The sequence below is a fragment of the Somniosus microcephalus genome, chromosome 11 (assembly GCF_052327205.1).
Source record: "Somniosus microcephalus isolate GS21.2 chromosome 11, FLI_Smic_1.0, whole genome shotgun sequence".
Lineage (NCBI taxonomy): Eukaryota > Metazoa > Chordata > Chondrichthyes > Squaliformes > Somniosidae > Somniosus > Somniosus microcephalus.
This window is the reverse complement of record NC_140997.1, coordinates 51,757,850-52,046,207: the sequence shown is the minus strand read 5'-3', so window position 1 is coordinate 52,046,207 and position 288,358 is coordinate 51,757,850. Positions and strand designations below refer to the sequence as shown.

General features: G+C 45.3%; 3 protein-coding genes across 11 annotated transcripts in view; 1 reads left to right on the top strand and 2 right to left on the bottom strand.

Annotated features, from left to right (window-relative positions):
- Window positions 1–73,287, bottom strand: part of ciita (class II, major histocompatibility complex, transactivator) — an 89,867-nt gene extending 16,580 nt beyond the window's left edge. Inside the window, exons 1-16 of one of the 7 annotated variants that reach the window (XM_086000635.1) lie at window positions 72,981–73,287; window positions 40,527–40,670; window positions 33,855–33,947; window positions 33,645–33,710; window positions 32,629–32,694; window positions 29,358–29,444; window positions 25,131–25,223; window positions 24,208–24,303; window positions 22,444–22,590; window positions 18,023–18,166; window positions 9,832–9,900; window positions 8,960–9,175; window positions 8,033–8,107; window positions 5,964–7,704; window positions 4,239–4,418; window positions 285–356 (exon numbers count right to left, since the gene is read on the bottom strand). In XM_086000635.1, the coding sequence (XP_085856761.1) occupies window positions 285–356; window positions 4,239–4,418; window positions 5,964–7,704; window positions 8,033–8,107; window positions 8,960–9,175; window positions 9,832–9,900; window positions 18,023–18,166; window positions 22,444–22,590; window positions 24,208–24,303; window positions 25,131–25,223; window positions 29,358–29,444; window positions 32,629–32,694; window positions 33,645–33,710; window positions 33,855–33,947; window positions 40,527–40,670; window positions 72,981–73,287 (3,596 nt within the window). Of the gene's footprint in view, window positions 1–284; window positions 357–4,238; window positions 4,419–5,963; window positions 7,705–8,032; window positions 8,108–8,959; window positions 9,176–9,831; window positions 9,901–18,022; window positions 18,167–22,443; window positions 22,591–24,207; window positions 24,304–25,130; window positions 25,224–29,357; window positions 29,445–32,628; window positions 32,695–33,644; window positions 33,711–33,854; window positions 33,948–40,526; window positions 40,671–55,663; window positions 55,892–55,929; window positions 56,026–56,077; window positions 56,261–72,980 lie in introns of those variants that run through there. The other 6 variants (XM_086000640.1, XM_086000641.1, XM_086000639.1 and 3 more) reach the window with 6 other exon arrangements.
- A 57,514-nt stretch (window positions 73,288–130,801) lies between these two features.
- LOC147110558 (Golgi apparatus membrane protein TVP23 homolog A-like) lies at window positions 130,802–206,664 on the top strand. Of its 3 annotated transcripts, XM_086000633.1 has the most exons (8): window positions 130,802–130,963; window positions 131,148–131,230; window positions 147,168–147,312; window positions 161,717–161,806; window positions 163,962–164,093; window positions 169,622–169,750; window positions 176,928–176,961; window positions 189,462–189,798. In XM_086000633.1, exons 1-7 carry the CDS (start codon window positions 130,922–130,924, stop codon window positions 176,952–176,954), a joined length of 648 nt encoding a protein of 215 aa, XP_085856759.1. In that variant the 5' UTR covers window positions 130,802–130,921; the 3' UTR covers window positions 176,955–176,961; window positions 189,462–189,798. The 3 variants fall into 3 exon arrangements, with proteins under 3 accessions (XP_085856759.1, XP_085856760.1, XP_085856758.1); XM_086000634.1 differs by lacking the exons at window positions 176,928–176,961; window positions 189,462–189,798 and adding an exon at window positions 203,501–206,664 and having other exon boundaries at window positions 130,807–130,963; XM_086000632.1 differs by lacking the exon at window positions 176,928–176,961 and having other exon boundaries at window positions 130,809–130,963.
- On the bottom strand, window positions 189,708–270,231 carry nubp1 (nucleotide binding protein 1 (MinD homolog, E. coli)). Its single transcript, XM_086000630.1, has 11 exons — window positions 270,132–270,231; window positions 257,075–257,179; window positions 256,842–256,975; window positions 215,195–215,263; window positions 208,786–208,818; window positions 207,316–207,406; window positions 198,960–199,114; window positions 196,608–196,718; window positions 195,651–195,753; window positions 192,513–192,596; window positions 189,708–191,624 (listed from the first exon to the last, which is right to left on the bottom strand). The coding sequence occupies exons 1-11, from the start codon at window positions 270,160–270,162 to the stop codon at window positions 191,572–191,574; spliced, it is 969 nt and encodes a 322-aa protein (XP_085856756.1). The 5' UTR covers window positions 270,163–270,231; the 3' UTR covers window positions 189,708–191,571.
- Window positions 270,232–288,358: the final 18,127 nt, after the last annotated feature.

Here is a 288,358-nt window from a genome sequence, read left to right as displayed (position 1 = left end):
TCGCAGGGTGACTGGTCTTTCTGATTTCTCCTCCCTCTCTGACTAGTGCCTAGTCTCTCTTTAACCTGATAACATGGCTGATTAACCATGAGGAGAACTGTGGGTACCAGCCATCATCACAGACCTGTGTGGGCACTAGGGTTCCAGGAAATACATCAAACACTGTGAAACTGCTACTAAACTTCCCACGTTTACAGACATCTCGACTCCGATAGCATATTCAAGTTGAGAAAGCTAATCATTCATGAAATGATCGAAGCACGAGATTACAAATCATTACTTACGCAAATTCCAGCATTTGTAGTGTCCTGACAGCAGGCAGCTCATGGAGTTCGCCCCCAGGTGTGTTGTGTGTGCTGTTCCAGGTAAAAATAAGAAAGAAGCACAAGATGAAATAAGATGCCTTCTTTGTGCTTATTCTATTACACAGTGATGCCTTTTTGGACAAGCATTAACTCTCTTCCTTTGATACTGCTGACGCTTGTTAAATGCATAACTAGCTTACCAAGAAATGTCCTCCTTGAATGAAGTTTTCTACAAACTTCAAATACAAAAGAGTCAATTTGCAAATTAGATATCATTGCCTAAGTAATTACTCCTTCAGCAATTTAAGCAAAAATAGATATTGCACACAAAAAAATATAGAAATATATAAACCAAGATAGCTGGGTGGGACTGCCCTCATAGTACTATAGTAACATGCAGATGATGCTTGCGTCTGCGCTCACTCGGAGGTCGAACTCCAAACCATCGTAAACACCTTCACCGAAGCATACGAGAGCATGGGCCTTACACTAAACATCCGTAAGACAAAGGTCCTCTACCAATCTGCCCCCGCCACACAGTGCTGCCCTCCGATTATCAAAATCCACAACAAGGCCTTGGACAACGTGGACCACTTTCCATACCTCGGGAGCCTACTGTCAACAAGGGCAGACGTCGACGACGAAGTCCAACACCGCCTTCAGTGTGCCAGTGCAGCCTTCGGTCGCCTGAGGAAGAGAGTGTTTGAAGACCAGGACCTCAAACCCGGCACTAAGCTCATGGTCTACAGGGCAGCAGTGATACCTGCCCTGCTGTATGCCTCAGAGACATGGACCATGTACAGCAGGCACCTCAAAGCACTGGAGAAGTACCACCAACGCTGCCTCCGCAAGATTCTGCAAATCCATTGGCAGGATAGGCGCACCAACGTCAGTGTTCTTGTTCAGGCCAACATCCCCAGCATCGAAGCTCTGACCACGCTCGATCAGCTCCGATGGATGGGTCACATTGTCCGCATGCCCGATACAAGACTCCCAAAACAAGTGCTCTACTCGGAGCTCCAGCATGGCGAGAGAGCCCCAGGTGGGCAGAGGAAACGCTTCAAGGACACCCTCAAAGCCTCCTTGAAAAAGTGTAACATCCCCACCGACACCTGGGAATCCCTGGCCCAAGACCGCACAAAGTGGAGGAAAAGCATCTGGGAAGGCGCCGAACACCTCGAGTCTCTTCGCCGGGAGCAAGCGGAAGCCAAGCGCAGGCAACGCAAGGAGCACACGTCAACCCAAGCACCCCACCCACCCGCCCCTTCAACCACCGTCTGCCCCACCTGTGACAGAGACTGTAGGTCCCGCATTGGACTCATCAGTCACCTGCGAGCTCATTTTTAAATGTGGAAGCAAGTCATCCTCGGTTCCGAGGGACTGCCTAAGAAGAAGATAGTAACATAGGAGTAGGCCATTCAACCCCTCGAGCCTATTCTGCCATTCAATTAGACCATGGCTGATCTATAACTCAACCCTATGTACCTGCCTTTGATCCAGAACCTTTGATACCCTTACCTAACAAACATCTATCGATCGCAGTCTTGGAAATTTCAATTGACCCAGCATCCACAGCCTTTTGGGGAAGCGAGTTCCAGATTTCCACTACCCTGTGTGTTAAATAACGCTTCCTCATATCATTCCTAAATAGCCTATCTCTAATTTTAAAGTTATGCCCTCCTGTTCTGCATTTCCCACCAGAGGAAATAGTTTCTCTGTATCTATCCTATCAAATCCCTTTATCATTTTAAATACCTCAATTCGATCACCCCTCAACCATCTAAACTCAAGGGAATACAAGCCACGTTTATGCAACCTGCCCGTATAATTTAACCCTTTAAGGCCTGGTATCATTCCGCTGAATCTGCCCTGTAGCCCCTCCAAGGCCAATACATCTTTCCTGAGGTTTGGTGCCCGAAGCTGAATGCAACACTCCAGATGGGGTCTGTACAACTGCAGCATCGCTTCCTCACTGTTAAATTGCAATCCCCTTGATATAAAGGCCAATGTTCCATCAGCTTTTTGTGATTACTTTCTGTACCTGTGCACTAGCATTTAGTTATGTGTGTGTCCACGGACACCTAAATACCCTTTGCTTCTCCATAGCTCCTAATCTCGCACCATTAAGAACATTTTAGGACTTGTCTTCTCAGATCTAAAGTAGATTGCTTGGTTCCACTCTTACCTGTCCAATTATAGCCAGACCATCTCTCCCAAGGGCTACTCTTCCTATTCCCATAATTTCACCTCAGGAGTTCCCCAGGGATCCATTCTTGGCCCCCTCCCCTCAAACTTGTAGATGTGGAAGAGGTGATCTAATTGAGGTGTTTAAGATGATGAAAGGGTTTGATAGGGTAGATAAAAGATAAATTATTTCCCCTGGTGAGAGAGTCCAGAACAAGGGGGTATAATGTTAAAATAAGAGCGATTTCAGCAGCGATTTCAGGAAGCACTTCTTCACACAAAGGGTAGTGAAAATCTGGAACTCTCTCCCCCAAAAAGCTGTTGAGGCTAGGGGTCAATTGAAAATTTCAAAACTGAGATCGAGAGATTTTTGTTAGGCATGGGTATTGAGGGAATATGGAACTAAGGCGGGTAGATGGAGTTAAGATATAGATCTGCCATGATCCAATTGAATGGCGGAACAGGCTCAAAGGGTTGAATGGCCTACTCCCGTTCCTATGTTCCTAAGTTGCCACTTGGTGACATGACCTGCAGGTTGACAACACCCAGCTCTACCTCTCCACCACCTCTCTGGACTCCTCCATTGCCTCTGCTGTCAGACTGCTTGTCTAGCATCTAGTCTTGCTAAACCACAATTTCCTCCAGCTAACTCTGGAACACCAAAGCCATTATCTTTGGCCCCCACCACAAACTCTGTACACTTGCCACTAACTCCATCTTCCCTGAATACTGTCTCAGGCTGAACCAGACGGTTCACAACCTCAGAGTCCTAGTTGACCCCAAGCTGAGCTTCCGACCCCACGTCCTCTCCATCACAAAGACTGCCTATTGCCACCTCTAATACTGTCTGGCTCCATCCCTACCTCAGCCCATCTGCTGCTGAAACCCTCATCCATGCCTTTGTCACCTCCAGGCTCAATTATTTCAATGATGATCTCCATGCCATCCCCTACCCTCTATAAACTTGAGCTCATACAAAACTCTGCTGCTTGTATTCTATCCCACACAGAATCCCGTTGGACCATCTCCCCTTTCCTTATTCACCTACATTGGTTCCCAGTTCCCCAAAACCTCAAATTTGAAATTCTCATTTTATTGTTTAAATTCCTTCATGGCCTCATCCCTCCATATCTGTGCTACAAACCCCCTACCCCCGAACTCTCCGTTCCTCTGGTCTCTTAGACATCCCCCACCCCCCCAATCTTTGCTTCACCATTGGCAGCAGTGTCTTCAGCCACCTAGGCCCCATGCTCTGGAGTTCCCTCTCTCAATCTCCATCTCCTCCTTTAAGACCCTCCTTAAAACCCACAACTTTGATGAAGCTTTTGGTCATCCCCTCCTAATAGCTCCTTCTTTGGCTCAGCATCTGTTTTTTTCCTTACTCCTTGGGAAGTTTTTCTATGTTAAATGCATACTGTTGTTGAAATTAATGTTAGTGATATTAGTGGACAATTGCTTAATGCATTAATATGCTCTTCCTCTGCCCAATATTTTAGCACAGACACCTAGGCTAAGAATGCCGACAGGGAAGTCATATAAACATATTAAGTATTCATCTGTTAACATCACTAATTGTAATTTTTAGTATAATGCACCGTTAGCGCCAGGTAAATTCTGGCAATAGGTTAATACGTTCATTGGAAACTGCACCAAGGCAACCAGGTATATTACATTGCAAAGCAATGGGATAGAGAGAGGCAGAAACTCACATCTACAGATAGGAACTAAATGAGAGAGGCGCCAACTCACCACGAAAGGAATCTTCTATCTTTGTGAATCTGCACCAGTAAATCAAGGTCATCGATATCTTTCAAACTCTTGACCTCAAAAGGATTGACAGAAAACTTAACAAGAGACAGGTGAAGCAGCTCATGTAATCCAGTTTGCTCCAAATGCTCCCAAAGTTTTATTGCATCACATATCGACACTCTGAAGGAATAATGACAAATGAACATGAAGCAGAATGAATCGTTCAGAAATTTGATAACGCCGCCCTGTGGACAAGGAATTTATTGAGTAGACAGCCTCACACTTGACCCTGGTGCTGTGTGAACCATCCCGTTTAGATTGCAGGACAGTTTCCACACTAGTCGAAACAGCAGAAATACTACACCCATGCAATGATTTTTAAGCTGCTGTTTGTCATTTTTCTCCAGCTGCTGTGCCTTTCCCAATAACAAACATACAACTTAGCAAGCGTAAAAATACTTCGACAGGCCTAGGTAGGCAGGCTGAATGATAGGCCACAGGTTCTCCCACCCTTTAAGGTGGCCTCATTTATTTTGTTGTGCCAGAAGAGTAATTGTCACATCAACAGCAAAAACAACTTGTATTTATATAGCCCCTTTAACGTAGTAAAATGTCCCACGGCACTTCACAGGAGCGTTATCAAACAAAAATTTAATACCGAGCCACATAAGGAGATATATTAGGACAGGTGACCAATAGCTTGGTCAGAGAGGTAGGTTTTAAGTTGCGCCGATAAGGAGCGGTAGAGGTAGACACATCATAAGATATTGCTTGTAGGTATTAAACCAGTTTATACAGCAGCAATCAAGTCCATGGGCTTCATTATTTAATTACATAGGCTTCTCTGATTCTGCACCCACCCACAGAGCATACACAGAGAGGAATTAGCACAAGTCTTAACTTCTATTGGGTTTTTGTTTTAAATAACCAAGAGCCATCGGTAAGGTTCAACCACATGGTTTTCTTAAAAGCAAGAACATTTAGTTGAAATCATCACTGTGGGGCTTTCAAAAAATAATGTTCATTCAGTAAAATCACTACGGTTTTCTTTTTTAAAAAAGGCAAGAGGAAAGCATTCAGTGAATTCCCACAGTGTGGAGAGGCTACAAAGGCAACAGACAGCAACTCCACAGAATCCAATGCAAAAAATCAATCAATTTAATATTTAACAAACGACTGTAGGTTTGAATTACAACTCAAGGTTGCGGTAATGATTGCAGGGATTCTCAGTGAGGTTGATGACGATGCAGGATACTGGGGTGAGGGAGCCTCAGTGCAAGGGTGCAATTTGCATCTGCAATTCTGCACACAAGGCGAGCTCCCTATCCTGGCCATACTGTGGGCGGGGGCAACGACAAACACAGAGCCAGATGCTGCTTCACAAGAAAGGAGGGAAAACTGGAGGCCGGATCATGGTCAGCTGCTTCCATTCACCTCCTAGAGACTAAATCAAGAGTAGCACTGCCACATGGCTGGTAGCAGGCTGTCTGTCTACAATGTGTCCCAAGGAATGGTGCTTGGTGTTGAGCGGGGTTTAGAAATAGTTTGAAATTTAAATACAGTATGGTCTCAAAAAGAGAAAAGAGAATGGTGAATACTATCAGGAGGATGAACTCAGAGGAAAAAAGTTCAGCAGAATTATCTCACTACATTACGCTAAAATTAAGTGAAAAGTCCAAGCAGGACATTGCATTCAATTTACAGATGGGAGATCTGTGCACATACCTAAACGAGGTCACATTCTTCAACTCAATGAACTGCTTGATCCCTTGCAGGCCAATGCTTGTGTCCCTCAGGTCAACGGCAAAGTTATTCGGGGAGCTCCGCATCACATGCAGCAGTACGAAGATGTCAGGAGGAGTCAGCCGTGTGCCTCTGAAGGATAACTTCTCACTTAGTTTAGCAGCTACTCGTGCAGTCAGCTCAGTACTCTGTGTTTCATAAACACAATGGCAGAGCTCCAGCAATTTACTGGTGCCGAGTGTACTGACTCCGAGCTCGGTCAAGTATTTCTGCAGGCTCTTTTGCTTCTTGCTTTTAATGTTTGCCTTTGAATGATTGGAGAAACAATTAAGAAACGCATTTCCTTCCTGAAAGGCCAGTCCTGCCAGAAACCTGCGTACGATGTCCAACCAGTCCTCCTGAGATTTCCGCTTTTTGTGCTCTAGTGAAATAATTTTTGTGAGGCCTTTGCATTTGATATCTTCAGAAAACAATAAATACAACCCTCCCAGAAAGTTCTGCAGGGAAGAATGAGAAAAGGTTTTCCCACATTCCTGCTTTTTTCCTTCGCCAGTCATTAAGAAAGGGCTTAGCAGACCATGCTTCAAAGCAAAGTTGGACATTTCTGCTGACCTGGAGTCTATGCACACACATTCGTGGCGCTGGGCTCCAGAGAAGGCACGTTTGCTCAACTCCAGGATGTTCCGCTTGTGCAAAGCGATGACATTTTGTGTCTGTGGAATGGTCGGTGCTTCACAGTGTAGTAGGATTTGAAAAATGTTCAGAAATAAATTAGTGAGGGTGGATGGCAATGCCAAATGCCTGTCTCCAGACCGGCGCATAGCTTTGAGCACAAAACAGATAAACCTGCATAATAAAGGGACGTAGCAAAAGCTGAGCATGTACTGCTGCTCCTGAAGACATGCCATTGCTTCAGCAGCCAAGGACGAGTCTTCAAAGTACCTGTGCAGGAATTCCTGTATGTGTCCTGGGCTGAACCCCAATACTTCAACAATCTTGTCCACTCTGCCAAGGTACTGGTTGAAGGTTCCTTTAGGTCTTGCAGTAATAAGCACTGTGCATCCCTTAAGCAACTTCTTCTGAAGAAGGCCGGCAAGCAGCTGTTTGACAGTGCGAGGTCTTTCCGTTGAACTGCAAGTTGGAGGCTGCATGAGACCATCGTGATCTTGGAAGTCTTCGAAGTCATCAAAAATGAGCAGAACCTTGCGTGAATTGTGGCACAGGTATTGAAAGACTTCATCTGTGTTCTTTAGTGAAGGAAGAAATGGCTGGAAAAGTAAATCCTTCAAACTGTACTGCTTCGCAAAGTTGAGTGTCCTGCACTTAAACCAGAAAACAAACTCAAACTGCCCGAAGCATCCGTTCACCCAGTCATGGCAGATTCTTTGGACGAGTGCACTTTTACCAATCCCCGCTCTCCCCAGTAAAGCAACTACTTTTGTTTCTTTCTGTCGTTTTCCCGAGATGTCAAAGAGATTGCTCATGTTTACAGCACCTCTTTCTCGTTCTGCTATGTCATAGATCCTGCACTCTTTATCCAAGCACTTCGTGGAGTTTTTTGCAGATTTACTTTCAGCTTGACCCTCTACCATTGTGACATCCACATAAACGTCTTCAAGAAGCATCTCGTCATGCTCGTGGCAAATGTAAGAGTGTTGGCTCATGTCCTTCAAATATTCTTTCACGGTTTCTATACAAGCTTCTACACAAGCTTCTACACCTTCTGTTGATACAAAAGAAGATTAAATAATCTTCCACCATCATCTTAAGTATGATGACACTTCAGACAGTGATGTATGAACAAGCATTGGCTAGAACATTTTGCGAGAGCAGCTTTATCTTGATGCTGCACTTCCAACCAAACTGAGTGAGAACAAAGTAAAATATATTATGCGCAATAGGTTTGGTGCTGACCAACCAACTCTGCAGGATTTTGTTTTTCATTCTACATTACAATTTATTTGTTAACCTGATCCATTGAGTGCTAAATACAACACTGAACTGCATGCACAGTTTCGCCAGATGTTAATGATGAGAAATTAAATATTTACTTGTTTTTGTGTATAGCTTGATTGTTGGAGTCAGCAGCTCAGATGATTCTTCCCAAAATGGAATCGTCTGGTGATCTTGCATATAAAGAAGGGATAATTAGACAATTTGTACAGCAGCCATTCTGGCATATGCTTTCCCTCACTCCTGCACTGCTCCCAGCTCTACCTCCACCCATGTGGCTACCTGCTTCTGTGAAGCCCTCTCAGTCTCGAGACTTCCCCACCATCACTGCTAATGCCATCTGATGTTTAGCCAAGAGAGCCAGTGTGCTTCCTTTAGTTTAATGTGTCAGCTTTCCAGTTGCTGTGATGTGGACCATTCCACTATAGGCAGAAGTGTAAGCCTCCGATGGGCCTGGGGGAAGAACTGAGAAAGCACATTGTAACTGGGGCCAGATTAAAATGTTAGAAGGCGGAAGGGATTGTGTGTGTGTGTTTTTTTTTAAAGGAATCTCTGTCGGATTGGCATTGAGATATAGAACATGCATGTATGCAACTTCAGCAAGGTGGAAATAAATCCAGCCCCAGACATCTTGATATGTGATAGTCAGCCATGCAAAAATAGGAGAGACTGGAAAATGTGTGAACAAATCTGTAATACTTGATGGAGGCTATACTGCTCCCAGGCCTTTATCAATGCTACTCAAAATGGTTTATTAAGAAGCGTGAATAACTGAGTTTACCTTACCCATGCTGCAACCCACCCCCACGGCTTCCTACTGTTACCCAAGTGTGACTAAAACTGGCAGTTCAGCTGAGCGGAGGGATCAAACTGGCATCCCTCCACTCCATGTCACTTTGGGCTGGTCTTCTATTGTGCTGTGTAACTTATCTATAGGAAAATCTTCTAACCTATTGAAGCACAACTCAAGCTATGCACTTATTACAAACTTGATTAGTAACAGATTAAACATTTCTGCGACATACATGGGCCCCCACTGCCGACGGAGACTGGAGTCGTTGGAATATCCACAGGTTGAGCATTGGTCATGGACTCTGGCGAACTCTGAATATCAATAGATTGAGGACTGGAGAAGCCTGGAGTAGCTGGACTGTCCACAGGACTGACAGGAGAGCCTGCATTGGAAATAACAGGCGAAGTATTCCGTGGTATCGCTGAAACGTGCGGAGAAGAAATACCAGCTGAAAGACAAAGCACATGGAGATAAGAAAGCGGTGCATGTCTTTTGATTTACTCGAGTCTTCAGTTTTGTGCTGAATATTTAATTTGACAAACTAAGGGAGTCATTAATTTTTAGGAGAAGCAGATTTGAGAAAAGCAACAAGAGAAACTTGAAGGAAATACCATGTAGAATAGCCACACGGTGATTCATTTTCCTGACCTCTGGACCTCAAACTATACATGGATTAAGGTGGTTTAATGCAATGGCAGCACCGTGCAAGAGAGAATTAGCCCCCTTACCTCACACATGCTGAATTCCCAATCTCAGAAACTACTGTGAAGATAATGAGTCCTTAGGTACGTCCATCACTCTTACAGGTCCATTGTTATATATACAGGTCTTGTTGAACAAGCCTACTATTTCTTCTATGGTACATCCAGCAAAATCTGGGCCAAATCGCAACCATTTTATCTTCTTAATGCATACAGTCCAAAGTTTGTCAGAGTTTAAAGCCTAGCAAAACTTACTATAGCCACTACATGAATCAACTGAGCTAGTAAGGTTCAGTTGAGCTGTAATGGTGGGGCACAGGCTGATTCACACTCATCATTAACTCGTCTGCTTTTTCCCATTTAACCGTGCAGAGTGTTCAATAAAAGACAGAAAGCTACTCACGTGGGGAATGCACAGGTGATGTTGGCAGCAGTGTTGTAATCTCGAGATTTCCCAAGCTCTTATTTAGAACTGAAAAACAAAGCAACAGATATTATTAATTATTTTTCAAATATGTGAGCCATTGTGCAAACAGTCCATTTTGTACATTATTCAGAAAATAGAAAAATGCTACTGCAGGCTGCGCTCACTCAAGATACCATTGCAGCAGTTGCCGGCATTTTGATGTACAAGTGAGATTAGTTACGGCAGTTCTCTGCTGGGCCACTAGATGGAAATGACGCGGTGTTTGCAGAATGATAATGGGGTAGATTTCACTGCCTGGCCAGTAATCTGGCGGAACGGATTGCCCGGCCGGTGTAGAAATTGATAGCACGAAAGTCCGGCAGGTTCTAAAACGAGTGGGTAATCTGCTCCGCCAGATTACCGGCCAGGCAGTGAAAACATAAATCTACCCCACTGACATGGAGTAGGAACAAACCTACCTCTAGTTTGAACTGAAGCAAACAAAGGATGTGGTACTTCTCTCTTAGGCAGTCCCTCGGAACCGAGGATGACTTGTTTCCACATTAAAAATGAGTTCTCAGGTGACTGATGAGACCAATGCGGGACCTACAGTCTCTGTCACAGGTGGGGCAGACGATGGTTGAAGGGGCAGGTGGGTGGAGTGCTTGGATTGATGTGCGCTCCTTGCAGGGGTTTGCGCTTGGCTTCCGCTTGCTCCCGGCGAAGAGACTCGAGGTGTTTGGCCAGGGATTCCCAGGTGTCAGTGGGGATGTTGCACTTTTTCGAGGAGGCTTTGAGGGTGTCCTTGAAGCGTTTCCTCTGCCCACCTGGGGCTCTCTTGTCGTGTCAGAGCTCCGAGTAGAGCGCTTGTTTTGGGAGTCTCGTATCGGGCACGTGGACGACGTGACCCATCCATCGGAGCTTATTGAGCGTGGTCAAAGCTTCGATGCTGGGGTACTGCACACTCAGTAACACACAGAATGCTAGAATATTACAGTACAGAAGCAGGCCATCTAGCCGGGCAACTCTGCACCTGTGTTTATCTCCACAAGAGCCAGCTAGTCTAATCCCAATCTCCTGATCGCTCCCAATAACCTTTAATATTCCCCATTTTCAAGCAACTATGTACTTCTCTTAAATATATTTATGGATTCTGTTTCAACGACGGTATCTGGCAGAGAGTTCGACAACGTAACCATCCTGTTTGTAAAGATTTTTTGTTTAAACCTCCCCTTTAATTCTTTTTGTGATTATCTTAAATTTGCACGCTCTTCTTAGCATCTCATTGATCAGCGGAGGCAATCCATTGCTATTTCCTCAACATAACCCTTCAGACACGGGGAGCCGATTGTAACCGTTCCCGCCAGTCGAGAAATGGCGGCCGCCCATTTTAAACCTCACTTGATTCTCCTTTTCCATTGAAGCCAATCTGGCAGGTATAAAACAGACAGACTACTCACCACCACCCATTTCCTGGCTGGCAGGAACAGTTAAAATTGACCCCATAATCTTGAAGGCCTCGATCAGGGCATCCCTTAACCTTCTCAGCTTTAGTGAAAAATGCTGACTTCTCAAGTCTCTTGACATAACGTTTATCCCTTGCCATCCCTCCCATCCTATTGAATCTACAATGAACCTATTCCATTGCTTTTATGTCCTTCCTATAATATGGTGCCCAAAACTAACCCAACCTCCGAATGTGATCTAACCAAGTTCAACATTACCGCTTTGCTTTTATAGGTACGAAACCAAGGTGTGGTAAACCACTTTTACCGTTCACTATCGTTACACTATAGTTATCACTGTTAGATCGTTTCCCTATAGTTATCACTGTTCACATTGTTGTATCACTGTACGAGGTCGCCTCTTGTCACGCTGCTATACCTGGGCTGACCACTGCCGACTCCGCCCATGGCTCCGCCTACCTGCCCGGGTATAAAGGTGGTCGACTGGCTGGTATTCCTCCTTCTTGGATCCGATCACCCACGAGGGTGGGCTCTGTTATTTAGTCAATAAAAACCTATAGTTACTTTCTTAACTCGTCGCTTTTCATTGGACGAATTGATAGGTATATCAATTTTATTGACTAAATTTTAAAATGTCGTCACTTGAGCAGCCAAACAACCAGTCAACAGAGCAGCCAAACGACCAGCCAGACGCCCAGCTACAACAGCCACAGCAGCCAGCTTGGCTGCGAGCCCTCAAACCACCGTACCTGGATCTAAACCCACAAGCAACAAACGCAGCCCTCGACTTCAAACACTGGCTGTGCTGCTTCGAATCCTACCTGGAAGAATCCGGCGTCCCTCAGAGATCCAAACTGAGAGTTCTGACCGCCCAAGCGAGCCCTAAAGTATACGCACTCATCCAGGACATTACTACTTACGAGGCCGCTATCAACCTACTGAAACAGCAGTACCGGAGCCCGGTAAATTCCATGTATGCCAGACACCTCCTAAGATCCCGCCCGCAACAGCCAGGAGAGTCTGTAGCTGAATTTTTACGGGCGCTACGAACACTCGGCAGGGACTGTGACTTTAAAGCAGTATCGGCTGCAGAAAACACTGAAGATAACATCCGTGATGCCTTCGTGAAAGGCCTTCGGTCCGACTACTCACGGCAGAGACTGCTGGAATCAAAGGACCTCGACCTGAACACAGCTGCAGCCTTGGCCTACTCCCTAGAAGTGACCCAGCGGGACCTCGAGGTGTATTCCAGGTACAGTTCGCGACTCTGGGACTCGGGCCCGACCCCGACCGCAATACCCCTCGTAGCGCCGCCCCCGGGACCTACCTCAGCGTCGGCGTCCCGGACCTGATCGGGACCGCCACCCCCGGTACCGACTGCGACTTCGGACCCCCGCAACCGGGCCGCCGGCTGCTTCTTCTGTGGGCAGGCGAAACACCCGAGGTCGCGCTGCCCAGCCAAAAACGCGACGTGCTCCAGCTGCCTGAAGAAAGGCCACTTCGCGAAGGCCTGCAGAGGGAGAGCAGCAGAGGCCAGCAGTGCCTCATGCGAACTGTGGGGGCGGCCATCTTCTATCAAGGCCACAGATGAGCAATGGGGCGGCCATCTTTGATCCAGGCAACCGACGCCAGCAGTGCCTCATGTGGGTTGTGGGGGCAGCCATCTTCTCCACCATTTTGCCCCACCTCGTGGGCGCCTTCATTTTACCCACCACGCTCGACCGCCACCTTACCTCCAGACCTGACGACCGCTTCACCTACAGACTACAGCGACCCGCTCAGCCACACACTAGCCTCCGTCACACTAGACCAAGCTCGCCCGCATCAGCTGTCCAAGTCAATGATGGACATCAAAGTAGACGGCCACGCTACGACCTGCCTGTTCGACAGCGGAAGCACGGAGAGCTTCATACATCCAGACACGGTGAGCCACTACTCCCTCACTGTCCAGCCAACGCGCAACCGGATCTCGATGGCATCGAGGTCCCACGCCACAGACATCAGTGGCTACTGTGTTGTGACCCTGTCGGTTAAGGGCACGGAGTATAAAAACTTTAAACTCCTCGTCCTGCCCCAGCTATGCGCTGCCGTCCTACTAGGGCTGGATTTTCAATCCCACCTCCAAAGCGTCACTCTAGCATACGGTGGACCCCTCCCCCCGCTCACAGTCGACAACCAGCAGCCTTTAAATCGCCCACCGCGTAACACCTGCGGCCTATCCACCCTCAAGGTCCCGCCACCTTCCCTGTTCGCTAACCTCACCCCCGACTGCAAACCCGTCGCTACCAAGAGCAGGCGGTACAGCTCCGGGGACAGAGCTTTCATTAGCTCTGAGGTGCAGCGTCTCCTGAAGGAGGGCATCATCGAGGGGAGCAGCAGCCCCTGGCGTGCCCAGGTTGTAGTCGTTAAGACCGGCAATAAAAACCGCCTGGTCATCGACTACAGCCAAACCATAAACCGGTACACCCAGCTGGACGCATACCCCCTTCCCCGTATATCTGATATGGTCAATCAGATTGCTCAATACCGGGTATTCTCTACCATCGACCTTAAGTCGGCCTACCACCAACTCCCTATCCGCCCCGAGGACCGCCAGTATACCGCCTTCGAGGCGAATGGCCGCCTCTACCACTTCCTTAGGGTCCCCTTCGGCGTCACCAACGGGGTTTCGGTCTTCCAAAGGGAGATGGACCGGATGGTTGACCAGAACGGGCTGCAAGCCACGTTCCCCTATCTAGATAACGTCACCATCTGCGGCCGCGACCGGCAAGACCATGACGCTAATCTGGAAAGATTCCTCCGTACGGCCCAACAGCTGAACCTCACCTACAATAAGGAGAAATGTGTGTTTAACACCTCGCGCCTTGCCATCCTCGGCTACGTAGTAGAGAACGGAATCATCGGCCCCGATCCCGAAAGAATGCGTCCCCTCATGGAGCTACCCCTTCCCCACTGTCCAAAGGCGCTGAAGAGAACCCTGGGGCTCTTCGCCTACTATGCCCAATGGGTGCCGAATTATGCGGACAAAGCCAGACCCCTCATGAAGTCCACCTCCTTCCCCCTTACGGAAGAAGCGCGCGCGGCCTTCTCCCTCATCAGTGGAGACATTGCTAAGGCCACTATGCACGCAGTGGATGAGTCCATCCCCTTCCAAGTTGAGAGCGATGCATCCGACTTCGCCCTAGCCGCTACCCTCAACCAGGAGGGGAGACCGGTGGCCTTCTTCTCAAGGACCCTACAGGGCCCTGAGATCCGACACTCTTCGGTCGAGAAGGAGGCCCAGGCGATTGTGGAGGCGGTACGCCGCTGGAGGCATCACCTCGCAGGCAAGCGATTTACCCTCCTCACCGACCAGCGTTCGGTCGCTTTTATGTTTAATAACAAGCTGAGGGGTAAAATCAAGAACGACAAGATCTTGAGGTGGAGAATCGAGCTATCCACCTACGATTATGATATCTTGTACCGGCCTGGTAAGCTGAACGAACCCCCTGATGCTCTATCGCGAATTACATGCGCCAGCGCGCAAATTGATAGACTTCAGACCCTCCACAACGACCTCTGCCACCCCGGGGTCACCAGGCTTTACCACTTCATTAAGGCCCGCAACCTGACCTACTCCATCGAGGAGGTCAGGACCATGACCAGGAACTGCCAGACCTGTGCCGAGTGCAAACCGCGCTTCTTTAGGCCGGACAGAGCAAGCCTGATCAAGGCCACCCGCCCCTTCGAGCGCTTGAGCATCGATTTTAAGGGGCCCCTCCCGTCCTCTGACCGTAATGTGTACTTCCTCAACATTGTTGAGGGGTACTCCCGTTTCCCCTTTGCCTTCCCCTGCCCAGACATGACCAGCACCACGGTCGTTAAATGCCTGAACGACCTCTTTGCCTTGTTCGGGTTCCCAAACTATATACATAGTGACCGGGGCGCCTCCTTCATGAGCGAGGAACTCCGTCAGTTCCTACTAGCGAGAGGCATCGCCACTAGCAGGACCACCAGCTGCAACCCCCGAGGGAACGGCCAGGTGGAAAGAGAGAACGCGACGGTATGGAAGGCCGTCCTCTTAGCCTTAAAGTCTAAGGGCCTCCCAACCTCTCGCTGGCAGGAGGTCCTCCCGGCGGCGTTGCATTCCACCCGGTCACTGCTTTGCACTGCCATTAACGCCACCCCCCATGAACGAATGTTTGTTTTCCCCAGGAAGTCGACTACGGGAACCACGCGACCAACCTGGCTGACCTCTCCGGGGCCTGTCTTGCTGCGAAAGCACGTGAGGGCCCATAAAACGGACCCCCTGGTCGAGAGGGTGAACCTCCTGCACGCCAACCCCCAGTACGCCTACGTGGCATACCCAGACGGGCGGGAGGACACAGTCTCCTTACGAGACCTCGCACCCTCGGGCACTCCGGAGACACCACCGCTACCCCCCCCCACCACCCCCCCAATTCCAGCCCAGGTAGACGGTACGCCGGAACCCCAAGAGCCTTCGCCTACCTCGTAGACGCCAGCATTAACACCGGAGAACGCAACACCGCCGCTGCGACGATCAGACAGGCTTACGAGGCCTCCGGACAGACTGACATACCAGAACTGGGAGTACACTTCACCCCGCCGGACTCAAATCTAAACAAGGGGTGAATGTGGTAAACCACTTTTACCGTTCACTATCGTTACACTATAGTTATCACTGTTAGATCGTTTCCCTATAGTTATCACTGTTCACATTGTTGTATCACTGTACGAGGTCGCCTCTTGTCACGCTGCTATACCTGGGCTGACCACTGCCGACTCCGCCCATGGCTCCGCCTACCTGCCCGGGTATAAAGGTGGTCGACTGGCTGGTATTCCTCCTTCTTGGATCCGATCACCCACGAGGGTGGGCTCTGTTATTTAGTCAATAAAAACCTATAGTTACTTTCTTAACTCGTCGCTTTTCATTGGACGAATTGATAGGTATATCACAAGGATACTGTTTGCCAAGATCTTAGCTACTTGCGCTATCACCTTTAATGACCCATGTAGCAGCACATCAAGAGCCCCTCTGTTCTTCTACTCCATTGAAAATCTAACCATTTAAGGTGTATTTCCTTTTGCTACTCTTACATTCCTTCACCTTTGTCAACATTGAACTACATCTGCCACTTATCTGGCCATTCTGCCAGCCTATCTGTATTCTTCTGCAGACTTGCACAATCCTCACTTCAAGTTGCCACATTTCCCTCTTCCCCACCCCCCATTTTCATCACCAGCAAATTTCAATACTGTTCCCACAATTTCAAATTCCAGATTATTCATGGGTACGGTTAGTAAGAATGGCCCCAACACAAGCCCCTTTGGAACACCACTCGCACCTTTCGAGTTGCAGCAACTTCTTTTCCACCCTAACCCTTTGCTTTCTGCCCTGCAATCATCTCTCTATTCATGTGGCCACATTTCCCTTAATTCCATTTGCCAATATCTTTACATAAGTCTGTTATGTGGTAGCCTGGTAAATGCTTTCTGAAACTCCACCTAAACCACATCCACTGCATTTCCTTCATCTCTTCCTGCTCAGCACTTCCCTCTGTTACTTCTTCAACGAGCACGATGAGTGTGCTCGGGTCGGTCTGCCTTTTAGAAATCCGTGCTGACTGGGTTTTGTGTGTATGTTACAGTGCAGGGAATCCTAGCAGGTATTGCACTTATCATATCAAGTGTCTGCTCTCCCATTTCTAGAGGCATGGAAATGTCCATTAACGACCCCCTTGCTGTGATGTTTCACTGATCCAGTATGGGTTGCAGTTCCTCCATCCAACACCATGGACTCCTGCAGGTCCCAATAATACCTCAATACACGGTGCTTGATGCTCTGAGTTTACAGTTGTGTTACTGCTTGTAATATCTTGTCCAACTTGCCCCAAGACCGAAGATTGAAAGTGGTGTGCTTTCCGTCAATTTGAAAATGGTCTGTGACCAGCAGATTACTCAAGTACAATAAGGCTGATTTACCAACTCTTCCAGCTTAGAGGGATGAATGGAGGCAAGTAGCTGTGATAGAGTGGGTGGGAGAGAAGAAAACTCAAGGGGCGGGGAGGAGGGGAACTAGATCAAAACCGGAGCTACTCAGATTAAATTTAAATTGACGTCCTGTGATTTTTCACTCTCCGGAACAGAAGGCATTTCATCCGTCCACCAGGAATGGCACTGTGAGAGTTTGTACACTATTCTCCACCTGTTGGGTTCCTCATCCCAGCCAAGTGGGGACCAAGTACACCAGAAGGAAAGGAAAGGAATCTCAGAGGCTGAGACACATATCTTCTAGCAACCAGTTATATAGTGGCATTGACAAGAGGCCCAGTGCAGGCTGCCCACCTGCCTTCTATCGATGCTACATGCAGACTACAGAGGAAAAGAATTAAAAGTACTTTAAGAAATCTATTCTTCCAGCCAGTTTGATCCAATTGAACTTCTAATTGTCAACTTCTAACGTCTTCTGATTCTTATGTTATACAAGTAGTGTTGTGAAGATCACAATTCATGTGATTTGAGAAACTTTCCGTTAATGCTCATGTTAAAATACGTCCACAAATCATGTGAATTGGGAGTGTTGGCATCAATGTATAAGTTAATCATATGTATCATGGGGCACATCCTGGTGACCTGAAAATAACCTAGACCTTCTGTACACTACAGTGTTTGCCAGCTACAGATTGATTCCATTTATGATAAAGAATTTTTTCTATACAGACCTAAAAAACAGGTAGATGCTCCTGGGTGAATGGTTCCATTGACAGGAATGTTGATGACTTGCAGTGGAAGAGCATATGACGAAAAAAACTGGAAGTCAGCAGAACTGACAACTGGGACATTAATGAGCGAGTTCTCTCTGTTCACTGAAATGAACAAATATGAAATGCAGAAATTATAATCTGCTATTTTGCAATACATTCCATTTTTACATAAGAGTTAAATCCCTTTAAATCCCCATATGCTACACATTTCCCCAGCAGAGGAAATCCGCTATATTGTCTCAGCTAGTGCCGCTCTGACACAGGCCATTAGATGGTAGACACGAGCAAACTGGATTGGCTCAAATGCCAATCCTCCCTCCATGTCCATGGGGAAGTGATCGACACCTCAATATGGTCCAGTTAAAGTCAGGAATTTATTGTGCGGTGATCACAAGTCTGAACTTGTAGCACAATATCACACAATACAACACGTTGTTGTTATACCAAATGCAATGCTCCACTATACTACCCATGCAATCAACAACAACTTGTATTTATATAGCAACAGATAAATGCAGGAAACACTCAGCAGGCCTTCCGTGGAGAAACAGAGTTAACGTTTCAGGTCTGTGGCCCTTCGTCAGAACTGGTAAAAGTTGGAGATGTCTCAGGTTTTAAGCAGGTGCAGAGGCAGGGAAAGTGGGTGGGGGGGGGGTGGAGAGGGGAGGAGGAACTAAAGGCACAGCCTGTGCTAGAATGCAAGGCAGGAGAGATTAAATGTTGCAAATGGGGATGGCAGAATCATCAACAGCTGCCGCCTGAAAAAATGTGGGGGGGGTGGAATTATAGTCTGAAATTGTTGAACTCAATGTGGAGTCCAGAAGGCTGTAAAGTGCCTAAATCGAAAGATGAGGTGCTGTTCCTCGAGCTTACGTTGAGCTTCATTGGAACAGTGCAAGAGGCCGAGGACAGAGAGGTCCGAGTGGGAATGGGTCGGTGAATTAAAGTGACAGGCCACCAGAAGCTCGAGGTCACCCTTACGGACTGAACGGAAGTGTTCCGCAAAGCGGTCACCCAATCTGCATTTGGTCTCCCCAATGTAGAGGAGACCGAATCATGAGCAGCGAATACAGTATACTAAATTGCAAGAAGTACAAGTAAATCGCTGTTTCACCTGGAAGGAGTGTTTGGGGGTCCTGGACAGTGGGAAGGGAGGAGGTAAAAGGGCAGGTGTTGCATCTCCTGCACTTGCACGGGAAGGTACCATGGGGAGGGGCGGGGCTGTTGGGGGTGATTGAGGAGGGAGCGGTCCCTTCCGAGTGCTGAAAGGGGAGGGGAGGGGAAGATGCGTTTGGTGGTGGGATCACGCTGAGGTGGTGGAAATGGCGGAGGATGATCCGTTGAATGTGGAGGCTGGTGGGGTGAAAAGTGAGGACAAGGGGAACCCTATCGTGGTTCTGGGAGGGAGGAGAAGGGGTGAGAGCAGAAGTGCGGGAAATGGAACGGACATGGTCGAGAGCCATGCCAACCACGGTAGAGGGGAATCCTCGGTTGAGGAAAAAGGAAGACATATCGGAATCACTGGTATGGAAGGTGGCATCGTCAGAACAGATGCGGCAGAGACGGAGAAACTGGGAGAATGGAATAGAGTCCTTACAGGAAGTGGAGTGGGAGGAAGTGTAGTTCAGGTAGCTGTGGGAGTCAGTGGGCTTGTAGTGCATGTTTGTCGATAGCCTATCACCAGAAATGGAGACAGAGAAGTCAAGGAAGGGAAGAAGAGTCAGAAATGTACCATGTGAAGGTGAGGGAAGGGTGTAAATTGGAAGCAAGGTGAATTAAATTTTCCAGTTCAGGGCGAGAGCAGGAAACGGCACCAATACAGTCATCAATGTACCGGAAAAAGAGGTGAGAGAGGGTACCTAGTAGGACTGGAACAAAGAATGTTCCACATATGCCACGAAAAGGCAGGCATAGCTGGGGCCCATGTGGGTTCCCATAGTAACACAGTTACTTTGGAGGAAGTGAGTGGAGTCAAAGGAGAAGTTGTTCAATGTGAGAACAAGTTCAGCCAGGCGGAGGAGGGTGGTGGTGGATGGGGACTAGTTGGGCCTCTGTTCAAGGAAGAAACGGAGTGCCCTCAGGCCATCCTGCTGGGGGATGGAGGTGTAGAGGGATTGGATGTCCATAGTGAAAAGGAAACTGAAAACTGTTAAAGTGGCGGAGGGCATCGGAAGAGTCACGAATGTAGGTGGGAAGAGACTGGACAAGGAGAAAAAAGAGTCGAGATAGGAAGAAATCAGTTCCGTGGGGCAAGAACGGGCTGAAACGATGGGTCTACCAGGGCAGTCCTGTTTGTGGATCTTGGGAAGGAGGTAGAAGCGGGCTGTGCGGGGTTTGGGAACTATGAGGTTGACAGCCATGGAGGGAAGATCTCCAGAGGAGATGAGGTCAGTGACAGTCTTGGAAACGGTGGCTTGATGTTTGGTAGTGGGGTCATGGTCCAGGTGGAGGTGTCGGAGAGTTGGCATTCAGCCTCCGCACGGTAGAGGCCGGTTCGCCAAACAACAACAGCACCACCCTCGTCAGCAGGTTTAATGATAATGTTAGTGTTGGATCTGAGGGAAAGGAGTGCTGCAAGTTCAGAGGGAGGTAGGTTGGAGTGAGTGAAGGGAGCAGAGAAATTGAGACGGCCAATGTCACACCGGCAGTTAGCAATGAAAAGATCTAGAGAGGGCAAGAGGCCGGGGGGGGGGGGGGCGTCCAGGTAGAACAGGAATTCTGAAAGCGGGAGAAAGGGTCAGCCATGCAGGGGGAAGACTCCTGGCCAAAGAAGTGAGCACAGACATCAAGGCAGCATTTGATCGAGTGTGGCATCAAGGAGCCCTAGCAAAACTGAAGTCAATGGGAATCAAGGGGGAAACTCTCCATTGGTTGGAATCATACCTAGCACAAAGGAAGTTGGCTGTGGTTGTTGGAGATCATTCATCTCAATCACATGACATCACTGCAGGAGTTCCTCAGGGCAGTGTCCTAGGCCCAACCATCTTCAGCGGTTTCATCAATGACCTTCCCTCCATCATAAGGTCAGAAGTGGGGATGTTCGCTGATGAATGCACACTGTTCAGCACCATTCGAGACTCGTCAGATACTGACGCAGTCTGTGTCCATATGCAGCAAGACCTGGACAACATTCAGACTTGGGCTGACAAGTGGCAAGTAACATTCGCACCACACAAGTGCCAGGCAATGACCATCTCCAACAAGCGAGACTCTAACCATCTCCCCTTGACATTCAATGGCATTACCATCGCTGAATCCCCCACTATCAACATCCTGGGGGTTACCATTGATCAGAAACTGAACTGGACCAGCCATATAAATACTGTGGCTACAAGAGCAGGCCAGAGGCTGGGAATTCTGCGGCAAGTGTCTCACCTCCTGACTCCCCAAAGCCTTTCCACCATCTACAAGGCACAAGTCAGGAGTGTGATGGAATACTCTCCACTTGCCTGGATGAGTGCAGCTCCAACAACACTCAAGAAGCTCGACACCATTCAGGATAAAGCAGCCCACTTGATTGGCACCCCATCCACCACCTTAAACATTCACTCCCTCTACCACCGGCGCACTGTGGCTGCAGTGTGTACCATCTACAAGATGCACTGCAGCAACTCGCCAAAGCTCCTTCAACAGCACCTTCCAAACCCGCGACCTCTACCACTTAGAAGGACAAGGGCAGCAGACGCATGGGAACATCACCACCTACAAGTTCCCCTCCAAGCCACACACCATCCTGACTTGGACCTGCATCGCCGTTCCTTCACTGTTGCTGGGCCAAAATCCTGGAACTCCCTTTCTAACAGCATTGTGGGTGTACCTGCACCATATGGACTGCAGCAGTTCAAGGCGGCGGCTCACCACCATCTTCTCAAGGGCAATTAGGGATGGGCACTAAATGCAAGCCGAGTCAGCCAGCGACGCCCACATCCCATCAATGAATAAAAAAAGAGACGAAGGTGTCGGAAAAAGAGCTCAGCATCGTGCCAAGCTCGAAATTCATTGAGATGGGTCGTAAGGGGATGAAGCTCAGGCCTTTGCTGAAGACTGATCGTTCGGGGTCAGCGCCTTTAATGTGGTAAGAAGTCCCAAGGCGCTTCACAAAAACAAAATTTGACACCAAGCCACATAAGGGGATATATGGGCAGGTGCTAGGTTTTAAGTTTTAAATCAACTTTGAGTTTTACCAACTAGATTTTAAGTACTTGCAGTGCTTATATTTAACACAAGACTCAAAATCTTGCATCTGCATCAAGTGGTGGGTAATTGGCAACAATGTCCGACTTTTGGGTTTAATTTGACACAATCCAAGAAAGAAGACACAAATCTAATTGGAACCAAGTACAAATCATATTCCAAAATGGATTTTCGGTTTTACAGACCTGAGGTAATGCAAGTGTCTGATCCAATCTGTGAGACTTGGTTTTTGAGTTGTTTCAGATGGTTGATACCTGAAGGATAGGTTATTGGGAAAAAGATGTCCGGTGTCTTTGGGGAATGTTCTGGAGAAGCAGGTAGCTTCTCTTCATCTAAATCAATGATCAAATGCATTACTACACATTTCTGAATCCGCCATTACACCCTGTAGATTTCCAAAAGTGACTCAAAAGATTCCCTGACAAAGGGCCATCGACCTGAAACATTAACTCTGTTTCTCTCTCCACAGATGCTGGCCAACCGGCTGAGTGTTTCCAGCAGTTTCTGTTTTTATATCAAAGGTTCCCTCTGCAGCAGCAGTAGAACTAAACCATCAATGAACTTCCCCAGAAATGTGCTGGTCTGGTAGTATTTGTTTCCAGTAACCCAGGTCCTGTCCGATTACCTACTTTGCCCCGAATGAAAATTCTGAAATAATGCACACACCAAAAAACAGACTCAACAGTTACTTTGCAAAACTGCAAGTTAGTGAGTCCACTCAAAGATGTGTATATCTGGTGGTAGGTTGCCTTGCTGTTTCAGCACATTTGGTACCAGCTCATGTGCTTCAATTTCAGTATTAGTGCTTATGTTGCTTTGATGGATCCCAAGCTACAAGATAAAACTATTGGAGATCTGGAAGTTTGTAAGTAGAAATCCATCAAAAGATGACAATGTTTGTGAGGACCGATGACATTTTAGATAAAAAAGGTCCAAACTCTTTGTCAAATGATAAAATAACAAATTTATCACTTCTAAAAACTTTCCAACTAACTCTGGTGTCACAACATTACAGCATATTAAAAAAAACTTTTAAAAAAAAATCACTAATTAGAAGCATTACACCCTACAGCTACACAGAGAAATTTAATCTGTATCAATGATTACTAATATTTCACCAGTATTACCATTGAAATTCACTTGTGTCCCGATAGCACAGTGAGTTCAAAACACTCCCCATCACCTCTGTGACCCGGGTTTGTTCAATCATAGAACAGTTTTTTTCCCCCCACTAACTAAGTGAAATGAGTACAGACCATCTCAGCCTGTTTCCCTTTCGGCTTGAAACCAGAGTACAATGGCGCCCATATTCAAAATAACAGCTTGTCTGGTAGCTGGCAATAGTGAGAGATGCAAGAGATGGAGGAGAGGTCTACTGAGGTTGCAGTTAAGATTATTGTTGAGGGACAGTAGAGGGAGTTTTACTCCACAACTACCCATGCTCTACCTAACCTGGGACTACTTGACGATGATATTAGGGTAGATTTTCCCCATTGTTGCACCTGGGGAATGCTCAGTTTCTCAGGCAAATTGACAAAGAAATGGAGGCATAGATGCATCGCGTCAGGTCTCCACCACCACAATGTTGCCCTGGGGTTTTCAGGGCTTCCCCCTGATTAATTTAACTGGGCCGGCACTTGCAATAAGTGCAGGCTCATGATAGGATGATAATGAGGTGGGAAGGGTTATTTCCAGCCCGGCTGCCTTACGTTCCTCTGAAAGTTCTGCTAGGGCACCCAAATAGAGGGTCTGCTGGGGTCTCGGGACCAGCCCAAAGATCACTGGTGCCAAAAGATAGGGCAACATTAGAAAATTATTCCCCCAAGCCGGATTGTTCAGCCTCAGTGCTTTCCAGCTGCTGCCCTCCAGGTCAAGGCCCTATGAGGGGCCAACCGGCCCTGGAATGACCCAGGCCAGGGAAAATTGGTCAAGTCCTTTATGCTGCTTACCTTGTTTATTCTGTGCAAGTTGTTGTTCTTTTGCACCAGCTGGAGGAGGTCTGGGTTTCAGTTTCTTGTTTACTCCATTTCCTTTGGTTTTAGTTCCTGTTAAGATATTTTTTTAAATGTTCACATCCGGTATTCAAATGTCATTTAAAATGTATTTTTCAATTTAATGCATTCGCAATACACCCCCCATTATATCAACATGATTTTTATCTGCCCTTTCCACGTCAACCATCTTTGTGGCCTGTTTGAGTGCGTGTCAAACTGTGTGAACCATGATCAGTTTTGAATTTTGGGCCCATTGCCTTACCAATAAATATAGTGAGAATTCCCAAATACATCTCACTTAAGATCGTTACAGCAGGAGAGAGACAGAGAGACGGAGAAAGAGGAAATGGTAATCCATCAATCTGAGCTGGGTATACCACTTCTAATTAAAATAGCCTTCAAGCATGGGTCTCTGATGTTGGGCGAGCTGCTTTGAGTGGATTGCCATGTGGAAGGAAATAAACATTCAGAGGGTATGTCAGTGCAGATTGCTTTAGTGTGCACCTCCCAGAACCTGAGACTGGCAAAGGTGTGTGGTATAGGGACATAAGAGAAGGAAGCTAGGAAAAGTTACAACAGCTCCAACAGTATCCCATGTGTACCACACTACATACATCACTGCAAGCCAAGAAGTCCTCCAACCCTATCTTGTAAATGACTGGGTTAAGGATTTCCTTCATAGATTGTTTTCTGCACAGCATTGATGTCCAGACATTAAAAGGAGTATGTTGTCAACATTATTTTTTAAATATATTACAACATTATGGAAGTCACTACAGCTTCTATTGTTTATAAAGGATGAGTTTTACGGAGTACTGAATTTAAAAAATGAGCCAGTTTAAGATTGAGATTTTAAGATGTTGATGTGCGTTCCTCACCTCTTCTTGGACACTTTGGCTTTGTAGCAACTGTGGAAGGAGCAGAATCCTGAAAAGTAATTCCCTGTCCTTTAGAATTACCCCCATCAGCAGCTGAAATAAGAGAGGATGCTCAACATTAGTGAAAATCTGCTCAAGTCAATACTTTCTTTTAAGGCCAAAAATAAAATCAGCTAAACTGCAGCTCCTTAAGGCAATAACCAAGACCATTAGTTATCAACAAATATTTGGAACATCATCTTGTGATAACTCCTACACAACTCCAATTTTTACAAGCTTCTCCAATGGCTCGGCTGGTTAAAAGCGAGTAGCTCGGCCATACAGATGAGGAAGGTCCCTATTTACATAGAATTACATAGTATAGCACAGGAATGAGCCATTCGGCCCAACAGGTCTATGCCGGTGTTTATGCTTCACACGAGCCTCCTCCCACCCGATCAGCATATCCTTCTATTCCTCTCCCCTTCATGTACTTACCTAGCTTGATTCAATTACTAGTCTGTGCTAAATTTGCTAATCTCAGTTGGGCAGCATTAGGGATGCTGCAGTTGGCCACAAGGATCCTGGATTAGGGAGAGGACTGCTCCCGACGACTATCCAGCAACTCCTGTGGCGGTTTAGAGCGTGGGTGAGGACAGGTTCAGACTCATGGTCCTTGAAGTTGAATAGCGTGCTGGCAGGCACACAAGGTTCGCACACGAAGAAAGGCTGCTTGGAAGGCCACCTTAGACTGTTGGAAATTAGTTTTGGTAAAGTTTATTTTGCAACCCGATTTTCTTCCAGGCTACTCACTATGTTTCCTTCCATGGAATACCAACTACTTCAGTAGCTGTGGAATATTTTCAAACTAGGCCAGGACATAAGTCTGTGTCGGAGTTCTGCATCCCAGCAATGCTATTAGGAGGGGGTGCTTAGCTGGGACAAAGGAAAAAGGGAAGGTCAGAGGGAAAGACAGCTCAGACTTGTCTCATGTACATCACTTGGCTGATAACAGAGGCCTGGGAGCAGATCTGTGACGCCCTCTTGACTCGGGATTCACGTGTTACACAGAGTACATAAAACAAGGGAGATGGGGGACGATTTTGAAGTGACCGCTTCCATCGGCTGGAAGGAGCCCACTGACTGCCTGATGGAAGCAGTCGGTGGCCCAGGCCATTTTAATGTTCGAGTCTTACTCGAATTCCGTCGGCAAGTTGATCATTCTTCCAGAGCAGCTCGCCAATCAGAAGGGACGGGAAATCTGACAACTCCATCATGGAGCCCAGCTGGCTGAGATAAGTAAATGGGAAGTTGGGGCGGGCGGGTGGTGGGGGAGACAGGTGCAGCCATGAGGGTTGGACATTGGAGGGGTCACTTTTTGTGGGGGTCAGGAGACGTGTTAATGCTCCCCCTGGCTCCACAAATATTGCTTAAAACGCTTTCTTGAAGCAGCCTGCAGAGGCGTCTTTAAAGATCGCTGGTTAGGCTGCTCTATGCCAAGTGCATATTGCTTAAGATAAAAAATCACAGGATTGGGGGTAATATTCTGGCATGGATAGAGGATTGGCTATCTAACAGAAAGCAGAGAGTTGGGATAAATGGTTCATTCTCGGATTGGCAATCAGTAACTAGTGGTGTTCCACAGGGGTCAGTGCTGGGTCCCCAACTCTTTACAATCTATATTAACGATTTGGAGGAGGGGACCAAGTGTAACATATCAAAGTTTGCAGATGATACTAAGATGGGAGGGAAAGTAGTGAGTGAGGAGGACATAAAAAACCTGCAAGGGGACATAGACAGGCTAAGTAAGTGGGCAGAGATTTGGCAGATGGAATACAATACTGGAAAGTGTGAGGTTATGCACTTTGGCAGGAAAAATCGTAGAGCAAGTTATTATCTTAATGGCAAGAAACTGGAAAGTACTGAAGTACAAAGGGATCTGGGGGTCCTGGTGCACGAAACTCAAAAGGTTAGTATGCAGGTGCAGCAAGTGATTAAGAAGGCCAATGAAATGTTGGCTTTCATTGCTAGGGGGATAGAATATAAAAATAGGGAGGTATTGCTTCAGTTGTACAAGGTATTGGTGAGACTGCACCTGGAATACTGCATACAGTTTTGGTGTCCATACTTAAGAAAGGACATACTTGCTCTCGAGTCAGTACAAAGAAGGTTCACTCGGTTAATCCCGGGGATGAGGGGATGGACATATGAGGAGAGGTTGAGTAGATTGGGACTCTACTCATTGGAGTTCAGAAGAATGAGAGGCGATCTTATTGAAACATATAAGATTGTGAAGGGGTTGGATTGGGTGGATGCGGGGAGGATGTTCCCGATGATGGGTGAAACTAGAACTAGGGGGCATAGTCTTAGAATAAGGGGCTGCTCTTTCAAAACTGAGATGAGGAGGAACTACTTCACTCAGAGGGTGGTAGGTCCATGGAATATGCTGCCCCAAAAAGCTGTAGAAGCTACATCATTACATAAATTTAAAACAGAAATAGACAGTTTCCTAGAAGTAAAGGGAATAAAGGGTTATGGGGAGCGGGCAGGAATTTGGACGAGTCTAGGCTCGGATCGGTCATGGCCCTGTGGGTAGCGGAGCGGGCCCAGGGGCCGTGTAGCCTGATCCTGCTCCTATTTCGTGTGTCTAATTCTGTTAGATTCAGGAGATGGTTCTGTGATAGTGGATTGGCGGTTAGGATCAGATCAGCCATGATCTTATTGAATGGCGGAGCAGGCTCGAGAGGCCGATTGGCCTACTCCTGCTCCTATTTCTTATGTTCTTATGTAAGTGCCAATGGGAAGAGCTTGAGCTGGGCACATCCGCCCATTAGTTCGTCAAACTTGCATCAATGCCTATTGATGTCATAGCACCCGACTTACACGAGCTAACAGCGGTCCCGACTGCTTCCAGCGAGCGCCTTGGCCGCACGTTTCAATTTCTTCATCAGGCATCGGCGGGAACAGGGCGGTAAATTCTGCACCACCATTTTCATCGTGCTACCACCTTGTTCCCACCAGACGATAGGGATTAAAATAGGGATAAAAAGAAAATACTGCAAGATTTGGAAATCTGAAACAAGGAAAATGCTGGCAGCATCTGAAAAGCTGTGGTTACTTAAGAAAGACACCAGAGTGCAACAGGTGTCTATGGAACCACAACTCAGGAAAAAGTCAACACTTTCAGGATGTGAGGAGATGGTGGAAAACAACAAGAAAAACACACTCCACTTTTTTCCCCAGTTACAAGCATGTTAAGTTCCCTATCTCGGTCACACTCCCCTGAGCACTGAGCAGAGACCGGGGAGGAATTTTAACTCTCGTTGCTGGGCGGGAACAGATCAGGTGAGCAGTTGAAATGGAGTGACTCTATTTCCCGTCCCGGTCCCGTCATCTCCGATTTTAATGCCATTGGTTTTGGCAGCAGATGACGCACTTGCCGGACTCAGGAGGTGGCCTCATACATAAATGCTAATCAGGATCCTTGGACGTCAATAGAACCCCAATGGCATTTTAACTGGGGCTTGAGTGGGGAGGCTGCCACATCGTCAGCTGGTGGGAAGGACAAAGAGGACCTCCAGGTAAGTGAAAAGGATTTTCCTTGTGGGCCTCTGGGCCCCACAAGGAAAATCCTGCCCTCCCCCCACCCCCCGGCTCGGCCTCCGCCACCACCCCCCTCCACCCGCCATCCCTCCCACGAGACCCTCCCAAAACTTCCTCCCCGCCACGGCAAAACACCCCAGGCTTGAAACATAGGCCAGTGAATGCATCCCACCCCCTCCCAAGTCCCCAAGTTCGTCCTCATATGGAAGTAGAAGCAGAAGGGTCTGGAGGAAAGAAAATCATCCTGGGTCACTGTTAGACGCCTCCTAGTGGCACAATTCAGAATTGGACTGACAGAGCCCCAGGAGCGGGTTTCCTGTAATCCTTAGCGATTGTCCTTTTGGTGCATGAAGCTAAAAAACCCACAAAAATAAATGAGGTGAGAAAAATAACTTGAACATAATTTTTTTTAAAAAGAGCAGAAACCACAAGTTGTGGTTTTGGTTCCCAGTGTCTTCAGTCGCTTTCCTTTTTATGACTCTTGAAATGTGTGTTGGTAAAGATTATTTTGGGTCCCAATGTTCTCCCGCTTTTCAACACGCCCTTCCCCATTATTCAAAATGCTTCATCCTGCTGTATGATCTCCGCAGTGTCTAGCATGATCTCGTATCACTGAAGCCGGGCAGTGCTGAATGGTTGACTCACCTCTCTTTCTGCTTTTTGCTTTTCTGCAGGATGGGGCAATGGCATTCTGGCAGAGTGTTTCATTATCTGTGGAATATGAACTGTAGCCTGGTGTAATAGATTAAAAAGCACAGTTTAAAAAAATATCTAATAAAAGTTATCTATTTCTGTCCACAGTCTAACAAAATCGCACGAGAGTACAAGTTATGCCAAGCATTTTATTTCCCTGTACCGCTTGTAAGGGACTCCAAAACTAGGGGCCATAAATATGAGATAGTCACTAATAAAGCCAATAGGCAAGTCAGGAGAAACTTCTTTACCCAGAGAGTGGTTATAATGTGGAACTCACTACCACAGGGTGTACTTGCGCTGAATAGCATAGATGCATTTAAGGGGAAATGAGATACATACATGAGGGAGAAAGGAATAGAAGGATATGCGGATAGGGTGAGATGAAGTAAGGTGGGAGGAGCCTTGTGTGGAGCATAAACACTGGCACAGACCAGTGAATGAAGTAAAACCTAATTATACACAGGCCTGCATGACAGCATGTCGAGTCCTAGACCAGTGGTTCTCAAACTGGGGTATGCGGAGACGTTCCAGGGGGTCTGCGAAACATTGATGAATTATTCGTTGGAGAAGATCTCTAAAAGATTAGAGACTGTAAAAGTGAACCAGCCAGGATCAGGGAGGAGGCGGGACCAGGGCGTTCATATCTGGGTTCCTTCCAATGACATCACTGGTGTCTGTGGGAGGAGAGCGGAGGGAGGTTGGCTGGTAATGCGACGAAGGGTGACTGAGAGAAAAGTTTCGTCGCGAATTGCTAAGTTTTAAATTTCAACCTAGAGTGAGTCGCCATCGTTCACCTGCTGGCTTCATGCGGTTTTTATTCGTTACTCAAACTTTTCCCGAGCCAGTTTGTGCGGGATAATCTTGGATCATTAAAGTTGGCAATTTAAAACCGCTGCTGGGCCGCATCGAGCCGAAATCCCGTTACCGCGGCAGCACCAATTGATGTGCCGGGAAGGTCTGGAAAAGTTGCGCGGTGGAGGAAGGGTGCGGGGCTGTTGGAGACCCAGGGTCCGTCAGGTTGCCCGGCTGTTGTGTTTTTATTTTTTTTGGGGTGGGGGCGGGGGAGGTTAGTTAGGGTTCGCGTGTCACTGGCCGGAGACGGCAGGGTACGGACTGGCTGAGAGCTGGAAATGCAAGGACCTGCTCCTGACCCACTGGGATTGCCCTGACCGTGAAAAGGAAAAGTTTGTTTTTGTTTGATGTGGATGTTGGCAGACGGGTGTGACGCAGACGATCCCAATCACTAAAGCAGCGGCGTGTTTTGGGAGGGTTCTTTTTTCGTATTGAATTCTTTTTAATTTCACTTCTTTAGCTCTTTGGCATTGTTCGTAATTAAAATTCGTAGATGAGCAGTAGTTTTTAGGACGAGGTACTTAAAACAAATGTAACAAGTAGAAAAGTGAACAGCAGGCACAGCTTGAAATAAATTGTCAAACAATAGACAGACTCTGCAGTGAGCAGCAGGCACACCCATCTCACTGATATCTAAGTAAACACCCATTTTCTTAAAAGCATTTTTAAAACACTCTTTACATACAGCATTTTCATATTATGAGTATTATATAGTATTATAATTTAGATGGGGAGGTCCATGATTACTAATAGACTTGAAAAAGGGTCCTTCAACCAAAAAAGTTTGAGAACCCCTATCCTAGAGAACTGACTGAACTTACATAGAATGTTCAGCACAGAAACAGGCCATTTGGCCCAACTGGTCCATGCCGGTGTTTATGCTCCACATGAGCCTCCTCCCACCTTACTTCATCTCACCCTATCAGCATATCCTTCTATTCCTTTCTCCCTCATGTGCTTATCTAGCTTCCCCTTAAATGCATCTATGCTATTCACAAGTACTCATTGTGGTAGTGAGTTCCACTTTCTAACCACTCTCTGGGGAAAGAGGTTTCTCCTGACTTGCCTATTGGATTTATTAGTGACCATCTCATATGTATGGCCCCTAGCTTTGGACCCTCCCACAAGTGCAAACATAGTTTCAAAAGATATGTATGCTCTATGAATACTTTACATTAAACTCTTTCATAGTTCTTTTGCTTGTACACATGATTATCTCTTATCTAATGGAAGCTAAGACTAACTGGGTGCGATTTTCATGTAACACGTATATCAAGCAGGTGGTGGGCAGTGCCCACTACACCCACCTGATAATATCGACAGGAAGCCCAAATGATTTTCCTGGTCGGGCTTTATTGTAGTATTAACAGCGAGCTGCCAGGGCTATTCGTGCTATCGATAGGCAGTACAGCAGGTTGGGAATTCAAGCAGAGCAGCCGCTATTTAAAGGCAGCCTGCACCTCTTAAAAGGGGAGGTGCACTTTTTGACGGGTAAACTTTGGAGCTGTTTTTTTCATGCTGAGAATTGAAGATGATTGCAGGGCTCCTAGGTTTTTAAGATGGAGCTATGGAGGAGGTTAGCAGTGGGAAGGAGGCCCTCTTTCCCACTGATGAGTGCGGGCAAAATAGCACAGTAGCAGTGGAGAGCGGTAACTAATGACAATGCAAGCAGCATAGCTCCCAGGACATGGTAGCAGTCTCAGAAGAAGTTCAATGAACTAATCAGAGCTGCTAAAGTAAGACTCCCATGTACACCTCTCTTACTCTCTGCTAAGCCCTGCGCCTCAGGCTAAAACAGGTGTAGGACCCTGACTTGAATATTTAAGGAGCCGACCGCCTGTTTCAGGTGGGTGGGCTACTCGCCCACGAAAATTGCATCAGGCGGACCTTGGGCGTTAAGAGTGGCAGAGGTGTCCCCGATTTTCACTTGCTGGCTGCCTGTTTTTCAAGCAAGAAATAGGCAGTCAACGGCACGGACACGTTGGGCCGAATGGCCTCCTTCTGTGTCGTAATTTTTCTATGAACAGTTGACAATCACCCCCATGATGTCATCCCTAAAACCAGTGGAGTTTGCACCTGGAATTCTGAATCATTATGCAAATAAGATTAGACATATAAATTACATCTCATCAGCAGTTGGGATTTTGGCAGGTTTTGCACCTAAAGATTAAAACTGCCCCTATTTCCTTTTCTCACAGTCTATCATCAGGTAGCAATAACCTTACTGCAGGCATAGAGGTGAGCGAGAATGAGGATAGTCTGATTGATCAAACGACTCGACTTAGAGAATGGTCCTACAATAAGTAGATTGTCTTTTGCCTCCATACTAATGTACACCCATACACTCATTATTCATGAAGAAACTTACAAGCAGCGTTGCTTAATGGAGTGCTTCTGACCGTCAGTTCCTGTGTGTCAAGTAGCATTTCTTCATCTATAAAAGGTACAAAAAAGGGCATCAAAAAGTCATCGGCGTTTAGCTATTTATTGTCCAGACAGGAATTTTGCTGGCAGTCATTCTTGGGGTGAATTTCCTCGGGGCTTGTCCCGTTGCACTGCCATAACTTTGGTGGGAGTTGGGCGGAAAGCTCGCTTATGAGGAAATTGACTCTTTGATTCCATCCATTACTTGCATTTGAAAACAAACATAAAACACACATTGCCAAAGTGCACATCTACAGCAGATGCTCTGGGCATCCCTTCTGAGCTTACTTAATTGTAATGATAACTAAAACTTCAAGATCAAACTGAATTTGGCAAAAAGACATAGAAATGAATGGAATGAAAATCAGGCGGGTCCTGTAAAGCGATAAATGATTATTGATATAACAACAGAAAATGCTGGAAACGCTCAGCAGGTCAGGCAGCATTGTGGAGAGAGAAACAGAGTTAACGTTTCAGGTCTGTGACCCTTCGTCAGAACTCATCGGCCTGAAACGTTAACTCGGTTTCTCTCTCCATGATGCTGCCTGACCTGCTGAGTGTTTCCAGCATTTTCTGTTGTTATTTCAGATTTCCAGCATCTGCGGCATTTTGCTAAATGATAATTGATATGTTATTTCAGCACACAGCTCACTTATTATTTTCATAAAAGTCATATTTGTTACTTGAAGAATTTTTAATCCCCTCCTAATCCCCTGCACCCTTCCATACTCGACTATACTAGGCCTCTACCATTACTGTTCTGTAGCTTGATACTGGGAAGTCTGTGAGAGTGGCCTGGGGTTACGCTTCCTCCAATTGTCCCTCGCTTCCTGTGGGAAACACCTCACTGGATACTACAGTAGACAGATCATCGTATTCAATGTTTAAAGATCTTTGGAGACATAGGTTAGAATTTTGTAGAGAACTGTTCAAAAAACTTTAGCAGGTAGATAAACTTACCAAAATATTGCTCCAGTGCTATCGTGTTCAGTGGCCTTGGATCCTGTAAATACTTTAAAATTCCTTCTGTACAATAAAGAGATGACACATTTGTTAATTAGGTTGGAGACCGTGAACCATATTTAACTAATCCATTCCTAAGCTCTCTGCTTCTTTTGTCTGTTTAGAAAGATTGCTAGGGAGAGAATCAGTCAAAGTGATAAAATTTACCTATTCCGCCTTCATATTGTTCGCAACTTGCCCCCAGCTCGCAGAAATCATCTAAAATCTCTGTCGATAGTTCATAATGATTCCCATCAAGACCTGCAATGGGTAGGAAAAAGAACACTCAGCCATGTTTGTGCCGGAGATCAAATCCTTACTGTCTTGTTTTGCACACTTTGTACAAAAATAATAAATTGCAGGACAACGGAGTATTACAGTTTAGACTCTTTTATGAAGCATCAGGTCTGTGATCTCAATCATACAGCACAGTGGGGAACAAGATGGAGTTAGCACCCCTAGCCTGGGTCTTCCAAAACAATAGTAGTCCTTACAGATGCCTGCAGGCCAATGACAACTCAGCATGTGATCACGTGAATAAAAGGTATTCCTTACAGATGCCTGCAGGCCAATGATAATTCAATACGCAAATGTTACACTTACAATTTAGAAAAGCAGTGAAAAAGTTCCTTAAACTGCCACACCTCCGATTGAAGGGAAAACTTCTCGTCTATTGAATGCCGGTTATGTATGGAGAAGAAAAAAAATTGAACCAAACAACAAATCAAAGGAATAAAGAGGAAGGAGAATGAGCCCACACAGCACAGAACGAGAAAGACACAGAGCATGAAAGAAAGACAGCAAGATGGATGTAACCCAACCTGCCTGGCATGAAAATCGACTTACCAGCAGTACATTCCCAACGGAAACCCGTCCACTGCTATTTTTACTGTGGAGCGGACTCAGGTCGCAAACTCACCCACCAGAAAGACCACAGATTTTTGTCTCATGATTAAATTCAAATACGGATCCAACTGTGTCATTTGCCCCCTTGTTGCAATTTTAACTGGGCGAGTGAGAAGCCCGCCCAACACAAAACCGCTGAGTAAAACTGCGCAGGAGTGGCCTCACAAACTGACCAATGTAACTGGGAGCTGAATGTAAAGGGGCTCTCCTTCATCTTTATTCCTTTGTTTTGTTGTTTCTTTCTCTCCATACATAGCCAGCATTCACCTACAGGCACTTGGGTCATCAGGACCCGTACGCCAGCTTTCACTGCTCTGCTCCCTGAATCTCTTGCTACTACTGCTCCCTTTCACATAACCTAGGCTGACACTTCAGTAGAAGGCTGAGCAAGTGTTGCATTACCCCAGGGCTAGCTCTTTGAGTAAGCGGCACAAGGGCATGTTGTTGAAGGAAGCTGGGTGAGTAGATGCAGTGCATCATGTAGATCGTGCACACTGCAGCCACAGTGGAGGATGGTGGATATTGAGCTTGGTGGCCAGACCCTCATCAATCAGACTACTTTGTCATGGATGGTGTCAAGCTTCTTATTTAGAAATTGTTGTGGCTGCTCCCATCAAAGCGAGTGCTGAATATTACATCACACTCCTGACCGGAGCCTTATGGAGAGGCTTTGAGGAGTCAGCTCAGTGATGATGGCGCTACTGAAGGTCAGGGGGGAGGTGGTTGGTCCATTTCTTGTTGGAGATGGCCATTTCCCAGCACTTATGTGGCATGAATTTTACCTGTCATTTGTCAACCCTGGCCTGGATATTGTTTAGCTCCTGCTGTAAGCTGGGAAGGGCTTTTTTTTTTTTTTTAAACAGAGGCCATTTTCGGGAGCGGTGACAGCGGAGGTTCAGTGAGTATTTCAACTCACTTTCACGGGCTTTTTTTTTTTTTTTTTTTAAACAGAGGCCAGTGTCGGGAGTGATGAGAGCGGAGACTCGGAGTAATTAAACTCACTTTCGCGGGCTTTTTTTTTAAATAAACAGAGGCTTACCAATCTCGCAGACCGGCGGCGGCATTCCAGAGCCACGTCATGATTCAAAACGTGATGCGGGCAGGAGGAAGCAGCTGATTGGGTGGGTGAGTACTTATACTACTCTAGTTTGACAGTTAAGGTTCATAGTTTATAAAGTTTAGAAGGTCTTAATTCTGTGGTTAAAGTTTCTAAGGTCTCTGTTGTGTAGCGGGGAGTGGTAGGAAACAAGGGCCCTTGAGTATATCATTTAATTGTACTATAAATCGGTGGTATTGATTTACTTTAAGTTAATTAAAGGGTAAGTCATGGCAGCAAAGCTTGGCCCCGTGGCATACTCCTCCTGCACAATGCGGGAAATCAGGGACACGTCCTGTGTCCCTGACGACCATATGTGCAGGAAGTGTATCCAGCTGCAGCTACTGGCAGACCGCATTGCGGTGCTGGAGCTGCGAATGGATACATACTGGAGCAGTTGCGATGCGGAGGACGTCGTGGATATCACGTTTAATCAGTTGGTCACGCTGTAGGTAAAGGCTGCACAGGTAAAAAGGGAATGGGTGACCGCCAGGCAGAGTAGTAGGCGCAGGCAGGTAGTGCAGGGGTCCCCTGTGGCCATCCCCCTCTCAAACAGATATACCAATTCGGATATTGTTGGGGAGGATGGCTTATCGGGGGAAAGCAGCAACCAACTTCCTGGCACCATGGGTGGTTCTGCTGCACGGGACGAGAGGAAAAAGAGCGGGAGAGCTACAGTGATAGGGGATTCCATTGTAAGGGGAATAGATAGGCATTTCTGCAGCCGCAAACGAGATTCCAGGATGGTATGTTGCCTCCCTGGTGCAAGGGTCAAGGATGTCTCGGAGCGGCTGCAGGGCATTCTGGAGGGGGAGGGTGAACAGCCAGTTGTCGTGGTGCATATAGGTACCAACGATACAGGTAAAAAACAGAATGAGGTCCTAAAAGCTGCATATAGGGAGTTAGGAGGTAAATTAAAAAATAGGACTTCAAAAAGGTAGTCTCAGGATTGCTACCAGTGCCACGTGCTAGTCAGAGTAGAAATTGAAGGATATTTCAGATGAATACGTGGCTAGAGGAATGGTGCAAGGGGGAGGGATTCAAATTCCTGGGACATTGGTACCAGTTCTGGGGGAGGTGGGACCAGTATAAACTGGGCGGTTTGCACCTGGGCAGGACCGGGACCGATGTCCTAGGGGGAGTGTTTGCTAGTGCTGTTGGGGAGGATTTAAACTAAAATGGCAGGGGGTTGGGAACCTGTGCAGGGAGACAGAGGAAAAGGAAGCAAGGATAGAAGCAAAAGACAGGGAGAAAAGCAAAAGTGGAAGTCAGAGCAATCAAGGGTGTAAATCAAACATGGTCGCAGTAAACAATAATTCTAAAAAGGTCCAACAGCGTTAAAAAAACAACCCTGAAGGCTTTGTGTCTTAATGCGAGGAGCATTCGTAATAAGGTGGATGAATTAGCTGCACAAATAGATGTAAACGGATATGATATAATTGGGATTACAGAGACATGGCTCCAGGGTGACCAAGGCTGGGAATTCAACATCCAAGGGTATTCAATAGTCAGGAAGGACAGGCAAAAAGGCAAAGGTGGTGGGGTAGCATTGCTGGTTAAAGAGGAGATTAACACAATAGTAAGGAAGCTTTGTTGTGTAATTTAATGAAATGTAATTCTACATTAGCTCTGATGTGGAAGCTGTATGGGTAGAGCTGAGAAATACCATGGGGCAGAAAGCGTTAGTGGGAGTTGTATACAGACCCCCAAACAGTAATGCTAAGGTTGGGGATGACATTAAATGGGAAATTAGAGATGTGTGCAATAAGGGCACAGCAGTTATCATGGGTGACTTTAATCTACATATAGATTGGGCTAACCAAATAAGTAACAATACTGTGGAGGAGGAATTCCTGGAGTGTATACGGAATGGTTTCCTGGACCAATATGTCGAGGAACCGACTAGAGATCAGGCCATTTTAGACTGGGTATTATGTCATGAGAAAGGATTAATTAGCAATCTTGTTGTGCGAGGCCCCTTGGGGAGGAGCGATCATAATATGATCGAATTCTTCATTAAGATGGAGAGTGAAGTAATTGATTCAGAGACTTGGGTACTGAATTTAAATAAAGGAAAACTACGATGTATGAGGCGCCAGTTGGCTAGGATGGATTGGGGAATGTTACTTAAAAGGTTGACGGTGAATAGGCAATGGCAAACATTTTAAAGACCACATGGATGAACTACAGAATTTGTTCATCCCTGTTTGGCATAAAAATAAAACAAAAAAGGTGACTCAACCGTGGCCAACAAGGGAAATTAGGGATAGCATAAGATCCAAGGAGAGGACATATAAATTGGCCAGAAAAAGCAGCAAACCGGAGGATTGGGAGCACTTTAGGATTCAGCAAAGGAGGACAAAGGGATTAATTAAGAGGGGGAAATAGAATATGAGAGCAAGCTTTCAGGGAACATAAAAACTGACTGTAAAAGCTTCTATAGATATGTGAAGAGAAAAAGATTGGTAAAGTCAAGCGTAGGTCCATTGCAGTCAGAATCAGGGGAATTTATAATGGGGAACAAAGATATGGCAGACTAATTAAATACATATTTTGGTTCTGTCTTCACAAAGGAGGACACAAATAAACTCCCAGTGATGTCAGGAAACATAGGGTCTAATGAGAGGGAGGAACTGAATGAAATCAGTATTTGTAGGGAAATGGTGTTAGGGAAATTGATGGGATTGAAGGCCGATAAATCCCCAGGGCTTGATAATCTACATCCTAGGGTACTTAAGGAAGTGGTCCTAGAAATAGTAGATGAATTGTTGGTCATCTTCCAAAATTCTATAGACTCTGGAACAGTTCCCATGGATTGGAGGGTAGCTAATGTAACCCCACTATTTAAAAAAGGTGGTAGAGAAAAAACGGGGAATTATAGACTGGTAAGCCCGACATCGGTAGTGGGGAAAATGCTAGAGTCCATTATAAAAGATGTAATAGCAGAGCACTTGGAACAGTGACAGAATCGGACAAAGTCAACATGGATTTACAGAAGGTAAATCATGCTTGACTAATCTACTGGAATTTTTTGAGGATGTAATTGGTAGAATAGATAAGGGAGAACCAGTGGATGTGGTGTATTTGGACTTTCAGAAGGCTTTCGATAAGGTCCCGCATAAGAGACCAGCGTGCAAAGTTAAAGCACATGGGATTGGGGGTAAGGTACTGACTTGGATAGAAAACTGGTTGGCAGACAGGAAGCAAAGAGTTGAAATAAACGGGTCTTTTTCCGAGTGGAAGGTAGTGACTAGTGAGGTACCGCAGGGATCGGTGCTAGGACCCCAGTTATTCACAATATATATTAATGATCTGGATGAGGGAACTAGATGTAATATCTCCAAGTTTGCAGACGACACAAAGCTGGGTGAGCGTGTGTGCTGTGAGGAGGATACAGAGAAACTCCAGTACGATTTGGACAGGTTGGGCAATTGGGCAGATGCATTGCAGATACAGTATAATGTGGATAAATGCGAGGTTATCCACTTTGGTGGCAAAAACAGGAAGGCAGATTATTATCTGAACGGCAATAGATTGGGAAAAGGGGAAGTGCAACGAGACCTGGGTGTCCTTGTGCACCAGTCGCTGAAGGTAAGCATGCAGGAGCAGCAGGCAGTTAAGAAGGCAAATGGTATGCTGGCCTTCATAGCGAGAGGATTCGAGTACAGGAGCAAGGATGTCTTGCTTCATTTGTACAGGGCCTTGGTGAGACCACACCTTGAATATTGTGTGCAGTTTTGGTCGCCTTATCTGAGGAAGGATGTTCTTGCCATGGACGGAGTGCAGCGAAGATTCACCAGACTGATACCTGGGATGGCAGGAATGATGTATGAAGAGAGATTGGGTCAATTCGGCTTATATTCGCTAGAGTTTAGAAGAATGAGAGGGGATCTCATTGAAACTTATAAAATTCTAACAGGACCAGACAGACTAGATGCAGGAAGGCTGTACCCGATGGCGGGGAAGTCCAGAACCAGGGGTCACAGTCTAAGGATAAGGGGTGAGCCATTTAGGACTGAGATGAGGAGGAATTTCTTCACCCAGAGAGTGGTGAACCTGTGGAATTCTCTACCATAGAAGACAGTTGAGGCCAATTCATTAAATATATTCAAGAAGGAGTTAGATATATTTCTTCAGGCTAAGGGGATCGAGGGATATGGGGAGAAGGCAGGGACAGGGTACTGAACTTGGATGATCAGCCATGATCGCATTGAATGGCGGAGCAGGCTCGAGGGGCCGAATGGCCTACTCCTGTTCCTATCTTCTATGTTTCTATGTTTCATTACCAGAGGAGATGTGAATGGAGCTCAACACTATAGGATCATCAGCTCCTGACCTTACAATAGAAGAAAGATCATTGATAAAGCAGCTGGACATAGTTGTGCCAAGGGCACTGCCCTAAGGAACTCCTTCAGCAATGTCCTGTAGCTACAATGTCCTGGACAACCATGACCGTCTCCTTGTGTGTCAGGTATGACTCAAGCCACTCAAGGTATGGGCTTCTCGTGGGACTCCTAACCAGCAGCCCAATGTTGGTAAACGACCACTATGAAGTTAAAAAATGAGCAAAGAAAACAAATAATTGTACGCTGGAAACAGTTTATAGTATGCAAGTGGTCTATTGCATATTGTATCAGTTAACAGACTGTGTGTGCAAAAAAACACAGAAATCAAAGAATCCTCCACAAATTAATTTTCATGTTCAATCGGAGGCAGCTGTCTCAAAACATGTCCGATTCTGCTTGCATAAAAATGCTTTTAAAGAATCTGTCTACAGATGCATCGCACTGATAACGTGCAAGATTCGCTTATTTCCTAAAAGCTGCTAGAGCAGAGACCTGTTCCATGAGCTGCTTCGCCATTCTGGACGCAGGTGCCAGGCACAGCCATCGGTGCAGAGCAATGTTCCTCCTGAAGCGAAGCCAAGTAGCTGTGGTCTTTCAGTAATGGTAACTCGATGGTGCAGCTTTGACTTCTCATGTCTGGGAACAAAAAACAAAATGCACAGAAATTGAAGATCATGGCACAAAATATCAGCACCACAAGACCAGATGATAAATCTGAGCACAGCATTTTGGATTTGCTTAACTGAAACTCTTCTCATTTCAACACATTGAGCAACGGGGGATACTTGGTTTAAATATATATGTAACACAATGTTACAAAACACTCTGCTGAAGTGAAACAGAAAGTAACCGAGACAAAACACTCACAACATCACAACCAAGTCAAGTCCAAACATGCTTTTCTGAAGGCAAATCAACAGCCAGCAATTACTTTTGCAATGTTTGTTTAAGTGCAGCAACTGACTAGAGAGTATGTAACCTTAAACAAGAAAATGTGTATTTTTGTCATGACATTTGCTGGCAATTCTGCTTAAAATTCTACGGGCTTGTTCTAGCCCTGGACAGGGTCAAAGTGATGTTCTGGTCACTGATGGGGAACTTGTGCCTGCAAGAGGTTTTCCTTTAACTCCCAACACAATTGTAGTGAGTCTTCCTCCAGGGTCTGAGCCATAAGTCGGTGGACTGGAGGGGAGGAGGATTCACTCCAGAGGTATCAGTAATATATTAATTAAAGAGTAATGCTCTCCTCTGCAACATGCTGTTGAATAAAATGTGACACTGCATAGTACAATACTTCAATCCAGGTAATTCTGTCCAGTATCACCGCAGCTCTACTTCCCTAAGCTCATTGTGAAAGCCTGCCAAAAACCCACTGTTGCAAAGAAAACCTGGCCAACAATGAAATGAACCTACTCATCGTACAATCTCCACCTGAATTAGTTGTGCAGAATGATACTGGTTGAAGTTCTAACATGGTAACCCATCACAAGGTTGAATTAACATTGACTCAATGGTTTAAAATTAGCTCTGTTGGTTTATGGTGACATTGCAACCCATTAACAGGTCACTTCATTGTAAAAAAGTTGGTCTACATATTACCCGTGAGCTATTATATATAATAATGGCTGGTCATCAAGATAATCTGACACCTCCTGATTCTGATGCTATTCTTCACTTCCCTTAAAAAGTGACCTTCAAAACAGGCCCAGTGTGATACTGTCCTAACAAACTATGCTATGGAATGCTCGTACTATCTCTTCCTGGGTTCTTCATCTCAATGGTGCTGTTGAGAGAAAGTGAATTAAAACAGCCATTTCTCCAGAGAGATACAGGGCAAATCAGACAAGCTTTAACTGCGCTCTCACACTTCCTGCTGACAGGTTACAGAGTGCCATTCAGGGAGAACTGAGAGCAGGTCTGTTTAACAATCTTGGTCAGGGAATGATGTGTAGTACGGCAGTCCTAAATTTAGTGAGATAGAAATGTTTGTAATAGTGATTGAGAAAAACTGTAAATGCAGGAAATCTGACATAAAACCAAACGCTGAAAATATTAGAGTCTGATGACACCTGAAAACAAGATAGTGTATTTTTTTAAAAATCTACTTTACATGTAGATGTCATTTTTCCTGCATATTTGTGGGGAGGATTCCATGAGAAAAATGGCCTTTGCCTCACTTGTGTGGAAAAATACAATTCCAACTTTGTGTGCATGGCATACAAGATGATTTAAATACATACACTGCAATCACTAATAATGGGAACCGTGAACAAGATGGAGCAATATGCACTAGACTTGGCTATTCCTCTAAAAAAAATTGTTAAATGTTTGTTCAATTACATCTATGGTGACATTACTGACTTGGCAACGGTTTTGAAGTACCTGAAAAAAAAAAGTTCTAAAAACTCAACTTCCTAGCTCCACAGGGGCACTGAATACAGACAACAGGAAGTCATGCTAAACTTTTACAAAACACTTGTTAGGCCTCAGCTGGAGTATTGTGTACAATTCTGGGCACCACACATTAGGAAGGATGTACAGAGGAGGTTTACCAGGGATGAGAGACTTCAGTAACGTGCAGAGTTTGGAGAAGCTGGGATTGTTCTCCTTAGGGGAGACCTAATGGAGGTATTCAAAATTGAGGGTTTTTTTGATTGAGCAAGTAGGGAGAAACTGTTTCCTCTAGCAAAGGGCCGGTAACCAGAGGTCATAGATATAAAATAATTGGCAAAAGATCTAGAGGGGAAATGAGGAGAAATTACTTCAGAGAGTTGTTATGATCTGGAACGCACCACCTGAAAGAATGGTGGAATCAGATTCCATAGGAACTTTCAAAAGGCATTTGAACATCTACAGGAAACTTTCGATTTACCGGCACCTAAATAACCGGAAATCTCGGTTAACCAGCAAAATTCAGGAGTAGGTTCAGGTAACTTTTATTACTTGCCTTCCTCCATGTGTTGCTGTGCAAGGGTGTGGCTGCAGCTGTTGCTAAGCTACAGAGACGCTTGCAACTTGTGGCCATTGTTTTGAAGCACAGGGTTTGTTGCTTTATACGGAGCTCTTAGCTCCATATCTTTTACTATAGCGTTCGGTTATCCGGAATTTTTGATGAACCGGCACCACGTCGGTCCCGTCCGTGCCGGATAAAAAAAAAAGTTTCCTGTACTTGGAGAACCAATTTTCAGGGTTATGGAGAAAAAGCTCTTTCAAAGAGCTGGCACAGGCCCCCTTCTGTGCTGTAAGATTCTATGATCTCCAGTGCTGCTTAGGTGAAATCTCTATTTAGGCTGAACCATGCTCACTGGGGAAGAATTAACCACATGTATTCTCACTCTATTTGTTACTAATTTATGTTACTAATTTGCATGACATATACCCACAGGCTGCGAATGACGCACCGATCATGTACATGCAGATAAACAAAAGTCATGGGTGAAAAGGCACCAGTGCGTGAACAAAATGTGGCTGCAACCATGCACATCCTCACGTAGAATGGCAAATGTTGTGCTCCATTTGAACATAAATGCTTGCTTGTCATGAGGAGATGTTGCAATATTTATTAGAGGTTAAGAACATAAGAAATAGGAGCAGGAGTAGGCCATTCGGCCCTTTGAGCCTGCTCTGCCATTCAATGAGATCATGGCTGATCTTCTGCCTCAACTCCATTCACCGGCCCTATCGCCATATCCCTTGATGCCCTTACTAGTCAGAAATCTATCAACTTCTGTTTTGAATATACCCAATGACTGAGCCTCCACAGCCCTCTGGGGTAGAGAATTCCAAAGATTCACCACCCTCTATGTGAAGAAATTTCTTCTCATCTCAGTCCTGAATGGCCTACCCTTTATCCTGAGGCTGTGGCCCCTGGTTCTAGACTCCCCAGCCAAGGGAAACATTCTCCCAGCATCCACCCTATCAAGCCCTGTAATAATTTTGTATGCTTCAATGAGATCCCCTCTCATTCTTCTGAATTCAAGAGAATACAGGCCTAGTTTACTCAATCCCTTCTCACAAGACAGTCCCGCCATCCCAGGAATCAATCTCGTGAACCTTCGTTACACTCCCTCAGGTCAGACAGCATCGTGGATTAGGCACTTTACAGCCTTCTGGATTCAACATCGAGTTCAACAATTTCAGACTATAACCTCGGCCCCTATTTTTTTCTTTCCTTTTCCCCTTTTTTCTATGGCAACTATTGATGATTCTGCCATTGCCATTTACACCTCATCTAGAGTCACCTTTTGTTTCTTAACTTGTCCCATTACCATCTCCTTTTGCCTTATACCATCATCCCTTTTGTCTTTTAATCTCTCCTGCCTTAGGTGTCAGCTGTGGCTCAGTTGGTAGCACACTCACCTCTGAGTCAGAAGGCTGTGAGCACATAAAGTTAGGCTGAGGGAGAGCTGCACTGTCAGAGGTGCCGTCTTTTGGATGTGACGTTAAACCGAGGCCCTGTCTGCTCTCTCAGGTGGACGTAAAAGATCTCATGGCACTATTTCGAAGAGCAGGGGAGTTATCCCCGGTGTCCGGGCCAATATTTATCCCTCAACTAACATAACAAAAACAGATTATCTGGTCATTATCACATTGCTGTTTGTGGGACCTTGCTGTGTGCAAATTGGCTGCCGCATTTCCCACATTACAACAGTGACTCCACTTCAAAAGTACTTCATTGGCTGTAAAGCGCTTTGAGACATCCGGTGGTCGTGAAAGGCGCTATATAAAAGCAAGTCTTTCTTTTTAGTCTTTCTTTTCCAGCCTAGCACAGACCTTCCCTTCGTTCTTTCCTCCCCTTCCCTGCCCCTACACTTGCTTAAAAATCTGTTATTCTCCAACTTTTTCCAGTTCTGACGAAGGGTCATCGACCCAAAACGTTAACTCTTTCTCTCTCCACAGATGCTGCCTGACCTGCTGAGTGTTTCCAGCATTTTCTGTTGTTATTCCTTTATGGTTGTGTTTATTTACTAAAAAAAAAGGTAAGCAACTAAGGTCTTTAATAAATTCACTCGTCTTTGTAAACTTAACTGCACCAGTGTTATTAAGATAAAACCAGGCACATTATGTGTATTTGTAATCTGCAACTTTAAAATGGTCTATAACTATCATATGACTTATCAAATCTTCTTTCGCAAATAGATAAATATTTAAATCTCCACGCTTTGCGGTAGTCTCAATGATAAACTGGGATTCTGCTTCTCAAGTCCGAAAACTTGCTGAAACATAAGAAATAAGAGCAGGAGTAGGCCATACGCCCCCTCAAGCCTGCTCTGCCATTCAATAAGATCGTGGCTAGTCTTCTACCTCAACTCCACTTTCCTGCCTGATCTCCAAATCCCTCCCTTGATTCCCCTGGAGTTCAAAAATCTATCTATCTCAGCCTTGAATATACAGGAAACTCTCATTTAAACGGCACCTAAATTATTTGGAATTCTCTATTAACCGGCAAAATTCATACTCCAAAAACACCACCTCAATAACCGGAAATGTTGCCGAGTCCGAGTCTCCCGCGGTGGCCGAGTTAGTCAGTGGGGGTAGTTCTCCAAACTGCCACTACTCGGCTTCTTGGCGCTGTCGGAGGTCCGAACACCTCAATAACAGGAGTCTGACTCTCCTACGGTGTAGGTGAGTACCCAATTACTGTATACTGCACATTTCTTGATTTTTTAATTTTTGTTTGTTAAAAATAGCCTCGATAGAGAACCCTCTCCGTCATTCGGAATTTTTAATCAACCGGCACCATCCTGGTCCTGTCGGTGCCGGATACCAAAGAGTTTCCTGTACTCAAAGACTCAGCATTCAGCGCTTTCTGGGGCAGAGAATTCCAAAGATTCACAACCCTCTTGAGTGAAGAAATTCCTCCTCATCTCAGTCTTAAATGGCCAACCTCTTATCCTGAGACTATGCCCCCTAGCTCTAGACACTCCAGCCAGGGGCAGCACGGTGGCATAGTGGTTAGCACTGTTGCCTCACAGCGCCAGGGACCCGGGTTCAAATCCGGCCTCGGGCGACTGTCTGTGTGCAGTTTGCACATTCTCCCCGTGTTTGCGTGGGTTTCCTCTGGGTGCTCCGGTTTCCTCCCACAGTCCAAAGATGTGCGGGTTAGGTTGATTGGCTATGATAAATTGACCCTTAGTGTTAGGGGGATTAAATACGTGGGGATAGGGTGGGATATGTGTTGGTGTAGGGGTTACGGGGATCGGGTGGGATATGTGTCGGTGCAGGCTCGATGGGCCGAAATGGCCTCTATCTGCACTGTGGGGTTTCTGTGATTCTGTGAAACAACCTCTCAGCATCTACCCTGTCAATCCCCTTCAGAATCTTGTGTGTTTCAATGAGATCACCTCTCATTTTTCTAAACTCCAAAGAATATAGGCCCATTCTACACAACCTGTCAAACGGAACATCTCAACGTTCAGTGTTAATCATTTTATTCAATAAGCCGGTTACAAGAGCGACATTCACTGCTCCCCGAAGTCTATCTCACAGCGTCACAGGATGCTGAAATGCAAAGGTGTGGCTGGACCAGCAACATCGTGTTCTTCACCCACCCGGGCAGCAGGCTGCCTCTGCCCAAACAGACTGCCTAGCCTCTTCTATACACACACACTAAAATTTGTCGGAGACCTTTATCCTTGAAAGGGGTTTGTCAATCCTTTAAACCCCGCATCTGTCCACAGAAAGACAATCGGTTCCAGGGAACCGCGTCATCAACAGTAATACCCCCGTTGATCATCGAATATAAAAGCAACAGGAAGTTAACGTGAAATCATTTTAGAAACAATCTGAAGATTTGGCGGACCCCTTGAAATCTTCTCGCGGACCCCCAGCTGAGAACCCCTGCTGAAGAGGTGCAGAGTAATCAGTCAGTAGGGCGCTTTCCCAGGGCCGAGCAGACTGGATCAACTATCAGGTTAGTTTGAAATTTGGTCTCCCATCGCTTTCAATGGAACTGCGTCAAATTTTCAGTCAGCAACATCACAAAGTGGAAAGCAGTGAAGAGGAGACTCAATCTAAAATGCTATTTTTTTTTAATGCTTTACGAACATATAGGAGGGAATTTTAATCTAAAAAAGTGAGTGCGTTTGGGAGCGGGTGGTTAAAAGGGCCGAAACTGACAGCGGGTCGGGAACATAACGTAAGAAATAGGAGCAGGAGTAGGCCATTTGGCCCTTCAAGCCTGCTCCGCCATTCAATAAGACCATGGCTGATCTTCGACCTCATCTCCTGCACTATCCCCATATCCCTCGATTCCAACCCACCGACTTCCACTTTTAACTGCAGCGCTTTCGACTGCATGCGAGAAATCCCCATGGAAGAGGCGGGTTGGCAATTAAAAGATGTCGAGAGGGAATTAGGAGCTGTTTTAACTGCAGATTTGAGCTTTGAACTCTGACTGCACAGGTTTCCCGGGCTTTCTGGAACTCGCCAGTGAAAGCAAGGCGAGATGTTAGCGCGAATTGAGGGGTCTGACCAAATGACAGGCAAACAATCCTATAAGTACTCAGACCTCACGCCTGCTTCCTTGCCTAAGCGAAAGGCTTTTGCTCACAGGACTTGTTCAGAGTGTGCTTTTACTATTTTGCAGGTGATTTCCACTACTTGAGGTCATTTCTCTACCTTGGATTTTTGTGAGCCTGATCTGCACTTTCCATCTGTCAAGCATCAGTTCAGCTTGGATGCCGCTTATGCAGCTTTACCTTGGAGCTCAGATGAGGACCCAAGATGAGCAGCAGCAGCCTCCTCCTCACCGACCTGCCGCTTCACAGGAAAAGGAGCACAGGGGTGCAGCTCGCAGGAGGCAATACCCCCAACACAGGGTATATAGGCAGGGGATCAGCTTCCTGGACATGGCGAAACACCAGTGCCTCAGGGTATCGCGTCAGGTGGTCACAGACATTTGCAGCCTCCTGGAAGAAGACCTCCTGTGAAGCGAACCTGGTGGGCACACATTGCCAGTGGCCGTCAAAGTCACCACTGCTCTCAATTTCTTCGCCTCTGGCTACTTCCAGGGATCTGCAGGCAATATCTGCAGAATCCCGCAATCTGCTGCCCACAAATGCACTCAGGGCCGGCAATTATGTACACTTTGCAACCAATGAGGCCAGCCAGAATAAGTGGGCGCTCGGCTTTGCAGCTCTGGCTGGCTTCCCATAAGTCCAGGGAGTCATTGATTGCACACGTGTACCAATCAAGGCGCCCCCAGATCACCCTGGAGTCTTAGTCAAATGCAAGGGATGCCACTCCATCAATGTTCAGCTCATACGCAACCACAGAAAAACCATCATGCAGGTGCGTGCAAGATTCCCAGGCAGCTGCCATGATGATTTCCTCTTGCATCAGTCCACCCTCCCAGAGCTCGACCGACCTCAAAGCAGAGTTAGCGGCTGGCTCGTTGGAGACAAGGGCTACCGCCTGAAGATGTGGCTGATGACACCCATTCAGAGCCCAAACAACGAGGCCCAGGAGAGATACAATTAAAGCCACCTGACCATGAGGATGGTCATCGAGCAAGCAATCGGAATGCTGAGGGTGCGCTTTAGGTACCTGGACAGATGGGAATGGGTGCACCTGCAAGGCAAGTACGTATGAGGAGTGATGTGCTGAAGTTGGCTTGGGAAGCAAATCTCCCTGCGGGCCCTTACAGAACGCAGCATCAGCTCTATGGAGGCATGATTTAAGCGAGGAGCAGCCTTGCCACATTGGGACGCCATTAATGCAGTCGCTTCCTCTGTTCCCCCACCTGGACAATCCTTCAACTTTCATCTTCGCAGGGTCCCTTTAAATAGTTCAGCTGAAATAGACTCATGCGTGTCATCATCACACCCGCTCGTGCTAATTGGTCGGGAAACCCGGAAGTCAGATGCTGATGCAGTGGCTTCGTTAAAAAGCCACTGACGAACAGGCTGCTGAAACCTCCGGGGGCCCCCATGCGCTACAGGGCTCCCCTGCTGCCAGCGAGTCAGATTGTTAAAATCTAGCCCATACTTTTTCATCCATAGATTGAGCAAACCTTTGGGTAGTAACTCCCTCAGGAGCAATATCTTCAAGTAAATGATCTTTAATTCATATTTTCATAGCTTGTTATACTAGGATTGTCACATATATTGAGCATCACCAGCACAAGGACTGCAGTGGTTCAAGAAGCCAACTCACCATCACCTTCTCAGGATGGACAATAAATGTAGCATTGCAGCAACGCCCACGTTATATGGTCAAACATTTTTTTAAACTCCCTATTGAAGAGGTTTCTACTGAACAAAGTTCAACCGGCGCAACATCAAACACCTCTGCACTGCTGAATCAAATTGTACTCGCGTTTACAATAGCCACTCGCATTGAATTATTTGATGGCAGTTTAGGGGATTTTCAATATAGTGGCTAGTCATTCTGGAAAGGCATGTGAGGGCTTATACGCTCTATAGGCATGTTAAAGTACACGTCACACGCACAATAGTCAACACTTAAAAAAAATACATATTCTGTCCCCATCATGGTCAAAGAGCATGTTAAATTATTACCATTACCGTGGAGGTACAAAATTAACAAAAGAAAGCAATGTACTTCACCTCATATCACATGTGTAACATTGTTAGGATACAATGATTTTTTTAAATTTCCATTAAAAAAAGTTTTGCTTTTATAAAGTGTCAAAAGTAACACACTTTGTAAGATGAGGCAAAATTTGGATACCTTCAATAGGAAAACCCCAAAATATTGAAACGCCCAAGTGTCACATGGCAGCATGGGATGATCGCAGCGTGACAAGTTTATATAAGCAGTTGCCATTTAAAATGTGAACATAGGAATTTAAAATAGAACTATGAAAATACAGACAGAACGGATGACTGTAAGACGGGACTAAATTACATCTGTGTCCTAATTTCATTACCCCATCCCACCCCTCTTGCCCTCTAACCCCGATTCACCTGAAGGCTGTACTTGGTCTTGACTCCCTATGTACATAGTCACGTCAACAAGATCAACTAGTACTTTCTATTTACAATCTACCCTTTTTAAAATCAACATTAATTTGAATTACGTAATCATTTGACTTTTTTTTTTAAGCACTAGATTTCCAAATTTCTACGTTATTTATGTTGCTTAATTTGAATTATTGGACAATGAGTTTTAATGCAAAAAATGACTTTCAATGATAAAGATGCAGCACTATATACCATATGTTAACACTGTAGGGTAGAAATTCCTGTTGGTGCTCACCCACAAATCCTTCCAACACTCCTTAATTGCAAATCTCATGTCTAGTTATGGACACACAGCTTTAGGTTGGACAGACGTCTCTCACTCTATGTGCTCCTTAAACTTCTAACACATCAAGACTACTTTCTCAATTGTCAGGACGTCCTGGCATATAATAAATGGAAACACACTTCAAACTGGAAGATAACAGACAGTGCTCACACTTTGTAGAATGCAGAGTGAGCTTGAGGAGGTAGCACACAAAAAGAGGTTAGAGGTGGCAGAGAAGAAACCTACTATCCAGAGGGCTAGCTATTCCTCAGCTGCCGTACCTAGCCATTTCTGACCTCACAAGAGTCTGCACATGAAAGAACATTGCTGTCTGACCAGGATCACCCATAGCCATCACTTGAATTTGTCCTAATTTCCTTGCAAGGCCTGGGCAGAAGCGTGGAAGAGTGCACTGGCCGTATCTATGCAGTCTTAAAGGAAGGGGTCTCTGCACTGCAGTCTACTGGATTAGGTGGCAACTCCAGGAGCATCTGCAGCAGAGGCATAGATCCTAAGCCCAGCGGCAGTATCTCTTGTGAATGCTCAGACTGCTACTGTACAAGCCTTGTGTTACAATCTACAAGAGGTTCTTTTGTCTGTCTTCAACATGGGAAGGGATCAAAAGGAGAGAACTTTCAGGCAGGGCTTCACAAACGTCATTGGTGTCCTCAGCCCTGCTCCCATGCCGATTTGTGGACATGCTGAGGGAGTGCCCAGCATCATGAGTCCCGTCAATTTTGGGGGGGAAAATCCAACTGTGCAGACAAATTGGGTAGCCCTCATCATTCTGTTGTTGGTGTCCAATGAGAATGCTGTGCTGAATAAAGCATCAGTCATTTTTTGATACATCTGTGGCTAGCAAATTAGCTTCTACTGCAAACCCTTATGCTGGAGGTTGGCTGCTGGTCTCCTTGGGCCATTTTCCGATGTTGAAGGTTCTATATAAATGCAAGCTGTTGTTGAAACAGATGACACAGCTCCTTGTTGATCCTGAGCTGATAAGGGCACTGCTCAGCCATCATTGCCAGGTAGCTGTGCCTGCGTCTTCACATATAATGTGTGGCATTTTGGAAGGTGCAGCCAGGCCTGCTCTGGTGCTATCTAATAACACAGGCATCCTTTCTTTGTTTATCTTTGTCCTTTTTTATTCAATCAAGTGTGAAGAGAGCACCGGAAACAATCGCCAAAGCTTGAAAGTGCATGACAACAAAACCAGTACACATGCAACTTTCCAACATGCAAGAACTTGGCTATCCTTAATACACCTAATTAAAATGGGACCTGATGGCATACCACACATGCAGTGAGTGGGAACCGAAGAAGTGAAGACTCCTCCCTTAGGTTGCATGCAAGGAAGCACACAGCCAGCATGAAGGTTTTACACAAATTTTCAGTTGTGCACAGCAGGCAGAAAGCAAAACCACAAAATTTCTCCCCCAACCTGCACCCTTCTCACTGAGGGCCATACCAAAAAATGTTGGGGCCCTGGGAACAGGCCCTTGCGTTAATGCAGCCCTGTTCCCACTGGTATAAGAGCTACATCAAGAGGAATTTCCTAGGCCAAAGGTGGTTGAAAGTCAAACCATTCACTTGGTCCTTACAATGCAGCTGGTGCAAGGCCATCCTCTTGAAGTGCCCTCACACCACAAAGCCGAACCTAAACCAAGGCCAATCTGGTTTCACATGTACTGCATATTTTGCATTGCTGCCAAATTTTTACACAGGTTCAAAATATGCAGTATAACTGGCATGCGAGTCATTGAAGTTCTTCAATTGTTCTCATCCTTTGAAATGAATATTAGCATAATCAGTTACGAGAAATTATTGATAGATTTCCATGTTAACATAAACAAAATCACTTCATGTGAATGGATATGTTCACAGCCAAATAAAGTTAATTATTTCCATAAAGGTGTTGGGGGGGTTCACAACGCTGAAATAAAATATGGGTGTCGTATTGTAACTAAAGAAATAAGTTGCATTTATATAGCACCTTTCTTGTCCTCAAGATGTCCCAAAGCATTTCACAGCCAATTAATTATTTTTAGGAATGTAGTTATTCTTGTTACGTTCGCAAACATTGCAGCCAATTTGTAAACGGGAACATTCCATAAACAGCAAATAAGATGAATGACCAGTTTTGTTGATGTTAGTTGAGTGAGGAGTGTTGGCCAGGATAGCAGGAGCACTCAAGTTCTTCTATGAATAGTCTCAGGGGATTTTTTTTTTTTTTTTTTTTTATAAATAAAACAGCCAGCTGAACAGGCAGACCGAATCAGTTTAAAGATACCATCTTCAATAGCACTCCTTCATTAGTGCACTGAGTGTCTTGGAGTAGGGGATGAACCCACCACCTTGTGACTGAGAGGAGAGAATGCTACTAACTGAGCCAAATTGACACCTTACAACTGAACCAAACAAATTAATTTAATGTGTGAATTATTGTAACTAATGTATTTAATGGGTATATTATTGTAACTAGTGCATTTCATAGTGTATTATATGGATGTATTATTGTAAATAGTATGTTCTTGGGCATATTATGTAATTAGTGCATTTAGAGGGTCAACTTGGTTCCTGTTTCCCATCAGTGTGTCATCTTGGAGCGAACATGACCCCAAAGGGTAGTACGATAGCAAAATACTGCAGATGTTGGAAATCCGAAATAACAACAGAAAATGCTGGAAAAACTCAGCAAGTCAGGCAACATCCGTGGAGAGAAATTTGAGTTGACGTTTCGGGTTTGAAACGTCAACTCAAATTTCTCTCCACGGATGTTGCCTGACTTGCTGAGTTTTTCCAGCATTTTCTGTTGTTATTTCATGACCCCAAAGGGATTGCTTTCCTTCACTTCCTCGCAAGGCAGTCACTAGATTTTGACAACTTAGTGTCTGCGTTTTTTTTTTAAACCAAACATAATCCTGATACTCCGTAATGAAATGCTATAACAACAACGTGTGAACTACTGCCCTTACGACATTATTATTACTGACAAAAGTAATCATTTTAAATAATGCTCTTGGAAGGTGCACGCACACACAGAAATGGGCACCGAACGCCACCTACAAACTCGAAGTAATGCAATTAACAGCAAGTTTCAGAACTTAGGCTGTGGTTACAGTGTGATATCATTCTGAGACTGGTCGGCACAGAGTCTGATTTGCACCTGGGAAGAGCATTACTTGACTTGGTGTGATGCTGCATTCTCTGCTCTAGCAGAAAGCTGTGCACATGCATACTTGTGCAGAGACATGCTCCTGATTGGTAAACTATTCAAACTATCAGTGCATGTTGGAGTGTCAACTATCAAAATGTTAAAAAAAGACATTTCAATAAGTTTAGAAAAAGTATACACGAACACTTTTTATAAACCCAGCTTGACATAGTATTGCACGTAACATTCGCGCCACACAAGTACTAGGCATGACCATCTCCAACAGGAGAGAGTCTAACCACCTCCCCTTGACATTCAATGGCATTACATAAAAAGATAAGAAATAGGAGCAGGAATTTGGCCCCTCGAGCCTGCTCCGCCATTCAATAAGATCACGGCTGATCTTCTACCTCAACTCCACTTTCCTGCACTATCCCCATATCCCTTGATTCCCTTAATATCCAAAATTCTATTGATCTCTGTCTTGAATATACTCAACGACTGAGCCTCCACAGCTCTCTGGGGTAGAGAATTCCCATCATCAAATTCCCCACCATCAACATCCTGAGAGTCATCATTGACCAGAAACTGAACTGGACCAGCCTCATAAATATGGTGGCTACAAGAGCAGATCAGAAGTTAGGTATTCTGCAGCGAGCGTCTCACCTCCTGACTCCCCAAAGCCTTTCCACCACCTACAGGGCACAAGTAAGGAGTGTGATAGAATATTCTCCACTTGCCTGGATGAGTGCAGCTCAAACAACACAAGAAGCTCGACACCATCCAGGACAAAGCAGCCCGCTTGATTGGCACCCTATCCAACACCATAAACATTTGCTCCCTCCACTACCGGCGAATCATGGCTGCAGTGTGTACCATCTACACGATGCACTGTAGTAACTCATCAAGGCTTCTTCAACAGCACCTCCCAATCAGGGACCTCTGCCACCTAGAAGGACAAGGGCAGCAGGCACATGGGAACACCACCACCTCCAAGTTTCCCTCCAAGTCACACACCACCCTGACATGGAAATATATCGCCGTTCCTTCATCGTCACTGGGTCAAAATCCTGGAACTCCCTCCCTAACAGCACTGTGGGAGCACCTTCACCACACGGTCTGCAGCGGTTCAAGGCGGCGGCTCACCACCTTCTCAAGGGCAATTAGGATGGGCAATAAATGCTGGTATTGCCAGCAATGCCCACATCCTGAGAATGAATTTAAAAAACATGAGGACAACTCCAAGGTAGGAGGAGTTTCTCATACTCTCCAATCCAGTCAGATTGGTTCAGGTCACCAGTTATACAGTGACTTGTGTTGCTGTGAAGCGGAAATAACTTTGCAGCAACACAAAAGTAGCAGTGCAACTGCTTCCTTAAACCTAGGTTTATGGTCAGGGGTTTGTGCCTGATCTATCAAAGGACAAGTCTCACAGCCAGTACACGTATTGTTTTGACAAACTTTATTATATTAAAAAATTCTCTGTTGCATGGGATTAGTTTTAAGAGTCAGTGGCTCAAGGACCAAATTTAGAAAACATACATTTCAGCCCTTAGCAATTGAGTGGCGATAATCTGCTTTCACAAGTGCATTATTACTGGGAAGATGCTTTGGGGTTGTTCTGACCCATCTAATGTGAGCAGAGGCAACACGCGCGAAACCTTCACAGAAATGAACGCTAATCCTGCATTTAACAAAAGCCATAATCAAAGATACGACACGCCCTTAAAAATTCCCCGTCCTGATAAGTTGTCGGCTATTTTTACCAACCAGGAAACGGCGCTGCCAACAATATTTCAGCTCTCCGAAACTTACTTTCAGTTTCCTGGAAACCACCGTGCAGTTTACAAGAAAAGGTGATTAAGGATTGAGTGACACGCCGAAGCGAACCACTGCAGACTCAGGAGCTTTATCGATTAACCTGTCCATATTTTCAGACGACGTTTGACTATTTTGTTACAATTCTTTATTTTCTGCACCGACCGAAATGATAATATTAAAGACAGTTACAATTCTTAGCATCCATCCAAGAGATCTCCAGTGTCTATCCCCTTATATATTAAATATATATATATATATAAATAAATGATACATATATAGCTATAATATATACATATATAAAAATATATATACACACACACATTTATATCTCCGAATGCAACCATCAAATGGGATTTTAAAATGCTACTAAAGCTTACTGTAAATTGTTAATCAAACAACGCACCCATCCTATCGAAGCCGCCCCTTTGACTTTCTATTTTTGCTATGACCACACGTGTTGTTTAAGGGGAGCGTCGTCGGCTTCCTAAAGTTGATGCTTGCTGCCCCCCGGTCTGTTGGACCCAGTGAAGCCCCGCAAGCCGACAAAGATGCGCAGAAAATGCTGGCTGTCCTCCAGCACACGCCAAAAGCCAGTGCTTCAGCTGCCTTCAACAACAAAAATACAGCAAACAACGTGCGTAACCATAACCACCGCGACCTTACACTTACCTCAGATTTATTTCCCCAAGACTCAGATTTAACGACCTAAAACTCCCAATGACCAAGACGTAGGGCGCCTGAACGATGTCCCCACACACACACAACCCGAGCGCACTCTCACTGAAAGGTGAATGCAACAGTGGGGGATCGAACATACCGGTGGAGCTGGGCACTCAGCGCCGAACCCTGTCTTCAGCACCTTCAGGTCAACACCAAGAGCAGTTAGTGCGGGGATCCCCCCGCAGTGCAAGTGCACCGCCTTCGAATTTGGTGCCACATTGCATCCGAACTAAAGTTGATTTGAAAGGGCGTATTCTTGTTAAACAGTTTCACTTTGTGCTCTGATCAGTTATCTTGCAAGAGGCGCCATTTTGAAGGAGATGGAAGAGGCTCCCCACTTTCAACATGATGACCTCATGTGCCCATTTATTTCACTGTTTGCAAAACAAAAGAAAATGGGTTTTGTAATGTAGATATCTTTAAGGGGGAACTATCTTTTACAGCTCATGTATACAGCAGTACTGGCAGTGACCACACCTGTATATAGCACTGAGTAGTAATCTGTACAGATCAGTTCCAGTGTGAGCCACGTTGAGTAAACACCTGTTGTACCGTTCTCCTGCAGTCTGTGTCTTATTATACAGTTCTCCTGCAGTCTGTGTCTTATTATACACAGAGACAACATTGGCGACAAGGCAAGTTCGAACCTACCTGCAACTCTGCATCACCTCCCGGGGATTCGTTCCTGGAGATCAGTGGATTGGAGGTCAAGGCCAGAGACTCGGGTGTCGACCACGGGCAACCGCCCAGTCATCCAGCAGAGACTCGAGAATTGTGGGGGAGGCTGTCAAGAGCCAGGCTTGGCTTTCCGGTCGAGGTGGTCCAGCGAAACGGGCTGGCAACAGGTAGTGCGCAGACCCTTCCCGGACAGCGGTGGGCTAGAGCCCGACCGAGCGGCACAGCAAAGGGCCGAGCAGCGTCGACGGGGGAGAGAGAGAGGGCAGAGCGCACAGGGTGCAGCCGGTGTTCAGGGGCTGAGCAGCGTCGAAGAGAGGGAGAGAGACACGTAGAAACCCGCGAGGCGCCGCCATTGCCACGAGGACCGCCAAGAGCGGTGTTGGCAGCAGCGCAGGAGAAGCGCGCGAAGCCTACAGGGTGCCGCCATTGCCACGAGAACCGCCGGGAGCGGCGTTGGCAGCAGCGGGGGAGGAAGGAAAGCGCGGGAGATGCCATTTTAAGCCATTGGGAGACGCCATTTTAAACCACACCCAAAATGCCGAAGAGTGGCAGTATCACCGCGTTTGACAATGAAGTCGAAGATTGGACTACATATGTCGAACGAATAGAGGTATACTGCAAGGCAAATGAGGTGTCAGATGACAAGAAAGCGTCGGTATTGTTAAATTTAATGGGTGCAAAGACGTATGGTTTATTACGAAATCTATTAACCCCAACGAAGCCAATGGAAAAGAGTTTTGAAGACATAGTAACGATACTACAGGAACATTTAAACCCCAAACCGCTGCTGATAGCAGAAAGATTCAAGTTTCACAAACGGAACCAGCATAAGGATGAAAGCAATGCTGATTATTTAACAGAACTGCGCAAACTGTCGAAACACTGCCAGTTTGGAGCGGGACTGGCAGATACCTTAAGGGACAAGTTTCTGTGTGGGCTTCAAAGTGAAGGAACCCAGAAACGGCTTTTATCTGAAAAGGACCTTACGCTGGAAAAGGCTTTCAGCATTGCGGTATCATATGAAGCAGCAGCACGGGGTGCTGCAGAGATACAACAGAGACCGCAAGAATATGGCACAAACGAAATGTCATATAGAACAGAGAAGTGCTATCGCTGCGGCAGAACAACACACGACCAGAATGATTGCTGGTTCAAAGACAAATTGTGCAGACAGCGTGGAAAAGTAGGACACATAGCACGAGTCTGCAGGTCGGGAAAGAAAACCAGCAATAAGAAACCTACCAAAGAAAAGTACAAGAAGGTACATAAGATGACGGAGAATAGTTCAGACGAACAAAAGAGTGATAACGACTCCGAAAGCAGGGAACTGAGTTGTCTGAAACTACATAATGTGATCACAACGGAGGATCACCGAACCATTTGGGTCACTCTCAAGATAGCAGGAGTCCAGGTAAAGATGGAATTGGACACAGGATCAGCCCTAACAGTCATAAACCAATGGGACTACGAGCGGCTATTCTCACACATACCCTTGAGAGACGCAAAAATTATTTTGAAGACGTACACGGGGCAAAAAGTCTACCCCAAAGGAAAAATAAGGGTGACCGTTATATATAACGGTAAGGAAACACCAAAACTAGACCTGTATGTATTGCAAGATGGAGGACCACCATTACTGGGACGTGAATGGATCCGGAAAATACAACTAGATTGGCATTCCATACAGGCATTGACTGTGGCTGACAAAAAGGATGACGACGTCACACTTGGGCGACTGTCAAAGATCCTAACTGACGCGAAAGAAGTGTTCCAGCAAGGACTCGGAACACTAAAAGGCATGACAGCGATGATTAAAATTGAAGAAAACGCAAGCCCAAAATTTTTTAAGGCCAGACCTTATGCGATCCGCCCAGCCGTCGAAGCAGAGCTGGAGAGTCTGGAACGTTCAGGTGTACTGTCCAAGGTAGACTGCAGCGAGTGGGCTACACCCATCATCCCTGTGATGAAAAAGTCGTTGAGCAGCACGCCTGGGGAACCAAGGAAGGTTCGCATCTGTGGGGACTTTAAGGTAACAGTGAACCCGGTCCTTCACACCGTACAATATCCACTTCCGCGGATTGAAGATATTTTCGCCTCGCTATCTGGAGGGAAACGCTTCACTAAGATTGATCTGGCCCAGGCGTATCTGCAAATGGAGGTAGAAGAAGCATCAAAAAAATACCTCACAATCAACGCCCATAAAGGTCTCTACCAATACAACCGGCTGGTATTCGGGGTAGCATCAGCTCCGGCTATTTGGCAGAGGGCAATGGAACAAGTCCTGCAAGGGATCCCAGGGACCCAGTGTTATTTGGACGACATCCTGGTCACGGGCGAAAATGACAGTGATCACCTTGCCAACCTGGAGCAGGTGCTCACTAGATTGCAGGAATATGGGCTCCGAGCTAACTGCCCCAAATGCGAGTTTTTTAGAAAACAGATCTCGTATTATGGCCACGTTATCGATAAAGAGGGGTTACATAAGTCCCCAGAGAAGATTGAGGCAGTAGTCAAGGCTCCAGCACCGGAAAATGTGTCACAACTGAGGTCGTTCCTCGGGCTGGCAAACTACTACCATAAGTTCTTGCCAAATTTGTCTACAATACTACACCCACTGAACACCCTACTGCAAACTGGGGTGCCATGGAAGTGGAGTGACGAATGTAGACGAGCTTTCCAGAAGAGCAAAACACTAATCACATCGAAAGAAGTATTGGCCCATTACAACCCGGCATTACCAATTCGGTTGGCATGTGATGCGTCACCCTATGGCATTGGAGCGGTGCTGTCACACAAATTCTCGGATGGCTCAGAGAGGCCAATAGCCTTTGCGTCACGATTACTAACCTCAGCCGAGCGTAACTATGCCCAGATTGACATGGAGGCCCTCAGCCTAGTGTGGGGAGTGAAAAAGTTCAATCACTATCTGCACGGGCAGAAATTCACCTTGCTGACTGATCACCAGCCTCTTGTCTCCATTTTTAATCCAAAGAAGGGCGTTCCGGTGATGACTGCGCAACGACTACAAAGATGGTCACTTTTTCTAGGGGCGCACCACTATGAGATTGAATATAAGGGCACGAAACAGCATGGAAATGCTGATGGGCTATCACACCTGCCACTGCCTACTGCGGAGGAAGCACCGGCAGTGGATCCTGTCGAAATATTCCATTCGACTATAGTTGAATACCTACTGGTAACTAACGCTTGTATCGAAAAGGAAACCCGAAATGACCTGACACAGTCTCGGGTATATGATTTGACGGTGAAGGGATGGCCAGCACATGGCGACTCACTGTTGCCAGCATTCTCGACAAGGAGAGAACAGCTGTCAGTGTGCCGGGGGACCTTGATGTGTGGATCCCGAGTGGTAATTCCACCCAAGTTAAGGGATAGAGTGCTCAATGAGCTTCATGAGGGTCATCTGGGAGGGGTAAAAATGAAAAGCCTAGCCAGGGCTTATGTGTGCTGGCCGGGAATCGATAAACAAATCGAGGACATGACCAAGAGCTGCTCAGGATGCCAGAAAGTCCAAAATGCACCACCACATGCCCCTCTACACCCATGGGAGTGGCCCTCATCTCCATGGCAACGGGTGCATATTGATTTTGCTGGTCCATTCATGGACTCAATGTTTTTAATAGCCATGGATGTGCACTCGAAATGACCTGCAGTCATCAAAATGTCCACCACCACCGCGGAGAAAACTATTGCAGTCCTATGGACCATTTTTGCCAGGAATGGCTTGCCAGAACAGATTTGCTCCGACAGCGGACCACAGTTTGTGTCCGAAGAGTTCCGGAGGTTCTTGAAAAAGAATGGGGTAAGGCATTACACATCCGCCCCGTATCGTCCAGCCACAAATGGATTGGCTGAGAGGTTCGTACAAACCTTTAAGAAGGCAATAAAGGCTATGTACAATGACAACATTCCGCTGCAGCACAAGGTGGACAATTTCCTGTTCGCCTACTGGAATGCGACACATGCAGTCACCAACCAGGCCCCAGCCATGATGTTCTTTAACCGAAGGTTAAGATCTCGCCTGGATTTGCTCAGACCAAACGTACGAAGAGATGTTGAGAGTAAGCAATTCCAGCACATCCATGAGAAGCCAACAAGGAGCTTCAATGTAGGGCAACCAGTCTTGGCCCGCGACTACCGAACAGAAAAATGGCAGCCAGGAACGATATGCACACGGCAGGGCCCACTAATGTACACAATGGACGTTGGGGAGAGCATCGTGAGACGCCATGCTGACCAGATCCTAGAGTCACAGGAACAAGTCAACCCCATGCCTCGCCCATACGTACCTGGTGATGAACCCGACGTACAGGTAGCATCTACCCCAGAAACAGTAGCATCGGAAGCTGATGAACCAACCGACGACAGGGGGCCAGAATCGCCTCTGCACCAAGAGCAAGACACTCGGGAAAGGCGCTATCCAGAAAGGATCAGGAAGCCTCCCCAAAGACTGAATATATAAATAGACAATTTTCACCTAATGTTACATGTTAAAAGTGTTAATTGTAATTAGTTTGATATTTAATTGTTAAATGAGTGTTATGGTACTGTTAATCTAAAAGGGGAGGAATTGTAATGTATATACCTTTAAGGGGGGAACTATCTTTTACAGCTCATGTATACTGCAGTACCGGCAGTGACCACACCTGTATATAGCACTGAGTAGTAATCTGTACAGATCAGTTCCAGTGTGAGCCACGTTGAGTAAACACCTGTTGTACCGTTCTCCTGCAGTCTGTGTCTTATTGTACACAGACACAACAGGTTTGTCGCATTTTCTTATTACAGGCACCAATTCCCTTTTATATAGCGGCCTTTAACATTTAAATAAAAAACATGGCCAAGATAGGCATATGTAAAATGGAAGCCCAATCAGGAAAGGAGAGATTTGGTCAAAAGGAGGGGATTTGAGCCTGTTCTGAGTGGAGCGAGAGGCGAAGTAGTGGAGAAATTTAGTAAAGGAATTCCAATCAAGAAGAACCCATGTGGCTGCAGACTGGGGAGGGGGGAGTCAGAGAAATGGGAGTTGGAGGGTGGGAGAGACTTAGGGCTGGAGGAGGTTAAGATGGGGCAAGGCCGCAAAATGAGGTTGAGGATTTTAAACTTGAGACATTGGAGGATAGGGATCCAATGTAGGTCAGTATGGAATTGTTGTGGGACAGGATACGGGCAGTAGACAACTTGGTGTTCATAGAGGATGGGAGCCAGGCACGGAGAGCATCAGAGTCATCAAGTCTGGAGGTGATGAAAGCATGGACGCAGTTTTCAGTGATGGAGGGACTGAGGTAGTCATGGAGGTGGGCAATATTGTGGAATTGGAAGCAAGTGATCTTTGTCAAGGAGGGGATATGGGGTCTGAAGCTTGGCTCAGGGTCAAACAGGACACAGAGTTTGCGAACAGTCTGGTTCAGCCTGAGAGAGTGGCCAAGGATGGGGATGGAATGGGAACTGATGTTACTTCACAGAATAGTAGAATCTGAAAAAAAAACTGGCCCTGACTTAGTTCTGCCAAGTCTCTGCTCTTTTTGTTAAGTTGTGAAATTCTGATAGGGAGGGGTGGATGCTTTTTGTGCTCGCCCCTTCTATCCTGGCATCATTAAAAGACAGTGGCCCCGATATTAATGTGAAGCCGGCTTTCAAGCGGTGGCGGGGGGTGGAATTGTGTGGGCGAAACCCAGAAGTCAAGTTAACGACTCGGAATCTGCGATCTCAACTGAATCGAAGCAATAAATTTTGACCTCTGGGTTTCACATCTCCTAGCTGCGCAGCAGGCGTGATGCGCATCCACAGGACATGATTTCAACTCTATTTAAAGGCGCAATGTAGAAATGTAAATTGGAGGAGCCAGGAGATGTTGAAGATGGATGCACAGGGAGCAAGTGCAGCACCCAGATTTAATGATGCCTGGAATTACTGCTGGGTGCAGGGAGGAGCAGGAGGGACATACTCTTCCCCAGCAATGGGAGGAAGAAACCTGCGGCTCTCACCAAGAAGGAGTGGTTGGAGGCAGTTGAGGAGATGAGTCGCAGAGATTTGTGTTGGATGCAGTACAAAATTTAATGACCTAACCAGGTCAGAAAAAGTGAGTGCATTTGCTGATTCACCTACATCCAGTGGATTATGTCCCCCTCCCCCTGCCCATCACTCTGCTTTGCCAAGCATACTCCATCACATCACTCCTCATACCCACTCAGATTTCAGCAGCACCCAGTCTTCACTTTCTCTATCCTTCATCACTTCCCCATTTATCCATCCACCGTTGACACTCACCCCAATCCTTATGCAGTGTGATGCATCTGCCTCATAGTCACCCTCACCAAATGCACTGGATGAATACCTCACCTTCACTTACAGGTCTGTTTTTTCTCTCCTTGTAGGAGAGGAGATTGCAAAACACAAGGGAGAGGGACAGGACTGGAGGTGGGCCACCACAAATAGCCCAGCTCACAGATGCAGGGGAGGTGCCCTGGAGATAAGTGCCACATCTACGGCCCTCTCAGTCAGAGATGAAGAGACAGGGAGCTCACAGAATTAAAAATATCTCTGACACACATATGTTGACTTCATTTCATCAAAGACTGAACTATGAGAAGACTGAGTATGGTGATTGTCAAGGTTGTGACTTTGCCACGACTAATTCATACCCCTTTCTGTTGTCTTCCCGTGCCTTCTCGTGTACAGCAAGTGTTACTGGGCATACATGAGGATGATTTCTCAGTGGACCTCATTCCTTCTGAGGGTGCACCGTCACAGGATGTGCAGCCATGAACCAGCGCAAATACTCACACTTCAGTGGGTCCACTTAGACAGCTGGGTTTTCACCTGGTGATTCACAACTCACAAGTGAGCACGAGCAGCCACTAGTGGCAGGGACAGCTGTGGCAAATCCACATCACGGGGCTCAATCCTCTCCAAGCTCTACCCAGCTGGACACAGGTGCTGAACCCCGGGGGCTATCGTTGAGAAGGAGAATGCTAGAGGTGCATCAGCAACTTAGCCAGGTACTGACAGACACTCTCCACAATAGTGGAGAGGATGTAGGCGTCCAACTCGATCACTAGGGAATTGGTCCTCTTTTTGTTAGAACCGGTTAACTGTAAATTAACTGTAACTTAATAAAACTTTAAATGAAACTAACAAATTAAATTAAAATTTGGTTTGCCGGGGTGATGATGCACTCCAGTCCCCGCGGCGCCCACTGGTCTCGGAAGGCCTCAAGTGTGCCGGCAGACACCGCGTGTTCCATCTCCAGGGCCACCCGGGCGCGGAAGAGAGGCATAGGAAATTGGTGGAGCAGGGAATTGCGAGAATCTCTGCCATGGAGAGAGTGGCTGCCGCCATGGAGTTTCAAGCACGGCTCTCAATGAGTCCATGCAGGCCATTTGTGCGGTCATGCAGACTTTGGATGCCAACATGTCTGTTGTCTTAAACAGGATGGCAGAAACGTTATTCTCAGCCTTACGACGCGCACTGATCTTCACCAATCCGGTCTGCAGCAGAGTGGTAGGAATGATGTGCCGCTGGCCCAGGAGAGGGATGATGGCAAAAAGGGACATGAAGTGGGAATTCCACTCAAAGCGCTCCCACTTGTCACCCATTGCCCCCCACCCCACAGCCTGTACCCGACATGCCTCGTCTCCCAATGGCCGAGCCTGCCCCTGCACAGGTGCAGGTGGAGCAGTCGTTGGTGGGGCTCGAGTGCTCCGAAACCCAGTGGGCATAGACCAAAAGCATCTCAGCAGTCAGGGCAGGGACCTGAGCAGCCTGCTGAAACCACAGAGGATGCACCGCATAGAAGTGAGGGACTGGAGGAGGGTTCGAATGTTCCATTAGGTGTCAGCTGTGGCTCAGTGGGTGGCACTCTCGCCTCTGAGTCAAGATTGTGGGTTCAAGTCCCACTCCAGAGACTTCAGCACAAAATCTAGGCTGACACTCCAATGCAGTACTGAGGGAGAGGTGCCATCTTTCAGATGAGCAGAGGAATCCTCCCCGGTGTTCTGGCCAATATTTATCTCTCAACCAATATTATTAAAACAGACTATCTGGTCATTTATCTGTTGCAGTTATTGAACCTTACTGTGCACAAACTGGTTGCTGCTTTTGCTAAATTACAACAGTGACTACACTTCAAAAAGTACTACATTAGCTGAAAAGCATGTTGGGATGTCCTGAGGTTGTGAAAGGCGCTATATAAATGCAAGTCTTTTATTTTCTTTTAGCTGACTGGTTAGTTAGGATACAATCCTTTTTCCCTGTTCAGAATTTTGCAAACCATAATAGAAACCTAAAAAATAACAGCACAAAAGGAGGCCATTGCATCGGTGTTGGCTCTCTGAAGAACGATCCACTTAGTCCCAATCCCCTGCCCTTTCCCCATACTCTTTTAAATCTCTATTTTTCCAAATATTTATCCACTTCCCTTTTAAAAATTGAGAGATTCTGCTTCTACCACAGTTTCTGGTAGAGCAAAGAATCATTAGAAATTAAATTAAATCATCATAGATTGCACTATTTTTTTTACAATTTGCTTAAATGTATTCACATTCAGCTGGACAGCCAGAGTTTGAAACAGTGACAGCCACAACAAATATAGATATAAATAACCAGAAAATAGGAACTAGAGAAAACATTTTGAACTGAGAGCAAGCAGTCATTTAAATTCAGCAGAACTGTCAGCATCCTGTCCTATTTCTTACTTCACTGGCTACTTTATAGTGTAATTTCTTGTTCTTATTGCATGATTCACAACTGGTCCGACTGTTAAGTTCCACTCACTTGTGCTCTTACTGCCAACTACTTCTTGTATCTTTCATTGCTACTCCTGCTGATTGTTGACGACATATTGTAATGGATCAGTTGTCATGTTTCTTAAAGTGTTTTAATTATTTATTTCATGCTGTGCCCTCCCTCCTTGAGAAATTCCACTGCAACCACTGTCAGTGATCCTTTACATGTATGATTTTCTTTAAACTAATAGATTGCATAAAGTTAAAAAAAATTATTTATTGTTTCCCGATTGATATAAATTAATTTTAGGGATGACAACAAAGTTATTTCAATGATATATCAAGAAAAGAAAAGAAACTTGAACAGTTGAAAGCAGCCTTTATAGATTTTTTTCAGGCGCATTTTGTGATTATATTGATAGGAATAAGAATGAGAATATTTATTTATTTCCACCCAATGTTAGCCTAACCTGTCCCTAGGTCAAGTATCGTACAGTTTGAGGAGGAGAAAAGCTTCAGCAATGGCCATACAAAAGTACTTTAATCCCAAATTTAACAATGAATATAGGATTGCAGGAACATTTTTGCAGCTCATCAACTGTTCAATATGAACTGGACTGAAACTGCTGAAACTACTTTTGGTTATTACCATTAGATGGTGTTTGAGAGCAGATGTTCACCTCATAGAATCATACTGCACAGAAGGAGGGTTTCGTAATCTGGGATGTTAAGATTAAGGTTATCCACCAGGTGGTGCTGTAGCCAATACTGCTGCTAAGGTCAGAGGTTTGCTTCCTGTTAAGGTCAGAGGTTTGCTTCCTGTCAAGGTCAGCAAAGGTGAAATGCCAGGATGCAGGCATGATGTTTGTTACTCTGTTTGTTAATAAAGTACTCGTGCTAATCCTACGATATCGCCTCTTCGAGTCCTTGTCTCACTACATGGATTTATCACAGAGGGTATTCGGCTCATCGTGCCTGTGCTGGCTCTTTGAAAGAACTATCCAATTAATTACACTCCCCTGCTCTTTCCCCATAGCCCTGCAAATCTTTCCTTTTCAAGTATTTATCCAATTCCCTTTTGAAAGTTGCTATTGAATCTGCTTCCCCCAACCTTTCAAGTAGTGCGTTCCAAATCATAACAACTCACTGTTTTCTATACTGTGTTCACGTCTTTTCAAAAATATCTTAGAAATTCTGCGCAGAGATAGATGAAGCAAGAAGTTGAACTAAAATACAGAAATAAGTAAAAAAATAAAAAATGGGCTTATATTATTAAAGCCAGGCATTATTGAAATTTATGGATTGGCCCTTTTTTTTTTTAAATGGTCTGTCCGGATCAAAGCCAGACAGATGACAACTTTACAGGTGTTCCCGAATGGGACAAATTTGCACCACTGCAAATGCTCCAAATGTACAAAGATACAGGCCCTGAGCATCAGAGGAGATACCTGCATTTTATTATTGGCGAGCACTCACACCACCGGTGCCTGCCAGAACTTTAAACTCGGCTTTAAACTGGCATCCCTGTCCCACTTTAAAGTCTCTAAGTGCCCGCCAGCCCCCTCTACAGCCTGACATGTGCTGTCTGTGTTCTTCGGGGTTCTAGGCATGAACCCCGACTTGGGCCAGCCAGAAGGTCAGTACACCTCCTTTCACCCAGTGCAGCAGCCGGGCAGAGAATCCCAGGCCTGGGAGTGCCCTGCCTCTGGCCACACCACCTCTGACATGGGGGGACCATGTGGAGGGAGGTTCTAATGCAAACGTGGGTCCTCTGGATACGCATGTTGGAGGCTGGGACTCAGCATATCCAGGACCAGGCCTAATTCATGAGTTTCTACCTCACTCCTGTGATGAAATATTCCATTCATCACTGCCTGTGACTGTGGTCGGTTTCAGTGTCATTTCCCTTCCCCCAGTCCTCATTGTATTGTTTATTGGAATGTGCTGGAATGTGCTGTGTGCAGGGCTCCGCCCATACCTGGCCCCTTTTGTAAGCTAGCTCAGTCTGGCCTCAGTCTCCAGAAGGAAGATACCTCTCTCTCTTACGTGTTACTTTCTAAGTTAATAAAAGCCTTGTTTTGTTTCGCTAACATCGAGTCTCGGAATTATTGAGGCACATCAATTTTATTAACTTATTTTTTCAACACTATGGATCAACTCCTGAAACCCGAACGTTTGGATTTGGATCAACATGCTCCGGACGCATCAGCACGCTTCGGACACTGGTTTGAGTGTATGGAATTCTTCCTGGACAATTCCGCAGCCGTCAAAGACGCTACGGACGCTGCGAGGATGAGACTCGGAATTCTGCGGAATTGGGTAAGCCACCGGGTTTACCCCCTCATCCAAGACGCCGATACGTACCTGGCCGCCTGCGACATCTTAAAGGCGCATTACCAGCAGCCTATGAATGAGGTGTATGCTAGGCATCTGCTCGCTACTCGCGCACAGCGACCTGGGGAATCGGTGGAGGAGTTCCTAAGCACCCTGAAAATGCTTGGCAAAGACTGCAAGTGCCGAGATGTAAAAGCCGCAGTGTACACTGACGAGCTTGTTCGCGATGCCTTTATCACAGGCCTCAGCTCCACTTACATCCGGCAAAGACTGCTGGAAAAAACGGGGTTGGACCTGAAACAGGCTGCGGACACCGCGCGATCCCTGGATGTGGCCCAGAGAAACTCGGACGCCTACTCTTCAGCCCGCGCCGTCCACGCCGCCACGTGTGCACCGAGGGCGCCGCCATCTTGGAAGGCATCTTCCCCGCCCGGCAGCCCGACACCGGCGGGGCCCCGCTCTCCCCCCAGAAGCCCTACGACAGCCGCGACGCGTCAGGGACCCAACTGCTACTTCTGCGGGCAGCCAAAACACACCAGAAACCTGTGCCCGGCGAAAGGCACCACCTGCTTTAAGTGCGGTAAGAAGGGGCACTTCGGGAAGGTGTGCAGAGGGAACCCCGCCGGAAAACCAACCGCCGGAAAACCCGCCACCGCCGCGTGTGCGCCGTGGGAGCGGCCATCTTGGACGCCATCTTGCCCGACCTCGTGGGGTCTGCCATCTTATGAGCAGACAGCGTGGACGCCATCTTGTATCGATCAGGGCCCTACAGTGGCATCGGTCACAGTGGACCAGACCAGGCTGCACCCGCTATCCAAATCAATGGTGGACATCGAGGTAAACGGGTGCCGGGTTAAATGCTTAATTGACAGTGGAAGCACGGAGAGTTTTATCCACCCTGAATTGGCACAACAACTCTCCCTAAAGGTGCTCCCTGCTCAGGGTACCATCTCTATGGCTGATAAAACCCAGACATCGACCATTCTGGGTTACTGCACGGTACAATTGGGCGTTAACAGAACTGTATACGATAATTTTAAAGTATTAATCATGAAGAACCTATGTGCGAGCGTGATCTTGGGCCTGGATTTCCAGTGCAACCACCAAAGCATCACGCTCAAGTACGGTGGGTCCCAGCCGCCCCTCACAGTGTGCGGTCTGGCTACCCTGAAGGTAAAGCCGCCTTCACTATTCGCGAACCTTACCCCTAACTGCCGGCCAATAGCGACCAAAAGCAGGAGGTACAGCTGGGAGGACAGGCGGTTTATCGCGACCGAGGTAGACAGGCTCCTGAAAGAGCGCATTATTGAACGCAGCAACAGCCCGTGGTAGTGGTAAGGGGTAGCGAGAAGAAATGGATGGTGATCGACTATAGTCAAACGATCAACAGGTACACCCAACTAGACGCCTACCCGCTACCCCGCATATCAGAAATGGTGAACCAAATCGCCCAATACCGGGTGTTCTCCACCATCGACCTCAAGTCAGCGTACCACCAGCTCCCTATCAGACCAGAGGACCGCCCGTACACCGCCTTCGAGGCGAACGGACGCCTCTACCAATTCCTCAGAGTCCCCTTTGGGGTGACGAATGGGGTCTCGGTCTTTCAGAGGGAGATGGACCGCATGGTCGATGACCACCACTTGCAGGCAACCTTCCCCTACCTCGACAACGTCACCATCTGCGGCCACAATCAGCAGGATCACGACTCGAACCTCGAGAGGTTCCTGGAAACCGCACAAAAACTCAACCTCACCTACAACGAGGACAAGTGCGTTTTCAACACCACGCGCCTCTGCATACTAGGCTGCGTGGTGGAGAATGGGGAAATCGGACCAGACCCCGACCGATTGCGCCCCCTACGGGAGCTGCCCCTGCCCAACACTCCCAAAGCCCTGAAAAGGTGCCTGGGGTTATTTTCTTATTATTCCCAATGGGTCCCCAACTACTCCGACAAAGCCCGCCCCCTCTTGAAAGCATCCTCTTTTCCGCTCTCTGCTGAGGCCCACGCCGCCTTCAAAAGCATTAAGCAGGATATTGAGCGGGCCACGCTACAGGCAGTGGACGAGAACACTCCATTTCAAGTGGAAAGTGATGCGTCTGACTTCGCCTTGGCGGCCACCCTCAACCAGGCGGGGCGGCCCGTAGCTTTCTTCTCGAGGACCCTCCAAGGGCCCGAGATCAGACACTCCTCCGTGGAAAAGGAGGCCCAAGCCATCGTGGAGGCAGTGCGCCACTGGCGCCACTACCTAGCCGGCAAACGCTTCACCCTACTCACCGACCAGCGGTCGGTAGCGTTTATGTTCAATAATAAACAGAGGGGGAAGATTAAAAATGATAAGATTCTTAGGTGGCGGATCGAGCTCTCCACCTTCGAGTATGACATCATTTACCGGCCAGGGGCCCTTAACGAATCCCCTGACGCCCTCTCACGAGGGACGTGTGCCAGCGCCACCGGGGATCGGCTACAGACCCTCCACAACGACCTCTGCCACCCAGGGGTCACGCGGCTGTTCCACTTCATAAAGTCCCGTAACTTACCCTACTCGATTGAGGAAGTTCGGTCCCTGACCAGGAACTGCCGCACTTGCGCTGAGTGCAAGCCTCGGTTCTACCGCCCAGATAGAGCCCACTTAATCAAAGCTACACGGCCCTTTGAGCAGCTCAGCTTAGATTTCAAGGGCCCCCTCCCGTCCGTCGACCGCAATGTTTACTTCCTGAACATTGTGGACGAATACTCCCGGTTCCCATTCGCCTTCCCCTGCCCAGACATGACCAGCGCCATGGTCATTAAATGCCTCAACAACCTGTTCTGCCTGTTCGGTATGCCGAGCTACATCCATACGGATAGGGGGGCGTCCTTCATGAGTGAAGAGTTACGCCAGTACATGCTGTCCAAGGGGATCGCCACGAGCCGTACCACCAGCTACAACCCCCGGGGTAACGGCCAAGTGGAGCGAGAGAACGGGACAGTATGGAAAGCAGTCACTCTAGCTCTAAGGACCAAGCTGGCAGGAAGTCCTCTCGGACGTGCTCCATTCGATACGGTCGCTATTGTGTACGGCCACTAATGCCACGCCTCATGAACGAATGTTTGTCTTTCCCCGGAAATCCACCTCAGGCGTATCCATGCCGTCATGGCTCTCCACCCCAGGTCCGGTACTCGTGCGAAGGCATGTGAGGGGCCACAAGACGGACCCCCTCGTGGAGCCAGTACACCTACTCCACGCCAACCCCCAATACGCATATGTCCGGCACGCCGATGGAAGGGAGGACACCGTGTCCATAAAAGACGTCGCCCCAGCCGGCATCGACAACAACCACGGCAATAGCAGCAACAACGATCACAGCAACTCTTACCCACCCACTACTCTTTCATCACCCCCGGAAGAACATCGACCAACGGCACCCCCACCAACTACCCCTTCAACAACCCTGGCGGCACCCCCGGCAGAGACCCAGGAGGCTACCGGGGACACCCAGCCGACACCCGCGGCACCACAACAGCCACGTCGGTCGCAGAGGACTATCAAACCCCCGAACAGACTAAACCTATAGAAGGGGTGAATGTGATGAAATATTCCATTCATCACTGCCTGTGACTGTGGTCGGTTTCAGTGTCATTTCCCTTCCCCCAGTCCTCATTGTATTGTTTATTGGAATGTGCTGGAATGTGCTGTGTGTAGGGCTCCACCCATACCTGGCCCCTTTTGTAAGCTAGCTCAGTCTGGCCTCAGTCTCCAGAAGGAAGATACCTCTCTCTCTTACGTGTTACTTTCTAAGTTAATAAAAGCCTTGTTTTGTTTCGCTAACATCGAGTCTCGGAATTATTGAGGCACATCAACTCCCACCAGACATACAGAGGGAGTGTGCCGGAATGTCCGTGAATTTTTGAGGCCACCGTTTATATAAACGACAGGAGACAACTCAAATTAACTGCTCCCTGTCTGATGTTAATTGAATGGGATATTGATCTTGAGGAATGTAATGTGTCTGGGAGGTTACTGATAGCAGAGCTGCAATATCTCGTGCAGCAGTAGCAGCTATTAAAGGCCTGTTGTTGCTAGTTAAGGGGGAGCAGCATGCAATTATTTCACTGATGGAAAAAAGAAAGAATAGAAAATGATCCATCACCTTTTGAAGATAGTGCCTTCAAGTGCTGCTGGATCAGGTACAAGAAAGGTAGGGTTATTGCCTTTGGGGCTGAGAGGCACCTCCTTTTCAGAACAGTTGCAAAGCAGGAGATGACAGAAAGAGTGAACGCAGTCTCATGAATTCAGAAATCATGAGAGCACATGTTTGGCAGCCATGGGAAGATTTCCAAGCTAAGAGTACACATCATTTGCACAATGTATATAAAAAGAAAGACTTGCATTTATATAGCGCATTTCATGGCCCCAGGGCATCCCAAAGCGCTTTACACCCAATGAAGTACTTTTGAAGTGTGGTCACCGTTGTAATGTGGACAACGCGGCAGCCAATATGCGCACAGCAAGGTCCCACAGAGAGCAATGAGATAATGACCAGACAATCTGTTTTGGTGATGTTGGTTGAGGGATGAATATTAGCCAGGACACAACTTCAATCGATTACCACTAAAGAGGGGCCTTGCTGTTCCCTTGGGCAATAAAAAAAAGTTTCCTCTTTCTTCAGCCTGATAGCTCCCCTATCAGAACAGTGTGTGCTGCTCTGGGCACCCACAGGCAATGTATGATGGGTGCCTCTGTGGCGTGAATCTCCCCCCGCCTTAATTATTTAAATAACCCCGCCCTTGGGAATTGGGCTGTCATTGGTACAGCACAGAAGGAGGCCATTCAGCCCATCGAGTCTGTGCCGGCTCTTTCGAAGAGCAATCCACTTAGTCCCACTCCCCTGCTCTTTCCCCATATCCCTGCAATTCAGGTGAAAGCAGTAAGTGAAAGTTCCGCCCCACTGCACTTACACCATGGATATTTAGGCTAAATGTTTACTTGGTGAATGCTGGGGGAAGCATGAGAAATCAACCAAGAAATAAATCATCACATTTTACTGGTTTGAATTACATCATCAAAATAGAACCAATTTCTTACCTTTTAATGAGTACTCCTGAAATGAAACATAATGTAGGTCTTTTTTTTTGCTTTCAAAGGGCCTTGTAAAATGTTTAAACAAACTGCAGGTGAGTAATGCATTAATGTCAGTACACACTCATTCACAAAGCCCATTCATAAAGGAGGATAAAAAAAAGATGAAATTACTTACTGCCTGCTTGCCCATTTGCCCACGTTTGATCCTTGTCGTTGACTTGTTGAAACACTCCACAAATCCATGGAAAATGGGCAGAGAGAATGGAGAGAAATGTTTGCCAGTAGCTTTCCTCTTTGCCAAGAACAGATACCAGGATGATCCGTGGCAAGTCCTCGGGTTCACATTGGTTGTAGTGCCAGTAGCCATCCTTTGTTAAAAGTCCCTTTTCCAGTAAGTCACTCAATAAGACTTGGAATTTCGAAGGAGGCGCTTTTGAAAGTACATTAATCAGGCCAAGTAGGGATTTTCTGGAGTGAGTCATACCTAGAGAAATTTAATTAGGTAATAATTAATAATCATAAATCACATAAAAATATTCCAAATAGGCACTGTATTGAATGCTTAGTTCTCTAATTGCAAGTGTCAGCTCTCTTGTGAAATAATACATGTGATTTCAGCAAGTATGCATACCAAATGTATGAATCAAATAGATAAGTGTCTGACCTCACAATGTTGTTTTACAGGAATAAAAAAGCAGTAATCTCCCTATTTGCAATTATAATATTGCAATAAACAGGGCAATGTACAAAATTAAATAAGAATGACTAGCTGTTAGTTTGGGTCAGTGGTAGCACTCTTGCCTCTGAGGCAGAAGGTTGTTATTTCAAGCACCACTCCAGTAGTTGACTATCAAGGCTGACACTTAGGGGTAGGAATTTGTTTGGGCCCATTTAGAAAGCCCATATTCCGTGTTGCGCAGGCAGCGAGTGCCTGAACCTGGGACACAGGGTATAGCCTTTCAAAATTGGTTGTTTTTGCCCCTGTTTTCCTTCCAGAAAATGATGACCAATTTCTACCCCTTAGTTTGCAGTACAGAGGGAGTGCCGGAAGTACTGTATTTTGGATGAGATGTCTACCTGTTTAGATGAATGCAAAAGATTTCATAGTATTATTTGAAGAGGAGTCCTGGCCAATATTCATCCTTTAATGAACACTACTAAAACATAGTAACAGGTCATTTATCTCTTTTGCTATTTGTAGGACTTTGCTACGTACAGGTTGTTTTACGTAACAGCAGTGGCTGTACTTCAAAAGTAATTTATTGGCTATGAAGCACTTTGGGACATCCTGAGAATGTGAAAAGCACATAATAGATAAATAAATAGCTGTTGCTGATACGATGAGCCAAAAAGGCCTCCTTCACTGCTGTAAATATCATCGGTTCTATGACTACACTTACTGCCCATCCCCTTTTGGTATGCTCCCATCTGCAGGGACATACTAGGCAGAGAGCTTCTAACTAATAGGCAAATAGTCCAACCTCAGAATGTAGTGCAAGATTAGGATTTTGTTGAACCAGTGAGTGGTACACGGGTAGGGATGCAGTCCCACTGCCTCAGTGTTGGGATAATGATAAGGACTTACGAAATGCGATTATTTGTTTTTTAATATTTTGACATTGGCCGTAGGAGATGCAACTGACAGTACAAATACTCTATGGTGTCATGATCTGTTCATTACACGCAGCTGTGTTTACAAGGCAACATTCCTTGCACTAAAGTGCATCAACGTCCTTTTATTCATGCTGTTACTGAAACCTGTGCATCCTACACTACATAATTGTCATCAAACCAGTACAGAAGCTCCCAACACTGGCAAGCACCCTAACAGGACAGATCATTCTGGTACCTGAATAATGACCAGTGCAGTGAAATCTAAAATGAAAATTTTAAAAAATGTTCTCGCTGTATCCTAGCAATGTTAGTGCACTTTTGACGTGCTCCCACTTGCAGGTGGAGAGAGAGAGAGAGAGATAGGGCATGGGTTGCACTGCTGAGTCACGTAGGTGCTTGTACTACTTTGAAAGTAAAATCAGGAGAAACCTCAAGCACTCTGCGTCTCTGCTGGGAAATCGGGTATGGAACTGGGAAGTCTAAAGTATGAGGAAAGAACCGCCAGCCAAAATGTTACTATGTATGGAATGAAAGTGGAATGACTTGTTATACATTCAGAATGCACACACCCAATGAAACTCTGCAAAATGTAAATTTGTCGTAATTTTAGTTAATGATGGATGATTAATACTATCTATGGATTTTCTAATCGCTTTGCTGACTAAACTTGCATACAGTTTAATCAAAATATATCCTGTGAGTGAGAATCTGAAAAACAATATTCATACTCCCTGCACTAACCCATATTGATGTCAGTGCAGTTTATTTCACAAGATAGATGCAGATGAGGAAGACTATGCAACCTATCTATCATCCATCCAGAAAGTCCCTACAATTACCGCATTGTGGCATCAAATTGTTTCTTAAATGACTCCAAGGTGTTGCCTCCACTAGGCTATACAGAAGTCCATTCTTTGTACTGATCACTCTGTGTTGAAAAGGCTTTATCACATCCATCCTAAATTTGTCTTTTACTAGTTTGAACCTATCCCCCCTTTCCCACTATCTTAGCTTGAAGTATTGTTCTGTTTCCGCCATTTCTTTACCATTTGTTACATTGTTATAGTATCACATCGTTAAATGGAACTACTTTGGTATGGTGTAGTTATATCGCTATGTGACACACTGTGCACGGGCAGTGCACAGTGCAGCGTTGGACATCTTGTATCACTCCGCACCATGCAGCAGCACTGTAACAAAGCAAGAAATACAGCTAAGTAAAAGCACTAACTAAAATGAACTAAAAGTGTCTGTAATATATATAGTATAAGAACACAAGGAGACACAACATGGTGGCAGCGGTATAAGTGAGTACAAAATTATGCTATACGAACTACGAATAAGACGAAAAGTGATTTTATGAGCTGATTGTGAGTGCCGGTGTCTGCGGTGATTGAAAAGTGAATCGTACGGGAAACTAAAATGACGGCTGCCACTGCACTGACTGTGCAAATGCAACCCCTCATGAACTGGGAAGCCGACGATATAGTAGAAGCATTCCGCAAGTTCAAACAGAAATGTGAGCTTACATTCAAAAGCTTCATGAAGGGTACTACCAACAAGGAAAAGGTTAGTTACATTCTGTTGTGGACAGGAGAAAAAGGTCTAGATTTGTATAATAGCTGGAGTTTGACTGAAGAGGAAAAGGAAAACCCTGCGACAATTTTTGAAAAATTCAGCAACCATCTAGAGCCTAAATCCAATCACCGTATACACAGATACAAATTCTAGAGTCTAAGACAGGAACCCGGTGAAACTGCTGACAATTTCCTGACAAGGCTGAGAAATGAAGCCAGCAAGTGTAAATTTAAGGAAATGGAGGAAAGGCTTGTGGACCAGCTAATATGGGGGTCAGCGCATGTAGAGGTACAAAAAGCCCTGATAGGGAAAGAGAAGCTCGGAATAACAGAGGCTATAGATACTGCGAGAGCTCATGAAGCCATGAAGCAGCAAATGAAAACGCTGATTTCTCAAACGGCTGACATGCGGACGGCTTCTGAGACGGACAACAGAGTGGATGCAGTGAGAGAAAAGTACAACACACAAAGACATGCACATGACAACGGGGGAAACATGTGCAGAAATTGTGGAAGACCGCACGATTACACAGACAAGAGGAAATGTCCAGCATATGGAACAAGCTGCAATGCATGTGGCAAACTAAACCACTGGGAAAAGAGGTGTAGAATGAAGAAAGAAGGAACATACATCAAAAACAAAGGCGGACAGCAGAACCAGAGAAAGAAACACAATATCCATGCCATGGATGAGCAGGATGATGATGATGATCACGACAATGCATGAAACATCGAAACCATAAAGATACAGCTTCACGAGATGTCCAGAGCGGAAAATACTCCGAGGAGAGAATTGCACACCATCATCCAAATCAAAAAAAAAGGTCAAAGGTCGGCCCACAACCATCAACTTAAAGTTGAAGCTGGACACAGGGGCTCAGAGCAACATTCTCCCATTGAGACTGTACCAGCAGATCTTTCCCGAAAACCTGAGAGAAGATGGCTACCCGAAAAATGGTTGTTTAAAGGCAAGTAATGTCACGCTGACAGCATACGGGGGGAGTGAGATTAAACAACTCGGAATAACCTTTATCAAAGGGACACATAAAAGAAAGAACATCAACTGCATGTTCTATGTCACTGACACTGAGGGGCCAGCGATCCTGGGATTAAACAGCTGCGAGAAGTTGAGATTGATCTCAGTGCATCACAAGCTGACGGAAACGCCACTGAAGATAGACAGCAACACCCCACTGGAGAACCGCCCACAAATCAAGAGTAAAAAAGACTTGATAGACAGGTATCCGGAATGTTTTGATGATACAGTGGGATGTTTCGGAGATTTCCAATACCACATCACCATCGATCCAGAGGTAAAGCCCGTTATCCATGCTCCACGAAAAGTACCCATCGAGCTGAAGACAAAGCTTGAAAGAGAGCTAAAGGAGATGGAAGAAAAGGGAGTGACCGTAAAGGTCACTGAACCCACAGACTGGGTAAACTCAATTGTGGTACGAGAAAAGCCAAACGGGCGTCTCAGAATATGTTTGGACCCCAAAGATCTAAACCAGGCGATAAAGAGGGACCACTATCCCACCCCAACGCTAGAGGAGATTACGCCATCACTGGCAGGAGCCAAGGTTTTCTCAAAACTAGATGCCAGAAATGGATATTGGAACGTGAAGTTGGATGAGGAATCAACAACACTGACAACATTCAACACACCATTTGGGCGATACAAATTCCTGCGGCTACCATTCGGGCTAAAGGTCAGTCAAGATATCTTTCAACAGAAAATAAACGAGACATACAGAGGCTGTGAAGGAGCTATAGGAATAGCTGATGATATTCAGATCTACGGAGCAGATGAAAGATACCATGACATGCACCTACATGAGGCCATGGAGAGTACCAGGAATGCTGGTGATATACCTATCAATTCATTCAATGAAAAGCGACGAGTTAAGAAAGTAACTATAGGTTTTTATTGGCTAAATAACAGAGCCCACCCTCGTGGGTGATCGGGTCCAACAAGGAGGAATACCAGCCAGTCGACCACCTTTATACCTGGGCAAGCAGGCGGAGCCATGGGCGGAGTCAGCTGTGGTCAGCCCAGGTATAACAGCGTGACAAGAGGTGACCTTGTGTAGTGATACAACAGTGTAAACAGTGATAACCCTAGTGTAATGATATAAACAGTGATAACCATAGTGTAATGATAGTGAACGATAAAAGTGGTTTACCACATTCACCCCTTGTTTAGATTTGAGTCCGGCGGGGTGAAGTGTACTACCAGTTCGGGTATGTCAGTCTGTCCGGAGGCCTCGTAAGTCTTTCTGATCGGCGCAGCAGCGGCGGCGGTGGTGCAGTATCCGATGTTAATGCTGGTGTCTGCGTGGTCGGCGAAGGCTCATGGGGTTCCGGCATGCCGTCTACCTGGGCTGGATTTGGGGGGGTGGTGGGGGGTAATGGTGGTGTCTCAGGGGTGCCCGAGGGTGCAAGGTCTCGTAAGGAGACTGTGTCCTCCCGCCCGTCTGGGTATGCCACATAGGCGTACTGGGGGTTGGCGTGCAGGAGGTCCACCCTCTCGACCAGGGGGTCCGTTTTATGGGCCCTCACGTGCTTTCGCAGCAAGACGGGCCCCGGAGAAGTCAGCCATGTTGGTAGCGAGGTTCCCGTAGTCGACTTCCTGGGGAAAACAAACATTTGTTCATGGGGGGTTGCGTTAATGGCCGTGCACAGCAGTGACCGGATGGAATGCAGCGCTGCCGGGAGGACTTCCTGCCAGCGCGAGGCTGGGAGGCCCTTAGACTTTAAGGCTAAGAGAACGGCCTTCCAGACAGTCGCGTTCTCTCTTTCCACCTGGCCGTTCCCTCGGGGGTTGTAGCTGGTGGTCCTGCTTGCAGCAATACCTCTCGCTAGTAGGAACTGGCGAAGTTCTTCGCTCATGAAGGATGAGCCCCGGTCGCTATGTATATAGTTCGGGAACCCGAACAAGGCGAAGAGGTCGTTCAGGCATTTGATGACCGTGGTACTGGCCATGTCTGGGCAGGGGAAGGCAAAGGGGAAACAGGAGTACTCATCAATGATGTTGAGGAAGTACACATTACGGTCAGATGACGGGAGGGGCCCCTTAAAATCGATGCTCAAGCGCTCGAAGGGGCGGGTGGCCTTGATCAGGCTTGCTCTGTCCGGCCTAAAGAAATGTGGTTTGCATTTGGCACAGGTTTGGCAGTTCCTGGTCATGGTCCTGACCTCCTCGATGGAGTAGGGCAGGTTGCGGGCCTTAATGAAGTGGTAAAGTCTGGTGACCCCGGGGTGGCAGAGGTCGTTGTGGAGGGTCTGCAGTCTATCAATTTGCGCGTTGGCGCATGTACTTCGTGATAGAGCATCTGGGGGTTTGTTCAGTTTACCAGGCCGGTACAAGATATCATAATCATAGGTGGAGAGCTCGATTCTCCACCTCAAGATCTTGTCGTTCTTGATTTTGCCCCTCAGCTTGTTATTAAACATAAAAGCGACCGAACGCTGGTCGGTGAGGAGGGTAAATCGTTTGCCTGCCAGGTAATGCCTCCAGCGTCGTACTGCCTCCACGATCGCCTGGGCCTCCTTCTCGACCGAAGAGTGTCGGATCTCAGGGCCCTGGAGGGTCCTTGAGAAGAAGGCCACAGGTCTCCCCGCCTGGTTAAGGGTTGCAGCTAGGGCGAAGTCGGATGCATCGCTCTCCACTTGGAAAGGGATAGACTCGTCCACCGCGTGCATTGTGGCCTTAGCAATGTCTCCCTTTATGAGGGAGAAGGCTGCGCACGCTTCTGCCGTCAGGGGGAAGGAGGTGGACTTCATGAGGGGTCTGGCTTTGTCCGCATAATTCGGCACCCATTGGGCATAGTAGGCGAAGAGCCCCAGGGTTCTCTTCAGCGCCTTTGGACAGTGGGGGAGGGGAAGCTCCATGAGGGGGCGCATTCTTTCGGGGTCGGGGCCGATGACTCCGTTCTCTACTACGCAGCCGAGGATGGCAAGACGCGGGGTGTTAAACACACATTTCTCCTTATTGTAAGTGAGGTTCAGCTGTTGGGCCGTACGGAGGAATTTCTCCAGATTAACATTGTGGTCCTGCTGGTCGCGGCCGCAGATGGTGACGTTATCTAGATAAGGGAACGTGGCCTGCAGCCCGTTCTGGTCAACCATCCGGTCCATCTCCCTTTGGAAGACCGAAACCCCGTTGATGACGCCGAAGGGAACCCTAAGGAAGTGGTAGAGGCGGCCATTCGCCTCTAAGGCGGCATACTGGCGGTCCTCAGGGCGGATAGGGAGTTGGTGATAGGCCGACTTAAGGTCGATGGTAGAGAATACCCGGTACTGTGCAATCTGATTGACCATATCAGATATGCGGGGAAGGGGGTATGCGTCCAGCTGGGTGTACCGGTTTATGGTTTGGCTGTAGTCGATGACCAGGCGGTTTTTATTGCCGGTCTTAACGACTACGACCTGGGCACGCCAGGGGCTGTTGCTCCTCTCGATGATGCCCTCCTTCAGGAGACGCTGCACCTCAGAGCTAATAAAAGCTCTGTCCCTGGCGCTGTACCGCCTGCTCTTGGTGGCGACGGGTTTACAGTCGCGGGTGAGGTTAGCGAACAGGGAGGGGGGCGGGACCTTGAGGGTGGATAGGCCGCAGGTGGTACGCGGTGGGCGGTTTAAAGGCTGCTGGTTGTCGACTGTGAGTGGGGGGAGGGGTCCACTGTATGCCAAAGTGAAACTTTGAAGGTGGGATTGGAAGTCCAGCCCTAGTAGGACGGCAGCGCAGAGCTGGGGCAGGACAAGGAGTTTAAATTTTTTATACTCCGTGCCCCTAACCGACAGGGTCACAACACAGTAGCCGCTGATGTCTGTAGAATGGGACCTCGACGCCATCGAGATCCGGTTGCGCGTTGGCCGGACAGTGAGGGAGTAGTGGCTCACCATGTCTGGATGGATGAAACTCTCCGTGCTTCCGCTGTCGAACAGACAGGTCGTGGGGTGGCCGTTTACTTTGATGTCCATCATGGACTTGGACAGGTGATGCGGGTGAGCTTGGTCCAGTGTGACGGAGGCTAGTGTATGGCTGAGCGAGCTGCTGTGGTCTGCGGGTGAGGCGGTGGTCGGGTCTGGAGACAAGGTGGCGGTCGAGTGTGGTGGACAAAATGGCGGCGCCCACGACGTTGAATAAAATGGCGGAGAAGATGGCCGCCCCCGCAACTCACATGAGGCACTGCTGGTGTCGGTGGCCTTGATCAAAGATGGCCGCCCCCACGACTCACACGAGGGGATACTGGCATCTGTGGCCTTGATGAAAGATGGCCACCCCCACAGCTCGCATGAGGCACTGCTGGCGTCTGTGGCTCTCCCCCTGCAGGCCTTCGCGAAGTGGCCTTTCTTGTGGCAGTCGGAGCAAGTCGCGTTTCTTGCAGGGCAGCGCGTCCTCGGGTGTTTCGCCTGGCCACAGAAGAAGCAGCCGGCGGCCCGATCGCGGGGCTCCGATGTCGCAGCCGGTACCGGGGGTGGCGGTCCCGATCGATTCTGGGACGCCGACGCTGAGGTAGGTCCCAGAGGCGGCGATGCGAGGGGTATTGCGGCCGGGGTCGGGCCTGAGTCCCAGGGTCGCGCAGCACAGTACCTGGAGTACGCCTCGAGGTCCCGATGGGCCACTTCCAGAGAGCGAGCGAGGGCTGCAGTTGTATTCAGGTCGAGGTCCTTTGATTCGAGCAGTCTTTGCCGTGAGTAGTCGGACCGAAGGCCTTTCACGAAGGCATCGCGGATATTCCCTTCGGTATTTTCTGCAGCCGTTACAGCTTTAAAGTCACAGTCCCTGCCGAGTGTTTGTAGCGCCCGTAAAAATTCATCTGCAGACTCTCCTGGCTGTTGCGAGCAGGATCTTAGGAGATGTCTGGCATACATAGAATTTACCGGGCTCCGGTACTGCTCTTTCAGCAGGTTGAGGGCGTCCTCGTATGTTGCAAGGTCCCGGATGAATGCAAATACTTTAGGGCTCACCTGGGTGGTCAGAACTCTTAGTTTGGATCCCGGAGGCACGCCGGATTCTCCCAGGTAGGATTCGAAACAGCTCAGCCAGTGTTCGAAGTCGAGGGCTGAGTTCGCTGCCTGTGGGTTTAGATCCAGGTACGGCGGTCGGAGGGCTCGCAGCCAGGCGGGCTGCTGTGGCTGTTGTAGCTGGCCGTTTGGCTGGTCGTTTGGCTGCTCCGATCCACTCATTTCAAAATTTAGCCAATAAAATTGATATACCTATCAATTCATTCAATGAAAAGCGACGAGTTAAGAAAGTAACTATAGGTTTTTATTGGCTAAATAACAGAGCCCACCCTCGTGGGTGATCGGGTCCAACAAGGAGGAATACCAGCCAGTCGACCACCTTTATACCTGGGCAAGCAGGCGGAGCCATGGGCGGAGTCAGCTGTGGTCAGCCCAGGTATAACAGCGTGACAAGAGGTGACCTTGTGTAGTGATACAACAGTGTAAACAGTGATAACCCTAGTGTAACGATATAAACAGTGATAACCATAGTGTAACGATAGTGAACGATAAAAGTGGTTTACCACAGCTGGCATCAAGTTAAATGCAGGTAAGTGCATAGTTAAAGTCAAGGAATGCCAATTCTTCGGTATGATTTATACACCAGAGGGAGTCAAGCCAAATCCAGAGAAGATTGCGGCGATTGCTGAAATGAAACCACCCAAAGACAAGAAAGAGCTGAGGAGTTACCTCGGCTTGGTCCAATACATGAGTTCTTTCATCCCACACATGTCGGAACATACAACAAATCTCAGAGAGCTATTGAAAGAAGACGTCGAATACCAGTGGTCAGAATCACACGAAAGGAATTTCAAACAACTTAAAGAACTGTTGTGCAAAGAAACAAGTGTGTCATATTATGACAGAAGAAAACCAGTCACTCTGCAAGTAGACACTTCTACCAGAGGACATGGGGCAGCTCTGGTGCAGGAAGGAAAGCCGATAGCTTTCGCATCAAAGGCCTTGACGTCAGCCGAGACGAGATACGCCAACATAGAAAGAGAACTATTAGCAGTAGTGTACGGATGCGAGAAATTCCATACATACCTATATGGCAGGCGATTTACAATAGAGAGTGACCATCGTCCACTAGAACAGATCTATAAGAAGAATCTGTGCAAAGCGCCTGCAAGACTGCAAAGACTACTTCTAAGGATCCAAAGCTATGACTTCACGCTTACATATAAGCCAGGAAAGGAAATGGTGCTAGCAGATGCGTTGTCTCGATTGTCACCATATGAGAAACACGAGGTGGAAGGCCTAACAGTAAAAATCCACCACCTAGTGAATGTTACCCCTACAAAGCTCAGTCAAATCAGAGATGAGACTAGCAAAGATGAGGAGTTGCAACTACTCACACAACAAGTAATACAGGGGTGGCCGGAGAGAATCCAGCAGGTACAGGCGACAATTCGTCAATACTGAACGATTAAAGACGATATTGCAGTAGAAGACGGTATTCTCCTTGATGGATCGAGGATCATCGTGCCAAAGACGATGCAGACACAACTTCTCCATCTCGTACATGAAGGCCACATGGGAATGGAGAAATGCAAGCTGAGAGCCAGATCAGCTGTATACTGGATAGGCATGTACAAAAATATCGAACAGATGGTCTCTGCATGTGGTATATGCCAGAAATACAGAAATGCACAACAGAAAGAGGAGATGACACCTAGTGAAATACCGTCAAGACCATGGCACACTGTTGCGGCAGATCTCTTCATGTGCAATCAAGAATGGTATCTCATAGTGGCAGATTACTATTCCAAGTTTCCTTTTGTGAGAAGGATGAAAGACTTGAGAGCCACAACTACCACCAGGATTGCAAAGAGCTTGTTTGCTGAACAAGGAATCCCGGAAAAGGTAATCTGTGACAATGGAACCCAGTTCATATCGAGTGAATTCAGAGCTCTGGCAGAAAAGTATGGGTTCAAAATAGGAACCTCATCCCCACATTTCCCAAGGGGGCACGGGTTCATCGAAAGACAGATCCAGACTGTCAAGAGAACTCTCATCAAAAGTAGTGAGATGGGTGGAAGACCAAGACCTTGCCCTCCTATCACTCAGATCAACACCACTGAAAGCAGACATGAAATCACCTGCGGAATTGCTGAATGGGAGGAAGTTTAAGACTACACTACCAGCAAAAATACATCCTCCCCAGGACCAGGAGGACTTCAGACAAAATCTGGCAGAAGCACAAATCATAGGAAGCAAACATTACGATAAACATGCAAAGACGCTACCAGAATTGCTGAATGGACAATCAGTGCATGTGCAAGAAGCGGTGTTGAAAACCTGGAATCATAGAAACATAGAAACATAGAAGATAGGAGCAGGAGTAGGCCATTCGGCCCTTCGAGCCTGCTCCGCCATTCAATGAGATCATGGCTGATCATCCAAATTCAGTACCCTGTCCCTGCCTTCTCCCCATATCCCTTGATCCCTTTAGCCTTAAGAAATACATCCAACTCTTTCTTGAATATATTTAATGAACTGGCCTCCACCGCCCTCTGTGGCAGAGAATTCCACAGGTTCACCACTCTCTGGGTGAAGAAATTCCTCCTCATTTCAGTCCTAAATGGCTTACCCCTTATCCTTAAACTATGACCCCTGGTTCTGGACTCCCCAGCCATCAGAAACATCCTTCCTGCATCTAGTCTGTCCAGGCCTGACAGAATTTTATAGGTTTCGATGAGATCCCCTCTCAATCTTCTAAACTCCAGTGAGTATAAGCCCAATCGACACAATATCTCCTCATACGTCATTCCTGCCATCCCAGGTATCAGCCTGGTGAATCTTCGCTGCACTCCTTCCATGGCAAGAACGTCCTTCCTCAGGTAAGGCGACCAAAACTGCACACAATACTCAAGGTGCGGTCTCACCAAGGCCCTGTACAACTGTAGCAAGACATCCTTGTTCCTGTACTCGAACCCTCTTGCTACGAAGGCCAACATACCATTTGCCTTCTTAACCGCCTGCTGCACCTGCATGCTTACCTTCAGCGACTGGTGCACAAGAACACCCAGGTCTCTTTGCACTTCCCTTCTCCCAATCTATTGTCATTCAAATAATAATCTGCCTTCCTATTTTTGCCACCAAAGTGCATAACCTCACATTTATCCACATTATAGTGCATTTGCCATGTTTCTGCCCAATCACCCAACCTGTCCAAATCGTACTGGAGTTTCACGACATCCTCCTCACAGCCTACCCTCCCAACCAGCTTTGTGTCATCTGCAAATTTGGAGATATTACATCCAATTCCCTCGTCCAGATCATTAATATATATTGTGAAAAGCTGGGGTCCCAGGACCGATCCTTGCCTGCCACTCGGAAAAAGACCCGTTTATTCCAACTCTTTGCTTTCTGTCCGCCAACCAGTTCTCTATCCAAGTCAATACCTTGCCCCCAATCCCATGTGCCCTAATTTTGCACGCTAATCTCTTGTGTGGGACCTTATCAAAAGCCTTCTGAAAGCCCAAATATACCACATCCACTGGTTCTCCCCTATCTATTTTACCAGTTACATCCTCAAAAAATTCCAGTAGATTAGTCAAGCATGATTTACCTTTTGTAAATCCATGTTGACTTTGTCCGATCCTGTCACTGCTTTCCAAGTGCTCTGCTATTACATCTTTTATAATGGACTCTAGCATTTTCCCCACTACTGATGTCAGGCTTACCGGTCTATAATTCCCCACTTTTTCTCTACCACCTTATTTGAATAGTGGGGTAACATTAGCTACCCTCCAATCCATGGGTACTGTTCCAGAGTCTATCGAGTTCTGGAAGATGACCAGCAATGCATCTACTATTTCTAGGGCCACTTCCTTAAGTACCCTGGGATGTAGATTATCAGGCCCTAGGGATTTATCGACCTTCAGTCCCATCAATTTTCCTAACGCCATTTCCCTACAAATACTGATTTCTTTCAGTTCCACCCTTTCATCAGACCCTACGTTCCCCGGCATCTCTGGGAGGTTATTTGTGTCATCCTTTGTGAAGACAGAACCAAAATATGTATTTAGTTGGTCTGACATTTCTTTGTTCTCCATTATAAATTCCCCTGATTCTGACTGCAAGGGACCTATGCTTGACTTCACCAATCTTTTTCTCTTCACATATCTATAAAAGCTTTTACTGTCAGTTTTTATGTTCCCTGCAAGCTTACTCTCATATTCTATTTTCCCTTTCTTAATTAATCCCTTTGTCCTCCTTTGTTGAATCCTAAACTGCTCCCAATCCTCAGGATTATTGCTTTTTCTGGCCAATTTATATGTCCTCTCCTTGGATCTTATGCTATCCCTAATTTCCCTTGTTAGCCACGGTTGAGTCACTTTTTTTGTTTTATTTTTATGCCAAACTGGGATGAACAAATTCTGTAGCTTATCCATTTGGTCTTTGAATGTTTGCCATTGCCTATCCACCATCAACCCTTTGAGTGCCATTCCCCAATCAATCCTACCCAACTCGCTCCTCAGACCATCGTAGTTTCCTTTATTTAAATTCAGGACCCTAGTCTCTGAGTCAACTACTTCATTCACCATCTTAATGAAGAATTCGATCATATTATGATCGCTCCGACCCAAGGGGCCTCGTACAACAAGATTGCTAATTAATCCTTTCTCGTTACATAATACCCAGTCTAAGATGGCCTGATCTCTAGTTGGTTTCTCGACATATTGGTCCAGGAAACCATCTCGTAAACACTCCAGGAATTCCTCCTCCACAGTATTGTTACTAATTTGGTTGGCCCAATCTATATGTAGATTAAAGTCACCCATGATGACTGCTGTGCCCTTATTGCATGCTTCTTTAATTTCCCTTTTAATGCCATCCCCAACCTCCGCCTTACTGTTTGGAGGTCTATATACCACTCCCACTAACGTTTTTTTCCCCTTAGTATTCCTCAATTCTACCCATACAGATTCCACATCATCAGAGCTAATATCCTTCATTACAATTGTGTTAATCCCTTCTTTAACCAGTAATGCTACCCCACCTCCCTTTCCTTTTTGCCTATCTTTCCTGAATATCGAATACCCCTGAATGTTGAGTTCCCAGTCTTGGCCATCCTTGAGCCACGTTTCCGTAATCCCAACCAAATCACCTTCGCTTACCGCTATTTGCGCAGCCAATTCATCCACCTTATTAAAAATGCTCCTCGCATTAAGACACAAAGCCTTCAGGCTTGTTTTTTTAATGCTCTTAGACCTATTAGAATTATTATTTACTGTGGCCACGTTTGATTTAAACCGTTGATTTCTCTGACTGCCACTTTTGTCTTTCTCCTTCCTATCTTTTGCTTTTATCCTTGTTTCCCTTTCCTCTGTCTCCGTGCTCAGGTTCCCAACCCCCTGCCATTTTAGTTTAAACCCTCCCCCACAGCACTAGCAAACACTCCCCCTAGGACATCGGTTCCAGCCCTGCCCAGGTGCAAACCGTCCGGTTTGAACTGGTCCCACCTCCCCCAGAACCGGTTCCAATGTCCCAGGAACTTGAATCCCTCCCCCTGGCACCATTCCTCTAGCCATGTATTCATCTGAAGTATCCTTCTATTTCTACTCTGACTAGCATGTGGCACTGGTAGCAATCCTGAGATTACTACCTTTGAGGTCCTGTTTTTTAATTTATCTCCTAACTCCCTATATTCCGCTTTTAGGACCTCATCCCGCTTTTTACCTATATCGAGCCAAGGTCATTGGAAAAGCTGATACTCCAAGATCCTACTTCATAGAGACTGAACCTGGTAACCAATACAGATGGAACAGACTCCACATCAGACCTTCACCTGAACTGGATAAGCAGCAGACAACATCAGCAACATTGACAACACCAGCTACCACAAGCAGTACAACACCAGAAACAAGCGCTACAAATCAAACAACCACGAGCATGCAACACTCCAACTCCAAAGGCGACAGCAACAACAACAACGAGAGCGGAACACACCAAAACACCGCAGAGAGGAATGGTCACCACCAAATCCACAAGATGGAGGGACAACGTCCAACCACCTGAGCGATATCGCGAATAAAAAAAAAACTCACGATTCTTTGTAGTTGATAATAATAGTTTAGATATAATATTTGATCATTTAAATTGTTAAATTTCATGTTTTTGTTTTTTGAGAAAGAGGGATGTTATATTGTTATCACATCGTTAAATGGAACTGCTTTGGTATGGTGTAGTTATATCGCTATGTGGCACACTGTGCACGGGCAGTGCACAGTGCAGCGTCGGACATCTTGTATCACTCCGCACCATGCGGCAGCACTGTAACAAAGCAAGAAATACAGCTAAGTAAAAGCACTAACTAAAATGAACTAAAAGTATCTGTAATATATATAGTATATAAGAACACAAGGAGACACAACACCATTTATTACATTATATACGACTAAAGGTCACCTTTCAATCATCTCCTTTGAAATTGGGCTGGATTTTGTCATGGGGGCGGGCTGGAGGCGTGTCAGGTGGTCGGCATGTCAGGACCCCACCTCCGATGTGAGGCGGGACAAAAGTGCGATTTTGCCCTAATTGGGCACTTGATTTCCAGCATGTGGGAACCACTGGCCCAATGAGTCTTTTGATACTGAAACTTGCCTCCGATTACATCATCTATGCAGCTGGATTTAAGACCTGCAAGCAGCCTTGGTTCTTTTTTAGCCTTACAACTTTATCAACGTACTTCTGAGGGATTCCTACTGCAACTATGTCCAGCACCAGACCAAAGTGTGCACCCAGATTCGATGAGGCCTCCCTCCAAGCTCTGGTGGAGGGAGCAAGAGCAAATAAGGAGGTGCTCTTTCCTTCCTTGGGGAGGAAAAAGCCTCCACAACAGACCAAAGCTGTGTGGATGCAAGTAGCACAGGAGGTGAAAGCAATCTCAATGTGCAGCAGAACCTGGCTGCAGTGCAGAAAGAGGTTTCATGACCTTCTCCGCACAGGAAAAGTGAGTATTCCATCCCCATGACCCTCAAGCTGATCCCCATCGCCTCTCATCACCAGCACTCTGCTTTGTCAACCTCCTCCTCCACATCCCACTTTACCCATACATCCCTGCACCCTTACCCATTCCCCCTCTCTCTATGTTCACATTCACTTAACTATTGACTATCCAGCCCTCACACTCCCTATCACTGTTATGCTATGACAACAACTTACAACACACAGGGAGGGCCCTTGGTCGTGGCACCCCACTCCATCTTTGAGTCCTTCTAAGCATCTATGCTATGGATTCTCTGCACTCACTCCTTCATTCTCACTCAAACTCCACTTGTGTCCCTCATTACAGGAAAAGAGAGCCCACAATAAGAGGGAGAGGGCGAGGACAGGAGGAGGGCCACCCTCAATAGCCCACCTCACCACTGCAGAGGAGGCGGCCCTGGAGATCGTGGGAGTGGAGGATGATGCGCAAGTGGGGGACGGGCAAATGGGGGCATCAGAGCAAGCTGATGACAGAATAGTTTTTCATCTCTCTCATTGACATTGCATGAGTGACTGATATGGATTAGGATACTTCAATGTGCATGCAACGTTTATCTCACATGTCTAACTCTTTCCTTTACTCCCCCACAGGACCATCGACAGCCCCCCTCCCCACTGTCCAGGAGGAACAGCCTGAGCCAGAAGACTCCTCAGAGGAAGCTGCAACCTCTGAGGGCACAGCATCAGCAGAATTAAGCGCACCCAGCACCAATGCAGAAACTCACACCTCGTTGGGACCTTCGCGAGATAGAGTAGTGTTGTCACCTGGTGTATCACAGCTCACAAGTGAGCATCAGCAGATGGTGGAGACAGGGAGAACAGTGGCGAGTCCTCGTCGGAGGGCGCAGGACTCTCCCAGCTCGGCTCTGCTGCATGTCGACCCTGTGCCTCGGGGTCCATCCAGAAGGAGAGCGGTGCTGGAACTCCAGGAACAGGTGCAGGAGTCTCTGACAGGTTTTGTCTCCAGGGTCGCTGCGAGTGTGGAGCGAATGGAGGAGTCCATCGCTAACATGAGCAGAGCCTTTGTGGAGGCATTGGCACATGAACGCATCACCACGGAAAGGATGGCAACCTCCGTGGAAAAGATGGCTACCTCCGTGGTAAGGTTGGCTACCGCAGAGGAGAGGATGGCTATGGTAGAGGAGAGGATGACTACGGCCATGGAGCGTAGTCGCCAGTGTCTTGAAAACATGGTCATTGTTCAGAATAGACTGACATCTCTTGAGGAGCGATGGTCAGCTATTGAGCAGAGAAACCAGACCTTCATGGAAGTCCTCTGGAGTAGGACTGCCAGTGCAGAAACGGGTCCTCAAGGCCCCCTGAAGTGCAGCAAGGTGCTGTCAAGCCACTTGCTAGCTCTGAAGGGGGCTGACCCATGAGAGGGATGTTGGTGGCAGACAATAAGGAAGTGGGGGCTCCTCTCCAAGCACTCACACGACCATGCCACTGCAGAGCCCTCGGTCAGAGCCCCACCAGAGTCCTCACCCAACTGAGATCGGCGTCTCAGCCCCTGCACAGCTGCAGGAGCAGCAGACTGTTGCCGAGCCCTCACAGGCTCGCAACCTCAGAGGACGCCCACCAAAAGTGTCAAGGCAGGAGCAGCAAGAAAGTGAGCAAGGGGCCTCCACATCTGCTGAAGCTACAGGGGAAGCTCCACATAGGAGCACGCGTAAGAGGAAGATAATCTACAAGTAGTCACAAGGGTAGTCACTTGGGTGTTCTGTTGTGTTTAATTTTGAAACGCCATCCGTGAATTGTGATGATAAAAAAATTTGATGGCAAACTATTGATGTTGTGGCCTGTGTCATTTCGTAAATGGGACTTCCACATTGAGGGCTTAGGGTGACTTGCAATTATCAGTATGGTGGTCAGAGTGATAGGAATCCGTAGGTTCGTGTCCATTGTCGATGCTCTGGTAAGAAGGTGCAAGGCAAAAGTATTTGATTGCGCAGGCTAAGCAAATCTGGCCAAGATGAGTGCGTCCCTTGCATCCCGGGCAGCAATGTTTTCGTGTGCTGCTGCCGCTGGTTGATGCGCCTCCACAAGCTGTTCATTGTCGCTCTCCTCCTCCTTATCTGAGGAGGCTATGCGATCAGCCACTTGTGCCTCAGCCAGCTGCAAGCCACGATGCTGTGCCCATGTTGTGAAGTGCACAGCAGACCACGATGATTCTGGAGACCCTGGCGGCTGAGTACTGCAGGGCTCCATCTGATCTATCAAGGTATCTGAATCGCATCTTCAGCAAGCTGATGGTTTGCTTGATTATGGATCTGGTGGAAATGTGGCTGGAGTTGTAGCGCTCCTCAGCTTCATTGGATGGGCTCCTCAACGGCATCATTAGCCACGCCTTCAGGGGATAGTCCTTGTCTCCAAGTAGGCATCCAAAAAGTTGGTCTGGCGGACTGAAGAGCAGATGCACACTAGACTGGCATAGGATGAAGGAGTCATGGCAACTGCCAGGGTACTTGGCGCAAACATGCAAAATTTTCTTCTTGTGGTCACACACCAGCTGCATATTGAGGGAGTGGAAGCCCTTGCGGTTGACAAAAATACCTGGATTGTGATGGGGTGCCTTAAGGGCCACATGTGTGCAGTCTACGACGCTCTGCAGCCTTGGAAAGCCTGCCAGATTTGCAAACCCAACCGCACACGCGGTTACACTTGCTTGATCCTTGGAAAAGTTGATGTAATTGTGCACGATGGCAAAGAGGGCACCGGTAACCTGCGTGATGCAAGTGTGTGCGGCCGCCTGGGAGACGCCGCTGATGTCTGCTGCTGATCCCTGGAATGAGCCTGAAGCAAAAATGTTGAGTGCGGTGGTGACTTTGATGGCCACTGGTAAGGGGTGTCCACCCGTTCCTCTGGGCTCTAGGTCTTGCTGCAGCATTGCGCAGATGTCACCCACTACCCCTCACGAAAGTCTGAGCCTCCTTTGGCACTGCTGCTCAGTCATGTTGAGGTAGCTCATCCTCTGTCTGTAAACCCTGTTTTGGGGGTATCTCCTGCGGCGACATGCTTCCATGCGCTGGCGCCTTCTGGCCCGTGCAGCTTCAGGCGGGTGAGCAGCAGCTTAGCACTCCTGTTGTTGCTCCTGCTGTTGGTGCTGCTGTTGTTCAGGGTTCTGTTGCTGCCGCGGCTGGTCTTTGTCCGAGTCTGATGTCCAGGAGGAAAGGAAATAACTGGTTCCCATTCTTCTGGTATATGCCTCAGTTGAGGAAGCGCTCAGTCAAGGTGGAGAGAGGGGTTTCCCAGGAGGTCACACTGGAGGGCTGTAAATTTGTGGAGTTCTCTGCCCCAGAGAGCTGTGGAGGCTGGGTCATTAAATACATTTAAAGTGGAGATAGACAAATTTTTGCAAGGTAAGGGAGTGAAGGGTTATGGGGAGCGGGTGGGGAAGTGGCTTTGAGCCCAAGATCAGCCATGATCTTATTGAATGGCGGAGCAGGCTCGAGAGGCCAAGTGGCCTATTCCTGCTCCTATTTCTTATGTTCTTATGAGGATGGGTCTCGGGCTCCAAGCTTCCACAACAATGAGTAGGCCGCTAAAAGTTCCCCCAGACCTGAGACAACAAAGTTCTGCCACCTGCAAATGATGATTGCTGAAAACTCCTTTTTAATGGTGGAGCTGCAGCTGTTAGTAAGCAATCCACTTGAGAGGCCACCAGGATTCACTGGCGTGTTCCAGAGGAGACATGCAGCACGGGGGAAATGTGTTAATTTCAGAAAGGCTTCTCAAAATGGGATTATAGAGGCAATTAAGTGGTTGTTAAGGGTCATAAGGGCTTATCCCGCCTCTTGGAGGCGGGATGGAAACGGGGTCTGAAACCCCGATTGTGGGACAATTGCTCAGAGGCGGGCTGGAGGCGGGATTGGATCCGCCCACCATTTTTTGTGATTTTAACAACTCGCACACCTCCAAACCCACCTCCTCGGGCCTGGCAAAATCCAGCCCTCTATGTTAGTAACATGTATGAAGAACTGCTTTAAAAATAAATGTAGCAGGTCCTCTGTATTAGATTGCCTTCCGAAGCTATATAAAATGCATGTCACAATGAGACATGTGTTATTGAAAGGATGTTTAGGTTATTCCTCTACTAGAAGAATCATAGAATGATACAGCACAGAAGGAGATCATTCAGCCCATTGCGCCTGTGCTGCTTCTTTCAAAGAGCTATCCAATTAGTCCTACTCCCCTGCTCTTTCCCCAGAGCCCTGCAATTTTTTCCACTTGAAGTATTTATCCAATTCCCTTTTGAAAGTTATTATTGAATCTGCTTCCACTACCCTCAGGAAGTGCATTCCAGATCATAACAACTCGCTGCGTGATTTTTTTTCTCATGTTACCTCTGGTTCTTTTGCCAATTGCAATGGTTCAGATTTTGCGGTAAAAGTAATGGTGAGGCTAACAGCGCTCACTGTTATTAAGGAGTAAATCGGACACCAACATCCAGCGACAACACGTGCATAGTTAAACGTGGAAATCAGGAAGTTGCTGACTGATTGCTCTGCCCCTCCATGAACTTCGCTATACCAGCATCTCGCCGAGAGACTTGGCATTAAAATACATGGAACAGCGTGAACTTGCTGTACTTACCCACTAGATTCATACTAAACGTGCCAGAAAAAGTTAGGGCTTGTCCATTCAAGTGTAAATTAATTTTTAATAGCGTGATAAGTCTTAATTACTGCCAAACAACCTCTCTGACACTGAAAATTAACTTTTACAAGTGTGGAGTCTCATTCCTTCAGATTTAAATTATTGTTGGAAATTTTAAAAAAATTTAAATTTAAATGTAGCACAGGGGAGTTATCCCCAGTGTTCTGGCCAATATTTATCTTCAATCAAAATCACTAAAAACAGATTATCCGGTCATTATCACATTGCTGTTTGTGGGGAGCTTGCCGAGTGCAAATTGGCTGCTGCGTTCCCTACATTACAACAGTGACCACACTTCAAAAGTACTTCATTGGCTGTAAAGTGCTTTGGGATATCCAGTGCTCATGAAAGGTGCTATATAAATGCAAGTCTTTCTTTTCTTTTTATTTACTTATTTACTGTAAATGAGTTAGCACCTCCTTCCCTCTCTGCACCGAATTCCCACTCTTATCAAATTCCCGTTGCCACGCTGTTTAGCAGATTCACCCACCTCTCGCCAAGCTCTGTGCTTAAAGCTTAATGAGAGACATATAAAGAATCCGATTTATTAATCGTATTTCATAAAGAGAAGTGTTACTGCAGAGTTGCTTAACTGGTTTCTATATTAGTCAATAATAAGCAATGTGCTTTATATACCTAATTTTAGTATGAGAGAGTGCTGTAACACTAAGAAAACAAACTCCCATGCTTCTAACACAATGGCAGACAGACATGTCTAACCAAGTGTTCCATTAAAAATACATTTTAGAATCCAACGCAAGGAATTAATGTTTATGACTTCTCTTTCCATGTTTAGCATAGGTAGAAATTGCCTACGCTTAATATCCATTGGTTACAGATGGTGTCACACACAAAAAGCAAATGACACAGTCTTGTGCAAGTACTAGGTTAAAGGCTAGATTCAGGACAAAAGTCGGAGTAGTCACTATCGTGCAATTTTATGCACCAACAACAGCAGTGTCTGATGAAGTGACAGATGACCTCTATAAAGATCTTCAAACAGTAACAGAAGCAGCTCCAGAACAAAACATGTTGCTGCTAATGGGAGATGTCAATGTGAAAGTACGATCTAACTGGAACATACAGGATGGAGCTATAGGAAAGTTTGGATTTGGTAAGGATAACAAGAGGTTACTTTCCTTCTGCCCAAGTAACAATCTGATGGTGGTAAACATACAAAAAATGGATTTGGTTGTCACCTGCTGGGCAGACAAGCAATATGATTGATTTATCATTGTAAATAGAAGATGGAAATCAAGTATTCAGTCGTGCAGACCCTTTGCAGATGATATCGCTCTGACCATAGTTAGTTTTGGCATCGGTAAGGCTGAGAATGTGAGTTTCTGGAAAAGCACTTAAAACAAAAATCTGGGATCTGGACAAAGGGAAAGAACCTGACATCAGAAACAAGTAGAAAGATGTTGTAGAGAGAATCATGGTACCTGCAATACCCGAAGAAATGGATGTAGAAGAGACATGTGTGATGAAATATTCCATTCATCACTGCCTGTGACTGTGGTTGGTTTCAGTTTCATTTGTATTGTACTATGTGTAGGGCTCCGCCCATACCTGGCCCATTGTATTGTACTATGTGTAGGGCTCCACCCACACCTGGCCCCTATGTAAGCTGGCCCAGCCTGCAGCACATCCAGTACGGCAGAGCTCTGGATGGAAGATACCTCTCTCCTGTGTGTTACCTTCTAAGTCAATAAAAGCCTTGTTTTGTTTCGCTAACATCGAGTCTCGGATTTATTGAGGCACATCAATTTTATTGACTTAATTTTCAACACAATGGATCAACTCTTGAAACCCGAACGTTTGGATTTGGACCAGTATGCTTCGGACGCATCGGCACGCTTCGGACACTGGTTTATGTGTATGGAATTCTTCCTGGACAATTCCGCAGCCGTCAAAGGCGCTACGGACGCTGCGAGTATGAAACTCGGAATTCTGCGGAATTGGGTAAGCCACCGGGTTTACCCCCTCATCCAAGACGCCGACACGTACCCGGCCGCCTGCGACATCTTAAAGGCGCATTACCAGCAGCCTACGAATGAGGTGTATGCTAGGCATCTGCTCGCTACTCGCGCACAGCGACCTGGGGAATCGGTGGAGGAGTTCCTAGGCACCCTGAAAACGCTTGGCAAAGACTGCAAGTGCCGAGATGTAAAAGCCGCAGTGTACACTGACGAGCTTGTTCGCGATGCCTTTATCACAGGCCTCAGCTCCACTTACATCTGGCAGAGACTGCTGGAAAAAACGGGATTGGACCTGAAACAGGCTGCGGACACAGCGCGATCCCTGGATGTGGCCCAGAGAAACTTGGACGCCTACTCTTCAGCCCACGCCGTCCACGCCGCCACGTGCGCACCAAGGGCGCCGCCATCTTGGAAGGCATCTTCCCCGCCCAGCAGCCCGACACCGTCGGGGCCCCGCTCTCCCCCCAGAAGCCCTACGACAGCCGCGACGCGTCGGGGACCCAACTGCTACTTCTGCGGGCAGCCGAAGCACACCAGAAACCTGTGCCCGGTGAAAGGCACCACCTGCTTTAAGTGTGGTAAGAAGGGGCACTTCGGGAAGGTGTGCAGAGGGAACCCCACCGGAAAACCCGCCACCGCCGCGTGTGCGCCGTGGGAGCGGCCATCTTGGACGCCATCTTGCCCGACCTCGTGGGGTCCGCCATCTTATAAGCAGACAGCGTGGACGCCATCTTGTCTCGATCAGGGCCCTACAGTGGCATCGGTCACAGTGGACCAGACCAGGCCGCACCCGCTATCCAAATCAATGGTGGACATCGAGGTAAACGGGTGCGGGGTTAAATGTTTAATTGACAGTGGAAGCACGGAGAGTTTTATCCACCCTGAACTGGCACAACAACTCTCCCTAAAGGTGGTCCCTACTCGGGGTACCATCTCTATGGCTGATAAAACCCAGACATCGACCATCATGGGTTACTGCACGGTACAATTGTCCGTTAACGGAACTGTATACGATAATTTTAAAGTATTAATCATGAAGAATCTATGTGTGAGCGTGATCTTGGGCCTAGATTTCCAGTGTAACCACCAAAGCATCACGCTCAAGTACGGTGGGTCCCAGCCACCCCTCACAGTGTGCGGTCTGGCTACCCTGAAGGTAAAGCCGCCTTCGCTATTCGCGAACCTTACCCCTAACTGCCGGCCAATAGCGACCAAAAGCAGGAGGTGCAGCTGGGAGGACAGGCGGTTTATCGCGACCGAGGTAGACAGGCTCCTGAAAGAGCGCATTATTGAACGCAGCAACAGCCCGTGGCACGCCCAAGTGGTAGTGGTAAGGGGCAGCGAGAAGAAACGGATGGTGATCGACTATAGCCAAACGATCAACAGGTACACCCAACTAGATGCCTACCCGCTACCCCGCATATCAGAAATGGTGAACCAAATCGCCCAATACCGGGTGTTCTCCACCATCGACCTCAAGTCAGCGTACCACCAGCTCCCTATCAGACCAGAGGACCGCCCGTACACCGCCTTCGAGGCGAACGGACGCCTCTACCAATTCCTCAGAGTCCCCTTTGGGGTGACGAATGGGGTCTCGGTCTTCCAGAGGGAGATGGACCGCATGGTCGATGACCACCACTCGCAGGCAACCTTCCCCTACCTCGACAACGTCACCATCTGCGGTCACAACCAGCAGGATCACGACTCGAACCTCGAGAGGTTCCTGGAAACCGCACAAAAACTCAACCTCACTTACAACGAGGACAAGTGCGTTTTCAACACCACGCGCCTCTGCATACTAGGCTGCGTGGTGGAGAATGGGGAAATCGGACCAGACCCCGACTGATTGCACCCCCTACGGGAGCTGCCCCTGCCCAACACTCCCAAAGCCCTGAAAAGGTGCCTGGGGTTATTTTCTTATTATTCCCAATGGGTCCCCAACTACTCCGACAAAGCCCGCCCCCTCTTGAAAGCATCCTCTTTTCCGCTCTCTGCTGAGGCCCACGCCGCCTTCAAAAGCATTAAGCAGGATATTGAGCGGGCCACGCTACAGGCAGTGGATGAGAACACTCCATTTCAAGTGGAAAGTGATGCGTCTGACTTTGCCTTGGCGGCCACCCTCAACCAGGCGGGGCGGCCCGTAGCTTTCTTCTCGAGGACCCTCCAAGGGCCCGAGATCAGACACTCCTCCGTGGAAAAGGAGGCCCAAGCCATCGTGGAGGCAGTGCGCCACTGGCGCCACTATCTAGCCGGCAAACGCTTCACCCTACTTACCGACCAGCGGTCGGTAGCGTTTATGTTCAATAATAAACAGAGGGGGAAGATCAAAAATGATAAGATTCTTAGGTGGCGGATCGAGCTCTCCACCTTCGAGTATGACATCATTTACCGGCCAGGGGCCCTTAACGAATCCCCTGACGCCCTCTCACGAGGGATGTGTGCCAGCGCCACCGGGGATCGGCTACAGACCCTCCACAACGACCTCTGCCACCCAGGGGTCACGCGGCTGTTCCACTTCATAAGGTCCCGCAACTTACCCTACTCGATTGAGGAAGTTCGGTCTCTGACCAGGAACTGCCGCACTTGCGCTGAGTGCAAGCCTCGGTTCTACCGCCCAGATAGAGCCCACTTAATCAAAGCTACACGGCCCTTTGAGCGGCTCAGCTTAGATTTCAAGGGCCCCCTCCCGTCCGTCGACCGCAATGTTTACTTCCTGAACATTGTGGACGAATACTCCCGGTTCCCATTCGCCTTCCCCTGCCCAGACATGACCAGCGCCACGGTCATTAAATGCCTCAACAGCCTGTTCTGCCTGTTCGGTATGCCGAGCTACATCCATACGGATAGGGGGGCGTCCTTCATGAGTGAAGAGCTACGCCAGTATATGCTGTCCAGGGGGATCGCCACGAGCCGTACCACCAGCTACAACCCCCGGGGTAACGGTCAAGTGGAGCGAGAGAACGGGACAGTATGGAAAGCAGTCACTCTAGCTCTAAGGACCAAGGGCCTCCCTATCTCCCGCTGGCAGGAAGTCCTCCCAGGTGTGCTCCATTCGATACGGTCGCTATTGTGTACTGCCACTAATGCCACGCCTCATGAACGAATGTTTGTCTTTCCCCGGAAATCCACCTCAGGCGTATCCATGCCGTCATGGCTTTCCACCCCAGGTCCGGTATTCGTGCGAAGGCATGTGAGGGGCCACAAGACGGACCCTCTCGTGGAGCCAGTGCACCTACTCCATGCCAACCCCCAATACGCATATGTCCGGCATGCCGATGGAAGGGAGGACACCGTGTCCATAAAAGACGTCGCCCCAGCCAGTAACGACAACAACCACGACAATAGCAGCAACAACGATCACAGCAACTCTTACCCACCCACTACTCTTTCATCACCCCCGGAAGAACATCGACCAACGGCACCCCCACCAACTACCCCTTCAACAACCCTGGCGGCACCCCCAGCAGAGACCCAGGAGGCCACCGGGGACACCCAGCCGACACCCGCGGCACCACAACAGCCACGTCGGTCGCAGAGGACTATCAAACCCCCGAACAGACTAAATCTATAGAAGGGGTGAATGTGATGAAATATTCCATTCATCACTGCCTGTGACTGTGGTTGGTTTCAGTTTCATTTGTATTGTACTATGTGTAGGGCTCCGCCCATACCTGGCCCATTGTATTGTACTATGTGTAGGGCTCCACCCATACTTGGCCCCTATGTAAGCTGGCCCAGCCTGCAGCACATCCAGTATGGCAGAGCTCTGGATGGAAGATACCTCTCTCCTGTGTGTTACCTTCTAAGTCAATAAAAGCCTTGTTTTGTTTCGCTAACATCGAGTCTCGGATTTATTGAGGCACATCAACATGAATGGTGAAATACTATCAATCATGGAAAATTAAGAACTGCAGAACAAGTATTGGGTATCAAAAACATAAATGGATAATGGAAGAAGTCCTTGAGTTGAGTGAAAAATTAAGAAAGCTTAAGGCAAGCATAAAAGCAGATCCTAATATGAGGACCGGATACAACAGGTTAACCAGAGGAATAAAGCTAAACACCAAGAGAGATAAGGACAACTGGATAAACAACTAGTGCAAAGAAGCAGAAGATTACGGCGAAAGAAACAAAATACAGGAGCTGTATCGGAAGGTGAACGAACTAAGTGAATCTTACAAACTTAAAATGGTTACAGTGAAAGACCAAAATGGTCAGATAATTGAGGACGAACAGGTGAGGAGCAAATGGTGGAAAGAATATTTTGAAGATCTATACAATGTACACAGCATGGTGGACGAATCCGTTCTGGAGAAACCGTCCGGTACTAATGGAGGTGAGTTGATGCTGGATTTGTTGGAAGACAAAGTAAAGATTTCGACTGATAGTTTGAAAAAGAGCAAGGTTCTTGGTCTGGATAATCTAACTACAGAGTTGTTGCAAGCAGGTGAAAGTGTTTCAAAGTTTGTTTAACAACATTCAAGAAGAAGAGCAAGTAACTGAAGACTGAGGAAAGGTGATACCAATCTTCATAAAAGGAGACAACAGCGAATGCAGCAATTACAGAGGAATCAGCTTACTGAGTATACCTGGAGAAGTATTTACGAAGGCACCCCAGAGGAGAATGAAAAGATACATAGAAGTCATACTGCATGAAGAACAAGCTGGTTTTAGACCAAGGTGAATACAATAGATCAACTATTTATGATAAGATAGGTTTCAGCGAAATTTATAGAACACAATTGTAACAATTACAACTTCATAGATTCTAAGCAGGCTTTTAACATTATATTGTAAGAAGTGATATGGCATGTTTTGAGGATGTATGGTATTCCTGAGAAACTTGTCAGGCTGATAGGGACTTGTTATAAATGTTTTCTGAGTGTTGTTAGAGTGGATGGGTACCTGACAGAATGGTTTAGATCAACAGCTGGGGCGAGATAAAGATGCACGTTGTTGCCTGATTTATTTAATCTAGAACTGGAAGCAGCTTGAACCTTGCATTAAAAGATAACATTGGAGGAGTCGCCTTATCTGAAAAGATTTTAGATTTGCTGATGACATTGACCTTACAGAACCATCTAAAATGGATTTTCAGTGACTGGCTGATAAGGTGTACTTTACATAGAAGATATAGCACAGAAACAGGCCATTCGGCCTAACCAGTCCGTGCTGGCATTTATGCTCCACTTGAGCCTCTTCCCATCCTTCCTCATCTAACTCCATCAGCCTGACCCTCTATTCCCTTTTCCCTCATATACTTATCTAGCTTCCCCTTAAATGCATCTATACTGTTCACATCCACTGCACCCTGTGGTAGCAAGTTCCAGATTCTCACCACACCTAGAGTAGAACATTTGGATTACAGATTAACACAAAAAAGACAAAGGCCATGTCATCTGGGAAGCATCAGGAAGATGTACACATTGCAGTTAGAGGGGATGCAGTTGAACATAGTGACATAGGATATACGGCACAGAAACAGGCCATTCGGCCCAACCAGTCCATGCTGGGATTTATGCTCCACTTGAACCTCCTCCCATCCTTCCTCACCTAACTCCATCAGCATAACCCACCATTCCCTTCTCCCTCATATGCTTATCTAGCCTCCCCTTAAATGCATCTATACTATTCGCTTCAACCACTCCCTGTGGTAGTGAGTTCCACATTCTCACCACTCTCTGGGTAAAGGAGTTTCTTCTGAATTCCCTGAACAGGTGGAAAAGTTTGTATACCTTGGTGGGTTAGTGCCAGAGAATGTTGCGTATATCTTGAGTTATGAAGAAGACATTAAAAGAAGAATTGGACTTGCTTCTTCTGTTTTTGGAAGTTTGAGCAGGATATGGAAGTCTGAAGTTATTTTGTTCCATTGCGTTCTGACTTCCTCTCCTGTTTCCATGTTCAGGGTGATTTTATTTATCACTGGCACTAACCATATGCACCAAACCAAAAGTTCTCTATTTTGAAAGAACAGTTGCTAACTTGCCAAAAAAAAGAGGAAAGGGTTTTTCCATGAAATATGATGTATCACAGTAGATCATTTTTTACAAAGCCACATTTTACGTAATTTTCTGCTTACATATCACTTTTAGATTTTTTCACCATGTTTCATCAATCTCTATTTTTTTTAATGTATTCTTATATTTTTCTCCCCATTTTTGTACATTAGTCTCCCTAAGCCACACACCAATAGTGCTCAAGAGCAGTGGCGCAGTGTCAATTTTATTGTATAACTCATGAGATCTGGGAATCTAGGAATATTTGACACTTCATTTGGTGCATTAGAATGTATTACATTCTTCAACAGAAATAGTAGAAGTGGCCATACTTCAAAATACAACAAATGCTGTGCTGTTTAAAAGCCAGAGAGAAAACCGACGTGCAAAGAAATGAACTGAACCTAAAGCCATTTGAACCTGCAGGACCGAGTTTCAAGTACAGCACCACCAACTGAATGGCTTATGTGTATGGGTGCAAGAAGGAACAATCAGTCTTCCCTTGTTCCTGCCAAGGACCTATGAACCATATATGCCAATCTAGGAAACCAGAAGCCACAAAAATTCCTGACATAGTCCCTAAAAAGCAGACCACTCAAGAATGGCCCTGATTACAAATCTCCGACATGTGAAACAGGTTGCATGGGCTTTGTGACAGCTGTAGGTATACCCAACACTTTGTTCATTGGGGGAAAAAAACACAGGTAGATGAAAGCCCCAAGAGGAAAATCCAAATGTTGAAGGCACAAAATTGGTGGTCCATTTCTAAGAGGTCCAGGGGCTTGCTCCTTTTTTTACATTAAAATGGTGCATTCAGGTTAACTTTAATACTTGACAATTGATACATTTTTAATCTGACCAAAAGGGGAAAAAACAAAATCACATGTGGATTTTAAACTGACCAGTCAAAATATCACTTCCCCAACAGACACTCTCCCACACGCAACCTCATTACCTGCCCAAGTTCATAGAGACACCGTACCCTATCTAATTCTCCAGCCTTTCAAAGTGACACTCTCTCATCATTCAAATCCTGCAACTCACACTGCGCTCTTCTTCCTCTTCCTCCTCAATTCAAACAGACACTTTTCTCTCCTCCACCCAGTTCAAGCTGGTATTCCTCTTCCATCCCTCCATTCAAGCTGACACTACCCTTTCCCCCAGCTTAAGTTGGCACACTTATCTCCCTCCAACCCCTCCTCAGTAAATGCTGGCACTTTTCCTTTCCCCACCCCACCATTAATGTTGGCACTCTACTTTTCCACTATATCTCACTTAATGCTACTACTTGCCTCCTCCCCGCTGCACCCACCTTCTCCTTTCTTCCTCCTAAAGCAATACTCTCAGCTTTCTCTCCCTATTTCCCTCTTGTCTTCATTGCCATCCATTAGACCCCTCAGCTCTCCCTTTCATTGCTTTCCATTTCCTGCCCCTTCACCCTCCCCCCACACCCCCCCCCCACCCTCTCCCCATCATTGCCATCTATTTTCTCCCTGCAGCTCTTTCCCTCTATCTTCTCCCTCAGGGGCACTCTATCTCACTGCTGCCATTAATGGATGGGAACAGACCTCTCACTTGTGTGCTGTTCACACAATGCTGCCGCTAGTGGAAGGAAACCCTGTCCCTGTAAGTGGGAATTCCTATTCTCATGAGAGGTTGCATCTACAATATGCAAGGGCAGGAATCCTGCCCATTAGCAGCAGCATTGAGGTGAGAGTGGCCAGTCTATTAGTGCCAGTGACACTCAGGGAAATGACACTGAGGAGGGAAGTGCATACTGCCATTTTCAGGAGCTGAAAAATGAGCTTGCACTTCTCTCCTGAAAGTAAAAGTGGGTAATCGTGTATACACCCACTATACCCCTGGCCAAGCGGAAGGCACAATCATGGCTTCCAGTTTTCTGCTAATGCTAGTCTAAACTAGTTACCAGGAGGTGTGCAATGCGTGGCTCAGGAATGATTCTCCTCAACCCTCATTCTTGCTCTTGAATAAGCACTTTGTATTAACTGGTGGGCACAGGACTGTTTCCTACAAAAGAGGCAAAAATCAGACAATTCAGTCCTCTCTCGTGTAACTCCCACTGAATGGTTATGGAGCTTGTGGAGATGGTGATTTGCTAATCTTTTCAACCAGGAATGGCTCATAGGGTAAGGCAAGTCAAAAAAGGTGCAGAGAGAATAGATTTTTTTACATTGGGTATTTCTTTTGGAATTAACTGGCATAAATTTCATTTTCTGATTGTAACTATAAATTGCACAGTGACAAGAATCATTTTGTTACTTAGGATGCAACATTGACTTGACTTTTGACAGTTGTTAAGTTGAGCCTATCCCCTTAATCTTTTCACTGCATGTAAACAGAGAATTACATAAAATTTTACAGCACAGCAAAGGCCATTTACGCCAACAGGTCTATGGAGGTCTTTATGCTCCACACGAACCAATAGGGACTGTAGCCAAAAAAAGAGCAGATCCTTTATTTTGCTTGATCCACAATTTCTATTCTATCAAAAATGGAATTTGTATGCTGAAGGACTCCAAGAAGCTTATTTCTAAAGCATGTTAAAGCTTGTGGCTGAAGTTTGAATAAATGGCCTTTAAGCTTCAGGTAAGGGAGCCACAGAAGACAGATGGACCAATGTTAAAATTAGAACCAGCCACATAAATACTGTGGCTGCAAGAGCAGGTCAGGGGCTAGGTATTCTGCAATGAGTGTCTCACCTCCTGACTCCCCAAAGCCTTTCCACCATCTGCAAGGCACAAGTCAGGAGTGTGATGGAATTCTCTTCACTTGCCTGGATGAGTGCAGCTCCAACAACACTCAAGAAGCTCAACACCATCCAAGACAAAGCAGCCCACTTGATTGGCTCCCCATTCACCTCCTGAAACATTCACTCCCTCCACCACCAGTGTACCGTGGCTGCAGTGTGTACCATCTACAAGATGCACTGCAGCAACTCGCCATGGCTTCTTGGACAGCACCTCCCAAACCCGTGACATCTACCATCTAGAAGGACAAAGGAACACCATCACCTCCAAATTCCCCTCCAAGTCACACACCATCCTGACTTGGAAGTATATCGCCGTTCCTTCATGGTCGCTGGGTCAAAATCCTGGAACTCCCTCCCTAACAGCACTGTGGGAGTACCTTCACCACAGGGACTGCAGCGGTTCAAGAAGGCGGCTCACCACCACCTTCTCGAGGGCAACTAGGGATGGACAATAAATGCTGGCCTTGCCGGAGACGCCCACATTCCAGGAAAGATATATAAAAAAATTAGGGCCTCCCTGTAAATCAGATCAGGGACAACCTATCCCTTCTATTCTCGTCTTCATTGGCACTCCATCCTCTTCCCCAGTATGAAATGTTCAAATTAATAAAATGCAATGTGTATTTCCTTGACAGTCCCAGTTCACTGTGTGGGTCCGGGTATTTGGACGGGGTTAACCTAGAAACACACTGAATGCGTGAGCTAAAAATAATCGGACAGCGATTAAACAGGCAGACGGACATAACTGAAATATTACAGTTATCTGAAGGAAATTTCAGTTGTAGAAACGAGATACATTGTCTAAAATGAAGGCGTCATGGGGAAGAACCCTGTAAATGTTCATTTTATATTCAGTACTGACAAAAGCAAGGAGACACTGAAAAAATGTTAAATGCACTCGGTCGGACAAAAGTGTTTCCGTAAACATCCGACCAAGATTTCTCTGATAAAATGCGCATTGCTTCTAATCTCTGAACGTCTTAAAATAATATTATTCATCTTTCCCCAGCGATCAAGTAAGAAAATAAGGTAGATAGACTCAGTCCTGGTTTACACTGTTAAAAGACGAGGATTGACGGTCATTATATTGCACCTCATTTGAAAATCAGCTCAGGTGCCGGGACTTTCATCAATCCTCATCAGAGTTCTTTGTGACCAAGTGCTCTTGTTTTCTTTGAAATTATAATCAGTGATTTTAATTTATGATGGGATTTTAATGCTTTAAAAAGGTTTACGATTGGTTCAAAAATAGCTTCAGGTACTTTATGATGAGTTTATGTTTAAGGAGATTTACGATGGGTTTATTTGGATTTTAAGAGGTTTGCGATGTTTTATGGCGTTTGTTCATCGGACTGTAACAAATTGTTCAGTAAATCGCTTTACTTTGTAACAATTATCTAATATGTTAAGGATGCCTAATCATTGTGTACACCCGCGCATTGTTTTGCTCACACTCACTTCATAACGTTGGCCCTTCTAAGGTGAAAGCCAGCCTATTTGGTTTGGCCTCTTTAAACTGCTGTCGCTTGCGACATCCCACCGATTTTGAGCAAGAACCACAAACAACAAACAGGTTCCGAGATCTTGTGACTAAACAAACTCTTAGTTCCATCCTACAATCGTATAAATTCTCTATCAGTGTATAACTGCACAGAGAATATTAACAATCACAATCCTACTTTGGTTTCTGAATCGACTGCGATAAATCAATAGAATTACATCATCTCAATTAATCGTTATTTAAACTACAGAAATCATTCGCCGAATTCTACTTTAAATGTAATCAGATACAAAGAACTCTCATCTTTCCGGTTGCTAAATATCGGTCCCTTAAATATCAAGTGACATTTCTTAAAGGCGGTTAAAGTGAATTATATTTTAAAGTGCCCTACACATATGGAAACAATGCAACATTTGAAATAATCGGGAGGAATACAACAGCACCGCAGGGATCGGTCCAAGGACCCCAGCTATTTACAATATACATATATAAATGATCTGGACGAGGGAACTAGATGTAATATCTCCAAGTTTGCAGACGACACAAAGCTGGGTGGGTGTGTGTGCTGTGAGGAGGATGCCGAGAAACTCCAGTATGATTTGGACAGGTTGGGTGATTGGGCAGAAGCATGGCAGATGTAGTATAACATGGATAAATGCGAGGTTATCCACTTTGATGGCAAAAACAGGAAGGCAGATTATTATCTGAACGGCAATAGATTGGGAGAAAGGGAAGTGCAACGAGACCTGGGTGTCCTTGTGCACCAGTCGCTGAAGGTAAGCATGCAGGTGCAGCAGGCGGTTAAGAAGGCAAATGGTATGTTGGCCTTCGTTGCGGAGGGTTCGAGTACAGGAACAAGGATGTCTTGCTGCAGTTGTACAGGGCCTTGGTGAGACCACACCTTGAGTATTGTGTGCAGTTTTGGTCGCCTTATCTGAGGAAGGATGTTCTTGCCATGGAGGGAGTGCAGCGAAGATTCACCAGACTGATAACTGGGATGGCAGGAATGACGTATGAGGAGAGATTGGGTCGATTGGGCTTATACTCGCTGGAGTTTAGAAGAATGAGAGGGGATCTCATTGAAACGTATAAAATTCTAACAGGACTAGACAGACTAGATGCATGAAGGATGTTCCCAATGGCAGGGGAGTCCAGAACCAGGGGTCACAGTCTAAGGATAAGGGGTAAGCCATTTAGGACAGAGATGAGGAGGAATTTCTTCACCCAGAGTGGTGAACCTGTGGAATTCTCTACCACAGAAGGCAGTAGAGGCCAATTCATTAAATATATTCAAGAAGGAGTTAGATATATTTCTTAAGGCTAAAGGGATCAAGGGATATGGGGAGAAAGCAGGGACAGGGTACTGAATTTGGATGATCAGCCATGATCTCATTGAATGGCAGAGCAGGCTCAAGGGGCAAATGGCCTACTCCTGCTCCTATCTTCTATGTTTCTATGTTTCTATGTTTCTGGTAATAACAACAGAAAATGCTGGAAACACTCAGCAGGCCAGGCAGCATCTGTGGAGAGAGAAACAGAGTTAACGTTTCAGGTTGAAGACCTTTCATCAGAACTGGAAAAAAACAGGAAATAGAGCAGATTTAAAAGCAAGTTTAGGGGCTGGGAAATGGGGGAGGGGATGAAAGAACAAAAGGGAAGGTTGTGATAGGGTGGAAGGCAGGAGAAGTAAAGAGGCATTAAGAGATATTCAAGGCGAGAGGAGGTGTTAATGGGACAGGTTAAGAAACAAAGGATGGCTCTAGATGAAGTGTGAATTGCGCTGGCAGAATGAAAGACAGCTGCCTTGTGGGAGGGAAGAAAAAAAGGCACAAAAAAAAAGTGTGGATAAAAAATATAAATATGATAGGGGCCGAGGTTATGATCTGAAATTGTTGAACTCTATGTTGAGTCCAGAGGGCTGTAAAGTGCCTAATCGAAAGATGAGGTGCTGTTCCTCGAGCTTACACTGAGCTTCCATGGAACAATGCAAGAGGCCGAGGACAGTGAGGTCTGAGTGGGAATGGAGCGGTGAATTAAAGTGACAGCCGACTGGAAGCTCGGGGTCCCCCTTACGGACTGAACGGAGGTGTTGCGCAAAGCGGTCACCCAATCTGCATTTGGTTTCCCCAATGTAGAGGAGACCACATCGTGAGCAGCGAATACAGTATACTAAATTGCAAGAAGTACAAGTAAATCGCTGTTTCACCTGGAAGGGGTGTGTGGGGCCCTCGACAGTGGGAAGAGGGGGAGGTATAATGGCATGTGTTGCATCTCCTGCGCTTGCACGGGAAGGTGCCAGGCGAAGGGGAAGGGGTGCTGGGGGTGATAGAGGAGTGGACTCGTGTGTCGTGGAGGGAGCAGTCCCTATGGAATGCTGAAAGGGGAGGTGAGGGGAAGATGCGTTTGGTGGTGGGATCACGCTGGAGGTGGTGGAAATGGCGGAGGATGATCCGTTGAATGTGGAGGCTGGTGGGGTGAAAGGTGAGGACAAGGAGAACTCTATCGTGGTTCTGGGAGGGAGGGGCAGGGGTGAGGGCAGAAGTGCGGGAGATAGAACGGACACGGTCGAGGGCCATGTCAACTACTGTAGAGGGGAATCCTCGGTTGAGGAAAAAGGAAGACATGTCGGAAGCACTGGTATGGAAGGTGGCATCGTCAGAGCAGATGCGGCGGAGACGGAGAAACTGGGAGAATGGAATAGAGTCCTTACAGGAGGCGGGGTGGGAGGAAGTGTAGTCCAGGTAGCTGTGGGAGTCAGTGGGCTTGTAGTGAATGTTTGTCAATAACCTATCCCCAGAGATGGAGACGGAGAAGTCGAGGAAGGGAAGAGTTGGAGATGGACCATGTGAAGGTGAGGGAAGGATGGAAATTGGAAGCAAAGTGAATGAAATTATCGAGTTCAGGGTGAGAGCAGGAAATGGCACCGATACAGTCATCAATGTCCCGGAAAAAGAGGTGAGGGAGGGGATCCGAGTAGGACTGGAACAAAGAGTGTTCCACATATCTCACGAAAAGGCAGGCATAGCTAGGGCCCGTGCAGGTTCCCATAGCAACACCTTTACTTTGGAGGAAGTGAGTGGAGTCAAAGGAGAAGTTGTTCAATGTGAGAACAAGTTCAGCCAGGTGGAGGAGGGTGGTGGTGGATGGGGACTGGTTGGGCCTCTGTTTGGGCCAGCACATTTCTGGTGTCGGCTAAGGTCCAGTAACATTTTCTGGATACAAAAAGAAAATACTACAGATGCTGGAAATCTGAAATAAAAACAGAAAATGCTGGAAAAACTCAGCAGGTCAGGCAGCATCTGTGAAGAGAGAAACAGAGTTAACGTTTCAGGTCGATGACCTTTCGTTACAACTGGGGACCTTGTTTGAACATTTTCTGGATAGCGTTCTGACGAAGGGTCATCGTCCTGAAACGTTAACTCCGTTTCTCTCTCCACAGACCTGCTGAGTATTTCCAGCTTTTTCTGTTTGTATTTCAGATTTCCAGCATCCGCAGTATTTTGCTTTTGGAAGATACTTCAAGATGTGTGAATTACAGGAGTGTTAAGAAAACCTTGAAGTAAAAGATGCTGGCCGCCCGTGCTACTTATAAGCTGACTATATAAGCTGTGTCTTTATGCATCTCTCCACTTCACCTGACAAAGGAGCAGCGCTCCGAAAGCTTGTGATTTCAAATAAAACTGTTGGACTATAACCTGGTGTTGTGTGACTTCTTACATTTGTCCACCCCAGTCCAACACCGGCATCTCCACACCACTTGCAGGGGAGAAAGAACCAGCGCTACAAACACCTAACTTAGGAATGGGGTCGATCTTAATCTCCATGTCGATTATATCCCCGACACCATTACACATCGCTTAGATCACCGGTATGTATAACTCGGACACATTAGGAAACAGTTTATTTAATGCACGGTCCCAGTCTTTCACACAACAAACTGGATCCTTTCCCTCGCCATTTCCTTCACCTCCGTGAAACTCATCTGTTATAGAAGCGTCTCCTTAGAAAGCACCGCTAACCTCCTCCGCTTTTCCATACTATCGCTGCTAAATGGTCCATTCGCCTATTTTGTACATTTCAAAACATCTTTGTACCAAGCTGATTTCAACCAAAAGGGCACTTTTCAGATTTAGTTGCAAGCACGTTTTATTTTGTAATTAACCATCTTAGTTCTGAAGTCGGATTTTTAAACGGTCTCAAGTGAAATAACGACGCATTTTAAAACATAATTACATATAGTCATTCCAAAATTAGAAACTTACTTCTATGTCTGCCAACGGCTTGGCTTCACTGTCTCAGTGCTCAGGCTCCGTGGTGCAGTGTGTCTGCCGTCTTCAGTCGCTCTGTTGTGGGTTGTCGGTTAGGTGATTCCGGCAGTAGTTAACTTTCCTTAAGTCACGCCTCCTCAAATATTGTTCTATATTTATTGGACCAGAAATACTTCTGTCGCCTTTGTTCGAAAAGAATTCCCCTACTGCCGCACAAACCTCCCATAGCCGTTGAAGGAAATCCCCAAATTGTCCAAGTTGCTGGCCAATTCAGGAAAGGTGCTCGATTGGGTTTTATTCAATAAACACTCATGTTATATTTAGTTTCCCGCACATAAGTGAAAATAAAATTCTATTGCACACATGTGCGAATATTAGTCATCTCAACTCTTTAGTGACATTGCCAGAACATTTTGGTAACCACAATCAAACCTTTAGGCTGCTGTGAATTTATCAATGGCAGCAAGGGACACTGGTGGCTTTTAATAGAGAATGATGTAAATGCTTTAGTTGTATTGTACCTAGCTGTCAGTACAACAGTGTAGTGCTAAGGGAGTGCTGCACTGCCAGAGGGGCCGTCTTTTGGATGAGACGTTAAACCGAGGGCCTCTCTCAGGTGGATGTAAAAGATCCCATAACACTATTTCGAAGAAGAGCAGGGGAGTTATCCCTGGTGTCCTGGCCAATATTTATCCCTCAACCAACATAACAAAAACAGATTATCTGGTCATTATCACATTGCTGTTTGTGGGAGTTTGCTGTGTGCAACTTGGCTGCCGCGTTTCCCACATTACAACAGTGACTCCACTTCAAAAAGTACTTAATTGACTGTAAAGCGCTTTGAGACGTCCGGTGGTCGTGAAAGGTGCTATATAAATGCAAGTCTTTCTTTCTTTACACTTCAAGACAGTTGGCTGTAAAGTGCTTTGGGAGGTCCGGTGGTAGTGAAAGGCGCTAGAGAAATGCAAGACTTTCTTCTTTAAATGTGTTTGTGCGTGCATTCTGAATTTCCCAGCAGGACACTGCGTGACCCAGAATTTGCTGCCAAAAAGAATGCAAATTTAATGCACGCAGTGTTATTAATGTGTAAATGGTCCAAAAGCTTGTGGCCAGGAAGCGATATCCGGTGAGTTGTGAATCGCCACAAATTGCTTGGCGATTTGCGCCACACCACCGTTAGCCTTGCGAAAACGGCAGCTCCCCGTGAATTTCATGATAATTGCTGCCTTTGAACATTTATTGACAATGAAAGTCACCATCGAAAATTAGGGCTGCTACTTAATAGCGTAAATATCTTTTTACTAAGGAGATTTATGCTCCTGCAATGCCACTCAACTTCTCGACCCAGAAAGGGAACAATTAAAATTGTGGCATCTTAACCCTTAATTGTTTTTAGAGATATTTAAAATTTAAATTACAAACATTCTTACTATTTATTCCTTTCTGTTTCTTTTTTTCTCTCTCTTAACCCAATCTTTCTTTTCCTCTCTTTATTTCTCTTTCTGTACCTGGTTTGACTATAATTCACCCTATTTCTTTCTCTGTCCTTCCTCTGTTTCTTTCACAATTCTTAAATCTCATTGGTTAAGGAGATAGATTATTGTTCCCATAGTTCGCCAAGGTCCCAGTTGCCCTGTTGCCAGCTCACACTTCCAGCAACTTGCAGGGCAAATTTTTTTTGAGCTGAAGAATGAAGGGAAGAAGCTTAATTAACGGGGCACGCACCACTCCAGCAATATGTGGGCCATTATATCTACCTACTGGAACACTGTCTACCGACCTGAGGAATTACTCAGCCCAACAAGGTGGTGTGCATGGTGGCTCTAGTGGATGTTGACTTGTGCATTGCTTTGACATTGAAACATTCACTTCCACAGAACGGCAGGTTTATGGTCATGAGAGAGGGTGCTCTTGTCCGCCTTCTAGTACCTGGCGGACTCTGGAAGTAAGGGCCCTGACCACGATCTCAGCTGTGGCCTGCACAAAATAGGGCAAATGAAGAAAATTGACGATGCACAAGAAAGAAATGTGGTATCCAAGGCAGGCATGGTTTTAGTAAATTATGCATCACAGAATTTCACAGCACAGAAACAGGCATTTGGTCCAATGGGTCTATGCCGGTGTTTATGCTCCACACGAGCCTCTTCCTAACCTACTTCATCTCACCCTATCAACATATCCTTCTATTCCTTTCTCTCTCATGTACTTCTCTAGATTCCCCTTAAATGCATCTATGCTGTTCGCCTCAACCACGCCATGTGGGAGCAAGTTCCACATTCTCACGACTCTGAGAAAACAAGTTTCTCCTGAATTCCCTATTAGATTTATTAGTGACTATCTTATATTTATGGCCCCTAGTTTTGAACCCCCTCCCACACTAGTGAAAACATCTCTATGTCTACCCTATCAAACCCCTTCAGAATAACATGAATGATAAGCGATTGTTGTGATAAAAACTGGGCGAGTCCAACATTTAGGTAGCAGGCAGGACTTCGCAATCTACGAAGCACAATAACATTTGAAACAGCACAAAGTAACAGAGCTGCAGAAGAGCATTGCTATTGGGGCGTATATGTTTTTACAGGCAGACCAAAACAACTGGTCAAGTAGAAATGTACCTTTTCCTTTACAAATATTTTCAAAAAATATATAATTTCTATTTGTTGCTATTAGTCAGCGCATTTTCTCCACTTATGTCAGGTGAGAACTGACACATAAAAGTAATGTAAATGTCGATCTGGAGGAAAGCATTCCAGAAGTGACTGATACTGGGAATTAATAGTTGATGATGAACACAAGGAGCATTTTAAGCTGCAAGGATTACAAAGTATCCGAAGAGTATTATGAATGGTGGTTAAGTGTGGTCTTTATTTATTTTACTATAATAGTATCAATAATATCAGCACTATATTATCAGTCATTGGATCAAAATATTTTCTTCAAAAATTAACAGTTAGCAAAGCACCCAAAAATGATGACTGCCAGCATTCAGCAAGGTGCCTTGCCTGTCAGCCCACATTACAACACTTGGAAGGAACAACATATTATTTTGAAATAAGAAGTATATTTAATTAATTGTCATGATGACATTTTTAAAATTACAAAAAGATTTAATTTTTAAAGTTCTTTCCTTCTTTAAATTAATTTTACTCAGCAATTATACTCTGCCAATTTCTTCCATTTCCCTACCATTACTGAAGGCATGAACCCCTTGGTAGGGTATGGTTCCATGGCCCTCGTTGCCCTCCTGTACTTCATCAAAGTGGCCATTATTCACGTGTGACCCATGACAGTGTGTGTTGATACACTGTTCAACTGCAGGGGGTATCACTGCTAAGCCTAGCCCTGTTCTGGGCAGACTTCCATATACATAAACTTCAGGCAGGCAATCAGGTCCATGAATCCAGGCTGATTTCCCCCTCCCTAGCTCAGAGTGTTTTTGTAATACTGATACTGCCAACTTGGCTGAAATCAGCTAACTCAGCACGGGCAACCCTGGCACCTTCCTTGTCTTTATACGGCTTAATTGCGCGTTGGATAAACTCGTGGCGCCTTTGGGTGAGCTAGTTTTTCAATTAGAAAACTGCTTCCCCCCATCCTACCTTCTGTAATTCTGTCACCAGATTAATTGAAGTGACAGGTACCCTAAAATTGTAGCACTGGTGGAGCAGTAGGAAATGTCTTAATTTCTTTTGAAAATTACGGTTAATATTTTTGTATTTAATTGATGGTCGATTGCAGTTTATTGGTGGTAAAATGCTAGAACTCAGGCATATAACTGCTTTAATGGATTATCATCCAGAAGTCCAAGAAAGCTAGATGTGATACTCTGAGATGAATAAGAAGCCTTATATCATTATAAGAGGCTGACATACATTTGATTGTAGTTTTGTATAGTTAACATTTAAAGTGAGCAGCAAATATATTTAATCTTTCTTATCCCTAATTGATAGCAAGTTTTGTGATTCTGTTCTTATATACATGTACTAGTTTCCATTTTTCTAATACTGTGCTCTGAAGGTGTAATTGGTAGACATGCTGAAATTTCATCGAGGCTTATCAGTCAATATTGTTTCATCACTGAGGAGTTTCCTTTAATATCAATGCAGCATATATTAATGGAAGCTTTAAAATGTTAAGACAGAAGGTATGTATGATAGAAAAACAAGGAGAATGGTTGAACCAAGGTAGATGTTCCATAATCTGCCAGTCTCAGGATTAGCAGACATCATGGAGGTGGAGCAGCGAGGCGAGGCCCAGTCGAGGCAGCAGCGGGTGTTGAGTCGAGTCGGAGCAGCGAGGCGAGGCAGCCTAAACAGGCTCCACAGGCAACATTCCAAGGGGAGGTCAGAATTCAAAAGTGACATCACAGCCAAGCTGGTAGGTGATTGGCTGGTTGGTGAGTACATTTCCTTCCCTTTTAAACCTTTATAAGTTGGTAAGTTCAATTAAATAGAGGTGTGATATTCATCATCTAGAATCGGGGCAGAGGGTATTTAAAAATAATAATAATAATAAATTTAATCAATTACATAGAATGGGAGAGCAGGTGATGTGTTACTGCTGCAATATGTGGGAGCTGGTGGACACCATTGATGTTCACAGTGATCACATTTTCAGTAAGTGTTGGCTGCTCGAGGAACTCCGGCTCCGTGTTGATGAGCTGGAATCCAAGCTTCAAACACTGCGACACATCAGGGAGGGGGACAGTTACCTGGACTGTGTTCCAGGAAGTAGTCACACCAATTAGATTAACTAATTCAGATGTATTCCATGGTCAGGGGCAGGAGGGTGTGACTATGAGTGAGGCAGGTATGGGGATCCAGGAGGTAGTGTTGGAGGAGCCACAGCCTTGCTCTTGTCCAACAGGTTCGAGGCTCTTACTCCCTGTGAGGACGGGAACAGGTACTGCAGGGAGGATGAGCAACCTGGCCACAGCGCCGTGGAACGAGGAGCCATTCAAGTGGGGGGAGTAAAAAGAAATGTTGTAGTGGTAGGGGATAGTATCATTAGGGGGATAGATAGGGTTCTTTGCAGCCGAGAGCGAGAGTCCCGAAGGCTGTGTTGTCTGCCCGGTGCCAGGGTTAAGGACATCTCCTCTGGGCTGGAGAGAAACTTGGAGTGGGAGGGGGAGGATCCAGTTGTCGTGGTCCATGTTGGTACCAACGACATAGATAGGACAAGGAAAGAGGTTCTGCTGAGGGAGTATGAGCAGCTAGGGGCCAAATTAAAAAGCAGAACCACAAGGGTAATAATCTCTGGATTACTACCTGAGCCACTAGCAAATTTGGCTAGGGTAAATAAAATCAGAGAGTTAAATGCGTGGCTCAAAGACTGGTGTGGGAGAAATGGGTTTTGCTTCTTGGGACACTGGCACCAGTACTGGGACGGGAGAGAGCTGTTCCATTGGGACGGACTTCACTTGACCAGTGCTGGGACTAGAATCCTGGCGAATCGAATAACTAGGGCTGTAGAGAGGGCTTTAAACTAATTAGTGGGGGGGAGGTTTCAAGAGAGCGAAAAATAAAAATGTCAGCGGAGAAGGCAATAGAGCAAGGTAGCAGTGGGGGAATTAAAAACCAGAGCGTGTCAGGAAGGGACAGAATGTATAAAGATAAAGGTAGAGTAGTAAAGGGGGTAAAAGCAGGAATAAATTGTCACAAAACATATTTAAAAGTTCTTTATCTGAATGCACGCAGCATTCGTAACAAAATAGACAAGTTGACGGTACAAATAACTACACATGAGTATGATCTGGTGGCCATTACAGAAACATGGCTGCAAGGTGACCATGACTGGGAACTAAACATCCAGGGGTATTTGACAATTAGGAAGGACAGACAGGAAGGAAAGGGAGGTGGGGTGGCTATGTTAATAAAGGATGGAATCACTGCAATAGTGAGAAATGATATTGGGTCAAAGGATCAGGATAGTGAAACAGTTTGGGTGGAGATAAGGAATAATAAGGGGAAAAAGTCACTAGTGGGCGTAGTCTATAGGCCTCCTAACAGTTGCAACTCTGTTGGTTGGAGTATAAATCAGGAAATAGTTGGGGCTTGTAATAAGGGAACAGCTATAATCATGGGGGATATTAACTTTCATATTGACTGCACAAATCAAATTGGGCAGGGCAGCCTTGAGGAAGAGTTCATAGAGTGCATTACAGATGGGTTCCTTGAGCAGTATGTAACTGAACCAACCAGGGGGCAGGCAATCTTAGATCTGGTCCTGTATAATGAGACAGGATTAATAAAAAATGCCCTAGTAAAGGATCCCCTTGGAATGAGTGACCATAACATGGTTGAATTCCAAATTCAGTTGGAGGGTGAGAGAGTTGGATCTCAAACCAGCGTACTAAGCTTAAATAAAGGAGACTATGAAGGTATGAGTGCAGAGTTGACTAAAGTGGACTGGGAAAATAGATTAAAGTGTAAGACGGTACATAAGCAGTGGTGTACATTCAAGGAGATATTTCACAACTTTCAAGAAAAATATATTCCAGTGAGGAAAAAGGGGTGTAAAAGAAAAGACAGCCATCCGTGGCTAAGTAAAGTAATAAAGGATAGTATCCGACTGAAAACAAGGGCATATAAAGTAGCCAAATCTAGTGGGAGGATAGAAGATTGGGAAGCATTTAAAAGCCAGCAAAGAATAACTAAAAGATTAATTAAGAAAGGGAAGATAGATTATGAAAGTAAACTAGCAAAAAATATAAAAACAGATAGCAAGAGTTTCTACAGTTATATAAAAAGAAAAAGGGTGGCTAAAGTGAATGTTGGTCCCTTAGAGGACGAGACCAGGAAATTAGTGGTAGGGAACATGGAGATGGCAGAAACGCTGAACAAATATTTTGTATCAGTCTTTACAGTAGAGGACACTAAAAATATCCCAACACTGGACAAACAGGGGTCTATAGGGGGGGAGGAGCTAAACACGATTAAAATCACTAAGGAGATGGTACTCGGTAAGATAATGGGACTTAAGGCGGATAAATCCCCTGGACCTGATGGCTTACATCCTAGGGTCTTGAGAGAAGTAGCGGTAGGGATTGTGGATGCATTGGTGGTAATTTTCCAAAACTCCCTGGATTCAGGAAAGGTCCCAACAGATTGGAAAACTGCTAATGTAACGCCCTTATTTAAAAAGGGAGGCAGACAAAAGGCTGGAAACTATAGACCAGTTAGCCTAACATCTGTGGTTGGTAAAATGTTGGAGTCCATTATTAAGGAAGCAGTAACAGGACATTTGGATAAGCATAATTTAATCGGACAGAGTCAGCATGGTTTTACGAAGGGGAAGTCATGTTTGACAAATTTGCTCGAATTCTTTGAGGACGTAACAAACAGGGTGGATAAAGGGGAACCAGTGGATGTGGTGTATTTGGACTTCCAAAAGGCATTTGACAAGGTGCCACACAAAAGATTACTGCACAAGATAAAAAATTACGGGATTGGGGGCAATATACTGGCATGGGTGGAAGATTGGCTATCTAACAGAAAACAGAGAGTTGGGATAAATGGTTCATTCTCGGGTTGGCAATCAGTAACTAGTGGTGTTCCGCAGGGGTCAGTGCTGGGACCCCAACTCTTTACAATCTATATTAACGATTTGGAGGAAGGGACCGAGTGCAACGTATCCAAGTTTGCCGACGATACAAAGATAGGAGGGAAAGTAGTGAGTGAGGAGGACATAAAAAACCTGCAAAAGGACATAGACAGGCTGGGTGAGTGGGCAAAAATTTGGCAGATGGAATATAATGTTGGAAAGTGTGAGGTTATGCACTTTGGCAGAAAAAATCAAAGAGCAAGTTATTATCTAAATGGAGAGAAACTGCAAAGTGTTACAGTACAAAGGGATCTGGGGGTCCTGGTGCATGAAACACAGAAGGTTAGTATGCAGGTACAGCAGGTGATCAGGAAGGCCAATGGAATCTTGGCTTTTATTGCAAGGGGGATGGAGTATAAAAGCAGGGAAGTCTTGCTGCAGTTATACAGGGTACTGGTGAGGCCACACCTGGAATACTGCGTACAGTTTTGGTTTCCACATTTAAGAAAAAATATACTTGCTCTCGAGGCAGTTCAAAGAAGGTTCACTCGGTTGATTCCGAAGATGAGGGGGTTGACTTATGAGGAAAGGTTGAGTAGGTTGGGCCTCTACTCATTCGAATTCAGAAGAATGAGAGGCGATCTTATCGAAACATAAAAGATTGTGAGGGGGCTTGATCGAGTGGATGTGGTGAGGATGGTTCCACTGATGGGTGAGACTAGAACTAGGGGGCATAATCTTAGAATAAGGGGCTGCCCTTTCAAAACTGAGATGAGGAGAAACTTCTTCACTCAAAGGGTAGTAAATCTATGGAATTTGCTACCTCAGGGAGTTGTGGAAGCTGCGACATTAAATAAATTTAAAACGGAGATAGACAGTTTCCTAGATGATAAGGGAATAAGGGGTTACGGGGAGAGGGCAGGGAAGTGGACATGAGTCTAAGTTCGGATCAGCCATGATCCTATTGAATGGCGGAGCAGGCCCGAGGGGCCGTATGGCCTACTCCTGCTCCTACTTCTTATGTTCTTATTAATCTTTAATGGCATTGCCTCAATTTAATGATCAGGGGGGGATAGGAGTGTGGAATAAGAAAAACATCTAAAATTACATATTTAAAATTTTTGTTTGTGATCAAGATACTAAATCTATACCTGGAACTAAAGAGGTTACATGAATTTTTTATTGTAGATTCCTACTTGTTAGATACAAATAAAAGCATAGACTATTTACTTATATAAAATGTTTTGTCTTTTTATGTTATCCCTGTTTTCCCTCAAAAATGTTCCCATGTCAACAGCTTTCTTAGTCAAGAGAAGGAACTGAAGATCTGTTCACACATCACTTCCAAGCTCATTCTTAGTGAACTTTAGGACATGCACAATGGTTATTCAGGGTTATTCAGCCTCTAATTGCCATTCTTTCATTGTGGGAAGATGCTTTGCTTTCACTCAGAAATTTCACTTACAACTTTTCATAGTGGCAAACATCAGATACTGAGATCACCATGTGGGAAACAGTAGCTATGAACCCATGGCTTGCCATTCATAGTACAATGTATTTTGGCTGCAACCTGCGACACCACACGCTGTCCTTAAAGCACCACAGAGCGTTTTCACAGAATCACAGAAACCCTACAGTGCAGATAGAAGCCATTTCGGCCCATCGAGCCTGCACCGACACATATCCCACCCAATCCCCGTAACCCCTACACCAACACAAATCCCACTCTATCCCCGTAACCCCACGTATTTAATCCCCCTAACACTAAGGGTCAATTTATCATAGCCAATCAACCTAACCCGCACATCTTTGGACTGTGGGAGGAAACCGGAGCACCCGGAGGAAACCCACGCAAACACGGGGAGAATGTGCAAACTCCACACAGACAGTCACCCGAGGCCAGATTCGAACCCGGGTCCCTGGTGCTGTGAGGCAACAGTGCTAACCACTTTTAGGTTGAAAGAAAAATCAGTAAGTTACCTGGTATAGAATGGCAGTTATTTGAGGCCTTTTTCAGATGAAAATTAATGTTCCTCCAGAGAGTATAAATAAACTAGACTTTCTGCCCAAAGAAAGTGAATGTGTAGAAAATCTAGCCCAAAATGTGCATAGAACAATTAGAAAAGGAAGTGAAAACATTAGAAATTAGCTACGTCTTTCAGATGAGACATTAAACCGAGACCCCGTCTGTCCTCTCAGGTGAGCATAAAAGATCCCATGGCACTATTTCGAAGAAGAGCAGGGGAGTTATCCCCGGTGTCGTGACCAATATTTATCCCTCAATCAACATCACTGAAACATATTATCTGGTCATTATCACATTGCTGTTTGTGCGGAAATTGGCTTCCATGTTTCCTACAATACAACAGTAACTACACTTCAAATTGGTTGTAAATGGGATGTCCTGAGGTCATGAAAGGCGCTATTATAAATGCAAGTTTTTCTTTTTCTAGAAAGAGGAGGCTATAAACAAGACAAAAACAAAGTATAATCAGTAAAGTTGAATTTGCTCTTTTCTTCAGAACAAAGGCTTGCTCTTAGGAGCACGGTTAAATTGTCATCCTGGCAGTTAAATTGGAGGAACCAAACACGATCACATGCTTAAAAGATACAGATAGAAAGCTGCAGACAAGAGAAATTAATGTTGGGGGTGGGGGGCAGGGTTGGACAGTTTTACAAAATCCTTTTGTAGACCAGAGCCTTCTACATAGGAGGATGACTGAAGTGTTCTTCAAAGATATAATAACAAAATAACAAAGACTCCCTCAGCACCTATTTTTACAGGTTTCATGTCCATTCTGGAATTTGTGCCACAAAGGTGAATTCAAGAAGGTATTCCTGAAACCTATTATTTCTAATGTCATTCACATGATCACCTATTGGCATCTTCAAAATAGCAATGTTGCTGGAAAATAAACCGGAGATTAGTGATGTTGATGTCTCATATTCAAAGCAGAATCGAGTAGCTTATCTGGAAATGTATAGAAACTTAGAAGATAGGAGCAGGAGTAGGCCATTCGGCCCCTCGAGCCTGCTCCGCCATTTAATGAGATCATGGCTGATCATCCAAATTCAGTATCCTGTCCCTGCCTTCTCCCCATATCCCTTGATCCCTTTAGCCTTAAGAAATATATCTAACTCCTTCTTGAATATATTTAATGAATTGGCCTCTACTGCCTTCTGTGGTAGAGAAGAAATTCCTCCGCATCTCTGGCCTAAATGGCATACCTCTCATCTTCAGACGGTGACCACTGGTTCTGGACTCCCCCGCCATTGTGAACATCCTTCCTGCATCTAGTCTGTCTAGTCCTGTTAGAATTTTATAAGCTTCAATGAGATCCCCTCTCATTCTTCTAAACTCCAGTGAATATAAGCCCAATCGACCTAATCTCTCCTCATACGTCATTCCTGCCATCCTAGGTATCAGTCTGGTGAATCTTTGCTGCACTCCCTCCATGGCAAGAACATCCTTCCTCAGATAAGGTGAACAAAACTGCACACAATACTCAAGGTGTGGTCTCACCAAGGCCCTGTACAACTGCAGCAAGACATCCTTGCTCCTGTACTCGAATCCTCTCGCTATGAAGGCCAAATTACCATTTGCCTTCTTAACCGCCTGCTGTACCTGCATGCTTACCTTCAGCGACTGGTGCACAAGGACACCCAGGTCTCGTTGCACTTCCCCTTCTCCCAATCTATTGCCATTCAAATAATAATCTGCCTTCCTGTTTTTGCCACCAAAGTGGATAACCTCGCATTTATCCACATTATACTGCATCTGCCATGCATCTGCCTAATCACCCAACCTGTCCAAATCAGACTGGAGTTTCTCAGCATCCTCCGCACAGCACACACGCCCACCCAGCTTTGTGTCGTCTGCAAACTTGGAGATATTACATCTAGTTCCCTCGTCTAGATCATTAATATATATTGTGAATAGCTGGGGTCCTAGCACCAATCCCTGCGGTACCCCACTAGTCACTGCCTGCCACTCGAAGAAAGACCCGTTTATTCCAACTCTTTGCTTCCTGTCTGCCAACCAGTTCTCTATCCAAGTCAGTACCTTACCCGCAATCCCATGTGCCTTAACTTTACTCTCTTATGCGGGACCTTATCGAAAGCCTTCTGAAAGTCCAAATACACCACATCCACTGGTTCTCCCTTATCTATTCTACCAGTTACATCCTCAAAAAATTCTAGTAGATTAGCCAAGCACAATTTACCTTACAACAGATTCCCCTATCACTATAGCTCTCCCGCTCTTTTTCCTCCCGTCCTGTGTAGCAGAACCACCCACGGTGCCAGGAAGTTGGCTGCTGCTGCCTTCCCCCGATAAGCCATCTCCCTCAACAATATCTGAATTGGTATAGCTGTTTGAGAGGGGGATGGCCACAGGGGACCCCTGCACTACCTGCCTGTGCCTACTATTCTGCCTGGTGGTCGCCCATTCCCTTCCTGCCTGTGCAGCCTTTACCTGCGGTGTGACCAACTGATTAAATGTGATATCCACGACGTCCTCAGCATCGCGAATGCTCCAGTATGTATCGATTCGCAGCTGCAGCGCTGCAATGCGGTCTGCCAGTAGCTGCAGCTGGATACACTTCCCGCACACATGGTCGTCAGGGACACAGGAAGTGACCCTGATTTCCCACATAGTGCAGGAGGAGCATGCCACGGGGCCGAGCTGTGCTGTCAGGACTTACCCTTCAAATAATTTAAATTAAATTAAATCAAATCAAAACCCCCAATTACACTACAATTAAATGATATACTCAAGGGCCCTTGATTACTAGCACACCCCGATACACAACAGAGACCTTAGAAACTATAACCACAAAAATTAAGACCTTCTAAACTTTATAAGCTATTAACCTTAACTGTCAAACTATAGAGTAAATATAAATACTCACCTGGCCGTACTCACCCAATCAGCTGCTTCCTCTTGCCCACGACTCTTTTTGAATCGTGGCGTGGCTCTGGAATGCTGCCGCCGGTCTGTGAGATTGACTGGCCTTTGAGAAAAAGCCCGCGAAAGCTTGTTGAAATACTCACTACTCTCCTGCTGCTCCCGACACCGGCCTCTTCCTACAGGGTGAAAAGTTAGGAAAAACAAAGGCAAAGCAAGGGAGCTCCTCCTTCCACTGCTCACCTGACTCCCTGACTCACCCAACTCGCAGCACTCTGTTGAAATCGCACTTCAAAGCCTGTTTTATAGGCCCTGAAACAAGGGAGACTTGCTGAGCCCTGCTACAGGAGAACTAGTTTAATCTAGTTTCCCTAATTAACTGCCTTCAGCTCTGCTCTGAATTGTAGGCCTTGTATATCCCTTTATAACCCTGCTTAAAGCTGGGAAATTTAGATTTTAAACAGTAGACAGTCACAGTAAATGTGAAGAGAGACACACAGGCTGCAAGATTCTCAACAGCTCAGCTCTGCTCGGTGCTGTGTGAATGGGCTGCTCCACACCCCAGCTGCTCGCAGGGAATGCCAGTGCGGAGGGCCCAGTGCAGAAGGCCCAGGGTGGAAGACCCAGAGGAGAGTGTCCTAGGCAGGAGGCCCAGCACGGAGGACCCTAGGCAGGGGGCCCAGGGCGATGCGGCTGGTCGGCAGAAACGGAGTCGGGTGATGCTGTGGGTGAGCATGCTGTACGGTTTCTAAGGTTGAAGAACGGTCTCGGGCCCGAATGAGTTCCAGCGGCCCCGTCTGTGCTCCATCTGGTGGCAGCTGTGAGGCTTTGTTTCGGTGATGGGATCGGGTTTGTGCGCCGCCATTCTGGTGGAGGAAAGACAGACTGCTTCCATCTGTAGCATGGCGCATGAGTGGCCATAAGATGGGAAAAGAGAACGGAATAAAAGTGGGGGAAAAAAGGAAGATAAAAGACAAAACAAAGTCATATCGGCAAGGAATACTGAGTATTTTGATGGTTGGGTCCTGTGAGCGATAACAGCAAGTAGAAGAAAATTTGTGTATTCAGTCTTTTTAGGGGATTTGAGAAAATGATTGGCTTCTTTCCTATGGAAAAGCTGAGGACTGTGGACAAGGATTGTAACATTACATGGTTAGACGGCATCAAGTGAAAACGAGGAGTTATTAGATTGCCAATAGGACTGGCGTAGAACTGGTATTCACTTGTTTTGTTGAAGTTTCTGGTTTTCTGGTTAAAAGCAGTCTACTTGAAGCTTTAATTGATTTCTAATAAGGCTATGGGATTTTATACATTGTGGTGTTAATTAGTGTCTATGTGGAATTTACTTTGAGATTATTGCCCAGTAAACGGTATGTTTTATAAAAGGGAGAAAAATACGTTAACAGGGGAAAATTAAAAGGGAAAAAAAAAAGATAAAATACATTATATTGGTAAGAAATTTATGAGTACTTCGACAGCTGGGTTCTGGATCGATCGAACGCTCGAGTGAACGCACACCGCAGACACAAATGATACGCTCGCACGCATAATGGAACTTACGTTCGACCGAACGAATGGACGAACGAACGCACGCATGCATGCACGCACGTAGACACAAATGACATGCATGCACGCATGTTGGAACTTACGCTCGAGGGAGCGAATGAACGAACGAGCGGATGATTGAACGATTGAATGGGTGAACGATGCCAGTAGGACTGGCGTGAAACGGGTTTTTTCTTGGTTTATTGAAATTGTGGTAGTTTGTACTGTAAATATTATTGATTCATTCGTAAAATTTATCATTGCATTTATATTGTTAACCATAAAGCTGTTCTCAAGGCTTTATTTTTTTCTTATTGTGGTCAATGAATGTAATGGATTTACTATGTAATTGATGAGTTGTATAAGTACTGTTGTACAATTTAAAAAAAACAGTAAATGTGCAACAAGAGACAGTCAGGAATCTTGTGTTGCTGCTGCTGTGCCAGAGGAGAGGAGAGGTCTCTCTCTCTCTCGGTGTGCCCAGGAGAAGGAGGAGAGACAGAGGGGAGACCACATCTGCTGCTGCTGCTGAAGAGAGAGGGAGAGAGTGTGTGTGACTCTCTGTCTCTGAGAGGAGGAGGTGCCAGCGTCTGCGCCTGCGAGTGCTACAGAGGTGCCTGGAGAGGGGACGGAGCGAGAAGGAGAGAAACATCAGAGGGGAGCATTAACCCAACTGGCTCCCCAATCGTGAGAGGGAGAGAGGGGAGGAAAAGAGCACCAACAATTCCATCTGCTTGGAAGGAGGGCGAGCCATCTACAAGCAACAGGTGGGTGGTTTTGGTGCACTCTCCATAAGAGACTTTGTGTTATTGTAGGTGGGGGGAAGAAAGAAGAAAAGGCCGGAACACCGTGCGGGGGTGCGTGGGAGTGTGTGCGGCCTTGCCAACAACTGGGTTGCACACACCTCTCCTGGGAGCCCCCCCCACCCATTGCCTGGCCCAGGATAGCCGGAGCTGCCCGGGTGAAGTCCTCATTTAAACACATCCTTAAGACCTGATGGGGGACTGTGCCTGGGTGTCTCCAGCTATCCCCAGGTGAAGACATCTTCTCCCCCCACCAGAAGAGGAGACCGCCATCAAAGACTATGGCCCAGAAATTCGGGTTGGGGGCTTCCCGCGGGTGCAAGCCCCCGACCTGCACTTACCTAGCGCGCGGGCCGTTGAGCTGTGGGCCCACGTGGAATTCCGGTCCGGGGCCTGCTCCAGCTGCCGGGTACGTGGGCGTGAGCTCCGGAAACTCGTCACTGTCTCGGTCCACGAGAGGACCTAGCCTAAGGTGCTTCTTCTTTCTCCCGGCCGGATGCTCTCCCTCCCCCCCGCCAGAGGCCGTGATGGCGTTGGCCCCCGGCACCACCCGCGCATCGGGAGCCGTGGACGCGCGGCCAGTATCGGAGGGAGGAGCGGCGCCGGTGCCAGCTTCGGCTGCCTCAGATGTTCCAGTGGCCTTGGAGGCAGGGCAGTTCCTCCTTATGTGCCCCGCCTCCTTACAGGCGTGGCACCGCACCTCATCCGATAGATGCGGTAGGCGGTCCCCTCATGGCAGACGATAAACACTCGCTCGGTTTCCTCCTCCCGCGCCAGCTGAAGGATGAGCTGGCGCCGGAAGGAGAAGACGTGCCGGCAGCTGGCCTCCCTGCAGCCGAGCGGGATCGGCATGATCCCCGACCTCACCTCCCCCAGTTGACGCAGGTGGGGGAGGAGGAGCTCACCCGAAACGAAGGGCGGGACATTGGAGAGGACAATCCTCTACGTGGTGGCCTCAAGAGGGTCCACCAGCAGCAATGTGTCCCCTGGGATCATGTGGGCCATGGGGAGCCAATTGGAGCAGGAAATGCTCCATTCATAAGTCTGACAGGAAGTGCTGTCAAGACTTATAAATACTATGGCCCCAAAATAGCACTAAATCTTCAAATAAATTTAAAAAAACATCACATTTTTAAAATAAACTATAAATTACATGAAATAACTATTTTAAACAATTTAAATTTTTGAAAAAAATAATTTTATTTTTAAACGGGGCTAAAAATAAACTTACCTTGCTGGGGCTGGTCTGTCGGTCACCTTCCTTTCCCTGGATCAGGAGAAGGCGTTCGACAGGGTGGATCACGAGTATCTTTTCGGAACTTTGAGCGCATTCGGGTTCGGGACGCATTTCGTCGCCCGGATCCGACTTCTGTACGCCGCCGTGGAGTGTCTGATAAAAGTTAACGGGTCTTTGACGGCGCCCCTTCGCTTCAGGAGGGGGGTGCGTCAGGGATGCCCCATGCTCGGTCAGTTATATGTGGAGCCTTTCCTGCGCCTCTTGCGGAAGAGGTTGACGGGACTGGCTCTGGAAGGGCCGGGCGTGGAGGTCGTCCTCTCGGCTTACGCCGATGACATGCTCCTCATGGTCACGGATCCCGTCGACCTGCAGAGGATGCGAGAATGCCAGCAGATTTACTCGGATGCATCCTCCGCCAGGATCAACTGGGAGAAATATTCTGGACTTCTGGTGGACCAGTGGTGGGTGGGCTCCCTGCCGGAGGAGTTCAGGCCCTTCGCCTGGAGCACCACGCACCTCCTCTACCTGGGAGTCTACCTCAACCCCGCCGAGGACGCCTGGCCGGCGAACTGGCAAGCGCTGCAGGCCAATGTCACCGCTCGCCTAGGACGCTGGACAGGACTGCTCCGAGTGTTGTCCTTCAGGGGTCGAGCGCTGGTCATAAACCAGCTGGTGGCCGCCATGTTGTGGTACCGGTTGGTCACTTTGATCCCGCCCCCTGCATTTGTCGCCAAGATGCAGAAGAAGCTCATCGACTTCTTCTGGGACAAAGGGAAGCATTGGGTCTCTGTCGCGGTTCTGTGTCTCCCGCTTAGGGAGGGCGGTCAGGCGCTGGTGTGCCTACGCACCCGGGCGGCGACTTTCTGTCTTTGGACCCTGCAGAGATACCTGTAGGTGGAGAATCCTCCTTGATGGTGTGCGCTGGCGACGTTTTTCTTCCGCCAGCTGCACGGCCTCAACTATTACACGCAGCTCCTGTTTGTGGAAATAGGCCGTACGTGTGCCTACCTGCGGGAGCTGCCTGTCTTTTACCAGGAACTGCTATGGGTCTGGAACAGCGTCGCCTCCAGGTGCAGTTCTCCCCCGTCAGGAGTAGTGGCTCTCCTTCGGGAGCCGCTGCTCATGTATCTGCACCTCCACAACCGCTGGGTCGGGTGGCTGGCGGTGAGCAGGGCTGTGCCTGGCTAGATGACCAGGGTCGGGGACCTGCTCGATGGCGGGGGAGCGGGCTGGATGGCGCGGCGCCTCTCCTGGGCCAGCGTCCGGCGCACAGCCGATTCTATCGAGATGCTGAAAGTGACACTGGGCCCCAATCAACTAGGTGTATCGAGGAGGCTCAGGCACGTGGGGTGATCCCATCCGAACTGACCCCCGTTCGGACGAAATTCCTCATCGGCGCGCGGCCCCGAAACCCCTCTTGGGAGCCGGCGCCTCACAACTTGAGCTGTCTCGGGGAAATGCTCTCCGTGCCTTTTAGTTCTGTGCGGAGGGGCTTCCTGTATCGGCTGCTCCTGCACACTCTGCACTTTGTCATCTTCGCCTGCCGACCGGACATGCCATCTTGCCGTCCGGCGGAGGTCCCCAATGGGGGGCTCTCTATGCGGGAGTCCTCCTTTTATTGGGGACTTGGCTTGGAGCGTGCTGCACGGAGCAGTCCCATGCAATAAGATTTTAAGTAAGTTCACGGACTCCCAGGCTGCTTGCCATTTTTGCGGCCTAGAGGAGTCCGTGTTCCATATCTATATCGAATGTGAGAGGTAGGTTGCAGCCCCTGTTCCAGTATTTGAAGGGGCTGCTCCTCGATTTTTGGCTGCACTTCAGTCCCACGCTCCTGATCTATGGCCACCCGGTGCGGAGGGGAGAGGGCGGGTTGGAGGACCTCCTCGTAGGACTGCTCCTGGGCCTGGCCAAAGTGGCCATTAATAGGTCCAGGCAGCGGGCGGTTGAGGAGGTCATTCAGCCCGATTGCCTGCCTTTCTTCCGCGGCTATGTTCGCACCCTGGTGGCCCTGGAGATGGAGCACGCGGTGTCCGCCGGCACACTCGAGGCCTTCCGAGACTGGTGGGCGCCGCGGGGACTGGACTGCATCATCACCCTGGCCAGGGTGATTTTAATTTAATTTGATAAGTTTAAAAAATTAATCTAGGGTTTTTTAAGCTTCTTTACAGTCCACTTGTTCAGTCGGGAGAGCGAGAGGCTCCACTCGGCGATGCAGAGAGCCCTGCAGATGGAGAAGAATGTCAACCAGAGTCTGCTGGATCTGCACAAACCCTCCACTGGGAGCGCCGACCCTCATCTGTGTGAATTCCTGGAGACCCATTATCCGGATGAACAAGTGAAGACGGCCAAGAAGCTTGGAGATCACATCACCAACTTGTAGAGACTGGAACCCTGCCTTGTAGGCATGAGGGCTTGTGACTTTGTACAAAGAGCTGAGACTTGAGTTCTGTAAATGTCATTCACTGTAAAATGTTCAAATTTTAAATTAAAAAAACAGTAAATGTGAAACAAACAGAAGTTTGCTTTCAGCAACCAGTTAAGCCTCCCTGACTCACCCAACTCGCAGCACTCTGCTTCATGTAGTATGTCATAGAGTATACTGAAACAATAGCGAGTTAAAAATATTATACCAATAAGAACATAAGAATTTTGGGGAACATAAAACGGCCATTGGGCTCAAGACCACCATCCCAGTTTGATTGATCTACCCAGCCCTCTCGCCATTTTCTTTCCAGAAATACAGATAGGGGGTGAAATTTGTCTTTGTTAATTTTAGGGAAATATTAGTGTGACTATAAAGTAGTGGATCATCACTTTATACCTGTGTCGACTTTTTCACCCATCACCCCTGTGCTCACAGACCTACATTGGCCCCCGGTCCAGCTACACCTTGATTTTAAATTTGTCATTCTCATGTTCAAATCACTCCATGGGCTCACTCCTCCCAAGCTCTGTAACCTCCTCCAGCCCTACAACCCTCCGAGAACTCTGTGTTCCTCCAAAGGAATGGGTAAGGAGAGAGACAGAATTGGTGGCGAGGCCATGGAATTTGTGGCAGGGGCCGAATAAGATGGCTTCGGTTTTATTATGGCTCATCCAGGACTGAATGTCAGACAACTAGTCTTAAAACACAGAAGTGGTGGAAGGGTCAATAGAGGTAGTGAAGAGGTACAGCTGAATGTCGTCTGCTGCTCCCATGTCTTCAGATGATGTCACCTAGGGGCAGCATGTAGATAGGAATAGGAGAGGGCCAAGGATAAAGCCAGGGATAACAGTGTGGGGACGAAGATGATGTGGCTACAATTGGATAGGTAAGAGTGGAATCAGGTGAGGACAGTGGAGGAGAGAAGGAGGAGGATGGCGTGGTCAACTGTGTCAAAGGCTGCAGAGAGGTCAAGAGGATGGATAGTGCACCATGATCACAGTCATAGAGGATATCATTTGTAACTTTGATTAGAGCTTTGTTCAGTGCTGTGGCAGAGGCGGAAACCTGAGTGGAAAGATTCAAACATGGAGTTGCAGGAAAGATTGTAATAAGATGCATGTAGGGAACAGCGTCATAATGACCGGAAATTTTAAGTCAATAATCACACCATAATTTTTCACCCTTGCTAATCACACCTTCATCAAATATACAAGTTTCCCATTTGCTGGTTCAATATACATTACCTTATGTTTATCCACATTAAGACCCATCTACCAATCCTTAGGAGCCTATTTGCTCCAGACACCTTTGAAAGCCATCAACCTCTCTTGTAGTAGTCATCCCACCACATGGCTTAGTATTATTAGCAAACCTTACTAGAAGTACCTTCTTCCTTATCATTTAGAAACAGCCTATAATTTTTAACCAACTGAAAATATATTAACATCCAATTTAAGGTAACTGGCAAAAAGGACAGACTAGATGCAGGAAGGATGTTCCCGATGGCAGGGGAGTCCAGAACCAGGGGTCACAGTGTAAAGATAAGGGGTAAGCCATTTAGGACAGAGATGAGGAGGAATTTCTTCACCCAGAGAGTGGTGAATCTGTGGAATTCTCTACCACAGAAGGCAGTTGAGGCCAATTCATTAAATATATTCAAGAAGGAGTTAGATATATTTCTTAAGGCTAAAGGGATCAAGGGATATGAGGAGAAGGCAGGGGCAGGGTACTGAGTTTGGATGATCAGCCATGATCTCATTGAATAGCGGCGCAGGCTCGAGGGGCCGAATGGCCTACTCCTACTCCTATCTTCTATGTTTCTATGTTTCTAGGGCCAGTGGTGACAAGAGGAAAAAAAGTTACACAGCAAGTTATGATCTGGAATGCGCTGCGTGGAAGGGCGGTGGAAGCAGATTCAATAATAACTTTCAAAAGGGAATTGGCTAAATACTTGAAGGGGGAAAACATGCAGGGCTATGGGGAAAGGAGCAGGGGGTTGGGTGGGACTAATGGGACAGCTCTTTCAGGTACAGGCACGATGGGCCGAATGGCCTCCTTCTGTGCTGTAAGGTTCTATGTTCTTACAATTCAATTGAAACTGCCTTTAACGGGTAATAGACGGGAGTATAGGTCAGTTTGCAGTTAGTGAGGTGTGGGTGTAAATGGTTAGATGCCGTTCCCAGAGTTGCAGTGAATCCGGCTCCCTGCTGCTGTGCTCGCCCCGGATACATTTGGCGGTGGCACCAGCCCTTGACAACCGAGCCGGGGTCTGACAGGAGGCGCCAGCCGCCGATGAGCAACGACCGACAGCTGCAGGAGGGAATCATGAGGCAGGTGAGGAAGGGTCGAGGAAGGGTCATGTCGGGCAGCCCGGGCCGGCGGCTCCCCTTCGCTGTCAAAGCCCGTTTGCAGTGATCTTCCTGCCGCTGACGGAGGCCTCGCCTTCCACTCACAAAGCCTGATTCGGGCTCTCCTTGTTTTTATTTATTTCTTAAACCGAGTTCTTCATCATCTGCAGGCGCTGGTCGACGACACTGAGGATGTGTCCCTGGACTTCGGCACCGAGGAAGAGGAGCTGGCCCTGAGGAAAAACAGGATCAGGTAAATGGCGCCCAGGGGCCCCGGCCACTTGAGCCAGGTGTGGCCAGGAAAATTCCCACCACCTGAGCCAGGTGTGGCCAGGAAAATTCCCACCACCTGAGCCAGGTGTGGCCAGGAAAATTCCCACCACCTGAGCCAGGTGTGGCCAGGAAAATTCCCACCACCTGAGCCAGGTGTGGCCAGGAAAATTCCCACCACCTGAGCCAGGTGTGGCCAGGAAAATTCCCACCACCTGAGCCAGGTGTGGCCAGGAAAATTCCCACCACCTGAACCACGTGTGGCCTGGAAAATACCGGCTACTTGAGCCAGGTGTGGTTGGTATTTTCCTGGCCACCTGAGTCCGATGTGGTTAGGAAAATACCGACCACCTGAGTCGGTGTGGCCAGGAAAATACCGGCCTCTGTACCGGGGACAGCTCGGAAAAGGGGAAGCTTCAGTTCAATTCCTCTCATTCAGTTTCCATAATATATTTTCAGCTGACATTCATAATTTTGCATCTGTGCCAAAATCAGGGAGTGAGATTTATATTATTTGAAAAGAGTACACATGATTACACATCTCTTTTAGACTTGTGAAGATGTTTACTTTTAAGAATGACCTGCATAAATAAAGGTTATTAAAAAAAAAATTAAAAAAAATGGGTGAGACTTGACCGGTAGAATGTTGAAAAACGCTATAGTTGGTTCCGCAGGTTGGGATGTTATAGTGGTTGTGAGTTCAAATCCCATCATGGCAAGTTGTGAATTGAATTCAACATTTCTGGCAAATTTGTGGGCTGGCACCAAAATAAATGATCATGTCAGTTTGCCAGATTATTGTAAAAACCCAATTGGTTTACTAATGTACTTCGAGAAAGGGATTCTGCCACTCTTACCTAGTTTGTCCTACATGTAACACCAGTCCCACACTATATGGTTTACTCTTAATGCCCTCTGAGGTGGCTTGGCAAGTCATTCAGTTGTTCGAGCAATGAGAAGTGGTTAATAAATGCACCCTTGCCAGTGTCACCCACATCCTGTGATCAAATTTTTTTTTTAAAGTGGGGAAGCACAATGAGTTGACTGTCCAGACCCGTCAAAACTCACTGAGTGAGTGATTGTCACACTCTCCCAATTAGCCTAAAACCCAATCCATTTTCATATAGCTCAGTTTGAAGAATAAACATGGTTGCACTTAGTTTGTGGATTTGTAGTCTGTGTCACTTATGGGGTTGGTAACTGTTACTGCTCACATTTCCCTAATGTCAACGCTAGGATTTGGTGTTGTTTTCTAACTCCTATTGTTCCCTCCCAATTGGTCAATATCACTTGTCCCACTCTAAGATCTGTGAAGTACTACTTATTTTAGTGTTAAAATGTGACTTATTTTGATGTGTTTACCCAATTTGACAGCTCTTGTTTTGAATCGTATTTTTTCCCTATCCGTGAAGTCATATCCTAGTGTGAACAGAGCAGTCAACACTGGGAAAATGTGAGGAGTGAAATTTATGATCAGCAAGAGTAAGTTGGACAGTAAACCCATATAACCGTGGAGCTGCATTTAATTTGATTTATATTGTGATGCTACATACTTTCAAAATCAGTTACATTTTTCAACCAAAATGATTACCTTTGTCTTGTTCAGAAACATCTTTCTTCCATCACATTGATTGTCCTACTTCTTTCTATCAGTTTGTGTTTCCAGCTTTAGACCCACTAGTGTAGCCATAGGTTGCTACTTTGGGATTTAAAACAAAAGAGCACTAAATGTAAAATTTACATTTGGTACTTAATCAGTAAGAGCTTGTTTCTAGCTTGTTTATTTGCTTATCCTGTCAACACAATATTGTACATTGTGACTGACTAATGGTAGACACTATCTCTGATGCACTCTGTTTTGTGTGTGCCTTGGCAGTCCTGTAGCACCAACTGTTAATTAACAGCCCTCTGTCAACCTGACAGTCACACTATTTGTTGGTTGGCAGATACAGAAGAATGACAATTCAGCTTCAGAAAGGGAGCGGAGTTATCCTTGATCTAAAACAAATAATGGATACTGATTAGTTTTCTGGACATCATTGCTCCTCTAGCAGCTGCTTTTTAAAAAAGATTCTTGCTGTCATTCAAATTCTCAGACTGGTATAGGAGGCTCCACAGAACCATTGAAGCTTACAACAGAGAGGAAGGCCACTGACCCATCTTCACTGTGTTGCCTCTTTGCTGAAGCAATCCAAAACGAATTCCACTACCTGTGCTCTCCCCATGTCTCTGTATTTTCCCCTGCTTCAAATATTTATCCAAATTTCCACATAGAGACTGTATACACTTTGCTATTGCATTTCAAAAATCAGTTTCCAGACTCATGTTTTGGTAGAGCAGTCTTTCAAGTGAAGCACTGTTCTGCTTTTACATTGCATGTCTAGAGCCTGTCTCTGTTGTGTAATGTGGAGACCCAGGGCACTTTTACACTATAGGAGTGAGCTTCAGGTAGACAGGAATGTCTTCCTCCATTGACTGCATTCCTAATGGAAAATGACATGAGGGTCAAGGAGCATCTGAATGTTCCACAGACCTATGGAAATTTAAGCTTTGTATATGCTCTCGGGTTAAGGCGACTGGTTTCAATGAAGTGAATATGGGGATCTAGTTCAGGTATTTGCACTCAAGACTTCAGTGTTCCACAATAGAGCCCACTGTGCCTGCAGAGATGAGCTCTTGACACACAGTATAGAAGCAGGAGTGAGGCAAGCAGAGAAATGTTCCCTCTAAATTGTCTTTGTTGTGCGTGGCCTGTTTATTTCATTGTGCGGTCCCTTTTAAATTTCTGCGCATGTGTGGTATTTCAAATGGAAAAGCTTGTGAGTAGCCTGCGCGGTACCTTGCAGATTGCTGCACGGCCATGCTCGCGTGCAACTTAGAGGGAACATTGGCACAGAGGTTGTTCTACCAAAATGAGATGCTAGAATTTGATGTAAAAGTATCTGATTCCAAAAATTGGGACAAGCTTCCTGCATTTACTTCACTGAAACTGTAGGTTTTAACCCAATGACAAATTTGTGCATCCAGCAAAATGTGGGCCTACGATGCTATTGGGCCTATGAATCTTGGTTCATTTATACGTAAAGAGTGCAGCAATGGAGGAAGCACCATGTGCTTGCTTCCCATATTTTAAAAGTGCCTTGAAGAACTCACTGCAGCGTGGGCATTTGAGATTATTTCTGTTATAGCCATTGACCTTCCTTAGAAACAGGAACTATTTTTGGGATAACATAGAATCATAAAATTTTACAGCAGAGAGAGAGGCCTTTCAGCACCAGTGCTGACTCTCTGAAAGAGCTACCCACTTAGTCCCATTGCCCTGCTCTTTCTCCATAGCCTTTAATGTTCATTCTTGTTCAAATGTTTATGCATTTCTCTTTTTTTAAAGTTTTATGAATTCTGCTTCCACCACTGATTCTGGTAGGCATTCTGGGTTCTAAAAACCCTCTGTGCAAAAAAAAATCTGTCCGAATCTGACCTGGCAAAAGAACCAAAGGCGACATGAGGAAAAACTTTTTATGCAGCGTGTGGTTAGGGCCTGGAATGCACTGCTTGAAAGGCTAGTGGAGGCAGATTCAATCGTGGCTTTCAAAAGGGAATTGGATAAGTACCTGAAGGAATAAAAATTGCAGGGCTACGGGGAAAGGGTGGGAGAATGGGACTATCTGAAGTGCTCTTGCAGAGAACCAGTGTGGGCTGGATGGGCCGAATGCCCTTATTCTGTGCTGTAACCATTCTATGATTCTAATCTTTCCCTTTGTTCTTTTGGTGATGATTTTAAATTGATGCACTGTACTTACTGAATCACTGACCACTGGAAAAGTTTTTCCCTCTTTACCTTATCAAAACCCCATATAAATTTGAGTGCCTGTATCAGATCTCCTCTTGACCTTCTCTTTAGTGAAAAGAGGACCAGTTTCTCAAGTCTTGTAACTAAAGCCTCTCATCTCTGGTATCATCTTAATAAATCTCTTCTGTACCCTGTCCTTGGCTGAAAGGACAAAAAGGCTAATGGAACATTGGCATTTACCTCAAAATAATTGAAATTCCAAAGTGAGGAAGTGATGCTTCAGTTGTACAGAGCCTTGGTCAGACCCCATCTGGAGTACTGCATTAAGCTTTAGACACTGAGCCTCAGGAAAGATATATTGACCATGGAAGAGGTAGAGGAATGAAGGTTGTTGAATATAAAAGGGGACAATTACTTGACATGGAACAGTTACCTTCTACTTTAATCCATGGTCATATAATGACAGAAATGAATTGACTCCCGTGGAATAATTTAGTACTTTGGAATAACTGAGTAAAGCATTTTTCCACATTTTATTCAATACTAATACGTGCTAGTCAGAGTAGAAATAGAAGGATATTTCAGATGAATACGTGGCTAGAGGAATGGTGCAAGGGGGGAGGGATTCAAATTCCTGGGACATTGGAACCAGTTCTGGGAGAGGTGGGACCAGTACAAACTGGATGGTTTGCACCTGGGTAGGACCGGGACTGATGTCCTAGGGGGAGTGTTTGCTACTGCTCTGGGGGAGGGTTTAAACTAAAATGGCAGGGGGTTGGGAACCTGAGCAGGGAGACAGAGGAAAGGGAAACAAGGATAGCAGCAAAAGACAGGAAGGAGAAAAGCAAAAGTGGCAGTCAGAGAAATCAAGGGTTTAAATCAAACATGGCCACAGTAAATAATAATTCTGAAGAGTGTTAAAAAACAAGTCTGAAGTCTTTGTGTCTTAATCCGAGGAGCATTCGTAATAAGGTGGATGAATTAGCTGCGCAAATAGAGGTAAACAGATATGATATGATTGGGATTACGGAAACATGGCTCCAGGGTGACCAAGGCTGGGAACTCAACATCCAGGGGTATTCAATATTCAGGAAAGACAGGCAAAAAGGAAAAGGAGGTGGGGTAGCATTGCTGGTTAAAGAGAGGATTAACACAATTGTAAGGAAGGATATTGGCTCTGATGATGTGGAATCTGTATGGGTAGAACTGAGAAATACCAAGGGGCAGAAAACGTTAGTGGGAGTGGTATACAGACCCACAAACAGTAATGCGGAGGTTGGGGATGGCATTAAACGGGAAATTAGAGACGCGTGCAATAAGGGCACAGCAGTTATCATGGGTGACTTTAATCTACATATAGATTGGGCCAACCAAATTAGTAACCATACTGTGGAGGAGGAATTCCTGGAGTGTATATGGGATGGTTTCCTGGACCAATATGTCGAGGAACCAACTAGAGATCAGGCTATCTTAGACTGGGTATTATATAATGAGAAAGGATTAATTAGCAATCTTGTGCGAGGCCCCTTGGGGCGGAGCGATCATAATATGATAGAATTTTTCATTAAGATGGAGAGTGAAGTAGTTGACTCAGAGACTAGGGTCCTGAATTTAAATAAAGGAAACTATGATGGTATGAGGTGCGAGTTGGGTAGGATTGATTGGGGAATGTTACTCAAAGGGTTGACGGTGGATAGGCAATGGCAAACATTCAAAGATCACATGGATGAACTACAGAATTTGTTCATCCCTGTTTGGCATAAAAATAAAAGAAAAAAGGTGACTCAACCGTGGTTAACAAGGGAAATTAGGGATAGCATAAGATCCAAGGAGAGGACATATAAATTGGCCAGAAAAAGCAGTAAACCTGAGGATTGGGAGCAGTTTAGGATTCAGCAAAGGAGGACAAAGGGATTAATTAAGAGGGGGAAAATAGAGTATGAGAGTAAGTTTGCAGGGAACATAAAAACTGACTCAAAGCTTTTATAGATATGTGAAGAGAAAAAGATTGGTGAAGTCAAGCGTAGGTCCCTTGCAGTCAGAATCAGGGGAATTTATAATGGGGAACAAAGAAATGGCAGACCAATTAAATACATACTTTGGTTCTGTCTTCACAAAGGAGGACACAAGTAACCTCCCAGAGATGTCAGGGAACATAGGGTCTAATGAGAGGGAGGAACTGAATGAAATCAGTATTTGTAGGGAAATGGTGTTAGGGAAATTGACGAGATTGAAGGCTGATAAATCCCCAGGGCCTGATAATCTACATTCTAGGGTACTTAAGGAAGTGGCCCTAGAAATAGTAGATGCATTGCGGTCATCTTCCAAAATTCTATAGACTCTGGAACAGTTCCCATGGATTGGAGGATAGCTAATGTTACCCACTGTTCAAAAAAGGTGGTAGAGAGAAAACGGGGAATTATAGACCGGTAAGCCTGACATCGGTAATGGGGAAAATGCAAGCGTCCATTATAAAAGATGTAATAGCAGAGCACTTGGAAAACAGTGACAGGATCGGACAAAGTCAACATGGATTTACAAAAGGTAAATCGTGCTTGACGAATCTACTGGAATTTTTTGAGAATGTAACTGGTAGAATAGATAAGGGAGAACCAGTGGATGTGGTGTATTTGGACTTTCAGAAGACTTTCGATAAGGTCCCGCGTAAGAGATTAGCGTGTAAAGTTAAGGCACATAGGACTGGGGGCAAGGTACTGACTTGGATAGAGAACTGGTTGGCAGACGGGAAGCAAAGAGTTGGAATAAACGGGTCTTTTTCCGAGTGGCAGGCAGTGACTAGTGGGGTACCGCAGGGATCGGTCCTAGGACCCCAGCTATTCACAATATATATTAATGATCTAGACGAGGGAACTAGATGTAATATCTCCAAGTTTGCAGACGACACAAAGCTGGGTGCGCGTGTGTGCTGTGAGGAGGATGCCGAGAAACTCCAGTATGATTTGGACAGGTTGGGTGATTAGGCAGATGCATGACAGATGCAGTATAATGTGGATAAATGCGATGTTATCCACTTTGGTGGCAAAAACAGGAAGGCAGATTATTATCTGAACGGCAATAGATTGGGAGAAGGGGAAGTGCAACGAGACCTGGGTGTCCTTGTGCACCAGTCGCTGAAGGTAAGCATGCAGGTGCAGCAGGTGGTTAAGAAGGCAAATGGTATGTTGGCCTTCGTAGCAAGAGGGTTTGAGTACAGGAACAAGGATGTCTTGCTGCAGTTGTACAGGGCCTTGGTGAGACCACACCTTGAGTATTGTGTGCAGTTTTGATTGCCTTATCTGAGGAAGGATGTTCTTGCCATGGAGGGAGTGCAGCGAAGATTCACCAGGCTGATACCTGGGATGGCAGGAATGACGTATGAGGAGAGATTGGGTCGATTGGGCTTATACTCGCTGGAGTTTAGAAGAATGAGAGGTGATCTCATTGAAACTTATAAAATTCTAACAGGACTAGATAGACTAGATGCAGGAAGGATGTTCCCGATGGTGGGGGAGTCCAGAACCAGGGGTCACAGTGTAAAGATAAGGGGTAAGCCATTTAGGACAGAGATGAGGAGGAATTTCTTCACCCAGAGAGTGGTGAACCTGTGGAATTCTCTACCACAGAAGGCAGTTGAGGCCAATTCATTAAATATATTCAAGAAGGAGTTAGATATATTTCTTAAGGCTAAAGGGATCAAGGGATATGGGGAGAAAGCAGGGACAGGCTACTGAATTTGGATGATCAGCCATGATCACATTGAATGGCGGAGCAGGGTCGAGGGGCCGAATGGCCTACTCCTGCTCCTATCTTCTATGTTTCTATGTTTTCTAATAAAATTGGGATTTACCTTTTTTTATTTGATCTTTTTCATAATGGTCTTGTAAACGACTATCAACACAATTAGAGTAGTTTGATTGGAGTCTTTGATCCTTGCATGGTGTGAGCTTGTATCTGTCATATTATAAATATGATGAAGGCTATTTGGGATATATCATGTATCTGCTTTTTCTGCACTTCTCTCATTGCTCTTTCTGGGCCACACACTCCTGTGGGTGGATGACCTGCTTCCAACCCTCCATCATGATTACTCTTCAACTGGCTACTAAGAGGGTGCACAAGGCAATCCAGTGATATCGCTCTCTCCAAATCTCCAGCAGCTGGCATCCCCCCAATAAGGCTGAGAACAGGGACTCAGCGGAATGAGGATTAAACCTTTGTACTTCCACCCAGTGGTGCTGCACTTTGGTTTTCTAAAGCGCTGTGAAAGCATACCTTCTGAAAGTGTTCATCTTTCATTCCACCCCTAACATTAAATGGTTAATGAGCACCGATTGCCATTAAGAAGTCTAATTGTTACACATTTTGTCAGGCAACCGTGAAATCATTAACAGCATATTTATTTTGCTGCTCTGCTATGGGGCATTTGGTCTTTAGTAATACATTAGTTATGTAAGTTGGCCTTGAAACTGGTCCAGCAACTTTATTTTCTGTGCCAACTTCCGTAATGCCATATTACAGTGAGTGGGATGCGGAAGGAAAAATGGAGGATAATTGAAACCTGCACAACTCACCATTAACAGAGGCCTGGAAGAGGCATGCTACTTGCTCTATTACGTCTGGGAATGCTGTAATGTTATTGCGAGGATTAAATATTCATTTCCAAGAAGAAAAATAACATAACTGGTTGGTGTTGAGAATCTGGCCAGTGTTTGCAGTTTGATCCAATCTGATTTAAGCTAACCGAACCCAGTACCAGTAACATGATATAAAATGCTGAAGTAACTTTAATCAAGTTGGCTAATGGTTTATGATCCCACTTTTTCAAAAATGCCCAGAATATCCATACTTCGAATGTGTTTCTGCAATCTGTGAGGTTGTGATCATTGCTAATCCTTGTATATCAGCAGAATTTCCCCCTTTTGCTTACATAGAATTTTACAGCACAGAAACAGGTCGTTCTGTGTTGGTGTTTATGCTCCCCTCATCTTACATCATCTCACACTTTAAGTGTAATTCGTGGCTCAGTGGGTAGCACCCTCGCCTCTGCGTCAGAAGGTTGTGGGTTTAAGTCCCACTCCAGAGACTTGAGCACAAACAATTTAGGCTGACACTCCAGTGAGGGAATGCTGCAATTTCAGAGGTGCCGTCTTTCGGATGAGACATTAAACCGAGGCCCCGTCGGCTGTCTCAGGTGGACGTAAAAGATCCAAGGCACTATTTCGAAGAAGAGCAGGGGAGTTATCCCCAGTGTCCTGGTCAATATTATAAACAGATTAAATGGTCATGATCTCATTGCTGTTTGTGGGAGCTTGCTGTGCACAAATTGGCTGCTGCGTTTCCTACATTACGACAGTGACTACACTTCAAAAGTACTTCATTGGCTGTAAAGTGCCTTGGGACGTCTGGTGGTCGTGAAAGGCACTATATAAATGCAAGTCTTTTTCCTTTCAACATATCCTTCTATTTCATTCTCCCTCATGTATTTGTCTAGCTTCCTCTTAAATGCATCGATGCTATTTGCCGCAATCATGCCATGTGGTAGCAAGTTCCACATTCTCACCACTCTGAGTAAAGAAGTTTCTCCTAAATTCCTTATTGGATTTATTAGTGACTATCGTATATTGATGGCCACTAGTTTTGGAGTCCCCTACAAGTGGAAACATCTCTTTGTCTACCCTATCGAGCAACTTCATAATTTTAAAGACTTCTATCAGGTCATCTCAGTCATTTCTTTTCTAGAGAAAAGTGCCCCAGGCTGGTTCATCATTCCTGCTAGTTGCAACCTCTCAGTTCTGGTATTACCTTTGTAAACCTTTTTGCAGTTTCTCCAGTGCTTTTATATGCTTTTTGTTATATGGAGACCAGAAATTTGCACAGTGAGGCCACGATTTCGCCAACCGTGGCGAGTCTGGTGCGGCTGGAGTAGGCAGTGGCTTCAAACCCCATTCCCGTCTTCATCCCATCTCCTCCAAGTGATTTTGCCCTGATTGGGCTTGTTAAGCCCGCCCTGCGAGGTTCCTGGCCAATTAAAAGGAAGCGGGTCTGATGAAGTCATTTGATGATGCGTCATCAGCCGGTTTCCTTAAAGGGGCCATGTCCACATTCATTTTGACAGCTGTGTTGTCAGTGTTCTGCAGCATTGAGGTGCTGCAAACACTGACAAGCACTGCATAAAGGTGCACGGCTGCACCCAGGCTCTCCCATGACTCCCTCTATATATTATGGAGCGAGTCACAGCACGCAGGGAGGTTCTCTTCCCTTCCAATGGGCAGAAGAGACCTCCCCAGGAGAGCTTTGTTGGAACAGTTTAAGAGGCTGAGGACAGAGAGATCAGAGTGGGAGTAGAGGGGAGAATTAAAGTGACAGGCAACCGGAAGCTCGGGGTCACGCTTGCGGACTGAACGGAGGTGTCGCCTGAGGAAGAGAGTGTTTGAAGACCAGGACCTCAAACCCAGCACCAAGCTCATGGCCTACAGAGCAGTAATGATACCCGCCCTGCTGTATGCTTCAGAGACATGGACCATGTACAGCAGGCACCTCAAAGCACTGGAGAGGTACCACCAACGCTGCCTCCGCAAGATCCTGCAAATCCATTGGCATGATAGGCGCACCAACGTCTGTGTTCTTGCTCAGGCCAACATCCCCAGCATCGAAGCTTTGACCACGCTCGATCAGCTCCGATGGACGGGCCACATCGTCCACATGCCCGATACGAGACTCTTAAAGCAAGTGCTCTACTTGGAGCTCCGACACGGCAAGAGAGCCCCAGTTGGGCAGAGGAAACGCTTCAAGGATACCCTCAAAGCCTCCTTGAAAAAGTGCAACATCCCCACCGACACCTGAGAATCACTGGCCCAAGACTGCACAAAGTGGAGGAGAAGCATCTGGGAAGGCGCCGAACACCTTGCGTCTCTTCGCCGGGAGCAAGCGGAAGCCAAGCGCAAGGGGCGCTCGTTATCCCAAGCACTCCACCCACCCGCCCCTTCAACCACCGTCTGCCCCTCCTGTGACAGAGTCTGTAGGTCCCACATTGGACTCATCAGTCACCTGAGAACTCATTTTTAATGTGGAAGCAAGCCATCCTCGGTTCCGAGGGACTGCCTAAGAAGAAGAGGTGTTCTGTAAAGCGATCACCCAATCTGCATTTGGTCTCCCCAATGTAGAGGAGGTCGCATTGTGAGCAGCGAATACAGTATATTAAATTGTAACAAGTACAAGTAAATCGCTGTTTCACCTGGAAGGAGTGTTTGGGGCCCTGGACGGTGAGAAGGGAGGAAGTAAAAGATGCAACACCTGCCCTTTTACCGATTATTGTATTCGGGTCGAACCCTGGGATAACTCGCTTTAAGCTTCCCCTCCTCCTCCTCCCCATTTTCCATAGAGAAATGATTGGTCTCTAATCACTGCCTCCTTGGGATAGCATGAATTAAATCAGTAACGTACTGTGTAGGTATTCCAAGTATCTATCTATATAATTAAAAGTCCTGTGTGAAGTGTCATAGTCGCCCCTTTTAAAGATGTCTCGCCTAAAAGTGTGGGCACGAAGGCATTGTACCTCAAAATGTAATGTCTTAATAGGACGAAAGGTAGACTCAAATTCACCTATCTGTTAAGTTACCAATCAAATATCCGATTGACTAAATGTGAATGAATTGAAAGTCACAAAAAAACCAATTCGGAATGAGTAACGAATAGAAAACAGAACACTCGAATCCTTATTTTTTCCAATGTTATCATTTACAAAGCAGCAAGTACTACAAAACTACCAGTTGCACAAAGATTACAGATGAGGGAGGCTATTCAGTCCTTCCAGTTTATCCCTCCACAACAACCTATCTACGACCAATCTAAGCAACTTATTGTGAACATGTCTGAGGCCAAATCACTCGCCCCCTGACTCTGTTTAATTCAACACTACACAAATTCAAACACATATCCACTGAATCAAAATGCTGCACACTGTTTTTGAAAGCCAATTTCCTTTTTCACTCAGGTCATTATGTGCAGATAGAAATAACATCAGGAGCCAGCGCCCTACGAGTATTCCCCTCCCTAGTCCAGGAGCGCTGAAGCTGATTATGGTGGCCTCGTTGAGATTAGCTGACAGCACAAACTGGGGATCAAACATGGTATCTTCCTTTGTGGATCATCTAATCACCGACTTAACCAGCTGAACCATCAGGGGAGCCCCTAAATTCTTGCTTAAGAAGAGAACTTTATTGTTTTCATATTCCTTGAAGTCCCAGGGCGATTTGAAAATCTGAGCAGGAATCTTAGTTGTAATCATGATATGTATTCAGCTCTCAGCAGTGCTGAAAAATAGTGAAAGTGTTAATTTTTCTCTCACCCGGTGGTGTTTAGTAACGTGGTATTGTGGCCAACAGTGTTAAACTTCTTCCTTTGACTAGGTTAATTGCAATGTTCATAACCTACAAACCTCACAATACAGTAGTATACTGAATGGAGACACAAGAGAAAACAATGGATATAAGTGTCCCCCCAGAGCCCAAACTTTACCTGTGGAAATAACCTTGCTTTTGTTTTAGATGTGAAAAAAAAGACAGAGGTAGCAGGCAATGTTCCCTTTAAGGAGCTGCGTCGTGGCCCATTCAAAATACCATGCATGCGCTGTTTTTCCTATTTAAAAGCTGGTGAGCCGGCTGCGCGGGAGCTGCAGAGCACCGTGCAGCTGCGCAGCTTAAAAGGAACAATGGTAGCAGAGGGTGGGGGGTAGAGAAAATAGTTGAAATTAACTGGTTTTCCCCTGACAAAGTTGCAGCTATTCTTGTAAGAGCATTAAATGGCTATTCTGTTGCAAAATTGTGTTGAATTTCTTTGAAATTTGAATTTCCATTCATTTAGGAAAAAAAATAGTAGATAGAATCATAGAATAGTACAGCACAGAAGGAGGACATTCGGCCCATCAAGTCTGCACCGGCTCTTTCGAAGAGAAAATAAGGAGTAAATGGTGGAATATGTGTGCAACTGCTAAATTACTATTGGTGGTATAGCCTCTACTGATCTAGAATGACCTGCAATAATATGGCAAATAGGATATTTGTGGGGGTGGGGGGTGAGACAAATCCCCCCCACCGCCTCTTGATGGCATTGACTGGTGCTAGGCAACGTTCCCTATAAGCTGCATGGCCGCGTGGTCAGCAGCTCTCTTCTGGTCCCGCACAGCAGGGACTGGCTTTTTCAATGTTCAGTTGCGCGCAGCCCCTTAAAGGGGCTGCACCGCCACCCCCCCCCCCAAAAAAAAAATTAGGGGGAAACACTGGTGCTGGGTGTTCTTTCCTAGTGACCATTCTTCATATGAGTATGCACAGTGAAGAAGGAAGCACAAAATTACACCCTTTTTGTCCTCACGATATCCCAAAACACTTCAGAGCCATTGAAGTACTTTTTGAAATGTAGTTCCTGTTATGTAGTCAAGCCCAGCAGCCAACTTGCACACAGCAAGGTCCATCAAACAACACTGGTGTAAATGGTGGGCCACTTGATCCTGTGGAGCAGCATAGTTGAGTGCTATCCTGATGTGCACCATCTAGCAGAGGTCACTGGTTAGCAATTATGAGTGGGTTCTCTGGCTGATATTCCACTCCATAGTCTGGTAATGTCCCTACTGCCACCCTGACTGCGATCAGGTAAATTAGCACAAACTTGGTCTGCATGGATTAGTTAATCATTGTCTTAACTAGTTGAAACATCCGTGAAAGTATGCCATATATAATTTCTATTTAAGGACAGTCAGAATAGCCCCTCCACTACCTGGGAATTCCCTACTGAGAATGCCATATTGAGTTTATGGAACTTGAGTAAACTGCTTGTGTGTCTTCATTTATTTTATTACAGTGAGGCATATTGGTAGTTCAGTTTGTGTCACAAGCATTCATCGTTTTAAACAAAATTATCAGCCACATTTTTAATGAAAGTGGGAATTGTAAAATCAGAATTCAACTTGGACATCTTGTGATACTTCTTGATTTGAGTCACTTCCGTTTAGTTACTTCCCCATGTAAGGGAGAACTGGTGTTCACTGGAATATTTATAGCTAGTTCTGCCAACAAATTTCGCCTCTCTTCGATTGGAATTAGGTTACTTATTTGGGAGTTAAATTTTCTAACCGGTTTCTGGAAAGTTACTTAGTGCATTATTATAAAGTAGTAGTCAACCTATTTAAAATGAGTAATGACTATTACAATAGCACACAAAGGACTTTTATATTATTGTGTCAAATAGTACCCTACCAAACATTAAACTCCTTACTGTCCCATCAACAATAGAAGATCCAACATGATTATCCATGACCTTGCTGTTGTATTTATAAAACACACGCTTAAAGACCAAATCTCAACATCCGTTCTCTTAATAACTAACTGGCTCAAAATAATTTTGACTGACTATCATGTTTCTTTACTTCTGTTTTACTTACTGTAATCAGCATTTATTGTTTACATAACATTGTCTGGTGTGCTGGCTGGGTGCAATTATTATCCTAGAAGTACAATATCACTGAATTAGTGACCATCTATTCGTTATAATGAATACCGTCACAAGTTATTGAACAAAGTTTACAGAAAGTCGACCAAAAGTTGTTTGAAGAGTGCTGATGGTGAAACGCTTTCTCTAACAACAGAAGACAACAATGAATGCCACTGTCAGCATTTAACTGCTTTAACTCCGCTATACTGCAGCAAATTCATAACAGTTATGAAACACCTAAATTCCCTAGTCTGACCCCCACATTTCCTTGACAAAATAGCCCAAATAATCCCAAAGCACTTAACATTCAACAAGATTTAAAAAAAAGCTGCAAATACTGGAAATCTGAAATAAAAATAGAAAATGGTGACACTATGCAGATGGTTAGTCACTAATTGTAAAGAGAAAAGACAGGTTATTGGAGTTTTGGTTGTGTAACTCTTTCATCATTCTTCAATTCTGATGAAGGGTTACACACCAAAAAGGTAAATAACCCGTCCTTTCCCTCCCCAGCTGCTTTCTGACCTGCTGTGTACAGGAAACTTTGTGATATCTGGCACCGACGGGACCGAGCTGTTGCCGTCCCATCAAAACTGCCAGACAAACCAGCGCTAATGTTAAAACATACGGAAGCTTTTTGAGCTCCGTATCTGGCAACAAACCCAACAGCTTCTAAACAGTCGGCCGTAGCTTGCAAGTGTCTCTGTAGCTAAGCAACAGCTTTAGCTAGACCTTGCAGAGCCTGACTAGTGGGGAAAAAAGCAACGAAAAGAAAAAAAAAACTTACTGAACCGACTCCTGAACTTTGCCGGTGGATTGAGCATTCCAGACAGTTAACCTCCGGATAAACCAAAGTTTCCTGTATTACCAGCATTTTCTGTTTTGGTGCAATTATCCCGTTTGTTGTTTTTTTAACATTTCCTGTTTACAATACTCGGGTTGGAAAGCACCAGTGAAAATAAAAATCCTACTCTAGGTAACGCAGCATCAGTAACTCCCATAGCTACTCTTTTCCAGTTTGATATCCTATCATTTATAAGAGGTACAATATAAGCTATTTTGAAATAATAGTCCTTCCAGCTGTGCTAAGTTATCGTGATGATAAATAAAAAGAATGACTTTTATTTATAATGGCACCTTTCATGACCATTGAATACCCCAAAGCACTTTACAGCTAATGAAGTACTTTTGAAGTAATGTAGGAAACTGTTGTAATGTGGGAAATGCAGCAGCCAATTTGCGCACAGCAAGCTCCCACAAACAGCAATGTGACAATGACCAGATAATCTGTTTTTGTTATGTTGATTTAAGGGATAAATATTGACCAGGACACCGGGGATAACTCCCCTGCTCTTCTTCGAAATAGTGCCATGGGATCTTTTGCGTCCACCTGAGAGAGCAGACGGGGCCTCGGTTTAACGTCTCATCTGACAGTGCAGCACTCCCTCAGCTCTGAACTGGAGTGTCAGCCTAGATTTATGTGCTCAAGTCCCTGGAGTGGGACTTGAACCCACAACCTTCTGACTCAGGGGCGAGAGCTACCACTGAGCCACAGCTGACACTTGATTCCCAATGATTGGAATATATTTGTTTATTCTTTGAATCCCTGTCATTAATATTGTAATGTCTTGAATTTTTTTTTCAGGCATCCACTAGCTACGTTTTTCCACCTGTTTTTTCGTGTAAGTGCCATCATCACTTACCTCTTCTGTGATTGGTTCAGCAGAAGCTTTGTTGCCTGTTTTGTGATGATACTCCTTCTCTTGTCCTTTGACTTCTGGTCAGTGAAGGTAAGAAATGTAGATCTGATGATTGTAGGCCGCTGTTTACATGCAGTGTCCGATTTTGTGTGGCATTAATTAATTTGCTTTCCTGAAGAAGGAAACTTTTTTTCTTTAACATAGGTCGGGTGTGACCTGCAATTGTGGAAGTCTATGGTGGGCTGGTTTTTAAAAAAAAACTAAATTACTAGCCAAATACAAAGATGGAAAGTTAGGTACTCTAGCATAGGCAGTAGAGTACCTTGCTTAGATTTTCCTGTGTGGTGGGGTTTCTGTCAGAAATGTTTTGGGGTCAGGCTCATTAAAGTATTCATGACAAGCTCCCAGCATTGTCTTTTGGGAGTTTATCTCTTGGGGGGGGGTGGAGGGATAAGGAAAATAACTGTGGCTCCTGCTGTAAGGTAACATGGACATTCGGGCTCTGCGATTGAATGTACAAAGTGCTCCTTTTATTTTGTAACTTCTCCAGCTCCCCACCCCCCCCCCCCCCGATTTCTTAGTGTTGCTATTAGTGACATACATGAAAATACATCAGCTGATGTTTTCCCATTGTTGCCATGTAATTTGCTTCCCACTGTGCAAACATGGGTGGGCGTATTCAACGTCTGCCGTCATTTCTGGCAGAAAGTCCCGGAAGTGACGACAGACATCAGGGAGTGATTCCTGCCCCTATCCACTCAGAAACCATAACCCAAAAACAGTGTAAACACAGAGGAAAACCTGGGCCTTACAAACATGGTTGCAGGTTCAATTCTGTTGCTTGAGCCTACTTGTTGCAACTTCGGTGAGGGGTTTGCTGGCACTTGGCCGGTCACCAGATGACATTCCATTCCTTGATGGGATGATATTTTTTGAGGGATGCAAAACTGAAACGTTAGCTTTCCGTATTGCAAATTCACCACCTATTGGCCAAGCCGTGAATGACACCGATCAGTGATAATTGCAGATTGCACCCAAGAACAATTTTACTGTCTCATTAGGGGGTAAGGAGACAAATTGGGTGTAAAATTCTTCTTTTAATGAAGAATGCTGTTTATTTCCTGCTAACAAATTTATATTTTCAGAAAACACGCATTTCAAAGCTGTGTGTTCCAATAATTTTGTTAGAGGCCTATTAATTGGGAGAAAAATAGGCATTCTTCAGTGTTCTTTAAAAGAGGATTTTCATTCATAACGATCTCCTGTCGGCAACACAAGGGGATTCAAATAAATGTGTGATAACTGGAGGATACTGTTTCTAATTCACAAAACCTTGCCACTGTCTCCTTCTTTGAATCTATCAAGACACACAGATTAATCTATGTAACTAAAATTTCTTGCATCTGTCCTATAAGAAGAAAACAGAAACTTATATTGCACCTTGTCACATCCCTTAAATGCATCAAAGTGCTTCATATACTTTGAAGTGCAGTGGCTGTGTTATGTAGGCAATGCAGCAGCTATTTTGTGTACAGCAAGATTCCACAAACAATAATGGGGGTAATTATCAGATTATCTACTTTGGTGGTGTTGGTTATCACAAACTAGTTTGTTTGTGTAGCTGCCTCTACTGCTATCTTCCCCCCCCCCCCCACCCCCACCCCCCTCACCTCCTCCTTTACCCTGACCTGCCCCAAGTCTTCTCCTCACCCTGCCCCTGATCCTTCGGTTTGCCCCGCCCACCGCTCTCTCCAAGCTCACCTCTTCTGTGTAACCAACCTTATAATCTCTTGATATCCTCCCCACTCAACTCTTGACTGATTAGCTACTCCTCCTGACCTCCATGCTTGCGAACATTGCAAATGGTTTCTATTGCTCAGGCACTATCCCTGTTCCTTTCAAAACCGCTGTTACCGACCTCTTTCTCAAAGTCTACCCCTCCACTCAAATATCCTCTGCAACTTCTGCCTGATCTCTAATCTTTTTTCTAAGGTCTTTGTCATTCCCAGCTCTGTGCCCATCTCTCCCAAAACTCCTTGTTTGAGTCCCTTCAGTCCCATAATGTTGCAGCTGTTGCCAAATTTATGAATAACATCCATTTGCTTTTTAATCTCTCTGCAGCATTCAGTAGGGTTGATCACATCATCCTCCTCCTTCATCATGACTCTACTGTTGTCCAGCCTCATGGGACTGCCCTTGTGTGGTTTCACTCCTATTTGTCTGAACATAGCCAGAGCATCTTCTGCAATGGCTTCTCATCCCGCACCTGCACTGTCAAATTTGGAGTCCTTGACCTTCCCTTCCTCATTTTCATGCTATCCTGAGTGACCTTTTCTGTAGGCACAGGGTCAGTTTCCCTAGGTATGCTGCTGATCCCAGCTCTACCTCTCCACCAATTCCCTTAATGCTGTGACCATTCTTGTGCTGTTTGAGATCAAGCTGTGGGTGAGTCAAAATTTCCTTCAACTGAGCATAGGGAAGACTGAAGCCATCATTTGCAGGCTTTGCCATAAAATTCCTGCCTTTGACACGAATTCCTTCCCTATTCCCAGGCACTTGCATAGGCTGGACTAGTCCGTGCAAAACCTTGGTGCCCTGTTCAACCCCTACATCTTATCCACCAAGTTTGCCTACTTCCACCTCCATAACATCACCCACCGCCAGCCTTACCTCAGCTCCACTGCCACTGGAACCCTTATCCGCACTTTTGTCACCACTGGACTCAATGTCCTCCTTTCTGGTCCCCCGTCGTGCATCCTCCATAAACTCCACCTTGGTTAAAACTGGGATTCCTGCATCTTGTTCGGCTCGCCCCTCATTTCCATCCTCACTGATCTATGTTGGTTCCTCGCCCCCAACATGTTGAATTTAAAATTCTTGTCCTTGTGTTTAAATCCTCCATGCCTTTGCCCCATCCTATCTCTGAACCCTCCTCCAGCCTTATGTGCCCTTCTGCATCCCTTTCTCCTCTGACTCTGGCTTTCTGTGAATCCTCTCCTCCCTTCAACCTACCATTGGTGTCAGCTCCTTCAGCTGCCTTGGTCCTACTCTTTGGAACTGTCTCCTACAACACTCCACCTTGCTCTCTCAACCGTTTAAAAACCTTCTCAAAAACCCATCCTTTCATACAAGCTTTCGATCATTTCTCCTAACTTTCTCACCGTGGCTTGTTGTCTGTTTCTTTATTCCTTTCATTTATCTTTCCCCTCACCCCCATAAAGTGTGTTGGGCCTTTTTCTATGTTAGATGCACTATATAAATGTAAAGCACTGTTGTGGAAAAAGTATTGGTTAGTTGAACTCCGGCTTCTCTTCAATTTATACACTGGGACCTTTTTAGTGTCCACATGAATCACTGGAACATTGTTATGGTGGATGGATTTCAGGAAAGTTTGTCTTCACCGCTTGGGCAGTAATCGGGCGAGGCAGATTGTACACTACAGCAGCCACCTGATTTTAATTACGATCAGCCCTCCAGTTAATCGCTCAGGCAGTGAAGATGAAAATCTACCAAAATGTCTTGTATACAGGACACTCCGACAGTGGAGCTCTCCCTCAATACTGGATTGCATTGTCAGCTTGGATTATGTGCTCAGTTCCTAGTGTGGGGCTTGAACGCGCAACCTTTTGACTCAGTTGAGTGTGTTACCAACTGAGCCAAGCTGTCTATTTTGTGCCTGTCGCGTTTTGTGGCAATTTTCTTCCTCGCATGTTAAATCACTGTAGTTAATTTGAACCCAGCCTGCCCAGTGGGAAACTGATATGATCAGATTGACCGCTCATTTTATAAGCATCCGATCTGTTTGTGTCAGTTTCCCACTGGGCAGGTTTGGTTAAAATGACTCCTACTGTGGAAAATGTTACACTCAAGTTGCAATTTTTCATTACTCAAAATTACTAAAAAAAACTGTAATCATATAATGAAAGAAACTTTCCTGAAATCCATTCACCATGACAATTCCTCAGCAACCCCACTGTGCACTCTAAATTTAAAGTTAAAACATAATAAATTGTTAAAAAATTCAGACATTTCAAAGAAAAAAAAACACATTTAACCATCTCAAAAAAATGATTATACGCTGTATTGGAAATTGAGGGAAAAAAGCAGTTCCTTATTTTGTAAGCTTGGATTATATATGCTTGATTGAAATGCATTGTTAGTTTGGGCTCACAATTGTGATCACAGCATCAAGTGCTATTATAACTCAGCATTGGGCAATCTGCCAATCTTCATTCCCATTCCTGATGATGAGAACCCTTCAACAAACAGGAACTCTGTCTTTGGTTAGTCAAATAGATACTTCTATTATTCCTGTTTTATAAAGCTCAAAAGTTGTACACATTTTTAATTTAAAACAATAAGGCTCATTTTATGTACTAGCAGGAGTTGTTCACAGTGAGTTGGTGGATGCACTTTTCTTTAAACAATAGGGGTTAATGATTTACAGTGACTCAAATTCCATTTTTATGAAATGGTGTTCTGTGATTTGTACAGTTTTTTTGGGGCAGTTGTCTGAAGTTGAACCACATATCTGTGCCATCACTAAGGCCGCCTATTTCCACCTCCGGAACATCGCCCGACTCCGCCCCACCTCAGCTCATCCGCTGCTGAAACCCTCATCCATGCCTTTGTTACTTCTAGACTTGACTATTCCAACGCACTCCTGGCCGGCCTCCCACGTTCTATTCTCTGTAAACTTGAGGTCATCCAGAACTCTGCCCATGTCCTAACTCGCACCAAGTCCCGTTCACCCATCACCCCTGTGCTTGCTGACCTACATTGGCATCTGGTTGAGCAATGCCTCGATTTTAAAATTCTCATCCTTGTTTTCAAATTCCTCCATGGCCTTGCCCCTCCCTACCTCTGTAATCTCCTCCAGCGCCACAGCCCTTGAGATTACTACACTCCTCTAATTCTGGCCTCTTGAGCATCTCGATTTTAATTGCTCAACTATTGGTGGCCGTGCCTTCAGCCGCCAAGGCCCTAAGCTCTGGAATTCCCTCCCTAAACCTCTCCGCCTCTCTACCTCTCTTTCCTCCTTTAAGACGCTCCTTAAAACCTACCTCTTTGACCAAGCTTTTCATTACCTGCCCTAATATCTCCTTATGTGGCTCAGTGTCAAATTTTGTTTGATAACGCTCCTAAGCACCTTTGAGATGTTTTACTATGTTAAAGGCACTATATAAATACAAGTTGTTGTTTTTGAACTCCATAACTGTCCATTATTCTGTGAAAACTGTAAATAAGTGGCCTTTATATCCCTTTATTACCTATACATTTAATTTTTTATCCCTCATCAATTTTAAGCTGAGCATACACAGCAAGATGATATGCTAGATGTACCAATTGGAATTAGATATGTGATATTTAACAGTACTGGGTAGGGTGAGTGAGTGTTGGTAGCACTGGGGATGATCCTGGGCTATGGAAGAACTGGAGTGGGGTATCCTGGAGTTTGTCAGCAGTGCAGTGGGGCTGGTGGGAGTCCTTTGGCCTGGCTTCACTGGAGGGGAACCTGAAGTTTTCCAGAGCTAAGAGTGAGCATGTGAGATGTAGCTCACTGGTGACTACCTGGTGTCTGTTAGCAGTTAGGGGAGGGCATTGGCCTGACAACACTGGGATGGGGTGAAGGCTTCCCAGGTCTGCCAGCACTGGTCTGTAACTTTTTAAAGATCTCTGCAAACATTAAATTTGGTGTTTTGTTCTTGGAAGTGTGTATGTCTCTCTCTATCTTGTCAGAATTAGAATGTTTAGGTTTCTAACTGTTAGCAAGACACCAGTGACAACAAGAGGCTTTGTTTGCTTTCAAAATTCAACTCATTTGTAACTTAAAAAAAATCAAATTAGGATGAGAAAGACTGTCTCGCTCTCTTAGCTGAGTACAGTTTCTGAAGTTTATAAAGCTGCAACAATTACGTTTCTGTACAGTTTCACTTTTTTAACATGTGTATAGTGGCTCTTTTTTAAAAACACCCTTAATTTTACCTGAATAAATTTGTCCTCTAGCATTTCTTCAAATAATTAAAAAAAAAAATAAACAAATAGATTTTGTTAGAGAGTCAGAGGGGAAAAGCATGCGATTATTTGGCTAGCTTAAATGCTGCTGATGAATCCTGGAAAACTATGCGTGTCGCATGTGCTCCGTGTGTAGGATCTGCCTTCAGCTGAAAGAATCACTGCTCTGGGCATAAATATCAAATCCAAGGGAGGCTGAGGACTTCAAATAAAAGCTTCAGTGAAGGTGTTAAAAGACAAAAAATAATTCAGTGGATACTTTAATCATGTTATTGTGAAATTTATATTTTTTGCATTTTTATTTTGTTTAAAAATCTTATTTGGAAATTAGAAATTTAGGCTACTGCAGGAAAAAATTGCAGATGAGTTTTTTTTTGACTGATTTGAATCGTTGATCAACAAAATGTTTGCATATATTCAGAACAGATCGAGCAACTCAAAACTGGGCCATTAGCAGCAGCAGAATTGTATTCCATCACAATCTGTAACCTCATAGCCCACCATATCCCTCACTCTACCATTACCATCAAGCCAGGGTTCCAACCCTGGTTCAATTAGGAGTGCAGAAGAGCATGCCAGGAGCAGCACCAGGCGTATCTAAAAATGAGGTGCCAACCTGGGGAAGCTGCAACACAGCACTACATGCATGCTAAACAGCGGAAGCAGCATGCTACAGACAGAGCTAAGCGATCCCACAATCAACGGATCAGATCAAAGCTTGGCAGTCCTGCCGCATCCAGTCGTGAATGGTGGTGGCCAATTAAACAACTAATGGGAAGAGGAGACTCTATGAATATCCCCATCTTCAATGGTGGCAGAGCCCAGCACGCGAGTGCAAAAGACAAGGCTGAAGCATTTGCAACCATCTTCAGCCAGAAGTGCCGAGTGGATGATCCATATCGGCCTACTCCTGAGGTCCCCACCATCACAGAAACCAGTCTTCAGCCAATTCGATTCACTCCACGTGATATCAAGAAACGGCTGAGTGCACTGGATACAGCAAAGGCTATGGGCCTCGACAACATCCCGGCTGTCGTGCTGAAGCCTTGTGCTCCAGAACTAGCCGTGCATCTAGCCAAGCTGTTCCAGTATAGCTACAACACTGGCATCTACCCGACAATGTGGAAAACTGCCCAGGTATATCCTGTCCACAAAAAGCAAAAATCCAACCCAGCCAATTACCGCCCCATCAGGCTACTCTCAATCAGCAGTGTAATGGAAGGTGTCGTCAACCGTGCTATCAAGCAGCACTGCTCACCAATAAACTGCTCGCTGATGCCCAGTTTGGGTTCTGCCCGGACCACTTGGCTCCAGACCTCATTACAGCCTTGGTCCAAACATGGACGAAAGAGCTGAATTCCAGAGGTGAGGCGGGAGTGACTGCCCTTGATATCAAGGCAGCATTTGACTGAGTGTGACATCAAGGAGCCTTAGTAAAATTGAAGTCAATGGGAATCGGGGGGAAAGCTCTCCACTGGCTGGAGTCATACCTAGAACAAAGGAAGATGGTTGTGGTGGTTGGAGGTCAATCATCTCAGCCCCAGCACATTGCTGCAGGAGTTCCTCAGGGCAGTGTCCTAGACCCAACCATCTTCAGCTGCTTCATCAATGACCTTCCCTCCAACATAAGGTCAGAAATGGGGATATTCGCTGATGACTGCACAGTATTCAGCGCCATTCACAACTCCTCAGATAATGAAGCCATCCATGCCCACATGCAGCAAGACCTGGACAACATTCAGGCTTGGGCTGATAAGTGGAAAGTAACATTTGTGCCACACAAATGCCAAGCAATGACTATCTCCAACAAGAGAGAGTCTAAACACCGCCCCATGACCTGCAACGGCATTACCATCGCCGAATCCCGCACCATCAACATCCTGGGGGGTCACCATTGACCAGAAACTTAACTGGACCAGCCACATAAATACTGTGGCTACAAGAGCAGGTCAGAGGCTGGGTATTCTGTGGCGAGTGTCTCACCTCCTGACTCCCCAAAGCCTTTCCACCATCTACAAGGCACAAGTCAGGAGTGTGATGGAATACTCTCCACTTGCCTGGATGAGTGCAGCTCCAACAACACTCAAGAAGCTTGACACCATCCAGGACAAAGCAGCCTGTTTGATTGGCACCCCATCCACCACCTTAAACATTCACCCCCTCCACCACCGGCGTACCGTGGCTGCAGTGTGTACCATCTGCAAGATGCACTGCAGCAACTTTCCAAGGCTTCTTCGGCAGCACCTCCCAAACCCGCAACCTCTTCCACCTAGAAGGACAAGGGCAGCAGGTGCATGGGAACACCACCACCCCCAAGTTCCCCTCCAAGTCACATACCATCCTGACTTAGAAGTACATCACCAATCCTTCATCGTCGCTGGGTCAAACTCCTGGAACTCCCTCCCTAACAGCACTGTGGAAGTACCTTCACCACATGGACTGCAGTGGTTCAAGAAGGCAGCTCACCACCAACTTCTCAGGGGCCACTAGGAATGGGCAATAAATGCCTTGCTAGCGATTCCCAGATCCCATCAGCAAATAAAAAAATGTTTACATAGGAAATTTCCATTATAAATATTATAAAACATGTTACAGGAAGTAAAGTTTGTGGGCAGGAAGCGTGCTTTATACACGAGGGCCTGGTGTTTCGGCTTTGGGCACAATTGGTGATCCAGGCGAAAACTGCACTCAAAGTTTTGAGAAGTGTTTCTTTTCCTCAAGTTTCTGCTCAAACTAATTTGCATATTGCCATGAACCAGTGCAATTGGGCAGCGTTTTAGAACGTCATTTAAAAAAAAATGTTGCATTCAAAAATATTCCATGATATAGTTAAGAGTGATAACCTGGTGCATTTTTGTTAATACAGCTGAAAATGGGTTTATCACAGAAAATAAGCATTTTTAATCAGTGTCTAGTCCCCACCTGTGAGTAACCAGATTTTAAATAACTGTAAATTACTTTAATAAAAACTATGCAGAAACAATTTCCTAGTTACATTGATGTACTGTGGTCAGTTTTTTAGTAAATTAAAAAAAAAAAGCCATTAAAAGGTGCCTATTAAGTGTCTTTGCGCCTAAAAAAAAAAGCTTAATTTTAGAGCCTCCTCGAAGGTTCGCAAACTGGCACAATTAGTGGAAACTCACAATGGTGATTAATTCGATCTGAGGGCGTGGCGGGGCTGGCTTCCAGTGCAATTTTTTTTAAACAAATGCAAAAGATCGCAGAAACTTGATTTGCACTGAACATAATTTGTGCTTAAAATTCCGTGATCTTTTGCGGTGGTTTGGCAATGTCTGGAAAAAATTGCGCTGAAATAACCGGCGCAACCTAGCGGAAACCCCATCCCAAGAATTTTAATATTGTTTTGATTATTTTTTAAACTGGTTTCCTTCCCACTATTAGAGTGCCAATGTTGTAACCGATGTTTTGACCAATGATGTGCGACTTAATAAACCATTAGCCTGGAGTCTCCTGGTGCTGTTCCATAAATCTCCATGAACATGGGTTTAAAAATCAAACTTATAAACCTGTAGAACTATTCACTGTGCCCACCAGTAACTTGGATATATTACAGGAAACTCTCGATTTACCGGCAAAATTCAGGAGTAGGTTCAGTTAAGTTTTTTTTTCATATTAGTGGCCGTTTCTTGATTCTTGGCTGTGTAATCGGAGGTTCCTGCACTTGTTGCTAAGCAACAGGGACGCTTGGTCTCTGGCCGGTGTTCCTGCAGCTGTTGCTAAGCAACAGGGAAGCCTGGATTTGTTGCTGTGTACGAGCTCTCGTACCTTTCAACTATAACTCTCTGTAATCCGGACTTTTTGATAAACCGGCACCACGCCGGTCCCGTTTGTGCCGGATAAAAGAGTGTCCTGTAATGTTTTTCAGCCAACTGCCAGGTACAGAGTGATGCGCTATCAATTACTCATAAAAGACTGAGAGTTAGAAGAGTAACTAAAGGCTTTTATTAACAACAGAATGGAGGTCTGCCTCGCGTGGTCGACCGGTCCATGATACTAAGGGCTGGGGAGCAGTCACCTTTATACTAGGACCTGTGGGAGGAGTCAGCCGAGGCATGTCCAGGCATGTACACAGTGGAATACAAACAGGACAAACAGGAATACAAACAGTGGTTTACCACATTCACCCCTTGTTTAAAATTGAGTCCGGCGGGGTGAAGTGTATTAAAAGTTAGTGTATTGGAGTCTCTCCGGAGGTCTTGTCTGCCGCTGTGATCTGCGTGGCGACGGCAGGGGTAGTGAAGTTTCCGGCGTCGAGTCCAGCGTAGGCTGTGGCACAGGCGTGTCGTCCTCGTAGATGTCGAGCGGGTCGCGGGGCCCAGGCCTGCCGTCTGCTGGGGCTGGATATCGGATCGTGGGGGGGGGGTGGTAGTGGGTAGTGGGTTACTGCGGCCCCCGAGGGTGCAAGGTCTCTTATGGAGACTGTGTCCTCCCGCCCGTCCGGGTATGCGATGTAAGCATACTGGGGGTTGGCGTGGAGGAGGTCGACCCTCTCGACCAGGGGGTCCGTTTTATGGGTCCTCGCGTGTCTTCTCAGTAGGACCGGCCCTGGGGACGTCAGCCATGGCGGTAGCGATGTCCCCGATGTGGACTTCCTTGGGAAGACAAATATTTTCTCATGAGGGGTGGCGTTAGTGGCAGTGCAGAGCAGTGACCGAATAGAGTGGAGCGCATCGGGGAGCACATCCTGCCAGCGGGAGGTTGGAAGGCCCCTAGACTTTAAGGCTAGCAGGATGGCCTTCCAAACTGTCGCATTTTCTCTTTCCACCTGTCCGTTCCCCCGGGGGTTGTAACTGGTGGTCCTGCTTGTGGCAATACCCCTAGTTAGCAGGTACTGACGGAGTTCGTCGCTCATAAACGATGAGCCCCGGTCGCTATGGATATAGCTGGGGAAGCCGAACAGGGTGAAGAGGTTGTTCAGACATTTAATGACCGTGGCACTGGTCATGTCCGGGCAGGGGAAGGCGAACGGGAAACGGGAGTACTCATCAATAATATTGAGGAAGTACACATTGCGGTCGGAGGAGGGGAGAGGCCCTTTAAAATCGACGCTCAGGCGCTCGAAGGGGCGAGTGGCTTTTATCAGGTGGGCCCTGTCTGGTCTATAAAAGTGCGGTTTGCACTCAGCGCAGACTTGGCAGTTCCTGGTCATGGTCCTGACCTCCTCAATAGAGTAAGGCAGGTTGCGGGCCTTGATGAAGTGGAAGAACCTGGTGACCCCCGGGTGGCAGAGGTCATTGTGGAGGGCCCGCAGTCTATCGATCTGCGCGCTGGCGCAGGTGCCACGCGATAGCGCATCCGGGGGTTCATTTAGCTTCCCGGGCCGGTACAAGATCTCGTAGTTGTAGGTGGAAAGTTCGATTCTCCACCTCAAGATCTTGTCATTTTTGATTTTGCCCCTCTGCTTGTTGTTAAACATAAAAGCAACTGAACGCTGGTCAGTGAGCAGGGTAAATCGTTTTCCGGCCAGGTAGTGCCTCCAATGACGCACAGCCTCCACAATCGCCTGGGCCTCCTTCTCAACAGCGGAGTGTCTGGTCTCCGGGCCTTGGAGGGTTCGTGAAAAGAAGGCCACGGGTCTCCCCGCCTGATTGAGGGTAGCGGCCAGGGCAAAGTCAGACGCGTCGCTTTCCACCTGGAAGGGGATGGATTCGTCCACTGCGTGCATGGTGGCTTTGGCAATGTCCTCCTTGATACGGTGGAAGGCTAAGCGGGCCTCTGCCGTCAAGGGAAAAGAGGTGGACTTGATCAGCGGACGGGCCTTGTCCGCATAGTAGGGGACCCACTGGGCGTAATAGGAGAAAAACCCTAGGCACCTCTTCAGGGCCTTGAGGCAGTGGGGCAGTGGAAGTTCCATAAGGGGACGCATCCGGTCGGGGTCGGGGCCGATGACTCCGTGTTCCACAACACAGCCAAGGATGGCGAGGCGGTTTGTGCGGAATATGCACTTCTCCTTGTTATATGTCAGGTTTAGGAGTTGGGCGGTGCGGAGGAATTTTTCGAGGTTTGCGTCATGGTCCTGCAAGTCACGGCCGCAGATGGTCACATTGTCCAGATATGGGAAAGTGGCCTACAACGCATTTTGATCTACCATCCGGTCCATCTCCCTTTGGAAGACGGAGACCCCGTTGGTGACGCCAAAGGGAACCCTAAGGAAGTGATAGAGGCGGCCGTTTGCCTCAAAGGCAGTGTACTGGCGGTCCTCAGGGCGGATGGGGAGCTGGTGGTACGCTGATTTCAGGTCAATGGTCGAGAAGACGCGGTACTGCGCGATCTGGTTGACCATATCAGCTATACGGGGGAGTGGGTAGGCGTCCAGCAGGATGTAGCGATTTATTGTCTGGCTGTAGTCGATGACCAGGCGCTGCTTCTCGCCGGTCTTAACGACCACAACCTGGGCTCGCCAGGGGCTGGTGCTGCCCTCAATAATCCCTTCTTTCAGGAGCCGCTCCACTTCGGTTTTAATGAAAACCCTGTCCCCGGCACTGTATCGCCTGCTCTTTGTGGCGATGGGCTTACAGTCGGGGGTGAGGTTAGCAAACAGTGGTGGGGGGGTGACTCTGAGTGTGGAGAGGTTGCACCTGGTGCGCGGCGGGCAGTTTGGAAGCTGCTGGCTGCGGACTGTAAGTGGGGGTAGGGGTCCACCGTACGCCATCGTAACACTTTTAAGGTGGCACTGAAAATCTAACCCCAGCAGGACGGCAGCGCAGAGGTCAGGCAGGACCAGAAGTTTAAAATGATCGTACACGGTCCCGTCTACTACGAGTGTCACCACGCAGTAGCCGCCGATGTCCGCCGACTGGGACTCGGAGGCCATAGAAATCCGCTGTTGCGCAGGCAGGACTGGGAGAGAGCAACGCCGCACCGTGTCGGGGTGGATGAAGCTCTCCGTGCTCCCAGAGTCAAAAAGGCAGATTGTATCGTGACCATTTACCTTAATGTCCATTGTGGAACTGGCCAGTTGGTGCGGTCTCGCTTGGTCCAGTGTAACGGATGCCAGCGTAGGGGTCGGTGTGTCGCTGCGGGTATCAGATGAGGCGGTGTCAGGGGCCTGCTGCGTCCCGGCTGTCGTCCAAGATGGCGGCGTCCATGATCCCCATGTGGCTGGAGGCGTCCAAAATGGCTGCTGTACCGGTGATTCGCACATGGCCGGGGAGGTCCAAGATGGCAGCCCGCATGGCCCACACGCGGCGCTGCTGGGGTTCGGGGTGGCTTTGGCCCTGCAGACGCTAGCGTAGTGTCCCTTCTTCCCGCAGCCCGAGCAGATCGCGTTTTTCGCCGGGCAGCGCGCTCTGGGGTGTTTTGCCTGGCCACAGAAGTAGCATTTCTGGCCTTGGGGCACTGCTGTCTGGCCTTGGGACACTGCTGCGGTAGTTGGGCCGTTGTTGGGGTGTGGCTGGGGTGGCACGGCGCTATGAGGCGGTCCTACCGTGTCCCAGGCTGTCATTCCCCGCGGCGTCCACGGTGCAGAGGAGTAGGCATCCATGCCCTGGTAGGCTGCATCCAACGATAGTGCGAGTTCAGAGGCCTTGTTGAGGTCGAGGTTACTCTGCTCCAACAGTCGCTGTCGGGTGTAATTGGATCTGTGGCCCGCTACAAAAGCGTCCCGGATAAGTTCCTCTGTGTACACGGCGGCCTTTACATCCTTACAACCACAGGCCCGGCCAAGCACAGACAGTGCCTGAAGGTATTCCACGGTCGATTCCCCAGGTTGTTGTTTACGACTCCCCAGGAGGTGCCTGGCGTACACTTCGTTCACTGGGCGCGTGTACTGGTCCTTGAGGAGCTTGATAGCGTCCGCGTACGAGGTCGCGTCTTGGATGACCGAGTACACTCGGTGGTTCACTTTGGAGGTCAGGACATCCAGTTTGTCCTCGTCCGATTTGATTGCTTCGGAGGCGGTCAGGAATTTTTCGAAACACTTAAGCCAGTGAGTAAACTTGGTGGATGAGTCCGCCTCCCGATGATCTAAGTCCAGGCATGCTGGTGTGAGGATCTTCTCCATTATAAAAATGTTGTTAATAAAATTGATGCGCTATCAATTACTCATAAAAGACTGAGAGTTAGAAGAGTAACTAAAGGCTTTTATTAACAACAGAATGGAGGTCTGCCTCGCGTGGTCGACCGGTCCATGATACTAAGGGCTTGGGGAGCAGTCACCTTTATACTAGGACCTGTGGGAGGAGTCAGCCGAGGCATGTCCAGGCATGTACACAGTGGAATACAAACAGGACAAACAGGAATACAAACAGTGGTTTACCACACAGAGCTACTAGGGAGTGGGGGAAGCAAAGCATTTCCAGACACCTCTGTACCCATTTATTTTGAACAGATGCAAACCCTTTGCTAGATCACTCACTGGTTTCTCCTGGCTGCTCTGCCACACAGTAGGCTAAGGGATCATGAAGAAAATAACGATGCATAATAATGTTGTGAATTTGTAATGTGTTGTTGACTGTAGAATGTAACAGGAAGGCTACTGGTTGGCTTACGCTGGTGGAACCAGATTGATGAAGATGGAAAAAGCCATTGGCTTTTTGAAGCTAAAAAGGTAAATAGCTTCAATATAAGAAAACCACGGTGTAAGTAATGGTAGAAAGAACTACAGAATATTTGATGTCCCAGTTCCTGCTATTTGCAATGGAGCCGTTCTTGGGCAATCCATGTGATTAATCATGGTCTAGTAGTTAATTATGTTCTATTCAAGGGTATCCATGTAAGCAATAAAATTAATGTTTATTTCTAAAAATGTGAGATTGTTGTCGTTTTCTTTTGTAAAAGAGAAGCACGATGAATAATAAATGTTGCCCTAGTCTTTTCTCCCCCTTTTAACTATTTTTGTGAACAAACCATATGGTTTTAGCAAGTGCCTACCAAGTGTCCGCTGGAGCACAGCAATGTCTCTCAGCACTTGTAAAATCCTCTCAAAGAACTCATCCCTACAAAAATATGACTGAATGGATGACACACTGGTTGTTCATCAGCATGACTCAAAACATTTCCAAAACACTAATATTTTGAGAACCACAGTCACGCTCTCAAAGGAGGAAGAATCGTGTTCTTGTTTTCCCTCTCTTAACTTTACAGTAATAGCATACATTCCACCCTCCCTCCGTCCCCCTCCCTCCCTCCGTCCCCCTCCGTCCCCCTCCGTCTCCCCCCCCCGTCTCCCCCCCCCGTCTCCCCCCCCCTGTCTCCCCCCCCCTGTCTCCCCCCCCCTGTCTCCCCCCCCTGTCTCCCCCCCCCTGTCTCCCCCCCCCCTGTCTCCCCCCCCCTGTCTCCCCCCCTGTCTCCCCCCCCTGTCTCCCCCCCCCTGTCTCCCCCCCCCCTGTCTCCCCCCCCCCTGTCTCCCCCCCCCTGTCTCCCCCCCCTCTGTCTCCCCCCCTCTGTCTCCCCCCCCTCTGTCTCCCCCCCCTCTGTCTCCCCCCCTCTGTCTCCCCCCCCTCTGTCTCCCCCCCTCTGTCTCCCCCCCCCTCTGTCTCCCCCCCCTCTGTCTCCCCCCCCTCTGTCTCCCCCCCCTCTGTCTCCCCCCCCTCTGTCTCCCCCCCCTCTGTCTCCCCCCCCTCTGTCTCCCCCCCCTCTGTCTCCCCCCCCTCTGTCTCCCCCCCCTCTGTCTCCCCCCCCTCTGTCTCCCCCCCTCTGTCTCCCCCCCCTCTGTCTCCCCCCCCTCTGTCTCCCCCCCCTCTGTCTCCCCCCCCTCTGTCTCCCCCCCTCTGTCTCCCCCCCTCTGTCTCCCCCCCTCTGTCTCCCCCCCTCTGTCTCCCCCCCCTCTGTCTCCCCCCCCCTCTGTCTCCCCCCCTCTCTGTCTCCCCCCCTCTCTGTCTCCCCCCTCTCTGTCTCCCCCCCCTCTGTCTCCCCCCCTCTCCGTCTCCCCCCCTCTCCGTCTCCCCCCCTCTCCGTCTCCCCCCCTCTCCGTCTCCCCCCCTCTCTCCGTCTCCCCCCTCTCTGTCTCCCCCTCTCTGTCTCCCCCTCTCTGTCTCCCCCTCTCTGTCTCCCCCCCTCTGTCTCCCCCCCTCTCCGTCTCCCCCCCTCTCCGTCTCCCCCCCTCTCCGTCTCCCCCCCTCTCCGTCTCCCCCCCTCTCCGTCTCCCCCCCTCTCCGTCTCCCCCCCTCTCCGTCTCCCCCCCTCTCTCCGTCTCCCCCCCTCTCTCCGTCTCCCCCCCTCTCTCCGTCTCCCCCCCTCTCTCCGTCTCCCCCCCTCTCCGTCTCCCCCCCTCTCTCCGTCTCCGTCTCCCCCCTCTCTCCGTCTCACCCCCTCTCTCCGTCTCACCCCCTCTCTCCGTCTCACCCCCTCTCTCCGTCTCACCCCCTCTCTCCGTCTCACCCCCTCTCTCCGTCTCACCCCCTCTCTCCGTCTCACCCCCTCTCTCCGTCTCACCCCCTCTCTCCGTCTCACCCCCCTCTCTCCGTCTCACCCCCTCTCTCCGTCTCACCCCCTCTCTCCGTCTCACCCCCTCTCTCCGTCTCACCCCCTCTCTCCGTCTCACCCCCTCTCTCCGTCTCACCCCCTCTCTCCGTCTCACCCCCTCTCTCCGTCGCCCCCCACTCTCCCCCCTCGCTCTCGTCCCGCCTCCCTCCCCCCTCGCTCTCGCCCCGCCCCCCTCCCCCCTCGCTCTCGGCCCGCCCGCTCTCCGCTCGCCTCTCCCATTTGAAAGTTTGAAATGGCAAACTGTGGTAGCTATGTCAAGTCTTTCTGTTTCTTTACAGACTACTCCTAAGAATAGAGCTACATCTACTGAAGCAGAAGCTCAGATATTCTGGCTTGGACTGATCGTCTGCCCCCTAATATGGACAGTGTTCCTTTTCAGTACTTTGTTCTCCCTGAAGCTGAAGTGGCTGGTAATAATTTTAAAAAAAAATGCTGCTGCAATATTAACCAAATTATTTGTTGCTTTTTTGTTTTTTAAACAAAATGTTCTCTGTCCACTGCTAGGCAGATCCTACCTGAGAATTTGCCTCGGCACAACCCAGACTACTACTGATGCCCTTCTTGACATGGACACTAAAGTGTGCAGCAGCTGGTGACTTGTCTTTGAGATTCCTCCCTCCCCTTCCCAACCTACATTCAGTCCATGGCCACAGCTAATTGTCTTCATCTGATGGGTTGGGCTAAAATTATAAATTTGGTGTGCTCAATTTTTGAGCCACATTGCATCATTCAGTGCTCACCACACTAGTGGTTTTATCTTTTATTTCTTGATTCAGATATACCCTTCTGGGCCTCAAAGGAAACATCTTACTCAGCCAAACATACTTCTGGCAAACATATTGTAGTGACGTCCATGGATTTTAAAAAGACTAAGACATATAACAGAACAAACTGTGAGCTCTGGGCTTTTCTGAAAATATAGAACATGTAAAAATACTTTTCCCTTATCAAATATATCACAAATCTCCTACCCTTACAAATGAAAAATAGTACAGGAAACTTTGTGATATCCGGCACCAACGGGACCGAGCTGTTGCCATCCCATCAAAACTGCCGGACAAACCAGCGCTAATGTTAAAACATACGGAAGCTTTTGAGCTCCATATCTAGCAACAAACCCTGTTGCTTAGCAACAGCTTCTAAACAGTCGGCCGTAGCTTGCAAGCGTCTCTGTAGCTAAGCAACAGCTTTAGCTAGACCTTGCAGAGCCTGACCAGTGGAAAAAAAAGCAACGAAAAGAAAAAAACTTACTGAACCGACTCCTGAATTTTCCCGATGGCTCGAGCATTCCGGACAGTTAACCTCCGGATAAACCAAAGTTTCCTGTACATTATTTGCAACCTTTGTTTCCATTATAATAGTAGCATGTTGTGGGTAGGGTGGCCCATGGTGTTGACCTTCAGACCAAAGCTGCACTTCATGGCAGAGACAATCACTAAGCTGTTCCACCTGCTGTGTGTTGACGACCTGCTTTGGGCCTCTCTTACAAATAGCCATGAAAATGCCACTTGTTCCAGAGTACTCTGCAGTTCCATAAATCCTTCTTGAATGACTCTGCAGTGATGTCAGAGGAGCACTGCTGCATATTCTCCACCAGCTGCTGCAGATGGGCTCAAGGATGTGAAAATGGCTTTGGCTTTTGCTTCGGCATGAGCTTGCGTCTGAAGGCAGGTCCAGTAGGATACCAATCCCTTTCCTGCTCGGTTGACATATGGGGTGGGCTCACAGGCTGACTAGGTCTTTCTTTCTCCTCTTTCATTTTAACTTTCACTTTCTTCTCCTTGTGACTTGTGATTTGTATGGCACACCTTCCACAGGCCTCTTCTAAATTCTCCGGCTGGTGCTGGGAGCAGTTGGAATGCTTGATGTCAGCTGCTGTGTTGTGCCAGGCTCAGGATGTCCCAAAGCACTTTACAGCCAATGAAGTTCTTTTGAAGTGCAGTCACTGTTGCAATGTAGGAAATGTGAATTTGCACACAGCAAGGTTCTACAAATAGCAATGTGATAATGACCAGATAATCAATTTTAGTGATGTTGGTTGAGGAATAAATATTGACCAGGACACCGGGGAGAACTCCCCTGCCCTTCTTTGAAATAGTGCCATGGGATCTTTTACATCCACCTGAGAGGACAGACGGGGCCTCAGTTTAAAGTCTAATCTGAAAGACGGCATCTCTGACCGTGCAGCACTCCCTCAGTGCTGTTAACAACTACCCGTTGTGCCCAGACGCCCTCCTGCAGCCAGGACTTTGCGAAATAGTTAGCCTGGTGTTTCTGCTGGCATTGAGCTGTTGTGTGCAAGGTGTTGCCCTACTGTGGCCACTGCAGTTGTGCCCACCACCTTCTGGTGAAGGAACTTTGTCAGGAGGGGTAAATGGTCTTTGAATGCATTCCTCCCTGATGATGCAGGACAGATCCTTTGGCATTGATGCCATACCTTCTAGAAGGAGGAGTAAGTATGTACACAAAGGTGAATACACTTACCTTGGTACTTGTCTTGATATCTTCTTCCTAATTTTTGCCAGGTATGACTGCATATACTCACTCTGCTACCTCCACCCATGTAGCTTGGACTTCTGCTTCAACAGGTTATTGGGTTTTTATTGGATAGTTTTTATCCAGGCCCCTTTAAATAAGCTCTCAAACATCGGCTCAATGCTTTTAAATCATATAACACTACCCACTACATGCAGTGACCATGAGATTACTAGTGCAGACAGATACTCATGGAAGGACTCTTCAGGAAAAGTTGTAAGCGTAGTTCTAATCTGTTAACACTGGTCGTAGCTAGAAGTTTGAGCCTCCCTGAACTTTTGTGTGTTGTACCATTTATAGTGTTGGTACGGTCTTGCTAGTGTGATGATAACATGTCAACACGTTCTGGTTATTTTTAATTAATACGTAACATGTTAACCCATTAAGTCATCTTGTCCTCTTTAGTGCGCCTGCACGACACTATCATTGCTTTTCTCACGGCTTGTAGGAAACTTATAAAGTTGCCAGAAAAAGCGGTCAGCCTGAGGATTGGGATCTTTTTAGAAATCAACAAAGGGGGACCAAGAAATTGATAAAGAAAGGGAAAATGGAATATGAGCACAAACTAGCGAAAAATATAAAAACGGATTGTAAAAGCTTCTATAGGTATGTGAAAAGGAAAAGACTGGTGAAGGTAAATGTAGGTCCTTTACAGTCAGAGATGGGAGAATTTATAATGGGGAATGAGGAAATGGCAGAGAAATTAAATAAATACTTTGTTTCTGTCTTCACGGGGGAAGACACAAAAAACCTCCCAGAGATACGAGAAAACCAAGGGTGTGACGAGAATGAGGAACTTAAAGAAATTATTATTAGTTTAAAAAAAAACAGTACTAGCAAAATTAATGGGACTAAAAGTCGATAAATCCCAAGGACCGGATGTCCTACATCCTAGGGTTTTGAAAGAGGTGGCCATTGGAATAGTGGACGCATTGGTTGTCATCTTCCAAAATTCTATAGATTCTGGAATGGTTCCTGCAGATTGGAAGATAGCAAATGTAACCCCGCTATTTAAGAAAGGAGGGAGAGAGAAAACGGGGAACTACAGACCTGTTAGCCTCACATCAGTAGTTGGGAAAATGCTGGAATCTATTATAAAGGATGCAATAACTGGGCACTTAGAAACTAATAGTAAGATTGGGCAGAGTCAACATGGATTTATGAAAGGGAAATCCTGTTTGACAAACTTATTGGAGTTCTTTGAGGATGTAACTAGTGGAGTAGACAAAGGGGAACCGGTAGATGTGTATCTGGATTTTCAGAAGGCCTTCGATAAGGTCCCGCACAAGAGGTTGGTGAACAAAATTAGGGCACATGGAATTGGGGGTAATATACTAGTATGGATTGAGAATTGGTTAACAGACAGAAAACAAAGAGTAGGGATAAACGGGTCTTTTTCAGGATGGCAGGTTGTGACTAGTAGAGTACCACAAGGATCGGTACTTGGGCCCCAACTATTCACAATCTACATCAATGATTTGGATGAGGGGACTAAATGTAGCATTTTCAAATTTGCTGATGATACAAAGCTAGGTGGCAGTGTCAGTTGCGAAGAGGATGTGAAGAGGCTTCAAGGGGATCTCGACAAGCTCAGTGAGTGGGCGAGAACATGGCAGATGGAATATAATGTGGATAAATGTGAAGTTATCCACTTTGGTAGAAAAAACAAAAAGGCAGAGTATTTCCTAAATGGTGAAAGATTGGGGAATGCAGATGCTCAAAGGGACCTGGGTGTCCTTGTACATGAGTCACTGAAAGTGAATGTGCAGGTGCAGCAAGCCATTAGGAAGGCAAGTGGTATGCTGGCCTTCATTACAAGAGGATTTGAGTACAGGAGTAAAGAAGTCGTACTCCAATTATATAGGGCCTTGGTAAAACCACACCTGGAGTACTGTGTACAATTTTGGTCTCCTTACCTAAGGAAGGATATACTTGCCATAGAGGGAGTGCAACGAAGGTTCACGAGATTGATTCCTGGGATGGCGGGACTGTCGTACGAGAGAAGAGATTGAGTAAACTAGGCCTGTATTCTCTTGAATTCAGAAGAATGAGAGGGGATCTCATTGAAGCCTACAAAATTATTACAGTGCTTGATAGGATGGATGCTGGGAGAATGTTTCCCTTGGCTGGGGAGTCTAGAACCAGGGGCCACAGCCTCAGGATAAAGGGTAGGCCATTCAGGACTGAAATGAGAAGAAATTTCTTCACATAGAGGGTGGTGAATCTTTGGAATTCTCTACCCCAGAGGGCTGTGGAGGCTCAGTCATTGGGTATATTCAAAACAGAAGTCAATAGATTTCTGACTAGTAAGGGCATCAAGGGATATGGATATATGGATGGTGAATGGAGTTGAGGCAGAAGATCAGCCATGATCTCATTGAATGGTGGAGCAGGCTCGAAGGGCCGAATGGCCTACTCCTGCTCCTATTTCTTATGTACCTTAGCATCTCATCTTTTCTCATGCCTTTTCTCTACTAGTCTATTGTATTTGTAAATCCCCTGATCATCTCCTGGCTGCTTGGCTCGGTGCTTAGAACACACCATGTCTGTCCTTGCAGATTATTAGTTCATTAATGTCTATTCACAGATTCTAATCTTGTCCTAAACATTATCTCTTAGAACCTGTTTATATTGTAGATTCTTAGCTTTAATATTGAGACATTTTGAATAGTTATTAGGGTCTTCCCCACCTGGCCTACCCCTGTATACACAGGTGGGTGATCTTCAGCTCCACAGAGGGCCACTCTTTCTCGCTGCACCTCCTGCATCAGATCTCCAAGAAATCAGGGCTAAATGCTTGAATCTTCTCCATTGTCATCATTACTCCACATTCATTTATTTTTGGCATTATGCATATGTCATGCATTGAGAATGTTCAGAAAGAGAAAGCTCATAAAAGTGCAATTATGAAACTAATTTAAAGTTGCCAAACATTGAGAATTTGGCTCTCCAGACTGCACTCCCTCTATGGCAAGTATATGAATAATAATATTTGCAATGCAAAGAACATGGGCACTAATGCTGAATGAGTTTTGACTGTTCTAATTCATCGAATATGAATTGTAATTGTCACCAACCCTGCTATACACTGGGGAAATCTGATATTTAGTGTAATTCATTAATTTCAGTTTTTGAATTTCAGATTTGCTATGATTGTGCATTTTCTAGGAAGGTGTGGTACCATTGCAAGTTTGTGTTAGCAAAATAACTTTAGAAAATTAAATAATTACTGGCAGCGTTACACCATCTGATATTCATACATTCAGAGGAAGAAATTGTATTGCTGTTTTTAACTCGCTCCTACTTTCTATTAATTAATGTGTCCATTTAATCAGATTTAATGTACGTAGCTATTTTATTTGACTTGTGTATCTTTAGCCCACTAATGTACTATGCCTTGCAGGCCTTGGTGATAGCAGGACTTTCCTTGCAAGCAGCTAATCTGTACGGATATATCCGCTGCAAGCTTGGAGGTAGTAAGAACGTCACAAAAGCAGCTTCAACGTATCTAGGCCAGCAACTCTTCCAGAGGGTAAGGCTAATAGCATATACAAAAAATCTACTTTTTATTAGCATTGAAGAACACCTTACAGTGCATTTTTGAAAATGTTTACGTTCCCAATGAAAAGTTCTTTTAAATTACGAAGATCTCAAGAAAAATATTTTGGATATTACTTGTAAAGCAATTCATACCAAAAAAGTAATCTTTGAACCAAATAACTCTGGCATTAGAGTTATTCTCCAACTGGTGGGCCCAAGCTTAAGCTCCAGTTTCGAGTGACTTTTTATGTTTTGGATGAACATTGTGTGTTTTTTTTTTTGGAGGTAAAGTCATTCATTGGTGCAAAAATTGGCAGGTCTAGTTCTATGCTCAGCGAGTGTTTCTCCAGCTGGCTGAATTATGTTGACAGTGGGCATTGAAATGTGCATGGATCAGACTGGCCTTTCCTCTCAGCCAAATAAATAAAATTAAAATACAAAGTTCAATATCCAAGCCATAGAAAAAATATTCCAAACAAGCCGTCGTTGTTCGAGGTTATAATTCAAAGGTAATGAGAACTTTAATTTGGCAACTGAGTAGGGGGGAGTATGTTGGAGGACAGCTGGAAATCCTAATTGGAAAACTAAGGCTCTAAAATTCCTGGGGATCTGCTTCAATAATGCAAGTGCAGCAAAGTGTAACCCCCACCTGCTCTAGCCACAGACTGGAGCCCCAGTCTCAAATCCCGGGAATGGGGTTATTTGCATGACCGAAACGGCTTGCCTGCACCTGCAAGTCTGCATCAGCGATGCCCAGGCTGGTGTAATGGCCACAGTGGCACAGCTTTTCCCACCGAGGTCCCCTGGTGCCCAACTGAGCCAAGCAAAAAATGTCAACCTTTTATTGAGTTTTTAGCTTCTAAAGGAGCCATTTGGGCAAGGTAATCGATTCCCCTCCGGAACTTCCCCACAAAACTCTCCCTTTGATGTGGGAGGGATTCAGGTGAAAGATCCAACTACGCCCCTTGAACCAGAAAATGGTTCCCAGCAAAAACTGGCGGAAGAATCCTGGTGAACTGGGTTCTGTCTCCGATTCCAACTGCAGGCCGCCAGTTTGTTCCCTCTTCACCCTTGACCTAGGCTGGAATTCAGAACAAAATGTTTTGACCATTTTAATATTAGCATAATATCATAATTGTATCACAGACTTATGGAGCTTTCAGTACAAAAGAAGACCATTTGATCCATCATACCTGCATTGCTATTGGCTCCACAGCTGTCTATATTCTGATCTCCTTTCTCTCCATTTTTGCCTGTACCTTTTAATCATTTCTTTCTTCAAAGGTTTATCCAAAGTTTTACGTCTTAAATGTTGATGTTCTATACTTTCATGTGGTTAAATCATTTTCCTTCCGAGTTCTCTCTTCAGTTTGGTCACCACACCACATAAAGTTTTTGGATAGGATGCAGAAAAGCACGAAAAGACTTAGCTCGAGCATAACAGCAATGAAGAAAGATTAAAGAAGCTTCAGCTTTACAATATAGAAAGAAGGCCGCGAAAGGGGGAAAAAGTTCACCAAAGTATATAAAATATTAAATGATACGGTAGACCAGATTATTATTTCCAAGTTAACTGGAAGATAATACTGGAGAAAATTGGTCAAAAGCAATTTTAAAAATAGATATCAGGAAAACCATGATAAATATTTAGATTAACCACTGGGTTGTTTATGTACAGTTCGATACTATGATACTATGAGAGTTGGAGCACTAGTAGCCTTTTTTCAATACCTGACTTAAAAAAAATCATATTATTAATATTGGCCTCAATATTAAAGTTAACCTGACTAAATGGCACCTGTTTGGACTGAACAAAATTGGTTCCTTGTCACAGGTTCTGTTTTTTTTACTCTCTGATCGAAGGGAGGGCCAGGTTGTTTTCAGTTTTTTGGAAAAGAATTGGAGATGCAATTTTCATTAAGTATTTTTCATATAGGTTTCTTTTCCTATATGGTATGATTGTTATTTAATAATATGTTGCTTAAGTGGCTGGCCACAGCTCAGTAGTTGCAGCATTGTCTCCCCATAGAATGATTATTTCTGCATGTTTCGATGCTGAAATAGGTGTCTTTGAGATAACAAAAGCACAAAGCAGTCTCCCTTATTCCAGAATAAACATAGAAACTAGGAGCAGGAGTAGGCCCTTCGAGCCTGCTCCGCCATTCAATGAGATCATGGCTGATCATCCAAATTCAGTACCCTGTCCCTGCCTTCTTCCCATATCCCTTGATCCCTTTAGCCTCAAGAAATATATCCAACTCTTTCTTGAATATATTTAATGAACTGGCCTCCACCGCCCTCTGTGGCAGAGAATTCCACAGGTTCACCACTCTGGGTGAAGAAATTCCTCCTCATTTCTGTCCTAAATGGCTTACCCCTTATCCTTAGACTATGACCCCTGGTTCTGGACTCCCCTGCCATCGGAAACATCCTTCCTGCATCTAGTCTGTCCAGGCCTGACAGAATTTTATAGGTTTCGATGAGATCCCCTCTAAATCTTCTAAACTCCAGTGAGTATAAGCCCAATCGACACAATCTCTCCTCATACGTCATTCCTGCCATCCCAGGTATCAGCCTGGTGAACCTTCGCTGCACTCCTTTCATGGCAAGACCGTCCTTCCTCAGATAAAAGTGTAGTAGAATGTTCATTGTCACCATAATACACTGGAGGAAAACCTAAGTTTCTGTTAGTTCTCCAGTCATTAATTTCCGCTAAATATTTTGGATTGAGAAAACATTGAGATGCTGAAACGGCCAGCAAAAGAGTGACCGCCTAACGATAAAATACACGTTTATAACTTGCTGGAAATCAACTTCTACGCTTAATGAGAAAGCATCACATTTTCATGCAAGCTGCTTCTCTCCCTTAATTGTGATGTGGAAGGAGAAACCATGTGGGGGACAATAGGACATGCTCACAGTTTGTGAGTTCCAGAGAATGTCCTGAAAGGTTTCTTAATGAAGAAGCACGGTTACAAAATTACAGCAGAATAAAGTAGACCAAAAATATCTTCTAAAAGTAAACTTAAAACAACTAATGGCCAACAGAAAGAAGGAGGGAAAATGTTTAAAATAAATATAAAAATAGCTCATTCTGACCCATACACTGAAAGTTGTGACAGCTTCAGTTTTTAAACTTGTAACGGGGAGTGAAGAACGAATTGAGACACAAGGTCACAATCGAGTGTGTCCCATTGCAACACAGAACCTGCATAATCAATCACTATAGCCTTAATAAAATCTTATGGATGGTTCGTACTAATAGTTCTTTAGTCTGGAATGGTTGTAACAATGATGAGTTAATTACATCCGGAAAAGTTTAGAGTGAATCCTCTAACTTTCTATGGGCATATATAAAATTATAAAACCATAATTTATATTCAGTGTTCAGAATCTGCAATCTGTTTTTTAAACTTTTTATTAACCAAGGAGTTTCATAGGTGATGTTTTAAATTCATTAGATAATACAGCATATATGAAATTTAATTTAGTTAAAGCATTTATGGAATAAAACACAAGATAGTAGGAAAATCCGGAAATAGTTGACGGTTATAATTTAAGGTTTATTCCACACGTGACATCCATTTTCATAAGGAGGATCTTCTAATTGAAAACAGATAGCACAGGGGAACTCGGTGATCTCACTGGAACATGGCCACAATGTGAGTGTCAATACAGTTCACACTTGAATTACTATTTACATCTCATTTTTATTTCAGTTGACTACTTTTCCAAATGCCATATATAAACCGAACAAAAGTTCTGATAAATTATATCCTACTTCTAGATTGTAAATCGTACCCTGTGGCTTCTCATTATGAATTCTATTTATAGTAAGTTGTTGAATATTATAATTTGTAAAAGAATACTTAATAGAATTTGAACACTTTGCACTTTAAAGCTGCACTGTGTGAAACCTAGTTTTCCATTTAATTTAATTGTATTTCAGCATATTTTCATCACTAATGATTAGCAAAACTGTGAGGTTGTAAGTTAAAGCTTTTATGAATAAGTTGATAATGAGAAGTCACTGAAATTCTAATACATTTTAATGTACTTGCAATGTTTTATTTTTAATGAAAGTAGAAGCCACTTGTAGTGATTGTGTTGTGCTCAATTTGTAACTGCCAAAACCGTATAAAATGGAAATCAGTACTTCTACAACTGCTTGTAGTGATCAGTACAAGTTGATTATACTGATCAATTTCCAGGTCTGCCAATTCATTTACTCATATGGAGTCCCTGACTAAAATTATGAATACTGTATATATGTTGATTAGTGGAAGTGTCAAATGATCCAAGAACCATTTGCACAATGACTTTGTACTTGGGCTGCTCCACAGATGTTCTACATACTTAACCGTCCATATCCATTGTGGATTTAAAGACTATTTCAGTTAAATCATTTGCTCATCTGCAACTCCTGAATGTGACTTTATGAACCGTTTCTAAGGATTTCTAACACTCTGGTTACCTATGATGTTATGAGACTACATCATGAATTTTCATATGTCTCCAGCAGAAGTAGCTTGCTCATGGAAGTAGTGCTATTATTCTTTTGGTAAGCTCTTGGTCAAGATATGAGTAGAGATGTTCAAGAAATAGCCTGTGGGCCAAATGCTCCCAAGAGCTACTTTGATCTGACCTCCCAAGTCCTTGTTGATTCCTTTCTTCTTTGCAAAGATGATTTTGACTTCAGCTCTTTAAATTTCCCAGGTTTGGAGGACTAGAAAAAGTTTCTTCCTGTTTGGTCAAAAATCCACCAATCAGAAATCAGCCTTTACCAGTTCTCCAGGCCCAGGAACTTTTAAAGAGCTGATACCTCCAAGTCTTCAAGCTTTGAAGGAAGGGAAGGATGGAGGTGGAGATGAAAAGGAGGGATAAAGAAGGAGAGGGCATAAAATTCTTTTGCTTGCAACCTTGGAATTTATTTGTGTATGGGCGTTTTGCTTTTTTGCACTTGGGAGCTTGTGTTCCTGTGTAATCCTATGCAGCCGACTCATGTACTTCACATGTAGCCAGCTCTCCGCTCAAAAGTTGAATGTCCCTGATGGAGAAGATTAGCAAGTTAAAACAGGTGCAACTGAAAGTGATTTACACAGAGCTAAAATATAGCGATCTTGTAAAAGGAATGGCTTCCCTTTTTCATTTTATTCAAACTCGTTCCAAATACACAACATTCTTTCACTATTATGGCTTGAATTTAGAAATGGATGTTGCTTTTGATATTTTGCGTTCGCCAAGTGAGAGATGTCGATGATGAATTTTACACACTTGACGCACAAGCCTAGGTTTTTCGATTGGGAACGTATGTGTTTTTTTTGGGTATTCTCGCATGAAAAGTTGAGTGGAAATTTGGCATTAATTTAGATTCTTCAACAGGATTTAAATTGGCGCACAAAGCACCTGCCAGTTTGCTGCAGATGCATGTACATTGATCCATACGCACAATTTTCCATTTCCTCCCATTTCACACTGTTTCCTTTGCTCACTCAGGGTGTTCAGGATTAGGCGGTGTGCTGTATATGGAAATCTAGTACCGAGAGTGTTACATTGTCAGGTCATCGCTGAAGCTATTTTCTTATTTCCGCCCCCCCCCCTTGTTGTCACTGAGATGTTTGAAGAGCCTTGTGGCTTTTGCTGTGGTGTTTCATTTTTTCTACTCCTGTTGCAATAGTGCCATAGTGACTTTCCCATGGGAATTCTCCTATATCTCTGCTTTTTGGAGGGAGCAAAGGTTGCCAGGCAGGTCAGGTTGCACCCAAGAAGGTCGGCACCCTCCCGACAGTACCCCACACAGACATGCACACATACCTGCACTTGTTCGAGAAGCAGTGTTTGCAGAGACATTCATTCACTAGGTAATCCATCACGGAGAACTGCCACATGCTGCAAGCAGCTCTGCAGCCAGTCTCTACCATAGGCACTAACCATGGCATAACAATTTAAGGATTAGCATGGTACAGGGCTTCATGCTATGCTTTGCTGACAATTAATACAGGGTAGAATGCAAAGGAAGGCTAGCAGAAGTTCCTCACAAATCCAGAGTTGGCTTCTGCCCTTCTATTTCCTCATCTCTTGCACCTATGATGGACATCCACCATAGGATTTCTACAACTTCTTCATGTGGAGTAATGGGATGCAGGTTTGCAGAGCCATCACCTGTCGCTGGTTCTGTCTGTTGTTATGGGCTGTTGTCTTCTCAAAGAATTCAAAAAATTTGAATGATTACTACCATGACTTGCAATAATTGTCAGCATGCAGATGATAGATGCATGCAACAGACAGCTACTTTATATTGGAAGCTTTGTGTGCACTAAATGCATGTAAGGATGAGTGAAGGAACAGTTCTCGGTGAAGGTTGGGACTGCGAAGGACACCCTATTGCCTCATGGGCACCTGCGGTAATTAAAGTACCTTCATCAGAATGTGAAGAGAGGTACTTGCAAGTGGTAGATGCCCTTAGTATCATGCACTAATGTAAGATCTGGGTAGTTTGTAACCTTGCCTGACATAGACCATTGCATTTTTTATGGGAAAATTGGATAAATATTTGAAGCAGAGGAAGACACAAAGCTATGGGAAAGCATAGGACAGTAGTTTTAGTTTTGTATTGTTCCAGCACAGATATAATGGGACACCCTAACTATATAGTGTTTATTTGTAATCCTAGAAATTTGATGGCACCATGCCCATATTTTGGGCATTAACGGGCACCTAAACCACATGTTGGGCAGGAAGCGCACGCTCATTACGAGCCAGAAGTGTGCCGCCCGCCATATTGGCGTAGACAAAAAAAATAGGCATCCAGGGTCTGCACTGAAACAGGCATTAGGCCCTATGCTTGTGCAAAATTGGGTTGCCCTGAACGCAGCTGGCTGGCTGTGTTCAGGAAAGCCAGGTGTACATGTGGCCGAACTGGCGGTCCTTAAAGGGACCGCTATATGCCGCCACCAAAAAGGTAAGTTGTAAAATATATTTGCCTAGAGGAGCACACAGTTCGCGCTGGCATGTGATCATCTTCTGTTGTTTTGTCTTGATGTTTGCAATGTATTCTGAAAATCTTTCATAACATGAAAAACTATGATAAAGGATATTTACAATAGAGTGTGAACTCGCTTTTTATATCTGTTCAGCTTGTGTCACTAACTCCTGGTCATTTTTTTCAGTCGGACATCATATTTGGAGAGCTGTAAACTAGAGGTAATGCAACAGATAGTGTTCATGTCACACTTCCCCAGTGCCGTAGATAATGAGAAAAATAAGATGAACCAAATTTTTAAAATAAAAGTCCAATATCAAGTGTAATATAAATTCAGTTGACTTAACGACTAGTTATTTTTTTAGTGGGAAGAGAAGGGTTGTAGAAAGGTTAAAGGCATGTCCCATACTTAGTGTTGGGAATTATTGTTAGGGCAGTGTGGAGATGTGTGGTTTACACTTTCGCTTTAGTGAAATCTGTTATGTTGAATAATTGAAAGGTCTGCTTTGCAGGAGAGTTTATTTTCTGCTGGTTAAGAAGGGTTGAAGGAGTGAATTTTAAAATTCTGCATTAATCTATGCTCCATCTGGTTGCGTGATCCTCTACCTTAATGTCCTTTGCTTTTTGCACAGAGAACTATAGGGAAAACGGAGACTGTTATTTCCCGATTTAAGACCCTGCACTGTGACATCACTGATCTATCCTTCCTCATACCATCTTAAAATTCAGTCAGAGCTATTACCTCACTTTTTTTTCCTTCAACTGTAATTCATAATCAACTTAGATTGCTGCCAAAAGATTTCACAGCAAATGAGATCGGCACTTTAATTAAGGAATAATAACATGGGCTTGCTAATGCTAAAACTGCTATCTTTTAATATCTTTATTACTAATATGAATAATACAAAACATTAAATGAGTTCTAGGAACTGCACATGAATGCACATTAGAAAGCTAAGAGAACTCAAAATCTTATCAGAAGGGGAAGGGAGTAACCATACAGAGCTAGAAGGTATGATTTCCAGCCACAATACTACAATAATTTGCATTTATATAGCGCATTTAACTTAGTAAAACATCCCAAGGTGCTACATAGGAGCATAATCAGTCAAAAATTAACACAGAACCAACAAGGAGGCATTAGTACAGGTGGAGGTATGTTTTAAGGAGCATCTTAAAAGATGAGCGAGAAGCGGAGAGGTTTATGGAGGGAATTACAAAGCTTGGAGCCTAGATGGCTGAAGGAACAACCGCCAATGGTGGGGCGAATGAAGGGGTGGGGGGCAGGGATGCACAAGAGCCCAGAATTTGAGGAATGCAGAGTTCTTGGAGGGTTGTAGGGTGAGATGAGATTACAGAAATGAGGAGAGGTGTGGCCAATGCAGGGATTTGAACACGAGGATGAGAATTTTAAAAGAGTGGCGTTGGTGGATGTAGGTCAGTGAGCACAGGGGTGATGAGTGAACAGGACTTGGTGCAAGTTAGGATACGGGCAGCAGAGTTTTGGATGAGCTCAAGTATATGGAGCATGGAAGATGCGAGGCTGGCTAGGAGAGCATTGGAATAGTAGAGTCTGGAGGTAACAAAAGCAAGGATAAGGCTTTCAGCAGCAGAAGGGTTGAGGCAGGGGCGGAGACGGGTGATATTATGGAGCTGGAAGTGGAAGTGGGCGATCTTGCTGATGGAGAGGATATGGGGTCGGAAGCTCAACTCGGGGTCAGATATGATGCCGAAGTTGTAAACAGTCTGGTTCAGCCTGAGACGGTGGCTCGGGAGGGGAATGGAATCAGTGGCTGGGGAACAGAGTGACGGGGACCGAAGATAATTGCTTCAGTATTCCCAATACCATACAGAATAGAATTACATAAAATATACATTAGGAAGACTGAAGCAATCATCTTCGGGCCCCGCCACTCTGTTCCTGTTGCTGTATATTCTATGTAAATTTTGGCTCATCCAGGACTGGATGTTGGACATGTGGTCAATGACAACACGAAGGCAGCGGAGGTTGAGATGGTGGAGAGGTAGAGCTAGATGTCGTCAGCGTATGTATGGAACCTGACCTGTCTTATGATGTCGCTGAAGGGCAGCATGTAGATGAGAAATAGGAGGGGGGCCCAGGATATATCCATGAGGGACTCTAGCGGTAACAGTGCGGGAGCGGGAAGAGAAGCCATTGCAGAAGATCCTCTGGCTACAGCTATGTAGGCAAGACTGAAACCAGGCGAGGGCAGTATCATTCAACTGGATAACAGAGAAGAGGTGTTGGAAGAGGATGGTATGGTCGACCATGTCAAAGGCTGCAGAGAAGTGGAGATGATGAGGAGGGATAGTGCACCGCGATCACAATCATAGAGGCTGTCATTTGTGACTTTAGTTAGGGCCATTTCAGTGCTGTGGCAAGGGCAGAAACCTAATAGGAGAGATTCAAACATGGAGCAGTGGGGAAAGATGGGCACGGATTTGGGAGGCGACAACATGTTCAAGGACTTTGGGGAGGAAAGGGAGGTTGCAGATGGGGTGGTAGTTTGCGAAAACGGGTCAAGTGTTTTTTTTTAAGGAGTGGTGATGATGGCAGATTTGAATCTGTAAATGAATCATGAACTTTGAACACATTCATTGCTGGATTAAAAGTGCTTTTTAAAAATTACATTTACAATTGTTATTAGAAAACCAAGTACTTGAATGACGCATGTGCTTTTTATACAGCTTATAAAATGTAAATGTAGATTCTTAATCATTCAGAAGTAATGTTATTTCCCATCTGTGTGCAGTGATGTATACATATTGTATTGATACTATCCTTATTACAGGATATTAGTCAGATTCAGTACCTATAAACTACTAATTGTCAAATACACAGCAGTTATTTTTGTCTTCTAATGTATTTTTTCCATTTTAACTAATGCTATCTGTGACTGATGTTAAGGTAAGAAACAGCGTTTTAAAACTACAATTTAAGTCAATCACGTGGCTTAAAGATCTTAACTGAACAAATCACTGGGATACTTATTCGCATTTCCAGCACCACATTCCATATTTTCCACAAGTTTACAAATCATATTTTAAAATATATATACACTAGCTGGAGTGCCCGGCGGTGCCGAGGGTTTTTTGAGGGTATGTTGTTATGAAAAAAGTAGAAATAATTTTTTATATATATAAATGAGTTTGTCTGTCTGTGTGGGAAGGAGAGAGAGGGGGAAGGAGAGAGAGAGACTGGGGGGGGAGAGAGACTGGGGGGAAGGATATATATAAATGAGTTTGTCTGTGGGAAGGAGAAAGAGAGAGAGGGGGAAGGAGAGAGAGAGAGGGGGAAGGAGAGAGAGAGAGGGGGAAGGAGAGAGAGAAAGGGGGAAGGAGAGAGAGAGACTGGGGGGAGAAGAGAGAGACTGGGGGGAAGAGAGAGAGAGAGACTGGGGGGAGGAGAGAGAGAGACTGGGGGAAGGAGTGCCTCAGGCCCGGCCAGATGGACCCCTGCCGCTCCAGTGAACTGGAGCCCCCGCGCGCAGCGTATCGTCTCAGGCCCGGCCCGAGTGAGCCCTGAAGAGCTCCCGCTGTGGGCCTCCAACGCCGCTCCGCTGCTGGACTTATTTCGGGATTAGCCTGGAGAGGGGGGGAAGGAGCGCCTCAGGCCCGGCCCTATGGACCCCTGCCGCTCCGGTGAACCGGAGCCCCCGTGCGCAGCGTATCGCCTCAGGCCCGGCCCGAGTGAGCCCTGATGAGCTCCCACTGCGGGCCTCCGACGCCGCTCCGCTGCTGGATTTATTTCGGTCGATGTTTTTCTGGCTGTTGTATAGTCGCAGTTTATCGCCGCGTGGTTGTCTGTGGTTTTTCGCGCTCCCGCACTAACGGCAGTTTGAAAGATTAGGCCCCGCCCACACACGCCATGAAACGTCCCCCCGTAGGATTGGTCAACCTTCACGTCACTCAATGCTAATGAGCGGATTCCCCCTTATGATTGGCCAACTGCTAATGTGCGTATTCTTGAACGTTTTTTGTAAACTGTCCGCCCGCACTAACGGCAGTTTGAAAGATTAGGCCCCGCCCACACGCCATGAAACGCCCCCCCCCCCCCGTGACGCAGCGCGCTCCCCCCGTAGGATTGGTCAACTTTCACGTCACTCAATGCTAATGAGCGGATTCCCCCGTATGATTGGCCAACCGCTAATGAGCAGATTTTTGAACGTTTTTTGTATACTGTCCGAACAATTTTTGTCTGACCAAAAAGTAAATATGCCTATGACACTCCCCTAATCATAAGCTTTCTTTTGCTATAACATGTGTAGGTACGCTCTATAACTTTTGAGTTAAGTCCGGACATACACACAGACAGACAGACACCACGATCCTTTTTTAGATATAATATAGATATATATACACACAGGTTACTGTGACCTGTAAATAATACACAATAGGCTAATCTAGCTGCTTGGGAGTTCTGATTAATCATTCCTGTTATGCAGTTGTCTTCAATCATGGAATAATCTGGCCTTGATATAAAATGTCCTTTTATGTACTCCGTGACTTCAGCATATGTGAAATCATAAATGGCAAGGATGTGGGATTCACTCTTCATTGAGTGTAAGGAAGCTGTTTATTGCCTCTTGAAAGCAGCAGCTCCATGATACTGGGCAATAGTCCATGTAACCTCATATATACATACTCTAGTTTTACTATTTAATCTTTCATAAAATTCTAGCTCAAATTCAACAAAATCATTCTGTTTTATAAAAATTGTATTTGCAGATTTTTTTCAAACCCATGTTGACCAAATATTAACCAAACTACTTTGTTGCCAAATACTTCTGTAGTGACAGGGCAAATATATAAGGGCAAGGCTGGATGGCATCTATTTTAATGCAAGGAGTCTTGCAAATAAGGTGGATGAACTGAAGGTGTTGATAAACACATGGGAGTATGATATTGTTGCTATCACGGAGACATGGTTGAGGGAAGGGCAAGACTGGCAGCTCAATATTCCGGGGTACAGAATCTTCAGGCGAGACAGAGGGGGAGGTATAAGAGGAGGGGGTGTCGCAATATTAATTAAGGAGTCAATTACTGCAGTAAGGAGGGATGATATATTAGCAGGGTCCTCTAATGAGGCCATATGGGTGGAGCTTAAAAACAAAAAGGGGGCAAGCACTTTGCTGGGAGTGTACTATAGGCCTCCAAACAGTCAGGGGGAGATAGAGGAACAGATATGTAGGCAAATCTCAGAGAAATGTGCAAATAATAGGGTAATAATAATGGGGGATTTCAACTTCCCCAATATTAACTGGGATAGTCAGAGTGTGAAAGGCTCAGAGGGTGTAGAATTCTTAAAGTGCATCCAGGAGAGCTTTTTGAGCCAGCATGTAGAAAGTCCTACAAGAGAGGGGGCGGTACTGGACCTAATTCTAGGGAATGTGGCCGGCCAAGTGGAAAAAGTGCTAGTAGGTGAGCACTTTGGTGATAGTGACCATAATATGGTAAGATTTAAGGTGGTCATGGAAAAGGACAGGGATGGGCCGGAAATAAAGGTTCTAAATTGGGGGAAGGCCGATTTTAATAGGATAAGGCAGGATCTGGCCAAAATGGACTGGGATCAGCTACTTGTAGGAAAATCCGCATCGGAGCAATGGGAGGCTTTCAGAAGGGAGATTGAGATCATACAATGGCAACATGTTCCCGTAAAGGTCAAGGGTGGTTCCAAAAACCACAGGGAACCTTGGATGTCAGGGGATATACGAGAATGGATTAGGAAAAAAAGGAGGGCTTTTGGTAGATACAAAAGGCTAAAGACGGAGGAAGCCCTAGAGGAGTACAAAAAGTGCAGGGGGATACTTAAAAAAGAAATTAGGAGATCAAGGAGGGGCCATGAAATAACACTGGCAAGCAAAATAAAGGAAAATCCGAAGATGTTTTATAAATATATTAAGGGTAAGAGGATAACTAGGGAAAAAATAGGGCCCATTAGGGACAAAAGTGGCAATCTGTGTGTGGAGCCGGAAGATGTAGGAGGGGTTCTAAATGAATTTTTTGCATCTGTTTTCACTATGGAGAAGGACGATGTAGACATAGAAATAGGGCGGGGGGACTGTGATATGCTCGAACATATTAACATCGAGAGGGAGGAGGTATTGGCGGTTTTAGCTGGCCTAAAAATGGATAAATCCCCAGGCCCGGATGAAATGTATCCCAGGCTGCTGTGTGAGGCAAAGGAGGAGATTGCGGGGGCTCTAACACATATATTCAGGACCTCTCTGGCCACAGGGGATGTGCCAGAGGACTGGAGAACCGCTAATGTAGTACCATTATTCAAGAAGGGTAGTAGGGAAAAACCGGGGAACTACAGGCCAGTGAGCCTAACATCAGTGGTAGGAAAATTATTGGAAAAAATCCTGAGGGACAAAATTTGTCTCCACTTGGAGAGGCAAGGATTAATCAGGGATAGTCAACATGGCTTTGTCAAGGGAAGATCATGTCTGACTAATTTGATTGAATTTTTTGAGGGGGTGACTAGGTGTGTGGATGAGGGTAACGCAGTGGATGTGGTATACATGGATTTCAGTAAGGCCTTCGATAAAGTCCCGCACAGGAGACTGGTCAAGAAGGTAAGAGCCCATGGAATCCAGGGTGCCTTGGCACATTGGATACAAAACTGGCTTAGTGGCAGAAGGCAGAGGGTGATGGTCGAAGGTTGTTTTTGTGACTGGAAGCCTGTGGCCAGTGGGGTACCACAGGGATCGGTGCTGGGTCCCTTGCTGTTTGTGGTCTACATTAATGACTTGGATATGAATGTAAAGGGTATGATCAGTAAGTTCGCGGATGATACAAAAATTGGTAGGGTGGTAAATAGCGAGGAGGGTAGCCTCAGTCTGCAGGACGATATAGATGGGTTGGTCAGATGGGCGGAACAGTGGCAAATGGAATTTAACCCGGAAAAGTGCGAGGTGATGCACTTTGGGGGGACTAACAAGGCAAAGGAATACACAATGAATGGAAAGACCCTAGGCAAGACGGAGGGTCAGAGGGATCTGGGTGTGCAAGTACACAGATCCCTGAAGGCGGCGGAACAGGTGGATAAGGTGGTAAAAAAGGCATATGGGATACTTGCCTTCATTAGCCGAGGCATTGAATATAAGAGCAAGGAGGTTATGATGGAGCTGTATAAAACACTGGTTAGGCCACAGCTGGAATACTGTGTGCAGTTCTGGTCGCCACACTACAGGAAGGATGTGATCGCGTTAGAGAGGGTGCAGAGGAGGTTCACCAGGATGTTACCAGGGCTGGGGCGCTTCAGCTATGAAGAGAGACTGGGCAGATTGGGTTTGTTTTCCTTGGAGCAGAGGAGGCTGAGGGGGGATATGATTGAGGTGTACAAAATTATGAGGGGCATAGATAGGATGGATGCTGAGGAGCTTTTTCCCTTAGTAGAGGGGTCAATAACTAGGGGGCATAGATTCAAGGTAAAGGGCGGGAGGTTTAGAGGGGATTTGAGAAAGAACTTTTTCACCCAGAGGGTGGTTGGAGTCTGGAACTCACTGCCTGAAAGGGTTGTGGAGGCAGAAACCCTCACAACATTTAAGAAGCATTTGGATGTGCACTTGAAATGCCATAGCATACAAGGCTACGGGCCAAATGCTGGAATATGGGATTAGATTAGACAGGGCTTGATGGCCGGCGCGGACACGATGGGCCGAAGGGCCTCTATCCGTGCTGTATTACTCTATGACTCTATGACATAATGGAACATAATTTTATACCAACTAAGCTGTTTTTGTTTACCTTGCCTAGTTCAAGCCTTTTTACTTATGCACAAATATAACTATTACAGTATTGGCTTCTCTTCCTGTTGCCCCTGAATTTTTCCTTTATCTCAATCTTTTATTTGAGTTTACTCATTGATGCTTTAGCTTCAGTAACTGTGAAGCACTGTCATTGATTGTTGCCTTGCCTACAATGTGTCTGTGTCTCTGGAGGTATGCAACCTGTAGGTGGATGCAATATTGAATATTGAGTAGTGTTCAGAGGTATTAATGGGAACCTCTCATTTAACAACATTGGTGGATTTCAAATAACATGTTCTGGGATTTTTAGCATTGCTTTGGGTAGCATGCAAACAATTCTAATCCAGGTAGTCCAGTGCTGAGATTAACATAAATGGTTTTGCATAAAGGGTTGCCTAATTTGAGCATGTATAAATTTGTTCATTGTTTTGTTTCTTAGCCCTCACCCTTTCTCTCATTAACTCTACAGCTGAGAGGTGGGATGCTGCAGCTTGTAGATCTCTCCAGATACTATCAATACAAACTAGAATCCAGTACGAATAGGAACAGACCAATACTCATTGGCCCAGAAATTCGGGTCTCCACGGGTGAGTACGCATGGGGTACTCACCCGTAAGCCCAATGGAAGTGCCGGTTTCGTGCATGTACTGTGCATGCGTGGGAAACCGGCACTTCCGTTCCCCTGAAAGGGGTTGAGGGGTGGAACGCGTGCGCATCGAACTTAGGTTTTTTTTCCCGGGAGGGTAAGTCTCCAGCAGTTACACTTTTAAAAAGCAGACGCAAGGCCTGCTTTTAACAAGGTAAGTGGTGAATTAATTAAAATTAAAACATTTTTTCCACAGGTTTATTATTTTTAAATACTTTAAAGGTAAGTTTATTTTAGCCCTGTTAGAAAATGTAATTTTTCCAAAAATTTAAATTATTGTTTAAAAGTTATTTTATGTAATTTATAGTTATTTTAAAAATGTGATTTAAAAAAAAAAAAATTATTTGAAGATTTAGTGATGTTTTGGGGCTTATAGTATTTATAGGTTTGACAGCTCTTCCTGTCAAACTTATGAATGAAGCATTCCCTGCTACCATTGGCTCTCCATGGCCCACGTGATCCCAGGGGACGCATCGAACTAACTGCACCCCTGGGATACGCAAGCACTGCATGCCGGCAGTTGGAGGAGGCCCAGGATCGGAATCCCACACGGGCCCACAGCTCAACGGCCGGCGCGGTAGGTAAGTGCAGGTCGGGGGCTTGCACCTGCGGGAAGCCCCCGACCCGAATTTCTGGGCCATTCTTTTAGAAAAAATAATTGGAAGAAAATAGCTCTTTTTTGAGGTTTTTCACCTTCCTGCTAGTAAAACTTCCCTGATTGTAATGCCTGAAGAGTGTGATAACAGCAGCCAAAGTTCTCCTATGCTATTAGTGCAGTGATGTTTACTCACACACATGGGTACAGTGCTTCTTCAGTGATGGGAGAAATTTTGGGGCAAAAATGATTTTCTTTTGCATGTGGAAAAAAAACCATTTAGGCCTAAAACCACTGAGGCTGCCATGACTTTTGGTTGAATTTGCCTTTGGTATTACCATTGGGCCCACTGGTAGAAAAGCAAGCCATGGGAGTAATAACATTTGTATAAAATTACATTACTGTATTTAGAGTGGAGCAGGCTCTGAATTGTGAATTAGTTTGACTTCTGTATATTATGTTGGGACATAACAACAACCTTGTATTTATATAGCGTCTTTAATGTAGTAAAACATCCCAAGGCGCTTCATGGGAGCGTTATCAAACAAAATTTGACACTGAATAAAGTAGTTCCAAGTGGTTTGCATGCAGCAGCAAAATTTGGATACAACTTCCAGTGTCACTTAATTGAGGTGATCCCTGAATCAGTGGCCTTACCAGCACACAGTTTTACTTACAATTTAAAAATCATTTCACATGAGAAACAATGGAGTAGGTAAATACTGTATAAGCAACACATTTGTGGAAGAGTGTTGATATACATTTGAATTGAAACCTGTTCTCTTCTGGCTGCAAAGACATTGCATAAACATTGCAGAATTGATGATTGATGTACTAAAACTGCACTAGTAGCAGTTTTCATTATTTCTGCGTTAAAAAAATGTAATATGAAGTAAAATGGGCAAGAGAAACAAGATCCAGCATTAGTGACTTAATATGCATTTTCTTTCTTTATCTTTCAACGTCCTTTTGTCTTTTAATGCCAACAAATTTTTAGTTAAACTTTGAAGTCAGATTATTGGCAACAGACTTGCAACATTTTGCATTTATTGGTTACCTACTATTTGTGTCTTTAAGGGTTGGAAAGTTCTGTGGTTTTGTAAATTTAAAGTAAGGCTAAAAGTACTGTAATGATCACTAATGCAGAACCCCCACAACTAAATATAGTCTGTCTGTAAGTTGGTTCTGTATTTGGAGCAAATGCTTTCCATAAAAATAGATAAAACAGTTGGCTCTCTTGTGGAATATCTGTGATGCCCTCATCTAAAGCAGAAAACTCTTGGATCTCTATTGTTATTATATGGTTTCCACTTACTGCCTCCTCTTAACCCTTAGGCTGCCAGCAGGGAAAATTTTAGGCTCCTGAAGCCTTTTGCTTCATTTTTAATTACAAGACAAACTCTGAGTTCAAGTTTCAGGAGTAACTTAATGTAATATCTGTAAACAATTAGAACAGTAAAAAAAAAAGTACAAATTTTTAACCATTTTGCTTCTGCTTCCTATTTTCAGCACCATTTTTATCTATTTTAGCTTTACTTTTTATTTTATTTCTATTTAACATACATCCACAAAATTGGCCTCTGGATAAAAAGCAGCTTCAAAGGCTGTGTTTTTTCAGCTAGTCACAGCCTAGAATTCTGACAGCAGGGTAGTATAGGTAGCAGAGTGACCAGGATTGAGTGAGAACCGGATCAATGGAACAGGAGGTGGATCTCAGGAGTTGATTGAGGAGAGAGCATAGGCAGAAACTGCAAGTAACAGGCATAGGGCTAGTGCTGGTGGGAATCTGGGGACCGGTAGGGAAGGCAACGGCAAAGACAGTGACTCAAATGGTCTCAATCTTGAAGTTGAAGAAATCCATCAGCTCTTTGCACTTGAGGGTGGAGTGGGTGTGGAAAGGGGTTTCCAAATTAAACAGCTCTGTCTGTTTCTTCAAACAATCTAGGTCTTCCTGTAGCTTCTCCCCATGCTGCATGATATAAACTGCATATGCTATTTTGATGTCACCTGAAATTTTTTGATATATAGTTACTGGTACTTTCACATCATTTATATAAATGTCAGAATACTGGTTCCTGGCCAAAGCTTTGCAGGATTCCACTGCTACACCTCTCTGGCCAAATACCTCCATTCATAGACCTTGTCTTCCATCGCCCACCCACCCAATCTTCGATCCATCTTGGTACACTCCCACCAGTACCATGTCTGCTGGTTTTGTATACTGATTTTTTGAGGTGTCTTTATCTTACTAACATTCAAGTATTGATGTTTGACTAAATGATCTATCGTTAATCAGATTGCCCTATTTCCCGTTTTCGATAAGGGTACTGCATTTGCTATTTTCTAGCAGATCTCTAAATACCTCTGCCAGTGCTGTTGCTAGTTTGTCCTGGAGTTCTATAAAACCTAGGGTATATCCTAGCTAGCCCAGATCTTATTCAAGTATCCAACTATCAACTCAGTAGTAATGTTAATTTTATTACATCCCCAAATCTCTCTATCTTGGAACATCCATGCTGTATTTTTCACTTGTAAACACTAAAAGAACTTGTTTAATCTTACAGCTATGTCCACATCTTCATGAATTTGACCTGGTTCTGTTACCAATGGCCCTTTTCCCCAATGAACTTTAAAAATTTTAAATATATTGAAATAGTCAAAGCAGATGTTCTCTGCTTCATCTCCAGGTACCTGGGGACCAAGAGAACATATTGGTGCTAATCAGCACAAATCCGATGCTGTTGGCATAGGCAGTACTGACAAATTAGCATCTATCACCAGGCCATTACTACCAGCCATCAGTGCTACCCATTGCTCTGTCTATTGTTAGTGCTAATGTTTAGTGCATTTGAATACTGACCAGTGCATCACTGGGTTCTTCCACAAATTCATGTATTTTTCTATTGGGATGTTCTGTTCTGGTGACTTCAGCTTTCTCACATGGGGAACAGCATAGTTTAGGCAAAAACGGCAGGTGGTCAATCCAACCCTGTTCTTGGACCCTAAATTCATTTCTCAATCATCTGAGCAACTGTAATAAATGGTATTTTTTGTTGCCGAGAGAAGTTCTTCTCTAGATTGGTAGAGACTTGCAATTCTCCAACTCTTCTCCAAGGTCAGAAGAAATCCGAACAACAAATGGAAAACGTATGACACCCAAATTTTCACGTGACACAAATGTCTCAAAGCTGGAGGGCTAGCTAGAAGAGTAATTGTGGAGTCTGGGGTTGGAGCCTCAAGGGGTTTAACCCTCCCATGGTATTAAGTTTACATACTTATCAATATTTACACTGTATATTTTCATAAATCGATTTGTAATGGATCATAGTCTTTGTATGCAAGGTCTTGCATGCCTAAATAGAAATTGATTTTTGACATCTTGCCTCTACATAAATGGCACTATTACTTCCTCCCATCAAATGGTGTAGCTGTATTTTTGCAGTATTAAAACGAAGTCAGCTTTCCACTCATCAGAAAAATGTTTCAGGAACTCTTTAAAAATATTGGCCTGGTTGAAGCAGTCTTTTGATCATTCTGTATTAAAAAAAATATTCTAGCTGCAAAAAAGAGTATACACAAAATTTCACCATATCAGCACCATCTCCATGGTCTGATTTTCAAAACTGATCAGAACAACAGGTGTCCATTAAGCTTAATTACAAAAGGTCTAATCATTATTGCTAATAAGATTTATTTTTTCCCTAGACACTGTGGAACACCAATGAGGAGAAAAGAAAATACTTTGGATAAGTTTTGTGTTTGGTGGCGTGGAAATTAACCTATTGCATCGACCAAATGGATTTGTTTCTAAGTCGTTCATAGCAGCTGCAAATACATAGGTTGTGAATGGAACTGTAACTAATAATTATGTGAATGCCAAGAGTAGAGATGTAAGCTAAAGATAATATATGTTGTAAATTTTGGAAAACACTATGTTCTGAAAGTACAGTGCCTTGTTCACCTTTGAGGTTAGATTTATTAAACTGTCAACATAACAATTTCAGTGTATAATAAATTATATGATAACTCTTGATCATACAAAGATTTGTCAAGATTGGTCAGATTCCAGCTGTGACATGTATCCTTGGATAGAATATAGACAACCTTTGTACCTGTTAATATGGACATTTTCAGATTACAGGCTGACTAATTATGATATATATAATCTATATACATACACACACTACACAAATCAAAGGGTTGCATTTCAGCCTGATCAATTCATGTTTGGTCAAAGTGAAATCAGCTGAAATAGTGGGGAGGAAGAAGGGGAAATCTTGTATTAACTCAATTTATTTCCATCTAGTACTAACCGATTTATTTGGTGGAACTGCTCTGACTTGAGGCGTCAACTTTATTACCCAATTAAACAATATTTAGCATTGATATTAAAAACAAACTGCATGGTATGAGAATTTTGCAAAGAGTATACTGGTAGTTTGAAAACAAGCCATCCACTGCAATAGTCCAGATTTTCTTGATGGGGCCCAGTGCCTTCCTCTGGGGTTCAAACCAGATCATCTTTAATAGCTTAAACTGATAATCCCAGTCAGAGACCCAGCAGCAACATAAAACGTACCAAACATTACTGGTGACAGAAAACTAAGTACAGATTTAAATATGAAGGTAACATCTCATGTATTCTAGGAGAGGCAGCTATCAATGTACAGGAAACTCTTTGGTATCCGACGGGACCGGCGTGTTGCCGGTTGATCAAAAATTCTGGATGATGGAGAGGGTTATCTACCGAGGCTATTTTCATCAAAGAAAAATAAAAAAATCAAGAAATGTGCAGTATACAGTAATTGAGTACTCACCTACAGAATATTGCATTAAATGGATGGTGGAAGATGCTTGATTAAGTACAGTACTGCCAGTTGATGGTAATGCAATGCACCTGTAAAATGGCGGATCAGAAGAAACTACTGGCAGCGCGGGAGAGTCCGACTCCTGGTACAGGGGTATTAAGGTGTTCCGACTTCCGACAGTGCCAAGAAGCCAAGTAGTGGCAGTTTAGAGAACTACCCACCCCCACTGACTAACTCGGCCACCACGGGAGACTCAGGCTCGGCAACATTGCCGGTTATTGAGGTGTTGTTATCGGAGTGAGAATTATGTCGGTTAAGAGAGAATTCTGGATATTTAGGTGCCGTTTAAACGAGAGTTTCCTGTACTTTTTTATCTCAACATATACTCAGGCACAAACCGACCAGAAAGCAAAGGGGTGAAATTTCTTTGTTACAGGAAACTGCAGAACATATTTTAGACATTCTAAATTTGAAAACAAATAAAGGGTATTGAATTCCTATTTGCTGAGTCAAGATACCTGGTATGGTGGTTCTGTTGCTATGCCTCTGGTAAGGGCATTATGACTTGGCAGCGCACGAGAACAACCAAGGACAACTCTTTCCTTCAATTGTCCCGGTCCTCTTCACCATATATTGGTGTGCAGCCAAACAGGGAGGAATTTCTATTTAGCTCCTCCCATCCTAATAAAACTTACCAATCACAAATCTCTTCTTTCCCCAGTATTTTATTGCCTAGTAGTGCAATCAGACACTTTACTACGAATCTTTACACTCGTGGTTCTTTTCCATTAAAGCCATTTACACAAATCTAAAAGCAAAACTTCTCGGAGTACAGGAGTAGGGCCAAGATGGCAAAGAGCAGATCTTGAATTTCAGAGATTACCAATGAGGATTGAAAATATGCAGTCATAGTAAATTGAGTCGATTTCAGCTGTGGTTCCTCTACTGACTGACGCAAGTTGGTTGCATTTGCTCAGCAGATTGCAGAGAATTTTCGTAGGCTCACATTAGGCAGTTTTTTCTACTTCAGAGTTACGAATGGCACAGTGTTCCTGGATTCCTGTTTCAGAAAGATTTTTTTCAGTCATTATTTGAAAGATATATAGAAAATGATGCACATTGCGAAAGAACCTGACAAGGCACACAACATATCTTGCAGTGAAATACAAGTAATCTTTTCCATATTTGTCATGAAGATATCCCAACAGTCAGGACAATTTGAGTACATACCCTTAAAAGGGTAAAGCTTCTGAGTTTGCGCTGGTGGTGAGGTATCTCGCCTCAGATTGCTGTTGATTTTCTGATATGTGCTGGCAATGGGCAAGGAACCTCGCCACTGGCACAAACTCAGAAAAATTTAGGCTCAAGTGTTTAATCATTCACTTGACTTCAGTATTCCTGGTCAGGGAAGGCCACCATGGAGAGTGAACTGGTGTGGCAATTGTTGGGTTTGCTATAAACATACAATTCTAACTTTATATATTTGCAGGACTGATTTTTAAAAATATAAATATTATCTCTGTCTCTCTCCAGTCCCTGCAAAGATCCTGACCCTGGGAAAGTTTCCTTTAATTCTTGGTCCTTTTTGAAAAACTTCGACATATAAAGCAATTCCAGACAGATGGAAGGTACTACACTGGGATGAAACGCAATGATCACTTGACCAGTTCTGGTTTTTCCCCCATACAGCTGGGTTACTCACTCACTATCTTTGATATACATTATTACAATGTAAAAATTAATATTCAGCTGCCACAATCACTCCTGTTTGAGAAGGAGAAGTAGAAAACACAGCTTGTAGCTAGAAAGTCCAAACTGAGCCTAATCTACTGAGGCGATGTCACTTTCATGTAGCTAATTCACTCTGAGGTCAAATTAACATCGTAAGATTACGATTTTTTGGTCCTTGAAAGTGTGTACAAGTATTCTGAAAATGAGCATTACTTACGACGAACAATATCCTTGTAGGCAATGGATGCAGAAGAATCTGGAATTTCTGTCAAGAATGACTTGCCTTCATCACAACTCTTTCCTTTAACAAAAATAAAAAGCATCCAAAAGTTATTGCACTAGATCAAAAAGTTCACCAAGCAAAAACTGAAGTTTAACTTTTGTGAAGTGCAAGGATATAGATGGAAGAATCTCACTTCTTCCGTTTTTAATAAATACTCTGTCGTTTGAGAACTTCCTGTTTCTTTCTGAAAGTTTAAGAGCCATTACCTCATTTACTTTCTAGTGCTTAACAAAAGAAGAATGAAAAAGGTCACTGAACCCACTTTAATTTGTCTATTTTCTAGACCTGTGATCCAGACAGTTAGATCAGCTCCACCGTCTATTCTGCATCTTTCACTTGGAGAGGTTTAGGGAAGGAATTCTAGAGCTTCAGGTCTAGGCAGCTGAAGGCACAGCTGCCAATGGTGGAATGATGAAAATCAGGTATGCGCAAGAGACTGGAATTGGAGGAGCGCAGAGATGTCAGAGGGCTGGAGGAGATTACAGAAGGGAGGGGCGAGGCCATGGATGGATTTGAAAACAAGGATGAGAAATTTTAAATCGAGGCGTTGCCGTACCGGGAGCCGGAGGTAATGGGTGAACGGGACTTGGTACGAGTTAGGATATGGGCAGCAGAGTTTTGCATAAGCTCAAGTTTACAGACCAGAAGCTCTGTGCTGTTGTTTACTTGAATTCTGCAATCCCTTAATAACATTTTTAATTAAATTGGCATATTTCCTTTCATTCTTAGCTTCCTGGGCTGCTTTTCTGTTGCTGATAGACAACCATTTCTGCACAATTTAAAAATCTAATGTATTTTCTTTCTTTAGGAACAAAAGTACACCTCTTTATAGGGTTATTTAAACTTAGAACACATTTCAAAATGTGTACCGGAAAGAGGTTTGAATGCTTATTTTCCTCAAGCTATGTGGAAGCAACTTTAGGAGCCAATTGTGCAGATATAACCTTAATTACCTGAGGCTATAATGAACCTACCATTCGCTGGCTGTTCAGTGCTCAGCCATGCGAGGGACAAGTAACCTCAGAAACTTTGTTTCAGATCTTGGAGCTGCTGTGCACATATCAAAAGGAATTGGCTGAACAGGCTTTCAACTGCACATTTTTGAACTAATCCTAATGGGCTGGAGAAAGAAAGTGGTAAAGGGGAATATGGGTCCATTAAAAACGGATGCAGGCGAGACTATAACAGATCAGAAGAAAATGGCAGGTTTGTTAAATGAGTACTTTGCATCCGTTTTCACTGGAGGAGCTGTGAAAGAGCAATGGGATTTAGGTGTTCATGTACACAAATCACTAAAAGCTAGTGCATATGTACAAAAAGTAATCGAAAACACTAATGGAATGTTGGCCTTCATCTCAAAGGGTTGGAATTCAAAAGTGATGCTTCAGCTGTACAGAGCCTCGGTCAGGCCCCATCAAGAGTACTGTGTTCAGTTTTGGGCATCGAACCCCAGGAAAGATATATTGGTCTTGGAAGGGATACAGCGCAGATTCACCAGAAAGATACCAAGCCTTAAAGGATTAAATTATGAGGACAGGTTGCATTTGGCTTATATGCCTTTGAATTAAGAAAGTTGAGGGTTGAGCTAATTGAGGCATTTAAAATGATTAAGTGATTCAATAGGGTAGATACAGAGAAACTATTTCCTCTGGTGGGGGAATCCCAAACAAGAGAGCATAATCCTAAAATGAGAGCTAGGCCATTAAGGAGCAAAATCAGGAAGCACTTTTCACACAAATGGTAATGGAAATCTGGAACTCACTCCCCCAAAAGACTGGATGCCGGGTCAACTGAAATGTCCAAGACAGATCGATAGATTTTTGTTAGGTAAGGCCATCAAGGGACATGGAACAAAGGCAGACAAATGGAGTTGAGGTACAGATCAGCCATGATCTAATTGAATGGTGTAACAGGCTCGAGGGGCTGAATGGCCTATTCCTGTCCCTATCTTTCTGGGGAGATGGTAGAAGTAGAAAGTGTTATTTCATTTAAATGAAAGTTAGATTTCTTTCATAAAATAATATTTTGGGATACAGTATGAGTAATTTGAGACATGACATGTGGTAAGTGTAGCGTGCTTGGGAAGAACAGATGACTTTGGACCTATGGTTCCCAAAATTTTCTGCCACTGGCTCTACTTTCCTCTACTCATGTCTGGGTTTGTTGTAAATTAATTGATAGAGATCGATTGCCATCATTAGTCAACAGCTCCATTATTGTTGGATCATGCGACGACCAGAATGGTAGAAGCTGAACTAGATGAACATTGATCTATTTCTATCTAGTAATTCCCATGTTCCTGTGTTAATTAGACACCTAGCTGAAGGAGCTCTATATCTGATATACAGGAAACTTTGTGTTATCCGGAGGCTAAATGTCCGACAAGCTCGAGCCACCGGCAAAAATCAGGAGCCGTTTTGTTAGGTTTTTTTCTTCTCATGGCTTTTTTTTCCCCCAAACAGTCAGGCTCTGCAAAGTCTCTTTAGTTTAGCAACAGCTTCAGAGAGACGCTTCCAAGGTACGGGCCGACTGTTTAGAAGCTGTTGCTAAGCAACAGTGTTTGTTGTCAGATATGGAGATGAAAAGCTCCGTATGATTCAACATTAACACTGGTGTGTCCGGCAGTTTTGAGGGAACAGCAACAGCTCAGTCCCGTCGGTGCCAGATAGCACAAAGTTTCCTGTATTAGTCTGACTAAGCTTGTTGACTGTTACCTTCCACTGCCAATCTCTAGGATCAGAAATTCAGCATTGAAAGCTATTATTTAAGGTTGGCCACTCAGCTGTTGAGAGCAGTTCACCTCACCACAGGCATAGCTAATTAGAATCCTCAGTTAGTGGCTTGGTGAATCCAGGTTCACTGGATCAATCAATCACAATTCATGGCTTGGGGGACAAGACATGTATCTTTGAAATGACTTTTAAATACCAACAACCTTCGGCCAGAGACCACAGACTGGTAAAAGTACAACAGTTACTAAGCTGAACATAACAGTATTTGCTTGGCAAAGTCCTTATTTTGCTTTGGACAATAAGGCTAGTTCTTAGACAATGTGATATTTGTAGGACATACCTATCCTGGGATCCAGGGGCACTTTACCAAGAAAGGGAATGTTTAAATCCTTGCACATCTTCGTGGCACCTCCTGTGGTTGGTGGGAAAATTTGAGATTCATGCTGTATGTATACAGAAGAACGCAGATTAAGGAACAAGCAATTATATGCCAACAACGGTAATTTGAAAACATTGCCGACTAAAGGGAAACAAGAACAGAAAATGCTGGAAATAATGGCCTGCAGAGTATTTCCAGCATTTTCTGTTGTTATTTCAGATTTCCAGCATCTGCAGTATTTTGCTATCGTAAAGGGAAACAAGGCTTGTTTAAGACTTGATTTATCCTGCACTCTTCGGCAACTCAGTCCAGTGGAAGGCAGCCTCCTGGATGGGCTCAGCCCACAGGCCTTTACTGCTCTCAGTAATCTCCGGAGTTATACGACCACGTTTGTGTTGATGCATCAAAACTAGTATAAATGCAGCCATAAATTTTCACTGAACAATTTACTCTCCCCAGCCCCCCCACCATTAACGAACCCACCCATTATCCATAAACAAAAGGTTTTTACAATTCTCCTTACAAATACTTACTGCAACAAATATTCATATCATAGATTTCATTTCTGAAAGTTTATAAGGCCGCGAGTACTAGGGAACTACTACCTTGCCCAGTTTTATCTCGCAATGTACGGAGACCAGCAAAGCTCTACCAGGATTAAAGACCATTGACTATGATTTCATTCGACATGCAGCCATGTCCAATGCTACCATTGGAAACAAGGCAATTCCATCCGGAAGGCTGCTTTCGAGTTTCAGGCATATCGAGCAATATTTGTAAAAAGCCCAAGAGCAAGTCGCCTGCCCGTCCTCTAGATTGTGGTTTGATGCATCAAGAACCAGAACAGGGAAAAGGGGAAACTGGCTCGCACTTCTTAAAAACAAGTTAATTTCATTCTTTCTGAATGAAACATCTCACCTGGCACTTAGGACACACAAAGCCACTCATATTTTCTACAACTCCTATTATAGGCAGCTTCACTTTCTGGCAGAAGTTGATTTCCTTTCTGACATCCTGTAGTGACACTTCCTATCACAAGATCAGAATAAAATTTACAGTATGATGGGCAATACCAGAATAGAAATTAACTTCTAAAAGCATTTACAGTAACAGTATTATCAACACCTATCAAATCAGGATCCCTTTTTAATCAGATTTCAAAATACTCACATGTTCATCACAAAGATATCTGCCCCCCAAAATTCTGTAAACTTTTTTCAAGAACAAATTAGAATGAGAAATCTGAAGAGATTCTAAGCACGAGTCCCAGGTCAATGAAAGATCTTTCTGCATCAAGGCCGGAGAGTTGCAGGACTGACACTGCTCTAGTGCTCATAAACCCAAGATGATCCATTTACACTACATCAGGTTCCACTGCATTATCATAAACATATTCTCTTCATAAATATGGCCAACATAGAGATTATGTAACCCTGGTTGGAAAGGACAAACCTCTGATTCAGTGCCAAGGCATATATTCTTTTTTTAAATTCCATGCTATAAAATATTGCAGTTAGATCCCTGGACAACAAATATTGGAGCATTAGCTGTGGGTGTAATTTTAACCAAAAACCCAAGAGGAGGTATCAAACCCTGTATGTTCAGCTTGCTGAGAGGTCATATTTTTAAGCCCACTATAAAACCAGTCTGTGCTGTCTGACAGAAGGTTGCTGGTATTTAAAAGTCAATTGAAAGGTAAGTATTCTATGCTCCCTAAGCAATGATCCATTAACCCTTGTGGACCAGCCCTCAAACTGGGCATTCTGACTAACTGCACGAGTGGTGAGGTGAACTGTTCATCAGTTGAATGGTCCAACTCAGACAGCAGTTTGGACTTCTGATTGTAGAGATTGGTGGAAGGGTCTACCAGCTTCGTCAGACCAATAGATCAGGTTTTTGGTTAAAGTTAACCACAACTGATGCTCCAATATGTGTTGTACAAAGATCTAAGTACAACGCTAGCTTTTTTCCAGGACTAGTTTTGATCGTTTGAGGGGCTGAGAGAGGAATTTTCCAGATTCCCCCCACACCCCCCCCCCACCCACCCCACCCCACCCCCCCCTCCCCACCCACCCCACCCCACCCCCCCCCCCTCCCCACCCAAATAGGCCTGGGATTGTAACAGATTTGTTTGCGACGATATGGCTCCAGGTGGAGTGGGCAGTGTACGGTGATGGGTGGGCAGTGTACGGTGATGGGTGGGCAGTGTACGGTGATGGGTGGGCACTGTACGGTGATGGGTGGGCACTGTACTTATTGTGATGCATAATGCATTTAAGTATAAATCAGGGGTGAGTTTCAACATGAATTCAATGTCTATTTGGATTAAGCTAAATTTCAGACCAATTTGAACTCAACACTCCAATCAGTTTACAGCACGCAATGGGCACAGTACAGTGAAGACCCAAAGTTGCCCGTAAGAAACAAACTGCACTGTTGGGTAATCTGTAAAATCCAAAACAGATGATCAGAATTTGGAAAGCACGCTTCATACAACTGAACGACAAGCTAGAATAAGCTACCATGTCACTCTTGGGATGTTGGGTTTAGACAAAATCTTCCATTGATCATCAATCTGGAAGCTGTGATACTTGTTTGAATATCCATAGTATTTATTTTATTTGGGTTATACGTTGTGTGAAGGGAGTGGGAGACGTTGGAAATGCTGCAAGGCAAAGCAGAATTGTTAAGAACAAAACTCACTGAAAAATACTTCTGGCCAAATTTTCAAGATTCATTAGACAGCATTTATACTAGACATAAGTAACTTACAATGCTCCCAATTCATTTCAACAAAAATAGATTAACAAAATAATGTAACCCTCACAGTCACTGGGAGCCGACAGAATACCACATGTGTGATTCTCATATGGTGCTATATTCATTTCATAGCTCATTAAAGCACGTGTCCATAGGTTAAAATAAAGCAACTGCTTCTCCCCCAGGTTTGAAAACGGGTTTGTGGTCCGAGTACTGACTGATGAAATTCATGTGTATTCTGTAGGGTCGCTAACTCTGGTTGGGCGTATTCCTGGGAGTATCATCACATGACCTCCCGCCTCCAACTGTCCCACCGGGTCAAAAGTCTTTTCCTTCCCCCCACCCCTCACCAGTATTAACAAAAGTGTTCAAAGAAAATGGAAAAAGAACATTTTTTTAAATGCCCATATGATTTTTCTCCTGGGTTGTCCAGGAGATTAATCTTTAATTCCTGTAGACTTCAGGACAATCCTGAAGGCTTGGCAACCCTGTTTATATAATGCAGATTACCTGTGGCGTGGTAATGATCACAGCTCCGTCGACCTGTGTGGCACTCAGGTACTGTACAATAGAAAGATGTTCATCTGAGGTGCCAGGCGGTGTATCGACAATCAGGTAGTCTACTTCACCCCAGTCCACATCTCGCAGAAACTGCTTGATTAAACCTAAAGGGGCCAGTCAACATTTTGTCAATAAATGGCTGCAAACGAAGATTGAAAACTAAAAATAATCTCATCAGTGCACTGGCATACTACGTTGGAGCATGATACAAAGCATACCGCAGTGACTGTATTAGGGTCCACACCCGTGATTCCTCACCGGCCTGTGTTCCCAATCTGAAACCACAGTGCTGCTGGAAATACTAGACAGAGGCTAGGTGCTTTTGTCACTGTTAGGCAGCGAGAGTCATCCCTGGACAACTCACACATACCTTCAGCAGCTGGTTTCAGAGGTCCTGATAGGTTTGTGGTAAACCAAACTGTTTGAGTCATAGAGCTAGATTTTGCCGAACCTGTCGGGAAGAAGGCGAGACTTCCCCTTTTGGGTTTTTGACCCGCCTACTTCGACGTCCGGCCAATCCGCGCGATTTTCCCTTGATTGACCTTGTTGAGCCCGCCCAGTGGGCTCAGCAGGCTAATTAAGGGCCACCCGGCAACAGGTGACGTCACAGACTGCAATTTCATCTGTCAAGAGATCTTGACAGATGAAATATCAGTGTCTCACAGCTGTTTGAAGCTGTGAAACACTGACAGTCTGAGTTGTGACATGAGTCCCTCTGCACAGACTCATTTAGAACTCTCAGCAGCACTCAAAGCTGAAGGCTGTCACTTTTGACAGATCGCAGCCATTCAGCTTTAAGTGCCGGGTGAGTGATGCAGCTCCCGACGGCTACAGGAAGAAAGGCTGTTAAGGTAAGTACAGGTAAGTTAAAGTTCTTTACACACTCTAGACACACCAAACACACTTACCTTTTCAATCATGCACCCATCACTCACCTGAGCGCCGACATCTCCTTCAACCCGACGGCCCGCCGCTTCAACCTGGTGTGGTTTGGAGCCGTCGGGAAACCCACACAAATCCCCTCAAAATAGGGATTAGGCTAAAAACTGCCTGTTAACTACCTGTGAACAGGCAGTTAATTGGCACTAATCCCTTCCCGCCTGGTTTCGGCGGGTCCCAGTGCGGGGCGGGGTTTTGGGCGGGACCCCCAAATTCGAAATCCCCCCCCCCCCCCCACACGCCTGAAACCCCGCCTGACGGCTCCCCGAAAATCGGGGCCATAGAGTTATACAGCACAGAAAGAGGCCCTTCAGCCCATCATGTCCGCGCCGGCCATCAAGCCCGGTCTATTCTAATCCCATTTTCCAGCACCTGGTCCGTAGCCTTGTATGCTATGGCGTTTCAAGTGCTCATCTAAATGCTTCTCGAATGTTGTGAGGGTTCCTGCCTCTACCACCCTTTCAGGCAGTGAGTTCCAGATTCCAACCATCCTCTGGGTGAAAAAGTTTTTCCTCAAATCCCCTCTAAACCTCCTGCCCCTTATCTTGAAACTATGCCCTCTGGTTATTGACCCCTCTACTAAGTGGAAAAGTTCCTTTCTATCTACCCTATCTATGCCCCTCATAATTTTGTACACCTCAATCAGGCCCCCCCCTCAGCCTTCTCTGCTCTAAGGAAAACAACCCCAGCCTGTCCAGTCTTTCTTCATAGCTGAAGCGCTCCAGCCCAGATAACATCCTGGTGAATCTCCTCTGCACCTTCTCCAATGCAATCACATCCTTCCTATAGTGTGGCGACCAGAACTGCACACATTATTCCAGCTGTGGCCTAACTAGCGTTTTGTACAGCTCCATCATAACCTCCCTGCTCTTACATTCTATGCCTCGGCTAATGAAGGCAAGTATCCCATATGCCCTTTTAACCACCTTATCTACCTGTCCTGCTGCCTTCAGGGATCTATGTACATGCACACCAAGGTCCCTCTGATCCTCTGTCCTTCCTAGGGTCCTACCATTCATTGTGTATTCCCTTGCCTTGTTAGTCCTCCCAAAATGCATCACCTCACACTTTTCAGGGTTAAATTCCATTTGCCACTGTTCTGCCCATCTGACCAACCCGTCTATATCGTCCTGTAGCCTGAGGCTCCCCTCCTTGCTATTTACCACTCCACCAATTTTCGTGTCATCTGTTTTATAATGACAGAAGTATTATACCTTGTACACACAATACATTATTCTGCTACTAAGGTGGATCTGTGTTTAAGATGCCTTGTCTTTTGAAGGCCAGAAGATCTAATTGCTTTAAGTATAAACAGCCTGAGATTATTCAGAGTTTAGTTGAAATTTGGTGAGGAAACTTTGCAGATTGGGACGTGCACGTCAGTTTCAGGTTGCTATCGAGAAGCCCCAAACATGTTTAACATCTGACAAAATGCAATGGCTGGAGCGAGACAGTTGGACATACTGGCATACCGTTTTTAATATTAAAATAAATAAAATTATAACCTTATGTAATCTGAGGCATCACTTGTATTTACTGTAGTTCAGCTCCCAAGATTAGATTAGGTGCAGAAAGCACAAAATTACTGCATCATAAATGGGTAATTTTCCGGTTGGCAAATGGTAACTAGTGGGGTGCCACAGGGATCGGTGCTGGGGCCTCAACTATTTACAATCTTGGATGAAGGGACCGAGTGTAATGTAGCCAAGTTTGCGGATGATACAAAGATGGGTGGGAAAGCAAGTTGTGCAGAGGACTCAAAAGAATCTGCAAAGGGATATAGACAGGCTAAGTGAGTGGGCAAACATTTGGCAGATGGAGTATAATGTGGGAAAGTGCGAGGTTATCCACTTTGGCAGGAAAATAAAGAAGCAAACTATTATTTAAATGGAAAGAGATTACAAAATGCTAGTTCAGAGGGACCTGGGGGTCCTTGTGCATGAAACACAAAAAGTTGGCATGCAGGTACAGCAAGTAATCAAAAAGGCAAATGGAATGTTGGCCTTTATTGGAAGGGGGTTGGAGTATAAAAGCAGGGAAGTCCTGCTACAACTGTACAGGGTATTGGTGAGACCACACCTTGAGTACTGCGTACAAAGGGATCTGGAGGTCCTGGTGCACGAAACTCAAAAGGTTAGTATGCAGGTGCAGCAAGTGATTAAGAAGGCCAATGGAATGTTGGCTTTCATTGCTAGGGGGATAGAATATAAAAATAGGGAGGTATTGCTTCAGTTGTACAAGGTATTGGTGAGACCACACCTGGAATACTGCATACAGTTTTGGTGTCCATACTTAAGAAAGGACATACTTGCTCTCGAGTCAGTACAAAGAAGGTTCACTCGGTTAATCCCGGGGATGAGGGGATGGACATATGAGGAGAGGTTGAGTAGATTGGGACTCTACTCATTGGAGTTCAGAAGAATGAGAGGCGATCTTATTGAAACATATAAGATTGTGAAGGGGTTGGATCGGGTGGATGCGGGGAGGATGTTCCCGATGATGGGTGAAACTAGAACTAGGGGGCATAGTCTTAGAATAAGGGGCTGCTCTTTCAAAACTGAGATGAGGAGGAACTACTTCACTCAGAGGGTGGTAGGTCCATGGAATATGCTGCCCCAAAAAGCTGTAGAAGCTACATCATTACATAAATTTAAAACAGAAATAGACAGTTTCCTAGAAGTAAAGGGAATTAAGGGTTACGGGGAGCGGGCAGGAATTTGGACATGAGTCTAGGTTCGGATCGGTCATGGCCCTGTGGGTAGCGGAGCGGGCCCAGGGGCCGTGTAGCCTGATCCTGCTCCTATTTCGTGTGTCTAATTCTGTTAGATTCAGGAGATGGTTCTGTGATAGTGGATTGGCGGTTAGGATCAGATCAGCCATGATCTTATTGAATGGCGGAGCAGGCTCGAGGGGCCGATTGGCCTACTCCTGCTCCTATTTCTTATGTTCTTATGTACAGTTTTGGTCTCCTTATTTAAGGAAGGATATACTTGCATTGGAGGCAGTTCAGAGACGATTCACTCGGTTAATTCCAGAGGGGGTTGACTTATGAAGAAAGGTTGAGCAGGCTGGGCCTATACTCATTGGAATTTAGAAGAATGAGAGGTGATCTTACTGAAACATAAGATACTGAGGGGGCTCGACAAGGTAGATGCAGAGAGGATGTTTCCCCTCGTGGGGGAATCTAGAACTAGGGGGAATAGTTTCAGAATAAGGGGTCACCCTTTTAGAACTGAGATGAGGAGGAATTTCTTCTCTCAGAGGGTCGTAAATCTGTGGAATTCTCTGCCCCAGAGAGCCGTGGAAGCTGGGTCATTAAATACATTTAAGGTGGAGATAGACAGATTTTTGCAAGATATGGGAGTGAAGGGTTATGGGGAGCGGGCAGGGAAGTGGCTTTGAGCCCAAGGTCAGCCATGATCTTATTGAATGGCGGAGCAGGCTCGAGGGGCCATGTGGCCTATTCCTGCTCCTATTTCTTATGTTATCATTACACTCACTGGGAACTTAAAACTCACTTTGTACTAAACATTCCCTTTATTTTTGAACAGATACGTGAACAAATTGGTTGGGTGCAAGGGTTAAGAATGCATTTCGGCAGAACAAGAAACAAAAACAGAGAGCCACAGATCAGTGGCAAAACATTGAAACAAATTATTAGATGTGTATAGTCTCTGTATATCCTATTATGAAAATTTCCTGTCCCTCACACAGTCTGAAGCAAATTTCTGTGTCACATTGATAAAAAAGTAAAGGCAGTTATTTGCAATGTACTGAAGAGCTCCCGGGAAAGAAAAATTTACCTGAGCCACAATTTTTACATGTTCTTAAATGACTTTCCCATAAAACAAAGGCAGGTCTGATCCCTAAATAGCATTTAATCTCTGAATGAACTCACCCAATGTTTAGTTATCAATTAAACATTAGCCTCCAAAAAGGACACACATCTACATTTCAGCAGTTTAAGAATAAAAAAATTAAGATAATCACAAAAAGAATTACAAAAAAAAGGTTGGGAAAAAAAACTTACGCATAGTGGTTAAAATTCCCTGCCACAAAATAGTTGTTGAAGCAAAATTCATAAATTCTTTTAAAAAAGAATGATAGTTTCTTGAAAAAGAGGAATGTTAAAAGGTATATGGGGGAGCATGTGGGAGAGTGGAATTAGATTAGGTGGCTCAGGAGGAGGAAAAAAACCCGTGCAGAATTGATGGGTCACAACGGGAGTCACCAGTAATGACCAAATGTCGAGCAGCAATCCATAAGCCAAAACAATGTTGAATATGTAAATCGAAACAGTAGAATACAAGTCAGAGGAAGTCAGGACCAAACTGTATAGTTTTCACAGAATTCATTCACGGTATGTGGGCATCGCTGGCCCATCCCTAATTGCCCTTGAGAAGGTGGTGAGCTGCCTTCTTGAACTGCTGCGGTGAAGGTACTCCCACAGTGGTGTGTAGGGCGTTCCAGGATTTTGACCCAGCGACGATGAAGGAACGCGATATATTTCCAAGTCAGGATGGTGTATGACTTGGAGAACTTGGAGCTGGTGGTGTTCCCATACGCCTGCTGCCCTTGTCCTTCTAGGTGGTAGAGGTCGCGGGTTTGGAAGGTGCTGTCGAAGAAGCCTTGGCGAGTTGCTACAGTGCATCTTGTAGATGGTGCACAGTGCTCTAGCCAGGCCACACCTTGAATAGTGTGTGATCATCAAGGTGCAAGGGAGACATTCTAGCCAGTGCAGAGAAGAGCCACAAGGCTGATTCCTAGTGTCAATGGTCTGAGTTATGAGGAAAAACTGGAGGAATGCAGGCGTTTCAACTTTGAAAGGAGGAATCGGAGAAGTGATCTTATAGGTAAATAAGATGGTACAGTAAATAGTATGGAAAAGGTAAATCCAGAAAATTACTTCAAAATAAATAGTGAGTAGGACATGGTTAAAAACTAATTAAAGACAAGCGTAGGACTGATGCAAGAAAGTTCTTCATATAGAGTGATCAACACATGGAATGGACTTCTGCATATAGTGGAGGCAAAAACCTTTAGAACCATTTAAGAAACAATTGGATGCTCCAGCAAGTGGGGGGGTCTTTCTGGATGGATGAACTAAGGTGGGCCGAATGGATTCCTCATCCGTAATCATCTTGTGATCTCTATGAATATGAAACAGCTCATCAATCTGTACAAAAGGCAAACAATCCCTCGCTTAATAGGATTCCTAAATTCCTTAACACATACTCTGCAGGCGTGGTTTCCAGTACAGGGTTTATTAAAGAGACGAAATGCAACACTAAGGAATTCAGCCGAATTCCAATCACGTGTATGGCCTTTTGGGTTCTAATCTCGTCAAAGAACTGCAATCACCTCCCTTCCAGATTCATGGTTTAAAAATATCAGGCCAATAACAAATGTCAGAAATACGAAGTGGTTCTGCTTTTTGCACTTACAGTCTTACGTTTGAAATGACATCATAAACCACAAGTTTGGTACCGACTAAAATGATTAACTTGTTCCCACAGATTGAATTGCTATTAAAAAACCCTGTGTAATAATAAGCACATGATTGCCAGTTTAACTGAATACTTAACACTAGTTGTTGCGCATTTTCCACGCTAAACATAATGATCCTCAGTCTGTGCTAAGTTAGCTTCCCTTTTAAACTCTCAATGCCACAGCTGCATCCATGTAGTGACTGGTTTGAAAAGGAGGGCTAAAAAAAAAGTTTTTCATATTTTTAATCCCAAACCATTGTAGGATTTGCAAAAATCCAGGAAAATACAGTCTACATTGTAAAACCCCTGAAATGGCCACATTTTATGAACACAAGATGGAGTTGGCAGATCACATGACTCATTTCAGAAGGACATACCACTGCAGTATCTTAAAGAAACCTGAGTCACCACCGATTAGAAGATTCCAGAACTGACTGCAATTGATATGGTAAAATGGTTACAGTAGTAACGAAGTCAAAACAAAAGTATTTACACCTCAAGGTGTGTTAATTGCTAGCAAAACGCAAACCCATCTCTGAAATCGCAGAGCACAGACAAAACCTATTATCTGTACCAAACTCAGAGGGACACAGGACAGATCCCATTAGTTTCATTTACAAGACATTAAAATAAAGTAGCCGCTTTTGTCAAAGAAAACCCCTGATTTGGCGCCAAGATAAGGGCAAGAAAACAGTATAACTGTTGGGGGAAAAGAGACCAAAAAAAACCCCACAGTTTCACACAGACACAAGGTCAAAGGCAGAGCGAGTGGAGAGGTTCGATTACGGTTCGAGGAGCACGGAGGGCCTACAAGTTCGAGCAGGAGAGCAGGTTCAGGAGCCGGTCCCATAAGGAAGATTGGAGATCCTGGACGATACAGGAGCACCAAGGTCAAGGACAGTTTTAAAAACCCTGGTGAGCATAGAGGCCCAACTCCACCTAGCTGATCTAGTTGAGGTATACTGTAGAGACAGGAGGGTTTTTAATATTAAGGGCTTTGTAATTCGGGAGTGTTATTCATCCTTCGTTGTGCCGTGCGCGTTCTCCACCCCCGTTTTATTATATCGCTGATCTAGAATTGATGTATTATGATAGTCAAAGTAACTCTTGTGTGTTAAATTTTAGTTCCCATTGAGAGGCGTGTTCATGATTTTTGTCTGCATTGTTTCTTCATTCTCTATGTTTTATTCTCCTTAAAAATAAAGATACCTTTGATTTAAAACTTACCTTGTCTCACCTGATCCATTTGTCTTCCGAGTCACAAGTTGGGCCAACACATCAAGGTGGTCTGGCAATAAGCCCAGTGTCTAGAACCGGTGAGGGGGGAGCGCTTCGGAACCGCTCACGAGCAGTGTGAAATCAAAAACCGATCTCGCACACCACAAGCTCGTTAAAACGACCCCTTACACCATGCATTATTTTCTGGCTGTGAAGGTGGGCATATGACCAACTATATGACCTCAGCCAATGACCCTCTTTAAGCAGGTGTGGCTCATGGATATTTGATCCCTGGGTTTTCCCCTCACTACTTGTGGAGGATCTCCTGAACGCCACTCAGTTTCTCTCCTCCGATTGGTAAAATTAAGATTAGATATTTGACTTGTGTGGAAAAGCCGGTTCAAACTAACGCAGCCAGTGGAGTTCCTGAATGCTACATTCATTTGGTCCCTAGCTAGTCTGAGGACTCACTGCACCAAAACTAGTCTTCCTCCATGATATTGTTCTTATATTTCCCCAATCAAACTTTAAAATATTGCATTAAGGAGTAGAGAAATTATTCTCTTGGTTGCTACACATTTGAAAACCGGTTCATGTTTTAATGCTGTAAATGACGTTTGTTCGGTCAGACAGGATTAACTCAACAAAAGAACACCAACCATTTTTCTTGGGACCCCTCCAAATGACAGCATCATCAAGGCTGCTGAGCAAAAATCCCACTGACATTACGCCCAGATTTTCCTCCACATACTGTAAGAGACAAAAGAGATAAAACAGAGTGAAACCATCAATAGAACTTGTAGCAATGTGGCTGGAGAGCAGCTCAACACATTTGCACAACTATCTTGTGCACAGCAAACCAATTCCTTTATAAAATTGTTGGGAGACATGATACACATAACCGTTATAAAGTGGGTATTTTACACCGGTTCTGTATTGGGAAGAGAATCATACACAGGGTGTGTGTGTATATTTGAAGCTACTGTATAACAGATAGCATTAACAAATGGGAAGGGGGTCGGAGAGGGGGCTAATAAACTGAACAGCTTTGAAATGCCCACATGCTATAATATAACGGGAAAGTTGACTCATTTAGAAATGAACTATTTATAGCATTCATGATTTTTATTTAATTTAACATTTTTGGTCAATTTTGTGCTCATCGGTGTTGGGGATTGCCATTTTTTTCACCTAGTATCAGCATCAAATACTTCTAGGCTATCTATCTAGCAATGAGCTGGAAGCAGGCAAAAGCTCCATCTATTCTCAGCGTGTGAATTTTTCAATTTGCCACATCAGCCACCCTTGTTATCCAAGCAGTAATACCAATTGAATGTGAATCTGCGGGCAGTGCTGTGTTATGGACTCGTGCTGATAGGCAATAATGCTTAACTCTTAGCGGTCTTGCAGTGACTAGTAAGAAACAGGTTTCAAGAGAAGCTTTTCATAAATGTATTTGTAGGGTTCCTCAGACCATAACGACGTTGGAGAGCAATAAGATGTGTTGATTATGGGTTTAATCAGCAAAGCTGTTAAAATGTACACAGAACTACTGTGGCCGCATGGCCGCCTAATAGTGCGGATGTGGGCAAAGGGTTACGGTGCTGCACGTACAGCGAGTGAGCTCTGTGGAAGAAACATCAAAGGACCAGACAGCAAAAAAAAAAGAAACAGCCTTTGGTTTCACTTCCATTAACTGGAAAGATTATTTTAAAAATTCAATGTTTCCATTCAAGGCTTTGTTAAATTATTTTGCACCAGATCACAATTTTTTAACATCTTGCAGCACATGTTCTGTGGCACAACTTTCTAGCTAGGATTGCTATCAAAAATGTTCTTTGACCCTACACCAGAAATGGGGCTGGAGTCAATGTTGGGCTGTTCAGCCCCTCCTGGAGTCTAGTTCAGAGTGCTGCCAGAGGCTTGGAACTAGAAGAGGGATTCCACACTCCCATCGGAGAGCTTTGTCTGAGGGGAGCGTGTTGTGAAGATAGGGCCAAAACAGTGTAGCCTCAATACTCCAACCGGCAGTCCCAACGAGCACAACTGTCTGCTGAGAGCACGGAATCACCTGCTCGGTCAGGTGCCCGCCCTTTCACCTGCTAGTGTTAAAATGAAACAATACCTACCACAGGAGACCATCCTGACCCACTCTGGTGTACCTATAAGAGCAGAGGGAAGGAAAGAGTTTAATTAATATATTTGCTTTTAAATCACTGGCATTGATGTTTTGAGGTTAATTTATAGCAATACTAGCTGAAGTGCCCGGCGGTGCCGAGGCTTTTTCGAGGGCATGTTGTTGTTGGAAGAGAGACAGAGAGAGTGACGGGAGGGGGGGGGGGGGAAGGGGCAGGGGAAGGGAGGGCGGGGGGGGGGGGGGAAGGGAGGGCGGGGGGGGGAAGGAGGGGCAGGGGGGCGCAGCGGGGGGGGCGGGAGGGGGGGAAGGGGGTGTGAGGGGGGGGGTGGGGGGTGGGAAAGGAGGGGGGAGATAAACTTAATGTACAGGAAACTTTGTGCTATCCGGCACCCACTCTCAATGTTGAGAGATAGTGATTCTTATCTCTGTATTTTAACAAACACTGTTGCTTAGCAACAGCTTCTAAACACTGCAGGTGTGGCCCTGAAGCTCTGTAGCTAAAGCTGTTGCTATAGCGACAGACCTTGCACAGCTACACAGTCGATTGTCTGTCACAGACACAGATTTGGAGCACAGAAGCCCCACCCACTCTATGTTCCTGTACTAAGATGGCCACGCATGCACTCTGTTACACACTGAATCAAAATGGCGTCGCACTGAAACTTTTTGCCCTCCTTGACAAACATGGCTGCCGTTAACCGGGGGCTGTCTGCAGAAGAAATTTCCTCAGCTGCAAACACAGGATCTTCAGATTATTATTTGGGGCTTGCAACCTTACCCCAGTTGCTTATGAAGCCTCCCCACCTACTGACCCCGGGAATGGAGCTGAGGCAGCACACCCTCTGCCAGTGTTTGTCTCTGTCTAGGCCGGGAGGTGGATGATGCTGGCAAGGAACTTATTGCCTATCCCTGGTAGTCCGGAGGTGGCGGTGTTGGGCCTACTTGAACCACTGCCGTGCCTATGGTGATGATGCTGTTACAATGGTGTTAGGTGGGAAATGCCAGGATTTCGACCCAGCGACAATGAAGGACTGGCAATATATGTCCAATCAGGATGGTATCAGACTTAGAGGGGCACTCAGAGGTGATGTTTCCACGACGTTGCCGCTTTCCCCCCCCTCAGTGGTAGAGATTATGAGGCTGCGGGATGTTAGATGTACAGCTACGACTATTTCAGATTGCTGCTTGAATAGTCTGTTGGACAGCTCTCCCAATTAGGCACCAGTTCCCAGATGTCAGTGAGGAGGACTTTGCAGGGTTGACGAGGCCAAGATTGCTTGAATGCTGTCCTGGCACGATGCCAAAGGTCACTGCCAATAGGTCCATCTGTTATTTTTCTCATTAGTGTATTTTGTAGCGATTGTTTGTACAACTCAAGGGCTTGTTTGGCTGCTTCATAGGGCATTAAGAATCAACCACGTACTGTCGGACAGGAGTCATGGGTAGGCCAGTCGAGGTAAGGGTGGCAGGATTCCTTCCTTGAAGGACATCAATGAACCAGTTGAGATTTTACAAGAGTTTGGCAGCTTTCATGGTCTCATTTTTCTGGATCAGGACAAGACTCCAGCCCACGTGTTTCACAGGGTATTTAACCATCTCTATCTGTACTCAATTTTACAACATTCTATAGCCAACTATTTGTCCAGCTCTTTTTAAAAAAATTATTAGTGGATAATACTTTCACTAACTCCAATGGGACTCTGTCGTACATTTTATGGGAAAATAGTAGTGCCAGTTTCTCCACATAGGTTTTGCAATATTCTCTGCCCTCTCTGGGTCCCCATCCACCATTTCCACCATAGAGGACAGGTTGTTGGACTGGGCCCCATGGTCACTGCTGATACGGACCTTGAGCTGGCCTCTAGGCAATGGGTGAAAGCAGTCTGGATCCACTCACTCTTCAGGGGTGTGCTTCATCAGATAGCCAGGCTGAGATCAGGAACTGACCACATGGAATCTGACATCTAAATTAGCCGAGTCCGCAAATATTATTTCACCCTGGGTTGCTGCTACAGGGCTAACCAGACTACACGAGCTTTCACGGCAAGCCAATCAGATCACAGGAACTGGGACAGGACATCAGCTTATGTCACTGGTTGGCTCAAAGGTTTTGTTATCAACTAATTATCCAACAAAAACAGAGCAACTTTGTCAGAAGAGGTCACATAACATAAACGGGACATCAAAAATTAGCCCTCACAACCCAGAGATATTGCAGTGAATGCCCACAAATATATTTAATGCACAAGTTCAGCTGCGAAGTGCCATATTGGAAGTAAAAGCAGAAGGCAAATATATTCCATGGGTGGGATGGATCTTCATAAGCGATAAGATGAAAGAGACATTGTTACATTAAATTGACTCACCGCTCACCATCGCCAAACAGTGTGAGATGGAAATAAGCAAAGCAAACAGGATGCTAGGTTATGTTATCTCGTCAATTCAATTCAAATCCCCAGCAGTTATGCTGAAGCTAAGCACTGCTGTGGTCAGGGCAACCTAGAGTACTGTGCACCGTTCTGGTCACAACACAAGGGAACCATCCTTGCTCTAAAGGCAGAGCGATGAGGTTGATCTCCAGTTTAGAGCTATGAGGAAAGACTCAATAACCGTAAAAGCCTTGACGAGAGATGGCTGAGGGGGATTTCTAGAGGTTCATGCAATACTGAACAGGACAGAAAAAGGACATCCCGAAGAACACTTTCAATATACACAAGGCACAGGTTCAGAGTTGTGAAATGAATGTTTAGGGCAGATGCCAGAAAGCAATTCTTTATACAGCGAGTGATCAACAGCTGGAATGTGGGCGAAGGCAGTTTACAGGGCTCATTTAAGACACAGCTAACTGCTATAATGGGGAGATAGTGATATTGGTACTTTGAAAGGGTGAGATCAGGTGGGCCGCAGAGCTTTCTTCATCCAAACCAATCTTATGTCACAAGGATTGCCTCGTGCCTACGCTATGTACTTTCTTAAATGCAGTATTTTAGTACCATTTTTTTCCGCCTTCAAATATTTAAACTCATTTGGCCACAAACCACTCCCTGTCTAAGGGGGTGAGCAGTGAATCAACTCGTAACCTAATCTAGTAAATTGGAGTTTAACCAATTTAAATATCTACTTCAAGTATTCAACCATCTAACCAGAAATATGAACCAGCATTTTCACTACAAACTACCTTTTGTACTGTAGCAGAACTAATAAAAAATACCTCCTCTTAATGATACAGTCCTGATAGTTATAAGTAAATAGTTCTGCGTTTAACAGGAGTACCCTATAGCGCATTAGAAGAGAAGGAACCAGAAATATTAGCAATATTCACAAATTCTGTTCATAAAATGTGATGGTAGAGCTAATTAGAGAATTAACATCCAAAAATTCTGAAACACATCGTCGGTCCCTCAATTTTTGAAACCATCCATCTTGTATTTCTGATCTGCTGCAGTACTACTATGTGGCAGCAGATGGTGCTGCTGCACTGTCAGTCCCTACTGCTAACTCGGTAGCAGCACCCACTGCTACAGTTCAGAAATAGAACAGTTCAGTGCCAAATTATTGGCAATTTGGAGCTGTGAACCTATACTTAATAGAAACCATATTGAAAATGCTTAAAATAAATTTATGCAGAACTGTTTATAACCAGAAGTGAAAGAAACTTTGATCTCATTTATCCTGACTGGGTTGGCACTCAGGTCCCGCAGGTGAAAGGACAATCCACCTAGTCCCCTTAATCAGGTAAACTACTTAATAAGTCTTACTTTTCTCATGCTAATTATTCCTCATGTTATTTTGACCACTTAAACTCTTATTTGCTTAACATTCTGACCTTCAGATGAGCTTCTGACCATCTATTTATTTGTTCCATCGCTGTTCAGAATCCTGATCTCAGCCAAGACAGCAAAATGGACCATTTGGTTGGATTTAAAAAGTAGCAATACAGTCAAATGAGAATTAAAGTACTTCACTGTTTCCCCCCATATATTCTTTTGGCACTAGCTATCCAAAAATGGGACACAAACCTGTCATACAGACCAGGAAGGTTCCAGGTTTGATCCCTGATCTGCACTGAGTTAGTGCTCACAGAGGGCAGTGCCGCGGAGTTAGGGAAAGGAAAACTGGCTGGTATTCCTGCTCCTGCCTGTTATCCAACAACCCCCTACTAAAAGTACGTTTGTGAGGACGCTGGGTGACAACAGGATTGGTCTGGTCTGTGATGTTTGCCACAGACAGATAACCTGCTGCCATTCACTCTCAAGACTCACAAATTGTGAACTATCAAAGGGTGACGATTAATGATTGCAACATATGCCAGTGAGGGAGCTGACCCATTGAGAAGGGAGAAGAGGAAATGGAGATGGGGGCTGGGGGGGGGGGGGTGGTGGAAGAAAAATTTAAGCATTTGCAGGAAGAGATTCCAGTGCAAACCGGTTCCCTTGTTTATTTGAAGCTATATCACTTCATAGCTTTCCGGTCATTACACTGCTCAGTTAATTCGAGACTCTGAAATCCAGCATCTTTAATGTGCATTATAGAGAATCCAGCCCCAGCAAACATAGACTTGAGCACAAAAATCTAGGCTGACACTCCAGTTCGGTACTGAGGGAGTGCTGCATTGTCAGTGGTGCCGTCTTTCAGATGAGATGTTAAACCAAGGCCCTGTCTGCCCTCTCACCTGGATGTAAAAGATCCCATGGCACTATTTTGAAGAAGAGCGGGGGAATTATCCCCGGTGTCCTGGACAATATTTATCCCTCAATCACCATCACTAAAACACATTATCTGGTCATCATCAATCACATTGCTGTTTGTGGGAGCTTGCTGTGCGTAAATTGGCTGCTGTGTTTCCGTACTTTACAACAGTGACTACACTTCAAAAGTACTTCATTGGCTGTAAAGCACTTTGGGATGTCCGGAGGTCATGAAAGGCGTTATATAAATGCAAGTCTTTTTATAAATATGCAAAACTCAATTCAAATAATATTGACTCATGCTGTAATTATACATGATATGAGGTTCACTGTCTACAAGTGTGACATTTCCATTAGAAAGGATTAGGAAGGTTCCCAGTTACAAAATCCTTCCATGCATTCTCTCTCAAAGGAAAAAGCAGCAATATTTTCCCCCGTACATCACCACTTAACAGTGATTTTATTCATACAACTGGACAATGATTGTGAAAAAACGAATCTGATGTATCTATTATAATAAAACAGATCTGTTTACTTACCCCTTCTTAACAAATGGATTCAGGAGTTAAAGTGGAACTTGTTAAGAAGGGGTAGTAAACAGATCCATTTTACAATGGATAAATTGGATTATCTTTGAATTAGTGACCTCTGGCTCTGCTTAACCTTTGACCATGTCTTTGTACGAGTTAACCCCACCCATAATCTTTAGCACTAACTCTAGACTAACAGGGGATGACATGGAGTCTCTCAATAGGCAGAGGCACAAACAGTGCTCCAGCATGTGGGGCATGTACAGCCAAGAGCTTTCTGGACAGGATTTCAGTAGTGCACTAATTACCGTCACTGTGACAAGTTTCACAACCAACATTCTGCACAGAAAAAAGACCCGGGTGCAGATACCATGAAAGTCAGGACAAATGCTATTAACCGTCAAACTACACCCAATCTGGCATTTCAATACTCTGTAAAGTTTAGTTTTTTTAAAAATAAAAGTGTCTTCTATTAAGTGCAGATTAATAAAGTTATAAATAAACACACAAAATGTGCAGCACTGAGACGCAAGTGTGCCTGGACTGCTGTTTGGCAAGAACTGAATGGCCAATCTAAAAGGTTGAATTCACCAGTCACCCAGTAACCAAAGGGAATTCCTACATTACAACAGTGACTACACTTCAAAAGTATTTAATTGGCTGTAAAGCGCTTTGGTGCGCCCTGAAGTCCTGAACGGTGCAAGTCTTTCTTTCAGTTAGCGAGATTGCTGACCCCCCGTCTCTGGCTGTTCCAGCCCATTTCCTCCTTGTTCTGGTTTAATGTGCACCAATGATGAAAAAATTCACGATAAAAAGGGCTTCCCCAGGGAAAAAAAATCATTCCAATCAAACCACTCATTTGGCTGCATTTCATTCCCCGCCCACGTAAGCCCAGTCAATGGCTCTTTACAGTAAAGTGGGAACTTGTACTTAGAAAATGAAAAGTAGATTGGTAGAAATGGAACTTATTTTAACGTGGTCATTTTTAATCAATACCATTATTATTGCAGTAACCTGCCGTTTGGAAGAGAAACTGTTCATATGTCTAGCCCGATCCAGTTGGTAATTACCAAGATAGGACGCACTTGTTGAGCTACAACTAGAATTGTCAAAAGCTGCCTAATTGAACCATTGCGCACTAAAACATGCCCAACTACTCACGATTGAGGAATGCCACTCTTACCTGTTCACCTTCCACTCCCATCATTTTTGGAATTGACGGGCCACACATATCTACATCCAGAAGAGCAACCTGTATCGAAAAAATGTAAAGAATGATAATCACGCGCTTGCCAAATCGGAGCCTCTAAGAATTGTATTACTTGAACGTGGAAATGTAATTACAGAACAAGGAGCCAACGCCAAGAGGATAAACATGTCTACCATTTATCTTTTCCAGTCCAAAATTCCTCCTCTCCTTTGCTGGAGTAGTGTCTGTGTACCTGCCCCATCTATTAAGACACAGCACAGGATATTTTGCATCGTGCTACGAAAGTTATGCGCGAATAAAGCATGGCGTTTATTAACAAAAAGCAAAAAAGAAAACTGCAGACGCTGGAAACAAAAACAGAAACAAAAGATGCTGGAAACAGTGTCAGCAGGTCAGTCCACATCTGTGCAGAAAACAGTTACGTTAACATTTTAGGTGAGGACCCATCATCAGAACCGCCTTTATTTAAATAGGGAATGCTGCAGCGCCAGAGTGAATTGATTCTCCGTCGTACAAGTATCATGGGATGGCACGACACAGGCCAGAGAGTTGCCAATCTTTGATTGTGCCAGAAGGCGGGACGGAGCAAAAGCTAAGAGCATGTCCACTGAGCATTTGGTAAACCCCTGGTTGGTAACTTACCAGCCACCTCATTAGGGAGCGTTCCTGGGAACTTAAGGTGCTTATTTCTGCATATCCGAACACTAAAATTTCTGTGAAAACTTGATTTCCCCCCTCCCCCCCATCTCAACTGCAGAGGCAAGCCGTTACTTAGTCTGATTAAGCAATACCAATAATACCAGTGAATTATCCCATGATTTTGTATGACTAAATAATGATGGAAAATCTACCATTCTGCAGTAAGTCTGCAAGTCTTCATCACAGTGGAGCAGTACAGCAGATGGCGCTGGCTACTTCAGGACGACACAGGACATTTTACTTAGAGCAACTTGAAGCATTTGGAGTCGAGAATCATAAAATGGCTCGTTTTCATTTATAAATATTTATACACAGGACATGTACAAACAAACACGGTCATTGTCAAACTAGGCATCCATCACTAGCACAAAGCACTAGATTACAACATAATCCTGTGAGAACATACAAAACATTATTTCAAAGCGGACATTAATTTTAAGTTAACAGTTGCTGCTGTATAGTTGTGAGCCAAGGAAGTCCCTCGCTTTAAAAAGGAAAGTTCCCAGAACAACTCCCGAAGAAAATATTGGAGGTCAATTCCAGGAATACCAATTGCGCTCCACTGTACAGGCTGTTTATCTCAACTCTTCACTCCTGGATTCCCATCAATCACAGTGCCAGAACTCAGGGGTGTAGAACAGCAGCCACTGATGCATATTCCCAAAATTAACTTCAATATGATTGCACCAGGAAAAGCACAGACTTCCCTCCCAATTCCATTAGTAAGGAAACCCCTCCCCCCATTGTTTTTAGCCCGATAACAGGCAGATGACATCCACGGAGCAATGCAACTTTGAATATGAAAAAGTCACTGACCAGCAAGTTCCCAGGTGTGCTGGGGACAGTGGTAGGGATTGAAAGGCTGAGGGAAGGGGGCGGTGGGAGGGGGAGAAAGAAATCAGCCGGGCTTCCTGCTCTTATTCACTAACTCGTGGCCCCTGATGGAAACTGCACGTGTGTGCAAAGGGGAGGACAAGTCGGGTGGACAGCCTGCCAGCACCCACTGTCGAGAATCAGGCGTGTGTAATGGGCACTTGGGTGAGGTATGCAAACAAGAGAACGGCTCACAAACGTTCATGCGACTTGAAACAGTTCAGACTGTCCAAGGCATTGGTTTCAGATGCTCCTGTAGCCACATCTGTTAATGTTTTTTTCCCCCCAGGCTAGTGTTTCAATCCAGAAAAGTTTTGCATAGGTTAAAAGGTGCTCTCTTTCCTACAGCTCATTTGTCAGAATAAAAATCACTAATGTACAAACTGAGTGCAATGCTTACAAATAAAGATTTAAGACACACCCAACCGGCAATCTAATCCCATTTACGTGGCATTGCATAATACCAGCAGTACCAGAGTCAGAAAGGTGGCACATGTGAATTAAGGGTGTGCCACCCTTAAAAAAACACTGCTAGGGTTTTATTTAACGCTAAATCATGTTTGGGCCAATGAAAGATATTTTGCTTTGAAAAACCTGTTTGATCAAATCCATGGCAACTTAAAAGGGGAAGGAAATTTTACAGGCAGCACTTTCTAAAGAAATACTTCCCTCTTTCAGGCTTCAGTGATTCATTGTTTTACTAATGACTTAACTATTAGGAGAAACCTTCTGTACCAGCATCACACACCCTTCGAGGACCGCTCAAGTGACAGTGATACCACTCAGCTGGCACAGCCACAAACTACGTCTGTAAGTGCTTCAGTGAAGCAATGGGGAAATTCGCAATCCTCTTTATTGCTCACCAACACAAAAAGAAAGACTTGCATTTCTATAGCGCCTTTCATGACCACTGGACGTCTCAAAGCGCTTTACAGCCAATGAAGTACTTTTGAAGTGTAGTCACTGTTGTAATGTGGGAAACGCGGCAGCCAATTTGCGCACAGCAAGCTCCCACAAACAGCAATGTTATTAATGACCAGATAATCTGTTTTTTTATGTTGGTTGAGGGATAAATATTGGCCAGGACACCGGGGATAACTCCCCTGCTCTTCTTCGAAATAGTGCCGTGGGATCTTTTATGTCCACCTGAGAGAGCAGACGGGGCCTCCGTTTAATGTCTCATCTGAAAGACGGCACCTCCGACAGTGCAGCTCTCCCTCAGCACTGACTCAGAGGCGAGTGTGCTACCAACTGAGCCACAGCTGACACAAAGTTACCAGACATCAAAAGGCTGCCGAGTACTGAGTCAAAACAAACGTTCTTCAAATTTTCATAACATGCTTTCAAAATTAAAAATAATAATTTAGGGAATTGGGCGACGGGTGGGGAGGTGCTACTAGGGGTCCTTTTCCATGGGGACATGAATTCAAACCTAGATTAGACCAATAGAATAAAAGTTACTTTCCTCTGCCAGTTGGAAGGCACCTACTCCTACACCATCGCATTGCGCAACTTCCTAAGACACACGCTTCACGTACAGATTCACTCATAATTGGACTTGAAGCTGGAGTCCTCGCTCAGAGGTACCACCAGAATAACCAAGATGGAGCATATAAAATTCATAATGGTGCCTTAGGGGAGTTCCTCTGAGGATTGAGTTAAGGTCATTTGCTGCAGCAGATTTTAATCTGCATTTAATGCAGAGTGAGGGAAGTTTTGTACAAACACAAGACATATTGGAACCTACTGGGTTAGACTGGAAGTGATATGTGTGGCGGGTAAATGGTGGCGTTGGGGAACTTATGTCCACTTATTCCTACACTGTAACAATGACTACACTTCAAAAGTACTTAATTGGCTGTAAAGCATTTTGGGACGCCCCAAGGTCGTGAAAGTTCTTTTCTTTCACTGCAGGTTTTAATACTCTTCTCAATTCCTGCTCGCAACCAGACTACAGCAGGGAGCTGCCAAGTGCTATTCAGCAGTTAACTGAATGGCAGCCTCCACTGAATCACTCACTATCCTTGCTGATAACCAGGTGCCTCTAGCACCCAACACATCTTCCTGGCTGCAGGAGTTGTGTGGCTAGGGAGGATAACTCGTGTTACGTTGGCTGATTCGTATGGTTCATACCACTCAGTACATTCCTCATAAACCATCCACCATTCCCCATAATATGCCTCCTGTATAAGCACTTCTGTGCAGTGCTTCCTCAAATACAAGGCTGTATTTCCTCTTCAAGCACCTACAGGCGATGTTTCTTGGGTGGGGACAGAAGCTGAGATTTAGCTTCTTCAAACCCAATTTAAACACAATCCCTTACTAGGAATGGGCTTGTATCCTTTTCCCATAAACTCGCCCCACCATTCTCAACTGGAAATCTGTAACGATCACAAAAGAAGCTTGATCAGTGTTGGCGTGAAGCCCAAGTCAGTACTTGTGTAAATACATGCTCGGGCAGGTACCTGCTGCTGACACTATGCTCCATTTCATCAGTACAGTAGGTTCATTTGACAGGTATATATAAAAAAAGTTTTAAAAATCTATCATGTAAAGGAAGTCTACGGGGTTTCCTGTCACTTTGTTTGAATTTCTAAATCACTATTTAAACAAAGTCAGCCTTAAGGCAGGTTTAAAGAAAGAGTTTTTGCAGTTAGCCGACATGCCAAAAATCCATTCAGCGTGCCAGTCAACATTTGTTTTGCTGCAAGCGCTCCAGTTTTTTTTATTTCAGCCATCACTGTTTCTGCTGTTTCAAACTGTAAGAGCTGGCAGGAATCATGTGCGCGTCTCCGGCAGAAATCGGTTCACATTTCCAGATGTTGAGGCAAAAACAACAAATTTTTTTTTTTAAATTGGATGGTCGTGGTTACAATCAGAACTTGGGCTCAGATGTTAGAAACACTAGCGGGGCCTAGAGGCTAGATTTTATATCAAAATATAATAATTTATCACATTAATTTTATCCGGATGAGTAAAGCAAAAAATGTGTACTTCAGCAATAAATTTGTTTTGCTTCAAATTGCTGCTTCTGCAACAGTCACTTGTAGTCTTTCTGGCCTATAAATTAATCAGTACACTCAGCAACTGTACTGGAGTCTGAGCTGGTGTTGACCCAGTGCAAGACCTGCATCAGGCCAAAAAGTAACACTCTGAACACGCTCACTAACTCGCAAGCATGCGTCCCTATACATTTTATATCATGGAATTATAAAAGAGAAAAATCACAGAACCAGGTCATTTTCCTCAAGCTTTCCACTTTGGGGCAAAAACATTAATCTTGTTCAAACTTTTGATTTTATTGTAGCTGCTATTGCAGTCCTCAAAAGGGTTAACATTCACCGCTATTTTAAAAACAAATCCCATGAAAGTAGTTATTACTAAACATCTCTCACTTAAATAGGTCTGGAGTAAATACAAGCACTTTACAGAATGGTGGATTTAGGGTTTCCTTTTCAGTTAATACTCAAGAGCTCGGTCAATTTCTAATAAATACTAACACTGCCAATTATGTTTATTATTACTCAATAATAACTGCTTTAAATGCAACAGTTCACTAGTACTGTGAACTTGTCACTGAATTGTCATATAATAAGAAATAGGAGCAGGAGTAGGCCATTCGGCCCCTCGAGCCTGCTCTGCCATTCAATAAGATCATGGCTAATCTACCTCATCTCCACTTTCCTGCACTATCCCTATATCCCTTGATTCCATTAATATCCAAAAATGTTATCAATTTCGGTCTTGCATATACTCAACGACTGAGCCTCCACAGCCCTCTGGGGTAGAGAATTCCAAAGATTCACCACCCTCTGAGTGAAGAAATGTCTTCTCATCTCAGTCCTAAATGTCTTACCCCGTATCCTGAGACTGTGACCCCTGGTTCTGGACTCCCCAGCCAGGGGAAACATCCTCCCTGCATCTACCCTGTCAAGCCCTGTAAGAATTTTGGATGTTTTAATGAGATCACCTCTCCTTCTTCTAAACTCTAGAGAATTTAGGCCTAGTCTACTCAATCTCTCCTCATAGGACAATCCCCCCATCCTAGGAACCAGTCTGGTGAACCTTCGTTGCACTCCCTCTATGGCAAGTATATCCTTCTTCAGGTAAGGAGACCAAAACTGCACACAATACTCCAGGTGTGGTCTCACCAGGGCCCTATATAATTGCAGTAAGACGTCTTTACTCTTATACTCAAATCCTCTTGTAATAAAGGCCAACATATCATTTGTTTTCCCAATTGCTTGCTGTACCTGCATGTTAACTTTCAGTGATTCGTGTGCAAGGACACCCAGGTCCCTCTGAACACCAACATTTCCCAATCTCTCAACATTTAAAAAATACTCTGCTTTTCTATTTTTCCTACCAAAGTGGATAACTTCACATTTCTCCACATTATATTCCATTTGCCATGTTCTTGCCCACTCACTTAGCTTGTCTATATCCGCTTGAAGCCCCTTTGCATCCTCCTCACAACTTACATTCCCACCTAGCTTTGTATCAGCAGCAAACTTGAATATATTACATTTGGTCCCCTCATCCAAATCATTGATGTAGATTGTGAATAGCTTAGGTCCAAGCACTGATCCTTGCGGTACCCCACTAGTTACAGCCTGCCAACCCGAAAATGACCCGTTTATTCCGACTCTGTTTTCTGTCTCTCTAACCAATCCTCAATCCATGCTAGTATATCACCCTCAATCCCATGAGCCCTAATTTTATTTAATAACCTCTTGTGTGGCACCCACTGGTTCCCCCTTATATATTGTTAGTTACAACCTCAAAAAACTCTCAGATTTGTCAAACACGATTTTCCTTTCATAAATCCGTGTTGACTCTGCCCAATCCTATTATTATTTTCTAAATGCTCTGTTACCACGTCCTTAATAATAGATTCTAGAATTTTCCCTACTACTGATGTCAGGCTAACTGGTCTGAAGTTCCCAGTTTTCTCGCTCCCTCCTTTCTTAAATAGTGGGGTTACATTTGCTACCTTCCAATCCGCAGGAACCGTTCTAGAAACTATGGAATTTGGGAAAATGGCAACCAATGCATCCACTATCTCTATCGACATTCAATATCAATAACCTGCTCACTGATGCCCAGTTTGGGTTCCGCCAGGACCACTCAGCTCCAGACCTCATTACAGCCTTGGTCCAAACATGAACAAAAGAGCTGAATTCCAGAGGTAAGGTGCGAGTGACTGCCCTGTGTAACAGGCTCGAGGTGCTGAATGCCTCCTCCAGTTCCTGTGTAACAGGCTCAAGTGCTGAATAACCATATCCTGTTCCTGTGTAACAGGCTGGAGGGATTGAATGGCTTCCTCTGTTCCTATGTAACTGTATAAAACTGTATAAAACACTAGTTAAGCCTCAGCTAGAGTAATGCGCGCAGTTCTGGTCACCACATTACAGGAAAGATGTGATTGCACTAGAGAGGGTGCAGAGGAGATTTACAAGGATGTTGCCGGGAGTAGAGAATCTTAGCTATGAGGAAAGACTGGATAGGCTGGGTCTGTTTTCCTTGGAACAGAGGAGGCTGAGGGGAGACCTTATTGAGGTGTATAAAATTATGAAGGGCATAGATAAAGTGGATAGAAAGGGCCTATTTCCCTTAGCAGAGGGGTCAAAAACCAGGGGGCACAGATTTAAAGTAACTGGGGGAAGGCTTAGAGGGGATTTGAGGGGAAATTTCTTCACCCAGAGGTTTGTGGGGGGTCTGGAACTCACTGCCTGAAAGGGTGGTAGAGGCAGGAACCCTAACCACATTTAAAAAGTACTTGGATGTGCACTTGGGATGCTCTGACCTGCAGGGCTATGGACCAAAAGCTGGGAAGTGGGATTAGGCTGGATAGCTCTTTGTTGGCCGGCGCGGACATGATAGGCCGAAATGGCCTCCTTCCGTGCTGTAACTTTCTATGATTCTATACTGATCTAGAAAACTATCTTGCATACATTCCATGAATTCGTCCTCCACACTATTACTGCAAATTTGGTTTGCCCAGTCTATATGTAGATTAAAGTCCCCCATGATTACTGTTACATGCGCCTTTAATTTCCTGATTTATACTCTGCCCTACATTACAACCACTGTTTGGGGGCCTATAAACAACTCCCACTAATGTTTTCTGCCCCTTGCTGTTTCTTAGCTCCACCCAAACTGATTCTACTTCTTGATTTTCGGAGCGAAGATCCTTTCTCTCTACTGTCTTTATCCCATCCTTTATTATCAGGGCTACCCCTCCTCCTTTTCCATTTTGCCTTTCTCTTCTAAAAGTTAAGTACAGGAAACTCTCGTTTAAACGGCACCTAAATATTCGGAATTCTCTATTAACCGGCAAAATTCTCACTCCGAAAACAACACCTCAATAACCGGCAATGTTGCCGAGTCGGAGTCTCCCGCGGTGGCCGAGTTAGTTAGTGGGGGTAGTTCTCCAAACTGCCACTACTCGGCTTCTTGGCGCTGTCGGAAGTCGGAACACCTCAATACCCCTGTAACAGGAGTCCGACTCTCCTGCACTGCCGGTTGTCTCTCCTGATCCGCCATTTTACAGGGGTACTGTGTGTCTCCTATGCTGCCGGTAGTCATTGCATTACCCTCAACTGGCAGTGCTGTACTTAATCAAGCATCTTCCACCATCCATTTAACACAACATTCTGTAGGTGAGTACCCAATTACTGTATACTGCACATTTCTTGATTTTTTTCTTTTTCTTTATTAAAAATAGCCTCGGTAGATAACCATCTCCGTCATCTGGAATTTTTGATCAACCGGTAACACGCCGGTCCCGTTGGTGCCGGATACCAAAGAGTTTCCTGTATCCTGGAATATTTAGTTCCCAACCTTGGCCACATTGCAACCACGTCTCCGTAATGGCTATTAGATCAAACCTATTAATTTCTATCTGTGCTATTAATTCATCTATTTTGTTGTGAATGCTTCGCGCATTCAGATACAGTGCCTTTAGCTTTGACTTATTTTTCCCTGATGTCACCTTAGTCACTGATGCCTTATTACCTTTGTTACTCTCTCTGTCTCTTCCTGACCCACTCTGCTTATTTTTACCCAAAACTCTACTCTGCTCTAGAGCCATGACATTTCTCTTGCTGCTTTTAAATTTACTCTTTCCTGACTCCTCCCACCCCCACCCCACTTCATTAGTTCAAAGCCTTGTCTACTGCCCTAATTATTCAGTTCGCCAGGACAAGGTCCCAGCCCGGTTTAAGTGCAGCCCGTCCCAACAGAACAGCTCCCTCTTTCCCCAGTACTGGTGCCAGTGACCCATGAACTGAACCCCTTCCTCCCACACCACTCTGAGCTACGCATTTAAACCTCTAATCTGTTGGTCTCTATGGCAATTTGCGCGTGGCTCAGGTAACAATCCAGAGATTACTACCTTTGAGGTTCTGCTTTTTAATTTGGATCCTAGCTCCTCAAACTCCCTCAGCAGAACCTCATTCCTAGTTCTACCTATGTCATTGGTTCCTACGTGGCCCACAATAACTGGATCCTCCCCCTCTAAGTTCTCCTCCAGCCGCGAGGAGATGTCTTTAACCCTGGCACTGGGCAGGCAACACAACCTTCAGAACTTTCGGTCGCGGCTGCAGAGAGCAATATCTATCCCCCTGACTATAATGTCCCCTATCACAACTACATTCCCTTTCACTCCCCCCACTTGAATGGCCTCCTGCACCATGGTGCAATGGTCAGCTTGCTCATCCATCCTGCAGGCTTTTCCCTCATCCACACAGGCAGCAAGAACCTCATACCTAATAGAATATTATGATTTATATGCCATCATCTTCAACAGTGATTATCCCACACAAACGCCCATGTTGTAACCTGACACTGCTTCCCACAGCGCAGTACAAAAACAAGCATTATTCAAGGTTAGCACGTCAAAAAAAAGCAACAGACTTCCTCCTCAGAAAATATCAAAGGTCATTTTGAGATGTACTGACTGTTCAAGCGTACGTATCAGAGTTTGATAAAGTAAGTTGTTTTGCTCACAGAATTACACACACAAGCAATTGATTTGGAATAGCCATTTTTTTGCTGCTTTTTCATAAAGTTACGGTGATCCCTTAAAAACAGTAAAGTACAGAAATCTTTGTTCAAACACACTAAGGAATACTTAATATATGCATGAAAATATGCAACATGATTTCTATCCACCAATGGGTTTGCTGAATAACTGCAATGTGGGATACAGCTTGCCTTGCCCCTCCCTATCTCTGCAACCTCTTCCAACCCTCCGAAATTTCTGTGCTCCTCCAATTCTGGCTTCTTGTGCATCCCCAATTTTTAATCACTCCACCATAGGCTGCCGTGCCTTCAGCTACCTAGGCCCTAAGCTCAGAAATGCCCTCCCTAAACTTCTCCGCCTTGCTGTCCTTTAAGGCGCTCCTTAAAAGCTACCTCTTTGGCCAAGCTTTTGGTCACCTATCCCAAGATCTCCTTATGTGGTCCGGTGCCAAATCTGGTTTGATAATCGCTCCTGTGAAGCGCCTTGGGATGTTTTACTATGTTAAATTCGCTACATAAATGCAATTTGTTGTTGCATCTCACAGTTGCTAGCTGCGATTCCATTTAAACGACATAAGGCAAATCATTATTAAAATACTAAAGTTTGGTGTAAATTTTAGTTGTCAAACAGGAACCATTTTGATGCAGACTACAGAATGTTTCAGTGATGTTACTGCTTTTCCTTCACAGTACCTACTGTATGTTGAAATTTTGTGGCATCAATTCCATGAAATGGAGATGACCTCTTCACATGCTCTAAATATACATGTGAATTCATAAATATCAGCGCCATTCTGATCCAGATTTATTGCTAGACAGAATTTCTGCAGAAATAATTTCATCATTTCATTACCAACTCATTTTCTCCTCCCTCAAAGTTGAACCTGAAAAATTAGTGCAAGGGTGTCAGGCTATTGGCATTTTTACCATCCTAATTTGAGGGAAAATGCACACATTCCATCAAAGTATGAACAGGGGAGCAGCTCAGGCACCTGAAATTAATTCCTAATTGATTAATTAACCCTTAGCACAGCAAAGAACTCCTAGTGTTTCAGAACTATTTCAATGTTTCTGAACAAGATTCGAATAAGCTTTGCAATGGCACTCACTGTAATTGAAAACTATCCTGTGTCTTTTTAAATTGCCATCTCTTTATATATTTTTAGAGTTTGGGTTTATTGCATCTGGTTAATGTTACAGGGATAGTATTTTGCTTGATTGCCAGACTTCTGTACAAGTCCACAGACTCCAGAAGGGAGAGCCGGACAATGTGCCAGCTCAGTTAACACATTCCCTGTCCCAACAACCTGATGGTATTTTTGTAACTATGTACTTTGGCTGTGAATGTTTCACTGGCGCACAGAGAAAGCAATTCTCCATGATTGTTTTATCATATTAGGGTGTGCATTAAAGTAAAATTCTACACTATAATAGAAAGGAAAAGGGTTCGGAGATCTGGAATTTAGCAAAAAAAATTAAAAATCTAGAAGAAAAAGTCATATTTTTTGATCTGTACAAATGCGATAAGCTTGTCATTTGTTAAAATGAAACCGATAAATGCAAGGTCGTCATAATTGCTCACGATCTCACACCCCCGCCTGTGAGGAGGCTGGTTCCGTCCAGGCCACTGCCGCTGCCCCAGACAGTATGCATGCTGTTCAGGGCACTTGGATGTTAGCTGTGTTTGTAACATAAACTCATTTCATAGACACCCATCAACAAGGAGATAGAAGACAAATACAGCTTTTGAAGAGGGTTGGGGGGAAATGTTCTCAAATCTGACTGGAGTGGAACGTTGAAAGGGCAGAGGAGAAAATTTTTTAACAACTTACTTCTAGGCAAATTTCCCAAACCTACTGGATTGATAATTGACATGTAAACAAAACAAAATTTCATACACATTTGAATTGCCACCAAATGGTTTGCAGCTGAACACGACATTCCTGAATCTGCTCGTCGATTTCAAATAGGTTTCAGAATTGCTCACCAAAGAGCGATTTCCAAGCCCCATGATAAACTTTACTTCTTCTCCCTATTTCTAGTGGCCTTTATCTTAGTCTGCTTACTTCACTGCGATTTAACGCACCTACAGAGTGTGTGTGTGTGTGTATAGGAGCAGCTAAACACTCCTGCAACACTCAACTGTATGGTGTCCAGCTTCTTTAACAGCGTCAGCCTGAACTACGATCAATTATATTCCATTCTTACAAAATGGTATTCATTCAGCTTAGATTAGAAATTTATACGGTACTCTGAGCCCCCTACACAGCATGCATGAAGACGAAGAATACTGGCAAAAAACATGTTGCAGTTATTTAAAAAAGATAATTTGCATGGGCTGGATTTTGCGGTCAGCAGCTAATGATTGATGCCAGCCGTTCATTACACTTACACTTGCCCACAGACTTTCTATGGGCTTTTGCAGTGATCAGATATCCAAAACAGCACGGCGCCCTCTACAGGGGATCTGGGACCTGTGTGAACAGGGCAAGCAACTGTGTATCTCCTTAACCAATCAGATTGAAGAATCCTTACCGAGACACACAGGGCTCAATTTTCATCGAGGAGGCGGGTTGAGGGCAGGCCCGCTGCTCGGCAGCTTTCGGACCCGCTGGCCCACAGTTCCAATTTTTGCTTGATTGGCCTCGTTACGGCTGACGTGCGGGTCCCTCCAGGCAATTGCTTGGAGCATGTCAGTTTCTCGCGTCTGATGACACGTTTTTGGAGTAAAAAATTTAAAAGGGCCACGTCCCCTTTGCAAAAAATTAACGGAATGGCTTGGTGCTGTTTATCTAGAAAGGGGAGTTGACAGCGACTGGTGTGAACACAAATAATTGAATGAAATTGCTGGTCATATTATTCCAGAAAATACATTTATGATTTTTTTATCTATCAATGTAGTATGTGGCTATGAAAAATATGCCAGATGTGTTCCAATCATTGGCTTAGTAAAATTAATGCTTTTTTCTCTTAAAGGTGCTGGCTGCTGCAGGAATGGCAGCCCCAAACACTAAGGCTACACCCAGGTTCAATGAGGGCTCCCTCCATGTTCTTGTGGAGGGAGTTAGAGGATGTCAGGAGGTCCTTTTACCTGGAAACGGGAGGCCTCCTCAGCAAACCAAGGCAGCTTGGCTGCAAATTGCTGAGGTGGTGAGCTCGAGGTCTGTGTGCAGATACACATGGGTTCAGTGTCAAAAAAAGTTTAATGATCTGCTGAGATCACCTAAAGTGTGGCCTCTGTGTTCTGGGAAATGGAAATTCAAGAGTGAGGGCTCAGGGCGAATGCCATGTAGAATCTTGGTGGTGACACTGAGCGCTTTAGTAGACAGATGATACCTGGGGTTTTGAGGATGTTGGACTTATATTCAATCTGGCATGGATGAGTGCATCTCTTGCCTGACGGCCAGCAATGTGGTCGCCTGCTACTGGATTGGCCACATCCGGCCCTGCAAAGTGTCGCTCCCCGTCCTCCGAGGAGGCTGTGTGCTGAACCACTTGTTCATGCGGCAGCACTAAGCTGCGCTGCTGTGCGATGTTGTGCAGGGCACAGCAGACCACGACGATTCTGGACACCCTGGCTGGTGCATACTGCAAGGTTCCTCCAGATCTGGCCAGTCATTGGAAGTGCACATTGAGCAAGCTGATGGTTTGCTCGATGATGCTTCTGGTGGATATGTGGCTCAAATTGTACCGCTCCTCAGCCTCGCTTGATGGCCTCCTCATCGGTGTCATGAGCCACTTTTTCAGGGGGTAGCCCTTGTCGCCAAGTAGCCATCCGGAAAGTTGGTTTGGCGGATGGAACAGCTGAGGCACAGTAGACTGGTGCAGGATGAAGGAGTCATGGCAACTGCCAGGGTACTTAGCACAAACATGCAGGATGATCTTCCTGTGGTTACACACCAGCTGGACATTCAGGGAGTGGAATCCCTTGCGGTTGACAAATACAGCTGGGTTGTGATAGGGGGCCCTAATGGCTACATGTGTGCAGTCAATGACGCCCTGCACCATTGGCAACCTTGCCATATTAGCAAAGCCAATCGCATGCGCTGTCACACTTGGGCCATCCGTGGAGAAGTGTATGTAATTGTGGGCCTTTGCAAAGATGGTATCAGTGACCTGCGTGATGCAGGTGTGTGAGGCCGACTGGGAGATGCCGCTAATGTCTGCAGGCAGATCCCTGGAAGGAGCCCAAAGCAAAGAAGTTGAGGGCAGTGGTGACTTTGACAGCCACTGGTAAGGAGTGCCCACCCGCTCCTCTGGGCTCCAGGTGTTGGTGCAGCATTGCGCAGATGTCAGCGACTACCTCTCGCGAAAGTCTCAGCCTCCTTTGGCACTGCTGCTCAGTCATGCTGAGGGAGCTGATCCTCTGCCTGTAAACCCTGTGTTAGGGGTATCTCCTGCGGTGAGGTGCAGCCCTGCGCTGAGGCCCTTCGCCCTGTGCAGCATCAGGTGGGTGAGGAGGAGGTCGGCGCTCCTGGTGCTGCTGCTGCAGCTGCTCTTCCTCCGAATACGATGACCAGGATGAGAGGATATAAATGTTTCCCATCCTGTAGATTTCACTTGAGGCAAGAAGCTTGCAAGCGCACACTAGAAGTGGCCTGAAATTATTCCTTTCAGGTCACACTGCAGATGGCGGTCAGCTTGAACAGTCAAGGTCAGTAGATTTGCAAAATCTTATTCCAAACCTCCAACAACAAGGTTGTTGCATTTGAATGTCAGCCATGTTACAGGAGCGCTTTTAAAGCGCTCCACCAATGACAACAAATCATGTCCTCCAGCAACTCGTCTCCTTGCAGCTGGCCTGTTTCTGACAAGACGGGAAATAGGAGCCTGAGGCATGAAAATAGGAAACCACTATAAAAATTGGATTAGCAAGGCAGTTAACAGGCTCTTAACTACCTTAACTACTTGTCCCACCTGTTCCAGTCGGGTCAGTTTGGGAGCGGCTGACCCAACACTCACGAAAATCGCGTGGGGGGCGGGTTGGGTGTCTGAAGCCATTTTTTCCGATTTTCGCTGCCGACCCACTTCCACACCCGTCTCCTCAGGGCTATTAAAATCGAGCCCAGAGAGTCTGAACCAGGAAGTGTAAGTTAGAATATTGAATTAAATGCCAAATCATGTACAGAAAGGTGAAGAGAGGGAAAGAAAAATGGGATTAAGAGAGAGATAATAGATTCAGAAAGAAAAAGTTTTAAATCTCCAACAATAATTAAAATCTGAAGGAATGAGACTCCACACTTATAAAAGTTAATTTTCAGTGCCAGAGAGGTTGTTTGTCAGTAATTAAGACTTATCACACCATTAAAAATTTACCTACACTCGAATGGACAAGCCCCAACTTTTTCTGGCATGTTTACTGGGCATCCATCATGTAAGTACCACAACTTCACGCCCTTCCATGTATTTCAAAGCCAAATTTCTCGGTGAGATACCATTATAGCGCAGCCTCTGGAGGAGCAGGGCAACTCGGACAGCACATTTCTGATTGCCACGTTTAACTTTGCATGTATGGTCGCCAGAAGTTGCTGTCCAATTTACTCTTCAATATTGGTGAGCGCCGATAGCCTCACCATTATTTTTACTGTAAAATCCGGCCCATAGTCTTTTACACCAGAAACAAATGTGAATTTTTCAAAGACAAAATGGAGCCTGTGTGTCAAGTTGGGTAGTTGTAAGCAGGCAGCACACTCGACAGGGGAGATGCATAGCATTACTGCTTCAGAGATTCTAGAGAGCCTGTACTGTGGCTGGGAGCCCTTTCATTTCAGGAAAGATTATATAGTACATGTGCAGAACAAGTCAGAACTTCGTTATCAGAAACTCCCATGGACTGGCAGAGCAGATCTTGATGTGGTACGATGCAAATGTGTGCCCATAATTACCAAATGTCAGCCATGTTATTGCAGGGGAGCAATACAGAGGCCAGGCACTGCTCCGCGGCAGAGGATGGGTCACGACAGGCCACAGTCATGTTCCTGGGCAACCCAACAGTGGAGAATTTTGAAACTGGGCTAAAATAACTCCAAACAAATCTATGGTCCTTCAGATACTGTCTGAGGTAACTCATCACAAAGAGAACCTGAATTAGAAAATCAATACTACCACTAGAACCAAAAGATGTTGAACATTCAGCAGTTGCAGATTTTCTGCACCAAGATGTTTCCTGAGATCTGTGCAGAGTTACTTTTCTTCAGTATGTTTGATATAATGAGGAATCCATACAGGTGTATTCCAACACAAAGCCTGTAAAAATGCCCAAAGACCATCCATTCAGCAATTCAATTTGAACAAAAACATAAAGCACTCAGTAAACACCATTTTTCCCCCAGATAAGTGGAGTTATCTCTAAAATGCACTGGCTCCAGGTGAAATTAGATATTGTTGACTGCTGCAGTTTAACGAATGCACACCTGATTCATATAGATTTCTAAATCAAGCATTGAAATACAATTTAGCAAAGTCTTTTCATTCACGCCCACTATAACAAACAGATTGAACCACAAATTACCATCCTAACAAAACGCCTCCGTACTATGCACAATCTTAATCCATTTCCAAATTTCACCTAGGGGCAGCAAAATGCTCTGGAAGTCTAACCATGCTTGCATCAATTACCCATGTTTCAGAACTGTTTTTGCTTCAGCAGGGTTGCGGAATTCAACCAAAGATTTGCATTTTAGCTATTTTGAGCTGAATTTAGATAAATCTTAAACTCCTGATCTAAACGTAAAACACCTTGGCAAACTAATGATAAGTTATCAGGATCCAACTGTGCTCAGAAAGTCCCATCAGGAAAGCTTACCCTGAACTTGGAGTGAAGCACCCATCTGGAACTGCATCAAAGAAATGCTGACGGTATTATTTACTTCCTGCACACTACAATCTATTTTAATACATACATAGAACATAGAAAAATAGGAGCAGGAGTAGGCCATTCAGCCCTTCGAGCCTGCTCCGCCATTCAATATGATCATGGCTGATCCTCTATCTCAATACCATATTCCCGCTCTCTCCGCATGCCCCTTGATGCCTTTTGTGTCTAGAAATCTATCTATCTCCTTCTTAAATATACAGTGAATTGGCCTCCACAGCCTTCTGTAGTAGAGAATTCCACAGGTTCGCCACCCAGTGAAGAAATTTCTCCTCATCACAGTCCTAAATGTCCTACTCCGTATCCTGAGACTGTGACCCCTCGTTCTAGAACCCCCCAGCCAGGGGAAACTTCCTCCCTGCATCCAGTCTGTCTAGCCCTGTCAGAATTTTATATGTTTCAATGAGATCCCCTCTCATTCTTCTAAACTCTAGTGAATACAGGCCTAGTCGACCCAAATTCTCCTCATCCCAGGAATCAGTCTGGTGAACTTTCGCTGCACTCCCTCTATGGCAAGTATATCCCTTCTTAGGTAAGGAGACCAAAACTGCACACAGTACTCCAGGTGTGGTCTCACCAAGACCCTGTATAACTAGTAAGACATCCTTGCTCCTGTACTCAGATCCTCTTGCAATGAAGGCCAACCTACCATTTGCCTTCCTAACTGCTTGCTACACCTGCAAGTTTGCTTTCATTGACCGGTGTACAAGGACACCCAGGTCCCTTTGTACATCAACATTTCCCAATCTATCACCATTTAAATAATACTCTGCCTTTCTGTTTTTCCTACTGAAGTGGATAACTTCACATTTATCCATGTTATGCTGCATCTGCCATGTATTTGCCTCCTCACTCAACTTGTCTAAATCGCCTTGAAGCCTCTTTGCATCCTCCTCACAACTCACAATCCCACCTAGTTTCGTGTTGTCAGCAAACTTGGAAATATTACATTTGGTTCCCTCATCCAAATCATTGATATATATTGTGAATAGCTGGGGCCCAAGCACCGATCCCTGCGGTACCCCACTAGTCACCGCCTGCCACCCCGAAAAAAAACATTTATTCCTACTCTCTGTTTCCTGTCTGTTAACCAATTTTCAATCCATGCCAGTATATTACCCCCAATCCCATGTGCTTTAATTTTGCACACTAACCTCTTATGTGGGACTTTATCAAAGGCCTTCTGAAAATCCAAATACACCACATCTCCCTTATCTATTCTACCAGTTACATCCTCAAAAAACTCCAGTAGGTTTGTCAAACAGGATTTCCCTTTCATAAATCCATGTTGACTTTGTCTAATCCCATTGATATTTTCTAAGTTTCCTGTTATCACATCCTTTATAATACTCTAGCATTTTCCCTACTACTGATGTTAGGCTAGTTCCCTGTTTTCTCTCTCCCTACAGGAGTAGTCTCTCTTTGTTAAGCACTACATTCTTTATTAAAATCGTCTCCCGTCTGTCCATTATAACCATAGTCCAGCATCACCACCTTGCATTACACATCTTGTCCACAGCAGGTAGCTACTTAACCAAGATAGCAGCAAATGGAAGATTGAAAAGGGCGACAGTATTTTTTAAAAAGGGGGGAAGCAAATCTATATACGTAATAATTAAACCACAGTAAAACTAATCAAGGCTTGGAAATAGTTTTCCCCAATAGGTTTTCAGAAATACAAAAAGGTACAATATGACAACTCCTCTGTTCTACATCATTGGATCACTTCTATATTCAAGGACTCCCCTGCAGAACTATTAAAAAGTCCAATTTTTAACATTTTAATTTGTAGCCAATTTTAAAGTGCACCACAGTGTGGGATATATGGCAAGGTTACGTATATGCAATGTTCCCATTTTAATTTATGACTAGCTTCAAATACAAAGTCAATTTTAAGAATATCTTCATCACCACTCATTGCACTATACTTGGCAGGTGTTGAACACTGAATTTAGAATCATAAAATCTTGCAGCACAGAAGGAGGCCATTCAGCCCATCGTGTCTGTGCCGGCTCTTTGCAAGATCTATCCAATTAGTCCCACTCCCCCTCCCCTGTTCTTTCCCCATAGCCCTGCAAATTTCTCCTTTTTAAGTGTATGTCCAATTCCCTTTTGAAGAAGTTACTATTGAATCTGCTTCCACCACCTTTTGAGGGAGTGCACTCTCTCACACACTGGGCTGGATTTTGTGAATGGAGGCGAGTTGGAGGCGGGACAGCTGATTGTCGTGTCAATGTCCCGCCTCCATCCTCGCCTGACCAACCAGAGGGATTTTCCCCTGACTGAGCTTGTTAAGCCCGCCCTGCAGGCTCAGCAGGCCAATTAGGGAGGAAGTCACTGGCAGATCACGTCATCTGTCAAGACTTCTTGAAAGAAGAAATGACAGCGTTTGACAGCTCTGTGAAGTTGTCAAACACTGACATTCTCTTTAGTTTGATGAGTCCTTGTGTTGAGGACTCAAACCTTTCAAATTTGAAAATTTCACATGTCTGTAGGAACGGAGGTTCCAACAGCCATTCTGTGAAATTGACAAGCAGGATGTCGGCTCTCCCCATCCAGTACGGCTAAAGGCTGTAGGAAGAAAACAAGGTAAGTGCACACTTTTTTAAACTTATCACTCACCTTGCATACTTACCACTCCACACTTGCACCCATCACTCACCTCTAGACCTTACTTCCAGGTGCCTCCGACCGCCGCAGACCTCCTCCACATCTCCTCCAACCCGGCGGGATTCTCCGAGGTTGGGAAGCCTTCACCTGTGAAGGTAAAATGGCACTAATCCTTTTTTCTGCCTGTTAACTACCCGTTAACAGGCAGTTAAAAGGATTAAATGCCTTTCCCGCCTCCAGGAGACGGGACCTGAAGCTGCACATCTTCCCACCTCCTGGCAAAAGGGCACGGAGGCAGGATGGGGGCGGCTTTGCCATCCGCCCCCACTTTCTCCGAGTTTACTGGCTGTCCCGCCTCCATGGGGCTTGGAAAATCCAGTCCACTGTCTCAATTTCGATAAACTGATATTCTAAAGATGTGGCATGGAGTGCCAGAGGAGCCTGCCTACCAGTCCAGACAAATCATTGGAGCAAGCCAACCAAGACAGAGAATGTGCAGGTTTAGACAACAGCTCTGCTTGTTAGACCAACACATATATAGGAAGCAATGTTCCCTGTAATTTTTTTTTGGTGCATGGGCCCTTTAACTGGCTGTGCATTCCATTCAATTTTTCACGCATGTGCGGTTATTTACATTGAAAAGCCCGTGAGAGGCCTGCGCGGGACCTCCAGCGGGAACGTTGATAGGATAGAAATGGATAAGAAGAAATCCTTCCATTTTAAAAACCTATGTGGGGAAAAGTGTCATACTAGACCCACCCCACAGGAAGGAGCTGAAACAAGCTTTCATGATTCTCTATGATGTTGCTGTCAATGTTGGATGATACTTTGACCGAGCAACTCCCACCAGAGAGAGTGCTAAGTCACTTCTATATTGATTTTCAGCTTCTAGCTCTAATAGCCTGGGTTTCCACGGTCACATGAAAGTAAAACAGTTGCACTTTGTTAGACTGGACAGCCAGGAAGGCCCACTTTTCACTAAGTCTTGCTGTCTGCCACCAGTACACCTCTGGCCACCAAAATGCTGCACCAACAGCAAAGTAATCCAGAGATATTTCCAGAACAACTCCCGCGGACGTCATAGAATCATGCAATTTTACAGCAGGAGGCCATTTGGCCCATCGTGCTTGTGCTGACTCTTTAAAAGAGCTATCAAATTAGTCCCATTCCCCTCTTTCCCCAGAGCCCTGCAATTTTCTCCCCTTCAAGTATTTATGCAAATCCTTTTTGAAAGTTACGATTGAATCTGCTTCCACCACTTTTTCAGGCAGTGCATTCCCGATCATAATAACTCGCTGCGTATAAAAAATTCTCCTCATCTGAACTCTGGCTTTTTTGCCAGTTACCTTAAATCGGTGTCCTCTGATAACCGACCCTTCTGCCACTGGAAACAGCTTCTCTTTATTTACTCTACAAAACCGGTCATGATTTTGAACACCTATCAAAATCTCCCCTTAACCTTCGCTGCTCTAAAGGAGAACAATCACAGCTTCTCTCGTCTCTCCACATAACTGAAGTCCCTCATCCCTGGTACCATTCTAGTAAATCTCCTCTGCACCCTCCTCGAGGCCTTGATATCCTTGGCATCATCAACTATGCACCACTAACATGATGTGGTCATACCACAAGTCATTCTGTTGCACTAGACAATTACATTGCACGTGCACAGTGCCAATTTATTGTGGTCGCTTTGCACACATACAACTACTTAGGATGCATTTTGCCGCTGGTTCAGAGGGAGAGAATAGTAGCCATGAGTGCAGTGCCAATTTGGGAGACTGGCACTCTTAGCTGCTCTCCCAAGACCTGGCTTGTAAGATACCTGGCCTTAAGTTCAAACAACCCAACATCTGGCGTCAGACTAAGCAGGCACGTTGACTAAAAGCCCTGGTGTAAACTTGGTTCAGTTTGTAGTCCTCTCGCCTCTAAAAGATATGGGTTCAAGCCTCACTTTCAGCACATAATCTAGGCCGACACTAAAGTGCAGTCAGAGGTGCCATCTTTTAGACGAGACATTAACTGAGCCCCGATCTGCCTGTCCATGTGGACATAAAATGTCCGGTGTACTGGCCAACGTTCATCCCTCAACTAACTCCACCAAGAAACAAATCATCTTGTTATTAATTCATGTGTTGTGCGGAAATTGGCTCCCACGTTTGCCTATATAACAGTGACTGCACTGTAAAAATATTCTCGTAAAGCACTTTGGGACATCCAAGAGCACAATAAGGTGGTGTACAAATACAAGTTCTTGCTCTTTCTTTCTATGGTCTAAATGGTACCTTGGGTCCCAGCAAGGCCTGTAGAACCCTGTAAACTGGCATCAAGGTATGAACATTGGCGAACACATGCTTGACAAAAATCAGAACAACCTTACAAGCTGAACACAGTTCATGTAGCCTAATCACAAGGACTCTGTCCATTTTGGAGGTGGGATATAATAATATAAAAAACTGGATTTAAAGATCAGTTTTCCAGTCAATCAAAAGGACAGATTCTAAAAATTGAGCTGGTCACATTATAGATGCAACTAGTCTAATCTTTGGCATAAAAATTGCATCCAAAACAGAAAGAATTGCTGCCAGTAAATAAACTCAGTGACAGTCCCCACAGCCTGACTGTATTTGATTTGCAAATATTTGATTTACAAAATTAAGCAGATTTGAAGAATGTAATCCCCCAAAAATTGAGCTCAGATACAACGCACAACTAACTGAAAATGATTTATGACCCTGACAATTTTTTTTCAAAAAAAAGGTTTAAAAGTATAGAATGCTTAAAATTAATAAATAAGGTGAATTGATACTTTGATGGCCCCACTATTCAGTCCCTATCAATCTATCAGTAGCATTATATTGAAGACCTCATTGCGTTGATATGGAAATAATGAAAATCAATGCCTCTCGGGTAAAACTGGCAGCACAAAGGATCATACTGGAATAGATTTGCATGGACTGGTTAAAACATGGAGAATAAAGTAGTTTTCTTCCAATTTATTTCCAGTATGACTTCTAATTAAAGCTTTTTGAATTGCTATCACTCAACACACTGACAATATTACAATTGTTGTATACACTGTGCATCATCTGTACTTTAATCTACTATAACCCCATGGACTCCCACAGCTACCTTGATTACACTTCCTCCCACCCCGCTTCCTGCAAGGACTCTATTCCATTCTCCCAGTTTCTCTGTCTCATCTATTCTGATGATGCCACCTTCCATAAGAACATAAGAATTAGGAGCAGGAGTAGGCTAGTTGGCCCCTCGAGCCTGCGCCGCCATTCAATGAGATCATGGCTGATCTTCTACCTCATCTCCACTTTCCTGCACTATCCCCATATCCCTTGATTCCCTTAATATTCAAAAATCTATTGATCTCTGTCGTGAATATACTCAACAACTGAGCCTCCACAGCCCTCTGGGGTAGAGAATTCCAAAGATTCACCACCCTCTGAGTGAAGAAAGAAATCAGTCTGGTGAACCTTTGTTGCACTCCCTCTATGGTAAGTATATCCTTCCTTAGGTAAGGAGACCAAAACTGTACACAATACTCCAGGTGTGGTCTCACCAGGGCCCTATATAATTGCAGTAAGACGTCTTTACTCTTACACTCAAATCCTCTTGTAATAAAGGCCAACATACCATTTGCTTTCCTAATTGCTTGCTGTACCTGCATGTTAACTTTCAGTGATTCGTGTACAAGGGCACCCAGGTCCCTCTGAACACCAACATTTCCCAATCTCTCACCATTTAAAAAATACTCTGCTTTTCTATTTTTCCTACCAAAGTGGATAACTTTACATTTCTCCACATTATATTCCATTTGCTATGTTCTTGCCACTCACTTAGCCTGTTTATATTCCCTTGAAGCCTCCTGGCATCCTTCTCACAACTTACATTCACACACAGCTTTGTATCATCAGCAAACTTAGATATACTACATTTGGTCCCCTCATCCAAATCATTGATAAAGATTGTGAATAGCTGAGGCCCAAGCACTGATCCTTGCGGTACCCCACTAGTTACAGCCCGCAAACCCGAAAATGACCCATTTATTCCTACTCTCCGTTTTCTGTCTGCTAACCAATCCTCAATCCGTGCTAGTATATTACCCCCAATCCCATGAGCCCTAATTTTGTTTAATTACCTCTTGCATGGCACCTTATCGAATGCCATACCAGTGCTTCAGATATGTCTTCCTTTTTCTTCAACCGAGGATTCCCCTCTACCTTGGTTGACAGGGCCTCAACCGTGTCCGTCCCATTTCCCAAACTTCTGCCCTCACCCCTTCCGCTCCCTCCTAGAACCACGATAGAGTTCCCCTTGTCCTCACCTTCCACCCCACCAGCCTCCACATTCAACATTTCCGTCACCTCCAGTGTGATGCCACCACCAAACACATCTTCCCCTCCCCTTTCAGCATTCTGAAGGGACCATTCCCTCCACGACACACTGGTCCACCCAATACCCCCTCCCCTTCCCACGACACCTTCCCATGCAAGTGCACGAGATGCAACACTTGCCCTTTTACCTTCTCCCTTCCCACTGTCCAGGGCCCCAAACACAACAAATTACTTGTACTTCTTTCTATTTAGTATACTGTATTTGCTGCTTACGATGCGGTCTCCTCTACATTGGGAAGACCAAATGCAGACTGGGTGACCGCTTTGTGAACATCTCCGTTCAGTCCGCAAGTGTGACATAAGCTTCCAGTCGCTTACCCTTTTAATTCTCCTTCCCACTCCTACTCTGACCCCTCTGTCTTACACTGCTCTAATGAAGCTCAATGGAAGCTCGAAGAACAGTACCCTCATCTTTCGATTAGGCACTTTACAGCCTTCCGGACTCAACGTTGAGATAAGAACATAAGAAGTAGGAGCAGGAGTAGGCCATACGGCCCCTCGGGCCTGCTCCGCCATTCAATAGGATCATGGCTGATCCAAATCTAGACTCACGTCCACTTCCCTGCCCTCTCCCCGTAACCCCTAATTCCCTTATCTGCTAGGAAACTGTCTATCTCCATTTTAAATTTATTTAATGTTGCAGCTTCCACAGCTCTCTGGGGTAGCAAATTCCATAGATTTACTACCCTCTGAGTGAAGAAGTTTCTCCTCATCTCAGTTTTGAAAGGGCAGCCCCTTATTCTAAGATTATGCCCCCTAGTTCTAGTCTCACCCATCAGTGGAAACATCCTCACCGCATCCACCCGATCAAGCCCCCTCACAATCTTATATGTTTCGATAAGATCGCCTCTCATTCTTCTGAACTCCAATGAGTAGAGGCCCAACCTACTCAACCTTTCCTCATACGTCAACCCCCTCGTCTCTGGAATCAACCGAGTGAACCTGCTCTGAGCCGCCTCGAGAGCAAGTATATCTTTTCTTAAATATGGAAACCAAAACTGCACGCAGTATTCCAGGTGTGGCCTCACCAATACCCTGTATAACTGCAGCAAGACTTCCCTGTTTTTATACTCCATGCCCCTTGCAATAAAAGTCAAGATTCCATTGGCCTTCCTGATCACCTGCTGCACCTGCCTACTAACCTTCTGTGTTTCATGCACCAGGACCCCCAGATCCCTTTGTACTGGAGCACTTTGCAGTTTCTCTCCATTTAGATAATAACTTGCTCTTTGATTTTTTCTGCCAAAGTGCATAACCTCACACTTTCCAACATTATATTGCATCTGCCAAATCTCTGCCCACTCACTTAGCCTGTCTATGTCCTTTTGCAGATTTTTTATGTCCTCCTCACTCACTGCTTTCCCTCCCATCTTTGTATTGTCGGCAAACTTGGATATGTTGCACTCGGTCCCTTCCTCCAAATCGTTAATATAGATTGTAAAGAGTTGGGGTCCCAGCACTGACCCCTGCGGAACACCACTGGTTACTGATTGCCAGCCTGAGAACGAACCATTTATCCCAACTCTTTGTTTTCTGTTAGATAGCCAATCTTCCACCATGCCAGTATATTACCCCCAATCCCGTGATTTTTTATCTTGATCAGTAATCTTTTGTGTGGAACCTTGTCAAATGCCTTTTGGAAGTCCAAATACACTACATCCACTGGTTCCCCTTTATCCACACTGTATGTTACGTCCTCAAAGAATTCGAGCAAATTTGTCAAACATGACTTCCCCTTCATAAAACCATGCTGACTCTGTCCTATTAAATTATGTTTATCCAAATGCTCTGTTACTGTTTCCTTAATAATGGACTCCAACATTTTGCCAACCACAGATGTTAGGCTAACTGGTCTATAGTTTCCCGCTTTTTGTCTACTACCCTTCTTAAATAAGGGTGTTACATTAGCAGTTTTCCAATCTGCCGGGACCTTTCCTGAGTCCAAGGAGTTTTGGAAAATGATCACCAATGCATCCACAATCCCTACCGCCACTTCTCTCAAGACCCTAGGATGTAGGCCATCAGGTCCAGGGGATTTATCTGCCTTAAGTCCCATTATTTTACCGAGTACCATCTCCTTAGTGATTTTAATTGTGTTTCAGATCATAACCAATGCTGTTGTCATTTACACCTCCTCTACATCCATCTTGTGTTTCTTGTCCCATTACCACCTCCTTTTCCTTTGTCATTTAATCTCTCCTGGCTTCACCCTATCACAGACCTTCCCTTTAGTTCATTACTCCCCTCCACCCTTTCCCTGCCTCTATACTTGTTTAAAATGTATTACATCTGTAACATTTTCCAGTTCTGATGAAAGGTCATCGGCCTGAAACGTTAACTCTTCCCTCTCCACAGATGCTGCCTGACCTGCTGCGTGTTTCTAGCATTTTCTGTTTTTATTTCAGATTTCCAGCATCCGCAGTATTTTGCTTTTGTATCATCTGTACTTTGGTGTCTTAAGGACAAAAAGAAGGGAGCATGTGTCTGACTGAGCTCTCAGCTCTGGAACTTGGTCCCAAAACCACTTTAAACATGAGATCAAAGAGTTTCTTCTTGCTGCTGACTGTAAGGGTCTTGCAATAAAGGATGCTCAGACAATCTAAAGTCCACACCTTAAAATTTACCACAATTTAATACAAAAATCAGAAGCCATAAGTTTGGTGCAGGGAGCAGAAATAATATCCAGCACTTTCTAGCAGAAAACCCAGAAATTCCACAATTTGTAACTGAATTTCAAAACAGGACACAAGGAGGAAGATAACAGAACATTTTTCAACCCACAGAACTCTGAACAAAAAAAAAAGCATAATTCCAAACTAGTTATCATTTTGGAGTGCAAAATATTGTTGCTATGGTCTACAAAACGGTTCATGGGTTGTGGTTTGAAAATTAAGTGAACAGTCAAATTATCTCGGATCACGGATATTTTTAATGCAGATCATTCTCTTCTAGCTTGTTGCTAAGCAAATTACAACTCAAAATGAGTCATCGTCACAACATGTAGCAACAGATTGAAACCACTTTGCATATGACTGGGGCTGCACGGAAATTAGCTTTAGCTTCACTTTAACCAGGCACATGGCTGACGTGCCTTCATCTGCCTACAGATTCAAATTCAGTTCGGTATTGCTGGAGACAAGAAGCGAGATTGCAATTTTAGTATATTTGAAAACTAGAATTAAAATTTTTTTTTTTTTTTTTTAAATTGTTTAATGTGTTACTCAAATTCTCTTTTAAAAAAAAAGTAAAAGGCCTTCTTAAAGGGAGTACAGGAAACTTTCGTTTAAACGGAGGTTAAATATCTGGAATGCTCTATCCACCGGCAAAATTCAGGAGTCAGTTCAGATAACTTTTTTTTAACTTTTCGTTGCTTTTTTTCTCCATTTGTGGCTGTGCAAGCGTGTAGCTGAAGCTGTTGCTTAGCTACAGAGACGCTTGCAAGCTGCGCTGACTGTTTTGAAGCTGAAGCAACAGGGTTTGTTGCTTCAGACGGAGCTCTGAGCTCCGTATGTTTTAACATTAGCGCTCGTTTCTCCGGCAGTGTTGATCGACCGGCACCAGCTCGGTCTCGTCAGCGCCAGATACCAGAAAGTTTCCTGTATCTTGCACTCAGTACACATCTAACTCAGTTGGTCCCATCTGCTGCCTATCAAGTCAAACAACAGACAAAGAGAACTTAAGAACTAGGAGCAGGAGTAGGCCATTCGGCCCTTCGCGCCTGCTCCGCCATTCACTATGATCATGGCTGATCTTCTACCTCAACTCCACCTTCCCGCACTATCCCCATATCCCTCGATTCCCTTAGTATCCAAAAATCTATCGATCTTTGTCTTGAAGAGACTCAACGACTGAGCATCCACAGCCCTCTGGGATAGAGAAATCCAGAGTCACAACCTTTGAGTGAAGACATTTCTCCTCATCTCGGTGCTAAATGGCTAACCCCTTATTACAAGGCACAAGTCAGGAGTGTGATGGAATACTCTCCATTTGCCTGGATGAGTGCAGCTATAACACTCAAGAAGCTCGACATCCAAAACAAAGCAGCCAGCTTGATTGGCATCCCATCCACCACCTTAAACATTCACTCCCTCCACCACCAGCGTACCGTAGCTGCAGTGTGTACCATCTACAAGATGCACTGCAGCAACTCGCCAAGGCTTCTTCGGCAACACCTCCCAAACCCGCGACCTCTACCACCCAGAAGGACAAGGGCAGCAAGCGCATAGGAACACCACCACCCCCAAGTTCTCCTCCAAGTCACACATCATCCTGACTTGAAAGTATATCACTGTTCCTTCATCGGCGCTGGGTCAAAATCCTGGAACAGCTCTGTGGGAGTACCTTCACCACATGGGACTGCAGCAGTTCAAGGCAGCAGCTCACTACCACCTTCTCAAGGGCAACTAGGGATGGGTGATAAATGCTGGTCTTGCCAGCGACGCCCACATCCCATGAAAGAATTTTAAAAAAATTCTGAGACTGACTGCTAATTCTAGACTCCCCAGACAGGGGAAACATCCTCCCTGCATCTACCCTGTCAAGCCTTGTAAGAACTTTATATGTTTCAATGCGATCACCTCTCACTCTTCTAAATTCTAGGGAATATAGGCCTAGTCTACTCAATCTCTCCTCATAGGACAAACCCCCATCCCAGTCTGGTGAACCTTTGTTGCACTCTCTCTAAGGCAAGTATATCCTTCCTTAGGTAAGAGGACCAAATCTGTACACAATACTCCAGGTGTGGTCTTACCAAGGTCCTTCATAATTGCAGTATGACTTCTAGAAATCTGTGACTGTAACTCTACCACACAAACAGGCAGCAGCAGGTTTGTAATCGTGTTCACTTGGATCATCTCGTAATTTCATATTGTTAGGGTGTAGATTACTGTTGCAGCATCCCAATAACCATGGCTCGAACATTAGGTATGACCATTAAAGAATACCATTCCTTTAATTCATCTGTCTCAGATAATCAGTTCTGATAATGAGATACAAAATTATTAGCAATTAGAAATCATATTTTGGAGTTAAATCATTTCTTTGTGAAACTGTATTTAGCTTACCCTTTGTGGTGACTTTATTTACTAGATTATGCTGAGCTCTTAATAGAACAGTTTCATTGAAAAATGGTACCCTTAGTTTAACAAAAAAGGGGACCTTAAATTTAATCAAACATTACATTCCACAGCCTAAGACTAACTTTGCTATTGTTTTAAAAGATAGTTTAAAATGCAGATGTTTTTAGAGGCTTCCAAACAGTTATTCTCTGTAAATAGCATAAACCTAATAACACTGTGGCCGGATTTTCCAACCCCCACGGGTGCGTATGCGCCCATAGGGGCCTCAAGTGCCAGTTTCAGGCATACAAAGCGCATGCGCCGAAAACCGGCATTTGCAATCTGTCAAGAATCCTCGACAGATCCTCCGCCTGCCCTGAAGAAGGGCCTCTGCGGCAGAGTTCCACTTTCTGCAGAACCTCCGTCCGCTGAAAGCCTTTAAAAATCTTACACCTGGTAAAAGCAGGCGTAAGGCCTGCTTTTACCAGCATAATAAAAAGATAATTTTTTTCCCCCCCACTCATTTCTAATTTAAAAACTTTAAAAAAAGGTACGTTTATTTTTAGCCCCGTAAAAAACTTTAATTATATTTTACAAAAAATTTAATTTTCGTTTAAAATATTTAATGTAATTTTAAATAGGTGATTTAAAAAAAATTATTTATTGTTTAACTATGTTTTTAAATGTGATCCCCATTCATACTTTTGACAGTTCCGTGCGTAGAGACCTAGCAAAAGTGTGAAGGGGGATTCCCTTCTTTGATTGGTTCCCCATGGCCCACATGATCCCTGGGGTGCTTGCAAACTGCCTGCGCCCCTGGGATACCTGGGCCTCTGCGCATTTCATAGAGCAGAGGCCATGGATCGCAAGTCTCAGGACCTACGGAGCCAGCAGGTAAGTGCGTAGATTTTTTCCGATCGGAGGCATCCGCACGCAGGAAGCCTCCGATCGGAAAATCCAGCCCACATGCAACATGGGGCTAGACTGCTACAATAAAGACAGATAATTCATAACTCATTTACTGCTAAAACATGAAAGGTGTGCAGTAGAAAGCTAAAACAGTCTTTTGATGCCCAAAGGGCCAAATGCATCTTCCCTTAATGATCTGCAGATGGTGAAGGAGGGGCAGTACTCTGGGAACATGACTAATGTAACGGAGCAGATATCAGGATTTCCAAAGCCATATCCATGAACGTTAACTGTGGTAACTGAAAAGTAGAATCTGAATTTTTGCACCTTCCACTCCAACCCATGTCACCGTGACAATAATCCTAATTTTTTAAAAATTCGTTTTTATGGGATGTGGATGTCGCAGGCAAGGCCAGTATTTATTGCCCATCCTTAATTGCCCCAGAGAAGGTGGTGGTAAGCCACCTTCTTGAACTGTTGCAGTCCATGTGGTGAAGGTACTCCCACAGTGCTGTTAGGGAGTGAGTTCCAGGATTTTGACCCAGCGACGATGAAGGATCGGCGATATACTTCTAAGTCAGGATGGTGTGTGACTTGGAGGGGAACTTGGAGGTGGTGGTGTTCCCATGCGTCTGCCGCCCTTATCCTTCTAGATGGAAGAGGTCGTGGGTTTGGGAGGTGCTGCCGCAGATGCCTTGGCGAGTTGCTGCAGTGCATCTTGCAGATGGTACACACTGCAGCCACGGTACGCCGGTGGTGGAGGGTGTGGATGTTTAAGGTGGTAGAGGGGGTGCCAATCAAGCGGGCTGCCTTGTCCTGGATGGTGTCAAGCTTCTTGAGTGTTGTTGGAGCTGCACTCATCCAGGCAAGTGGAGAGTATTCCATCACACTCCTGACTTGTGCCTTGTAGATGGTGGAAAGGCTTTGGGGAGTCAGGAGGTGAGACACTCACCGCAGAATACCTAGCCTCTGACCTGCTCTTGTTGCCACAGTATTTATGTGGCTGGTCCAGTTAAGTTTCTGGTCAATGGTGACTCCCAGGATGTTGATGGTGGGGGATTCGGTGATGGTAATGCCACTGAATGTCAAGAGGCAGTGGTTAGACTCTCGCTTGTTGCAGACAGTCATTGCCTGGCACTTCTGTGGCGCAAATGTTACCTGCCACTTATCAGCCCAAGCCTGAACGCGTCCAGGTCTTGTTGCATGCAGGCATGGACTGCTTCATTATCTGAGGTGTTGTGAATGGCACTGAACACTGTGTAGTCATCAGCGAACACCCCCATTTCTGACCTTATGTTTGAGGGAAGGTCATTGATGAAGCAGCTGAAGATGGTTGGGCCTAGGACACTGCCCTGAGGAACGCCTGCAGCGATGTCCTGGGACTGTGATGATTAACCTTCAATCACCACAACCATCTTCCTTTGTGCTAGGTATAACTCCAGCCAGTGGAGAGTTCCCCCCCCCCCCCCCCAATTTCCATTGACTTCAGTTTTACTAGCGCTCATTCATGCCACACTCGGTCAAATGCTGCCTTGATGTCAAGGGCAGTCACTCTCACCTCACCTCTGGAATTCAGCTCCTTTGTCCAGGTTTGGACCAAGGCTGTAATGAGGTTGGCAGCCGAGTGGTCTTGGCAGAACCCAAACTGAGCATCAGTGAGCAGGTTATTGGTGAGTAAGTGCCGCTTGATAGCACTGTCGATGACACCTTCCATCACTTTGCTGATGATTGAGAGTAGACTGATGGGGCGTTAATTGGCCGGATTGGATTTGTCCTGCTTTTTGTGGACAGGACACACCTGGGCAGTTTTCCACATTGTCGGATAGATGCCAGTGTTGTAGCTGTACTGGAACAGCTTGGCTAGAGGTGCAGCTAGTTCTGGAACTCAAGTCTTCAGCACGACAGCCGGGATGTTGTCAGGGCCCATAGCCTTTGCTGTATCCAGTGCGCTCAGCCGTTTCTTGATATCACATGGAGTGAATCGAATTGGCTGAAGACTGGTTTCTGTGATGGTGGGGACCTCAGGAGGAGGCTGATATGGATCATCCACTCGGCACTTCTGGCTGAAGATAGTTGCAAACGCTTCAGCCTTGTCTTTTGCACTCACGTGCTGGGCTCCACCATCATGGAGGATGGGGATATACCTGGAGCCTCCTCCTCCCGTTAGTTGTTTAATGGTCCACCACCGTTCACGACTGGATGTGGCCGGACTGCAGAGCTTTGATCTGATCCGTTGATTGTGCCATTAATTCGTAATTACTCCATAAAATTATTTCGTTTTCAATTGTTTTAATTTCCCTTTATAATTGCATTTATTTTTCTTTCCATTTTGGTCAACTCGCACCACACAGCACAATCCCCCAAATAAGAAGGCAACTCGTTGAACTTCTCTCAGACCTCACTTAATGAGCTACTAGTAAGTGCAAGACAGCAGCTAGAATCACTTCACGAGCAATTTCCTTATTCTACAGGGCAGAGAACGGTACTGTTTTTTCCATGAACAGCACAGCTAGAACTTGCTATACTGAGAAACTGCTCTTGAATCCAAATTCAAATCAGTCAACATCTTTTTGTTTAAGTCATTAGCAGCACCACATCTATAGCTGACATGCAGTAATGGTCTCCCAATGTCATTGCATATTACTACCTGAGGATCCTGGTGAATGCTAAATTTAGCCTTGACATAGTCACTGCCTAACCCGGAGAGAGTTTTTACTCCAATTAGTTATTTCAGAAAACTGGAGGCTAAAAAAATGGTTGCTTTCATTAGGAGATATGCCCAGTTGGACACACAGAGCCAGTGTACTTTTCTGCTTGGCTCAAGTTCCATTTGGATTTCTTATCTGTGAAGTGACTTTTGAGGAGTTAGTAATGAAAAGCAGCTTTATAGACTCCAAGAATTGTAAACAGACAAAACAAAGCTTACATAAGTAGTTAGTTTTACAATTTAACATCTGCAGCTTGCAGCATGCAGAGACACACCCGTACGCGCGCACACAAGTAATGAGGCGAGTGTACCAGTGAAACAATGTTCAGAGTAATGAGGCGAGTGTGCCAGTGAAACAGTGTTCGGAGTAATGAGGCGAGTGTGCCAGTAAAACAATGTTCAGAGTAATGAGGTGAGTGTACCAGTGAAACAATGTTCAGAGTAATGAGGCGAGTGTGCCAGTAAAACAATGTTCAGAGTAATGAGGCGAGTGTACCAGTGAAACAATGTTCAGAGTAATGAGGCGAGTGTGCCAGTAAAACAATGTTCAGAGTAATGAGGCGAGTGTACCAGTGAAACAATGTTCAGAGTAATGAGGCGAGTGTGCCAGTGAAACAATGTTCGGAGTAATGAGGCGAGTGTGCCAGTGAAACAATGTTCGGAGTAATGAGGTAAATGTTCGGAGTAACGAGGCAAGTGTAAAATTAGGTTAATCCACAGAAGCTTCAATTTTCCTTTATTATGGAGCGGATATTTCTTTTGTGTCCTGTGTCAACGAAGTACTGGCTGTCATCTGTCTTTTCAGACACAAGACCACCAACCATTCATTCCTGCAGCTGCACATCTTCAAGTGGTCCAGTGGTCCCTAAAGGATCTTGAAGGCTGCTCAAAAAAAAAAATGGCCCATGGAAATTTTCAATTTTTACTTGTGGGCCCAGGAGAAGAACTTATCCAGTGTCTTTGTTAGATGACCTAATGAATACCGAGCCTCAATTTCCTTATTTTGTAGCAGGATAAACACTCATGACCAGCCCAAAAGGCAGCAAAAAAGATGAAATGTTGAAGTCTCCTGGACTCAATGCTGTACAGCTGCCAATTAGAAACATAGAAACTAGGAGCAGGAGTAGGCCATTCGGCCCTTCGAGCCTGCTCCGCCATTCAACGAGATCATGGCTGATCATCCAAACCCTAGCACCCGGTCCCTACACTGACAGCCATCCCACCCAAGCCCTATCCCCGTAACCCCACGTATTTAATCCCCCCTAACACTAAGGGCCAATTTTTATCATGGCCAATCAACCTAACCCGCACATCTTTGGACTGTGGGAGGAAACCGGAGCACCCGGAGGAAACCCACGCAAACACAGGGAGAATGTGCAAACTCCACACAGTCACCCGAGGCCGGATTTGAACCCGGGTCCCTGGCGCTGTGAGGCAACAGTGCTAACCACTATGCCACCGTGCTCACCTAACATTGAAAGCAACTGCCAGAATTTGATCAAAGTCAGTCCCATTTTAAGTTAGTCCTTAAATAAATCATGTTAAGTCAGGTAGTTCCTACCACCTGCATTTCAAAATACATTTATGGCGAGAAAAACAGAGCAACAAAGGCCCTGGCCAGACATGACACAATAAATTTCTACAAGTACAGCTGCCTGGACAACTTGCGAGTAAAATGGGGGCGAGAATGGTCTTGGGAGGTAGCACAAAACGGGTGATAGCGAATCGGCAGCCTCTTTTACACCCTACCCGATCGATTTTCTAATGAAGTCAATGGAAAAGAAAATCAGACGGGGTGTAAACGGGCTGCTGATTCACAATCACCCTTTTTACACTATCGCCCAAGACACTGGTCACTAGGTTCCAATTTAAATATGTGAAACAAAAGCAGTGTTGCTTATGAACCACATGGAGTAGTTGAGGTGAATAGGATAGCTGCATTTAGTGGGAAGCTAGATAAGTACATGATGGAGAATAGAAGGATATGGGGACAGGGTGAGATGAAGTAGGGTGGGAGGAGGTTTGTGTGCAACATAAACCAGCATAGACCAGTTGGGCCGAATGGCCTGTTTCTGTGCTGTAAATTCTTTGTAATTCTATTCAGTGAGCAACAAAACAGACTCTGAATGAACGAGACTTGCTGCAGAATTTTCTAAATATATAAAGAGCTCCACAATAACCACACGATAACAAAAAACTGGAGAACAAACTCTTGTACCATGTGTAGCAGTATTTGATGCCAGTTTCCTCCATTTCCTAACAAAGTGCTCATTATTGTTTGATAACAACCCACCGTGACTATTCTTTCCCTACCCTCCTTCACTAATACCACAAAATGCTTTGGAACAAGTCTGCACCATTGTGTCTTCCCCATTACTCCCCCAGCACAAATTACTGAAATACTTTGCTGTGTTTTCTTCCTTAGCTACGCTGTTGTCAAGTGTGGTAAGTCATGAAAAAGGGTGGAGGATGCAACGGCCCATTACACTGCATGGATCACGTATGTAGCTGGTTTGTTGGCATTTGTGGTGTTTTTGGAAATGCGGGTAAACACTCTGCAATTTGGGGCAATTGCTGGGAGGGATTTTACTTTAGACAGAAATTCTTTCCTCACACAGTCATGCTGGTGAATCACTCAAATGTGTTCCATTGTTTACTTCACAGTTTGGGAACAGATCAGACAACAGTGTCATGATGTGGGGGTGGAGAGGAGGCAGAGGCTTCTTTTTGCACTGATAGACTGAAAATTGCTACAGACACTTTAAGGGATGGTGGAGAGGAATGCATTTTTTCCCCAGGACTATAATCAAATCCACACTAATCTGACTCATACAACAGGAAGTGTGTTTTTCAATCATTCTAAAGCAGGGGCTTGCTGGTCTACTGATCAGTGTCAGAGATGGGTGAAAACAAGCAGAATATCTCACCTACATACCAAACATTCGGGGGAATTGTCAGATCAATGCAAACAGAATTCAGATTTCAGTTTTAATGTTTATAACAAAAGCGAGACCACCCGATTGGCCAGTCCCCTTTCCTTCCTTCGGACTCCCAACCCTCCTTGCTCTGCAGTTCCTCTCTCTGATGTCATTAAACTCATTTCCCCCAATGAAGCCCATCAACCCTCCCCACAACTGCTTTCCAACCCATCTACTGACGACCCAATTCGCTCCAAATTCCATGCTTGCAACCAGTCAATTTTGCCTACCCTCTTTCAAAATCATCATCATCAGCCCATCTAGAAAAAAAGTAAATACTCAAACGTTCTACTCTCCAAAGTCCTCAGCTAATTGCTGCCACCCAATTTTCCCAACACTTGCCTTTTCAGTCTCTTCAGTCTAATTTCTGACCCACTCACAGAAACTGCTCTGGTCAAAGTTACAAACAACATCCTCTGTGACTGTGACTAATCTCTCTTTGACCTCTCCACTGTCATTGACACTGTCCACTCTTCTCCATTGCCTCCCCTCCACGACCCATCTTTATGGTACTGCGCTCTCTTGGGTTTGTCCCTACCTGCCCCAATGCAGCAGTACATCTCCCTCGAGCTCCCATGCCCACAAGGGCATCACCAGTGATGTGCCCCAGGTCCTATGGTCCCCTCATTTTTATCATCTACACGCTAACCCTTATGATCATCCAGAAACATGGGCCAGCTTTCACATGTTTGCTGATTAAAGCCAACTCTATCACTCTACCACTACAATTGACTTCAAGGCTGCACTATCTAACTGCCAATCCTACATCAAGGCCCGGATCAGCTGAGACGCTGCTCAATGTTGTAAACCAGTTATCCTTTTCAGCTTCTGCCAGCATCTAGATAGTTCTGACTCCAGCTCCATCAACCTCCTTGGCTGCAGGCTCAAACTGAACCAGGTGGTGCAGAAACTTGGGTGTTCTGCTCGATCTGAAGCTGACCTTCCTGCTCCACATCTGGTCAGTAGCCAAGACTGCATTGTTCTCACCTTCAGAACACAGCTCTTTGCAACCCTAACTCTTCTTCCTCTGCGGCCACCCTAATCCATGCATTCTTCACGTCTAGAATAGATTTTAATTTCTTGAAGAGGTACATCCAGTAATTGGAAAAACATCACCATTGCAGAAGGTGCAAGGTTCAATGTCACCTCATATTAAATCAATCACAAACATGCAAAAACCCTCAATATACAAACATTAGAAAGTTCCAAATCAGCCAAGAATCAAATCAATGCCACCAGTAAAGAAGTTTTAAAGCAATTTGTTTAAAGGATCAGCATTCACTACTGGGAAGGATGCCAGTCCCCACACTCATTTTAACTATAGGCAGCCAAAAACAAATCCACCCGATAGCAACATAGGAACAGGAGTAGGCCATTCAGTCCCTTGAGCCTGTTCTACCATGGCTGATCTGTATCCTAACTCAATCAACACCCGCCTTCACTACATATCCCTTAATACCAGCGCATCTGCCAGCACATTTCACACCTAATCTAGAGCCGTCTTTTGTCTCTCCACTGGTCCTATCACCATCTCGTCTCGTTTTGAATACCTATTAATGTCTCTTCACTTCTCTTTTGTTCTCTCATCCCCATTTCCCAGCCCCCAAACTGGCCTTTTAATGTTTCATTTCCTGTATTTTTTCAGTCCTGACGAAGGGTTTCGACCCGAAACGTTGACTCTATTTCTCTCTCCACGGATGTTGCCTGGCCTGCTGAGATTTCCAGCATTTTCTGTTGTTATTTCAGATTTCCAGCATCCGCAGTATTTTGCTATCGTATCCCTTAATACCCTTGGCTAACAAAAATCTATAGATCTCCGATTTAAAATTATTAATTGATCTACAACACCTTGCATTTATATAGCTCCTTTAACATTGTAAAACGTCCCAAGGCGCTTCATAGGAACACTATTAAACAAAATTTGACACCGAGCTACATAAGGAGATATTAGGACAGATGAGGGTAGATTTAAGGAGTATCTGAAAGGAGCTGAGAGAGGTAGAAAGGCAGAGGAGGGTAAGGGAGAGCATTCCTGAGCTTAGGGCCTAGGCAGCTGAAGGCATGGCCACTAACGGTGGAACAATTAAAATCGGGGATGCGCAAGAGACCAGAATTGGAGGAGCGCAGAGATCTTATAAGAAATAGGAGCAGGAGTAGGCCAATCAGCCCCTCGAGCCTGCTCCGCCATTCAATAAGATCATGGCTGATCTGATCCTAACCGCCAATCTACTATCACAGAACTATCTCCTTAATCTAACAGAATTAGACACATGAAATAGGAGCAGGATCAGGCTACACGGCCCCTGGGCCCGCTCCGCTACCCACAGGGCCATGACCGATCCGAACCTAGACTCATGTCCAAATTCCTGCCCGCTCCCCGTAACCCTTAATTCCCTTTACTTCTAGGAAACTGTCCATTTCTGTTTTAAATTTATGTAATGATATAGCTTCTACAGCTTTTTGGGGCAGCATATTCCATGGACCTACCACCCTCTGAGTGAAGTAGTTCCTCCTCATCTCAGTTTTGAAAGAGCAGCCCCTCATTCTAAGACTATGCCTCCTAGTTCTAGTTTCACCCATCATCGGGAACATCCTCCCCGCATCCACCCGATCCAACCCCTTCACAATCTTATATGTTTCAATAAGATCGCCTCTCATTCTTCTGAACTCCAATGAGTAGAGTCCCAATCTACTCAACCTCTCCTCATATGACCACCCCCTCGTCCCCGGGATTAACCGAGTGAACCTTCTTTGTACTGACTCGAGAGCAAGTATGTCTTTTCTTAAGTATGGACACCAAAACTGTATGCAGTATTCCAGGTGCAGTCTCACCAATACCTTGTACAACTGAAGCAATACCTCCCTATTTTTATATTCTATCCCCCTAGCAATGAAAGCCATCATTCCATTGGCCTTCTTAATCACTTGCTGCACCTGCATACTAACCTTTTGAGTTTCATGCACCAGGACCCCCAGATCCCTTTGTACTTCAGTACTTTCCAGTTTCTTGCCATTAAGATAATAATTTGCTCTACGATTTTTCCTGCCAAAGTGCATAACCTCACACTTTCCAGTATTGTATTCCATCTGCCAAATCTCTGCCCACTTACTTAGCCTGTCGATGTCCCCTTGCAGGTTTTTTATGTCCTCCTCACTCACTACTTTCCCTCCCATCTTAGTATCATCTGCAAACTTTGATATGTTACACTCGGTCCCCTCCTGCAAATCGTTAACATAGATTGTAAAGAGTTGGGGACCCAGCACTGACCCCTGCGGAACACCACTAGTTACTGATTGCCAGTCTGAGAATGAACCATTTATCCCAACTCTCTGCCTTCTGTTAGATAGCCAATCCTCTATCCATGCCAGAATATTACCCCCAATCCCGCGATTTTTTATCTTGGAGGGTTGTAAGGCTGGAGGAGGTTAGAGAGATAGGGAGGGGCGAGGCCATGGAGAGATTTGAAACCAAGGATGAAATCGAGGCGTTGCCGGTCTGGGAGCCAATGTAGGTCAGCACGCACAGGGGTGATGGGTGCGAGTTAGGATACGGGCAGCAGAGTTTTGGAAGAGCTCAAGTTTATGTAGGGTAGAACGTGAGAGGCCAGCCAGGAGAGTGTTGGAATAGTCAAGTCTAGAGGTAACAAAGGCATGGATGAGGGTTTCAGCAGTATGAGCTGAGGCAGGGGCGAGGTTACGGAGGTGGAAATAGGCGGTCTTGGTGATGGAGCAGATATGTGGTCAGAAGCTCATCTTCGTGTCAAAAACATCAGTCTGGTTCAGCCTCAGACAGCTGCCAGGGAGAGGGACTGACTCGGTGGCTAGGGAACGGAGTTTTCGGCGAAGGCCAAAGACAATGGCTTTGGTCTTCCCAATAGTTAATTAGTTAGCAGTGAATACAGTATACTAAATTGCAAGAAGTACAAGTAAATCGCTGTTTCACCTGGAAGGAGTGTTTGGGGCCCTGGACAGTGGGAAGGGAGGAGGTAAAAGGGCAGGTGTTGCATCTTCACTGCTCACGATGCGGTCTCTACATTGGGGAGACCAAACACAGATTGGATGACCGCTTTGCGGAACACCTCTGTTCAGTCCATAAGGGTGACCCCGAGCTTCCGGTCACCTGTCATTTTAATTCTCCACTCCACTCCCACTCTAACCTCTCCTTCCTTGGCTTCTTACACTGTTTCAATGAAGCTCAACGTAAGCTCGAGGAACAGCACCTCATCTTTCGATTAGGCACTTTACAGCCTTCTGGACTCAACATCGAGTTCAACAATTTCAGACCATAACCTCTGCCCCATCATCTTTTTTTCCTCTCTCTCTCACATGGCAGCTGTCGATCATTCTACCATTGCCATTTACACTTCATCTAGGGTCATCTTTTGTTTCTTAACTTGTCCCATAGCCAATCATCCATTTTGTCTTTTAATCTCTCCTGCCTTCCATCCTATCACAGACCTTCCCTTTTGTTCTTTGCTCCCCTCCCCTTGCTTAAAAACCTATTACATCTCCAACTTTTTCCAGTTCTGACGAAGGGTCAGTGACCTGAAACGTTAACCGTTTCTCTCTCTACAGATGCTGCCTGACCTGCTGAGTATTTCCAGCATTTTCTGTTTTTCTTCCATGAGCTCCTCTCACTTGTTGTTGGAGAGGAGGGTGGAGGAGGCTGGAGAGAGGGGTTTAAGAATACAGTTTGTAGTGAAGAGAAGCCGGGGTTATCTTTGCATTCATGGATGATCCTGGAATAGTGAGCAGTTTTGGCAGAGGAGAGCTTGACCCGATAGTGCTTTAAGTGGTCCAGCCAGATCTGGTGAGCAATGGCTAAATAAGTTGCCCGTCATAAACGTTCAAGCCTGCATCCCTTGGATTAAAGGGAGCGGAGATAAGGGCCGTACCAGGAGGAATGGACAGGGTGTGAGAGTAATGGTATTAATGGGGACAAGGACGTCAAAGGTGGAGGTGAGGGTGGGACTGAGCAGATCGATAGCTGCAGAAATGTTGTGATGAATGGCAGGCCAGAGGCTAGACAGTTGAGAATTTGAAAGTGCAGTTGTAAGTGACTTGGGGGAGTTTTTTTTCCAGGGGCGGACACAGAAGGAAGTGGGGTTGGGAGGGGAAGGGGGATGTGGGTAGAGAGGGATACAAGGAAATGATCAGCGATGGCCTCATCTGCGATTGACATGTTGGGAGCAGCGAGGCCGCGTGAGATCGTGAGGTCAAGGGGGTGGCCATTAATATGGGTTGGGGAATTTATATGGAGGGAGAGATTAAGGGAGGATAGGAGGGCAGTGAACTCAGAGGAGAGAGAACATGAGGAGTTGAGATGGAAGTTGAAATCACCGAGGGCGAGCAGTCGCTCGGTGCAGAGGCTGAGGGAGGAAAGCAGTGAAGATAACTCGGTGAGAAACTTGGCGTGGTGCCTGGGTGGGTGGCAGGGAATGAAAATTTTAAATGAGAGGCGAGAGTGGTGGAACAAGGCGAGATGCTCCAAGGAGAAGGTGCCAGAAGAGCAGGGGGACAGACCAAGGTGTGATTTGGTGATTAGGAGCCACACCGCCACTGCGGCAGTTTGGGCAAGGCAAATGATGGAAGATATAGCCAGGAGGGGAGGCTTCATTAAGGGAGAAGGTGACATCGCCTTTGAACCAGGTTAAGGCCATGACGTCGATGCAATCATCCAAAATAAGCTCATGGATGGCAGGGGCCTTGTTCACAAGTGAACGGTCAGTGTGGAGGGAGATGCAGAGAGCGGTGGTGATAGCCGATCCGCTGGCAGTGACAGCACTGGGAGGGGTGAGTGAAACGGGAAGGAGGTTGGAAAGATTAGCAACCAGAGGACGTGCTGGGCGGGAAGGTCGGTGAGAGCAGGAGGAGGCAGTTGAGATTGCTGCTCGTAAGGAGGTAGTGAAGAGTGCCTCGATGGGCCCTTCGGAGGATGCCAAGAGAGGCACAGAGGGAAGCTGTAGGCTTATCTAAGAGGGAGTCAAGCCTGTGACAGCAGCAGGAGAGCAGGAAGGTCGAGGAATGCTGAAGGGTTGGGGTAGGGATTTGGGAGGGCAGAGTATCCGAGAGGGAAGAGATGAAAGGAGGCATGACAACAGGAAAGAGGGGCCTAGGAGAGGTAAAGAGAAGAGAAAAAAAGAAAAAAGGGGGAAAAATAAAAGGGGAAATAGAAGCGATGGGCTCGAGTCCGGAGCAGCAGCCAAAATGAGGGGATGGGGGGGGGGGGGGGGGGATGAGCTCGCAGCTACTGCTTTTTAAAAGTCTCCATGAAATAACATTCCCCTTTTATTTCCAATCCATGACCTCTATTTTGCGCATAGCAAAAAATTTGTCTAGAGACAGCGGCCTAATAATTGGAAGTCAGCCCTCAGATTTTTGAGGAATGAAAGTCCTTTCAAAATCAGTTCCATCATTCTCCACCTCCAGTGTTGAAAGTTGCAAAATGGAAAAATAAAAGTAATAAAACTGTCACTCCTTACCTGCTTGGTGTCATCGCTCGCTATCCCATGAGCTAGGTGTGTACTGAAGGTGCTCTTGCCAACTCCTCCTTTTCCAGATAAAACCAGGATTTTATGTTTAACAGATGCCATCTTCTCCTTAATCTCCTGAATGGCTGCAGTGTAAAAACAAAATACAGGAATTTCACACTCACGACAGTGCCCACATTACTTGCTTTGCTTTATGGCGAGTAAAGTTACTCCCGAGAATCTACCTGGATCTGGAGCTTTTGAGGCACCCGAAGCACATAACGCTTGATTGGGACAACCCTGGCAGGCTGAAACTTTACCGGCATCATCACTGGCTGTTCCTGGACAATCTAAAACATAACAGAAGAAAATATATATGGTCACTGCTGTACAACATATAACATTCAATACCTCACTACAAGTATCAGAGTACTAGACAGCTCAAATGTATTGACACAAAAGGTCAGATATATTATATGCCATATACGAGTTTGCCTATTATTACTTGTTTAAAATGCTGTTCAAAATATCACAAGACCATCTCGCATCATAAATCTTTATATGTGGCTCACTGAAACAGCTGAGAGTTGATTTTATGTCAGTTATGCACAAATCTAAAACCAACATAGGACCTTTATTGACAGGAGATATGCCAGTCAATCTCCCGTGACACTGCACATGAAGAGTCAGGAACAAGTTTAGTCTTCAGCTGAAGCAAAGTCAGAAGCCAGGGAATAATTGGATCAGAGTTTGCAAACATAATTCAATCCCCATTTTAAGTCATACATTCTGATGTTCTTATATTTCTATGATAAATTCCTATGTCCACATTTATAATGCACCTGCCTAGGTAAACATGTCACGCTAGAACAGCAGCTGTCCACTCGTAGTGGGGAATAATGTGATTACAGCATGGAAAGTTTAAATAGGCAGTTTCTACTATAAATGTGAACATTGAAATTTATAATGGAAAATGTTAACAAGAAGTACACGGACACACATTTTTAATATATGACTAGCTGATCTTCTCTCTTTCCACCCGCCTCTCCTCTCACTCCCACCACCCTCTTCAATCTCCATCAACTCCCCCTCGCCCTCTCTCAATCCCACCTTACCCTCTTAATGGCCTGCAATCTCTCAACTTTTTCAACCCACCCGCCTGCCCTCTTTCTCAACTGTTCCCTCCTCATCAACCCTTACCCCTGCCTTTCTCTCTCAGCTGCTCCTTCACTCAATGCCGTCTCGCCCACTTGTTCTCAACCCTAGCTCTCACTCTTTCTCTAGCTATCAACCCCTTCACTCTCAATGACTCCTATCTATCTGAACATCCCCCTCCCCACTCTTCTCTCCTCCCTTCCTATATGCCTGTCTCAAAGGGGGAGAAATTCAGTATCGCCCCGTTTGGGGCGCTATTATTGGTGGTGCGCAAAGTTTAGCGCCTGGCGCTAATTATCGCCTCCGACAGCAAACTTGGCTTTTATCGCCCCTGGAGGTGATTGGAGCGCTAAATCAGGCGCTACACACCTCTCTTAAGGCGCTAAGGCCGAGGAGCGAAGCGCTACCTCACAGCGCTGGCGAAGCTCATGTGATGTCAGTCAACAATGGAACACAGACACATTGGCACCATCCAATTCTTAAAGGGGAGTTCTGACGAATGGTCATCGACCTGAAACGTTAAATCTGTTTCTCTCTTCACAGATGCGGCTTGACCTGTTGAGTTTCTCCTGCATATTCTGTTTTTATCTTAAAGGGGAGGGTTGATCTTGCTCTTCATCCACATCCTGCTCATTGCAGCCTTGAATCTCGACCTGACTCTCGGCCTGGAGAGACCTGTACATCAAATCTGCTGGAAAGAACAATGGAGAGAACCAGGGGAAGAGCACAGAGTGCAGACCCCACAGTCTCCTCTAAATCGATACAAGGAAGGGCAAATCAAAACCAACCTGCAAAGTGCTGCTCAGTACCCAAAACTCCTTCACACAGCGTTGAATCTCTCCAGAAGTCTCTCTCTCTCTCTCTCTCTCTCTCAGAATGTGTGGTCCAAAAATGTCACTGACAAAAAAAGGCAGGAAGTGGTCGCCTTTAAATAGCGCTCCCCTAGTCCCTTTCTGACAGCATAACGCTCCCCTCAACCTGTCGTTGCTAGCGGCAGGCGGTAAGGCAGGGGGCACCAATCAATTTATGGTCCGGGGCGCTAACGGGGCGTTGCGCACTCGACTGACGTCGCGATCTGCCGGCGCAGGAGATCGTGGCGGTATTGTTTAGCGCCGCCGCAAAATGTCCGGTCAATTTCGCGAGAGGCGCAGATATCGCCGCGCCCGGACGCTAATTGCTTTGCGCCCCACTTAGCGCCCTCTTAAGGCGCTAATGGGTGGCGCTACCAACTGAATTTTTCCCCCAAAGACTTTGCTTTCAAAATTCAACAACAACTTAAAAAAATCTAATTAGAATGAGGAAAGAAGCTGTATGCCTTTCTATTCTTGTCTTTCTCTGTCTGGCTCATAGGTGACAGAAATTAGAACCAGTGTCTCGCAGGTATAAGCCTTTAGCAATGACAACAAAACACAAGTGGCGATAATTATTTGGCATCAGAATTCAGCTGGTGTTTCTTTGATGATATTGAACAGTAACATGAACAAATACTCACTTTTCTTACTTTCTTAGTTTAATACGTTTCTGAAGTTCTGAACCAGAAACAAAAGCTATGACAGGTGTGTCATTTACACACCCTCTTTTTAAAAAAATGTATAAATTTGACCTCCGTTAAGCTTTTGAAATGTGCCCTTTTGTTTTTCAAATTATTGGAAAGTGCTTGTGTAAGATTATCATGGGATTAGTTGATTTTTAGAATACTCTTTTTAATATATTACAGAATTAGTATCTTATAATCATCAGTAATGGATTTATAATTGTGTGTAAGAAATAAATGTAGAAGTCTGGAATCATCAATTGTATGCAGTTATAACCTGAATTATATATGACATGTAACCCTTTTGCTTATAATTAAAAAGTCTGTGAGTAAGTTGTAACCAGACAGCCTGGGGCGAGAACGAGGATTGCCATGGTCGAATAGGGAGGCTGTGGGTGAAAGCTGGATATTAGCCAACAATAAAGATGAGACATAGAAGGCAGCTAGCCTGGGAAGCAAGGTCAGGTGTAGCTGCCACTGGGTTGAAATGTTATGATGTCTGCAGTGAATTAAAAACCTAGGCCTTTCACAGGGACCAGCAAGGCACGTATCTTGACACTATGGAGACATGTTCCTTTTGTCTTGCCATAACTACCCCAGATATGAGTCTTGATAGTCAAAAACAGATGATATAAGGGTGTCATCAGACTAGAACCTGCGTAAGCCAAGGTGCTGCGGGTTTGGGCGTAAGCCTGTGATTGGTTCAGTAAGACTCCATAGGTTTTGAATGAGATTAAAGGTATAAGAAAAGCGTCTTAACAGCCACAAAGAGTAAGCGATTTCAGAAAGAACAGAAGATTTCAGGGGATAAATGTGAGGTTATCCACTTTGGTGGCAAAAACAGGAAGGCAGATTATTATCTAAATGGCAATAGATTGGGAGAAGGGGAAGTGCAAAGAGACCTGGGTGTCCTTGTGCACCAGTCGCTGAAGGTAAGCATGCAGGTGCAGCAGGCGGTTAAGAAGGCAAATGGTATGTTGGCCTTCGTAGCGAGAGGGTTCGAGTACAGGAACAAGGATGTCTTGCTGCAGTTGTACAGGGCCTTGGTGAGACCACATCTTGAGTATTGTGTGCAGTTTTGGTCACCTTACCTGAGGAAGGACATTCTTGCCATGGAAGGAGTGCAGCGAAGATTCACCAGGCTGATACCTGGGATGGCAGGAATGACGTATGAGGAGAGATTGTGTCGATTGGGCTTATACTCACTGGAGTTTAGAAGATTGAGAGGGAATCTCATCGAAACCTATAAAATTCTGTCGGGCCTGGACAGACTAGATGCAGGAAGGATGTTTCTGATGGCCGGGGAGTCCAGAACCAGGGGTCATAGTCTAAGGATAAGGGGTAAGCCATTTAGGACTGAAATGAGGAGGAATTTCTTCACCCAGAGAGCGGTGAACCTGTGGAATTCTCTGCCACAGAGGGCAGTGGAGGCCAGTTCATTAAATATATTCAAGAAAGAGTTGGATATATTTCTTAAGGCTAAAGGGATCAAGGGATATGGGGAGAAGGCAGGGACAGGGTACTGAATTTGTATGATCAGCCATGATCTCAAATGGCGGAGCAGGCTCGAAGGGCCGAATGGCCTACTCCTGCTCCTATCTTCTATGTTTCTATGTAAGAATCAAGGAGACACCCGGGAGACGAAGAGAGACAAGAGACACAGGGTGCAGCTTACTCACGGTTGCACTTCTACCCAGAGTATAACGGGGTAATATAAGTCTCAGTTATACTCTGTAAACTGCTGCTCGAATACTGTAATGTATTGAGTCGTGCTTGTGCTGAATAAAGTTAAATCACTGTCCGCAATACGGGTCAATCTCGAATCATTTGGAACCAGGGTCCCTCTAGTATCTCATACTATAAAATGAAGACAAGTATTAGATCAGTACAGCTACCTGAAAAGTACGGATGTGCCCTGCATATGCTCAGACTGCACAATTCCGTCCAAAGAATCACACGCCTAAGCAAAGGCATTCCATTGTACTAGTTACATATGGCAATAAAATGATCTTGAATCTTGAACTCCAGGCTCAAGTTTTTGGAAGAGGCTGAAACCTTCAAGTAAAAACTTCAATGGGGGCATCAAATGGATAGATGTAATCATTTTATTTTGAAGTGTGTAATTTTTATTTTGCTTAAACCCTTATTTAGGCATTAGAAATTTCAATTGCTGAGAAAAAATGGCAATAAAAAAGTTTTCAAAAAGCAATTTGAACAATGAGTAGAAACCTGGTGGCCAGATTGCACAAAGTGACGAGTTTATGAAGGCAAATCCCATTTTAAATGTGGACATAGCAATTTATAATTGGCAAAGAAAAGTGGGACAAAAATGTGAAAACAAAAAGTTATATGCCACAGACATGAAGTCCACACAGACAAGATTATAGATAGATGTTTCGATATATTTCACATGACATTACTCACTCAGTTTGAGGATATGCTGTCTTAGCCAACGCACAATACATTATTAGGACCACGGAGTTATGGTGACTGAGTAAGTTAAATAGTATTTTCATTCTACAGGATTGTGTTTGTGGTATTTTTGAGTTAAATAGTTATGTGTACATTTGCACGGAAAGTGTAAACCAGTGACTTTGAGAATTATTGCTGTAATAAATTTAAACACGTAGTTGATGTTATCTCACTTTTTGGGGGAAAAAAAAAACCGTAATAGGAAGATGTTCCAGGATGCAGGTCAGTAGGGGATAGGATAGTATGTTGTTTAACATGGAAATTACAACATAAAAACAGGCCGTTCGGCCTAACCAGTCTGCATTGGTGCTGATCCTCAATGGGAGTAGCAGTCATAAGCCCATTAAACCCTTATTTAGGCATTAGAAATGTCAGTTGCTGCAGGAAAAAAAACAGCATATAAAAAGTTTTCAAAAATTGTTCACATATCTGTTAATTCCCCTTTCCTTCAACCTATTTTTAAAATGTCGACATGGTCTAAGCTTCAATCACTAACTCTGGTAGTACATGCCACAGCTCACAGCCCTTAGTGTAAAAATGTTTCTCCAGCTCTCTGCCTGAAATCTCTTACACTTAATCTTATATCTACGTCCCCTGGTTCTGGACCCCCTCAATTACGGAAAACAGTCTGTTTCTATCGACTCTGTCTCATCCCTTCATAATTTTAAACTCCTCTACCAAATCACCCCTTAATTTCCTCTGTTCTAACAAAAACAGCACCAACTTTTCAAGTCTTTTTTCATATTTGCATTTCCTCATACCAGGCAGTTTCCCAGAGAATCCGCTCTGTGTGCTTTTATATAGATTCCCCATTATAGAATAGTACAGCACCGAAGGTGGTCATTCGGCCCATCAAGTCTGCGCTGGCTCTTTCGAAGAGCAATCCAGTTAGTCCCAAGTGGACTCTTTCCCCATATCCCTGCAATTTTTTCTCCAAGTATTTATCCAATTCCCTTTTGAAGTCTACTATCGAATCTGCATCCAGCACCCTATCAGGCAGTGCATTCCAAATCCTAACCACACGTTTTGCAAAAAGGTTTTTCTCCATGTTGCCTCTGGTTCTTTTGCCAATTACCTTAAATCTGTGCCCTCTCATAATCAACCCTTTTTATTATTACATCTCAGTTTTTTTATCTTCTGTATCTCACCATGCAAAAGACAAGGCTGAAGAATTTGCAATCACCTTCAGTCAGAAGTGCCGAGTGGATGATCCATCTCTGCCTCCTCCTGAGGTCCCCACCATCACAGAAGCCAGTCATCAGCCAATTCAATTCACTCCACGTGAGGGCTAAGGACACTGGGTACAGCAAAGACTATGGGCCCCAACAACATCCCAGCTGTAGTGCTGAAGACTTGTGCTCCAGAACTAGCCGCGCCACAACACTGGCATCTATCCGACAATGTGGAAAACTGCCCAGGCATGTCCTGTCCACAAAAAGCAGGACAAATCCAATCCAGCCAATTACCGCCCCATCGGTCTACTCTCAATCATCAACAAAGTGATAGAAGGTGTCGTCGACAGTGCTATCAAGCGACACTTACTCACCAATAACCTGCTCACCATTGCCTAGTTTGGGTTCTGCCAGGACCACTCAGTTCCAGACCTCATTACAGCCTTGGTCCAAACATGGACAAAAGAGCTGAATTCCAGGTGAGGCGAGAGTGACTGCCCTTGACATCAAGGCAGCATTTGACCGAGTGTGGCAACAAGGAGCCCTGGTAAAATTGAAGTCATTGGCCCGGAATTTGCGGTGGGTAATAACAGCAAACAAACAGCATTCGCAGTTATTACTCCTTTGAAATTGACCGCAACTTCAGAATATAGCGCATGCACATCCTAACGCGGTAATCCTGAAGTTGCGGTCAGTCATTCACTGCTCCAACACTGGCTGCGCTGTACGCCCCCGCCCCCACCCCCCTGCCCAACCATCTTCAGCTGCTTCATCAATGACCTTCCCTCCATCAGAAGGTCAGAAGTGGGGATGTTCACTGATGATTGCACAGTGTTCAGTTCCATTCGCAGCTTCTCAGATAATGAAGCAGTCCATGCCCTCAGGCAGCAAGTCCTGGACAACATTCACGCTTGGGCTGATGGCAAGTAACAGTCACGCCACACAAGTGCCAGGCAATGACCATCTCCAACAAGAGAGAGTCCAACCACCTCCCCTTGACATTCAATGGCATTACCATCGCCGAATCCCCCACCATCAACATCCTCCGAATCACCATTGACCAAAAACATAACTGCACCAGCCACATAAATACTGTGGCTACAAGAGCAGGTCGGAGGCTAGATATTCTGCGGCGAGTGACTCGCCTCCTGACTCCCCAAAGCCTTTCCACCATCTACAAGGCACAAGTAAGGAGTGTGATGGAATACTCTCCACTTGCCTGGACAAGTGCAGCTCCAACAACACTCAAGAAGCCCGACACCATCCAGGGCAAAGCAGCCTGCTTGATTGGCACCCCAACCACCACCTTAAACATTCACTCCCTCCACCGCCGGCGTACCGTGGCTGCAGTGTGTACCATCTACAAGATGCACTGCAGCAACTCGTCAAGGCTTCTTCGACACCACATCCCAAACCCACGATCTCTACCACCTAGAAGGACAAGGGCAGCAGGTGCATGGGAACACCACCACCTCCAAATTCCAATCACACACCACCCTGACTTGGAAATATATCGCCGTTCCTTCATAGTTGCTGGGTCAAAATCCTGGAACTCCCTCCCTAACAGCACTGTGGGAGTACCTTCACCACACGGACTGCAGCGGTTCAAGATGGCGGCTCACCACCACTGTCTGATGGGCAACTAAGGATGGACAATAAATGCTGGACTTGACAGCAATGCCCACAACCCGGGAACAAATTTTTTTTTAAAGTATTCCATTAGCTGTTTTATGACCCTGTCCACTTGAGGTGCTGCTTTTAATGTCTTGCGAACCTAAACCCCATGTAAAATCCGGGACTACAACTGGTAGTAAAGATTTACAAGAATGGTCATGATTGAGAGATCAAGCGTGAAAACACTTGAAATTATGTAACTTGTTAAAGGAGAGTCAGCATGGATTCAGCAAAAGGTCATGCTTAATTAACCGGGAGTTCTTCCAAATATATTGCCGACATGGTGGACAGGGGGAATAAGTTGACATCATCTAAGATCTTCAGAAAGCTTTGGACAATGTTACACCACGGCAATTAATGGCATAGAACAACTGCCTTAAAATGTGGCCATAAAAGGATTCTTTGAGGCTGAATTCAATCTTGTGCCCATTGAACATGTTGTGCTGATTACACTATTTATCCACAGTTGGGTTCCTCATCTCTGGACATGTTCTACGTCTTCCAGCTGTACTTCTATCAAAGACAGGGTTTGTAGTACTGTAGTTTTAAAAAAAAAATCCAGTGTTCTTGCCTCAAAATTATGCTAGAGGACATTATTCAGTTTGTGTTACCTTAAAGAAGTAGTACCCTTTTACCAATGATCCTAGAAGTAACATTCAAGGGGCTTTATCACAACATTATGTCACTATGTGGAAAACAATGATGATCGAGCACAGTATTTATTAACATGCAGGACTCTGCCACTTCAGGTACGGCAATTTCTCTAAGTGAGCATTTGCATTACAAGTTTAGTGTCAGCGCAAAGAAGTTTCCATTTCACACCAACACAAAACCTGTGTAGTATAAGCAAGGTATTAAGGCCCACATTGACGCAGAGTGAGAATCTCTCCTCCAAGACTACTTCAGTCCAGCCTCACATCAGGCCCAGAGTCCAGACTCAGGCTGCCTTGCACTGAAGCTACAGTTAGTGTAAAAATTAAACCGTGTTGCACTTACACTACAGTTGTAGTGTAAATACACCCTAAATTTCTTTACACATGGAAGTAAGCCTCTCTTAAGAATGAGACTTTGTAAATGTACAAAAAGATGGAGATTACTAATCCTATATATTTAAAATTTATTTGGTTAATTTCGGAAGGATGTGAAGGCTTTAGAGAGGGCGCAGAAAAGATTTACAAGAATGGTTCCAGGGATGAGGAACTTCAGTTACATGGATAGATTGGAGAAGCTGGGGCTGTTCTCCTTAGAGCAGAGAAGGTTGAGAGGAGATTTGAGAGCTGTTCAAAATCATGAGGGGTCTAGCCAGAGTAGATAGAGAGAAACTGTTCCCATTGGCGAAAGGGTCAAGAAGCAGAGGACACAAAATTAAGGTGATTGGCAGAAGAACCAAAGGCGTCATGAGGAAAAACTTTTTTTTACGCAGCGAGTGGTTATGATCTGGAATGCACTGCCTGAAAGGGTGGTGGAGGCAGACTTGATTGTGGCTTTCAAAAGGGAATTGGATAAGTACCTAAAGGAAAAAAATTTGCAGGGCTACGGGGAAAGGGCGGGGGAGTGGGACTAGCTGAAGTGCTTTTGCAGAGAGCCGGCACGGTATCGACAGGCCGAAGGGCATCCTTCTGTGCTGTAACCATTCTATGATTCTAATTTCAAAGGCACCTTCTAACCAAAAAGATGAATATTTTATCTTATAACCATTCTGTTCACCACGAGGAAAGCCAACATTTTATAGTTCACTGTGCACACTCTCAGTAAATTGGGTGTTCACCGTGCACAGTGCTCTCAGTAAATTGGGTGTTCACTGTGCACAGTGCTCTCAGTAAATTGGGTGTTCACCGTGCACAGTGCTCTCAGTAAATTGGGTGTTCACCGTGCACAGTGCTCTCAGTAAATTGGGTGTTCACCGTGCACAATGCTCTCAGTAAATTGGGCGTTCACCGTGCACAGTGCTCTCAGTAAATTGGGTGTTCACCGTGCACAGTGCTCTCAGTAAATTGGGTGTTCACCGTGCACAGTGCTCTCAGTAAATTGGGTGTTCACCGTGCACAGTGCTCTCAGTAAATTGGGCGTTCACCGTGCTCTCAGTAAATTGGGCGTTCACCGTGCACAGTGCTCTCAGTAAATTGGGCATTCACCGCGCAGTGCTCTCAGTAAATTGGGTGTTCACCGTGCTCTCAGTAAATTGGGCATTCACCGCGCAGTGCTCTCAGTAAATTGGGTGTTCACCGTGCACAGTGCTCAGTAAATTGGGTGTTCACCGTGCACAGTGCTCTCAGTAAATTGGGCGTTCACCGTGCACAGTGCTCTCAGTAAATTGGGCGTTCACCGTGCACAGTGCTCTCAGTAAATTGGGTGTTCACCGCGCAGTGCTCTCAGTAAATTGGGTGTTCACCGCGCAGTGCTCTCAGTAAATTGGGTGTTCACCGTGCAGTGCTCTCAGTAAATTGGGTGTTCACCGTGCACAGTGCTCAGTAAATTGGGTGTTCACCGTGCACAGTGCTCTCAGTAAATTGGGTGTTCACTGTGCAGTGCTCTCAGTAAATTGGGTGTTCACTGTGCAGTGCTCTCAGTAAATTGGGTGTTCACCGTGCTCTCAGTAAATTGGGTGTTCACCGTGCACAGTGCTCTCAGTAAATTGGGTGTTCACCGTGCTCTCAGTAAATTGGGTGTTCACTGTGCAGTGCTCTCAGTAAATTGGGTGTTCACCGTGCTCTCAGTAAATTGGGTGTTCACCGTGCACAGTGCTCTCAGTAAATTGGGTGTTCACCGTGCTCTCAGTAAATTGGGTGTTCACTGTGCAGTGCTCTCAGTAAATTGGGTGTTCACCGCGCAGTGCTCTCAGTAAATTGGGTGTTCACCGTGCACAGTGCTCTCAGTAAATTGGGTGTTCACCGTGCTCTCAGTAAATTGGGTGTTCACCGCGCAGTGCTCTCAGTAAATTGGGTGTTCACCGCGCACAGTGCTCTCAGTAAATTGGGTGTTCACCGCGCACAGTGCTCTCAGTAAATTGGGTGTTCACCGCGCACAGTGCTCTCAGTAAATTGGGTGTTCACCGCGCACAGTGCTCTCAGTAAATTGGGTGTTCACCGCGCAGTGCTCTCAGTAAATTGGGTGTTCACTGTGCACAGTGCTCTCAGTAAATTGGGTGTTCACCGTGCACAGTGCTCTCAGTAAATTGGGTGTTCACCATGCAGTGCTCTCAGTAAATTGGGTGTTCACGGTGCACAGTGCTCTCAGTAAATTGGGTGTTCACGGTGCACAGTGCTCTCAGTAAATTGGGTGTTCACCGTGCACAGTGCTCTCAGTAAATTGGGTGTTCACCGTGCAGTGCTCTCAGTAAATTGGGTGTTCACCGTGCTCTCAGTAAATTGGGTGTTCACCGTGCACAGTGCTCTCAGTAAATTGGGTGTTCACCGTGCAGTGCTCTCAGTAAATTGGGTGTTCACCGTGCACAGTGCTCTCAGTAAATTGGGTGTTCACCACGCACAGTGCTCTCAGTAAATTGGGTGTTCACCACGCACAGTGCTCTCAGTAAATTGGGTGTTCACCGCGCAGTGCTCTCAGTAAATTGGGTGTTCACTGTGCACAGTGCTCTCAGCAAATTGGGTAATGTAAATGTCCAGACATTCAAGTCCTGTCCCGAGCCAATTTTATCCCCTCCAGCACCTCAGCTAGATGCTATTCTTCAATGAGGTATCATGAGTGTTGGTGCATTGTTTAGCTATGGGGACATGTTACAGCTGAGCCCAATCTTGCCCTGCAGATATCCACACATGCACGTTTTGCAATTTGGGTCACGATCAGGAATCCTGGCTGATTTTTCTCATCCCCAGTTCAGGGGGAGCTGAGCCCAATTGTGGCGCAGCACCTGCTGCCGAGACTGAGACCAGCTAACAACAGACACCAGAACCTGGAACCACTCTGTGCATAGGACTCAACGTTATGCTAGGTTGTTCATTTAGCTGCCCGAGCTGTTTTTATATAAATATTACTTGGACAGTTCTGGCCCACAAATACTGTGAATAAAGGGTTAAAGATTTGAGCAAGCTGTGCAAATGCTTATTTAAGGATAGGACAATAATGGTGTTAGCTTAAAGTGAAAGTACAAGGAAGCAAACTGGACACGCCTCAACAAATGAAGTTCCTGGGCTCAACAACAACTTGCATTTATTTATACAGCGCCTTTAGCAGAGAAAAACGTCCCAAAGCGCTTCACAGGAACAATTACCAAACAAAATTCCACACTAAGCCACAAGATATTACAACAAACATGGTCAAAGAGGCAGGTTTTAAGAAGTGTCTTAAAGGAGAGAGAGCTAAAGAGGTTGAGAGGTTTAGGGAGGGAATTCCAGAGCTTAGGCAGCTGAAAGCACGGCCGTCAATGGTGGAGCGATTAAAATCAAGGGTGCGCAAGAGCCCAGAATTGGAGGAGCACATGTAGGGCTGAAGGAGGTTACAGAGATAGGGAGGGACAAGGCCATGGAGGGATTTGAAAACAAGGATGAGAATTTTAAATCAAGGTGATGCCAGACCAGGAGCCAAAGTGGGTTAGCGAGCACAGGGGTGATAGGTGAACTTGGTGTGAGTTAGGATACGGGCAGCAGAGTTTTGCATGAGCTCAAGTTTATGGAGGGTGGAAAATGGGAGGTCAGCCAGGAGAACAATGGAATAGTTGAGTCTGGTAACCAGTCACCATTTGGTGACCTATCCATAGGGTCAGTTATAGTCCCCACTCTGACCATTCCTCTGATCAGTTATTGTCCTCACTCTGTGACTATGCCTCTGATCAGTTATTGCCCTCACTGTGACCATTCCTCTGGTCAGTTATGGCCCTCACTCTGTGACCAGTCCTCTGGTCAGTTATTGCCCTCACTGTGACCATTCCTCTGGTCAGTTATTGCCCTCACTCTGTGACCATTCCTCTGGTCAGTTATTACCCTCACTCTGTGACCATTCCTCTGGTCAGTTATTGCCCTCACTCTGTGACCATTCCTCTGGTCAGTTATTGCCCTCACTCTGTGACCAGTCCTCTGGTCAGTTATGGCCCTCACTCTGTGACCAGTCCTCTGGTCAGTTATGGCCCTCACTCTGTGACCAGTCCTCTGGTCAGTTATGGCCCTCACTCTGTGACCAGTCCTCTGGTCAGTTATGGCCCCCCACTCTGTGACTACTGGGGACCAGGAAGATACCGGGAGTTTATCTGCTTCCAGTCCCCTCTCCTCCAGCTCTCGGGCTCTGGCGCCTTTTATACAGAATTCGTTCCCAGTGACGCCGCTCGCCGACCCCGACACTCACGTGCTGGTGCGTTACTCGGAACGTCCGCCATCACCGCCCGCTCCCGGAGCCGCACTTCCGGTTTCTCAGTGCAGCACCAAATTATACCGACCTCCGCTTGCGCTGCTGACAAACGTTCCTCCAAAACAGCAGCGTCCCACCTCAGTGAGGTGAAAGATCAGTGCAACAAACAACCATAATTTACAACAGTATTTTCCATATCCTAGCTGTAGTCTTATTTCATAGATGTGACACAAGACAGAATATTCAGAACTTTTAGGTAATGACACCCAATAGTTTTGTTGAGTTTAGTTGCAGTTAGATGGCCAGGATTTGAACGACTACATTTCCAGTAGCCATCAATGTGCGGATGAATTTTCCTGCAGCCACCTTTGTCATCGATTATCTCCCCTTCCTGGCCTCAACTCAGGTCGAACCAGACTGTTCACAACCTCGGCGTCCTGTATGACCCCAAGCACAGCTTCCAATCCTATATGTTCTCCATTACAAAGACCTCTTACTTCCACCTCCAACATCACCCACCTCTGCCCCTACCTCAGCCCACCTGCTGTTGAAATCCTCTTCCAAGACTTTGTCACCTCCAAATTGAACGATCTATTGGTCTTCTGGTCACCCTCACATCCTCCATAAACCAGCTCATCCAAAACTCCGCTGCTCATATCCTATCTCACACCAATTCCTGCCCACCCATTATCATCATCATCTCTGTCCATGCTGACCTACACTGGCTCCCAGACTCCTAAATCTTCATGTTTAAATCCCTTGCTCCCTCTCTATCTCTAACCTCCTCAAGCTGTACACCCCTTTTACTTCTTCACCTCACTCCTCCTTTAAGAAATTCCGTAAAACCCACCTTTTTGACCAAATCTTTGGTCCCCGCCCCAATGTCACCATTTTTAAAATTCTGCCTTCACGTAGTACCTTGGGACATTAAAGGTGCTTTATAAATGCAAGTTCTTGTTACCTTTGATTGACAATGTGCTGCTGATTAAAACCAAAGTGATTTAATTTAGTTATGTAATGACACCTTTAGGTGATCTGCTGGTCGTAGTATTCTGGATAGAATGAGAATGATTCATTGGTGTTCGTAATCTGAGATCTTACCAGAATTGACTGACACCTCAAGTTCAGTAGATCACAAAAGCAGTCAAGGACGAGAAAAGGGAATTCAACCCATTAAAGCCATTCTAGTGCCCTAATCCACCCAATAAGTATAGAAGGGAGAGGTCACCCAGAATACTGCGACCGAGGTTATCCACCATTGACATAGTTGAGACCTGAATGGCTACTGCGGGGTTTTAGACTCAATTGAATCCGGCCAATCAAATTCTAATTTAATTTGTTAAGTTTTATTTAATTTACAGTCGATTTGTTTAATCACCCCCACCAGAAAGCGTAGACTCAATTGAAAGTGTGTTGTTCGCATCCAGTTTTCTCCTCTTTGCGTGCAACCAAAACAAGTTAACAAATAAACTGTAACTAAAATCCAATAACCCTTTAAATAAACCTTAACCAATCAAATTAAAATTTGGTTGTTTAAACTAATTATGCACTCCAGTCCCCGCGGCGCCCACCGGTGCATCCAGTTTTCTGAGGTCTCTTTATTAACAAGTTTCAGGTGCAAATTAGGACAGGTGTACAGATAGGGTGACCATATTTTCTAAACCGAATCCAGCGACACACAGGGTTGGAGCACAGCAAAGCAGCCAGGAAGGAAAATGTAGGTTACGCAGCGTAGCAGGGCAAAAATTTTTGTTATTTTGATGCAAACTTAATCTGCAAAAAGCAGCGCCAGAACTTTCTACATAAATAATGCAGCCACTGTTCACAGCATCTGCCAGCTGCAATCACCGGCTCCTCCCCCTCACCGCCCAGCACTCACCCACACCATCCGAGGCCGCGGAGTACGCTCTGATACATCTCCCGGGACACCACACGGCCCGGTTCCACCCGCCGCTCATTAGTACGGTTACCAACGGGCCCCGTTACTTGGACATCTTGGCTCCAGGGCCGATTTCTCTTCAATTGAATTTCACAGGACTATCGGGGTATTCGGGGGGGGTGGGGTATTCGGGGGGGTGGGGGGGTGGCAAAGCTCAGGTACTGGGGCCACAGGGTGCAATCCCTGCATAAATTAAATTCCCTCAGTGAGCCCACCCACTGGTTGAAAACAGGAGAATGACAATCAGAACCCACCAATCGGAACCCACCCTGCTGCACAGCCCTGCCCACTTTATTGACCGACCGCAGGGCGTCTTGTATTTGGGGACGAGTTTCCTGAACCGGGGACTCTTCCGGGGACATTGTTTGCCCAGGGACACAGTCCCTCATCTGGAAAACAGGGACATATGATCAACCTAGTAAAGAGCACACTAATGATGAGAGTGAAAATTGCATGTAAATTAAATTTAATGGGATGCGGAGAATTAACAAAGTGTATCACAATAGGAGCATAACAATTATGCAAGCATTTGGAGACTCAAAAGACATTTGAACCCATTGCAGTATTAGTTTTTGCCAAGGCTGAAGGCGTAGGGGACTAAAGTACAGGCAAAAATGAAAGGAAAGGAAACTGAAAGTGCATTCTTGAGTCTGTAGAGAATTGAAAGAGCAGCCTTCTGTCTGACCTCTCTTTAATTGTTGCTGAAGCTGAGTGATGTGCCTCAATAAATCCGAGACTCAATGTTAGCGGAACAAAACAAGGCTTTTATTAACTTAGAAGGTAACACACAGTGGAGAGGTATCTTCCATCCAGAGGTCTGCTGTACTGGATGTGAGGCAGGCTGGGCCTGCTTACATAGGGGCCAGGTATGGGCGGAGCCCTACACACAATACAATACAATGGTGAGGAAACGGAACTGAGGTAAGGGAAATGAAACTGAAACCAAACCACAGTCACAGGCAGAGAATACCGATGAGTGATGAATGGCATATTTCTTCACACTGAGGTGGTGCGAGGATGGTGCTCCTCTGTGCCACTCCATGCTACTATCCCAAGAGGTCAGCATTGCAGCACGATTGCAAGGAGGTGAAACCAAATTTCAGGCCACAGCTGACTGTTACTATCACTGGTTGCGCCAACCCAATGCTGCATGATAGCTGCATGTGTCCTTGCAGCAGATGGCGTGGCTCTGCCTCTGGCTGTCTGCTGAACTGGACCAAGTGAAGCCAGTTCCCCGCAGTCGTTGCCAGTTAGGTATGTGAGGGCTTGTAGTTATGGTTGGTGATATCTTAGCAGCGTATACCGACTGTCAATCAGCAGGGATCAATGTGAAGGACAGAAACACCCCCCAAAAGAATATTTAAATGACATGCAACAAGTTCAGTGCCATTCACAACTCCTCAGATAATGAAGCAGTCCATGCCCACATGCAACAAGACCTGGACGACGTTCAGGCTTGGGCTGATAAGTGGCAGGTAACATTTGCGCCACAAAAGTGCCAGGCAATGACTATCTCCAACAAGCGAGAGTCTAAACACCACCCCTTGACATTCAATGACATTACCATCACCGAATTCCCCACCATCAACATTCTGGGGTCACCATTGACCAGAAACCTAACTGGACCAGCCACATAAATACTGTGGCAACAAGAGCAGGTTAGAGGCTGGGTATTCTACGTCGAGTGTCTCACCTCCTGACTCCCCAAAGCCTTTTTACCATCTACAAGGCATAAGTAAGGAGTGTGATGGAATACTCTCCACTTGCCTGGATGAGTGCAGCTCCAACAACACTCAAGAAACTCGACACCATCCAGGACAAAGCAGCCCGCTTGATTGGCAGCCCCTCTACCACCTTAAACATTCACTCCCTCCACCACTGGCGTACCGTGGCTGCAGTGTGTACCATCTGCAAGATGCACTGCAGCAACTCGTCAAGGCTTCTTCGGCAGCTCCTCCCAAACCCACGACCTCTTCCACCTAGAAGGACAAGGGCAGCAGGTGCATGGGAACACCACCACCTCCAAGTTCCCCTCCAAGTCAAACATCATCCTGACTTAGAAGTATATCGCCGATCCTTCATCGTCGCTAGGTCAAAATCCTGGAACTCCCTCCCTAACAGCACTGTGGGAGTACCTTCACCACACGAACTGCAACGGTTCAAGAAGGCGGCTCACCACCACCTTCTCAAGGGCAATTAGGGATGGGCAATAAATGCTGGCCTTGCCAGCGATGCCCTCATCCCATAAAAATGAATTTAAAAAACAGGCAGTCAGCAGCAGAGATTCCAGTCCTGAGGCAATTAATTCAGGAAATTGGAGGGCGTGGTATTATCCAGGCCCCCAAGATCTTTGTAGAAGGGATACAGCTGATAAATATTACAAATTTCAGGTTGGCACTAGATATTCTTTTGGATTCAGTGTCAGCGTCTCTCTCTTAAGAAGATCTCATGTTCCCTATGATCATGTTTACCTTTCCCGCCCAATGTGCATTTTTCCTACCTTCTGGAAGGAGGCCTCTGGAGCGATGAGGCCAACAAGTTTTTTTCCCCCATCATATATGAAAGAACAGAATACGGTTTACAATTAATTTAAATCGATTTCATAACACTTCTCAAAACAGAAAATAACAAAGTACCCCAGACTATCCCTCTAAGTGTACTAATTCACTGCAGACTAACAAAATCTCTGAAACTATTTAACAGTGCTCTTAGAAGAGGGAGTTCTCTTCCTGTGTCTGTCTACAGACTGAGCATGCGATTTCTGTGGATTTAATTTCTTGTGAGTTATATTTAATGTCGTAGCAATATCTTAATATATAGTCATCCGAAAATTCCTCCGAGGCCAAATAGTCAAAAACCTCAAAATATGACAATTTTCTTTTATTATGCTTGTGATCCCGCTGTCTAGCATCTGAACCTATACATACCCTATCCTTCCTATTTAAAACCGCCGGGGTCAAAATAAAAAACAAACGGCAGATTGACATAGAGAACTGCACCGAGTTGCTAATTACAATTAAAAGTTTTGTTCTGGAGCAAACTGAGAGCTTGTGAGACAGTGAGTAGCTTGCTGGGACTGAGAGCAATAGACTGAGACACAGTTGACTGGGTGACAGATGGTGAGCAGCAGGATAGCAGCAGGTTAATGGGCTGAGTCCCAAGAACTACAATTACAAGGAATTCCTGTAAAGCACTAAAATGCGGGAAGCGAGGCCCGAAAAAGGGATAACACTGAAATGGTGAGTCCATGAGAAAAGAAAAGAAAGGCACTTAAAGTGAAAGATGCTGCAGAAAGGATCCAGGAAAGTGTGGAGAAATGGGAAGTAGATGAGGGAAATAGACTCAGATTTGCATACTGAGCAGAGAATAGTTAGCATGCCTCAATGTTGATAAACCAAGTCAATAACTGTTGAGAATAGTTAACTGTGATGTTGTCCACCCAGCTGTACACTAGAATGCTACCAAGTATCCTCAATTACAAATATTCAAGATCTTAATTTTGAATTCATTAACCCACCTTTAGCTCTGCCTCTTAAAATGGTTACGGGGAGAAAATACTTCCACTTTCCACCATCAAACTCTTAATTTCTGCAAGAATATTCTCCATTTCTGTAGTTGTTTAGGAGGAGGTTACAGAGATAGGGAAGGCCGTGGCCATGGAAGGATTTGAACACAAGGAAGAAAATGTTAAATTCGAGGTGTTGGTGGATCGGGAGCTAATGTAGGTCAGCAAGCACAGGGGCGATGAGTGAGTGGGACTTGGTGCAGGTTAGGATACAGGCAGCAGAGTTTTGGTTGAGCTCAAGTATATAGAGGGTGGAAGACGGGAGGCTGGCCAGGAGAGCATTGGAATAGTTGATTCTGGAGGTAACAAAAGCATGGATGAGGGATTCAGCAGCAGATAGGCTGAGGCAGGAGCGGAGATGGGTGATGTTACGGAGGTAGTAGTAGACAATCTTTGTATATAAGGTTGGAAACTTAGCTCAGGGTCTAGGATGCTGGGGTTGAGAACAGTCTGGTTGAGCCTGAGACAGTGGCCAGGGAGGGGGCTGGAACCGGTGACAAGTAAACAGAGTTTGTGGCGAGGGCCCGAAGACAATGAATTCGGTCTTCCCAATGTTTGGAGGAAATTACGGCTCATCCAGGACTTGGATGTAAGACAAGCAGGCTGACAACACAGAGGCAGTGGAGGGGTCAAGAGAGGTGGTGGTCAGGTAGAACTGGGTGTCATCAGCGTACATATAGAACCTGACGCCATGTCTCCCGGATAATGTCACTGAGGGGCAGCCTATAAATGAGAAATAGGAGGGAGCCAAGGATAGATCATCGGGGAACTCCAGTGGTAATGGTGCGGGAGTCAGAAGAGAAGCCATTGCATGAGATTCTCTGACCATGACCGAATAGCTAAGAGTGGAACCAGGCGAGGGCAATTCCACACAATTGGACAATGGAGAAGAAGTGTTGGAGGAGGATGGTGTGGTCGACCATGTCAAAGGCTGCAAAGAGGTTAAGAAGGATGAGGAGGGATAATGCACCATGATCACAGTCACATAGGACGTCATTGACTTTGATTAGGACTATTTTAGTGCTCATGAGAGGGGCAGAAACATGATTGGAGAGGTTCAAACATGGATTTGTGGAAATGATGGGCACAGATTTAGAAGGTGACAACATGTTCAAGGATTTTGGAGAGGAAAGGGAGATAGGAGATGGGGGTGTAGTTTGCAAGGACAGAAGGGTCAGGGGTGGGTCATGGAAGATTTGAGAGGAAGGGGAACAGTATATGAGGAGAGGGATCCATTTATAATGTCAGCTAGCACTGGGGCTAGGAAGAGAAGTTTAGTGGGAATAGAGTTGAGAGAATAGGAGGTGGGTCTCATAGACAAGATGAGCTCAGAGAGGGCATGAGGGGAGATAGGAGAGAAAGTAGAGAAAGATGTGGGCTCCGGGCTAGGGAGTAGAACCTTGGGGGAAGCTTGGCTTGGTGTACAAGGTGAAGAGATGGATGCAGCAGAGGCAGCTAAATGGTTTTTTGCGTCTTCTTCATTTTTGGGAAAACCCTTAAACTGATACTTAACAAGCCAAAGGAAAAATAAATAAATGAGTGTTAAGTTTGTGCACTGACATGCTTCCCCCCGCCCTACCCCAAATGTAATTTTGTGAGTGTGGGCAAAAGTTAACTCATACATAAAATAACTAGACCAAAACACACATTTGACACATGCGCTAATGCACAGGGTAGTTTTATCCCCTACGTTACATCCTTGTGGATTATTTCTATTTCTCCATTGTAGGAAATACATAGGAACAGGAGTAGGTCATTCAGCTCCTCAGGCCTGCTCCCCCATTCAATTAGATCATGGCTGATCTGACTGAATGTCAGAAGTGGGATACCTGTGGAAATTAATTTAAAAATCGTATGTCCATTGTGTATGACATCATAATGACAAAGTAACATCATAAAGCATCTTCAGCTGCTTGGGTTACACAGCACTGAGTTGTAGCAAGTATTGTAACTATAGTACAGGTATATCATAGTCAGCAATGGCATATGAGAAGTATCTCCATTTCTGAGACTGCCATAATTGATAAGTGACTACTAACAGTACAGGTAGACTATCCTTTATCCGAAAACCTCGGGACCAGCCGTGTTTCGGTTTTTGGAAAATTTCGGATTTCGGAAGGTATTTTATAAGACTGGGAAATTTGTCGGGGGTGGGTCGGCGGAGGGGTCCGCGGGGGGGTCGGGGTCGGCGGGAGTCGGGGTTGGCGGGGGGGTCGGCGGGGGTCCGCGGGGGGGTCGGCGGGGGGGTCGGCGGGAGTCGGGGTCGGCGGGGGGGTCGGCGGGGGTCGGGGTCGGCGGGGGTCCGCGGGGGGGTCCGCGGGGGGTCGTCGGCGGGGGTCGGGGTCGTGCGCACGACTTACGCTGACCCTCTGCTCAGCGTAAGTCGTGCGCCACTCTGGTCATGTCGTGCGCACGACTTACGCTGAACGAAAAAACCTTCGGTTTTTAGAGGGTTTCGGTTTTCGGAAGTTCGGATAAAAGGTAGTTTACCTGTAGTAAGTTATCTGGTCAGTATATGTTCCTGTATCTTAATCGGATTTTTCTCTAGATTATTCTTTTTTTTTTTCTTTTATTTAACCCATTTACTTTTTCATTTACATTTTCTATATACACTAGTGAAAATACACCAAGGAAGAAATATAGAAAAATTAAACTGTTTATTTTTTAAATATATTTTCTCATTGTTCTGTCTGCAGAAATAATTTTTCATCCAAGGTTATACTATAATATATAACTTACTGTTTACTTCCAAGGTGGTTTTCTCTTCTCAGTCCTCTTCCCAGTCCTTTGCCTTATTTCCTGATTTTCTTTTCCAACTTAGCTCTTCCATATTATTTGTTTTTTTTCTCCCCTTTCTGTTCCTTTATTTATTTCTGCTGTTTCCTTTTTTGCCTCTGTCGCTCTTCTTTTTCCTTTATTTCTGACGCTCAGTATTCCCCATGCTTTCCCCTCCCCATGCCCCTCAGCCTCTTATGGGAGACTAATGTGCCTGCTTGTTAGTTTCCTATTCCTTGTTCATTCCTGACCCTGTCCTGGTAGGTTGGCCCTCTCCCACTCAATCAGCCTCTCTTTTGTATCTCTGTGGAATGATCACCTCCGTAAATATCTCTAGGTTCTCCCCTCTCACCACAAGAGTTAGTGAAGGCAACTGTTGGTGGAATCAATCTCTCAACCCATACCGCATCGCCTATTACCAAGGGATTTGGCACCTGGCCACGACTGACAAGTGGACTACAAAGGCCCAGAGGAGAAGCCACAGGGTCAGGGCTCCCTTCTGGTGGACAGCTGACCTGCGGAATATTGAACAACGAAACCTTCATACGGACAAGAAGGCATGAGCTGCATCCTGGAAGGTAAGAACACTAAACGAGACTGGCACCGCAACTCTGCTAGTGAGAGAGCTCCGGTGACTAAACATCATAGCTGCCGGACCGCAGAAGGTGCGATGGCTGGGAACCGGAGAAGCACAGTTAGATGGCTACATCATTGTATGGTCTAGAAAAGACTCCCAGTATCAAGGCACTCGAGAGTAGGAGATCCCTCATGTGCTGAACACCACATTTGCTGAGAATCCTCAGTGCTCGCTTGCTTCATGAACTGCCATGGTCATCTTAGCAACTTGGTGACCTCCACTCCTACCGACACTGGTGGTTACGGAGGACTGCTATGCCACCCCTAACAGTGTTTACAGATACATCAGCACCAACTATGCAGTCATTTGCCTAGGAGATTTCAATACCTCATCAGGGAATGTAAGAACCAGCTCAGAAGAGATAATTGGACCATATGACCACAATGAAGACAATGAGAATACACAATACTTCCTCCATTTTTAGAAAGAAAGACTTGCATTTATATAGTGCCTTTCATGACCACCGGATTTCTCAAAGCGCTTTACAGCCAATGAAGTATTTTTTTGAAGTGTAGTCATTTTTTTGTAATGTAGGAAACGTACCAGATACCCACTTTGAAAAGGTGATTCATGGTACAGAAAGAAGGACATACAAGGATGGATATGGTACTCTAGCGATGGCCGCACCAAAAAGATCAACTACATATTGGTGAGTCAAAAATGGACGGTCATGATGAATTGCCAAGTCTACCACAGCACTGAGTGCAACTCTCACCATTGCCATCTCCATAAGGTTATCGCCATGAAAGGATAATTACTAGTCCTAGCCCCTTTAGGGCTACCCCGGATCAGGCGTATTCCTCAGACATTCACTTTCAACTAAAGTTTGAGGTAGCCAAATCCTAAAGACGCTTAATTGGGTCTAAAGGTCTGGACTATCTCTCCCTAAAGGAAAGGAACAACCTGAAAATGTTACCGTCCTCCAGATAGCACTTTTAATAAGTTTAGCTAGACTGTAATGTTCCAGATATTATGAGGGTCAGGAAAACTCCCCCAGAATTCTGCAACTCCTCACCAAAGAGTGTACAGAGATTGAGTTCGCGAGTTTGATACAGAAGTATTATGTGAGACAATTCTAAAAATATATAGATTTATTAAAAAACCGACATATAATTTACAGTTGGTGAGTCAATCACAACATTAACAGTTCCAAAAAGAGAAAGCTTTACAATCTTATCAGAGATCCTTACTCTCAAATCTTAACTTCGCTACAATTTTACAGTTCTTAAAGTTTATTCAGGATATCCACCAAAATCAAATACAGTACCTTTGTTCTCCAAGGTACAAAGAGTTGGAGGCTTACAGAGCCACCTCTGAAGCCGAGAATCGCTTTGCCCCTTTAAGCGAGTCTATTATCCCATTTGAGAGTTCAATATTTATACCCTTTTCCAGTGGTGTTTCCTTTAAGGTTTTCTGCTGATGTAAACTAATTCTCTCTTGTCATTTTTCTGCTGACCCTGCAGTTCTTACAGTCACCTCAGCTGGTAGCACTACAGGATTATGTCTCTTCTCTAGGTGTTCTAAATTTATCATAAAAAACGGTGTAACAGCAGGTGCGCTTTACTTGGTATCATTTTTATGAAGGCAGATGTTTGTTACTTTTATGTGCTTCTTTACGAGGTGTAAATTAGAACACCTTGTACTGGGTAACTATTGTCTTGTTCCCAAAGGTTCAGACTTCAGGAGCCTTTAACCTTCTGTTTCAATAAGGTTATTGATTCAGTGTCAACAACTTATCTTATCTCAATAGCCAGAATGCTATCACAGCTTTTTCATTGTTAGGTTTCTAGATTTCCAGACCCAGTTTGTCATGTTTTAATAAGGCCAGAATTCTTTCATAGAAAGTGTATTTTTCTGAATAGGTTATATGGCTTATTCCTTCACAAACAAACAGAACTTTGTTAAGCTTGCTTGGTGCATCTGGACATCATCAAACTAAACAGGGAGTGTTACCTGCTGGACTACTGACAGAAGGTACAGGAGGTATTGGAGCCTGACTGCCCTGGGGATGACATCGAAACACAGTGGTCCACATTCAAATTAGCACTTATACAATCAGCCAAATCCTTTCTTGGAACCACAAAGGGAAGGCATAATCAGTGGATAAGCCAAGAAGCCCTCGATATTGTGGAGAAAAGAAGATTGGCAAGTATGAAGGGAAACATGAACTCATACCTCTCTCGGCAGCGCAAAGGTGAATTCTTCATCTCGACAGTCGTAACTGGGCCTTTCAGAAAGCGAACAAGGCAGAGCAGCTATTGAAGTCCACTAGGAACACCTTACACAACATGAGGTTTCTTTGTGGGCAGTATAAATCAGCCCTCGTCTAGTTGACGACAGCAATGGTCAGCTACTATCAACCACACTGGAGAAAATGGCAAGTTGGAAGGACCCTCCTGAACTGGCCAGAAGCGAGGATCTCTGAAGCTCTGCGAGAAGCTGCAGATGAAGCCATACCATATCCCACAAACAACTGTAAACTGCCGACGGTCCAGGAAGTAGAGGCTTCCATTAAGAAAATCAAGAACGGACGGTCTCCTGGAGTTTGTGGAATATTTGCTGAAAGGAGGCAGAGGCGTGCACTAAAGCCCCACATCAGTTGATACATGATGGCTGGGAGCAAGGGGCTACACCCAGAGATCAGAAGTGTGGAATAGTAATCCAAATCTGAAAAGCCAAAAGATAGCAAAACCATGCATGGAAACTACAGAGGAATCACCCTCTTGTTAGTTTCAGGAATAGCCTTGACACACACAATTCTTGGAAGAATTAAAAAATCTACTCTTGATTAAAAGATGACCGTAGCAAAGTGGATTCATGTCCGGCAACTCCACTATAGCCAAATATTGGGGACTAGCATCAGAACCCAAGTGCATGGAATATACCAAATGTCCTTATGGGTATCCTACATCAATTTCAAGGCAGCATTTGACTTGGAGCACACTGTTGGTTAAAGCGTGAATGGTGTGGAACTGGATTTGGAAGCATTTGCTGACTTTGACTATGTGGATGACATTACCCTTCTTATGGTAATGCTAGAGATAGTAAATCTGGCACTGAGTATCCTCAAAGATCAGGCAGAACCACTAGGCCTTGCGTGCAACTGGCAAAACACCAATGTACAACACTTCAGACTCGCAGATCCTCCATATTCCATCACTGTGAATAACAAAACCATAGAGAGACGTGACAATTTTAACCATCTTGGGAGCTCAATATACAGCTTAAGTGCCTTTGAAGGAGAGGTACGTTGATAAATAGAAATCACCAGAGGTATTAAAAAAGAAAAAGAAAGACTTGCATTTATATAGCACCTTTCATGACCACCGGATGTCTCAAAGCACTTTACAGCCAATGAAGTACTTTTGAAGTGTAGTCACTATTGTAATGTGGGAAACGCGGCAGCGAATTTGCACATAGCAAGCTCCCACAAACAGCAATGTGATAATGACCAAACCATCTGTTTTTTGTTATGTTGGTTGAGGGATAAATATAGGCCAGGACCCATAAGAACATAAGAAATAGGAGCAGGAGCAGGCGATTCGGCCCTTCGAGCCTGCTCCGCCATTCAATGAGATCATGGCTGATCTTCTGCCTCAACTCCATTCACCGGCCCTATCGCCATATCCCTTGATGCCCTTACTAGCCAGAAATCTATCAACTTCTGTTTTGAATATACTCAATGACTGAGCCTCCACAGCCCTCTGGGGTAGAGAATTCCAAAGATTCACCACTCTCTGTGTGAAGAAATTTCTTCTCATCTCAGTCCTGAATGGCCTACCCTTTATCCTGAGGCTGTGGCCCCTGGTTCTAGACTCCCCAGCCAAGGGAAACATTCTCCCAGCATCCATCCTATTAAGCCCTGTAATAATTTTGTATGCTTCAATGAGATCTCCTCTCATTCTTCTGAATCTAAGAGAATACAGGCCTAGTTTACTCAATCTCGTCTCATATGACAGACCCGCCATCCCAGGAATCAATCTCGTGAATCTTCGTTGCACTCCCTCTATGGCAAGTATATCCTTCCTTAGGTAAGGAGACCAAAATTGTACACAGTACTCCAGGTGTGGTTTCACCAAGGCCCTAACACCACTGCTTTTCTTCAAAATAGTGCCATGGGATCTTTTACGTCTACCTGAGAGAGCAGACGGGGGCCTCAGTTTAACGTTGCATCTGAAAGACAACACGCACCGACAGTGCAGCGCTCCCTCAGCACTGCACTGGAGTGTCAGCCTTGATTTATGTGTTCAGAGTCTCTGGAGTGGGACTTGAACCCACAACCTTCTGCCTCAGAGGCAAGTGTGCTACCCACTGAGCCACAGCTGACACATATATGTGATTTCTTGATAAAAGTGTGTGGAAGTCAAAAATCTAACTCGCAATTAAGTTTAGATTATACAACCATCTTGCTATCCCAGTCCTGAGATATGGAGCAAACACATGGGCTCATACAGTTTGTGACCAATCAAAACTGGATACCTTTGACTAATGGTGCCTCTGACAAATACTTGGAGTTCGCTAGTACAACTAAATCAGGAAAGCGGAGATCAGAAGGTGCCAGCACAAACCACTGTCTCCGAAACCATCAGTCTCTGACGATTGCAACTATTTGGGCATATTGTTCAGTCAGATGAGAACTTTTACATGAAGAGAGCCCTGCAGGCATGCCAATCAAGACTCCCTCCAGATTGGCGTAGACCTCAAAGCCAACCAAGAACACTTGGACCCACACAGTCATGCAGGATCTGAAAAAGCTCAACTTAGGCTTCCACACTGCATTGTACTACGTGCAAGGCGGGAAACATTGCACGCCCACTGCCACGCTCCTATTGGTGGAGTAGGCGGTCAATAGTAGTAGTCGTGTTCGTGGAAGGAGCTATTCCAACTTCGCCTGCAATGTGAAAATGCTGCAGGTGGACCTTCCGACCTCAGAAGATGTTTCTGTGGTGAAGTCTCAGCCAAATGTTTGAAGATACTGTTTTTGGCTAAAGATAGCCAAATTGGCTAGGGTTTTGAGGAGCCATTTTTGGCACCCAGAAGCTTTGGGTTCTTGATGACCTAATATGCAATCTGAAGTATTTCTGGGGCTTTGACCTGCATCAATCCCTTTTCTCTCATTGCATGAAAACTTTGCACCATAATCTCTGAGCTCAAAGGCTGCCCTTGCTAGTCAAACTAATTCCATCCTCCACAACCTTTCTTACATGCTAACTTGAGCCTTTATGTCTGATGTGCCAAATAACTGCCTGAATCCATGAGGTTAAAGCTTAAAACTAAAGGCTTTTATTAAGTAAGAACATGGCATCAAGTTAACACAGTCATCACTGACCCAGCCCTTGGTAGAACATTCCAGAAGAGGGGCGGGGCTAGGGAGGAGCATTAGTGGTTACACCGGTGGAACATTCCAGACATTAACAAGTACAACAACAAAAACAATACAAATGCCAGAACACAGAGTTATTTCATCACATTCACCCCCTGCTATAGATTCAGTCTGTCAGGAGGTCTGATAATCCTCTGGAAACGACGTAAGTCTTGCTGAGGCTCCTCCCGGAGTACTAACTCCGGTTCATTTGAATTCCCAGAATCATCAGTATTTTCCACACTGAGGGTTTGTGTCTCTGAAGGTCCAATACCACGATTGAAAACTCTACTCTCAGAGTCAAACTCTTTTCGAGCTCCAGCAGGTGCAAGATCTTTAATAGAGACCGTATCCTCTCGCCTATCCGGATATTGAATATACGCATACTGGGGATTAGCATGGAGGAGTTGTACTTCCTGCACCAGTGGATCAGTCTTGTGGCCTCTCACATGTCTGTGCAACAACACAGGGCCCGTGGTCGTCAACCATGTGGGTAACATTACTCCATTAGTAGCTTTTCTTGGAAAACTAAACATCCTTTCATGAGGGGTGGCATTCGTCGCTGTACACAAAAGAGACCTTATGGAATGCAGCACGTCTGGCAGGACATCCTGCCAGCGAGAGGTCGGCAGGCCTTGCAACTTCAGAGACAGTACGATAGCCTTCCACACTGTCGCATTTTCTTTTTCGACCTGCCCATTACCACGAGGGTTATGGCTGGTAGTTCTACTCGTTGCAATCCCTTTCGATAGCAAAAACTATCATTTTTGATCTTGTCTCTCTGCTTAGTGTTGAACATAAAGGCCATGGACCGCTGGTCAGTAATGAGAGTAAAACGTTGGCCAGCGAGATAATGTCTCTAATACCTGACTGCTTCGATAATCGCCTGTGCCTCCTTTTCCACTGAAGAATGTCGAACTTCTGGTCCTTGCAATGTATGAGAGAAGAAAGCTACTGGTCTACCAGCTTGGTTAAGAGTTGCTGCCAACGCAAAATCAGATGCATCACTTTCCACTTGAAAAGGGATCTTCTCATCCACGGCACATACCACTGCCTTCTCAATGTCCCGTTTGATATTAAGGAAAGCTCCTGAGCTTCCGTGATAGCGGAAAAGACGTCGACTTAATAAGAGGTCGGACTTTATCTGAGTAGTTAGCCGCCCACTGGGCATAGTACGAGAAGAATCCCAGACACCTTCTTAAAGCTTTTACAGTGTGAGGTAAAGGTAATTCCTTAAGTGGGCGTAATCTTTCAGGATCTGGCCCGATTGCCCCATTCTCCACAATGCAACCAAGAATACGCAAACGTGTAGTATTGAAGGTACACTTGTTTTTGTTGTAGGTCAGGTTTAACCTCTTTGCAGTCTCTAGGAACTTCGCGAGATTTTGATCATGCTCCCGTTGGTCGCGCCCACAGATAGTAACATTGTCCAGGTACGGGAATGTTGCTTCCAACGCGTATTCATCCACCATACGATCCATCTCCCGTTGGAAGACGGATACCCCATTCGTCACTCCAAAGGGCACCCTAAGGAATTGGTACAGGCGCCCATTAGCTTCGAAGGCCGTATAAGGTCGGTCTTCTATTTTAATGGGGTGTTGATGGTAGGCAGACTTTAAATCAATGGTGGAGAACACGCGGTACTGAGCTATCTGGTTCACCATCTCAGAAATACAAGGCAAAGGATAGGCGTCTAATTGGGTATACAAGTTTATAGTCTGGCTATAATCGACCACAAGTCTTTTCTTTTCATTAGTTTTAACCACCACCACCTGGGCACGCCACGGGCTATTACTGTGTTCGATGATTCCCTCCCGTTGAAGCCTTTCCACTTCCTCTTTTATAAATGTTTTATCTTCTGAACTATACCGTCGACTCTTAGTCGCTATAGGTCTACAATTAGGAGCAAGGTTCGCTAACAAAGAAGGCGGACTTACTTTTAAAGTAGAAAGGCCACAGACTGTGAGTGGAGGCTGAGATCCACCATACTTAAGGGTAACGCTCTCATGCTGACACTGGAAGTCCAAGCCTAAAATTAAGTTCACACACAACTGAGGTAATATGAGGAGTTTAAAGTCCTTATACTCCATATCCTTAACGGTCAATGTGACTTTACAATATCCAGTTACCTCCGAAGTAAGGGACTTGGACACCATCACAATTTCACTTCAAGTAGGATACACCTTCAATGAACAGGAGTTTACAAGGTTGGGGTGTATAAAACTTTCAGTACTGCCACAGTCTATCAAACATCCAATAGGACGACCATTAATCTTGATGTCCATCATAGATTTCGACAAGGAACACGGTATGGTCTGGTCAGCCGTAGCCGAGGCTAGAGTAAAACGATGGGCGGCAGCAGAGAAGACATCGGGTACAGGATTACCCTTACACACTTTACTAAAATGTCCCCATTTCTTACATTTAAAGCAGGTAGCCTCTCTGGCTGGGCATCTTTGCCTGGGGTGTTTAGATTGGCCACAAAAATAACACTTAGACCCATGGGGTACAGCCGCAACAATAGGATTAAGTGGAGGCTCCATTGGTGTTATAGATGCCTCCATACTCGGAACACACGAGGCTGAGAGAGATGCATGGGCTGATGCATACACTTCTAAATTCTTCTGGGCTACATCTAACGATCGAGCAGTAGCGACGACCGTTTTTAAAACTAACGAGTCGTTCTCGAGGAGTCTCTGTCTAATATAATTAGATCGGAGGCCAGATATGAAAGAATCGCGGATGGCTTCTTCCTGATACACTATGGCAGAGACAGCCTTGTAGTTGCAATCCTTAGCCAAAGCCTTAAGGCCCTGCAGGAAATCGTCCCGAGATTCCTCGGGTAATTGCCTGCGAGTAGACAAAAGGTACCTGGCGTATACTTCGTTAACCGACTTAAGGTACTGGGCCTTAAGGGCTGCGAGGGCCTCTTCATATGTAGTAATATCTTCAATTATCGAGTAAGTTTGATGACTTACCAAGTTGGTTAGAAGACCCAACTTGTTAACCGTCGAATCGACCGATGCGATGAAGTGTTCAAAACATCGAAGCCAATGCGTAAATTTCTTCGACGCATCTGCCGAATGGGGATCAATATCCAGACGCTGTGGTTTCAAAAATCGATCCATCTTCCAAAAGTTGTTACTTAATAAAATTGATGTGTCAAATAACTGCCTGAATCCATGAGGTTAAAGCTTAAAACTAAAGGCTTTTATTAAGTAAGAACATGGCATCAAGTTAACACAGTCATCACCGACCCAGCCCTTGGCAGAACATTCCAGAAGAGGGGCAGGCTAGGGAGGAGCATTAGTGGTTACACCAGTGGAACATTCCAGACATTAACAAGTACAACAACAATACAAATGCCAGAACACAGAGTTATTTCATCACAATGTCTCACCTCTGTACGTGTTTCTGAAATGTCAGCTCCATCAGTCTCTTCGGAGTGTTGTCCCCGATTGGTTGGAGATTTGAAAGGTGATGGGAAAAGGGGAACGAGACGGGGCGTGGCTAACGATCAGGAGTAATAACAATTAGTAATTTATATTCTTAGCTCCACTGGCACTAAAGGTTGACATGTTACAAGTTTTATTTTAGTCTGACAAAGATACCAGTAAACGAAGTACTGCAATGAGATCATTGTAATTGTGTGTGTGTTTTTTTTAATGTGTGTGACATTTGATGAGAGGTTTAGTGGGTGATTGTTCAGAACCATTTATCATCCTGGAAATAAGGTGAATTAGAAGATCTGTGTAGGCACATAGCCAGCTCAAATATTTATTGAGGCAAACAGGACTGCTCTATCCACAACTAAGATGCTGACCACCACCTATGTAATTTATTATTACACTGCACCATCACATGCATATTTTAACACAATTATTTTTATGGTTCTTATCCTATTGTTATGTTTAATAAGAACTTGCATTCAACCTTTCTCGACTAG

Coding starts and splice junctions, on each gene's coding strand:
- LOC147110558 (XM_086000634.1), top strand. CDS start 130,922: ATGAGCAACGACCGACAGCTGCAGGAGGGAATCATGAGGCAG. Junction 130,964..131,147: donor AGGAGGGAATCATGAGGCAG/GTGAGGAAGGGT, acceptor CATCATCTGCAG/GCGCTGGTCGACGACACTGA. Junction 147,313..161,716: donor TTGACTTCTGGTCAGTGAAG/GTAAGAAATGTA, acceptor TGTTGACTGTAG/AATGTAACAGGAAGGCTACT.
- nubp1 (XM_086000630.1), bottom strand. CDS start 270,162: ATGGCGGACGTTCCGAGTAACGCACCAGCAC. Junction 196,719..198,959: donor TGATCATTACCACGCCACAG/GTAATCTGCATT, acceptor ATCTTGTGATAG/GAAGTGTCACTACAGGATGT. Junction 195,754..196,607: donor TTGTGTGTCCTAAGTGCCAG/GTGAGATGTTTC, acceptor GTATACATACAG/CATGAATCTCAAATTTTCCC.